This window comes from Bos mutus, chromosome 28, assembly GCF_027580195.1.
Source record: "Bos mutus isolate GX-2022 chromosome 28, NWIPB_WYAK_1.1, whole genome shotgun sequence".
Classification (NCBI taxonomy): Eukaryota; Metazoa; Chordata; class Mammalia; order Artiodactyla; family Bovidae; genus Bos; species Bos mutus.
In genome coordinates, this window is record NC_091644.1 from 43,816,637 (window position 1) to 44,073,513 (window position 256,877).

General features: G+C 47.3%; 1 protein-coding gene across 1 annotated transcript; it reads left to right on the plus strand.

The window, feature by feature from the left end:
• The first annotated feature begins 42,470 nt into the window (after positions 1 to 42,470).
• GALNT2 (polypeptide N-acetylgalactosaminyltransferase 2) lies at positions 42,471 to 233,735 on the plus strand. The gene is made up of 16 exons (XM_070364851.1): positions 42,471 to 42,732; positions 142,689 to 142,782; positions 160,660 to 160,813; positions 189,306 to 189,404; positions 189,660 to 189,727; positions 189,979 to 190,044; positions 198,257 to 198,378; positions 199,366 to 199,451; positions 202,591 to 202,680; positions 203,719 to 203,822; positions 208,236 to 208,362; positions 220,790 to 220,882; positions 221,199 to 221,282; positions 223,134 to 223,260; positions 226,923 to 227,042; positions 231,228 to 233,735. Exons 1-16 carry the CDS (start codon positions 42,607 to 42,609, stop codon positions 231,381 to 231,383), a joined length of 1,716 nt encoding a protein of 571 aa, XP_070220952.1. The 5' UTR covers positions 42,471 to 42,606; the 3' UTR covers positions 231,384 to 233,735.
• Positions 233,736 to 256,877: the final 23,142 nt, after the last annotated feature.

The following is a 256,877-nucleotide window of genomic DNA, read 5'->3' on the forward strand; positions in this document are numbered from 1 at the left end:
CCTCAAGTTTTGTTGTATGATTATGTCTTATTTTCCCTTTATTTTTGAAGAATTGCCTTGCCAGTTGTAGAATTCTTGATTAAAAACCTTTTGCTTTCAGGACTTTGTTCAATCCCACCGCCTCTTGTCTCCATAGTTTTTCATGAGATATTGTTGATCTTCATGTAGCTCCATACTGATGAGCTGTTTTTTTAATTTTTGCTGCTTTTGTGGTTCTATCTTTGACTTTCAGCAATGTGACTGTGATGTGCCTAGGTGTTGACCTCTTTAATTTATTCTACTTGAAGTTTATTGAGCTTATTGATATGTAATGTTTTGCATCACATTTAGAAAGTTTTCAGCCACTACTTCTTTAAATAGTCTTGCTGCTCTTCTTGGGCAGCTTCTCTTTTCAGAACTCCCACTGTTCACATGCTGACATATGTTTGACAGTAAACCACAGATCTCTAAGGCTCTGTTCGTTTTTCTTCACTCATTTTTCTTTCTCTTCCTCAGATAAATAATCTCAGTGGACCTATTTTCAAGTTTGCTGATTCTTTTCCTGCTCATATTTGCTGTTGAGTCCATCCAGCCCTTCATTTTAAGTGTTGTGCTCTTTGATCCTAGAATTTCTAACTTCTGTTTGTGTATATATACATATATAAATATATTAGATACACGCATACACTGTTGTATGTCTTTATTACTATTCTCTTCGCTGAACCATTGTTCTCATACTTTCCTTTAGTTCCTTGTACATGATTTCCATTAGCGCTTTGAACATATTCAAAATATCTGAGCTAGAATCTTGTCTAGTAAATCCAAAATCTGGGCTCCATCAGAGATAGTATTCTATTAACTGGTTTTTCTTTCCTGAGCATGGGCTGTGCTTTCTTTTTTCTTTTCATCTCTCAAAACTTTTTGTTTAAATAATACAGTGTGGCAATTCTGGAAGTCAGAATCTCCCTCCCTCTAAGATTTATGATTGTTAGTTTTCTGAACCAATTCTGTTGAGTCTGTATTTTTTTTTTTTTTTTTTTGAGTCTGTATTTTTTGATCATGTGTGCCTCTGAAGTTTTTGCTGGGTGAGCTTGAGGTCAACTCATCAGAAATTTCCTTAAATGTAAATGTCTGGAACCAATGTCTCCCAGTCTTTGTTATGGGGCTCTATGTGTATGTTAGGGAATACATTCAACACTTAGCCAGGCAGTCTACATTTCTGCTTTGGCCTTCATTTGCTATTTTCACACAGCCTCAAGGTCAACCAGAACGGAGCCTCCCCAAGTTTTTCCTGAGGATGCACAGAGCTCTGAACATGCATACAGCCCTACATGGACATGTGACCTTATAGATTCCCAGAAACGTGCCAGCGCTTTTCAAAGCCTCCCATAGACATCTTATTATCCAGTTTTTACTTTAGTGCTTTTGGAGAACACATTCTTTACCCTAAATGCTAAACCAGTTCTTCAGATAGTTGCAATAGTAGACAATTGTCTCAGACTGTCTCAAACAAACATTCCTGGGCAAAGGTTTTTTGCACTAGGCAAGCTCCTAGTCAGGTCAAATGAAGAATTTTGTGACTGGTCTCTTGGAGAACCACCAAATGGGTCAGATAATGACAATTCTCTGGGAATGAGGTTTCAGATGAGTTCCATCTCCAGTCTGCCCCCTCTGATCACTGCCAGGCTGCTGGTTTTCCCAGTAATGTGGGCTGTTTGTTTTCAAAGCTACTTCAGAATTGGGGAAATGGGTGTGGAAATTGGGTAATACGTTCTTACAAAGATTCAGCTATTTTTCTTGAATAGACTCCTCAGTTTGCTGCAAGTCTTTGGATGATTTCCAGGGAAAAAGATGAATCTGACAATTTTCTCAGTGGTCTCATTGCCCTTAAAGAAGAGTTTTGGAGGTTCTTTCTCTGCCATTCTTGCTTACATTGTGTCTCTGTGATCTATGCTGCTACTGCTGCTAAGTCGCTTCAGTCGTGTCCGACTCTGTGCGACCCCACAGACGGCAGCCCACAAGGCTCCACTGTCCCTGGGATTCTCCAGGCAAGAACACTGGAGTGGGTTGCCATTTCCTTCTCCAATGCATGAAAGTGAAAAGTGAAAGTGAAGTTGCTGAGTCATGTCTGACTCTTAGCGACCCCATGGACTGCAGCCTACCAGGCTCCTCTGTCCATGGGATTTTCCAGGCAAGAGTACTGGAGTGGGGTGCCATTGCCTTCTCTGCTGTGATCTATACATTTATCTAAATAGAAAGGTCACAATCTCTTGAATACTGTATCTTTACAGTAAATCTTAAAATCAGTGTGGGTATTTCAGTTTGGTTCTTACTTTTCAAAATTGTTTTGGCTATTTTAGGTCATTTACATTTACATATAAATATTAGATGTGACTTGCCAGTGTTTACCCAATGAGCCAGCTACAAATTTGATTAGGATTCTCTAAATCTATAAATAAATTTTGGCAAAAGTGACATTAAAAAATATTGAGTCTCCAATTAATGAGCATGATGTTCTCTCCATTTATTTAGATCTTTAATTTTTCTCAACACTATTTTGTAGTCTTCAGTGTACAGATCTTGCATGTATTTTCTGAAATATGTCACTAAATATTGATGTAATTGTAAATGACATTATACTTTAAATTTAATTGTTCATTGCTACTATACATAAATACAATTGTTTTTTTAATACTAATATTGCTAAGTTCACCTAAAAGGTTAGCTATCACTTTTGTAAATTTAGTAGTATTTATACATGGTCAATCATGTCACATCATCCATGAATATAATCTTTTTTTTTTTTTTTGCTTTTGATGTCTACACATTTGACTTGTGTTTTCTGGAGAAAAGAAGTGCTCATTGGTTCAGTGTGAACCAATGAGCACTTCCAGTACAAAGTAAAATAGAGAAAGCAAGAGCAGATAATCCTGTTCTGCTCTAAATCTTAGGGGTAAAATTAGGGGTGATGTATTCAGTTTTTCATCACCAAGTGTAATAGTTAGATGTATCAGGTTGAGGAAACTGTCTTCCTTTCATGCTTTCCATTCCACTTCATTTGTTGCTGTTTTTCTAAACCATGCTGTTGTTCAGTCACTAAGTCATGTCTGACTCTTTTCCAAACCATAAATGAATACTAAATTTTTGTCAATGCTTTCTCAGCATCTATTGAGATGATCGTATGATTTTTCTTTTTAAGTCTGTTAACATGGTGAATTCCATTGATTTTTACATGATAACTAAGCTTTGTATTCCTAGCATAAACCCTACTTGGTAATGATGTATTCTGGACCATGCTTTTGCTAAACTTTTGCTAAGAATTTTTCCTGTGTTCCTGAAAGATATTAATCTGCAATTGCTTTTCTTGTAATGTCTTTGTATTGTTTTGTTATCAGGACAGCATTGGCCTCATAGAATGATTTAGAAAATGTTCCTTCCTCTTCTGTTTTCTTGAAGAGATTGTAAATTGGTGTTATTCCTTTTCTAAATGGTTATTAGAATTCATCAGTGAAGGCCTCTGGGCCTGGAGGTTTCCTTGTGTGTTTTTTTAAAACACCTTTTTTACTTTAGAATAGTTTTAGATTTACAGAAACGCTATGAAGATAGTACAGAGAGTTTCCATATACTCCACATCAAATTTATCTTATTAACAGTTTGCATTAATATGGTACATTTATCATAATTATTAGCTGATACGGATACACTATTATTAACTAAAGTTCATAATCTATTCATATTTAAATTTTTTTCTTAATGTCCTTTTTTTGTTCCAAGATCACATAGGGCACCATGATACTGCTGTTTTCCTGTCACTTTAAAATCTTGTTGGATTTGCTGTATGTCTCAGGAAACTCAAACAGGAGCTCTGTATCAACCCAGAGGGGTGGGGTGGGGAGGGAGATCAGAGGGAGTCTCAAAAGGGAGGGGATATATGTATACCTATGGTTGATTCATCTTGAGGTTTAACAAAAAACAACAAAATTCTGTAAACCAATTACCCTTCTATTTGAATAAATTAAAAAAAAATCTTGTTGGCTCAGACAGTTTCTAAGATCTTCCTTCTTTTGATCATCTTGAAGATTTTGAAGAGTACTGGCCAAGGTATTTTACTGAATGTCCCAAAACTGGGGCTTGTTTTATGTTTTTTTCATGATTAGATCTGGATGATGAGTTTTGGGGAGGAAGATCACAGAGTTAAAATTATTATTTTCATCTCATTATACTAAGGGCACATGCTATTAATGTAAATTATCGCTATTGATACTAATTTTGATTACCTACCTGAGATAATGTTTTTCAGATTTCTTCAGTGTAAATTTACTCTTTTCATTCTCAGGAAAGTTAATTTCATTAATAGTTACAGGAATATCAATAAATTATTTCTTCATAAGTTACGTTTGTGTTTTTCAAGGACTTTGCCCATTTTATTTAATTTGTTGATTTATAGATGTAAATTGTTTATACTATTCCTTTATATTCTCTTTATGTTTGTAAAATCTGAAATACTGATCCTTTTTCATTCCTAATATTAGTAATTTGTATCTTTTCTCTTTTTATTTTTTTCGCTCTTTTCTTATTCTTTTTATGTCTTATAAGTCAGGCTGGGGGGTTATAAATTTTATACTTCTCACAGAATTAGCTTTTGGTCTCATCGGTTATTCTCTATTGTTATATTTTCCACTTAATTCATTTCATTTCATTACTATTTATGTTCTTTTTTATGATTACTTTGACTCTTCCTTTTATAGTCTGCTCAGAAGGAAGCCTAGGGTTCATTGATTTTGGGGAGCTATCTGTATCATATAAGCATATAATGCTATATATTTCCCTCTGAGCACTGTTTTAACTGAAACCAACAAATTTTTGATGTGTTATATTTCCTCAGATATCTTCTAATTTCCTTTGTGATTTTTTCATTGACCTATGGACTCTTTAGAAATATGTTGTTTAATATCTAAATGTTTCTGCATTCTTCATTCCTTTGTACTGCTCGAAATTTTCATCTGCAAACATTTTCTCCCTAAAGAATTAACTTCCTGTAATATCTTTTATTATAAAAACTAAGATCATAGCATCTGGCCCCATTACTTCATAGCAAATAGGTGAGGAAACAATGGAAACAGTGACAGACTTTATTTTCTTGGGCTCCAAAATCACTGCAGATGGTGACTGCAGCCATGAAATTAAAAGACACTTGCTCCTTGGAAGAAAAGCTATGACCAACCTAGACAGCATATTAAAAAGCAGAGACATTACTTTACTAACAAAGGTCCATCTAGTCAAAGCTATGGTTTTTTTCAGTAGTCATGTATGGATGTGAGAGTTGAACTATAAAGAAAGCTGAGTGCCAAAGAATTGATGCTTTTGAATTGTGGTGTTGGAGAAGACTCTTGAGAGTCCCTTGGACTGCAAGGAAATCAAATCAGTTAATCCTAAAGGAAATCAACCCCGGATATTCATTGGAAGGGCTGATGCTAAAACTGAAACTCCAATACTTTGGCCACCTAATGCAAAGAACTGACTCATTGGAAAAGACGCTGTTGCTGGGAAAGACTGAAGGCAGGAGGAGAATGAGATGGTTGGATGGCATCACTGACTCGATGGACATGAGTTTGAGCAAGCTCCAGGAGTTGGACAGGGAAGCCTGGCATGCTGCAGTCCATGGGATTGCAAAGAGTTGGACACAACTGAGCAACTGAACTGAACTGAATATCTCAGTGTGCAGGTTTGATGGTGATAAATAGTTCAGAGTTTGTTTATCTGAAAAAGTGTTTATTTCTATTTCACTTCTGAAGCTATTTTTCCTGCATATGATATTCCAGATTAACAGTTTTCTTTTTTCAGTGTTTTAAATGTCATTCCAGTGTCATCTGGCTGACGTAGTTTCTACCAAAAAGTCTTCTGACATTCTTATTTTTCATTCTCTGTGTCTTTTTCTTTTAGTTGTTTGAAAAAAATCCCCTCTATTTCTGGATTTTGGCAATTTGGTTATAACCTTTTATGTAATTTTGTTTCTCCTGTTTGAGTTTTGTTGAGATTCTTGAATCTCTGGTTTATGGATTTCATCAAGATTGGAAAAACTTTGACCATTATTTCTTTATTTTTCTCTCTCCCTCTCTTTTCCACAACTTCTGGAACCCCCAGATAGATGTTTTCTCACACATTATTGATATTCTGACTTTTTTCCCAAACCTTTTTTTCCTCTGTGTACTTGATTTTGAAGGGTTTCTGTTGCTATGTCTTTGTTAACATTCATTAACATTTCTTCCTGATATAGCTAATCTCCTGTTAATTCTACTGTGTTTCTAAATTTTGGATATTGTATTCCTCATCTTTAGATGTTCCATTCAGATATTCTTATACCTTCCATTTATTTCCTCATCACATTTGTCTTTTCCTGTATTTTAATAAACAATAAAGTATAACTATAATTCTTAATATCCTTGTCTGCTATTCATGTCATATCTATCATTTCTAGGTAGGTTTCTACTGATTATTTTTCCTTCTAATAATGGTTCACATTTTTCCCATTGTTGCATGCCTAGTAATTTTTGGTTAAATAGTGGATATTGTGATTTTTACATTTTGAGAGTGCTAGATTTTTTTGTGTTGCTTTAAAAATTGTAGAGCTTAGTTATAAAAAGCTGTTAAGTTCCCTGGGATGTCTTTGCTCCTTTCATGCCTTGATGCTAAGTTTTCTTAGGTCTCAAGCAGTCTTTAGTCTATATCTAATTCATCCCAACTACTAAGGTGTAACTTCCTAAGGATTGTACCTGATATTCCGCATATTACAAAGTCTTTCCAGTCTCAGTGTTGGAAACATAACTTATTCTTGCCCACATGTGAATTCTAAGAATGTTTTTAGCCTTCTGTTTGCAGGATTCTTTTCTCAGATTCAGGTAACTCACTTTTCATACAGAAGCAGATCAGTATTCATCTAGACACTTGAGTGGTTCCTTCTACAGATATCCTGAACTCTTTTTCTGTTGAGCTCTTATTTTTCCCCATCAGTATTCTGTCCCACAAATTCTAGTCATCTTGCCCCCTCTCCCCCAATTTTGACCTCTTTATCCTGAACTCAGGATGATCATCAGACTGTTTGGGACCCCTTCCCTGCAAAACAGCCTGGAAATTGTCTCCAGATACTACATTGGAGCAATATCTGGTTTGATTCCCTTCTCCCAGCAATATCAATCATGTATTGCTTGTTGTCTAAAGTCTAAAAAACATTAAAAAATAATTTTGTACAATTTTCTATGACATTTTGCTTAAGACTTGAGAGTAAATCCAGTCCCTGTATTCTATCATGGGATGAAGCAGAAATCTATGATATTCTTTTAAGAAATTTTGTGCTGAGAGAGAGAGAAGGAGAAATAGGAGCTTAAAATTTTGACTGAAGCAAGGGAAATTTTTTCTTTCTGTTGAATAACATATTTCCTTCTGCAGGCAAGAGAGAATGAACAAAGGATAAACACCATTAGAGCAAACATCTGCAAGGAAAAAAAAAAAAAAACATTTTTCTCTACTCCCACAGTACTTCTGACACCATGTGTGTGGGGAGAGAGGGGAACATTTCCTTATATTAGACAATTCTTACACTAACTACCTGTCTGGGTTAGCATACCCCACAGGTTAAGGGCTCAATCCCACAAAGCTGCTCCCACATTAGACACCAATGTGAGGCTTAGGTTGTGACCTGCACTTCTGGCCAAGCAGCTATAAATCAGAGCTTCCACAATTCTTTCCTTGGGTTCAATAATTTGCTAGAAAAGCTCACAGAACTCAGGGAGACATTTACTTATGTATGTATTTTACATATTATAAAGGCTACAACCTGGGAACAGTCAATGGATGAGATGCATAGGGCAAGTCTGGGAGTTGAGATGCACAGAGCTTGCACACCATCTCCAGGTGCACCGCTCTCCAGGTCAGGAACCTGGAAGCAACTCCCTGAACCCCTTCATTTAGGCTTTTATGAGGCTTCATGATGTAACACAACTGATTAAATCATTGGCTATCGGGGATCAATCAACTCAACCTCCAGCCCCTCTCCCCTCCCTTTCAGGTGGGGCTGAAAGTTCCAACCCTCTAATCATATGCTAGTTGCAAATAGTCCCCCATCCTCAGAGACCAGCCAAAAGTCACCTCATTAGCATAAACTCAGGTGTGGTTGAAAGGGGCTCCTTTCACTTTTATCACTCTCCTCCAAATATTACAACAAAAGAGGCGAGAGCATTTTTTCACTTAGGAGATTATAAGGGTTTTAGGAGCTCTGGCCAGGAGCCAGGGGCAAAGACCAAAATACGCATTTCTTATTATATCACAATATCACAGCAATACTGGGCAGAAAGTTCCAAGATGCCCATTTCTGGTGACATTTATTTTCTCTGTGATATGGGGTGTACAGTAATCCAGTAAAAACGATATAAGATGTAAGGTTGAAAGAGCAGCTGGCAGATGCAAGTGGTATGAAGTCCACAGGGAGCACCAGAGGAAGCTTCTCAGGACCGCCTCGGCCACCAGACGTCCAAGCAAGGCCAGTGCACCGTCTGTGGTAGGGCTGCATTCCCGGCCCCACTCCCAGGTCCGGCGGTAAAGCTTTCTCAAGATTCTTGGCTCCTGTTACTCAATTAAAAATAGAAAAGAATTCATACATGGTCAGCCGTTGAGGTCAGAACCATGTCTTTAACCCATGGGAAAGAGCCCCCACTGGGAGGGGGGGTGTGAAGCTTTCAGAGAGGCACCACGTGGGGAGCCTGGCTGGCTTCACCTGGATGACATGAGGCCTGGCCTCTGGGCCTTGTTCGCCTGGCAGTCCCCACCAGCTCTCTCTTTGGATTGGCCTATATTCCCAGCTTTTACACAAGATGTGCCCAAATTTCATATGAAAAGTGTCTGAATGTCCCCAGCCAGGTCCCCATTCTTCCCTTCACAAGCTAAGGTCTGCTGTCCCATCAGAGCCTTTTCCAGATTTTCCATGAGTTAGTAAAAGGCGCCCCTTTTCATAAGTGTGCACAGCCCCTCTATGAGGGCCTCTATCTTCACAAGTGGAACTTAGGCTAGGCTGCAGTCCCTGCCCGCCTCTGTGGCCGGCCACCCTGGCACAGTGTATGACCCACACACCTGTACACAGCTGCTACGTGCCTGTGATCTTACCTTGTTCTCCTGACTTCTTTCTTGCTATTAACAATTAACAGTGGCTTTGCCTTATGAGGCAGACCCTGGCCTCTTAATTTGCTGGTTGTAAATCAGTATAGCTGACCCCCTAGGTTGGCCCCAACCCCACCCAGGTGTGCAAATGATACCTGCAGTCTATCTGCTTTGTATTGCTAATCCTTGAACCAGTGATGGTCAGGACAAAGATTACCTTAGGAGAAACCTCCTCTCTACTGGGAGTATGAATCTAGTGTCTGGCAGTGTCTGCCATCCAGGTTGTTTGAGATGACCTGAGTTCCTGGGACCCCTTACAGGAACTGGGCTTCTACTTCCCCACTCACCCCACCACAGGCTGTCAATCCCTACAACCAGCCAGCCTTCCACCCTTCAGTGTGCCTACTAGTCACTTCCTTCTCCAAAAGGGCCTGAGCCATGCCCTTCACACATACACTGGTCAGCAGGCCTTGTTCTGACCCCTCTCCAGATGCTGTCAGACCTCCTCTGACCCTGAGCCTGCCCTTCAGGGTCTCTGTGGGAGGACTTCATGGCAGGTGGAGTCTGGGTATCTCCTGACCCTACTGTATACTTTGGGATCCTCCTCTGCTCCTCAGAGCCACCTGAGAACCTGCTGTAGTTCTTTGAGAAAGTGTTGGTAGGAAAAGAGTCTGAAGCTGACGGTCAAAAATGAGGCCTGGGAATGGGACAAGGCAATATTTCTCAGCAATGTCCTGTTGATGAGAAAGTTAATAAGTAGTCAATCTAAGAAAGAAATAAGACAATTTTAATTTTATTCGAGCCAACCTGAGGATTATAACCTGGGAGACAGTCTTTCAGAAGTTCGGAGGTCTATTCTGCCTGCTAGGGGTCAAAGTACAGTTGTAGTTTTTGAGACAAAGGTTTGTACATCAAATGATATATTGACAGTTTATATGATCCATATCTGCACATAAAATGAGTAGCAGGACATCGTGTGCCCCTCCAGGATTAAGAAGGAAGATCATATCCTAAGGAGGTCTGGTTAATATACACTAAAGGGGAGAGAGGAGACCCAAACAGGCAGAGAAAAATTCAGTGCTTAAATTAAAATTCTACACTCAGATTTTTCTTGTCCTATCATAATATATGAATTTTACTTTGTTAGTCCTATGAAACACAGGTTCCACAGGGCATTTTACAGATAAAAAAAAAGAATCCATCTGGTCAAATACTACCTTCTCAAACCTACTGTACCTTCTCAACCCTACTGTAACAGTGTTCTTGAAATATGCTAATATTTCCCTTTGAAACAACCAGCCTACTCATTTCAAAATGATGGGTTTTCTCTTTCAGCCCTTTTATTGAGCACTTTGATTAAAGGTGTCTTTAAAATAAGTCCTCTTCTCAGTTCTCATCCCCAACTACCAGTGAAAGAACGCGTTGGGGAGGAGCTTTTAAATACCAAGTCGTCACTCCATGCCAGACCATGTGCTCAGCTGATCCCAGTGGAGGCTGCTTTCACAGCAGAACAGGCCCCCTGCCCTGTGTCACTCCATACGTAATAAGCAGGGGAGGGCTTTGCCTCCTGGGATGAAGATGCTCCATGTGACTGACCTCTCAGAAGAGTATTTGCAGAAATTGGAGGCCCGAGTCCTCAGCACCATGCAATAGACTTAAAAAAGAAACAAACAAAAAGTTGAGATGTGTGTATTTTCATAGTGTGCTGCTGCTGCTGCTAAGTTGCTTCAGTTGTATCCAACTCTGTGTGACCCCATAGACGGCAGCCCACCAGGCTCCCCTGTCCCTGGGATTCTCCAGGCAAGAACACTGGAGTGGGTTGCCATTTCCTTCTCCAATGCATGAAAGTGAAAAGTGAAAGTGAAATCACTTAGTCGTGTCCTACTCCTAGCTACCCCATGGACTGCAGCCCACCAGGCTCCTCCATCCATGGGATTTTCCAGGCAAGAGTACTGGAGTGGGGTGCCATTGCCTTCTCCATTTTCATAGTGTAAGTCCTCACAAAACAGAGTTCCTAGTAGACCAGGCTTCAGACACCCAGGTGGGGCTGCAATCAGGAACTTGGAGGGGCTGAGTGTTTAGTAGACCCCTCTGCTGTCAGTGCTCTGTGGTCTGCAGGACAGAGCTGCAGAAACATGTAAGGTGGGGCCCTGGCCTCTTCCAACAGTTCAACCAGGGAGATGACTAGGTCCAGGCATAGGTACATAGAGCAATGTATAGGCTATATGTGAGCACGCCATACCCAGTAGGCAGAATAGATCTCAGAGGAGAAAGAGCTCCACGGAGACATAGAGGATAGATAGATTGGTAGCTGCCAAGGGGCAGGGGGGCTGGGAGAAGGCTGGAGTGGGAGTTTGGGATTAACAGATACAAGGTATTATATAGAGAAGAGATAAACAGCAAGGTCTTACTGTATAACATAAGGAACTATATGCAATATCCTGTGATTAAACCATAATGGAAAAGCATATGAAAAAAGAATGTATATACTTGTATAACTGAGTCACTTGGCTGTACAGCAGAAATGAACACAACATTGTGAAATAACTATACTTCAATTAAAAAGCAAAAAGAAAGAAAGAGAGGGCTCCCTGGGTTGGGTCTGCAGCACAGCTTATGCTGCAGGCCACGTTTGAGCTGAATTTCAGGTGTCATGAGCAGCAAAGGCAAAGGCCACATGTCAAGATACTTCTTGTCGCCTCCCCTGCCCCATTTCTTCACATTTACACTCCCTAACAGAAAACCAACTTAATTCTGACATCTGCCTCTTGCCAACACAGCCCATGTGCTTTGGGGAAAGTTTGACTCTTCTTAAGCCAATGAGCACCTTCCATTCCTCTGGCCATATCATCATCTGGTGGGGAGTATGGTCTACGTAGGTCCAATCAGGCTAAATTTCTAGATTGCTTGGGCTTCTGGGGCAGAAGCACTGCTTCTCCCTCTGGACACAAGTGAGAAAATTCTGCAGTCTTTCTGCACTTGTGAGCCATCCAGCAGCCACAGGGGAGCCCCCTAAGCTGGAGGGCTAATTGGAGAAATAGAAATAGTCTCCAAGGCCACTCCTGAGCCTCTGATGAACCTGAAGCCCCTCTCTCTGGACAGAGCTCCCTCTAGCTAGTATACAGGAAGTGATACCTTAGAGAATATTCAGAAGCCCAGAAAATGTTGGGAAATTTACAGACACAACTCCAGCACTCACTCCTCTGCCAGCACTGGGTTGAAAGGTGGCGGCTACTACCATCAACCCAGGTCACCTCTACCCAGGCCAGCAAAGTGGGTGCCCAGCCCAGCGTGCTCCTCACACAGGAAGCTATAAATAGGGACCAGATCAGTCAGGTTGCTGGGGACTTCACTGATTTCAGCACTGAAAGCCTTACATACAATCAGTGACAGGGAAAACAGAACAGCTGGTCATCTACCATCCAATAGAATCTTCAGGAGAGCACAGCTGACTGGCAGAACCCAAGTCACCCAGCAGCACAGGGGTGGGGCCTTTGGGTTGCAAAGGTGGGAATCACTGCAGGACCAACCATCAGAATGTGGGGAGGATGGGAGAACAAGATGGCGGAGGACTAGGTGGACGTGGAGTACATCTCTCTCCACAGATATATCAGGAATACACCTTCAGACACAGAAGCGCATTCAGAACACCTGCTGAGAGCGGACAGGAGTACCTGACCAGTGGAAAATAATATATAGAACCATGCAAAACTCGGTAGAACAAAGGAACTCAGGGGGGAAACAGGAGCGTTAGTAGTACTAACCCTCAGTGGGTGGGAGAACTGAAGCAGGGGTCCGATCCCCACAGCAGGGCAATTGTCTCAGTCAGAGGAGAAACATTTAAGGCTGAGAGTGAAACAGCTGATCTGTGGCAGCCTAAATGGAATGAGAATCAGACAGTTCTTGGGGCACCCATACATATGCCTGACAGGAACATGGGTCTCCTGGAAGGGGCAGCAGCTGGGAGCTGGAGTTTAGGGATTGTGGAGCAATCCCAGGGTGAGGGCTGCTGTTGACTGCAGAGAAATGGATGGAGGGGATGTGAGGGAGGAGATTGTGGTGGGAAATGCCAGTGGAGGAAAACCAGGCACAATGAAAGCAAGGCAATACTGCTGAGTCACGCGTAGTGGGTGGGGCCATCACCATAGTCTCTCTCTCCCCACACGCCAGCATCGGAAGGTGAACAATAGAGAGGCTGGCCCATCAAATGCCTGACACACTGAACTACAGAGTAAGACCCTAGCCAGCGTGCCCCTTTCAGTGACTGATGCGCTGATCTACGATGTAGGATCCCAGCCAGGGGGGACCCTCTATGTGCCTGACACGCCAAACAACAGAGAAGGACCCCAGGCAAGGGAGCCCTCTAAGTGCCTGAACAGGTGGAGTTATGGAGAAAGACTGGCCAAAGAGGCCTTCTGATCACCAGCTACAAGAGGCTTGAAAAAATATTCTGATTGATAGGGTCATAACTCCTGTGGCAGAGGCAGTCTGTGTCCCTGCACACTTGGCACCACCAGGGTCCCCACAAGCGAAGCAGCTACACCACCTTCATGCTCAACTCTCACTGGGGCAGAGCTGCCACAGGCAGAAAAAGTCATACATCTATGCACGCAGGGTTGCTTCGGTAGTGTCCAGCTCTTTGCGACCCTGTAGACTGTGGCCTGCCAGGCTTCTCTGTCAGAGAGGGGATTCTCCAGGCAAGAATACTGGAGCATCTTGGCCAATACTGGTTGCCATAGTCTTCCAGAGCACTATATTTCCTGCTGCCCTAGCTGCCAACTCCCCCGAGTACCTGGTGCTGCCAGAACCCCTGCAACTCAAGCAGCTGCACCACCTCCACACCTGGCCCTCACAGGGGCAAACCCAAGCCCTTCAGGGCAGCCTCAGGAGCTAAACCCCAGTGGACGACCCACATGTAGAGGTGGAAATAAAACCACAATTGAAACCCAGGGGCAGTGTGGCTAAGGAAGAAGACCGAAAACCTTCCCACCAGCTGCACAAGCTGCAGATTAAATCCACACGATCAACTAGGCAGACTCTGTGTCTATGGAATATATAAAAGGATATTGAGAGTTCCCACAAAAGAAAACGCACTAGCTCTGATAGCTGTGGACATTGGAGGCAAGAACACACAGGAGTAGGACCAGACTAGAATCTGAGCTGCCCCCACAGCAGGTCCAGAGACCAGTACAGTGCTGGAAGGCATCCTAGGGAGGTAAGGTGGACTGTGATTCCCAGCGAGGGGAAGGACTCTGACAGTAGTGACTCAAGAAAAACATTTATCATTCTTATTTTTTGACTTGTTCTGTAGGTTCTTTTGCATTTTTTTTCTTTTCTTTTTTTCCCCACTCTGTTGTAGTCATTGATTTTATTGGCACTAAGAAATCCAATTAAGCTTTTGAGCTTTTTTCTTTTTCTTTTTCCTCAGTCACATCTTTTATTGTTGTCATAAACCTCTTCCTCTATGTTGGGCTTTTGCAGTTCTGTGGCATTTTCCTCTTTTTCTTTTCTCTTAATTTTTTAAACCTATTATTATTTTTTCTATATTTATTCCTTTGTTTGCTTTTCCTACTGTACTTTTCCCTTTGCAGTTAATATTTAATGTATGTAAATCTTCTTCATCTACCTCTATTTAACTTTGCATAGGTATTCTTTCTTTTTTTTCTCTTCTTTCCTCTCAGCATATTTTAGTTTTATTTTCATTGCTTTATTCCCCAATTGGCACCTTGCTTTAGTTTTGTTTTCCAGTTTGTGCTTTAGTTAGTTTTGTTCTTAACTGGTAAATATAATTTTTGATTTCCTTTGTTCACCGGGTCAATCTACTGTACTTTATTTTTGTTGGACTGTTTTCACTTTGCTCATGGGTGTATATGTATATGTATATATTCCATTATTTTAGTTATTATTTGCCTGATTTTGTAACTGCCATTGATCTAGGGTTCATCTTTGGTTTCTCATTTTTGAATATTTGCTTTACTCTCCCTTAAAGCCATAACAAACCACTTGTGGAATCTTCATTCCTGACCAGAGATCAAACCCTGAGCATTTGGAGTGGGAGCACTGACTCCAAGACCCTAGATTACCAGAGAACTAACCCTAGGGAGTATCAAATGGTGAGAACTCACACAAATGAAACCACTTGAATACAAGACCCGGCATCACCCAACCACGAGTAGTACCCCATGTGGGACGCCTCATCTAACTAACAAACAAAACAAAAATACAAACCCAATTATCAGCAAACAGCAGTACCACCTCACCCAGCCTTGCTCATCAGAGGAAAAACAAACAAACAAACAAAAACTCGGCACAAATCTCACCCTATACAAAGCTCACATAAACCACTGGACCAACCTTAGGAGGGCAGAAACCAAAATGAAGAAAGAATTCAACTATTTTAAAGGAAAGAATTCAACTTTCCTTGAAGCCTGGGGAAAGGAAACCTCAAACACAGTAACTTTAAAAAAAAAAAATGAAAAGGCAGAGAAGTACTGCACAAATGAAGGAACAAATTAGAAACACAGAAGTTCAAATAAATGAAGAGGAAATGGGGAAATTACCTGAAAAAGAATTCAGAATAATGATAGTAAATATGATCAAAAACCTTGAAAACAAAATGGAGAAAATGCAAGAATCAATTAACAAAGACCTAGAAGAATTAAAGAATTAGCATACAGAGACAAACAACACAACTACTGAAATTAAAAATACTCTAGAAGGAATCAATACCAGAATATCTGAAGTAGAAGAACAAATCAGTGAGCTGGAAGATGAAATTGTGGAAATAACTTCTGAAGAGCAGAATGAAGTAAAAAGAATGAAAAGAGTTGAGAACAGTCTCAGAAACCTCTGGGACCATATCAAATGTATCAACATTCAAATTATAGGGGTCCCAGAAGAAGAAGAGAAAAAGAAAGGGTATGAGAACATTTTTGAGATAATAGTTGACATTTTCCCCAACATGGAAAAGGAAATAGTCAATCAAGTTCAAGGGGCACAAAGAGTCTCAAACAGGATAAATCCAAGGAGAAACACACCAAGACACATACTAATCAGACTAACAAAAGCTAAACACAAAGAAGAATATTAAAAGCAGCAAGGGAGAAGCAACAAGTAACATACAAGGGAAACCCCATATGCTTACCAGCTGATCTTTCAGCAGAAATTCTGAAGGCCAGAAGGGAATGGCAGGATATATTTAAAACACTGAAAGGGAAAAATCTACAACCAAGATTACTGTACCCAGCAAGGATCTCATTCAAAGTTGATGGAGAAATAAAAAGACTTACAGACAAGCAAAAGTTAAGAGAATTCAGCAGCACCAAATGAGCTTTACAACAAATGTTAAATGGATTTCTAAAGTAAAGAAATACAACGGAAGAAAAAAGATCTACAAAATCAGCCCAAACAATTAGAAAATGGCAATAGGAACATATACATCAACAATTACTTTAAATGTAAATGGATTAAATGCTCCAACCAAAAGACACAGACTGGTTGAATGGATACAAAAACAAGACCCATATATATGCTGTCTACAAGAAACCCTCTTCAAACCTCAAGACACATAGATGGAAAGTGAGAGGATGGAAAAATATATTCCATGCATATAGGAAGCAAAAGAAATCTGGGGTAGCAATCCTCATATCAGACAAAATAGACCTTAAAGTAAAGAAGATTACAAGAGATAAGGAAGGACACTATAGAATGATCAAGGGATCAATCCAAGAGGAAGACATAACAATTGTAAATATCTATGGAGAAGGCAATGGCATCCCACTCCAGTACTCTTGCCTGGAAAATCCCGTGGACGGCGGAGCCTGGTAGGCTGCAGTCCATGGGGTCGCTAAGAGTCGGACACGACTGAGTGACTTCACTTTCACTTTTCATTTTCACACATTGGAGAAGGAAATGGCAACCCACTCCAGTACTCTTGCCTGGAGAATCCCAGGGATGGGGGAGCCTGGTGGGCTTCCATCTATGGGGTCGCACAGAGTCTGACACGACTGAAGTGACTTGGCAGCAGCAGCAGCATGCACCCACCATAGGAGCACCTTAATACCTAAGACAAACACTAACAGACATAAAAGGAGAAATTGACAGCAACACAATAGTAGTAGGAGACTTTAACACCACACTCACACCAATGGACAGATCATCAAAACAGAAAATAAGGAAACACAAGTCTTAAATGATACGTTAGACGAGATGGATCTCATTGATATCTTCAGGACATTCCATCCAAATGCAAAATCATACACTATCTTTTCAAGTGCACATGGAACATTCTCCAGAATAGACCACATCTTGAGTCACAGGTCAAACCTCAGTAAATTTCAGAAAACTGAAATCATATCAAGCATCTTCTCTGACCATGCTATAAGACTAGATATCAAAAACTGTAAGAAACACAAACATGCAGATTAAACAACACGTTTCTAAATAACCAACAGGTTACTGAAGAAATCAAAAGGGAAATCAAAAAATTTCTAGAAACAAATAACAATGAGAACACAACAACTCAAAACCTATGGGATGAAGCAAAAGCAGTTCTAAGAGGGAAGTTTATAGCAATACAATCCTACCTCAAGAAACAAGAAAAACATCGAATAGACAACCTAACTTTACACCTAAAGCAACAGAAAAAGAAGAGAAAAAAAAAAACCCCATAATTAGTAGAAGGTAAGAAATCATAAAGATCCAAGCAGAAATAAATGAAAAAGAAATGAAAGAAACAGTAGTAAAGAATAATAAAACTAAAAGCTGGTTTTTGAGAATAAAAACACAATTGACAAACCCATAGCCAGACTCATCAAGAAAAAAAGAGAGAAGAATCAACAAAAGTAGAAATGATAAAGGAGAGATTACAACAGACAACACAGAAATACAAAGGATTATAGGAGACTATTATGAACAACTATATGGCAATAAAATAGATAATCTGTAAAAAATGGACAGATTCTTAGAAAAGTTCAATCTTCCAAGACTGAACCAAGAAGAAATAGAAACTATGAACAATCCAATTACAAGCACTGAAATTGAAGCTGTGATCAAAAATCTCCCCAAAACAAAAGCCCAGGACCAGATGGCTTCACAGGAGAATTCTATCAAACATTTAGAAAGGAGCTAATGCCTATCCTTCTAAAACTCTTTCAAAAAAAATTGCAGAGAAAGGAACACTTCCAAATTCATTCTATGAGGCCACCATCACCCTGATACCAAAACCAGGCAAAGACAACACACACAAAAAAAGAAAACTACAGGCCAATATCACTGATGAACATAGATGCAAAAATCCTCAACAAAATTTTAGCAAACAGAATTCAGCAACATATCAAAAAGTTCACGAACCATGATCAAGTTGGGTTTATTCTAGGGATGCAAGGATTGTTTAATATGTACAAATCAGTCAATGTGATACACCATATTAACAAACTGAAAGATAAAAACCATATGATCATCTCAATAGATGCAGAAAAAGCCTTTGACAATATTCAGCACCAATTTATGATTAAAACTCTTCAAAAAATGGGCATAGAAGGAACCTACCTCAACATAGTAAGCCCATATACGATAAGCCTACAGCAAACTTTATTCTCAATGGTGAAAAATGGAATGCATTCCCCCTAAGATCAGGAACAAGACAAGGGTGTCTTGTTTCACCATTATTCAATATAGTTCTGGAAGTCCTAGCTACAGCAATCAGAGAAGAAAAAGAAATAAAAGAAATCCAGATCAGAAAAGAAGAAGTAAAGCTCTCACTGTTTGCAGGTGACATGATACTGTACATAGAAAACCCTAAAGACAGTATCCAGAAATTACTAGAGCTAATCAGTGAATTTAGCAAAGTTCCAGGATATAAAATAAATACACAGAAATCACTTGCATTTCCATATATTAACAATGAAAAATCAGAGCAATTAAGAAATCAATCCCATTCACTATTGCAACAAAAAGAATCAAATATCTAGGAATAAACTTACCTGAGGATATGAAAGAACTGTACACAGAAAATTAGAAGAAACTAATGAAAGAAATCAAAGATGACATAAATAGATGGAGAGATATTCTATGTTCCTGGTAGGAAGAGTCAATATTGTGAAAATGACTATACTACCAAATGTAATCTACAGATTAAATGTGATCCCTATCAAATTACCAATGGCATCTTTCACAGAACTAGAACAAAATCATTTCACAATTCATATGGCAACACAAACTACCCCGAATAGCCAAAGCAGTCTTGAGAAAGAAGAATGGAGCTGGAGGAATCAAGCTTCTTGACTTCAGGTTATACTACAAAGCTACAGTCATCAAGACAGTATGGTACTGGCACAAAAACAGAACTATAGACCAATGGAACAAGATAGAAAGCCCAGAAATACACCCATGCACCTATGGGTACCTTATTTTTGACAAAGGAGGCAAGAATATACAATAGGGCAAAGACAGCCTCTTCAATAAATGGGGCTGGGAAAAATGGACAGCTACATGTAACAGAATGAAATTAGAACACTTCCTAACACCATACACAAAGATAAACTCAAGATGGATTAAAGAGCTAAATGTAAGACCAGAAACTATAAAACTCTTAGAGGAAAACATACACAGAACACTCGACGACATAAATCAAAGCAAGATCCTTCTATGACCCACCTCCTAAAGTAAGAGAAATTTAAAAAAAAGTAAACAAGTGGGACCTGATTAAGCTTTTGTACAGCAAAGGAAACTATAAGCAAGGTGAAAAGAAAACCCTCGGAATGGGAGAAAATAATAGCAAATGAAACCACTGACAAAGGATTAATTTCCACAATATACAAGCAGCTCATACAACACAATACCAGAAAAACAAACAACCCAATCAAAAGTGGGGAAAAGTCCTAAACAGACATTTCTCCAAAGAAGACATAGATGGCTAATAAACACATGAAAAGATGCTCAACATTGCTTATTAGTAGAGAAATGCAAATCAAAACTACAATGAGATATCACGTCACACCAGTCAGAATGGCCCTCATTAAAAAGTCTACAAACAATATATGCCAGAGATGGTGTGGAAAAAGGGAACACTCTCGCACTGTTTGTGGGAATGTAAATTGATACAGCCACTATGGAAGATGGTATGGAGATTCCTTAAAAAACTAAGAATAAAACCACCATATGACCCATCAATCCTATTCCTCATTATATACCCTGAGGAAACCAAAATTTAAAAAGACACATGTATCCCATTGTTCATTGAGGAACTATTTACAATAGCTAGAACATGGAAGCAATGCAGATGTCCACCAACAGATGAATGGATAAAGAAGTTGTGGTATATATAGACAATGGAATATTACTCAGCCATAAAAAGGAGTGCATTTGAGTCGATTCTAATGAGGTGGATGAACCTAGAGCTTATTATACAGAGTTAAGTGAGTCAGAAAAAGAAAGATAAATACCATATTCTAACACATATATATGGAATCTAGAAAAATGGTACTGAAGAATTTATTTACTGGGCAAAACTGGAGAAACAGACATAGAAAATAGACTTATGGACATGGGGAGAGGGGAGGAGGGGGTGAGATGTATGGAAAGAGTAACATGGAAACTTACATTACCATGTGTAAAATAGATAGCGAATGGGAATTTGCTGGATGGCTCAGGAAACTCAAACAGGGGCTCTGTATCAACCTAGAGGGGTGGGAAAGGGCAGGAGATGGGAGCGAGTTTCAAAACATAGGGGTGTATGTATATCTATCGGTGATTTGTGTTGAGGTTTGACAGAAAACAGCAAAATTCTGTAAAGCAATTATCCTCAATAAAAAATAAATTATTTTTTTTAAATGTGGGGAGGATGTTTGAGTGTGTTGGGCAGCTAAGAAGGACAAAAGTAAAATAAACCGCCATTGCAGATTTCAGCATCCTTCACCACTTCTAAACGTGCTCACAGCCAGAGTCAGGTGGTGACTCCCAAGCATCCCACCTGAGTCAGGATGCTTTCTAGCAGCTTGGGCTGATGTGGGAGCCGTCGTCCCAGTAATATTCACCAGGGGGTGGGTCACAGGGCTTTTCTCATGAGACTGCACATCTAACATCTTGTACCTTGGGGAGCTGGGACAAAAGATTGAAAAATACTTGAACTGATGGAAAGGGAGAGTGACACAATTTATTTATTACATGAGAAAATGTTTAAAGTCTTAGCCCTCAATGAGAATGAGCTGTGCCAGTTTTCTGTGAACATGATGCTCTGACTCTGGCACCAAGGTCCGAATGAAGAAGAAATAAACTAGATGACCCTAAACACAAATCTACATGAACCAATGGGTGAGTGGAGGAGGGGCACAGGAGGCGGGGTCTCACTGTGCATTGATCATGTGAAGCAGGCCTGTCGGCATCACTTACAGTTGCTGCTGAAATATACTTGACAGGACAAGTCCCCTGCCGGTCTGGGCAGGCAGCTGGCCAGCCTGACATGAAACCCCCTTTGGGGACAACAGCAGGCCTGCTCCCCACCACCTGCTACCACCTCCCAAGCCATGGTTACGGCACAAGCCACTGGGGAATGTCACCCCCCCACCCTCAGGAACAGACGGGCTGAGGCACAGATGAACTCTGTTACTTGCAAAATTCTTCCACACACTCTCCAGTGAGCCCAGGTGAGTCTCTGGTAGCCTGGTGAGGCAGCACAATCAGTAGTATGATATCCATTTTAGAGATAGATAAACTAAGGTTCCAAGGAGTGTGACTCACTCAGCATCATCCTACAGCAAGTAAGACAAGGCCCAGTGAGAAAAGATTTATCACGGTGACTCTCTGTTTTAGTCACTAAGTCATGTCCGACTCTTTGCGACCTTATGGACTGTATCCCTCCAGGCTCCTCTGTCCATGGGATTTCTCAGGCAAGAATACTGGAGTGGACTGCCATTTCCTTCTCCAGAGGATCTTCCTGACCCAGGAATTGAACCCAGGTCTCCTGCATTGCAGGCAGATTCTTTATTAACTGAACCATGAGGGACTCCCTTTCGCAGGTTAGAGGCAAAGAAAAGAGACAAAACTTATTTGTTAAAATTCAATCATCAAAAGCAAAGTTGTGTTTTGTCACTCAGTCGTGTCCGACTTTTTGTGGCCCTGTGGCCACAGGCTCCTCTGTCCATGGGGATTTTCCAGGCAAGAATAGGAGTGTGTTGCCATTACCTTCTCCAGAGGCTCTTCCCAACCCAGGGATCGAACCTGGGTCTCCTGCATTGTGGGCAGATTCTTTTACCACTGAGCCACCACGGAAGCCCAAAAGCAAAGTTAATCATTCTTAAATGTTTGATTATTTCCAAATATTCCCTTTCATTTGGCAGATTCAGTTCACATAGTGAATTGATTTCTGCTTTAGGGGCAATCTACTTGATAACCCATACTCTGTGGCATTTTTGTCTTATATTCCACATAGAATGTTCCCTGAAGTTGCCCCATGTATTCTAAGCACAGAAAAGGAACAACACCTGAGCTACTCGCTTGAATCAGTTCCTTGTAAGTGTCTGGGGCCCCTCATTCCCTGTCATTCTGCCTCATGATGTGCACTCACATTCCCTGGAATGTTACCTGGCCTAAACTGTCTTGTCACTGTCTTTTTTGCATATTTCTGGATCTCACCCTCCCCAAGCCATTCAGACCTATCTTTGCTTCCCTCACCTCTTATTGACTCCTGTCTGCTCTGCACAGGGGGTCTTCCTGGCTCCCTTCCAGCACTCAGTTCTGACTCCTCTCAGCTTGCCTCACCCACCCCTTACCCTCCCTGGCAGGCTCCTTACTGAGGGCATCCCAGGGTGGACCCTTCAGCCATACTTGTATTCTGTTTTTTTTTTTTAATATAAATTTATTTAATTGGAGGATAATTATTTTACAATATTGTAGCGGTTTTTGCCATACATTGACATGAATCAGCCATGGGTGTACATGTGTCCCCCATCCTGAACCCCTCTCCCACCTCCTTCCCCATCCCATCCCTCTGGGTCATCCCAGTGCACCAGCCACGAGCATCCTGTCTCATGCATCAAACCCGGACTGGTGATTCATTACACATATGATAATTTACATGTTTCAATGCCATTCTCCCAAATCATCCCACCTTCACCCTCTCCCACAGAGTCCAAAAGACTGTTCTATACATCTGTGTCTCTTTTGCTGTCTCATATACAGGGTTATCATTACCATCTTTCTAAATTCCATATATATGTGTTAGTATACTGTATTGGTGTTTTTCTTTCTGGCTTACTTCACTCTGTATAATAGGCTCCGCTTTCATCCACCTCATTAGAACTGATTCAAATGTATTCTTTTTAATGGCTGAGTAATATTCCATTGTGTATATGTACCACAGCTTTCTTATCCATTTGTCTGCTGATGGACATCTAGGTTGCTTCCATGTCCTGGCTATTATAAACAGTGCTGCGATGAACATTGGGGTACATGTGTCTCTTTCAATTCTGGTTTCCTCGGTGTGTATGCCCAGTAGCAGGATTTCTGGGTCATATGGCAGTTCTATTTCCAGTTTTTTAAGGAATCTCCACACTGTTCCCCATAGTGGCTGTATTAGTTTGCATTCCTGCCAACAGTGTGTTCCCTTTTCTCACTGTTTGGGAAAGGGGATGAATTTTACTCAATCCAGCCAATTGGACTTTTAGTTCTTAGGAATCTGGAATTGAGCCTCAATGTGTGTGTGTGTGTGTGTGTGTGTGTGTGTGTGTGTGTTCAGTCACTCAGTAGACCATAGCCCACCAGGCTTGTCTGTCCATGGAATTTTCCAGGCAAGAATACCAGAGAGAACTGCCATTTGCTTCTCCAGGGAATCTTCCCAACCCAGGGATCAAACTTGCATCTCTTGCATCTCCTGCATTGGCACACAGATTCTTTACCACTAGAGCCACCAGATCATCCCTCAAATCTGCTAGGCGGCAGGATGGGGCCTGGGAGGGCCACAGATGGCCCGTGAGCCCAGAGGTAGAGGAAGCAGGTACTTAGAGAAGCGTGAAGCACAGAGCAGACCTGGGAGGCTCTGACAGGTGGCCGAAAGCCAGGCTCGCGGGAGCTCCCTCCTGAGATCAGCCTGGCCACAGGTCCTGGCTTTGCCCTGGTCTGCTTACACTGGGGGATTTCTATGTCTCGTACCCTAACCCTTGCTGCTCTCCACTGCACATTTAATTTGGTGGGAGGATTTAGCAGACAGCATCTACCCCCATCTTAACCAGAGCTTTATTCTGACTCCAGTTTTGCCACCTCAGGAAGAAATCTGATCTAATTTGTTCTGTAGTGTTAAGGGTTAAATTATGTTCCCCAAATTCATATATTGAATTGGTTCCTCAGAATGTAACTATATTTGGAAACAGGACCTTTAAAGAAGTAATTGTGTTAAAATGAGGTCATAGGTTGGGCCCTAATCCAATGTGACTGGTGTCCTTTAAGAAGAAGAGATCAAGACAAGCACAGAGGAAGGATCATGGGAGGACCATAGTAAGACACAGGGGAGGCACAGGGACAAGGAGAGCCCTACACAAGGTCTGTCTGTGTGTAGGCAGACCCTACACACCAAGGAGAGAGGCCTCCAGAGAAACTGGTCCTGCAGACACTTTAATCTTGGACTTTCAACCTCCAGAACTATGAATAGTAGCTGCGTGGCTACTGGGTGTGGCTTCCACCTCCTCCTGCCTTACAGGCCCCACCAATGGCCTCAGTGGTACAGCGTTCTCCTGAGTGGGGCACAACACTGCTGCCCTTGACTGACATACCCACTGAGAGGACATCCCCCACTCCCCTTACAAACACCCCGCATCAAACAGTGTGTTTGGATCCCTAACTCGCCCATCACCCCATTTCCTTGCTCTTCTTTGCAACATAATCCCAGAGTTTATTGAATTCTCTCCCTCACTTCCCCTCCTCCTTCTCCCTATTTTTATTCGATATTAGACTTGCAGTTGTATTTTACTGTATTTAACTTTCAAGGAACTTTAGATCCCACAGCTCAGTTCGCAGCACCTGTTTCCAACCTCCCTGCACCCTTGGTGTCCTGAGTCACCCCTCCATGGCCAGGGGCCGCCACATCCATCTCAGCCCTTACCTCCCTCCCAAACTCCAAACACTCCTGTCCACAGCTTTGCCATGTCTCAGAGAGTCTGTAGGACACCTCTCACTCAAAGCCCCTCCCCCGCCCCCTGTTCCTTCCCCAGGAACCAGCCCTATCTCCTGTCTTGCTGCCTTTGCTGACAGCAGCTCTGGGCAGAGTCCCCTTAAGCTACATCAACGTTAACTTCTTTCTCTCTCCCAGACCCAACTTACCACCTGCAGGAAGTCTCGTCGGTTCTACCATCAAGAATGAAGAGACAGACCCTTCTTGCCTGCCCCGCTGTACCCCAGTCTGAGCCACCACCCCATCTCAGGGATCGCATTTCCTTTCTGAAGATCTTCCTGCTGCTGCTCTCCATGCGCGCTGCCAACACAGCAGCCGGCATCCACCACATCTCCTCTGCCCCCAAATCCCCCAAGGCGTTCGTCTCACTCAGAGCAGAAGCCAAGTCCTATGGCACCCATGGGGCCCCACGTCCCCAGCTGGCTTCGACCTTTGACCCATCTCTAATCTCCTTCCCTTCACTCTCCTTCTGATCCACCAACACTGCCCTCCCCTGTTGACCCCACAGGCCAGACAAGCTTCTGCCTCAGAACATGCCCTGGCTACTCTGGCTCTTGCCTGGAAGCCCTTCCCTAGGGACTTGTTGGCAAATCCTCTCACCCCCAGCAGTCTGAGCTCCATGGGGCCTGGCCAGGGCTCCCCTTTAATGCTGTAGCCTGATCACCCCACTGTGCCCCGCCCCTTCTGTCCAGCGCACCTTCTGCCTCCAAACGCACTCTTCACTCTCCTTGCTTGTTATGTGTAATCTCATCACTTGTCTCACCCCTGTGCTGGAATGCAAGCCCCAGAAGGACCTTTTGTTCCCGGATGCTACCCAAGTTCCCAGGGCAGAGCCCAGCACCAAGCATGTGCCCAGTAATACTGGTTGAATAAGTGAGCGGAGCTCCTCACTGAGCCCACCTGCCACTGTCCCCTGCTTCCTGGAGCCTGAGCCTCCTGCCCTGTGGAGATCCTCAGGGGAGGAGTTCCTCACCCAAGGGGACCAGGTGCTGTTTACAGTCTGCCTTGACATCCCTGCCTGGGAGTGCCTACCCAAGTTCAGATCCACCCCAGCCCCACGCTGATGGCACTAACAGGCTTGTAACTGCAGTACATCCTGAGTCATCTGCTAATTTTTTGAAAAACCCTACAACACTGCTTTTTGTTTATTTCATTCCGCCTGCCCCCATGCCTGTTGGATCAAGTTCAGATGTACAGGTCTGTGAGCCCACTTCCAGCCGGGCACCGTCTGGACCACAGCTGTCTGCACACCTCCATTGCTGCCATCTCTCTGCCTGTCACCTGTCCCACTTCCGTCCCCTCGTCCATCCCTCCTCCCAGAATGATCACACTTCAGACTAAACTATATTCATCCTTGAATGCCTAACTCAAACCCTCCCCCACAACCCTTCCAGCACTCTGGTTCACATGTACCTACCTTTTTTTTTGAACTGTCATAATTACAACTGGGGGCTTCCCTGGTGGCTCTGTCAGTAAAGAATTCGCCTGCAACGCGGGAGACTTGGGTTTGATCCCAACCCAGGAGGAGGGCATGGCAACCACTCCAGTATTCTTGCCTGGAGAATCTCCATGGACAGAGGAGCCTGGTGGGTTGCAGTCCATGAGGTTACAAAGAGTCAGACACGACTGAGTGACTGAGCACAGCTTAGCACAACTACAATTGAGAGCTGCTTCTGATTTAAAGCCAGATCAATACAGTGGGAGATTAAGGACAGTTAACCTTTTTTTGTTTGGAAACCCAAATAAATAGAATCCTGGCTTGCTCTCTACCACATATATTGCATTTTAAATTTTCTGTTGACCTCTTAATTGTCCACCCCAGCATTTTGACACTTTATTTATTGCCTTCCTGTCTATTCTTTGTTTCAAATAAGGCAATACATTTCTTGAGGGTAAAGGCTGTTTCATAGAGCAACACCTTGATTAGAAATTCCTTAGGAGCATGGTTCATTTATTCAAAGTCAACTACGTTCAAAAATAAAAACAAAACATCTTCATAAATCATTCTAAGCAGAGCTTCCTGGTTACAGCTGCATGTCAGAAATACGTCAGTGGGCTTTCTGCTTCTCTCTAACCATTCTGGAGTCAGCTCGGCTCGCTTAGTGGGTGTGGGAGTCTGGGAGGTTCCTGTAGACACCTGGAGCCTCTTGGTGCTCATCCTCAGCCTCTGCAGCACCTCTCGGGCTAACCTCTGGGACCCACCTTCAGCTCCCCACCCCACAACCAAGTCTGGAGCAGAAGACCCAAATGAATTGAAACCCATTTCCTCAGCCTTGTATACACTATACTAAAAAGTGTGATTTTTTTTTTTCTTGAAAGCAGAGGTTTTTCTCTGTGTTCTTCATCAGTGTTTCCTATAACCTATAATAGAGCTTGAAAAAAGTATATACTCAAAAAAGTCTTTGCCAAATGGGTGACTCAGCTTACTGGAGATTTATACTTTGAACCCTTTATCCCCACTTACTCAATGAATGCTCAGGAATGGTCAATTATCTTCATGGGGAGAAATGTTCTCCCTCCCATTACCTCCTTATGCAAAAATAGCTCAGAAATTACCCCTAGGCCTGTTCACCTGATCCTGCAGCTGGCCTAACTGGGCTGATTCCCAGATACTTCCTCACAGTCACCTGCCCAGCTCACTGCCCCATCCTCGAAGCAGGACAAGCTGTGACTGTGTCTCCTTCTCATCACCAACCTCATCAGGCTCATCAAGCCCTTGGTCTCAAGCCCTTTTTTCTCCAGGGCTTTCCATCCGTCATCCCTACAGAGGTCAAACCTTTCTTCTGTTCTTTCATGCTTAACATTGCCCCAGCTCTGCACTCATTTCCTTCCTAGGACCTCCAGACACAGTGCATCTTGTGTCCAGCACATTGGCCCCCTTGGTATCGGATGTAGGAATTTTTCTTAGTATAATCTCTCTTTTCTGACATCCTAGAACATCCTGGATTCTCTTTCTGGTTAAGCAGTTTCTAAAAAGACATTCTGTCTGAGGATGAAGCATCTTTGCTAACAGAGGTATGGATAATTTAGGTGCTTTTTTAGAACTTCCCAAGAGATTAGATCCAGAGCAAAAAAAAATTCTGTGGAGCTGAGCTTAATCCTTAGCAGTTTTGAGGACAGACACCCCATAGAGCACATTTCACTTTTTAGAGAAATGTGCCCTTTCACTTTTTAGAGAAGTTCTAAACCCAACAGAGACCTGTAATGAACACGTGTTGAATAACTGATTGACTGACAGCCAGATGAGAATGCCGGATGTTTCTGTCTGGCTACAAGGTCTGGGTTTTTGGTTTTGTTTTTTTTTAGGAAAAATTGTGATTATTTTCACTGCAATTATCCTGCAAATTTCCTTCATTTTTCCTTTTGTTTTTTTTTTTCTCCCAACTTTTCAGCTTGAAAATTTTTAAATATAGACAAAGTTGAAAGAATAGGATAGCAATCTCATTATGGTCTCCACCTGGATTCAATAATTAATATTTTTCCATATGTGGTTTCTCTCTATATATTTATGCCTGTGGCCTGCTCAGTCACTTCAGCTGTGTCTGACTCTTCTATGTCCATGAAATTCTCCAGGCAAGAATACTAGAGTGAGTTGCCATGCCCATCTCCAGAGGATCTTCCTAACAGAGGGATAGAACCTGTACTTTTCTGTGGCTTCTGCATGGCAGGCAGATTCTTTACCACTGAGCCACCGGGGGAAGATACATGTTTATACCTCTCTCTATAAAATAACTCTGTCTATAAATACAAATACTTCTTTGCTGGCCCATTTGAAAGTGAGTTGCAGACATCACGACATTTCACCCCTTAAGTATTTCAGGCTGCCTCTGCTAAGAATGAGAACATTTGTCTACATAAGTACAACAGCATTATCAGAACTAAAAATTAATAATCATGTCAAAATATAATTTAATATTCCTTCATTTATTCTTAAATTGGAGATGTTTGCCTTTTGATTACATAATGACTTGTTTTCATAAATTCAATTTCAATTCTTTTTCCCTACAAGTCCACTAGATTTTATAGGGATAGGAAAGACCTATAGTTCACAGAAAACCACTGAAGTCTCTGGTTCTGGGATGATAAAGTGATAGTCAGGCTCAAAAGGTGAGTTGTGTCCAGAACAGGCCACATCGGTCCTTAAGCAGGATCTGGGGAAGGGTTGCTTTGGGCCTCTGAAGGCTGCCCAGGCCCACAGGGCTGTCAGAGACTCTGAGCCCTACAGCTGTGCAGTGTAGAACCTGTTCTCGCTTCAGTCTGCTTCTAGTGTCCTTTACATACTTGTCTTACCGAATTTAAACACAGTAAACGAGCCAGCTCCCCTCTTGCCAATTCTGATTCAGTAGGTGTGGGGTGGGAATCTCAGGAAATTGTATTTTTACAAAGTTCTCCAGGATTAGAAATCTGGCAGGGGGAGGGAGGAATGGAAAATCCCCCATGACACTGTCTGCCCACACAACACTTCTCTCTATATCTTCTGTGTATGTGTTTGTGGGTTTTGTAAGATGATTCCAATTATCTTCAAATGTGAGTGTTGTATAAACCATGAATAAATGAGCGACTTCCCCAGCACACCCATGCACATGTTCCCATCTCGGGACTCTGCAGCTAAGGGAAGAAGGGGTGTCGCTGTGAGCCTAGTGTGAATGGCCTGGGTCTTCACTTGGCCCTGCTATATCCTAGTTGCATGGATGGTTTAGAAAACTTACCTGAGTTCTCTGAGCCTCAGGCAGTCCTCTGAGATGAGCAGAGTGATAACTCGTGAGTACTTAGTGAGCTGTGCCTGTGTAGGATCGCAGCAGGAGTCCCTCTGAGTTGGAAGTCTGTTCACCCAGAGTCCAGGTCTATGTAAGGGGCCGCCGGGGCAAGTGCACCAGGAGTTTATGTATCTTGGGAACTGAGGGGTCTCCCGGGAGAAGCCCATTGTAAAACAGGGCAGCCACCATGGACTGGAGGAGAGGACAGGAAGAGGCCTTCTGAGCTTAGGGAAGCAGCTACTGATCTTCAGAAGGTTCTCCTCCCCACCCAGGTTGTGCAATACAAGAGTGGACAACAACGATTATCATCTCTGAGGAGTGTGGACAAGACAAAGGTCCTCAGCAGCTCTGGGGCAGCTTGCCCCATGCTGGCAACAGCAGAGATTGCCCTGGGGGCACCCCTCCCCTGGAATGGGTTTCCTGATACTCCTGGGTGAAAGGATTCGCACAGGCAGGAGGCAAGTCACAAGCACATGCTTAGTTGACGTCAGCACGGTCATGGGGATGTCCTCCTTGTCCCAGGCACTCATGGGGAAAGAACCATCCAGAATGAAAGGAGCTATTGTGCCATCTCCCAGCTCTAGTCTGGAGCTCCTGTCCAGGAGAGGCTGGGGGTGGGCTCCAGCACAATGATGGACAATGAAGAGCAGGAAGGAGGTGTGCGAGCCCCTGGGCAGCTGGCCCTTCATCCCCCATGGCCTGCCATTCCCCTAGTGTGGGGCAAGAAGGCTGTGAAGACACTTCTGGGCTGCTCTGTTCTCTGCTGGGTGGATTGCCGGGGCCAGCAAGGAAGGCAAGACAGCGGTGCTGAGAGGGTTCTGGACAGAGGCTGATGAGCCAGGCTGAGTTTCACTGAGGCTTTAGATGCCAAAAAAGAGTCAGTGATCCCTCCTCCTTTCTGATTGTTTAACTGAAGCATAACTTGCATATGGAAAATGCATCTATCATAGCTTTCCAGTCCATCGGACTTTTTCAGAAACTCAATGCCTCCCGTAGCCAGCACCCAGATCCAAAGCCAAAAGGTCCTCAATTTCCCCAAAGACTGTTTGCTGAGCTGCCTTGGGCAGGTAACACAACAGCACTGGGCCTCATCGTAAAACTGGAATAATCATAGCATTTACTTCATCAGGCTGTTCTGAAGATTAATAATAATCATGGAAAATAATATACAAATAGCACTTGGAACAATGCCTGGTGTGTAATAAGCACATCGTTAATGTCTGTATTTACAGGGCAATCGAATTCTTTAACCTAAATCACAATGATGAATAATTTCTAAGTCTCAATTCAAGTCAAGAAATTTCTGGGAAGATTATGGGAGGTGGTCAACGTATGTATCCACTGGGTATGGGAGGGACAGTAGTCCTGGACTCACCGTGGATGGGACTGTTATACTTCCAAGTGTCCCCTCCCATTAAAGCCAGCTCATGGTAGGACATGGGCAGCAGGCTTTAATGTCTGCTTTTTACAATGTGTGTTAGTCAGTCGTGTCCAACTTTTTGTAACCCCACAGACTGTAGTCTGCCAGGCTCCTCTGTCTATGGGATTCTCCAGGCAAGAATATTGGAGTGGATTGCTATTCCCTTCTCCAGAGGATCTTCCCAACCCAGGGATCGAACCCTGGTCTCCTGCATTGCAGGCAGATTCTGTACCATTTGAGCTACAGGGAAGAATTCTTATAGGAGCCTCAACATCCCTGGATGCTGCAGTCCATAGGTTCGTACACAGTGGGACATGATTGAAGTGACTTAGCACACACTGTATAAACGCACTTCAAATTTTAGGGGTAAAGAGCTCTTGTTATTCAATTTCAGTGTATAATATTCTGGTCCCATTTAAGAAGTTAAAATTTTGTTTTTCTATTCTTTCCTAATTGGATGTTTTCCCCTGCTAAAATAGTTTAGGGAGAAGGCAATGGCAACCTACTCCAGTACTCTTGCCTGGAAAATCCCATGGACGGAAGAGCCTGGTAGGCTGCAGTCCATGGGGTCACTAAGAGTCAGACACGACTCAGCGACTTCACTTTCACTTTCCATTTTCATGCATTGGAGAAGGAAATGGCAACCCACTCCAGTGTTCTTGCCTGGAGAATCCCATGGACGGAGAAGCCTGGTAGGCTGCAGTCCATGGGGTCGCACAGAGTCGGACACGACTGAAGCAACACAGCAACAAAAACAGTTTAGGAAAAGGAAAACTGAACAATCAGATTAAAAAAAAAAAAAAAAGGTTCTGTTGCATAAAGACACATATTTCAGCGAATTGTCCAGGGTTCCTGACATCTCTGCCAACAGCAACTGGGACAGTGAACGGCTGCAGAAATACTCCGTTTCATTGATGTGTTGCTGTAAGTAGGCACTGTTCCTGCTGTACTGAACACTCAAGAAAAGCGCCCTAAGGGCTTTCGGCAGGAGAAGATGACCCGGAAGAATGACTACCGCAGAGCCGCCTAGGCTGAGCCAAGGACAAGTCAGCACTTAAGGAGAGCTTGCACTCGGCTCATTACCCTGTGGGTGCAGGTGTGGCAGGAAGGTAGACACAGATGAGAGGAAGGGAAAGGAGAGTTCTGCCTGCGCAACCTGCCTCGGGAACCAAGATACAGTGAAATTTAGAGGCCTGAGCTGGGTAGCTTTACTCAAATGGTTTCAGGGTTCTGCATCTTTCTTCATTCGCAAAACGCAGCAGATCATCAGGCTCTATCACACTGTCAGTTAAATCGTTTCTTAAAGGAAACAAATCAAGCTTATAGGAAAGTTGGCAAAATAATTCTCATGCGCTCTTTACCTAGACTTATCACCTCCAAATACTGAATTTTTTGCTACAGCTGTTTTATTATTCTGCATCTATACTTTTCCTGAACTCTCGAGGGTAGCTTGTGTTTATCAGGCCACTTTAACCTCTGATACTTCAGTTGCTACTTCCTGAGAACAAGACTTTCCTATGTAGTCATACTATAGCTCCCACAACCAGAAAATCTCACCCTCCACACATGCGGGCAGTGTTGTATGGTTGAGCTATGTTGCTACCTATCCTGCACCCCTCATGCACTTTCATTAATTGCTCTTGTCACATTCTCAGCCCCTCATAGAGGATCATGAGCTCAAGTAGTCATCCTGTCTCCTTAGGTCCACTAGTCTGGACCAGCTCCTCGCCCTGTCCTTGTCTTGCATAATAGTGACATTTCTGAAGAACACAAGTCAATTATTTTACAGACTGTTCTTCACTTTTGTTTCTTTCAATATTTATTCACTCTGAGATTCAGGTTGTGTATCCTTGGCCAGAACACTAAGATGCGTTTTGGGTCTTTCTCAGGGTGTTTGTGCAGATGCAGGATATCCACTTGACCCTCATGAGTGAGTCATCTGATCACCTGGCCAAGGTGTTGCTCAATCTCTCCATTGTACAGTTACTAGTCTTCCTCTGTAACTAACAAGTATTCTGACAGAAGACATTATAAACATCCTCCTTCTCATCCAACTTTCCTGTTCCTCCTGCCCCCACCACACACACTTGAATATCTACTAATGAGTCTTCTCCAACCAACCATTACTATGATGGTTGCAAAACAGTGACTTTTAATGTCACCTTCCCTTCACTTTTATCAGCTGACATTCTATGGAAAGAGAGAGCCCTCCCATCTCCTCCATTTGTTTATCTATTAATTACCAGCATGTACTCTTATATTTCCATTTTATTCAGTATTTATTTTGACACATATGTGTCCTAGATTTAGACAATGGACCTTTTAAGATGGCTCCTATGACCTTTTACCCCCATCTCCCCAAACTGAAACTCTGTACCTTACTTTCTATTAACAGATGTTCTAGGCTCATCTAGTACCATCTAGGCTCCAGTCTAGATGTGGAAAATTCTTCAAGAGATGGGAATACCAGACCACCTTATCTGCCTCCCAAGAAATTTGTATGCAGGTCAAGAAGCGAGAGTTAAAACTGGACATGGAACAATAGACTGGTTCCAAACTGGGAAAGGAGTATGTCAAAGCTGTATATTATCATCCTGCTCAGTACTCTTGCCTGGAAAATCCCATGGGCGGAGGAGCCTGGTAGGCTGCAGTCCATGGGGTTGCTAAGAGTCGGACTGAGCCACTTCACTTTCACTTTTCACTTTTATGCATTGGAGAAGGAAATGGCAACCCACTCCAGTGTTCTTGCCTGGAGAATCCCAGGAACAGGGGAGCCTGGTGGGCTGCTGTCTATGGGGTCGCAGAGAGTCGGACACAACTGAAGCGACTTAGCAGCAGCAACAGAGTACATTTTGCGAAGTGCCAGGCTGGATGAAGCACAAGCTGGATTCAAGACTTCTGGGAGAAATAGGAATAGCCTCAGATATGCAGATGACACTATCCTTATGGCAGTAAGTGAAGAAGAACTAAAGAGCCTCTTAATGAAAGTGAAAGAGGAAAGTGAAATAGTTGGCTTAAAACTCAACTTTCAGAAAATGAAAATCCCATCTGGTCCCATCACTTCAATGGCAAATATATGGGGAAACAGTGAAAACAGTGACAGACTTTATTTTGCGGGGTGGGGGGGGAGGGCGGGCTACCAAATCACTGCAGATGGTGTCTGCAGCCATGAAATTAAAAGATGCTTGCTCCTTGGAAGAAAAGCTATGACCAACCTAGACAGCATATTAAAAAGCAGAGACATTATTCTGCCAACAAATATCTGCCTAGTCAAAGCTATGGTTTTTCTAGTAGTCATGTATGGATGTGAGAGTTGGACTATAAAGAAAGCTGATCACTGAAGAATTGATGCTTTTGAATTGTGGTGTTGGAGAAGACTCTTGAGAGTCCCTTGGGCTGCAAGGAGATCCAACCAGTTCATCCTAAAGTAAATCAGTCCTGAATATTCATTGGAAGAACCTGATGCTGAAACTGAAGCTCCAAACTTTGGTCACTTGATGTGAAGAACTGACTCATCGGAAAAGATCCTGATGCTGGGAAAGATTAAAGGCAGGAGGAGAAGGGGGCGACAGAGGATGAGATGGTTGGATGGCATTACCGCCTCAATGGACATGAGCTTGAGTAAGCCCCAGGAGTTGGTGATGGACCAGGAAGCCTGGCGTGCTGCAGTCCATGGAGTTGCAAAGAGAAAGAGTCGGACACGACAAACTGAACTGAGGCTACAGTCATGGATCAATCGCTGCTCAAAGGAAACTTTCTTGGGATGGAAAATGGGATTTAGAAACCAAGATCTAGTTGCAAGATGTACTTATTTATGCCAAGATATTGTTGCTCTGGTCCTTTCAATGGACAGACCTAGGAAATATGTACATACGTGAATATGGTATATGTAGAAACGTTTACTTATATGTGGACATAAAGATGAGCATAGATAAGTGTATGTATGTGTATGTATGCTGCTAAGTCACTTCAGTCGTGTCTGACTCTATGCAACCCCAGAGACGGCAGCCCACCAGGCTCCCCCGTCCCTGGGATTCTCCAGGCAAGAACACTGGAGTGGGTTGCCGTTTCCTGTATAAAATAATGAGTTCACACTGTTCTAATTCCAAGTCTACTTCAAGTAATCTTTGCCTTCCCTCATTCCACACTGTATCTCCCTTCTTCCATAATGAAAACCCTAGATCCCTGAAACAATACATTTTCGGATTTGCTCAATTGCACAATATGCATAAAATACTTTGATTGCAACAACCATAACACTATGAAGAAGAAGCATAAAGAAGAGTTCAAAAAATGTCTGGAGTTCTTTTGTTTTCTAGGCTGAGGGTATATAGCCCAAGTACTTTGTTTAAAAGTTATACATATTAATCCCTTTATCCCCTTTCAATCTGATTATGTTATCTATTCACAGTATAGTTGGGTTCAGGCATTTCTGTTTGGATTCAGTTTCTAGTGTTCCCCTCATAGTTTTATTGATTTTATTTTACTTTTGAATATGCAGGACATTAACATGTTTCCAGGACTTCCCTGGTGGCTCAGACAGCAAAGAGTCTGTTTGCAATGCGCGATACCTGGGTTCAATCCCTGGGTCAGAAAGATTCCCTGGAGAAGGAAATGGCAATCCACTCCATTATTCTTGCCTGGAAAATCCCATGGATGGAGGAACCCAGCAGGCGTCACATGGCGTCACAAAGAGTCAGACACGACTGAGTGACTAACACAAAAAACATGCTTCCAGGATCAAACCTAACAGGTGTCACACTCTTCCTGTTCCTCTTTCTCTTCCTCCCACTCCTTACAGGTAACCCATTTCATTATTTTCTGGTTTATCATTGATGTGTCAGTTGCCAAAATAAACAGATATTTGTATGTTTTCTTATTTTCCCTTCTTTCTTACATAAAAGTAGCATGTAATATATAAGCTATTGTATTTTGCATTTAATATTTCATTTAATGTTTAATAACATATCCCAGAAGTCATTCTATATCTGGTCATAGAAGGCTTCCTTATTCTTTTTTATAGCCCTAAACTGTGGAAAATTCTGAAAGAGATGGGAATACCAGACCACCTGACCTGCCTCTTGAGAAATCTGTATGCAGGTCAGGAAGCAACAGTTAGAACTGGACATGGAACAACAGACTGGTTCCAAATAGGAAAAGGAGTACACCAAGGCTGTCTATTGTCACCCTGCTTATTTAACTTATATGCAGAGTATATCATGAGAAACGCTGGGCTGGAAGAAGCACAAGCTGGAATCAAGATTGTCGGGAGAAATATCAATAACCTCAGATATGCAGATGACACCACCCTTATGACAGAAAGTGAACAGGAACTCAAAAGCCTCTTGATGAAAGTGAAAGTGGAGAGTGAAAAAGTTGGCTTAAAGCTCAACATTCAGAAAACGAAGATCATGGCATCTGGTCCCATCCTTCATGGGAAATAGATGGGGAAACAGTGGAAACAGTGTCAGACTTTATTTTTCTGGGCTCCAAAATCACTGCAGATGGTGACTGCAGTCATGAAATTAAAAGATGCTTACTCCTTGGAAGGAAAGTTATGACCAACCTAGATAGCATATTCAAAAGCAGAGACATTACTTTGCCAACAAAGGTCCATCTAGTCAAGGCTATGGTTTTTCCTGTGGTCATGTATGGGTGTGAGAGTTGGACTGTGAAGAAGGCTGAGCGCCGAAGAATTGATGCTTTTGAACTGTTGTGTTGGAGAAGACTCTTGAGAGTCCCTTGGCCTGCAAGGAGATCCAACCAGTCCATTCTGAAGGACACCAGCCCTGGGATTTCTTTGGAAGGAATGATGCTGAAGCTGAAACTCCAGTACTTTGGCCACCTCATGAGAAGAGTTGACTCATTGGAAAAGACTCTAATGCTGGGAGGGATTGGGGGCAGGAAGAGAAGGGGACGACAGAGGATGAGATGGCTGGATGGCATCACTGACTCGATGGACGTGAGTCTGAGTGAACTCCAGAAGTTGGTGATGGACAGGGAGGTCTGGCGTGCTGCGATTCATGGGGTTGCAAAGAGTCGGACACGACTGAGCGACTGAACTGAACTGAACTGGACTGAACCAACAGAGTATCTTGTCATGATTTCCAATTTTTGCCAGTTTGTTGGGGGAATAAATAGTATCTCTGTAGTTTTAATTTGCAGCTCTTTTACAAGTAAAGTGGAACATCTTTTCACATGTTTACAAACTCATAAGCTCTTTGAATTGTCTATGTGTTTTGCCCTTCTTAATATTTAAGTTCTTTATATATTAAGGATATTACTTTGCCCCTTTATCTATGATAGGTGTGGAAATAATTTCTTCCCATTTGTCATGTCTTTTTATTGTGATAAAATGTACAGAACACAAAATTTACCATTTGAATCAGTTTCAAGTGTACATTTCAGGGACATTAAACATACGCACATTGTTCTGGACCGCCATCCATCCCCAGAACTTGGTCATTTCCTCAAACTGGAACTCCGAACCCGTTTCCCCATCTCCCCTCTCCCAGTCCCAAGTAACTACCCTTCTTTCTCTTCCTGTGCATTTGACTCCTCTAGGTACTCCATAGAAATGGGTTCATAGTATTTGTCTTCTTATGCCTGGTTTATTTCACTTAGTATCATGCTGTATCATTCAGAAACTTAGTATCATTCAAAAAACTAAGATCATGGGATCCAGTCCCATTATTTCATGGCAAATAGATGGGGGAAACAGTGACGAGACTTTATTTTCTTGGGCTCCAAAATCACTGCAGATGGTGAATGCAGCCATGAAATTAAAAGACACTTGCTCCTTGGAGGAAAACCTATGACCAACCTAGACAGCATATTAAAACGCAGAGACATTACTTTGCTGACAAAGGTCTTTCTAGTCAAAGGTATGGTTTTTCCAGTAGTCATGTATGGATGTGAGAGTTGGACCATAAAAAAGCTGATCACCAAAGAATTGATGCTTTTGAACTATGGTGTTGGAGACTCTCAAGACTCTTGAGAGTCCCTTGGAGATCCAACCAGTTCATGCTAAAGGAGATCAGTCCTGGGTGTTCATTGGAAGGCCTGATGTTGAAGCTGAAACTCCAATACTTTGGCCACGTGATGCAAAGAACTGACTCATTGGAAAAGACCTGATGCTGGGAAAGATTGAAGGCAGGAGGAGAAGGGGGCAACAGAGGATGAGATGGTTGGATGGCATTACTGACTCAATGGACATGAGCTTGAGTAAACTCCAGGAGTTGGTGATGGACAGGGAAGCCTGGTGTGCTGCAGTCCATGGGGTTGCAAAGAGTTGGACACAACTGAGTGAACTGAACTCATCATGTTGTAACTTATGTCAAAATTTCCTTTCTTTTAAAAGTCAAATAATATTCCACCGTATGTCACATTTCGCTCATACATTCGTTGATGGAGACTGGGTTGCTTCCGTGTTCTGGCTATTGTGAGTAATGGTGCCATGAACACAGGAGCACTGTCCAAGTCCTTGCTCTCACTTCTTTTAGGTATGTACCCAGAAGTGGAATTGCTGAATCATATGGTAATTCTAGGTTTATTCTTTTTAAGGAATAGGAGTTCCAATTTCTCCACATCCTTTTCAATGTTTGTTATGTTTTGGGACTTTTGTTGTTGTTTAAAAGAATAGCCATACTAATGGATGTGAAGTGATATCTCATTCTGGAGTTTGTTTTGTTTTTTGCATAATCGGTGTTGAAGGTAGATTCCAATTTGCCCTCGTGGATTTTAGTTGTTGTCACAGGGTCTATTTCATCTTTGCAGTTTCTTTGTCTTTAGACTTCCCCACATCACATCCAGCCTTTGTTCTGACTTCATATCTACAAACTACAGTGCCTTCAGACCCGCTGCCATGCACAGTGGAGTTGAAGCTTTAGCCATATAAAAAGAGCTGGACACGACTGAGAAACTAACACTGAATTCTCTCTTGTTTGGGGGAAGCTCATTTCCAAGAAAGGCATACTTTTTGTACTCAGTTCTCATCTCTTTGCCTGTAGCCTGGATGCTTGAAAGCTGGACACAGAAATCCTTGGCTGGTACTTTCTTTCCTTGAGTGTCTTGTAAATACTCTTCTACTGCTGCCTTGCCTAAATATTTATTTCTATAAGTAACTTGATCTTTTTGCCTTTAAAATCTAATAGTTTTAATAAAGTATGTTTTGGAGTTGATTATTCCACTCAGTTCTCCAAGGTATATTGTTGTTATTTAGTTTCATGTCTGACTTGTTTGTGATCCCACTGACTGTAGCCGCCAAGCTCCTCTGTCCATGGAATTTCCCAGGCAAGAATACTGGAGTGGGTTGCCATTTCCTTCTCCAGGGGATCTTCCCGACTCAGGGATTAAACCTGTGTTTGCTGCACTGCAGATGGATTCTTTACTGCTAAGCCACCAGGAAGCCCCTTCCACGGTATATGGAAGTTGATATAAATTTTTTCTCTTATTTCTGGATTGTTTTCTGGGATTATAGTTTTCCTCCAAGTTTTATTGAGATATGATTGACATATAGCATTGTGCACAGAATAATGGTTTGACTAACATATATTCTGAGTCCTACAATGTTTGGTTAATATCCATCATCTCATTTAGATACAAAAAAAAAAGGAAAGAAAGAAAAAGTGTTTTTTCCCTTGTGATGAGAACTCTTAGGAGGCACTCTTAACAATCTTTAAAAATACCTCATAGTAGTGGTAACGATAGTCAGCATGCTGTAGATTACATCTGAAATGATTGTGTTAATATTAATTCTGCTTCACTGTTTGGTGTTTCAACTTTAGAGGCTCCAGTGATATGTATTTTGGTTCTTCTTTCCTGACTTTCATCTCAACAACTTATCTCTGAAAGCTTTTTTACTTCTTTATCTTATTCTCAGTTTCTTGATGATTTCCTTGCCATTATTCACTACTCTTTTACATAATTGTATTTGATATATTCTCTCTTGTGTGTTTTACAATTACTTGTTTCTGGGATAGTTTTCTCTTTATTTTTAATTTCTTTCCTGAATCTGATCAACTTTTACTGTAATTCATCCTAATTTTTATATAATATATTCTTAGGTTTTGAATTTCTGATTCTAGTGGTATGTAAACGTGTGTGTGTGTGTGTGTCTCTGTGTATCCAAATATACAAAACTTTGTTCAGCTTGAGAGTTTGACATACGGTATTAACAATTTTTCTCTGCTTTGTGGTTTTATTGATGGAGGATTTTCATCATCTGAAATGTTATGATTCATCTTATAAGAAATATATTTTCTTCTTTGCAGTAGCTTTTTATGCAGTTATTTTGATGTTTTAGTGTTACTAGGCATCCTGATACAGGGTTCATGGTTCTAGAATGCCCTCTTCTCTAGACTGTTGTTTAGTCGCTAAGTCATGCCTGATTCTTTGGCAACTCCATGGACTGGCTCCTCAGTCCACGGGATTCCCCAGGCAAGAGTACTGGAGTGGGTTGCCAGTGCCTTCTCCAGGGGATCTTCCTGACCCAGGGATAGAACCTGTGTCTCTTGCATTGGCAGGAGGTTTCTTTACCACTGAGTCACTTGGGAAGCCTCTTTCCTCTGCATACTGAAGTGCAGTTTTTAATAGATAACCACTCCGAGGGAGGGATTAGTTGTCATTTATTTCTGTGGGATCCTTAATTTTCCTTTTTCAGATCCTTTTTTTCCTTCACTACCAGATCTCCAAAGGGCACTGCCATTTCTCTATTTATCTGACACTTCCCAAAACCAAGGCTTCCTCAAGCCTGCCACATCCTGTCCCATTCTCTTTCAGACCTCTTCCCTTGTCCAGTCAAGTACCCAACCTGTGTTCAGTGTTTAGTTCTTGGGGTTGGACTTGCTCTTCATAGAAGGATTTAAGCCTGGGTTACACTTAAATCCTTGGCAACAGTGGAGGGAGCTCTGTTGGAATTTTATGTCTTTTCTTTATTCTTTTCTTTATTACTTCTTTATTTAAGAAGTACTTTGAAGGTCAGTTCATGGCATTCACTGTCACAGTAGAGCTGAAGGCTTGTTTGTGTTTGTGTTTTATTGAGGATGTGAGTAGAGATTCAGATGCAGACAGCTGCCTTTATCCTCTGAACTGGGCAGCTCCTGGAATCCCTTTTCAAATATTAAGCGCTAAGTAACATTCTTTCTTTCCTAGGAACACTGGAAACTTTGGTGTTGCAAGGGCATTGTCAAGGTTACTCAGATTCTGTTACAAGACAGATATGGTCTTCTTGCATCTTTAAAGCTGTTACGTGTGCTGCCTCTTCTTTCTTCTAATACCGAAACAACCGTGAAGAAACGATTTTAAAAATACGTGTTGCCTTCCTTTTTCCTCATTTCGTGTTTACTTAAAAACGAAAAAGTAAACCCTGCTATTAAGCGCTCTGTTCATCCCCAGAAACATATTCCCTTGAAAAAACACCTCTCGGTTTCTGCCGTTAGGCCCCCACCTCTGCGTAAAGAAATAAATAAAATAGACACCTGGGGATTAGGGGTGTTTTTGCTGCAAGATTGGTAAAAAAAAAAACAAACTGCAGTGAGCAGCAACCTAGTCGGGTCCTGGAGAGGGGATCTGCACCAAAAAACTCTGGTCGGTCGGCCAATAAGAGGGAGCCTGCCAGGGGTCTGGGGTGGTCCCAAAGACTGAGGACCGAGGACGTTGTGCTTTCGGCCAGGCAGCGCGAGGAAGCGGTGACCCGCTGTCCCCGGTGTGGGAGCCTGTGTGTGTGCGCACGTGTGCGCGCCTTCTCCGGGGCCCCGGCGACCACCTGTCACTCACAGGGGTGGCCGGGCGGCGGCCGGCAGAGGCACTCCCCGTGGGGCACCCGAGCCGCCGCCGTGGAGACGCGGTAATCCCCTCCTCTACCCCCGCCGGGCCCCCGCAGCCGCCGCCGATTGGTCGCCCTTTGCTCCCTGACCCCCTGGCCGCCTCCGCGGCTGCTGCTTCCTGCTCGGGCGCCGCGCGGCGCTCCCGGCCGGGGCGGAGCTCGGGCGCTGGGCGCGCGCCGCCTTCGCCGCCAGCCGCGCCGGAGGAGGAGCCGCCGCGCCCTTCCCCTTCCTCCGCTCCTCCCCGGCCCGCGCCCGCCGCGGCCCCAGGCAGACTCGCGAGCAGCGGCCGCGGCCGGCGGCCGAGTCGGGAGGATGCGGCGGCGCTCGCGGATGCTGCTCTGTTTCGCCTTCCTGTGGGTGCTGGGCATCGCCTACTACATGTACTCGGGGGGCGGCTCCGCACTGGCCGCGGGCGCGGGCGGCGGCGCCGGCAGGAAGGTGAGTGGGGTGCCTGCCCGCGGCCCGGCCCCCGGAACCCCCGGCGCCCATGCGCCCGGGCCCCGCCGCCGAGGCCCCTCGCTCGGACGCACCGCCGGGGACCGAGGGGTTTCCTGGTCCCTCCTGCCCTTCTCTGCCCGGATCTCGGCTCTGGCCATCCGCCCCCGCCTTGGGCCTCGCGACCGAGTCCCTCGGGCTGGGGGCGCCGCCGGCCGCTCGGTGCTCTCCGGGCTCGGGAGGGGGCGACCCCGCGCAGCTCCAGGGGCTGGGGTCGCTGACGCCTCTAGTCGCCCCCTGTCCCCGCTCTCTGCTCCTCTTAATTTGAGTGTCGTCCGGCCGCCGGGAGCCCAGTCCCCTGCGGTGAGAAGTTTGGGGGTGAGAGTATTGGGAAGCACAAAAGGGGGTGGGGGGAAGGGAGAGAGGCGGCTGCCTTTCCAACGTGTCACGTACCTTGGGAGAGAGGAGTCCAAGTTTCTTTTCAGCCCTTTGAAACCAGCCACTGCAGCCCCCCTACTTCCCCCTCTTCGCCACGCCGCGGCGAGGGGGCAGTTCTGGGTCTCGGCCCTCTTCCCCTGGGGGCGGGGGCGCAGCCAGCCCCGCGCCCGACGGAACAGACCGCCCTGGCGGTGCAGGCGGAAGGCCCCCGCGCCCGGGTGAGGCCGGCCGCCCACACCCCCGACGGTCCCCTCCCTGCCCCGGTGCTCGCCTTGACCGGCTCGGTCGGCCCTTCAGCGCGGCCCCCGGCGCCCGCATTTCCCAGCCCCTCGCTCCTGTTCAGTGGGGTGGTCCTTCTGCTGAGTGTGTTCTAGATGGGTTCCAAGGGCCGAGGGGTTGGGCCGTGGGGACCGCGTGAGCCGCTCTGCACAGCCAGCCGCTCTAGGAAGGAAATGGACCGCCTAGGGCGCCTGGCCTTGCGATCCTGCTGGGAGAGCGCGGCTCTGGGCGGTGCGCATGCCGCCAGCGGGGTTTGTCGTGTTTGGCAACTACCAGGCTTTGAAAGTGACCCCACACCGTGTAACCCCTATAGTGTGACGTTTAGTGTCAGCGCAAATCCAGGAAATTCTGAGTTAATGAAGGTGGACCATGGGTTGAACTGGAACCAGAGAATGGTATCCAGGAACAAGCAAGACGGTAGTTAACTGGATGAAGAGACTGTAGCCTTAAAGTCAGACCGTAGATGTCAACGCTGAGGCCTGGCTACTTCAGAGGTTTCCTTCTGTCCGTCCTTCTTTCCTTCATTCTCAGCTGAAGGTATTAGATGGAAACAGGTGTCTTATTTGATTCATGGTAAATTTCTTAGGCTATATCTAGAGGGGCAAAAAGGAAAAGTCTTCTCATGTGCAGAATTGGCCTAGCTTGTTTCTGAGCTGACAGGTTCTCTTAGCCCTATCTTTTCCCTATTTTAATTCAAGGAACTGTTATTTAGCTACATGGAGTTTGTTCATCCTTGAATGGTAAAGAGCAGTGCACCCTTGAAAATTGTGGTCATATTAAACTGGAATTATTTCAAAAGCTTTGCTTCCCAGCAAACGGTGCTTTTGCAGGTCCATGTAGCCTGGTGTGCTGGTGAGACCTGGCAAAGCTCCCTGCCTTTCATGTGAGAGAAAACCAAATACACAAGTCTTGCTTTGTGATCCCCTTTCCTTGGTCTGCAGCTTTCATTAGCACATGCGATTGGAAACAGCAACAGGGTGGCATTAGCATCTGGAGAGGTTGACTTCTCCCTGGTGGGCTTCAGCTGGTGGATGGTTTTTGAAGGGTCTTCCAGTTGATCCTTAAAAAAAAAAAAGTAATAGTCCTAGAACTCCTTGTGGCCAGGTGGCAGTAGGAAGCTTAAGAGACCACATAGAAAAAAATGTGGGAAATGAACAATTGTACATGGATTGATGATTTTGGGATTCTATTCTTTTTGTCAATGAACCATAAAATTTAATCCTGGCCCTTAGAATGGTTTGGCAGTTCGTCAGTTGAAGAAGAGTTGTGTACATGGAATAGTTTTTGAAGTTGGAGAAGACTCGTTAACATAGCTTGGACCTGTATATTAAAGAGAACACCCTAAGACCGTTTCTGGAGGAGTCAATAGAACCTGTGTCCTGAATTTCTTAGTCTAGAATCTAAATCTGCACGGTCTTTTCTCCCTCCTGAGTTGTTTCCATGGATTCAGAGACTAGAAAGTCTCTTCAAATTTAGTTCATCCTTGCGATAAAAGGAAATGTATAGATTTTCTGGCTTGTAAAATATGGGCATAAAACTGCTAAGGTAGTATGCATGTATAGGCAGAACTTAAATACTAGCTATAGTTTTTTAGGTGTAAGTGGACTTACATTTCTTCTCTTATTTTGTGCCATTCAAGTCAAGGCTCTAATTAGTCCATTTCTCTTCACCTTGACATTTTCCACAGGGTACCAGGCTTCAGAATTAGCCTCTGGGGGGTTGTTTGTCTGATGGGAGCCTGACTAGAGTTTCTGCTGCTTTAGCACCCAGCCCAGGCTTGTCACTGTGTGCCCTGCCTGTTGAACAACCCCTCTGAGGATGGTTATTCTCCATCAGGTGAAACCCAGAGAACCCACTCACCTCACAATGCAGGTTTAATCAACTCAGTAGGAGCAGAGACTGCCCTAATCAGGACTCAATGCTGAAGTTCAGTTTGTATGGTCAATACAACCTGACCATATGCACAAACCTGACCTTTGTGTGTAATATTGCTTGAAATTATATTTTATTTACTTTTGCATAGAGCCTTCCCTCCCCCCATATTTCTCTCTTTCCCCCAAATTGATGATTTGCACTTCAAGGATGCCTTGCCTTTGAGCATATTAAATACTTTAAAATTTTAATCATGTTAAGCCTCCTCTGGGCTTTGGTATCTTGGCATGATGGAGCTGCAGAGAAAGGAAGGGATTTCTGTTGGAATGAATGTACCTCTGGGTGAAGTGTGTCTCTTTTGGTTGGCGAGGGAAGGGTTTTCTAGTATGTGAAGAATGGTCTCTCCTGAGAGACAGAGTGTGTAGCCCAGGACCCATTGTGTGTGCTCCCACACCCTTGGGAGGCAGGGAAGGCATTCTCGTAGGGCCTGACCAGGGCCTGTCCTGGTCACTTCCCCTTGCCTTTCCTCTGTGAGCGGGTGCTGCAGTCCCTGCCCTGAGGTCCAAGCTGGGCGCCTTTGGGTCAGGTATGGAGGGGGTTTCTAGGAGAGGGGTTGACCTCTTCTTAAGAGTACGGAGGGGCCTCACTTGGCTGGAGTGGGTATGTTTGTAGGGGAATATGAGAATGTACAATTGAAAGAGTTTGGGACTGAATCGTAAAGGGCCTTGAATGCCAAGCTGAGCTGACTTGTTGGTTCATTGTTTGATTGTCCATAGGGAACCACTGGTGTTTTTTGAGTTGGGCGGTAGACATTTAAGGAGAATGGCGTGGATCCATTTATTGGTACTAAGACTAGACTAGCTTTGTACCTCTTTCTGCTTAGTGACCTTTACTAATTTACCAAACCTCTCTGACCCTCAGTTTCCTCATCTTTAGAATAGGGATAGTTCTTATTGCTAAAGACTAGAGGCCCTTAGTAGCTGTTGGCAAATAGTAGGTGCTGAGTAGATGGTGTCTAGGCTTGGGTGCGGGGAGGGAAAAAGCCTAGGATCTTCTTGAAAATATATTGAACTGTCATCTTGTTCTTTAGAGGTTTTTTTTTTTAAGTCCTTCATCCATTCCTCCCAGGTTGATTTGGTTGGTTCATTTGGGCCGGTACCATGACCCTGAGTAACATCAAAGAGTGCCTTTTTGAGAAGTGGTCTGGGCAACATGCCAGCTCTCTTGTCTGCAGCTGTGGTGTCAGAGTGGGGCTCCTGTCTGTGGGAAGCCACCAGGAGAGTGGGTGCAGGACATATCTTTCTTTGGTGGTGGTTTAAACCAGTGGAGTGCCGCTGATTGTGTCCCTAAGTGGGGTTCCTGTGGTGAGGACGCCGGTCCCCCCCACAACCAGGCTCTAGGTGCCCCTTTCACCCTCCGCCTGCAGGCTTGCTCCTCCTGGCAGGAGGGAAGGTGGCTGTCATCACCCACATGTGGGAGGTGAGGCGGAACACAGTGGCTGCCGCGTGCTTTCATGGACATCAGCAGATCTGTGAGCATGTCCATGAGGGGTTGAGAAGGAGACCCAGGCCACACCCTGCCAGCTAGTCAGCTAAATTCCACTTGAAAGGAGGGTTTGGAGTTGAGATCGAGCATGCAGGAGTTGGGGAAAGCTACTGTACAGCCAGAGAATCTGACAAATGGCAAATCTGACAAAGTTTCTCTAGGGAAACTTTTTTCTAAAGAAAATATAAGTGTCACTCCTCTGGAGCGCCTTGGGGCTCACACATGACAGGAGCAGGCTGTGACCGATGGCGAGAGCTGAGGGGCTCTTTCCCCAGCCCCCTGGTGAGAGTAAGAGAGCCCACCGTCCCCAGCATGGAGCAGGCTGGCTTGCCTGGGCTCCATCCGGACCCCAGGGTGGGCTCGGGGCGCCTGGGGAGCTGTTAGTGTTGTGTGGAGGCTTCAGGCCCCTTTTGAGTCTCCCATCCCAACTTCTGATGAGAGGTGGGTCTCCTGTTTGGATCAGGGGAAGGGGTATTTGAGAAGAGGTCAGAAGGAAATGCCAGCCCACTCCAGCATTCTTGCCTGGTGAATCCCAGGGGCGGTGGAGCCTGGTGGGCTGCCATCTATGGGGCCACACAGAGTCGGACATGACTGAAGTGGCTTAGCAGCAGCAGCAGCAGCAGCAGAAAAACAATTGGGGTGGGGCAAGGGGAGACGTATATATAATTATGTATATGAAACTATATATTGTTTATAATTACGTGATTTTATATACACACACACACGTTCACACTCACAATTTATTGTTGCTGCCATTCATGTTTCTGACATCTCTAGGGATTGAGAAGTCACTTTGGGAAGATGCTGATTTCAAGACAGGCAGTGCCCTGCTGCCTAAACCTCTAGCAAATCCAGTGGCATTTGGCTTAGTGGAGGGAGGTGGTAGGCTGCCTGGGGCAGAGACCAGGCACACACAGGAGCTGACTGCCAGGTTCTGGCCAAGATCCTGAGGAGAAGGCAAGGTGTTCTGGGAGAAATCTGTGAACTCTCCTAGTGACCCAGCAGAAATCATGGGGTGAGAAAACAGCCCAAACTGGCCAAGCTCACGCCCCCTGTTTGTTCTTCCTCTTCTCTCCCCGTGACCCCTGTCCCTAAGGACAACCATGGCAAGGGCACAGAGGCTGGGTCCAGGAGGCCCTGCCTTGGGGGTGGATCAGGGAGCAGGGGTCCCGAGGGAAGAGCGGGGCAGGTAGGGGCAGAGGGGCTCCAGAGAGGGGTGCTCATTTAACATCCATACGGAGGGCTCCCACCATCATGAGCTATGTGACATGGCCATGGGTGTCCTTAGATACGCTGAGCATGGCTCCTGGAGAGACACTGCTTCAATCAGAGCAAGTGTTGGCCCAGCCTTTACTGCCCTGACCTGAAGGGTGGCCTCCCCTTGAGGAAGCCTTTGATTCCAGGTTGCTGCTGGGGATGCCTGTCCCACCACTGTGGCCTTGCATCCTCGCCACCACGCTGCCTTATGGTGTGGTTCCTTCGGGAGGACCTCCCAACACCTCCTCTGACGCCGCCTGGGTGGGACCCGGCATAGACGGGGAGCCCTCCTCCATGGGGAGAGTTATGTCGAGCGTGTTGGTGCCAGCCTCCTACAGACACTCCTGCACTCCAAGTAGAGTTGACCTTGTTTTCCTAACTGTGTGAGGATGCTCTGACCTTGGCCACGCACTTGACCTGAAGGATGAACCCCCAGTATGGAGGTTCTAGTAAAATTTGTCCAGTTTATCTGTCCAGTCAGGAAGGAGAGCCTCTCCCACAGGCATAAAGAGCCAACAAGTCGTTCCCTGAGGAGCACCGCCCTCTCCACCTCCCGAGCCCAGGCTCCTGCTTGCATCTGCCTCCTACAGGGCAGACTGAGGCACTGGGCATTTCTGCATTTAGTCATGACCAGTATTATAGGCCCAGGAAGTAAGTGTCATTTTGTACAGATTGGGTTTCTTAGCATGCCGGGACAAAGATGGCGGTGATTCATTGTGGCTGGATTTGAAAAAAACAAAACCGTCACATGGAATCTCACTCCTGGCCTTATATTCCGATAGCTTTTCTCGGCTCTGGGAGTCCTGCGCCCCTGCCCCCACTCTTACAGGGGCTACCTGGTCACTTGTGACTCAGCCTGCCCTTGGTCTGCCCACCTGGCCTCCCAGCGCCTCCCACTGACTACCTGGTCCTGCCTAGTGACTCTCTGGGAGGAGGAATGGCCTGGGCACCAGGAAGAGAGTTGCTGAATTTCCAGAGCCCAAACCAGGACCAGCATTTTGGCAGGGATGGGGACGCCTGGGGGCAGTGGTCACTCTAACGCAGGGCCCCTCAGCCTTGACACAGTCGGCATTTTGAACCAGATAACGTTTGTTGGGGGCAGGGGCCTCTCCTGTGCACTGTCGATATTTAGCAGCTTCTGCTGGATGCTCGTGGTACCACCCTTCTCAGCTGTGACCATGTCGACAGGCCTTACCAGGCATTCCAGGGGACAGGTTCGCCCTCACTTAAGAACTGTGGTCAGCATGAACTTGATTTTTTTTTCTCCCTGCGGGGTGGGGCCCTTGCTTTCCAGGCTTCCTTCCATGCGCTGCCAGTGCCCAGATCCTCTGATGGTGGGAAGTTCCTGGAAGGTGCTCTAGAGAGGATGCACCCCCAGCAATACTCCACAGGAGGCCATTCCGTTTAGCTCCTTTCTCCGTCCTTACCATTTGCTGTGTGAAATGTTTCCCGTGTTCTTGTCCTCAGGCCTCTGTCTGTCCTGAAGTCTCTGCTGCCTGTTGGCAGGAGCAGACACGAAAACAGCCTGTGGGCCCTTTCATCGATTCTTCTGATGAGTATTGCTTGAGACTTGCTGTGTGCCAGGCACTCCTCGGTGTTTGGGCTATAGCAGTGAATAGAACCGCAGAAGGCAATGGCACCCCACTCCAGTATTCTTGCCTGGAAAACCCCATGGATGGAGGAGCCTGGAAGGCTGCAGTCCATGGGGTCTCTGAGGGTCAGACACGACTGAGCAACTTCACTTTCACTTTTCATTTTCATGCATTGGAGAAGGAAATGGCAAGCCACTCCAGTGTTCTTGCCTGGAGAATCCCAGGGACAGGGGAGCCTGGTGGGCTGCCGTCTATGGGGTCCCACAGAGTCGGACACGACTGAAGTGACTTAGCAGCAGCAGTGAGTAGAACGGAGACATCATCTCAACCCCTGGGAAACTTTCACCTGGGGGGCAGTGGGACCAAACACAGTGATAGGTAGTGAAAAGACGTAGTGTGAGAAGGGGCTGAGTGCAGAGGAGAGAGGGGCGCCCCCGAGGGGTCAGGGGCCAGGGAGGGCCAGTTGCAGGAAACAGAGGGGCTGGTGCCTGCAAGCTGCAGGTTGAGCAGGTTTGAGCCAAGACCCAGAGCAGGAGCAACTCTAGCTTCAGTGTCTGACCTGCTGGGTGCGCTCTCTGTGCCTTGATTTCCTTTGCTAAATATTGAGCCTGTTTTCTTTCTGGGAGTCTGTGGCCTCTGGTCTGTCAGTGGTGGAGTTTCCTCCATCCTGTGGCAAGGTCAGGTCTTTCGCTCTTTTTTAAAAATTTTATTTAATTGAAGGATAATTGCTTTACAGTATTGCATTGGTTTCTATTGAACAGCAACATGAATCAACCTTAGGTTTGTTTACCCATGTCCCCTCCTGCTTGAACATCCCTCCACCTCTCTCCCCATCACACCCCTCTAGGTTGTTAGGGAGCTGGTTTGAGTTTCCTGAGTCATTCAGCAAATTCCCATTGGCTGTCTGTTTTACATATGGTAATGTATGTTTCCAGGTTCTCTCTCCATACCTCCCACCCTCTCCTTCTTCCCCCCAGCTGTGCCCACAAGTCTGTTCGCGATGTCTATGTCTCTGCTCTGCAAATATCAGTACCATCTTTCTAGGTTCCATGTATATGTGTTGGTATTTGATAATTGTTTGTCTCTTTCTCGGGCCTTTTGTTCTTGTTCCTCAAGGAGTCCTGGGTGAGGAGTGTTCTTCTCCTGGTGAACACAGAATGCACGCTCCAGTTCACCCTCTCCCGCCTCGGGCTGGGGGCCACGCTAGGTGCTGCAGGTTAATGTGTTGCTTGACTTTGTGGGCTGTGCTCATGCCACAGCCTTCGTGGTGTGATTTCTGAGCTCGTCTGCAGGGCTGGCTGAACTGGGTGAACATCCCCGTCCACTGTCAGGCTCACCACTCAATTAGTGGCTCCTTTGTAGAGTGGTCTCCACACACATCACCATTTAAGGAGAAGTCCCGCTGGGCCCTGTGCACCTGCTCCTGTACGGAGTTTCCACTGGGATATAGTCTCTGTGAGTTGCTGTGGGTGGGGAGGCTTGTGGTTTTCTCATCTGCAGGAAATAGGAGGTTAGGGGCCTGCCTGTCCCCGGGTTTTGGAGAGGTTGTTCTTGGCAATGGGGTTGTGTTGAAGCACTGTAATCTGTGACATTTGTAGGGAATTAAGTGGACATGTGATTTCATTGCCTGCAGCTCCTTTAGGGAGTTCTCAAGCAAGAGCATCAGCCGCTTTTCATAGTAGTTATTGGCATTCATGAGGGGTCTTGAATGGGGTCTTGAATGCCTTGTTGGGGTATGGTGTGTGCTGTGCTGCCAACATGTTTCTGGATAAAAAACCAGAACGTGGACATGGCTGCAGAGGAAAGGTCATTTTAAAGACTTCTGACTCAGGAGCCACCATTCAAGGTTTCTTCATCTCTGCATCAGGGGCTCGTCCAGAAAGGAAGCATGTCTCCTCCTGAAGGGTGCTGCTCCAGAAGGGGGACACACTTCAGACGAGTCACCCTGTGGGAACTTTAGAAGTAAAGGCCTGTGCTTTAGCGACACCCGTAAATGAATGCTGACTCCTGTGTGCGAAGATGTGTGACCATCCTGGATGCTGAGCTGGTTGGCCTGGTGTGGGAGGCCTTGGAGTCATTGTCCTGGTCCTTCCTACCTCAGGGGCTACCCCACTGACCTAGATTGTGAGCTCTTGCTCTGTGACCTTCAAGGCTTGTCCCCTTTCTCCATTCCCTACTCCCACTCTCCCACTCCCATCCCCCTGCACAGTAAGTGATGCACCTGTTTTCCTTCCTATCTCACTTCTGGTGACTACTGATGTGTCCCTGTGTCTGGAATATACCATTTTTTGTCAAATCTAAGATGCTCTTATTTGTAAAACCACTATCTTATGTACCACCTGGAAAGAAAAACAGTTTCCGTTGAACTGTGACATGGTGGTTTCTTATCAGTTAACATTTTTATTTTCTGCTTATTTAAAGAGCTCTTTTAGACTTAGATATCGATTTTTCCATTTATCACTCTTGTGCATAGATAAAAAGGAAAATATATGTGAAATACATCTTCCAGTGTCTGCTTTTTGCCTCAAAGATGTTTGTGTCTGTTTATCTGAGACAAGAGTCTTCTTCCTCTGTACCTCCAAGCTCTGGTGGACGCAGTGCTTCCTGAGGGCCCTGGGCTCTCACCGTCGCTTGGCATCACGTAGAGTTGGCCAACTTTTGACTCTTCTGGGAATTTTATCTAACTTCCCAATTCACCCTCCACTTGTGTCCCACTTGATTTTGTGTCTGGAGATTACATTGCTTTAGTATTGCTTCTGAAATTTTCTTCCAAGGCACTGGCCTGCATCCTGCAGACTCTGCTGCGGGTGGGTCTTGTGTTGGAGCAAGTGCTGGGCATGATGGTGTGTTACGGCCCAGGATAGAACTATCCCTATTCTAAAGATGAGGAAACTGAGGGTCAGGGAGGTTTGGTATGTTAGTAATGGTCATTAAGCAGAAAGAGGTAGAAAGCTACAGAGGCAGACATAAGATGTTGGTCACTGTGAGGTACACCTCAATCTCATGTCAGACCATGGAAATAAAGGGCATCTAAGAATTCATGATTAGAGCCTTTCTTTTTCTCATGTGTCAGTTACCTTCTTCTGTGAGATCCCAGCTCCAGGCCCTGGCCTTAATGAGGGGAAATGGTAGCCTCATCAAAATGTGTGCATTTACATCTGTTCACTCCCAGTCCCCAGAATCCTTGTAAACTGAAGGACTTCCTGCTTTTTATTTTTTGAGAGATGCACAGTTGATGAGCACCTTCGAAAGGTTTTTGAGCATTTCTGGCTGCGAGGTACCCTGTTGAGTGCTGGGGTCTGTGGATGTGAACATGGTGTTCTGCCACCCTTTAAGTTCACAGTTGCTCACCAAAATAACTAGAGAAAGACCTAAGAAATAATAATTAGGGGTAAGTTGAATAGGGACTGGATAGTAGATGGAATTTAAGGCATCATTATTAATTTTATTTAGTGGCAGTAATGGCCATGTGGTTATGTTTTTTGAAAATTCTTACCTTTTCTAGATATAAACTGAAGTATTTACGGACACAGTGACACTACCACTGTTGAAAAATTGTGAGGGAACAAGATTGACTGAGTGTGCCGTTGAATGACTGATGGGCACCCGGGGTTCATAATACTACTTTATTTTTGCCTACTTAGAAAATTTTATTTAAAAAGTTTAAAAATTTTATAGGTATATGTAACTTAAATTAGCAAACCAGCAGAAAACTAGTAATTTAAAAAAAGGAAATTAAGACTTTGTAATACAGTCAGTGAAGGTTTCTACTCCCAGTTTCCAGTAGCTGTGTGGGGGGGGTGTGTGTGTGGGCGGCGGGGTGAGTTTCCCCTCCACAACCAGTCAGTGCCCAGACCCCAGCTGAATGTCGTGCCATTCAGCCCAGTTCTGACACTGCCCACCTGGAAATGCATCGGGTCCTGTAGGCAAGGCCGCAGTCCCGCAGACTCCCCACGCCCCACACCCCCCTTCAGGTGCCAGTTGCAAGCCCAGATTGTCACCCGTGTTTCTGACCAACATGCTATAAATCAGAGGTTCCCATGAACCCCTTCTTGGGTTCAGTTAATTAGCTAGAGTAGAAAACCCATCTATTTACTAGATTACTGAATTGTTACAAACGATATTCAAGGATACAAGTTAAGTCAGGTGAAGAGACACGTAGCAGCAGCTGGAAGGTCCCAAACAAAGGTGCTTCTCCTCCTGGTGCTTGGGGCCCAGCCTGGTGGCACATGGACGTTTTCCAGTTCCCCAACCTGGAAGCTCTGCAGACTCTGTCCTTTTGGGTTTCTGGAGGCTTCACTCCATAGACACTATTGATCAAGTCATTGGCCATTGGTGATTGAGTCAAACTCCAGCCCCTCTCCCTCGAGGAAATCACGGGATGGGATTGAAGGTTGCACTCCTCTATTCATGGTTGATTCTCTTGCAACCAACCCCCATCTGCAGGCACTTCCAAAGACCTCCTTAGCCCAGCAGTGGTGGAAAGGAGCTTGTTGTGAGTAACAGGACAGCCATTTCACCTTGTGGATCAGAGGACAAGATACCAAGCAGAACAAAAGATGTTTCTGTGGCTCTTACTGCTCAGAAAATCCAAGGGTTTGGAGAGCTGTGAGTCAGAAATAAGGCCCAGGACAAAATATATATGAGAAATATATTTTTGTCATATGAATGATCAAAGTATATTTCTCATCAATTACAAAAACATAGTTAAAACACACATAAGCCTCTATATCTTTCTGTAATTTAGGAATATCCAGTGATGGTTCTTTTTAAAAGGATGCCTCAGAGGTCGCCTCAGACCCTGAATTGTCTACCTGTATCACCAGGAAACTATTCTTATGCTTGGTATCGTTTCTTCTCTAAGAATTCTCTGGAAATTGCTAGTTTTTTGTGAACCTTTTGATGGTAGAGTAGCAATTTAGGTAGTTTGGGAGACTGCTTACTTTTGGCCAGGTTGCTCAGTGGCCCAGAGATGCTGTCGCGCAGCAGCGTCTGGCGTGGATGTCTTACGACGCTGCCGACCCCTTCTTGTGCGACAGGCACCGGAGGGCGGAACACATGCTTATGCGTTCACTTATTGCAGGCAGCTTGCCTGCTGTCACAGGTGATCCACTTGAGCTGTGGTTGGTTTGGGAAGCCACGGTGGGAGACGTTTAATAAATATACAGTATTCCTTTTTGTTTCCCCCACAGGATATTATTGTGAAAGCCTCATGCTTTTCATTGTACTTGTATATGAGAGATTTTTGACAAATATATGATGTTGCATATTTTCTGTGGAGTATAATTCCTGGTGCTGCACATTAGTATCAGGGCTGTGGCCGAGAAGCCTGAAGCATTTTGAGCCGGGGGTCATCAGTTCTTCCTCCCTGCCTGTTTGCATGCCTCCTGCCCTCACACAGGCAGTGTTCTGTGGATGTAGCTGTGACGTAGCGTGGCTAGGGCTGGAATGTTAATATTCCCAAAGCTGCCCAAGATTTGGCTCTAGGGAAGGTCGACTGCAGTCATGCTGGTCTCAGAACCGCAGTCCCGAGTCGCCAGTAGGTTACAAATGGCAGGTTTCTGTCTCGCTGCTGCAAAGCTGCTGCTTCAGCCTGGAAGGTGCTGATTGCCTAGGCTGGTGATCACTCCTTAACCTTTACATCGCAAAGTGCTGATGTCAGGAGCCAGCCCAGGCTGTTCTTGGGTGGTCTGAGTTCCGGGCCTAAGGCTGGGCATCAGGAAGAAGGCATAGCTTGGCTGTCCAGACCTCACGGACAAGCCCGCAGAGGCAGATGAGGCCCCATGAGGCCTCCCTGTGCAGAGGCTGTTGAGGCTTGTCTTCTGTCTGTGCTTGCTGACTTAGGAGGCCCCCCATCAGTCTGCATTAAGAAGCTGTTACTTGGGTCTCTCTTGTTTTCCAAAGAAGCGGAATGTAGGTAAAGTATCCCCTCCATGGGCATGACTCCGACTTGGCATTAAGTGTTTATACTTAAGATAGAGTTTTCAGCTTAAAGAGTTTTTCTGCCTTACCCGTGGGGAATGCATGGTGGCATATTGCCCCAGAGGGATTTTCTGATCCCTGTTGGCCTGATACTCCTTCCTGCTATCCCAGGGGTGTTTGAAAGCCAAGATTTCCTAGTCCTGGGAGAGTTTAGCTGAGGCTTCTGCAGGGAGGGGGGCTGCTGTGTGTGGGAGTCTGGACTGCCTGTGGGATGAATCTGGTGCCCCAGGCCCCCACGTGTTGGGTTGGAGGGGGTGGTTCTGCCCACTTGGCTGGCCGAGTTCCTGTGCCAGTGTCCAGGTCTCTATGGGTAGCTGGGCAGCTTGACACACCTACACTGGGCAGATGGAGAGTATCCAGCTCATCCTGGCTCAGGGCACGGGTTTGGGGGGAGTCTGCAGGGAAGAGCCCAGGGCGATGCTGCCATCAAGCTCTTGGCTGGATGGGTGGCTGACCTGAGCTGTAATGCTGAGAGGACCCACAGGATGTGTTGCCCAGGGGCCACTGCCTGGGTTTGAATTCTGGCTTCTCTAGTTGGTTCTGTAAACTCAGGCAAGATACTCAGCCCCTCTGTACCTCGGTTTCTGCATGTACCATCTTTCCTTGTTCAATTAGAGCGGGCCCTGGTAGCCACATCGTAAACGTGGATGTAAAGTCTCATGGTGTCAGGGTGGGAGGGGCTCGTGCCCTTGGCTGGCTGGGCCATCCTGTCATTGACATCATCCTTCCCAGGCATCTGTGCCCACTGAGCCAGGCTGCCGACCACCTCCTCCCCCCGCCGCCCCCCCTCTGCCCCCCTCCCCCCCCCCACACTGTTTCAGCCAAGAGCCTCCTTTCCAGGAAGCACCTCCGCCTGCATGGACCTTGTCTAGGGCCTTCTCCCTGGAAGGGAGGTGCGGACAGGCAAGGGGTCTGCAGCCCTTGCCCCTCTAGTGAGGAAACAGCCCTGGAGAGGGTGGCTGAGTGCCTGGCGGGCCCCGAGTCTGCGGAGGGAGAGGCAGCAAGCTGTGGGCCAGAACTTTGCCACCCCCGCCCCCACCAGGACATTGTTTCCCAATTTATCCCTTAGTCTCATGTCTTTAAAAATCATACAAGGATGTGGTTTTTAACTACGTGACTGTGTAATTAAGTTTTAAAAACTCCTAATTGGCAACTGTTTTTTTCTATATCTTGAGCTGTTATTATCTGAATACAGCATGTTATTTGAAAACTTTCCCACAAGATTTTAATTAGTAAGCATTCCTGTAGTCTCATTAGTTCAGTTTCTGACTTGCTTTTGAAACTAGGTGAGTGACAAGTGGCGACGAGTCAATAATCGCAGCAGACACCCCTGTGAGGGCAGGACTAGTTCTGTTGATTAGAACAGTGTACATGTGGTTTCTCTGATGCCTCTAATTAAGGTACCTTAGAACTAGACTGCAGATTAATAGACATGCTGTGTGATGATTTCAAGACGAGTGATCCACCTGGAAACGTGAACTTCGGTTATGGTAATCGAAGGAGGCTGGCTCTGACGTCAGACCTGGGTTCGAATCCTGCTGGTACTGCCTATTACCCTCGCTGTGTTTGTCTGTGGGGAGGGAGCTGATAGAAATGAGTGAGTTGGTGGGGACGATGCTGGTGCAGATTAATGAGGGTTCCTTTAATTTCACTGGCATGTGTACTCACTGTTCTTTTTCACAGATGCTTCGGGGGCCACTCTGGGCTCCTCTGAGGGGCGGGGGGGCCTTGCTGGGAGCAGACATCCAGGTGGAGGGTAACTTCATGATGTGAATTGGTGACTAGGATATGAATCAGGACGGAACCCCTGGGAAGACGCTCTCTGCCTTCTGTGTTCTGTCTCCCTCTCTCGGGCCTGTGGAATCGCTGTGGACCTGGCATGCTTCATTTTTGCCCAAGTTGAAGTTTTGGTGCTGAGTGGGGCTAGATATGTCACATTTGGATTACATTTGAAGATAGATATTGTAATTGGCCAAAGTGTAGTATACGTTCCCAGGGGCACCAAGAGCAAAGCAGACCTAATGGATTAATGGGCGTGGAGGAGCTGATGGGATGGTCATTTCATGGGTGTCTGGCTTCAAGTCCTGCCTTTTCAGTCCATAGACGTTCTGGCTGCCAGCTTCTCCTGAGGCTGTGGAGCTGACCCTCCTTGTGGGGTCCCCTTGCTCCATGCCCCACCCTTCAGTGTGAGCTGGGGGATGGTCTGGCTCTAATATCTTCTGTATTTCCTGTGTTACTTAATTACTCCAGGAATGGAGTGTTGGAGCTGTAAGAAGGAAGGTGTAGTTTTAGGTCTGTACACGTAGATACAGTGGATGAAACCTAGAAACCTAGCCATTGCCTAAGCTGACAGCCGGGAAACCACATACACAAATCACATTTAAAGTACTAATTAGGGAGCCAGGATGAGGGAGCCGGGAGCCAGGCTACGAGGTGACTAAAGGTCACTGGCAACCCTCTGACGCTTGCAGCACATTAAAATGTTGTGAGATTTAAAATCCCATTTTAAGACACTGGTCTTTCCTTGAAAAAGCTGTCTTAGCTGTTAAGTGATACCCAGAGAACATAAACGAAGGCGGTCGGCATTCTGCATGTGGTTTCTTCTGACTGCTGGCTGGGGGCATGCTGCGTGTTTGCTTGGTGTCTCTGGGATGATTGGAAGCGGCTATAACTGCATGTGCTTGAAGATCCCCATGGCATCTCTCAGCCCTTCCCCTGTGCAGGGCCCCGCTGCCCCATCCTCTGATCTGTCTGTGACAGAGGGGAACAGTGCCTGAGACAAACAGGGAGAGGAGCCGGAGCCGTGGCTGGGCCTGATCTCTGCTCGACCAGCCCTTGAATATTGGGCCACGTGCGTGTGGAGTGGAGGGTCTGTATCTCCAGATCCTGCTGATCCAGCAGAGAATGGGGCTTATAGCCCCGCACCTTCCCATGTCCCTCACCAAGTGCCACTGTTGACACCAAAACTCCCCAGCCAGCTGCACACTTGCATCCAGTAGACCAGCGGTCACCAAACTTTATGACACCAAGGACCAGTTTTGTGGAAGACAGCTTTTCCACAGACCAGGGGGATGCTAGCAGTGGGGAGCAGCTGTAAACACAGGTGAAGCTTCTCTCATTTTCTCATTGCTGTGTGGCTCAGTTCCTCACAGACCAGGGACCAGTGCTGGTCTGTGTCCTGGGGTTTGAGGATGCCTGTGGTAGATTGAGCATCTTGAGGGCCAGCACCTGCTCAGCTCCTCCCCTTCCAGCCCTCCTTCCTTACAGAGATTCATCAGTAGCCAAGGTGTACCAGCCCAAGGGAGGCCACAGTGGGTGAGGCAAATGAGGGTCTGGGAACATGCATTCTGAGTGGGACTAGGGTTAGGGGCCACCAAGGCAGTGTCAGATAGCTCTACGGGGAGCTCCACAGAAGCTCATCAGAAAGGACTGAAGAGGGCATATTTGAGGGAGAACTAATGTCTAGAAGGGTATGCTGGAAGACTGTCCAGGCGTGGAGAACGTCATGTGCAAAGGTGCTGGGGCCAGGTGAACTTGATGTGCTTGTACAGTGTAAAGCAAAAGGGTCAGCAAATGAAAGTGTGGTGGACAAGGGCCCCACAAGGTCAGAGAGTGCTCAGGGCATGGTTGCATTCAGGGATTTATCTGTGCCAGTCACCGTATTCCCTGCATGTGGCCTGGCACCCAGCACACTGTAGAGGCTGTGGTTGGTATTTTGTCAGCTTTAAGATGAGACTGAAATGGGTGGAGTCCTGGTGATGACAAGGGCCTTGAGCCTGGGCTCAGTGAAGGGTCTGCTGCCCTTGTGAGGTAGCCTGGCCCTGCTTCCCTCTCCCTGGACTTGGCTTCTTCTCGGGGACTGACCCAGCCTGGCATTGGCAAGTCACTGTGCCACTTTCATGCAAGTGAAAGCTTGCTCTTTGGTAACGTCTGTTGAAACGCATGATGCGACCTGTGAAGGGTTTGAAGTTGACCTCCTAAGTTCAGGGAGGAGCTTGGGTGCCCCAGATACGTGCTGAGTGACTGCTGAGGTTTGTCCACCTTTGTGAGTTGTAGAGAACCATTGATAGGATTTATTGCAGGGCTTGGTGTTCTGAGGATGTGACAGAAGACAAAATTATGTCCTCAATTATTTAGGGAGTTTGGAGGCACTGATGGCATCTGGAGTCATTGGAACAAGAATTCAGTGAGAGTGGATGCATATCACTACCCTGTGTTCAGCTGTCGTTAGTTCAGCAGTGGTTATTCTCCTAGTGCGTTGGTGGTGGTAGTGGGGGTGGGGAGGGCGGAAGGCACAAATCAAGGGGAAGGTAGGGTGGGCAGCAGAGGAGCATAGGAGGGGGAAGACTTTCTGCGGCAGGACAACTCACACGATGGACACTGGGCTTTCTGTGTCTTACATTTTTGGGGGTTTTCTTGTTGGTCAGGGAGGAAAACGAGTTGTGAAATGAACAAGTTTCTTTGTGTGCTCAGAGATTTCTTTTCCTTTCACCCTTGCTCCTCCTCCTTCGTTTCACCCCTGCGCAGAACAGACTTTTGCAGAAATGAAGACTCAGTTGCAGCCTGGCTTACTGGGCAGGATCTCTAGGAGAGGTTCAGGGGTTGTCATTAGTAAAGGCTGTTTGGCACATAGCTGTCTTCCCAGCTAAGTGTCTGCCCCTGCAGGGCCTGGTGGAGCTGGAGCCTGGTTCCCTGAATCCTGTCTCAGCCCTCCTTCCTGCTGTGTCTCCACACAGCTGTCTTTTCAAGGCTCTGTCACCTCATCTGTGAGGTGGAGACAGAAGGCTTTTGGGGCCGTTACAAGGGTTAGATGAGGTGTTGCCTCTCAGGCACTTATCAACCCTGTGCCCATCAGTAGAAAGTGTTCTGTACATTGGGTGGGGGCTGTGGATGTACGTGTGTGTGCATGCTTGCCCCTTAACTCAGCTGCTGGAAAGTCATTTTATGTCTGCAGCTACACACACACAGACTTGTGCACACACATGCAAACACATGCATGCATCTTTCCTTCTTCCTGGCCAAAAAAGGTGTACCTGGCACACTTCATTAGAAATGTGAAGTTGTTTTGTGGAGCTCAGCACATTTCCTTCCATCTCAGGGAGCAAGGTGTTTCACCTGTGAAGGTGCTGGCGGAGGTGGAGGTGGGGTTACACCTGGGCCCTGAGCAGGCCGCTTTGAACCCAGCACACCCTGCCCTGGGGAGCAGGGACCCGCCAGTTGGAGCATGCTTAGTGTTCATATTTTAAAAACTGTCTAATCTCATGACCAATGCTAACTACTGAATCTCACAAATGAAGTATTTGCAGAGTGAAGGGGTTTGCTTGTAGATTGCTCTTGACTTGCTGCATTAAAGGGAAATCTCAAGGATTGTTGTTTACAATAAAAGTAATGATCAGCATATATGGCAATGACTTGTTTGGAGCTTAAAGGAAATGCAACCTCCTTCGGGACTGAATGAATATCAGGAGTGGCCTGAGGTTTTCAGTAGTTGAGCAGTCTTGGGTTTCATTTTGCTATCTTAGTTTAATCTAGGTGGGGTTGGTTTGTTTTCACTGTAGTTTTGAGGGAGGAGGTATGATCCTATGTGTGAGGGTCAGTGACCATGGGGATGTAATTCTCAAGGAAAACTGATCAAGTACCAGCTAATCGAAAGCATCAGGAACTTTTTCATGATTAGAGGACACAGATTGTCAGCCACTCGGGGGAAATGAACAAAGCCATGCCTTCCAGTCTGCTATGGAATTGGTGGGTGATGCTCAGTGCCCTGCGCAACACCCTGACTGTTCCCCCACAGCCCTGCACATGCCCATTTGAGTGAGGGCAGAGGCTCTCCATCAGGGACCCATGCCCAGAGCCGAGACCCTCGGGGAGCATCAGGTGGTGCAGGCTGGGACACAGGAGTTGGGGGGTTCCCATGCTTCTGAGGTTCCTGGATTTAGGCTGATTCCTCTGTTGGGGAATAATAAACTACATAGAGTTTACAGATGCTGGAAGTGGGTTCTCCAGGAGGAAGTTGATGTTTTGTGTCTGTTTTCTTTACTTCTGTACAATTATGTTTATCTAACACATTTGTGGAAACCTTTGAGGCTTATATGATTATTTTCTTCAAAAGCCCTGGTCAGTTTTTCAGTGTGTAAAGAGAGGCCAGTGAGCTATTTCAGGTAGAATTTTGACAGAGAATCACCCTGGGTCTCAGGATTTCATAGGTTTGGAAACTCAATGTTATTAGTTCACCTAGGAGGTTATCCACCAAAGTCTGGGGTTTCCATAAACCACAGCTGTAAACTGTTGGTAAATAAGGATAGCATTCATAAATTACTAATGGAGCTGAGCCTGGGTGAGAAGGCACATGTGCTGGGTGACAACTGTGTTCTCATAGGTGAGCTTCCCTCCCTCTGTGGAAGTTTGAGGAATCGGCCTTCACCCTTCTGGGGATATTTCTGTGCATGGAATCAATACCCTTTCCCTAGGGTGCTGAAGAGATTCATTTTTCAAAAAACTCAGTGTGCAGTGTATTAAACTGTTGTCTCAGCTCCAAGTCCTTGGAGACTCTGCTCTGTGCCACCAGAGCTAGGACTCTGCACTGCACGTTTGTGCCCTGGGGGAGGTGTGGTCCAGGGGCAGCAGAGTGGGAGGCAGAGATTGGTCCTCCCTGCGGCTCCCTGCAGCCCCATGAACCCGTCTCTGTTTCTGCTGCCGTGAAGGCTCTGGTGTGTCCTTTCCCAGCATGGACAGAAACAGCCTCACTGCTCCCCACCCATCCTAGATACCTGTCACCAGCTGAGCAGCCTCCTTGCTCAGGGGTGGCCTCAGGCCCCTTCCTCGTGAGTTTGTAGGGCTCGCTAATTCCGCTTCTTCCTGGGTTCCCTCCATCCCGGGGTGGTGGCTGCTTTCTGCACTTGCCACCTGACTGATGCCTTGGAGTTTTCTTTGTGCCCTGTCAGTTACCTGCTCAACAACCTGATAAAGCCTCTATTTAAAAGCTTGTCCATTTTCTGAATTCTAGAAGTTGGATCCTGACTGTTGCACCTGACTTTCTTCTCAACATTCTTCAGTAATCTGTCAACAGAACTGTTTCCCCCCAAAATGTATTTTGCTGAATTATATCATAACCTATCTTACACTCCTTGGATTTTTTGCTTCAGTTTCTCAGCGAATCTGCGACTCTGTCTTCTCATCAGCTACGTTTGTAGATCGTCGCCAGCTAGAGTGAGCGATTTCCTAGAAAGATTGCCACAGATGGCTCGTGTCATTCATTCTTTTGGTTCTTTTTAGCTTTATTTTGGGAGGGTGACATTTTACAACCTTACCTCCAAATTCTGTGTCCATTACACAAGAGCTCTGAAATTTCCTTCCACTTTTAGATGATGGCTGTTGTGTACTTAAGCTATGTATACTTTTGAAAAGATTCGAGGTACCTTATCTGAAAAAGCATATTATGTGTAAACAGATTTGTTAAAGAGTTTAAAAATTTGAGGCCATATGATGGGGGGAGGACAGGGAGAAGGAGGAGAAAAGGATGAAGAAGGAAGTGTGAAGGGTGCCAGCTCCGAGTTTCATCCCCCAGTAAGTCCTGGGGTTGTTCCCATCTGTGTGAATCCGCTCTTCAGTGTAACCCTGTGTAATCCCAGTGGGGACTGTTATCCCCATTGACAGCAGAGCCCCAGCCCCGAAGAACTGCCAAGTAGAGCTCCAGTGTGCGTGCTTCTCGGCAGGTCTGAGTCTTGGTAGCTGAAGCAAATGGAAACTGTGGTGGGTTGCATAGCTCTCATTTTCTAATAAAATGAAGCATTTCTTGTGAAAATTGACATGTTCTTAGCACACAGACTTGATAAGACTCTCATAGATTTCAAAAGACTCCAAGACTTCTAATCTCAAAGACTTTCCAATGAGAATAGACTCACTGGAAAAGACCCTGATGCTGGGAAAGATTGAAGGCAGGAGGAGAAGGTGATGACAGAGGATGAGATGGTTGGATGGCATCACCGACTTGATGGACATGAGTTTGAGCAAGCTCTGGGAGTTGGTGATGGACAGGGAGGCCTGGCGTGCTGCAGTCCATGGGATTGTAAAGAGCTGGACACGACTGAGTGACTGAACTGAACTGAGACTTCAAAGATCATTGAGCATCATAATGGATAGTGTCCGTTGTGGGAAAAATTATTGAATACTAGGTGCTGGGATGCAGATGTGGCCTTTTATTTTGATCAGTTCCTGAAGCGGAGGTGGGAACCCCAGGTTGTTGCTGTGTGAAGGCATGTCTGAGCAGAGGACGCGATGCCCCCTCCATGGCCAGACCTGCAGCTCTGACCTGATCAAGGGCGCATGGGTTGTGTCCCTCAGCCTCCAGTCACCTCACTCAGCAGGGACAGCATGATGTGTTGCTAAGAGGTCAGGCTTTTGAGAAGTGGATTTGAATCTGCCCTGCACCATTTCTGGCCATGTGAGATACTTAAACTCTCTAACCTTAGCTTCTCCACTTATTAAATGGGAGCAGTCTCAGCCTTACTGTACTTAGGATGGAATACGTGTGCTTCCCTCAGAACATCTAGAGAGTTTGGCTTAAAGGAGTTTATATGGTGAACTAAAGCTATCAGAAGAGGAGTAGTCAGAGCCAGACAGCTTAGGGAGGGGAGATGAGAGGGGGCTGTGAGGCTGACCCTGAATGTGGGTACAGGTGTCTGGCTCTTGTTTCCACGGGTCTGCACGGGGCTGCTGCTTCCCCCTTTATAGATAGGAACAGGCTGAGACACACACAGCCTGCCCTGCGTCAGGGGTGCCCACATCCATCAGCCTTCTGGAGGTGTCCTTGCCCAGTGGCCTTGGGGGTGTGACCCCAGGCTGGTGCGGCCCTGCCCTGAGAGGCCTGGCAGCTGCCCTTCATTCTCCTTGGAGCCGAGCTGCTGGGCTGTGAGATGTCTAGGTCACTCTGCTAGAAAAGGGAGGCTTGGAGCTGCCGCGGGGGGGACAGGCAGGCTGTGGTATGGGAGACTGGGCAAAAAAAGGGCCCTGTGCCTGCCAGGTGCCCACTCTGGTGCCCTGAGAGGCACTAAACCACTGCTGTGTTAGCCACTGGCTTCTTGCAGGAAGGTAGCTGGCGAGGCCACGTGTTGAAAGGTATTTGCCTTAGTCCCTCGTGTCACTGAGCTGAGCCAGCTCCTGCCCAGCTTGCTTTCCATCTTAAGACTATATGCCAGTCTGCATGTGCAGTGTCTTCTCACTGTGGAAAATAGTGCTGTTGCTAAATCGTGTCTGGTTCTTTTGTGTCCCCATGGACTGTAGCCCACCAGGCTCCTCTGTTCATGGATTTTCCCAGCAAGAATACTGAGTGGGTTGCCATTTCCTTCTCTGGGGGTCTCCCCCCGACTAGGGATCGAACCTGTGTCTCCTGCTTTGCAGACAGATTCTTTACTGCTCAGCCACCAGGGAAGCCCCTAGGATGTGCCAGGTTAGGTTGATCCATGGCAGAAATTTTTCCCTTTTAAGAGGATTTTAATTACTGAACCAAACGGGTTAAAGATGTACTGTGTGTGATAATTATGACTAAAGAACTCCTGTTCATTGCAGATCAGTCATTTGCTTAAGTGATTTCTATGTGGTGTTTGTTAATATGTGAATCTTGTCACTGGAGGATTCAGAGGAGCACGTAATGGCTGCTTATTGCTCAGGGCAGAAGGTGATGCCCAGGGCAGAAGGTGGCACCCAGGCCTCTAGTCCTCTCCCTCCCTCCCTCCTCTTGCTGGGACCTCTTTAATGTTTCTGCATTTGACCCTCAGCTTACTTGAATTTTTTTTCCATTAGGCAAATTAGTCCTTATTAATTCCCAATTAACTCCGGTTTTCTAGCCCTGGGGGTGCCTGGTTGAGAATTACTGTCCATGCTGAGTCTCCTTAATACCCCTTCATTTATTTCTTCTCAAAGATAGAATCGATTTGGTCTGAAGTATGTGCAGTCACAGAATCAGAGAGACTTGAAAGCTCGAAGACATCTTTTCTTTTGGGTTTTAATTCACGCAGAGGTCCTCCAGTTCAGTAAAGACGTTCCTTTAGCAACAGATGGTAAACAGATTCTGCAGAGTGAGTAATTCCTTCATTTCTGTCTGAATGGTTTGTTTAGAAGCAAACAAAATGATTCCCACTTCCTATTAAACTTGTGAGAACATCAGAATTATACTAAGTTACTGTCCAAAGCTGTGGCTGGGAACAGGGAAGGAAAGGAACCAAAAATGAAAGGGCTTGTCTGGCATTTCACAACTCAGACCCAGGGTCATGGGAGACTAGTGTACATTAAACTCTTAATTTAATGAACCATTAATCCAAATTGTTAAAACACTGTGTATTTTACTCGGTAGGTATAATTTTTTATCATATTGACATTATCACTTTTCAGTGAACCAAGTAAATTTCCTTACTTTTTATATTTTCTTTTAAAAATTATTTTAAAAATTTTAAATTGTGGTAAAATATACCTAACATAAAATATTCCATCTTAACTATTTTTAAGTGTCCAGTTCAGTGGCATTAAGTACATTCACATTGTCTTGCAAACATCACCATCATCCATCTCCAGAACTTCATTTTGTAAAACTGAAACTCCATCCCCTTTAAATACTAACTCCACCCCAACCTGGTCCCTGGCAACCACCACTCTACTTTCTGTATCTATGAATTTGACTATTAAAGGGACCTCATATGAGTGGAATCATAGAATATTTGTCCTTTTGTGATCGATTTACTTCATTTAGCACAACATCTTCAAGGTTTGTGATGTAGTGTGTGTTAGAATTTCCTTTTTAAGACTGAATAATATTTCATTGTATGTATCCATTCATCATCTATTGATGGATAATTGTATTAACTCTACCTTCTGGCTATCGTGAATGCTGCTATTTCTTATATTTAACATGAAGATGAAACATAATTTAATCTATCCTTGATATCAGCAAAATGTAAAACATCACATGTACCAAATATACATTGAATCATTAATACTTAACTGGTTGGTAGTTTAGGGCAACTTTTTCATTTCTGAGTCTTTAGCTTTGGCATCAATAAAATAGATAACAATACTAATTCATCTTAGGTTTCAGGGATCAAAAATGAGTTAATATGTATGAGTGTATATTATAAAAAAAGAGTATGTAATTCTTAGTAGTTAATACCAGAATAACTTCTGAATTTTCTTCTTTGCATTCTGGTAAGTAGATATTTTTAGTAAAGATTTGGCATAACTTCATTCTTCTGGACGGAGAAGGCGATGGCACCCCACTCCAGTACTCTTGCCTGGAAAATCCCATGGACGGAGGAGCCTGGTAGGCTGCAGTCCATGGGGTCGCTAAGAGTCAGACACGACTGAGTGACTTCACTTTCACTTTTCACTTTCCTGCATTGGAGAAGGACATGGCAACCCACTCCAGTGTTCTTGCCTGGAGAATCCCAGGGACGGGGGAGCCTGGTGGGCTGCAGTCCACGGGGTCGCACAGAGTCGGACACGACTGAAGCGACTTAGGAGCAGCAGCAGCAGCAGCAGCAGCATTGTTCGGGAAACTTTATACTCTTTTTAGCACAAACTTGAACTGTTTGGGGTAGTTTGTGGGATTGGGGATTTGCAGGCATATCTAGCTTCTCTGGGGTCAGTGTGCTCCCACAGAATCTATGTCCCATTGGGAATGGCCTTCTTTCTTCCCTGTCTCTTGGTCTGTCTGCTCCTCCCAGGTGTGGGGTCTCCGCTATGGGACAGCATCTCTTTAGACTGTATGCACATGAACTGTGTAGCTTGTGGATTTGCTGTGTCCATTTTCAGGATGTACTTACTGAGCACTGACTGTGTGCTGGGGTGGCTTGAGATGTGGTGGTGGGGGAGACATTCACCCCAGAGATGGGTCTTGGGGGGGTGGCTGGAATGCTAACTGAAGTGGTGTCTACACCCAGTCGTTCAGTGACTCTGCCCGCCATACCCTGGCTTAGATGCTCCCAGACTGTAGAATCGCCTCCCCGCGGAGGAGAGGAGTCTATGATTTCCTCTGACCACATGCTTGCTTTCTTTCTTGGGAGAGCTGCACTCCTGGTGCATCAGATCCACCAGTGTGCTTTGATGCTGGCTCTTCCGCAGAGCACAGGCGGGCACCGTGTGCTGGGGAGTAGGGGCTACTGTGGACTGCTGCAGTCTCGCGCCCCTGACCTGCTCACCCAGTTCTCATCCCTGTGAGCAGGCAGGTGCCCAGGCTGGCTGTGATCCCCAGAAGCCAGCCCTGGTGACCTGGAGCGGAGCCCGGGTGGGCGGGGATGTGTGTCCGGGGCCCAGCAGGTGGCGGCCACTGTCCCTGGTTTTCTCAGGCAGTCAGGAGCCTAGTACGTTCATTGCTGCGAGTTTCTCGAGATCAGTAACATTCCATTGTGTTTCTGGAGCGTCCAGCGAGTCCACACAGCTCTGTTGCTGGGGCCACCCGGCATTTTTCATCGTTAACCATCCTGTGAGGTATAGGTGTTACTGACCTGATTCTGCAAATGAGCAGGTACAAATGCTGAATAACTTCCTCAGGGTCACGTGTTCCTAAGTCAGAGAAGTGTGATTAAAAGACCAGGAGGACTTTTCTCTGCTCTCCGAGCTCTGATGCCCGGGAGGTGCCAGCTGGAAGCAGGCTGGGGCTCAGCAGAGGGTGCGAGGCTGAATATTCTGTCCTTTGTTTCTGGAAGGAAACTTTTTCCTCTCTACGTTTTGATGGCTGTCAGGTAAGCTTCCCCAGGGTCATGTCCCGGAATCCCTCTGTGGGGCCCTGCAGATGGCTCTGCACATCCTGGCCTTTCTCTCAGGCCTGGTGCCTACAGGAGGGCAGTGTCGTTCCTGATGTGCTCAGCTTCTGTCTGTTCTTGGGTTTAAGGCATCGGATTCCAAGGAGCTGCTTCACCCCTAGCATCGCTGAAGCTGGAGTGAGTACTTAGCATTGTCCTTACCCCACCAGGCCCGCAGCGCCTCAAGGGCAGAGCCTGTGATTTATCTGTTGACACATCCCAGCTGCCCACATGGTCTTTGGAGAAGAGCAGGGGTTCCACATCTTGTTTGTTCAATGAACGATTTAAAAAATGAAGGCTCAAGTCCTAGAAGTAGTTTTAAGTTGCTAAGATTCCAGGGACTCCATCACTGTATGCTAAATTCTAAGGTTTAGTTAATATACCTCAAATGGTTTCACAGAACATCCAAGAAGCTTCCTTGTTCTGCACCTACTGTGTGCCTCCTACGGACACACCTCCTCCAGCTATTCCTACAAATGCTGGCGCCACCTAGCATTTCTTTTCACCATTAACCATCCTGTGAGGTGTAGGTATTACTGACCTGATTCTGCAAATGAGCAGGTACAAATGCTGAATAACTTTCTCAGGGTCAGACATTCCTAAGTCAGAGAAGTGTGATTAAAGTGCAAGGCTGCCTCACTTCACAACCTGTGTGTATATACACATATCCACAGGCATGTGTATGTACACATTCAGAAAGTGTCTGGGGAAGTATGCATGTATACACAAACCTGCACACACCCCACCTGGTGTGTGACGCGTTTAGGAAGTGTAGGGGGAGAAGTATACGTGTACAGTGTATGCATGTGTGTACGTATGTACACATATATATGTATGTGTATGTGTGTATATACGTATGTTTCCCCGACACTTCTTAAATATGCAATACATAAAATATGTGTGTGTGTATGTGTATATATATGTGCATGTATGTATGTACATATGTGTATGTTGTGAAAGTCGCTCAGTTGTGTCCGACTCTTTGCAATCCCATAGACTATACAGTCCATGGAATTCTCCAGGCCAGAATACTGGAGTGAGTAGCCTTTCCCTTCTCCAGGGGATCTTTCCAACCCACGGGTCGAACCCAGGTCTCCTGCATTGCAGGCGGATTCGTTACCAGCTCCGCCACAAGGGAAACCCACATGTGTATATGTGTGTATATATAACCCATCTCCCACTTGCTAAATGTGTCACACACCAGGGGTGCCTCATTGCAATTCTGACTTTTGCAGTAAATGTTGAATGAGCATCCTCCCTGTCTTTTGCTTCCTTGGAGAGGCTGGGATGCTTGGTCAGTTCCATCAGAGCTCCCTGGAGGCTGGCCGCTCTCACATGCACTTCCCCACTCTTGATATATCAGATGCCAATGTGTTTGTTGAGCAGAAAATTTTAAGCCTGCAGAATATACTCTCAGTTTGTCAAGATATATGCAACATGCCTTTCTTAGACTACTTAAAGGATCCTTGACATCCTGGTGGTGTTTTAACAAGTGTTCAGGTTCTGGTTAGCAAAGCTCAGGACCAGGAATGAAAGTTTAATAAACAACATAAGGGCAATGGAAGAAAAATGTGTCGTAAGTGGAACTGTGGGTTCTATAAATCTGTGATGGGTTATCATTCCTGCTGTTTTGTGTGTGATGATTCCAGTTGCTCCTGAGAATTTTCATCTCCTCCCTCATGTAACTCTGTAATGTGGACACCTTTCCTGGTCCTTTGGAGTGGAGTGTGCTGGAACTAAGGATCGAAGCCTGTAGAAGAGATTTAGGGTCAGCTTCCTCATCTCCCATTCTGCCCCTTGGCCAGACAGAAGTACACAGTGGATGGAATGAGACACTGCTCCTAAAATGCACCTTCCTTGTTGCTCTCCGCCTGCATGCTTGCTTGGCAGGCACAGTTCCCCCTTCCTGCGAGCCGTATGCATTGTGTAAAGTGCAAAGACAAATCCTCTGAGGGGCTGATTTTAGGTGCTAGTACACTTTAAGGGTATCTCTTCACGGCTGCTTCAGCTAAGCGCAGCCGCTGCTCCTTGCCTTGGATGAGGGGTATCTCCTCGCGGCTGCCCCTCCTGACCTTGAACGTGGAATAGCTCCTCTCAGCCCTCCTGTGCCCATGCAACTGCTGCTCCTTTGACGTGGGGTTGTGCTTTGCTGGAGTAGCCGTGAAGAGATACCCCACGTCCAAGGTAAGAGAAACCCAAGTAAGATGGTAAGTGTTGTGAGAGGGCATCAGAGGGCAGACACACTGAAATCATAATCACAGAAAACCAGCCAATCTGATCACATGGACCACGGCCTTGTCTAACTCAATGAAACTAAGCCATGCCGTGTGGGGAAACCCAAGATGGATAGGTCATGGTGGAGAGGTCTGACAGAATGTGGTCCACTGGAGAAGAGAATGGGAAACCACTTCAGTATTCTTGCCGTGAGAACCCCATGAACAGTATGAAAAGGCAAAATGACAAGATACTGAAAGAGGAACTCCCCAGGTCGGTACGTGCCCAATATGCTACTGGAGATCAGTGGAGAAATAACTCCAGAAAGAATGAAGGGATGGAGCAAAACCAAAAACAATACCCAGTTGTGGATGTGACTGGTGATAGAAGCAAGGTCTGATGCTATAAAGAGCAATATTGCATAGGAACATGGAATGTTAGGTCCATGCTGCTGCTGCTGCTAAGTCGCTTCAGTCATGTCTGACTCTATGTGACCCCGTAGGTGGCAGCCCACCAGGCTCCCCTGTCCCTGGGATTCTCCAGACAAGAACGCTGGAGTGAGTTGCCATTTCCTTCTCCAGTGCATGAAAGTGAAAAGTGAAAGTGAAGTCACTCAGTCGTGTCTGACTCTTAGCGACCTCATGGACTACAGCCTACCAGGCTCCTCCGTCCATGGGATTTTCCAGGCAAGAGTACTGGAGTGGGGTGCCATTGCTTTCTCCGTGTTAGGTCCATGAATCAAGGCAAATTGGAAGTGGTCAAACAGGAGATGGCAAGAGTGAACATGGACATTCTAGGAATCAGTGAACTCAAATGGACTGGAATGGGTGAATTTAACTCAGATGACCATTATATCTACTACTATGGGCAGGAATCCCTTAGAAGAAATGGAGTAGCCATCATGGTCAACAAAAGAGCCCGAAATGCAGTACTTGGATGCAATCTCAAAAATGACAGAATGATCTCTGTTTGTTTCCAAGGCAAACCATTCAATATCATGGTAATCCAAGCTTATGCCCAGCCAGTAATACTGAAGAAGCTGAAGTTGAACAGTTCTATGAAGATCTACAAGACCTTTTAGAACTAACACCCAAAAAAGATGTCCTTTTCATTATAGGGGATTGGAATGCAAAAGTAGGAAGTCAAGAAACACCTGGAGTAACGGGCAAATTTGGCCTTGGACTATGGAATGAAGCAGGGCAAAGGCTAATAGAGTTTTGCCAAGAGAATGCACTGGTCATAACAAATACCCTCTTCCAACAACACAAGAGAAGACTCTACACATGGACATCACCAGATGGTCAACACTGAAATCAGATTGATTATATTCTTTGCAGCCACAGATGGAGAAGCTCTATACAGTCAGCAAAAACAAGACCAAGATCTGACTGTGGCTCAGATCATGAACTCCTTATTGCCAAATTCAGACTGAAATTGAAGAAAGTAGGGAAAACCACTAGACCATTCAGGTACGACCTAAATCAAATCCCTTATGATTATACAGTGGAAGTGAGAAATAGATTTAAGGACCTAGATCTAATAGATAGAGTGCCTGATGAACTATGGACTGAGGTTCGTGACATTGTACAGAAGACAGGGATCAAGATCATCCCCATGGAAAAGAAATGCAAAAAGGCAAAATGGCTGTCTGGGAAGGCCTTACAAATAGCTGTGAAAAGAAGAGAAGCGAAAAGCAAAGGAGAAAAGGAAAGATATAAGCATCTGAATGCAGAGTTCCTAAGAATAGTAAGAAGAGATAAGAAAACCTTTGTCAGCGATCAATGCAAAGAAATAGAGGAAAACAACAGAGTGGGAAAGACTAGAGATCTCCTCAAGAAAATTAAAGATACCAAGGGAACATTTCATGCAAAGATGGGCTCGATAAAGGACAGAAATGGTATGGACCTAAGAGAAGCAGAAGATATTAAGAAGAGGTGGCAAGAATACACAGAAGAACTGTACAAAAAAAGATCTCCAAGACCAAGGTAATCATGATGGTGTGATCACTGACCTAGAGCCAGACATCCTGGAATGTGAAGTCAAGTGGACCTTAGAAAGCATCACTATGAACAAAACTGGTGGAGGTGATGGAATTCCAGTTGAGCTATTTCAAATCCTGGAAGATTATGCTGTGAAAGCTCAAAATGCCAGAAAATTTGGAAAACTCAGCAGTGGCTACAAGACTGGAAAAGGTCAGTTTTCATTCCAATCCCAAAGAAAGGCAATGCCAAAGAATGCTCCAACCACCGCATAATTGCACTCATCTCACATGCTAGTAAAGTAATGCTCAAAATTCTCCAAGCCAGGCTTCAGCAATACATGAACTGTGAACTTCCAGATGTTCAAGCTGGTTTTAGAAAAGGCAGAGGAACCAGAGATCAAATTGCCAACATCCGCTGGATCATGGAAAAAGCAAGAGAGTTCCAGAAAAACATCTATTTCTGCTTTATTGACTATGCCAAAGCCTTTGACTGTGTGGATCACAATAAACTGTAGAAAATTCTGAAAGAGATGGGAATACCAGAACACCTGACCTGCCTCTTGAGAAACCTATATGCAGATCAGGAAGAACAGTTAGAACTGGACATGAAACAACAGACTGGTTCCAAATAGGAAAAGGAGTACACCAAGGCTGTATATTGTCACCCTGCTTATTTAACTTATATGCAGAGTACATCATGAGAAACGCTGGGATGGAGGAAGCAGAAGCTGGAATCAAGATTGCTGGGAGGAAATATCAATAACCTCAGATATGCAGATGACACCACCCTTATGGCAGAAAGTGAAGAACTAAAAAGCCTCTTGATGAAAGTGAAAGAGGAGAGTGAAAAAGTTGGCTTAAAGCTCAACATTCAGAAAACTAAGATCATGGCATCTGGTCCCATCACTTCATCGGAAATAGAATGGGAAACAGTGGAAACAGTGTCAGGATTTATTTTTTTGGGCTCCCAAATCACTGCAGATGGCGATTGCAGCCATGAAATTAAAAGGCGCTTACTCCTTGGAAGGAAAGTTATGACCAACCTAGATAGCATATTAAAAAGCAGAGAGATTACTTTGCCAACAAAGGTCCGTCTAGTCAAGGCTGTGGTTTTTCCGTTGGTCATGTATGAACGTGAGAATTGGACTGTGAAGAAGGCTGAGTGCCGAAGAATTGATGCTTTTGAACTGTGGTGTTGGAGAAGACTCTTGAGAGTCCCTTGGACTGCAAGGAGATCCAGCCAGTCCATCCTAAAGGAGATCAGTCCTGAGTGTTCATTGGAAGGACTAGTGCTGAAGCTGATGCGAACTGGACATGGAACAATAGACTAGTTCCAAATAGGAAAAGGAATACGTCAAGGCTGTCTATTATCACCCTGCTTATTTAACCTTGGCCACCTCATGTGAAGAGTTGACTCATTGGAAAAGACTCTGGGAGGGATTGGGGGCAGGAGGTGAAGGGGACGACTGAGGATGAGATGGCTGGATGGCATCACCGACTCGATGGACATGAGTTTGAATGAACTCCGGAAGTTGGTGATGGACAGGGAGGCCTGGCGTGCTGGGTTTCATGGGGTCACAAAGAGTCGGACACGACTGAGCCACTGAACTGAACTGAACTGAACACTTTAAGGGCTTACAGGGCTCACAGTTTTTTATTCTTTTGAAAGAATCTCTTTATCCTGAAAAAAGAAGCTCAACTCTTTGTTTTAAAGTAAGGAAAGGGGAGAAACCCCTTGGGGACAGGTGTGTTGTGTTTTGTGTTGAGTCTCTGGAGCCCAGCAGGTCCTTGGAACACTGGGCACCCCAGCCCTTGACTGGAGGTCAGATTTCCCATGCTATAAATGCAGGAGGGGAGCTCCTGCATGAGACAGTGACTGCAGCTTCACAATACATGCTGCAGTGTTGGTCTTAAAGTGAAGTTGTGTCTTTCAGAAATTATAAGCCCAAACAGCTGATTTTCTGATTTAGAAACCCCAGTTTATTTTCTGAAAGAGTTTGCAGCAGATGTGGTTCTGTGGGGAAAGTTTATACCTCACGGGTTCCCAGTTTGCGGTCTTTGAGGTATTAGTATTTGTCAAAGCCAGGTGGAGGTTGCTTATTGATCTGACATAAGGCTATATGGGCTTTGTGACAACCACCTCTGCGTCTGGTTGGAATGACATTCACTAAGTGTGATGACTCAGGGCACCTTGTGGCTTTTTTTCCCCATCGAGAGAGCAAACTAAGTCACTCCCTGCTTCTTTGCTAGGTGTTGATGGAAAGAGTCCATAGGGGAAACGACAAAGAGGGTCTTGGGTAGTGGAGAGGTTGGAAGCCTTCCGGGTACTGTGACTGTGCCGGCCTGGGGACAGGTGGCCACAGGAAGAGTGTGGACAAGGTGTCATCGAGGACTCCCTCTGGAGCTGGGAGAAGTGACGTTTTGCGTTGATGCATCTTACTGGGCCTGAGACCTGTGTATGTTGGTCTTTCTGAGACAGTGTTTAAAACACAGCACTTTATATTAAGGATTCTTATTTTTTAAAAAACATTTAAAATATAATTTTAAAAAATTAGTTAATTTTTGGCTGTGCCAGGTCTTCGTTGCTGCACAAGGGCTTTCTCTAGCTGCTTCATGTGGACTTACTGCAGTGGCCTCTCTCGTTGCAGAGCACAGGCCCGAGGGTCTTCAGTCGTTACGGTATGTGGGCTTAATTGTCCTGCAGCATGTGAAATCTTCCCTGACCAGGGATCAAATCCACGTCCCCTGCATCGGCAGGTGGATTCTCAACTACTGGACCACCAGCGAAGTCTTGACGTTAGGGCTTCTTATAATCCTAGTCATTTGCCTGGCAGCCTTTATTACAGCCTCAGCTTCCTCCTAGGTGATGCTATCCAGAAAAACAGTTGCTAGAAAGAGCTATTTACAGAGGTAGAGAGAGAGTTGTGGTCCTTTAATAGTCTTTCTTAGATTTCACAGAGGCCAAAATCCCTTTAATAGATTTTGATGACATTCGTGGAATCTCGGTTTGTGCTGCAGAGACTTTTAGTGTGGCTTTTACTCTCTTTCCTGTGGTTCACTTTGCATCCATGAACGACCACTGCTTTTGTGCAAGGTGACTATTTTTATTCAGCAAGGATTGATGCAGGGATGAGCGTGGAGATGCTTTCCCGCAGCTGCTGTCTTTTCATCAAGACAAACATCCATGGCCATGGACACGTTTCCACCCTCAGCCTCAGGGTTGGGAAGATGTGCTGGTCAGCGCTCCTGTTAGGTTTGGGGCAGGTGTCGGTGGGCTGCAGGCTGCCTGCATCAGCCGGACTGTCCGAGGATGCATTTCTGCTTCCAGGAAAGTGCGTCCGCAGGATCCTGTGTGTGGCTCTAAGGAAAGGAGTTGTCACTTTAAAAACACCAAAAATGAAAAGAAAAAAAAAAAGGCACAATTATCATGTCAGCCCTGTTCGGTTAACCTTGATTTTGGTGTCAATTCTGGAATAAGTCAGCCGATGTAGACAAACCCCTTATTAGGTAATGGCTAGTTATTTATTCCTTCCCTTCCCCTAGTCGTTTACTTGGAGAGAGCTGCTTCCACTTGATATCCCCCAGTGACGATTTCTTCCTGCAGCAGAATTCCCTGCTCAGCGTGGAGGTGCTTTTCCCCGACGTCACAGATTTGGTGGTGGTAACGAATTGCTTCACGCAGTGCTTGCTATGCAGTCCCATGCTGGACATGCGCCCTGTCCCTGCTCACTAACCAGCAGCCTGTCCCTCTCACTCCCAGGCATCCTTATAAGCTCCTTAAGTTCTTTCAAGATGTAGGATGTTGGACCTGCATGGGCCGGTGGCTCTGGGCCTGGGAGGTGCTGCCAGAGTCGGTGGGGGAGGGGGGCTCTCTCTCCCAGGGTCTCCCCCACTCCCTTCTCTAAAACTTAATACAACCACTATCTAAAAAGGCTGACATCCTGTCTTCCAGGGATTTGGGCATAGATGGCCAGGGAATCCTTTCCTATCATGGTAAAATCAGTCATCAGAAGCAGCTGGTGGGCTTCAGAGAGCGGGGGCTGTCACTGTGACCTGCTTGTCTGCATTCTGCCCCCAGCTCTCTAGCATCAGAAATGGGAAGCTTTAAAACCCCTGCCTCGTTGGATGCCTTGAGTCATAAAGTAGATGTGAAACGCTGAGTGGGGGCAGGAGGAGGGAGACAGGTGGCTGGAGCTATATCCTCATGTAGGCTGACCTTTCTTAATAGGCTTTAGAAATCCTGGAATGTGTAATTCACCAGCCACAGAGCTCCACCTGTGTCCCCACGCTGGGAAGAAGGAGCTGTGTGCCTGTTCTTCCTCTGAGTCCCAGGAGGTGCTGGCAAATGTGCAGTGAGCAGTGATCGCCTGTGATGACTGATTCTTGCTGCTTACTAAGCCAATCAAAGGGCAGAAGGAGGCCGCTGTAAAGGCCCCTGGGGCTTTGCCAGGCTGAGTCACAGCTGATTTGGGGAAATGCCGCCCAGGACGCCTCCAGCCCCCTTTCTTATTGGAAGTCTGCAGCCGCACACTCCAGATGAATCAGAGTCGGGGAGAGTGTGCGGGAGACGTACCAGGAACGAGGTGTGGGAGAATCACAAACAGTGCTGGGTCAGGCCCACACCTCTGTGCTCCTGGGCCTTTCCTCCCCTCAGGGGTGTCCTGATGCCAGAGGCCGGGGGGAAGGGGCACCTTGGGGAGGGCAGATCCTTTCTGTTGGCCTCACCAGTCTCTGTGTGTGACTGACACACACATCTTTACACTTTCTTAGCCCAGGGCATGGCAGTGGGCAGGGCGTGCAAGGGCTGACTGGTGGGTGGCAGGAATCCTCTACCATCTTCCCCTTCCAGAGTGTGTCGTGTTCCCTGCCTAGATCTACTGAATCAGAACAAGGAGCCTGGAATTCAAACAAGGTCCCAAGGGTTATTGAAGAGCAGCCCCCACTGGACACCACTGCTCTGTGGGCTCAGACTGGCCTTGGACATTGTCCAGTCAGGACCAGACCCTGAGCTCCAGGGCCCCAGGGTTCTTCTCACACTGTGTCTCCTTGATTCTAAAATGCACATTTTTCCCCTCACATTTTAACATCTCTAAAATGAGGTTGCATCTTGTAATGGATGGTGTTCCATGGTTTCATTGATAACACTTTTCCTCTTGAGTGTTTGGTGGAGTTAATGGCCTTGCAGTTGCCGGGTCTTGAATTTGATGACCTCTGTGGCTCTCGCCTGTGCTCAGGGGACGTGTTCTCTCTGACCCACCTCATCCACATGGTGGTTGGTGTGGATGAAGGGTGGCCGGTACACAGAGAGCAGCATACAAAAGCAAGGACTCCTGTGGGTGTCTTTGCAGCCTGGCTCCTCAGGACACTGACATCTGCTCTGGTTAGCGACCTGTGGGCTCATGAGGATGATCACTCCCCTTTTACACACTGGCCTGCAGGCACCAGGCTTGTTTGTGACACAGCCAGTAAGTGACCAGGCTCCGAGGTCCAGGCCCTGCCCCTGTCGGCACACCCTTTATCTTTCGAGCCTCTCCCACTCACCTTTATTCTCAGCCCTGTTGGTGTTTCAGAGGCCATCATGGTGGATGCAGTAAAGATGATTCATTTCTTTAGGCTCTGACGTCTCAGAGGCTGGTCTTGTGCAATAGTTGCATATTAACTACGTGACAAGTCTGTGTCAGATCTTTTTGCTCAAGTCTGCACAGTGAGCAGGCATTGTCCTTTGTCTCCTGGACACTTGATGATAGCACAGTTCTGTGTTCTCCACGTGAATAAACCATGGGTCTCTGGGCAGTGAGTGTATTCCTCTGTGAGCCTGGCCGTGCCTTGCAGGGAGGGGCATTTTATCGCCCAGAGAGTTGAGTGTGAGAAGGGGCGCCAGCAGGAGAAGACAGCAGGGAGGCTGCCTCTGGGAGCTGGAGCACCCCTGGGGCCTGGAGGCGGGACCCTGGACACCTGAGGCTCTCTGCCCCTGCAGTTTGCTGAAACCACGTGTCATTTGGCCTCTGCTTGTAAACCCACCCACTCCTGGAGATGCTGCAGTTGTTTTGTTTTGTGTTTGGCTTTAGCGCCTGTTCATTTCACTTGACATCAAAGATTCATGGGGGTTGAGGTGGGACAGGATGATGTGATCGGAATGAGTGAGTGGAGAGCATTTCCTGTGCATTCACTCGTACCCCTGTTGCCGGTTTCTTTGGTCCTCAGTCCTCACTGAGTAGTTGCTCTTGCCAAGCACTGTGCCAAGTCCTTGGTCAGCAGGTGGGCCGTATACACTGGTGTCCCGGGACAGCCCTAGGGGGTCACGCGCTCCCTTTCACCCTCACAGGGGTTCCATAACACCTTGAAGAGGCAGTATTTTCAGTGACAAAGCAGAGGTAGTCTTGAGGCATGTGGTGGGCACATCGTAGTCGTGCAAGTGTCATCCTGACGGGTAGGTGATCTGAGCCCCAGGCCCCATGCTCACAGCTGAACCAAAGGAGCCGGTTCCAGAAACTTGACTGTAGAACCTGGAAGGCAGGCTGCCCAGCATTCCTCTGGAAGGTGGCATCCTGTCAGCAGGATGTAAGATCTCAAATGCACAGGGAGGTCACTCATGGGTGATGGTGAGAAATGGCTGTGGCTCAGAGGCTGACTGACGGATGCAGTGAGTTGCCTTCTCCTTGTTGGGGGACCAGCTGCCCTTGACAGGTGGAGAGGGACTCATTCGAGGAAATGTGAGTCGTAGTTTCTTCTCACAGACCGTGTGTGTGTGTGTGTGTGGTTTAATCTGTTGATTAAAGAAAAGCGAGTAATGGGGCTCTTTCAACTCCAAGTAGGTTTTTGATGACTAAAAGTGGTTTATGTATCTCTGCGGGAACAGGAGTTTTGGAGGGTGGTTTACGTGAGTAAAACAAAAAAATCTTCCTAAAAGATGTTCATTAGACTTGAGACATTAAAAATCAGAATCAGAGCTTGAGGAAGAGGGAAGTAGCACCCAGTAGTTCCTGGGGCTGAGGCTGCCTCTTGGAGGTGGTTGTGTGAGAACCTGGGGTCCTGGACTCGGCTCCCTGTGTGTTTCCTCCCATTCCTCATGCAGGTGTGGACAGAGGTCGTCTGTATAAACTGTAGAGTGCTGTGAGAGGTGCTGAGGTTTGGACAAGCTCACGCATAAGTCCAGCAGACTGCATAGGACAGGGCGCTGGGTTAGCGTGGAGGCAGCAGGAAGAGGTGGGTTCACTGCACCCAAGAGCTCCCACTCAAGGCCACGAGAGATTGTCCACCCGTGAAGCAATGTGGATGATCCTGAAAGAGCAGTTCTGGTCAAACGTTTATCAGTGAGCTCAAAATAAGATGATCTAGGAAGAGGTTTTCTAATTGTTTTGAAGGTGAAATCTATCCATCCATCCACCCATCCTGCTGAATATCCTTTTTTCTTTTATGCTATCTCATGAAAAATATGCAGATTCACCCCACTGCATTGATCTCTAACCCTGCAGATGGGACTTCCCTGAGATGCCTGTTTCCCTGAGAGGTGAGGACAGAAGACCTATAAGAGGACCTGATGCTTAAGGAGGTTTTGGGTGAATTTTGGCGAGATGTTTCATCAGATGTTTGAGCAGAGCAGTGGGCAAGCTGACTATTGCTGAGTATACTCTGATGTTCTCGCTGCTGTGAACTGATAGGCAGGGGGGAAGGAGGAGCAGGTGGGTGCTGTGCTCCCTTGGGGAGTGGGACAGGGCCCTGAGCGTCCTGTAGGACCACCAGGCCCATGGACGGCAGCCCTGCCACGTGCACAGGTTTGTATGGTCGGTCGCTCTGACATCTGTCTGTGTCTGGGATCACCAACAGCTCTTGGATTCTCTGGCCCAGCCAGGACTGGCTCTGGTGTGTGTATTATGGCACGGTTACTATTTAGGTAAGACTCAGGCTGCAACATTATGAAGTCCAACATCTATCAAGGTTACATCTGCAGATAATTGGAGACCCTGGTGAAATGGGGCAGGTGGAAGCCACCCAGCTCTGACACTAAATGGTTAATGATAGAAATATAAATGGACTCTGCTTATGAAGGCTGCTCTTCCTTTTAGGTATGTGCATTTGATGAGATCATTCATCTGGAATCATCAGAAACCAATCAGTGTTTATTCAGAGTCTGTGCTGTGCTCTGTGGGAGGTGCAGAACTGTAAGCCATGCCGAGCCCATGTCCACCGTGAGGAGCAGGGAGTCACCTGGAGGCTTGTTCTGTGCACGGCTGATACCTGGGCGAGGGCAGCCCCCGCTCAGGCTCAGTCTCTTGGAGGCAGGGGGTAGCCATCAGCAGCCAAGGTTAAGAACCATTGTCCTAAACAGATCACCCCTTTGCTGCAGCCAGGCCTGCTTCCTGCATCTCTTATGATACCTAGTTATTTTCCCTGCCATAGTCACTGACCCATTTATTTTCCACCCCAGGAGTTTGTAAGTTGAGGACACACTGTCAACAAACGAGACCCCAGCCTTGAAGGATGGTGGCGAGGGGCACCTTCCACTTGGGCGTGGACAGCGGGGCGGGAGGCCCCAAGTGACCCAGGTTCCCGCCCCCGTATGGCCCCCTCCCCTGACCTGCGGGCCAGGGGGCTCGCCTTGAATTCTGCACAGGCATCAGCACGCATCTTGCACTCTGAAGTCTTGAAGCATAACCAGGCCCACCTGGGTATTTGGATGGAGAGCTGCGTGGTGAGATGAGCTGGGGCAGCCTGTCTAGATCTTCCCACTTCTCACATGGAGACCTGCCTCCTCCGAGCCGCCTCCACGCTGTGCGGCTGTGCTGCTCACAGTGGCTGTTCGTCTCTCTGAGCCTTCATTCTCTTCCTTGTGAAGGGAGGGAAATACGCACCTGTCACTTGTACTGCTCACAGAGGCATCACTCGTGTGGACACTGACCCAGTGCAGGGTGTGTCTCTTGTTTCTCTTGATGCCCCCTGAAGGCCTCCAAGACCCCCGAGTCCTAGACCCTGCAGAGCCTGAGGACAGGCAGAAGGATGCTGGCTCCCCATGTCCCTGTCCTGTCTTCCTGATGACTCATTTCCCCCGGATGACCCCACCCCCAGCAGAGGTGCAGTGACAGGCATGGGGCTCTCCTGTTCTCCACAGAGCTCCCACAGCCAGCACGGGGCGGTGGCCCAGTGAGTGCTCTCACTGCTAGAGAATCTTACTGCTTCGTGTGCGAAGGTGATGAGAGGCCTGTGAGTGCCCCCACTGGATGTGGCCAGAGTGGGGGTCGAAGGGGGGCTGCTGGAGCAGCAGGAAAGGGAAGGCGGTGTTGAGACCAGGAGCTAGCTTTGGACGGGGCAGCAGAGAGTTCTGCCAGCCACAGCTCTGGCCCAATTGTCCTGGGGTGTGGATGTTGAAAATTCTGTCCCAAATGCCTCCACAGGCTGCTCGTGCTGTTGTCCACTGATGACATTTGATGTCTTTGGGAATCCAGTGAGGGTTACACCGTGAAACTTTGCTTCTTGGCTCCCAGGCCCAGTCTGGCCCTGGTAGAGATTTGATGACCAGTTCAATCATTTCTCGGAATAGCAATCAAGAGCACCTCCCTGGGCACAAAATGGCAAGTGGTGGAGCTGTGCTGTTCACGGGCTGGTGGCCGGAAGGGGTGGAGCGCCTGGCTCCCACGGGAGGGGGCCTCGGATGCAGCAGGAGAGGCTGTGGAGGCTGCAGGGCTGATGGAGAGGTGGGAGCAGTGGGGAGGAGTCCCTGAGAGGGGTCAGTCTGTGAAACAGGAAGACAGGGCCCACAGCAGCGAGGAGTGGTGGGAGAGGGGCAGTTACGGGGGAGCAGGCCCAGCACATTCATCTCACAAGTTTGTACCCTCTGGGTCTTTGGACATGGTTGGTGTCCGTGTGCCAGGCTTGTTTCTGGCTCCTGCGGTGGGGTAGCTGGTGTGGAGCAGAACCGTGTGTCACGTGTAGTGCTGGGTGGTCGCCTTGTGGGCCAAGTGCCAGGGGACCCATGTCCTTCCACCTGCACCCTCATGCTGGCAGCCGTTACATCCCGACTGAAGATAAACCGCGGTCTCGGGGGAGGGGCCCCGCCCTGCCCCGCCCTGCTCTGCCCCGGTCCGGCTTGCAGTTCGTTGCCCCTACTGTGGGCCTTCAGTTTTGTGGCGGCCTCCTTCACCCATCTTGTGCATCTTCCTGTGTGGGAGGCACGTTTCAGGGAAGAAGGGACAGATAATGTTCTCGGCTGTCCTTGTCTTGAGTCACAGATTCTGGGGCCGGGTTCCCCAAAGTCTCACAGGCCAGGAGTTGCAGTGGCCGGAGTGTGGCTCCTTGGGGGAGCCCAGCCCGGCCATGAGGGCGTGACGCTGTCACCTCGGTTCCGGCCCCCACTCCCGACGAGGGAGCTTCCGCGGCGCATAGAGGCTGGGCGAGGGGGCAGCGGGGCGCCCAGTGACACCGTACAGATTACTTGCTGTGCCTGTACAGTATCTGCTGGTTTCTGGCTTCTTTGCCTGAGCTCTGAGGGTCCATTTCAGCTGTGCTTTCCTGGATTTTATTTTTTCTCCAACATATTTGTCTAGGTACTCTCCTGGTTGAGTTGAAACTGAGAATGCGGGTGTGTGAGCGTGAGCTCAGAGGGTTTGGGCGTTAGCCCACCTTTCTGGAGAACGGGGGTGGGGGGCTGCAGTGGATTGGGTAGCAGGGATGCAGAATAGGACCACACGCACAGGACCTGCCCCTCCAGGCGAGCTCTGCACAGAGCAGGGAGACCCTGCGACCTCAGGGGAATTCGCGCTCTCCTCTCCCAAGTGCTGGAAGCACACTAGCCGGCAGAAGCTGAAAAGGATGAGTTGAGGGTGTTGGTCATCCCTGACTTGTCAGAATATGGGGGCGGGGAGGGGATGTATGTGTGTATATGTACCTATGTGTGTGTCTAGAGTCTAGAGTTTAGGACTTGAAATCTGGGAGCAAAATGTTGATTGCCCCTGTCCTATATCACCTGAGTGGTGGTCACCAGATTCACACACCGTAGCCTCTTTTTTGTTCTTTGATTTTTAATGTATTTTCTTTTAAAAGATCTTTTTGAAGGACTTCCCTGCTGGTCCAGTGGCTAAGACTCCACTCTCCCATTGAAGGGGGCCCAGGTTTGATCCCTGGTTAGGGAACTCGATCCCACACACCTCGACTAAAGATTCTGCAGACCTGGTGCAGCCAAATAAATAATTTTTTTTTTTTTTTAAAAGCAGACGATTGAAGGCTACTTTAGGCAGAACAGGGAGTTTACCCTGGGGATGTGGTGACATCTCATGGTCCTGAGAGCAGGAAGGCTGTCTGGCCTCAGAAAGCCATGTGAGCACTAGGGCATGGGAACAGTGCAGACAGACCACGGACTAGGCTACAACCTGGACCGTGGTGACCTTGTCGGGTCCCAGCTCCACTCTTCCAACCTTGCTTCTCTCCTCTCTCCGTGCTTGAAGCAGTGTCTGCAATGTCTGAAGTCCTTTGCTTCTGTCCGTGGGTATGAGGGCAGTGCAGGGATGAGAGGTGGGGTGGGCGGGCTGGGAGGAGGCTCCATCCGACTCCCCGAGGTGCAGGCCGCGCTCGAGGATCACGCCGGGCAGCACCAGGCTGGAGTGTTGCCAGGGCAGGAGCTTCCAGCAGACAGGCGTCTCTCCCAGGTGACAGTGCCTTCACGCACTCAGGAGGGCCACAATCACCATGGTCCACCCAGGGACTTTTGCGTTGAGGCCTTCCCAATGACTTGAAGTGAGACACGGCCTCAGGAGACTGTGTGAGTGTGTGTGTGTGTTCCCAAGTGAGGGGCTTCCCTCCAGTGCTGCTGGCCTTGTGAGGAGCTCTGCACCCACATAGTTCAGGCTGGACAGATGGCCACACAGCCCTTTCCCTGCTGGGTTTGAAAGCTGAGTGTGAGGAGATCACTGACTCAATGGACATGAGTTTGAGCAGGCTCTGGGAGTCAGTGATGGACAGGGAAGCCTGGCGTGCTGCAGTCCATGGAATTGCAAAGATTCGGACATGACTGAGTGACTGAACTGAACTGAACTGAGGAGGTCACTGAGTGGGGCCTGGCCTCTGATGGGAGGCAGCCTGAGAGCTGCAGAATGGCCTGACCCAGGCCCCTCACTGGACACCGGGGCCTCTGCCTGGGGCTTCGATGGTCCAGCTGGGGGTCCTGGGAGCATGGCCCCTGCCCTCCTGTGGCCTCAGCTGTCTCTGTGCAGCTTCTTCCTCTCTCTCTGCTCCCCCCTCCCCCCTCATCCAACATCCAGTCTGCCTTCCTCTGTGTCCAGTCTATACTTGAAGGCAAAGGGTGCAGCCCTTCTGACCAGGAGCACTGGGAGCGGGTGTGGATCCCCTCCCTCCAAGACAGAAGCCTGTGCAGAGCAGCTGGAGACCATCTCCAGGCAACAGCTGGGCACTTGTGAAGATGGGCAGCATCCTTTGCTAAGTGCGGAAGGGCTGAGGAGGGCCATCACCACACGGTTTGGGAGCTGAGGTGCCCATGGGACTTTGCCCAGCACAGACAGTGGTGGGTTTCAGGTGCCCCTCCAGCTCCCTTCAGAGGCGGTAAGTGCTGTCCGAGTCTTTGTGCCTGATGAGGCAGGCATCTACCTTCTCCGAGGAGCTTCTGGGGGAGGGGCCGGTGTGCTGAGCTTGCAGATGGGCGGCTGATTTGGGAGCTGGGGCCCCTCTTCCCCATGCTGCTGGGACTCTTCACCATGGTGCAGGGCTGGTCACTGAGTTTCTTTTTTGCAGAGTAATGTTCACGTGCGCTGTGTAGCTGGCACCCAGGGGAGGCAGTCGGTGGAGGACTGGCTGTCTGTGCAGCACTCAGTGTGACGGCCCAGCGTCAGTGTCCTTCTGAGGGAAGCTGGTTTTGTCCTCTGTCTCCTTTAAGTTCAGAGCTGGCTTCAGCTGGAGTTGGAGGTCCCCACACACTGAGCTGTATCCCTGGTAATCCTAGGAGTTTGAAATGGGCCACAGTGATTCCTTCTTTACCATATTGAATATCGGGTTTTCAGTTGAGTTTCCTGATGTTTTCATATCTCATTCCAGTGAGAGATTTAGTCCTTCTTGCCCTTTCTCTGCCTTTACCTGGTAGCCTCAAACTCTTACTTGTGAAGAGATTTTCCAGGTGAATGGTTTGTTGGTGAAATTCAGGAAGGCATGTGAGGTTAGTAAATTGATGGACATTTTCCATGTTATCACCTCTGCAAAACAATTATTTTTGAGTGGTAGTGAGGTGGAGGTAAGCCACGCCCCCTCCTCTCACTTAGCCAGAGGATGGGGAGTGGGTTCATGAGGCAGCGTGACGACCTGGACACTGGTGGTGGGCTTAGGCCACCCCCATGGGCAGGGATCTCCCGAGCTGGTGGTCCTGGATCGGGCGATGAGCTGGCCTGCTGAGGTGGAGTGTGCGCCTGATCTGGGATACATGTCCTCAGCTCACTTTTCTGTCTGATCTAGAAGCCAGGATTGTGCTCTGAGTCTCTGCGTACGTGTGGTGTGGAGTTAAACAGCAGTAAGAACGGGTCACCGTCTCCAATGTGCAGGCCAGCAGTTGACGAGGGGCGTTAGTTGCACGTAAGTGACCAGGCCTCCGTCTGCTGACCTGGCACATTTGAATCATAAATATGGCCAGTCTCCCTGTTGTGGAGTCCCAGCTTGACGGCGTAAAAGGAAGGACCCTCCGTGACCATGTCTTCTCCCACCCGCCCCCAGCCTCAGTGTTGGCACCTCCTTCCTCCTGTGAGGAACGTGTCTCAGTCTGTTCAGGTTGCTGTGACACAGCACTGCAGACCAGGTGAACAGCACACACTGATTTCTGAGGGTTCTGGGGGCTGGAGGGCTGACACCAGGCCCAGGGGCAGGGGATGGTTTCTGTGAGGTCCTCTTGCAAGATTCAGACTTCTGTGTCCTCGCAGGGCAGAGGGAAATGGGGTCCCTCCTTTATAAGGTCCCATTCACGCTGGCTCCCCCATCGTGATGTGATCACCTCCCAAAGGTCCACCTCCTAACACACTCAGCATTAGGCTTTCCACCTGTGAATTTGGGAATGCCAGTGTGCAGACTGCAGCGTGCAGGCTGGCGGTTCTCCTCTTGTGTCATTGCCTCCTGCCCTGTGCTCCCACCACCTCTGTAAGGATGTCACCCCAGCCTGCAGAGCTTGGTCCAGATCTCACCTTCTCTGGGAGGGCCTAGCTCTTAGCCCAGCCTGCCTTTTTTTTTTTTTTTTTAAAAAGGTATTATGGAGGAGTTCAAATACACATTAGACAGAATGGTATTATGAACCCCACACACCCATTGCCCTACTGCAGGCACCAGCAGCCTGAGGTCCATCCTGCCCCCGCCCTGGTCCCCTCCAAGCAGAGCCCAGACATGTTTCTTTTTTCATTTGTAAATATTTTACTATATATCTCTCAAATATAAGAACTTTTAAACAAACCTAATAAGGTGTGGATCATGCCCCCAAATGAACAAATTGCTTAATAACATCAAATATTTAATTATTATTCACATTTCCAGTTAGTTCATAAATGTCATAAACTTATTTTATAGTTTTTCCTTAATTCAGAATTCAGATAGTGTCACTCTTTATGATTTAATTGTCTGTTTTTGTAAGTCACAGTTTCCTCTTTTATCTTTCTTGTGTTTTGATCTTATTTCTTGGTTTGTTTTTATAATGCGTTTGTTTAGGGGGCTGGGCTTTGCCTACAGTTTTCCACAGTCTGAATTAGGCAGGTGCATCCCCAGGGTGGAGTTTATCCAGTTCCTTGGTGCTCCTTTATGTCTGTGAATTGGAGGTTGAATATGAAGTACGGTGAGATTCAGGTTTGGGTTTTATTTTGATTTTTGGAGAGGTGGGCTAGCCGCCCTCATGGGAGGAGTTTTGTTCTTCAGGCTGGAATCTCCAGTTGAGCAGCTGTTGGGATCTGTGCCTGCATCCCCTGATACCTGGCTTACAACACCCCATTCATCAACTGCTTTTACTTCCTAGTTTGAAGACTTTTGGAAAGGACAGCTCTGCCTTGCCCGACTGTCTGCTCACCTTGGGGTTCTGTCCGTGTGGGAAAGATCACACACTTCCGGGTTCTTTCTCTTCTGTTTCTCAGTTTTCGGTCACTGGTGACCAAGCGGGAGTTGTGTTTGCTTTGGATTTAGATCGTTGTGAACTCAGGGATTTAAACGTTTGTGTTTTGGTGTATTGCTGTTACTGTTCTTATTAATGTTAAACTCGTCCCAGCTTTGGTCAGTGGGACAGTCTTTAGTGGCTCCTGGGTCCTTTGGGGTGGTCCTCCTGGCTTGCTAGCTCGCATGATAAGATTTCCAGGGTCACATTGTTTATGTCCTGCCCAGACCTAGAACTGGCTTTTTTCCCAGAGAGCCTGGTTCCTTCTATTAGCAAGTGGTGTGTCTGGGTTTTCTCACCATGCTGTCTGCCCCGGCTGAAACTTGTGGGTACTGTCGGTATAACCGTGACAACCTCTTACCCTCGTGTCCTTTCCTGAGACGTACATGTCCAGACTCAGCATCAGGTTGGTCCACCTTTGGGTTCTTGGCCATTTTGGTGCCGTCACACAGAACATCGGAGCTTCTCCAGGCCTGCCCCCTAGCCTGTGTTCTATTGGGGTCTCCCCATCTCTTCCCACAGTCCCATCCACTGTCCTGGGAGCTGCTCATGAGCAGCCTGTGAGGTTGTTGGGTCTCAGCTCTCCTTGTGGATGCCTGTACCCATATCAGGCCTGCCAGGACTCTTCCTGAGAAGGATGTGGTTCCTGCAGAGGGTGTGTTTCTGGAGCTGCCAGGCTGCAAATCCCCCTGGTGCCTGAGCGTCATCCGTGTGTCTCCCTGAGTCTTTGTTCTTTGGAATGTCAGGCCCATCTGTGTGACCCCCCACATCTTTGCTGTGTGGTGCACTAGGTTCTGTGTTAAATGGAGCCTGTACACCTCTCCTCTCTGGCATCACCAGGCCAGCTGGACACACCGATGAGGCCCTTGTGGCTCAGAGCCAGACCCAGAGCTGCTTCTTCAGCCCTTCCCTCCACAGGACTCTGTACTCAGCCTTCCTCCCTTCCTTTTTCTCTGGTACACACTCGCACACCCTCCGGTGTGTTTCTTCCCGGTGACCGTGCCCCTGATCATCACACATGATCAGACATGGTGAGGCTGTAGCGGCACATCTTTTTCACTATGGTTGAAATAAAATTTCCAGTTATTTCCTTACTTTTTGACAGGTTGAGTGCCTCATCAGCAAACTTTGATGTAGGCACCAGGCTAGATGTTGATTAACCTTGGTTTACGATGTCTCACCTTGCTCCACATCTATCAGAAGTTCCCTAGGATGGGTGCAGAGCAGGTGCCTCTCCATGACACTGCATTGTGCTGGCCACTCAGTCCCCGTCTAGAGGCGACCTTACAGCAGCTGCAACTGGTGTCCCATGAGATGGAGCTGCTTCCCTGTCTACCCCAGGATCTGAGCATCCACTCTGGCTCATCCCTTTTGTCTGCTGGGGCCGTGGTCCTCTGTGTGAGGATGTGAGGGGAACCAGATCCCCCTAGAGGAGCGCTGTCTCTGCCCCAGCCGGGGAGGCACCCAGTGCTGGAAGAAGCATAGCAGAGCTTTCACACTTGGGCAACTCTGTTTTGCTTTCTGTCCTCTCCTCTTCATTTTCCTGATTCTCCCTCCTCTTCTGCTTCTGCTGCAAGACAGACTTCACTCTCTAGATCTCTCCTTCTTTTGTGCATCAGTTTTCCTATTGGCTGCATCGCTGCCAAGGAGAGTTTTAGCGCTGTTCCTAAATCCTAAGGTAGGGGTTGAAGAAACAGGCTTAGACAGACGTGCGGTTAGGTGGTTTGTGAAGCTTGTGTGTGCGTGTTGCAGGGGAGTACTGGCGTCTGTCTTAGTTCTGGGCGGAGATCCTCTGTTGATCCTCTCAGAGATGGGTGATCTGACCTCGGAATCACTAGTGCTGTGTGTCTCCTGGGAGGAGGGCCACGCTGGAGAGACTTGCAACATGATTATAAGAAAGATTAGCTGGCTGTATCCCAGCTGTTTCTTTTCTTGGAAAAGAAAGTGGCATAACCTTCCCTTGAGAAAATCCACTGTCCGTTAGATCCAGGTTTAGCAAATCTGAGACCCAAGCCTCGAGGCTCCCAGATCAGCGACTCCTCGCCACACAGTGAAATCCACACGTTTTCATGTTGAGAAGCATGTGTTCCAGGGAGGTCCTGCATTAGTGTTTGTGTTTGTATTTTATCTCATGTTTTTTAGTTGCATCTTTTTAATGCAAATTTTTTCTTCCCATTGTTGAGAAACCAGAAAACCACAGCCAGTCAGTCATTGTGGAGGGATGTGAAAGGTGGAGTGGTGTGTGTTTCCCTTCAGAGGATTTTAAAGGTCTCAGCTATTATTAACACTGAATTTATTGTCTATGTTTAGGATAAACCCACTAAAGATGATTGGGATGAGTTGTAAGTCTGTGCAGTGTGTGTATGTTTATCTGCCCCCTGAGTGGAATGCACATTGTGCTTACACTCGCTGCTGGGGCTTGGCTGTACCCATGCGTTGCTGGCATCTCTGCAGGGCTATGCTTCCTGGTTTGCATTACAGATAAAGTGTGCAGTGTCCTCTCAGTAATAACAACTTGTTAGGGGCTGCATCGAGTTGGGGATGCGCAGGAGTGATTATCATGAATGACTGTAAACCAGAGGGCTGGATTTCACAGACTCGTCGGAATGTGTGTGTGCAGAGAAGGGGCGATCTTCCCAGATCCTGTTTGGGGCGGGGGCCCCCCTCATATCCCTGCACAGAGCACAGTTGGAGGGCTGCCCTCATCATCACCACCGCAGCTGGGTTACAAGCCATCTGAGAATATGCACTGGTTGTTCTCAGCCCACTGTGAGTTTCTGACCATGAATGAAATTACCAAGCTTAGTCACCCACCCTATTCATGACTCTTGGCTCTGAGTGGTTGTTAGCTATTTCCAAAAAACAAGTAAGCCTTAAAGGATGAAAATTATGCTGTGGGCTCTGAGGGCGCCATCCATGGGAAGTGTTCCAGAAATGTTTTGCGTCATGGCAGCATCGTGGATGGGCCCAGGGTCTTCCCCGGGGCTGTGTGGGGGGGCCCAGGGTCTGCCCCGGGGCTGTGTGGGGGGCCCAGGGTCTGCCCCGGGGCTGTGTGGGGGGCCCAGGGTCTGCCCCGGGGCTGTGTGGGGGGCCCAGGGTCTGCCCCGGGACTGTGGGGGGTGCCCAGGGTCTGCCCCGGGACTGTGTGGGGGGGCCCAGGGTTTGCCCCGGGGCTGTGTGGGGGACCAGGGTCTGCCCCGGGGCTGTGTGGGGGGCCCAGGGTCTGCCCCGGGACTGTGGGGGGTGCCCAGGGTCTGCCCCGGGACTGTGTGGGGGGGCCCAGGGTTTGCCCCGGGGCTGTGTGAGGGCACCTCATGCCACAGGCATTAGACTATCAGGATCCAAACACAGCCCAGCCGTGCAGACTCTGAGGCGTGCGTGTGCTGCCCCCCCAGGTAAAGTCAAGCCCGGCGCCTCCCTGGCCCTGCAGGCTCCCCCGTCTAGTCTTTCACTCTGTGCCCATCTGGGAGCGTCCTGTCTGAGACCATGTTGGGACAGATCTTTACCTCGTGTTTTGGAGGTCTTCTTTGCTTCCTCGCTTTCTGATGACATGGAAGGTGGAGGGATGTATACCATCTAGAAGGCAGCAAGTGTGCTTATGTTGTGAGAAATAGGATGTTCTAATTGCCTTCTTTTGTCTCCTTTAGCCCAATGATCATAACCTTTGTTTGTTTCTCAGCATCTGCAGTTTTAAAATGACCTTGGCAAATGTGATATAGAAACCAAACCCCAAAACCTCTGTGTGAGCACTCTGAACGTGTGAGAACACCACAGTGTTGGTTTCTTAGACTTCTGTTCACTTGGTGAGCTTTGGAGACCCCGAAGTGCAGCTTCTGCCATGTAATTAAAATGTGCAGACGGTGGCTTATGGGTGATCTGAGAGGCTGGTCCCTGCCTTCCGGACTTCAGCAGCACCTGAACCAACCCTGTACCCGGCTCAAATCTGAAAAGCAAGGAAGATGGTGTCATCAGATCTATCCAGGATGAACAGTATTAGCCAGCATAGGTTAGATGGGATTAGTTTAAGCCATAGTACTGACAGGTACTTTCTTGGAATTGATTTGATTATTTTCTTCTCTTTAATTTTGCTGCAAACTTGGAGGGCGGGAGAGGGAACAATGCCAGCTCTGAAGAACACAGTGTGATGCTGTGCTGGTGGTCATTGCTGAAAGGGCTGTTTCGCCACTGGAAGAGCCCTTCTGAGCCAAGCTGGCGTGTCCCCTTATCACCAGTGTTATTAAGTGTCATTAAAGAACAAAGAAAATATAGTCAGGAATTCTCCTCAAATCTGCCCACAGGATGAAAAATCTCCCTGTTTGCACTGTGTCCGGAAGTAGCTGAGGTGTCACATATGGGGGTTTAATTTCAGGTCTCTGGGTGCTTCGTGAGGGCGGGTGGCAGTTCTTGTTAAAGAGACTGGAAGGTGCTTGTAGTATTCCTGAACACACTGGATTCATTCAGGTCCTCAGAGAAATAAAACTCAGGGCCTTGGAACTTCTACTTGCCTTTGGTTGGAGCCCTTCCCATGAATCCAGCAACAAAAATGGGGGCCCGCAGAGACAGGCGAGACCAACACTCATAGCCCTGCCCAGGTCCCCTCATGGCAGGTAAGGGTCCGTTTGGTCTGGGAATATGGTCTTTCCCTCCAGAACCCACCTGTGTGGCTGTGAAGTCCAGGTTACCACACTCAGTGGTCTGATTGCTGGAAGATCGCGGCTTGTCTGTGCCACCTCTGTCTCCTTCTTTACCAGGCAGACCACCTTCTCCCTTCAGATTTGGCTTTATTTGTTGAAGAATCTGAAAAAACTTGAGTCATCACGTAATCTGATCTCTACCAAGTCCTTCCTTTCTTTTCTTGTCCAATGTGAAGGCTTCTTGAACCTGGCTTAAAGTCAATAGATGTCAAGAGAAGATAACCAAGCTTCTGAAGGAGTGATGCCCCATTTCAGAATCACAGTGTAGGCTCGCTTTTCCAAGTCAGATGAACTGAGATGGGGCTAAGGAACCTGTACAGGGTGGGGAGGGGGCGTGGAGGAAGAGAGAACAGCTGTGGGAAGGTCCCTGTGTTTTTCAGATTTGCTGGATGCCGCCAAACCCCACCCTGAGGAGTGTCACTGGAGTGTCGGTCCAGACTGGGCTGGAGTTTGAGAGCATCATGAGTTTTAAATTAAAAGCAGATTGAATAATGGGAGATGAAAGGTTGACTTGCTGTGTTTGGATTATAAGCCTTTCAGCCAAGATTATGTCTTAAATTTTTTGTCTATTGCACATATGGAAATATCAGTAGTATTGAAGCGTTGTAAGTTGTGTAGCGGAAAGTGGGGGTCACAGATTTTGGTGGCAGGAGAGCTGTGCCTGAAGGGTTGGGCACTGAGAAATTATACTGGGGTGCAGAGGATAACAGGCCAGTTTGTATTAGGTGAGCAAGTTCTGAGGGTTTTCAACACTGATACTCCCGTTTCCTTTTCAGTGAAAAACTAAGCTCATTTTAAACCTTGTCATGCTTCATATCATCTTTTCTTTAGAATTGAAGTACATGTGCCCAGCCCTTCCAGAAGGGATTTTTGTCTGAGTTCTGATTTCCCCTCCTGTCTCAATTCCACGTTTCCATGACCAGAACTTGTCGGACAGTGGGGAGGGTGGGCTTCCCCAAGTGCCCGGAGCCTGGTGGAGGCCGCACACAAACAAAGGGACCGATGGAGGGGCCCCTTGGAGAGGAGACTCCCCTGATGAGGTGCGTCACCCAGACGGCGGGTGGAGACAAGATGGTTCTGGGCCATCGGCAGCCCAGGCGAGACCCTGAGATGGAGAACCTCCCTGGGCAAGGTGCCTGGGGCAGAGAGGGCGCCGGGGTCACAGTGAGAGCCACATGGGGGAGGCAGGTACCCCGTGCTGTGCATGGTGCACAGATGGACCTGGTGAAGAGTGTGGTCCAGAGGGGTCAGCTGTCCAGTGGCTTTGGGGCCCCCTGGGGTGCTGTGGGAGCTGCGTGACTTGGATGAAAAGGGGGCTGTGGTGGAGGATGAATGGAGCTGATGCTTTGAGAAGATCGGGGTGAGGATGAAACCCCCCATCCCACCCCACGATAGGGAGAAATCTGCTGGTCCCCCTGAGCGAGCACCCTCAGGTGGGTTACCCTGTCAGCTCACGGCCACAAGTAGCTTCTTGGTGCCCTCTGCTGAGGCCAGAAAAGGAGCTAAGGGGTGACGACACCCAGCAGGGGGTGAACAGTGCCCAGGACACCCCTCCCTCGGCGTCGGGAGGGAGACCTCAGCTCCCAGCCCTTCATTCCTGTGGGCGCACAGCCTCTGCTCCTGGGGCTCCCCTATTCCTGGTGGCTGGCTGTGGGTGTGCCCAGAGTGTATCCGGCTCTCAAGACGGATGTTGATGTTTGCACAGCGCAAGACCCAGAAAACATACACCCCTCCCTGTGGGCTGGCAACACCTCATTTGGGAAAAGGGCCAGGCAGAAGCTGTCCCAGAGTCCTCTTTGTGGCTCACCCAGGCACCTGCTTTGGAGACCTATCTCAGTGCTTGATTTAAACTTCATTTTGAAAGTCGTGTATGAAGAGAATGGGTCATGGTCACCTTTGCTATGTGCGTTCCTCACCGCAGCTGCCCACACCATCTGCCCATCAGCGCCCCCAGCTGGCTGGAGGCAGGGGTCCTCGTGGCTGCCATGGGTGCTGCTCGTCAGCGCCCCCAGCTGGCTGGAGGCGGGGGTCCTCGTGGCCGCCATGGGTGCTGCTCGTCAGCGCCCCCAGCTGGCTGGAGGCGGGGGTCCTCGTGGCCGCCATGGGTGCTGCCTCCGAGGTGTGCAGCATGGCGCATCTTCACAGATGAAGACAGGATGTCCCCGGGGTCCTGCTCTGAAAACATTGCCATGACCTCAGTGCCCCTATGGGGCCCCTGACCGCTGACAGCTTCTGAGGCTGTGCTGGGAGCTGGAGAACAAATGGAACCCAGCATCCACCTCAGATATGATTTTTTCCACCTTCCCCAGAGTGTCTCATCTTTGCAGGGATGGTCAGCAAGTTCTCCAGGGCTGCGGGGGTGGGGCTGTCACCCGCACTCAGCACAGACAGGGTTCCATGTGCCCTGGTACCCATGTGGGGTCTCCACAGGGCCTTCCATCATTCCAGAGATAATGGGGCTGGGGCTCCTCCCCGGCCCCGGACACTGGAGGTCAGTGCCTCGCTGCCCAGAGGGTCCCTCCACTGAGGATATGGAGCCCAGTGCCCCTGACTACAGAAAAAAGGTGCCCAGTTGGTTCTTGTGTCCTGGGGTTGGAACCACTGGGTTCCAGTTTGTCTCCAGAAAGTCACCATTTCTTGGGTGGGAGGATGGACAGCAAAGCAAAAACTTTCTGGGAGCAGAGAAGGGTGTTTGCCAGGGATGTTTCTGGGTGTGTCTCCTTGACTGGTCAGAGTACCTGAGCTTCAGCCAGGAAGCCCCTTCCAGACTCCTCCGTGCTCAAGTCCGAGTCTCCCCTCCTCTGGACCCCCTTTTCCCTCCGCTGGAGTGCTCCCTGACGGGCCCCACCCAGGACAGCCTTCTGGAGGTGGTCCAGGGCGCCCCGTGCTCGCCCGGCTCCCTGAGCCCGTCAGGGTGGCTCAGCCCTGTCGTCTGGGGCCTCCGGGCTCAGTGATTCGGGAGGAATTCTGCAGATGACAGCACTACTTCTGCCCTCTTTCTCCTGGGCCCCAGGACACCAGCCTCTCAGTGGCCATGTGGCACTGTTAGCAGCTCATAAGTGATGGGCGTATTTTGGGCACTCTTGTAATTTGTGATGAGTTTGCTATTCGTTTGTAGTCTTTTTAATCTGGCTCCTCGGGAATTAGCTAACTTGTCTGGTGCTCAAAATAGATTATGTTACTAGGGTTTAAAGCCAAATTCTGACTGCAGATACGCTGTGAATTTTTCTATTTCTTAATTCTTCTTTTCTCTCCTATAGCCTATGTGCTATTTGAGGAGAAAACCCACAAATCTAAATCTTTCGGAGGGGACAGTGTCTCCCAAGTGTCTCAGGAGTGACCACACGCCTGGCTCCTCCCTCGGTACATGTTCAGTCAGTGTCAGAGCATTAGCTCTAGAAGCTTCCACAACTGGGCCCCAGTGCAGGTATTTCCCCCTCAGCCCCCTCGGACTCTCCTGCTGGAACATTCTGAGTGGACAGACACAGCTGGTGTCATCCAGGTTGTGTGGAAGATCTGTGTGGCCTCGGTCTCCTTGCTGGAAATGTGCAGAGTTCGCTCGACAGCCCTGGTGTCTCTGAAGCTCCTGGTTGGCTGACATCCACCACTCTGCGACTTTCTGGTCTTAATGCCTGCTGCGTGTGCAAGTCTCCTGAATATCTGAAAAGCACTCTCACACCACCTTCTGCCATGCAGGTCTTCCTGATGTATGCTCAGCCTCTAAGCCCTCCACATCTTCGGGTTTTGAGGAGTTCTTCAGCACCTGCTCCACAGCCCCCTGTGCGTGCACTCCTTGCAGCTTCTGAGCTGGCGCCGTAGCCTTTTGTATGTGAGCCGAGCGTCCACGCACAGCTCAGGCACAACTGCCTTGCTTGTGGAGTAAATTCAGTGGCCTCAGAGAAGCACTCACCACAGGCTCTGGCAGCCAGAAAGCACTCATTAAATGCTTGTTTATGGCTGCTACTGTGTATGAGCTGAGCGAAGGATGCGCTGTGCTGCATGCCCGACTGAAACAGGTCTGGACGCTTCGTGTGGACTCCGGTGACTGGGGAGGGGGGGCCTCAAGGAGTACCCGTGGGACACAGGCCAGAAAGCTTGGGGTCTGCTGGGGAGGCAGCCAGCTTCAGGGTCCGGAGCAGACGGGCCTCCCTGGCTCTGGCTCCTTCCTCCTGTGGGTGCTCCCGTCTGCCTGTCCCTGGGGGACCTCTGCAGACGGACTGTCTGGAATTTCCACGTAGCTGGGTTTGGAGGTCTGAGCTGTCTGTGTTTAGCTGAGCTTGGCTGACAGTGGCCGACCCGCTTTGACAAGTTTGTGGGTCACCAGTGGAGCAGCACCCTGGGCCAGGGTGGAAGCTGTCAGGATGGTGGCTAAAGCAGCGGAGGGGCTGGTCCCTCGCCCCCCACCCCCGAGCCCTGCCCCCTGACTGCTCTGTTTCTCAGGGCAGCAGAAAGCTAGAGGGTGAGTCCCAGAGAGATAAGGCGGGGCTTGGCTGGGCCAGGTGCAGATAGCCCCAAAGGGAACAGAAATGGGGGACGCCAGGTCTTCCAACCCAAGAACCGGGGGCTTCTGGGGAATGAACATACTGACTCTTCTCCCTCAAGGGGCCCAGTGGCCATCTCTCTGGCTGATACTGGGGTGGGCTTCCTGGTGTGCACTGAAGCTCCTGGAACCCAGGGGAAGACTCTCCAGCTCACTCCTGGTGGACTGGAATGTTGCCTGCCAGCTGGCCCTGCCCCCACCTCTGGTTTTGCTGCAAGGCTGGGTCTTGCTGATAAGTGTGAAAATAGGAGACTTAAAGAAGGGACTGGGCAAGCCTGGTGACTTGTGAGTTGTTTTGGTGCTTACTTGGGGGAAAGAAGGAATGGATGGCAGTACTTTGATGAAAAGGGGCGATTTCTGCGTTTCTTGACGCAGGTGGAGCCAGTGGTTGGAAGAATTAAAGCAGTGATTAAAAAATGTTTTGAGTAGTTTGCTGCAGAATAAAGAACTACTGTTAGATTTTCTTTTCTTTCTGAATGTCACTAAAAATATTCTAGTCTGTTTTGTGATGGCCTCCTTTTGCCTTGGATGAGAGGGTAAGGGTAGTCACCTGTTACCCTCCTGCCTTATAGAACGAATGCATATTAAATATAAAAATATAGAAGAACATCATAAGAAGCAGAAAGAACTAACATATAATCCATACTTCAAAAGCAGCACTGCTGTGGTTCCTTCTGAGCTTTATTTTCTTTATTTTTTTAATATCCTTGAGATAAAAACATGTAGTTTTTTTCCCTGCTTTGAAAGTTTAAACACTGCATCATAAGTAAATTTTCATGATCTGAAAGCTTTTAGTAACAACGTGAAGTTGTGTCCCTATCTGCTGCTGCTGCTAAGTCGCTTCAGTCGTGTCCGACTCTGTGCGACCCCAGAGACGGCAGCCCACCAGGCTCCCCCGTCCCTGGGATTCTCCAGGCAAGAACACTGGAGTGGCTTGCCATTTCCTTCTCCAATGTGTGAAAGTGAAAAGTGAAAGTGAAGTCGCTCAGTCGTGTCCGACTCTTAGCGACCCCATGGACTGCAGCCTACCAGGCTCCTCCGTCCATCGGATTTTCCAGGCAAGAGTACTGGAGTGGGGTGCCATCGCCTTCTCCGGTGTCCCTATCTACCTAGCTGTTAATAATTCTCTGTCGGTCATTTAATTTACAATGAATAACTTTGTACACAAACCTTGGCTGCCTTTTTTACCGTTTCCTTAAGAATAAATTCTTATGAGCAGAATTACAGGGTCAGAGAGTTTGAACATTTCTGAGATAGATGTTGTCACCTTCTTTTCAGGAAGGTTGTATCAGTTCATACTTGGACCAGAAGACTCTTTTGTGCCTTTGCCACAATAGACATTAATATTTGCAAATAAAATCTCTGTTCATTGTGTCAGTGGTAGTTGACATTGCCGTTTTCAGTTCCTTAATTTTGCTGAATGGAACAGCTTCCCACTTAGATTAACTGTTTTTCCCATGACTTTGTATTTGCTGTTTACTAAATATTACAAATGACAATTGTTTGTCTATTTCTGGGAGGTTAGGCAATGGCACCCCACTCCAGTACTCTTGCCTGGAAAATCCCATGGACGGAGGAGCCTGGTGGGCTGCAGTCCATGGGGTCTCGAAGAGTCGGACACGACTGAGCAACTTCACTTTCACTTTTCACTTTCATGCATTGGAGAAGGAAATGGCAACCCACTCCAGTGTTCTTGCCTGAGAATCCCAGGGACGGGGGAGCCTGGTGGGCTGCCGTCTATGGGGTCACACAGAGTCGGACACGACTGAAGCGACTTAGCAGCAGCAGCAGCAATAGTTCAGCAGAGTTTTTTTGTTTTTTCTTTTTTTCTTTTTAAGGAGACTTAAGTTTGTGTAGTTAAATTCTCATTCTCTTCATTTGTGGTGTCTTCCATCGCTTTTAAGCTCAGAAATGCCTTTCTCACCTAGAGATCAGATGTAACTAATATTTACTTACACAGTGTCCTGATGTTTGGTTTGTTTGCTTGGTTTCCACATGTAACTCTTCATCCACCTGAATTTGTTTGATACTATGGGAAAGGGAGCTCTAAGTGACCCCCCTCCAATAGCTGCCCCGTTGTCCACACACAGCAGCCAGTTGCTCTATTTCAGGGCCTCTTTCTAATCTGTCCTCCCCGATCCTCCCCTGCTGGTCTGGGGCCAGGTGGGGGGCACCCCGGGCTCTCAGTGGGGAGGACTGGTTTCCTTGACTCAGCCTCTTTTAAAGCCGGTGATGCTCTGTATTTACAGAGGTCTTCCCCCCGAGTCAGCTCATCTTGAGGCTTTGATCTTGAGACGGGCGCCAAGTCCTGGAGCCCAGTGCAGGTGGGGCCAGGCCCCCTGCATTTGCCTGCTGCTTCTACCTGAACTTTAGGCGCCTCCCCGTGGGCCCAGCTCGAGAAGTTCCGGCCCATTGTTGGTGTTGCCACTTGTTTAAAAAATCCCCGAGCAACGTGCCTCCGTTTCTCTGCTTTTATTTAAGAACAGTGGGAATTTAAAACCCTATTTGACTTGCGTCTGAGACAGGTGAAGTTCCTATGAGACAGGATATTTGAGAGTATTTTGAACCATCTAGAAATGTTATATAATTTCAAAGCATTATAAAGTATAAATTCCAGTCTGAGGTGTGAGGCGTGTAAGATGTACTGTCGTTTTGCTATCTCTAAGAGAAAGACCAGGATAGGCTGTCCCACGGTCCATCTTCAGGCTCGCCTCTCTCTCAGAGGGGTCGACATGGGGACAGTCCTGCATCCAGGAGCAGGTTCGCTGGGTGTGTGGACCTGCCTCTGCTGACAGAGCCCCGAGGAGGTGCCGTCCGGCTGCAGGCGTGGTGTGGGTGCTCATGGAGGACTGCTGAGGAGGACGGTCCCTGGTGAGCCCAGGCTTTAGTCTCCAACAGGAATCTTCATGTTTGTGCAGATTCCTGAGGCTCCTTTCTCTTGGTGATTCTACTTGGTGACGCTTGTTTGAGAGAAGAATCCATTCTCTGCTTTTCTTTACCTCACTTCCATTGTGCTGACAGAACCTGTGAATTCAGCCCAGGTGCCTTCCACCTTTCTTTCTTGGAATCGTCAGGCGTCGACAGCCACATCAGACTGCCCTACCCTGAGGGGTGGTGTCGGAAGGTGGTGTCTCTTGGTGACCTTGGTGACTTAGCCTTCATCCTGCCCCTGCAGAGAATGGGGTGGGGATGTGAGGAGCCTCTTGAGCCTGGTGAGCTTGGGTGTGAATGTGAAATTTGTCTCTGCCTTTTGTTGCTTGAGGGGTCTGAGACGAGTGCCGTGTTTCTGACCCTCAGTTTACTGTAAAATGAGGATAAAAGATTTCCTCAGGAGCCTTGTCAGCATAGTGAAGTGAGCTAAGTGTGTGAAGCCCTGAGTGTGCTGTGGACACTAAACACACATCACTTTCCTTCTCACTTGTCTCAAGCATTTGGGGCAACACTGGGGAGAGCAGGAGATGTAAGTCCCACTCTTTTAACGGGTTATCAGACCCCGGATCAGAACATGCCTGATACATTTGCTCCTTGTCTTACTGTCCACGTGTGTCTGGCCATCCGCTGTCTGCAGGTGACCCTGCCATTGAGCTCTCAGGGAGGTGGGGTCCACACCTTGTTGGGGAGCTGTCAAGTCACCCTCTTCCCATTTAGCCCAGCGTCTCAGACGTTTCGTGTCCCTATGGCCTGTGTGTGCCAGGTGCCTGCCTGGCGTGATTTCCAGTGTATGGTGTGGCCTCCTGACCGCCCCCTGGCCCAGAGCCACAGCTCCCCCTCCCTGGGGGAGTATGTCCACCCCAAAGAGGGGGCTTCGCATCACAGACTTGGGGCCCTTCTCCTCCTGGAGGCCTGGGCACGAGAGTCCCTTGCAGATGACGGGCCAGTGTTCTGCACTGATGCTCTTAGGCTCTTCCAGGCACCACTGGTGTGGATCGTCCCAGGGCTTGGAGTGGAGGAGTGGGAGGAGGTTCCTGGTCATGCCCTTTACAGAAAGCGAGAATGTCAGTGTCTGGTCCAAGGTCATCCCGCAAGAACGTATGGAAACCACCTTGAGACCAAGCGCTTCTCCCCTACTCAGTCGCCCACCCCCCGACTACCTTCCCTGGCTTCTCACCAGTCCCCAGGGTGGCAGGAGCAGCAGCTGGGGGGTTGTGGGTCCTTTCTGAGTTGAGATTCTTTCCTCCCGGTGGAAGTCTGTGCTGCCACCAGGGCTTCTGCTTCCCCACTTCTCTCCTAGGGTAGAGCTCCCTGGGATGTGGGCCGCCCCAGTGCTCCTACTGGGAGCAGTGAGGCCAAACGCTTGTACAGAGGAGCTGCTGTCTGTCTCGCTGCTCCGGGCCTGCTGGAAGGCGGTGTAGCTGGGTCCCTGCCACGCAGGGGTGGCCAGCATAGAAGAAGGATTTCCCTGGAGTCGGCCTAGTTCTGACTCGTGCTGTGGTCAGGCGGGTGTCACCGCACACTGTCACCCGGAGGTGCACTTAGGTGCTGAGGCTGGGATGCGGGCCCTGCACCCCCTCACCTGCTGCTGCCGGAGGGGTGCTTCCTGCTGACCCTCAGCTGGGCAGCCCACCACCACCGTTCCAACAATCAGGAACGAGTCATTGCCTCTCCCAAGGCTGAGGGGTATATGTGAATTACTTAATTTTTTGAAGAAAGGCCATTGCTTTCTAATTAAGTTCTCCTGACTCTGGGGCTCTCCCTGGCCGGAGTGTCAGGAGCCCACTGCTTCAGACCCTGTGTCCTGACACAGCCAAGGGGATTTGCCAACCCTCCTTGAGGTGTGCAGCTTGGATTGCAGCCGTTTAACTAGACACACTGAAAGGAGAGAAAAAAATAGGATTGACTCAGGATTGATGTTGTACAGGGTTCAAATTTTATTTTGTTTCATGAGTGAAAATGGAACACTTTCTCCTTTGATATCCGTTGATTTTATGGAGATGAAGATTCCCTCCAAGTCTTTAAACACACCTTCGTCGTTGTCCTCTGGTATTTTAATTGTGATTTGTTTTACTGGTGGTTGTAGCTTATCCTAGTCCTTCATTCATCCCTTTTACCTTTTTTTCCTTGATCTTTGTTCAGTGATGGCTTAATTGAAATCCCTTGCTTGTCACTGCTGACACCTTTCCTAAGTCCTCTGGCTACAGGCCCCCCGCCCCACCTCCATGGTTCCATCAGATGTCAGTGGTGGGGATCCTGAGGGATGTCTCCTGGCATCCTGTTTCCAGGGACTGTGGTCAAATGAGACCAGCTCGGAGCCTCCAGCTTCTAGTTTTCTCTCACCATGGACTGCTGACAATCACCTTACTTCCCTGGTCCCTTTCCTCACTGTGAGACGGGGATTCATCCCCATCTCCATATAAAGAAGGAATTTAGGTGAGAACACTGAGGTCTCTGCTGCTCCTGAAGAATTGTGAGTTAGCATTGGAACCCGAGCACTGTCTCCTGTGCATCTGACTCGTGATGCGAGGTGTGTCCGTCTGTGTCCACTGTGCCGGCCTCTGAGCTATACGGCCCTACAGAGAGACGCCTGGTCTATGGAGATCCCGCCCCATCCCAGCAGTGCTCACCTCCTGGCCTGTGAGGGGAGGATAGTGGATTCTGTACACGGAGGAGACTCATGCCCTAGCCCCACTCCCTGGGTGGCCTGGAAGCAGGTGTGACGATTCATTAGGATCAGAGAGAACTAGACAAACAAAAGGACCATGTGTACAGTGGGCTTCCCTTTTCACCAAAACAGAAGGATTTGCAGCGTGTATTTTGGGCTGTGAGGTGGTGTGGAGGGTGCGAGTGGCTGATCCTCCACCCATGAATTGCTGGTGGGTGCACTGCTGGGTTACACGGAGGGATCTCGCCCCCTCCTCTGCAGTCTCTACAGGAAAGAGAGTAAGAAGCCCTGCTCTTGGTGGATTGGCTGCAGAGGCTCCTCCCTTTCCTCAGAGGAAAGCAGTCATTGGTGCTGTGGAACAGGTGTGCTTCCCAGCTGCTCATCACTGTGGCCGTGAGACCGTGCTGCACACTGGTGACATTGCTGCTGGGAGACAAGTGTGCTGCACACCTGCTGACATCACTGATACTGTGAGACAGGTGTGTGCTACACTTGCAGACCATTTTCCCTGCCGTGGGACAGGTGTGTGAACACCTGACCTCCAGGCAGTGCTTGTGCTGCCCTGAGTGGCTAATTCTACCTGCATGCTGTCCTTTTCTTTCTGATAAGCTGGGACCTCTCTAACCTACCAGTCAGCCCAGAGCTAATAGGATCATGAGAAAACGGCCACCAACAAAAAGAGCAGTAAACAAGAGTTCTGTTTTTTTGTTTTTTAAAATACAGTTCTAGGGAAGAAAAAGCAAAGCCCTGAGCTCAGTAATTTGCCAGTGCATGTACTAGGGGGTAAAGCTGGGATTCCGTTTGCTGTTGAAGGAAATCTGGTCTTGTTACTGCCTGTGAAGATTGCCCAGCTTCCTGGAGAATCATTTTGCTTTGTGGTTATAACTGGGTGTGGAGCTCCTTAAGCTGCAGGACGCCTTTCACTGTGCGGTGGGCTGGTCATTAGGTTGTGTTCACAGACTCGGTTGCGCAGCATTGGGAGGGAGAGCAAAGGTGAATTGGTCCAGCCTTCTCAGAGAGGCTGTGCTTGCCCAGGGGTCTGTGTCCCTCCGCAGCCAGCCTAGAGCCTGTGCCAGGGTGCCCTCACGCCAGGCCTCCTTCTCCCATGGCCAGAGCTGTGGGTTTGGGCGCATGAAATGGTTTCTCCTTGCCTTGCCTGCGCCTTATATTTGGGAACAGATAAAGAGTTAACTGCACCACGGTCCCTGCCAGGGATGTTTGGCAGAGAACCTGTGTTCAGTTTCTGCCCCTGCAGCTCCCTGTCTTGGCCACCCAGGCCCAGTTCCCCTCCCCGCCACCATAGTTTGTGTCCTGCAGTGCCTGGATGGATGTACCATGGTCTCTGGGAACCCACGGAGGGCAGGGCTCGGAGGACACTGTGGCTTGTAAGGTCCCTTTGAAGCCTACTGCCTGTTGCTATGGAAATTCAGAATCCTAGCTGGGAGTGTTGCAGTGGTGCTAGGAAGCTTGTCATTTCTGCAGGCTGCATTTCCTGGGCTGGCTCGCTCCTGGTCCTGCTGCAGGAGGCTTTTTTTTGCAAATGTGTTACAGATTCATTCTTCCCCCTCCTACACCTAATCCTGTCTGAGGTGTTTAGATACCCTCTTGTTTAGGAACCTCCCCTCAGTGCCCCCCTGCCCTGTCTGTTCTTCCAGGAGAGGCTTGTGTACGCCTTGTGGTGAGTGAATTGTCTAAGTCATTTAGTGTAGTGTACAGTGAGTGAGGTGGCTCTCAGAGGTATGTGTCTTTGTACAACCCACTTACACAGTATTTAAATTTACCCAAAGGATCTCCTATCTGTTTAACAAATGGTGGTGTTAAAAGAAAGAAAAATGAAGATATCTGCTTTCCTGGGTTGTAAACGAGCTGTATCCTTATTTCTCTGGTTTTGTGTCATCATGGAAAAATCTCAGCATTCATTCCTTGCAAATGGGTATGTTTTGAAACAAACCACAAACTAAGCAGGCGTGTATAGCTATGTGGATACCAACATATGTTGGTAGAATGTCTTTCCAACATTCTAGGTAATCTGTTTTTTAAAGGGGTTGTTAGTGGTGTGAATTAGGTCTGACAAGAAGATAGTTGGAGCTGATTGATTTTGGAAACAGTGTGTCGTGGAGTCTTGATGTTACAGCTGAAAGAAAAGACCTGCCGGTCATTTAAGATAGCCTCTGCTCCAGGGCTACGTATGAGGTTCAGCAGACCCTGGTTGTGCCCTTTATTTTTCTTTAAAACATTTTTTTTTATTTTTATCAAATATTTATAACAAAATTTACCATCTTGACCTTTTCTAAGTGTACCATTAACATTAAAAACATTCACATTTTTGTCCAACCAGCACCAACATCCATCTCCAGAACATTTTCATCTTTCCAAATTATAACTTAGTCTCCATTAAGCATTCCCCCTGCCCCCCAGCCCTGACGACTGCCCTTCTGCTTTCTGTCTCTATGAATTTGGCCAATTTGGTACCTCGTATTAATGGAATCATACAGTATGGGTACCTCACGTTAAGGGAATCTTATAATATTGGTCCTTTCGTGACTGGCTTGTTTCACTGATTGTCATGTCAAGTCTATGCGTGTTATAGCAGGTGTCAGAATTTCCTCCCGTTTTAAATGCTGAATAACATTCCATTGTGTGGCTATATCACATTTTGTTTTCTCATTCCTCCATCAGAGGACACTTGTTGCTTCTGTCTTTAGGGTGTTGTGAATAATACTGCTGTGAACTTGAGTATGCAGACCTCTGCTTTCAGTTCTTTTCAGTATATTCCAAGGAGAGGGGTTACTGGGTCATATGGCAATTCTGCTTTTATTTTTGAGGAACATCCATACTGTTTTCCACAGCAGCTGCACCGTTTACATTCCCACCGACGGTGTGCAGGGATCCCGATTTCTCCACATCATCACCAGCGCTTGCTGTTTTCTGGGGGTTTTGGTAGGCTTACTTTGCTTTTTGACCTTGGGTTGTGGAGGGAATTAAATGTCAACACATGTAAAGGGCTCAAAGCCTGGTCAGCACTCCAAAGCCTTGCTGAGCAGTTTGTGTCAAGTTTCAGCTTGTGGCCAGGGATGCCAAGCAGAGACCCTGGCCACACCCGATGTACCTCCCTCAGGGCTGCCCACTGAGGGCCCATGGCAGCACTGCCGTCACTCCAGGGCCATGTCCTGATGGTGGGTGGAATACATCTTCTCTGTCTCACGTTTCCCCATGGGGTGATGGGCTCTCTCTCCCTGTTTTTGGCAAGTGATTTCACAGGGTCTGTAAAGGGTTTTCACTTCTCTGTGAGTTACTTGTTTAGAACTTGGAGAATCATTGTTCAGGGTGTTGGTATCAATTGGTCCACCCAGAAAAGCCATGCACTGCTTAGCGAGAGATGGGACTGTGTTTCAGGACCGGGAAGCCTAACAGAGACCAGAGCTGGGGAGGCAGAGGCCTGTGGGGTGAGGGGAGACTGCAGACAAGCCGGCTGTGGCCAGGAGCCTTCCCCACTCTCCGCCAGGCAGCGTGAGGCCGGTCCGTCTCTTTCCCACAGCTGTGGAAGTGCCAGGTGTTTCCAAAGGCAGCACTTAGCACCCCAGCAGTCCTGCAGGGGAGCCTCGTGGCCAGGGTTCATGGCCAGGGTCTGGAGCCAGAGGTGAGTTTGCAGTCCACTCCCGGGCAGGAGGTGTCACCTCTCTGTGCCTCTGTCTTGCTGAGTGAAAGGACTGGCGCGTCCTGCCCGTGCGGGTGTTGAGGCCCACCTGAGTGGGTTTAGCACAGGGTTTAGCACGTGAGCAGGGACCATGCTGTGGGTGAAGATGGTCTGACTTCTGGTGTGTCTAGGAGTCTGAAATTTAACTTCTTAAGCAGAGCATGGCCTACTCTATTCACTTCCTGAATAAAATACATTCACTTATTTGCTGAATGCTCTCCGGGTACTTACTGCTCAGAGATTTCTCTTCCCTCTGCCTTACCTGGGAGCCTGTGTACACTGGTCTTCTTGGGTTTTCCAGAGTACTCATTTACCACTTATACTTTCAGTGTCCGCAGTGGGGTCAGCCTGAGCGTGCACCGAGGAGGTGCTCTGCCCTGGCAGAGGCACAGCCGGAGGTACGGGCTCACAGAGGCCTGAGTGTAGTGGTTGCATGGCTCCAGTGCTCCTGGAACCGGGTCCGGAGGCAGGACCCCCAGGGCTCTCCGAGCAGTGGGCGCCGGGGGTCGGGGACTGGGAAAGGGGTGGCCAGGCCACTCTGCTGTGTCACCAGGGAGCCTTGTCACCTGGGTAAGGTCCCCACTCCAGCTCTTGGTTTCTGCGGCTGAAAACTCCAGGGGAGAGACCACCTACAGGCTCTGTAGTTACCTCCTGGTTGGTGATGAATTTGAGGGGCCCCCTGCCTGGAGGTGGCAGTGGGGTGTGGGGAGTGAGGATGAAATGCACAGAACGGAGTTCAGGATGTGTGGGTACGCGAGGAGAGTGGTTCCCACCCTTCAGGCGACCCCCAGAAGCCCTGCGTGGGGCCCATGCCAATGTTGCTTTGTCCAGGGTGTGACAGATGCAGGGGGACCCGGGAGGAAGCGTCATCCGGCAGCTGCGCTCGCTGTCTCCTCCCGCCGCCCTTTGCCTGGCTGCAGCTCTGGTCCTCAGCCTCAGGTGCGCCCTCATCCTTCAGAGGGTGTCGCGCCTGCCTCACCTGTGACACTGCATGGAGGGTGTCCAAGGGACACCCAGACTTTCCAGCTGTGACTGTTCGTGTCTGTCTGTTCAGGTGCTGCTTGCCTGGCACCGAGTTCGGCAGTACCTAGCTCATTTTCTTTTTCCCAGGTGGTGGTGGTCTTCCCGTCATTAGGAATTTGTCAGTTACTGAGAGTTTTGTTTTTAGTGGCTTTAATTGCTAACCTTTACATCTTCATCATATTAAAAGCAGCATCCTTCTGAACAGAGGTGGTGCTTTTTAAAACCTTCAGAAATCTGAGTGCTCCGAAAGCTGTCGGGATGTATTCAGTTTACAAAAGCGTAACTGGACAGTGCTTTGCGACCTGACGCCTGTGGGGAGCCCTGTGTGAGCGCAGAGCTGGGCCGGCATTTTAACCTGGATCACGATGTAGAGCAGGTCAGAGGTGAGGCGGTCACTGTACTGCTTTGGGGCCACATTTCAAAAATGACCCTGGTTGTTCCCTGACTGAGTGACCGTGATTCAATGTCCAGCCAAGTGCTTCTGAATGTGGAGGCCAAGGGCTGATAATTACCTGAGCAGGGCAGCTGGAGCCTGGGACAGTGGGGGTCACTGGCCTGTGACCAGATGACCACAGATCCAGTGGCCCCTACTCCCTGCCTAGTGTTATAATTATGATTGTAAGAAATACACAGACTCCTAGCATTTTATCTTAAAAAGTTTTTTACTATGGAAAATCCATAGGCGTAGATGCTATCATCTCCTGTATTCCTACCACCCCCACTTCAGTGGCCATCAGGATTTTTCTGTGCGTGGTTTGCCTTTTCTTGTATTTGCTTTCTCCCCTCTTTGGCTGGTATATTTTCTTTTTTTAATTATTAAATTTTTTAAAATATAAATTTATCCATTTTAATTGGAGGCTAACCACCCTACAACACTGCATTGGTTCTGCCATACAGCAACATGAATCTGCCACGGGTGTACATGTGTCCCTCAGCCTGAACCGCCCACCCAAGTCCCTCCCCATCCCATCCCTCTGGGTCATCCCAGTGCACCAGCCCAGAGCATCCTGTATCATGCATTGAACCTGGACTGGCGATTCATTTCACATATGATAGTATACATATGTCAGCGCAATTCTCCCAAATCATCCCACCCTCGCCCTCTCCCACAGAGTCCAAAAGACTGTTCTATACATCTGTGTCTCTTTTGCTCTCTTGCATACAGGGTTATCATTATCATCTTTCTAAATTCCATATATATGCATTAGTATACTGTATTGGTGTTTTTCTTTCTGGCTTACTTCACTCTGTATAATAGGCTCCAGTTTCATCCACCTCTTTAGAACTGATGCAAATGGATTCTTTTTAACGGCTGAATAACACTCCATTGTCTATATGTACCACAGCTTTCTTATCCATTTGTCTGCTGATGGACATCTAGATTGCTTCCACGTCCTGGCTGTTATAAACAGTGCTGCGATGAACATTGGGGTACACGTATCTCTTTCAATTCTGGTTTCCTCCGTGTGTATGCCCAGCAGTGGGATTGCTGGGTCGTATGGCAGTTCTATTTCCAGTTTTTTAAGGAATCTCCATACTGTTCTCCATAGTGGCTGTACTAGTTTGCATTCCCACTGACAGTGTAAGAGGGTTCCCTTTTCTCTGCACCTTCTCCAGCATTTATTGCTTGTAGACTTTTGGATAGCAGCCATTCTGACTGGCGTGAAATGGCTGGTATATTTTCAAGCAGATCCTAAGCATTGTTTTTCTTCTGTGATGCTCCTGCATCACGAACCTGTGTCTGAGTCTTGTGTGGGGCAAGAAGAGCAGAGGGATTAGTGAGAGGACAGAGCTCTGTAAGGTACCAGAAACCTGTGAGAAGAGGTGGCCGGTTTGGTGCAAAGGGTATGGTGAGCGTTTCTGAAATGGTGGCTTCCAAACTGATTGTGGAGACAATGTGACTCTGAGTTAATCTTCCACAGTTTTCAGATACTTGCTGGCAGGCCTTTGGGAAAGACCCTGTAGTTAAGTCAGGCTCCTCTTGTTTGGTAACCTATGAAATCAAGGAGAAAAGGGGCTGAGATCCAGGGATCTCCGTGGCCTTGGGCTGCAGTGACTGGAAGCAGATTTTGGTTCCCGAGGTTGGGCCGCAGCAGCGAGAACGCTGAATCTTGGCTGCTAGACCAGTGGCTAGTGACAAGGCCCTGACCCCTTAGCTGTGTAGAAGTAAATTTCCACATAGAGATAGAAGGTAGTGAAACAAGTAATATTAGGAGGAAAAGGATATATGTGGAGAGAGAACACAGGTGGGCTCATGGCAGTTGAACACTTTTACGGGGATTTCTTCTGGCTTTCCTTTGGCCGGTCACCTGCTTTGAAGGATTCTGAGTCTGTAAGGGTTTGTCTCAGGGTCCTCCCACGTGTGCATGCCCATCTGTTAGCCAACATGGACTCCAGCACAGGGGCCTGTGGGTAGGTTGACATCACTTATTGTGGCCTGACGTGCCCTCCCTTTTGACCCATGGAACTTTTCTGCACATGTATAGTTAAAAAGGTCTCCGTGATCTCAAGAATGAGGAGTATAGGTCTCTTTACGTGTTGTTGTTCAGTCGCTAAGTTCTGTCCAAGCACGCCAGGCTTCTCTGTCCTTCACTGTCTCCTGGAGTTTGCTCACATTCATGTCCGTTGAGTCAGTGATTCTATCTAACCAGCAGGGCTCAGCTCCGCCGCCTCTTCGTCTTGGAGTATCTGTCCGCAGGGAACAGACTCCAGCTGTTCAGCCTGGGGCCCGTCTATCTTCTGCCTCAACTTCTGTCTAACTTCTGCCAGCAACTCCTGGCAGCCCCCCAGCGCCAGGCGGCTGCTTGGTGATGTGCACAGACTCGCTGGTCATCCTCCTCCATCCCTGTGGGCATCGAGAGTGTCCTGGGCCCACTGTTCCACAGAGTGTGCCCCCTGTGTTGCTTGAGAACAGGCAGATCCCAATCTAGGCTCTGGGGATCAGAATCCTGGAGATGGGAGCAGAAACCTGCATTTGGAGCCCTCCCTGTGCACCCAAAGTGCACAGCTTAGAGTCCGGCTTAGGCCCAGGCCTTCCAAGGTGGTTTGTTCTGGGAATCTGGTCTTTTCTTCTGCACCTTGTGGTCCCCTGTGTGTCTGGTGTTTGAAGCTGGTCTCCAGCTCCTGCTTTGTCTTGTGTTTGGAACACTTTGGTGCTGGGTGAGAAACGCCAGCCAAGCAGAATCCACTGGGGGCCCTTGGACCCAGCTGTTCCATGGCAGGGCTGGGGCGTTGGCAAGTGGATCCTGATCCACAGCTGGTGGGGCTTTGCTGCTTGGCTCTGGTGGAGTGGGTGGTGTCTCCAGGCCCAGGCAAGATGCCCCACAAGAGCGTTAGCTGTCATCCTGGTGGCGGCGAGTCCGTCCGGACGTGGAAAGGCACCATTTGAAACAAGAGTGAGGTGTGTGAGAAACTTAATCACAGGGAAAGCCGCCCACACCACCCACCCCTCTGAGCAGGGCATGTTTCCCAGAGGCTCCTGTGGCTCGTGCGGTTCAGGGATGAGCTGAGCTGAGAGCCAGTGCCCTACCTGTTCCACTCCTGCAGGCCACATTCCCAGTGCTGTGTGCCGCAGTTTGCTGCGGCCCTGACCTATAGTGGGTCCTTTCTCCTCCTTGGCCCTCACTGAGCTGTGGAGGCCTGGCTAAAATAAGCTCTCTTTTCCTTCCTCCTTCTGGGCTCGGAATGGAAAAGCCAGTTGTGTGCTTCCGCTGTCTGGAATGGGATAGGGGAAGCCTGGAAACTGAAGGCTGACCAGCGATTCCCCTTTGGTGCACGTGGGGGGGCCCCCACCCCCTGGGCAGGACTGGGAGTCCCGAGTCCCCTCTCCACCCTGCCAGGCCAGGGCCCTGAGCCACCACCCCTCCTTTTCCAGTACTTTTTGTTAATAACTAAATCATGTTTCTGATTCTTTACTTTCTCTGAGAAAACCTTTTCTTTGAAGTGTGGTTGGGACCCCTCCTTTCCTCCCAGGTTGGAGAGAAGCGGTCAGATCCCAGAAGAGGAAGGCCTCTGTGGGAGAACCTGTGTGCACCTTGCGTGTTACGTCTCTGCTGTGCTTGCCCTGCACAGCGGTGCAGGGAGCCCATGCTCTGCCGGGGCTGATCTTTTCAGAAGGAAAGGCAAGAAAACAAGTGATTACAGAGCAGTGGGACCAGGGCTAAGCCAGAGGGGTGGTCCGTTCCCTGGGAGAGGCAGGAAGGGAGGGGTCATACATGGCTATTGGCAAGTCATTTATAAGCTGGCAGATGGTGGAAGTGTGTGTAGGGGGGGTGCTTGGAAACAGAACCAGTGGGAAGGTGGAGGTGAGAATGGTGGGGGCCCTGAGTGTGGGTGGTGCTGTGCAGTGTTCCCCCTGATGCACTGAAGCGGGGTGTCAGGGAAGCCAGCCTGGGGGCAGAAATAGGAAGCAGAGTGCATAGAGCTGGACAGGTTGTAAGGCCCGGGGTCTGGGCCTGGGGTGGGTGGGGGTGTCACGGAGGAGGGGGTGGGGTAGAGGTGATCCCACTTGATGTTCTGAGATTTGACACCATCCTCAGTTTGGAGGAATTGCTTTTGTGCTCTTTGCAGGATGTCGTCCCTGGATGATTAATACAGCAATTAAAGCGAACACCCCCAAAACCTTTCCTCTGGCATTTTGTTTCCTAGTTTAACTGACCATGAGTTTTATCTCATTTTATTAAACATTCATTATGGTGAATTTCACAGGGCACCACCCACTTCAAGGTGAAGGTGTGGTTTTGCCTGTGTGCTCACTTTGCGGGTCCTTGACTCCTGGCGGAAATGACGGGAGAGCTGGTCAAGTGGGGATGGCTGTGGTCTGAGGCTGGTGAGTGCCTCTCCCCCAAGGGAGGGAGAGATCATGGGCTGCTTCAGCAGCGTGTATCTCCTTACTTGGCCCTGCCAGACCACATCCCCTCTCTCCGCTCCCCACTTCCATTCCCTTTTAAAGTCTCAGGCGGATCTTGGGGGTTGCTGACCTGGCTTCTGTTAGGGGGTTGAGGCTGCCGTCCTCTCCCTGCTCTGATGCCTTCCTCCCGTCCTTGGTGGGGTTCTGTCTCCTGGCAGATGTCTCAACCTCTCCTGCTGGGTGTGCACCATTGGGGAGCTGACACAGAGCCATGTTCTGAGGTTCCATTGCGCCTCACTGTGGCCCCCAAACAGGTGCTCAGGAGTCTTAGTGACAAGCACCACCCCATCCCCGCCCCGCCCCGGTGCTCCCGAGTGTCTGCACTCACGGACCCCAGGATAAGGTTGACAGTAATAAATACAGGTACGACCTCTTAGACACCTGGATAATATGCCCAGCCCGGCAGACACAGGCCTCCCTCTCTCTCCGTGTTTTGACTTCAGCTCTTCTATTTGGCTGCTCTGGGTCTTCGTTGTGGCACAGGGGCTTCTCATTGCAGAGCACAGGCTCTCGAGCACAGGCTCAGTAGTTGCCCCGAGGCCTTCAGGATCTTAGCTCCCTGACTGACGATTGACAAACCTACGTACCCTGCATTGCAAGGTGTATGTGTAACCACTGGACCCCCAAGGAAGTCCATGGCTTCAAGCTTCAAAGACAGAGATGCTGCCCAACAGAGATGGGTTGTTGGATGGCATGAAGGCCACCCACCAGGAGAGAGATCACAGGGAAGCTGGGTGCCCCTCATGCTCTGGGGGAGCCAGATGCTGTTGTAGGCCTTTCTTCTGGATGCCACAGGGGCGTTCTTCAGCCCCAGACATTTCAGCACAGTCTCTGTGACTGTGGAATCCTATTTTAAGTCTGTGAGCAGGGTAGCGGGTCCTAAGGCCCCACAGGACTGGCCAGGCCCTTGTCTAGCAGACTTTGCTGCCCACCCCAACCCCACCCTCCTTGCTGCAGAGGCCTCATCCTGAAGATGCCGCCTCCCTCCAAGCCAGCGTTCAGTGCTCAGCCTCTTACTGGGGCTCCTCTGATTCTCAGCCACCTGAATGCAAAGGCTGCTGTTCTTTAACTAGACCTCATCTCTCCCGGGGGGAACAGTGCAAGACCTCCTAGGGTACAGGAGCATCAGTCGCCGTGGCCACCAAATCACCAGCTTCAAGGTGCTATTTCATTGGCTGCCTGCAGCGTGTGCAATTTGGGTCTCGGGGAGGGAGGTTCCTCCTCCTCCCCGTGGTCCTGGACTCCTTTGGTGCTTGGGAACCTGCAGAAGGTTGAGGACCCTTGTATTAAGAAGAGTGAGGAAACCACGTGTGTGTGTGTGTGTGTGTGTGTGTGTGTGTGTGTGTGTCCTGCACAGTGCATGCCTGAGTCAGCTTAGTGAGGTAGGCAGTGGGCTTTGTTATTGTTTGGTTGTTTTATGTCCCAGCCATATAAATATAAATAGACAGATACATTGAATAATTCTGTGCCCTGGGCAGGAAGTTGCAGCTACACACCCTTCACTCAGAATAGCGCAGTGGGATGGAGCCCCCGTGGAGCCCCCCGGACTCCGCCTTCAGCCATGCGCGCTCCTGAGGACTTCTTTCCGGATCAGCGGCTGCTGGCACAAAGCTCAGAAGAGCTTCTCTGGGGCCTTCGGGGCTGTTGATCCTGAGGTGCCGGGGCCTGTTCGGGCCTCCCACCCTTGATTTAATCTGTAGAGGCAATCTGTATCCCACCAGTGTCCTCCCTGACTGTGTCCCCAAGTGGAGTGACGGTGCCCGTGTGACAGCCCCAGGTGAGGGTCCCCCCAGACCCTGCAGGCTGCTCCATCCTGGGCTCTGGAGTCGGGGAGCTGGCTGTGCATTTGGTTATTTGCCACAGGATAGCTGCCCACCTCTCTGTGCCTCCATTTTGCTTTCCTCTTGATCTCACGCGGAGGCCCACGAGAGGACACCCAGAAGTGACCTTGCAGGCATATTTCATACATCTCCCAGAGGGCAGGTTTGCTTCCAGAAATTTGCCTTTGGTTAAAACAATCAGAAATCCTTTTTTTTTTTTTTTTTAATTTTGAACCTATTTCTGAAAGCTGTTTTAAGAAGATACACAAAAACAGCCTCAGTTTTCTCTGTCCTGATGCTTTGTTTTCGTCAGCAGCCTTCTCAGAAGTGAACGTCTCCACTGGAGTTTGAATTTGGGGTTGGGAGGGCATGTGCGTCTTATTTTATTTTGGAAGTAAAGTCTCCTCTCCTTTGTGGATGAATCTTCTTATAGATTCTCTTTTCCCTTTACAGTAGTTTCAGAGTTCTTCTGGAGTTTTCTCTTGTTTTGAGACTTTAAACTCCACTGACTGTCTTTCCAGGGTGCCTCTGTAGAGCTGCTGTGGTATCTGGCCATAGAAGAGAGAAGGTTCTGGGACATGCAGCCCCCTGCTTGCCCTTTCTAGGTGGCAGGAGGCACAGAGCAGCCTCTCTCCCATCCAGGCGGTCAGCCTCCTGAACTGGGGCTCTGCAGCTCGCCTCTGACTGTGCCGCTTGGGATGGAAGCCCGCTCTCCCCTGAGCACAGAGGAAACCATCTTTGCTTTTCCTTCCCCAGGGACTCTGTCCTCATGGCCTCAAAGGGACTCACAGAACCCCCAGGCGGGGCTGCTGCTTGCAGCTCTGAGTACAGGCTGACGCCGCGGCAGTGCTGTATGCCTCTGTGTGCTTGTACTCAGCTTTCCTCTGGTTAAGTTACACTGTCCGAGTTGCTTCTGGAAACAGTATATTGTTTTCTTGTGCAAATATGTTCAGGATTTTGTGTAGCCTCCTGGCCTGGACTTTGCTCTCTGTCAGCATAATGATTACAGGGCGGTTGGTGACCACCCCTGCCTTCTCTCTCTGCTCCTCCCATCGCTGGAGCTCGCGGGGCTCCAGGATGTCCCCCCACAGGAACAGGCACTGAGGGCTGTGTCAGTAGAACCTCACTCCTGCATGTCCTGTTCTGACGGCTGTTTTCATTCAAACACAGGGGTGCACGTTAAGATCCAGGCTGTGTGTGTGCGTGTGTGTGCAGTCACTCATGTCTGACTCTTTGCAACCCGCCAGGTTGCTCTGTCCATGGATTCTCCAGGCAAGAATACTGGAGTGGGTTGCCATTTCCTTCTCCAGGGGATCTTCCTGACCCAGGGATCGAACCAACGTCTCTTGTGTCTCCTGAATTGGCAGGTGAATTCTTTACCACCTGAGCCACCGGGCAGCCCAGATCCAGGTCAAAGATAATAAAGGTGATAAACGGTCTAATCGTCCATCCAGGTACCTCCATGAGGCCAGGAACGACGGCCCTGCCAGACATGTAAACTGCCTTCAGAGCACAGGATGCCATAGCGGAGGTAATTCGAGGTTCATGTTTCCTTAGTGAAAGCACTAAGACCCTGACCCCTGTTCTCCGCAACGCCCCCAGGAGGAGGACTTCCTGTTCTCTGATGAGCTCAGACTTCCTCCCCGGCACATCCTCTCTGCTCAGCCAGGGTCCTCGTGGGCAGACCCGAGGTCGGGCTGCACGGCTCCTGGAGCTCATCAAAGGTCTCAGCTCCAAGGAGCAAAAAGACGCCTCCCCACAGCTCAGACCAGTGACAGCTTCTGCCTCTTTGCCTCGGGTGTGGACTCCTGGTGTGTAAGTGGACAGGCTGGAACCTTGAACATGACTCTTCCAAAGACGAGGGCAAGTCCCCAGTTTTAAATCTCAACCACTAAGTAGATAATGAAACTAACGTAAAGGTATTTTTTTAAAAAGATAGAAAATACTAGCACATAACACATAGTGAATGTAGATAGTATTTTATGAAACTTTATGTGTGCATATATGTATTGCTGCTGCTGCTGCTGCTAAGTCGCTTCAGTTGTGTCTGACTCTGTGTGACCCCATAGACGGCAGCCCACCAGGCTCCACCGTCCCTGGGATTCTCCAGGCAAGAACACTGGAGTGGGTTGCAATTTCCTTCTCCAATGCTTGAAAGTGAAAAGTGAAAGTGAAGTCACTCAGTTGTGTCCTAGTGACCCCATGGACTGCAGCCTACTGTGCTCCTCCGTCCATGGGATTTTCCAGGCAAGAGTACTGGCGTGGGGTGCCATTGCCTTCTCCACATATATGCATTATGTATATGTATTATATGAATTGTATGCTGCCTGTCTGCATCAAATATATCTCTTACTGTGGGTTTTGGCAAAAAAGCTTGACAGCCGCTGGGCTGCTGGAACGTGAGGGAACCAGCGCATCCTGCTGTTAGTTGCATGTGGTGAGTGTCACGCTCCTTCCCAGCCTCTGTCCACACACAGATGACCCCACGACCTGCCTGTCTTCACGGGGCAGGGTCTGCCTCTTGGTCCCCGGCTCCCAGGTACACTTGGAGGAGGACACCTCCCCATCTGCCTTAAGGTCTCAGGCTCCGTTTCCTTCCTGTTACCTGTTCTGTTGCCGTCTTCTGACTTCTGGCTTCTGGAAAGTCACTCCCGTCTTCCCTTGCCTTAAGGGTTTTTGTCTATTGCTATCAGTAAAACTTAATACTTGACTAAATGTATTCAGTCCTTTTAAATATATTTAAATGAGATAAATTTAAATGAACTGATTGAACTACACATGCCTGGTGCCATGCCTCAAACTGCAGATACTCACTGATGGTCTAGACTGTTCTTCTTACAGTCTTTCTGTAAAGAGTATTTCTGTATTCAGATTTGACAAATATCCTGAGACAGTAATTTATGAGGCTCGTCCTTGAACAACTTAGAGATTTTTCTGTCTGTGTTTTTTTAAATCATGACCAGTACACTTTAATTCTCTGTTAGGGAAAAAGTACCCGTAATACTTTCTGCATAGAAACAAGCATTACAGTGACCTTGGTGTAATTTACCCAGGCCTTTCAAAAAAATAATTCGTAGAGAATATCCAGTTTTGTCTGAGGACACCTCTAAGCCTTCGGTCATCAGCCCCTCCCGCACCCTCCCAGCTCCCACCCCCGCTGTCTTTTCATAATTGTAGCCCAAAGGTCTCAGTTGTGAAAAGTGCCTTTTGTCAGACACAGTGAGCTCAGCCGTCTCCTGCGCCCTGCTCCTCACTCTGTGAGATGGATTGCCGCCTTTGTCCTGGGCCCAGCCCTCCTGTCAGGCCAGCCGCTGCTAGGGGGGCCGCAGAGCTGGGGCCTCCTATCACTCCCTCACTTCCCTTCATCAGGGGCTGGTGGAATTGATACTTTCATACAAAGTGCTGGTGCCCAGCCCTCTCACCAACTTTTATGCAGATTGATTGTGCAGGCCTGTCTGCCTCGGGGTCGTCTCATGAAGACTCAGCAATGGTTTCTTTTTTCACCCATTATTTGGAGAGAATAATAAGTCTCTGTCAGATTAGCTTCTTGGAGGCTGGAAGCTTTCTGAAAAGAGCTTGCATAATCAGAGTGTCTGCTGAGCTGCTACCCAGAACTTATCCCTCTTGTGCGATAAGAATGTATATTTTGCATGTTGTAAGTTTTTGACTGTTCCTTCCCATTAGAAATCACGCAGTTGCACATCCCATGCTTGGTACTAAGCTGCGGGCCCAAGTCACAGAGGCAGGTGATGAAGTTTTCCTCCAGGTGGGATACTTCCTTAATAGAGAGAGACCACAAGCCCATGCACACGCTGGCCACTCCCACTTCCCCGGAAGGTTCAGAGCCCTTGACACCTGTCTTTTTAAGGAACAGTCTTGAGTCAGATGGTCCTTGAACAAATGGCCCAGGTCAGTGGTGAAGCCAAGGGTTGAATGCAAGGGGAATAGCCCTTCTTTCACATGCTCTGCTCCTGTGAACTGTCTGGGAGACAATATGTGTCCCCCGACAAAAACAAAGATATGGGGTCCTAGCCCCAGGACCTCAGAATGTGACTTTTTTGTAAGGAGGTCTTTACAGAGATAATCAAGTTACAGTGAGGTCATTAGGGAGGACCCTGCTCCATTAGGACTGGTGTCCTTATAAAAGGTGGACATACAGAAACACGGAGGGAAGACCACGTGAAGACGCAGGGAGAAGAAGACGACCATTGGCATGCCAGGGAGTGAGGCCCGCAGCAGCCCTCTCCTTGGCCTTCAGAGGGAGCAGGGCACTGCCCGCACCTTGACTCTGCACTTGTGACTTCCAGAATTGAGATAACGAATGTCTGTGTAGGGAGCAGGGCACCGCCCGCACCTTGACTCTGCACTTGTGACTTCCAGAATTGAGATAACGAATGTCTGTGTTTAGGCCCCCCAGTCTGTGGTGCGTTGTTATGGCAGCCCCAGCAAACTCAATCAGGTAGGGTTTGTCAGTTTATCATAAATCAGCTTTATAGGAGGTTTTCCCATTGGGCGTGCCGGCCCAAGATCCTTGCAGTTACGGTATTTCAACACTAGTACTTAAAAGACTTGCTGTGACCTCGCAGGGTCTTTGCCAGGAAGGGCCTTGATTCGGGGCTTGGCTTCCCACACATCAGGGCCCCCCAAATAGGGCTGGGCCTCTCTCTGTTCTGAGTACCTACTTCAGCTTGGGTGTGCAGCCTCTGCTGTCCTCCATTTGGTTTTCGGCAGAAGCATTTCCCCTTCTCCCTGAGTTTCTGCCTAAGAGTGTCACCACATGTACAGAGCAGGAAGCAGAGGGCAGTGCCCCCAGGGCTCAGCCTGAGGCTCGGGGGAGCTGTGGTGAGAAGTCAGGCTCTCCTGCCGCCTCTGACCTCCAGGAGAGCGGCCACTGCCACCGTGCCTGTCACAGCTCACCTCTGGCTCCCAAACAGTGCTCCGGCCAGGCTGTCCGTGGACCAGTAATTGGATACAACTCCACCAGGAGCTTTCTTTAGGGCAGCCACTAACTCAGAAATCTAAAATAAAATTTAATTTATTCTGGGACCTTCAAAAACAGGTCAGGAGTTGGGATATGTTGGGAAAGATCATTTAGTCCTTTCCCTCCAAGCCTTAGGATAGGTGAAGGGGCTGATGACCAAATAGGGTCTCAATCCTGGGGCTGGGGGTGGGCAGCGTAGGACTCTCGACTCAGCACCCCAACACACACACACTCAGAGCCAGGCTGTGGGGGCCACAGCACACGGCATCTAAAGACTGTTCCTGAGAGAGTGTGGTTATAAACCCACTGTGAGCAGTGAGATAAAGTGAGCAGTCAGATAAAGGAACTCAAAGATGAGGAATCCCCCAGCCTGATCAGAGGAGAGAGATTAGAGATGGGGCTGGTCAGGAGGAGGCCTTGAAGGTTACAGAGAAATGATGTCTCTGTGAGGAAATTTGGCTGTAGGGTCCAAGCAGGGCTGAGAGTGTTCCTTGAAAGGGTCGGGTTCCCTGGTGGCGCGCTGGAGAGAAGAGGGAATGACTGAGACTGGTTAGGACTGCAGAGCAGTGGACTGTGGGGGTGGCCAGAGGGCCATGGGAGAGCCCGTGGTGGCCCCTGTGACACAAGAGGGGAGGGCGGAGGTAAGGGAGACAGGGCTTCCATGGGTGATGACGGAGAGAAAGGATGAGGCTTTTGTTCCAGTTGTGGGGTGGGGCATGTTTGGGGTCCCTGCTCTCAAATGCCGATGGGAACAGTGAGTAGGCTTTGCTTTGGAGATGTGGCAGCGTGGGGCTGGGCTTGGAGAAGGTGAGAGGCAGAGTCTAGAGAAGCGGATGTGGAGCGCAGCCCTGTGCCCTGCATCCTGGGGGAGGAGTGAGCTGTGGGGACAGCACGGGAGGAGTCACTGCACGCACGACGGGGCTCCCAGTGGGGCTGCTTTCCAGATCTCCAGGGACGAGGCTGAGGTCAGCTGTGTGGTCAGCACTGGTTCTGACTTTAGCCTTGCTTTCCACTGTCACCCTGGGACGTCTCCTCATCCCTGGGAGGATGGTGATTGGTTGGTTAACTCTAAGAGGCTTATGTGTCTTTTGAGTTTAACCTTAGTTGCTAAAACTCTTGATTCTTTCCATGTGTTGCCAAGAGAGTTTTACCCTGCTTCCTAGACACTGGATATTGTATTCCCATTTGTCATGGATCAGTTGCTGAGGTTTCTCATGGGTGGGGCAGGGCTTTACCTTGACCCCAAACCGACCGCCTTTTCTGCAGCTCAGCTGGCAGGGCAGATGAGCCTGTAGGTTGTGGGGCCCTGGGGCGCAGGTAGGTGGCATTCTCTAGAGCACGCCTTCGCCCCTGGTTCCCACACACCTACATATTCCGATGCATTTCTGTCCATGCCTGAAACGCACAAGGTGAAAAGGTAATGGTGGAGGGAGAGAGGCTCTGGCCCCAAGAAGAAGCATCTTGCTTGGGAGATAAGAAGCATGAGCTATTTTGAGAATACTTTGATTCTCTATCTAGAGATCAATAAAATAGTTAAGGAACTGATGAAATGCAAGAAAGGCCAGGCTGGGCTGTATTATGTTATGATTTGGAGAAACTATTACACAGGAGGTCACGTATGACCCAGGGCCTGAAGGAACATGGAGACCCCATGAAGGGGTAGGAAAAGTCTTGCTGGGAGAGATCTGATTGGAAGCCGTGGATTTTGTGGTCTTTTGACCCTGGATCAGGGTCACTTCAGTGTCCTCATTTGAAAGCACTGATGGTATAGAGCTGAGTGAGTGAAGTTCAGTCGTGTCCGACTCATTGCGACCCCATGGACTGTAGCCCACCAGGCTCCTCTGTCCATGGGATTCTCCAGGCAAGAATACTGGAGTGGGTTGCCATTTCCTTCTCCAGGGGAAGAGCTGAAGTCAGCCTTAATTGAGTGTGTGAGCCGTTGAGCGTGATGCCTAGTGTGTACTGAGCGTGCTTACAGCAGATAAGGAAACGGCATTATGGCACAAACATTTGTTAGGATGACTTAATAAAACCCAAAATGGTAACAGCACTACGGTGAGGATGGAGAGTGACCAGAGCTCACGCCTGCTGTGGGAATGCAAACCAGCACAGGGTCTGGAGGACAGCTGGCAGTTCTTAGAGTTAGACATGCTCCCAGGCCACCCAGTAACCCCTTAGATATTTATCGGAGGGAAATGGAAATCTCTGTGCTCACAGAATTCAGAACCTTTTATTTGTATTTGCCCTAAACTGGAAACTCCTTCACTGGCCCTCCTCTGGGGAGTGGATGACCTAGGCGTAGGCGCCTGTATGTGGGATGTGGCAGCTGGCAGTGGGGATGGCTCCCCTGCACGAGGGAGCAGTCCACACAGTGGATCCCAGGCAGTCATGTGAGAGGAAGAAGCCAGAGTCAAAGGTCACATACTGCCTGCTTCAGTCTATATGACCTTCTAGAAAAGGCAGCGTTGCAGACAGAACACAGATCAGGGTTCCCTGGGAGTGCGGGTGAAGGTGCATGGGGGAGTTTTCTGGATGATGAGCTGCTGTGTCTTGTGTTGATGGTTGCATGGCTGTGAACAACTGTCAGAACTCAGAGCTGTAGACTAGAGTGAATTTTATTGTTATCTATTTTATACCTTACTTTAAAAATGAAAAAAACAAATCTTGAGCCCAGCCAAGGAAGTGAGAATGATCATGGTGTGTATGGGAACCTGAGGGAGCAGACCTGGATGAGCGCTGAGGGTTCGGTAAGAGACCAGTCTGAGTGTGTGGGGTGGGGTCTAGCTGCACTGGCACTGAAGGAGTGCTGTTGCCTGCCTGATGGGCTGGGAAACGGTGAGCCCTCGGGACTGCCTGGGCAGTGGCGGGCAGGATAAGGGTAGCATTTTGTGTTGTGAGAGGATGGATAAGGCCCAGCCTGGGGTCAGCACATTTCCCCAGCACGTGGACAAGGCCTGAACCCAGTGTTTGTAGGAGGGAGCCGGAGGGAGGCTTGACACTGTCACTGATGTGAGCTCCCTTCCTTAAAGACACCAAAGAGCAGAAGTGGTCAGCTGAGGCCGCAGAGCCTTAACTCCTAATGGGCGGGCAGCCTGGCCTCCTGCAGAGGTTCCTGTCACTCCTCCCTTTGCAAACATCACGTCAGATTGCGAGTGGACAGACTTGTGGTGCCCATTCGCTTCTCTTCCTCAGGAGCTCTTGTGTTTTCTTTCATCTTGCCAGGTAAAGGTCTTGGACTATTAGCCTCCAAGTTAGTTGGGCAAATGCTGTCTGGAGGGCTTGTCCATATGTCTGCACCATGCTGTGAGCCCCTGGTGACAGAGTCTTTCTGAACAGCATCCCAGCCCCAGCTGTTCACGACTGCACAGCCAGACGGGGGTTTGTTTGCTCTGACGTCAGATGTTTGAAGTGGGTGAAGGGGCAGCCTTTGTATCTGGTGAGGCTCCGACACTGCTTTTAGCAGAGCCGAGGAGGAACAGTTGAAATAGAGCTCTGCATGAAGCACCCTTTCTGACCCGCAGTCGGTCACCTCTGGTTTGCGGGGGCCCAGCCCTGGGAGCGCACTGTCCGCCCTGCAGTTGGTCACTATGGATGTGCTCTATTATTTACCATAGGAACCTTCTTTTCTCTTCCTTCCTCCACAGGAACGTGTGTCACATAATGTTGCTCAGTTGTGTCTGACTCTTTGCAATCACATGAACTGTAGTCCATGGAATTCTCCAAGTCAGAATACTGGGGTAGGGTAGCCTTTCCTTTCTCCAGGGGATCTTTCTAACCCAGGGATCGAACCCAGGTCTCCAGCACTTCAGGCAGATTCTTTACCAGCTGAGCCACCAGGGAAGCCCATGATGTCACATAAGTTTCCTTAAATGTGCCCATGATGCTAAGTCCCTTGATTGCTTTTCTCTCAAAATGTTCAGTGTTCCCTTCAGTTTAAGAAGGGTCTCAAAACCCTCAATGTGAGGTCAGCTGGAGAATTTCACCTAATTCCCAGTCTTTATTTGGATCCCTGCTTTGCATTTCGCCCTGGTCTGAAGAAGACACTGAAAACTAGTCTTGTTGGGCAGCAGGTGTGCCTGACTTTTCTCAGTGGGGAGGGAAAGGTTCTTCACTCAAGTTTGGCCCCAGGGCTGCATGCCGCCCAGAACCCCACATGGAGTCTTCAAGGACCCTTGGGTGTATCTGGCCTCCGGGTGCCAGGTCGCCCAGACCCTCTTGGTTGTGACTGGGTGGGCGGCCCCCCTGACCTGTGGTGAGGCCTGGGTAGGGGGAAGGCTGTCTGTCGTGGACGGGCCAGCTGAGCCCTGGTCAGCGTAGAGGGACACAGCCCACCCCCCTCCTCCAGACTGCCGCCTCTAGCCACGGTGGGCCTGCTGGTTCTCAATCCCTCTCTCACTGGGGACCTGCAGGACTGAGACCCTGCTGGGGAACTGCAGTCCTGGGGCCCCACCAGCTTTCCCAGGGCCCTGGCCCTGCTTGCCAGAGTGTGCTCCCAGCCTGGAGGACTTGGTGGGTGGGCTTACCATCCTTGTCTTTTGACCTGAAATGATGCTGGGAGTTTTGAGGGGGCAGGTGGGCAAGGAGACTGTGTTCTCAATCCAGGAGCTGTCCCACCCAGTTGCTCCCTGTCTAGTTCATGGGCCAGGGTTCTAGTCTCTGTGCCCTCTTCAGACCTTCCCCTCTGTCTCCCCAGGAGGACTACAGTCCTCCCCTAACAGCCCTGTCTCACACTCCCTCTCCCCGTGTCCTCCCTCCTGCGACTTCTCCAGCCCATCTTTGAGCCACAGCACAGTGATAACACCATTAGTATTGATTGTACTTGATACTAATGGTGGTACCTACCTTAGTATCAGTGCTAGTGTTAATGATCATGTAGCATGTGTCAGACACTGTACCAGGAGCCCACAGAGATTCTGTGCAGTGACCATTAACCACTGTCCCCAGGGAGGGCACAGACGTGCCAGGGATCACACAGCATGTGTCCAACACTGTCGTTCTTTCTCTTACATGAGACCAAGTTTCGGTGAACAAGGCCCGCACTTTATTTTCCAAAGTAGTTTTTATACCTTAAGTTATGCATAGAGGATAATGGGGGAAGGGGTAGAGTCTTGCAGCAAACCAGGCTTTCTTCCTGCAAACTTATCATATGCAAAAGCTTAGGTGATTTGCATCATCTTCTGGCCCGGAGGCCTGTTAACATTTTAAGACCTTTGCTTCAGAAAACTTATTTTTCTCTAAAGGTGATTGGTCAGGAGCCACCCTCCAAAAGCATTAGATAAAGTTGCGTTCCTACAGAGCAAAGGTGTGGTGGGCTATAACAAGAAAAAGAATTAACTCCAGGGTCCCAGGTTACAAACATTAAAGCTACTCCTTACACCAATTATATTAATCAATACACTGCCAGGGACACAGCAGGTAAGGGATATGGAAACTTAGCAGCAAACATTGGCTCAACAAGTGAAAATCCCTTCACCAATACAATTTCTAATCAATCTTTTAACTACTCAAAAGAATCTGTGTTTAGACAGTTTAGAACATCTCCTACCTCTCACAGTTGGGAGGCTCTGAACAGTCACATGTGGCAGGAAAAACCTATTCAGGCAGGCTAGAGGATTTCCAAAGGAGTTTGTAGGTTAAACACTGTCACACCCAGGAATTATTAACTGGAGCTGTAAGCTAACTCTTTTTTCAGAGAGAGGTAGTGGGGGACAGCCCCCCGTAAAGTCAGAGGTGTAGGTGAAAGCACAAAGCAGAAAGTAGGCAGACTCTGGTTTTGGGGGTAGATTGCTCGAGAATTTCCAGGGAGACTCCTGAGGCTTGATCCCGCCTTTGCGTATGCCAAGCCTCCTTCCTCATGACCTTTGCCAGAGGCGGAGCTCGCTCCCCACACAACACTCTTGAGGGTGGGACCTGATGGTGTACAATTATCTCTTCATCTCTACCTCCTGGGAAAGGACCTGGCCTAAAAGTAAACATTCAAACAAATACCTGTTAAATGAATAAATCGGTTATATATATCTAAAACTCAAAAGGTCTCTCACTTTTATCTCTCTCTCTCTCTTTTTTTTTTTTTTTGTACAGGCTCCCTCAGATCCTTTTATACTTTCTGAGGGGAATATAATATTCACAATGCAGGCTATTGCTCCAGCTGTGTGGCTGACACTGGTTTTGCTTCCTTTGGAACCCTTTGCCTGAATTGTCCTTGTATATCTTACCGAGGTGTTGTGGGCAGCTGCCATACAGCAGCAGCTTCCTGATGCCATGGAGCTGTTATTGGAAATGTCTTGTGGAGGTCTGTTCTGCATCCGTGTTTCCCTTATCAGCTGCTGCCGAGCCCACCACCCCGAAACGGGTGGTTTCTCACTTCCTGCAGCCCTCGGGTCGACTGGGCTCCCTGTGGGTTGTGTGTATTCATTCAGTCAAGTGACAGCTGGGTTGCCGGCTGGCCAAGCTGGCCCCACCTGCCTGCCCCAGGCCTTGCTGGTTGCTTTCTGGGGTGCCTTGGCTTTCCAGGACCCGGGCCTGCTTCCTTATGCGTGCGGGCCATAGGGACGAGTTCGGAGGGGCGGCCAGAGAACAGGATGACGAGCCTATCTTGGACTCTGAGTTGCTGCCGCCCAGTGAGCTACAGTAAGTCCCAGGGCCAGGGTCCAGGCGGCTTGGGGCCGTTCACTCCAGCACCCTGGAGAGGAGCAGCAAACAAATGGAGACACTTTAATCTGCCACCACCCGTGACTCCAAATCCATTCCTTTCATGACAAATTTTAGGATTTGCCACCAGAAATGCAGTCTGTGTTAAGGTACTTAGGGCTTCACGAGGGATAGGAGTCTCTGATCTGAAAGGGCTCTTACGTGATCGTGTCCTGTTCACCTTGGGCAGGTTCCTCACCTTTGACAACTTCTCATCACATCATAATTCTTCTTTATGTTACTTTGTTTACTTTTGTCTTTGGAAAGCTCAAGATAAGAATTCAAATGTGCCTCCTCATTTCCTCAGTCTTGATGTTCCATTCCTTTGGTGTTCCTATTTAGATTTTTTATTTTAAGCCACCCACTCCCTTTTGAAAGATACGAGGTATAAACTTTTGGAGATGCTCACCAGCAGAATTTCTTTAAAAACAAACCCTGGCACTCCCCAGTCATGGGTGTTGCTGGTGGGATCCGGGATTATAGGGCTGTTCCCTAGGCCTCTGTGCACATGAGTCAGAGTGTGTTCGCATGTTCTGCTTGATCTGCTTCAAGTAAACTCTTCTGTGTTTCACACCCATGTAAGGCCCTGACTTCTAATGAGTTCTTTCTGGCGCTTAATTCATCTGGTCCAACGCATCCTCACTGGAGAAGGCAATGGCACCCCACTCCAGTGCTCTTGTCCCATGGACGGAGGAGCCTGGTGGGCTGCAGTCCATGGGGTCGCTAAGATTCAGACACGACTGAGCGACTTCACTTTGCCTTTTCACTTTCATGCATTGGAGAAGGAAATGGCAACTCACTCCAGTGTTCTTGCCTGGAGAATCCCAGGGATGGGGGAGCCTGGTGGACCGCTGTCTGTGGGGTCGCACAGAGTCGGACACGACTGAAGGGACTTAGCAGCAGTAGAAGCAGCAGCAGCAAAACATCCTCAAGGTGTTAGCTCTACTGTATTCAAAGTATTTCACATTTACTTTCTTTAAACCTCTCAACGTCCAGCATTCTGGATATATGCAACTGAGAATTAGAAAGATTGATAATTTGTAAAGTTCTGGAACATGGATTTAAATCTAGTTTTTCTAGTTTCAAAGCCAATGGATACGTGAATCTTTGGGGTGTAGAGAGTAAATTAAGACATAAACTGGCTCTTTGAAACTCAACATTAAATTAAAATCTTAATTAGAAATAACTATATCAGATCAGATCAGTCGCTCAGTCATGTCCAACTCTTTGTGACCCCATGAATCGCAGCACGCCAGGCCTCCCTGTCTAGCACCAACTCCCAGAGTTCACTGAGACTCACGTCCATCTAGTCAGTGATGCCATCCAGCCATCTCATCCTCTGTCGTCCCCTTCTCCTCCGGCCCTCAATCCCTCCCAGCATCAGAGTCTTTTCCAGTGAGTCAACTCTTCGCATGAGGTGGCCAAAGTACTGGAGTTTCAGCTTCAGCATCATTCCTTCCAAAGAAATCCCAGGGCTGATCTCCTTCAGAATGGACTGGTTGGATCTCCTTGCAGTCCAAGGGACTCTCAGGAGTCTTCTCCAACACCACAGTTCAAAAGCATCAATTCTTCGGCGCTCAGCCTTCTTCACAGTCCAACTGTCACATCCATACATGACCACAGGAAAAACCATAGCCTTGACTAGACAAACCTTTGTTGGCAAAGTAATGTCTCTGCTTTTGAATATGCTGTCTAGGTTGGTCATAACTTTCCTTCCAAGGAGTAAGCGTCTTTTAATTTCATGGCTGCAGTCACCATCTATAGTGATTTTGGAGCCCAGAAAAATAAAGTCTGACACTGTTTCCACTGTTTCCCCATCTATTTCCCATGAAGTGGTGGGACCGGATGCCATGATCTTCGTTTTCTGAATGTTGAGCTTTAAGCCAACTTTTTCACTCTCCTCTTTTACTTTCATCAAGAGGCTTTTTAGTTCCTCTTCACTTTCTGCCATAAGGGTGGTATCATCTGCATATCTGAGGTTATTGATATTTCTCCCGGCAATCTTGATTCCAGCTTGTGTTTCTTCCAGTCCAGCATTTCTCATGATGTACTCTGCATATAAGTTAAATAAGCAGGGTGACAATATACAGCCTTGATGTACTCCTTTTCCTATTTGGAACCAGTGTGTTGTTCCGTGTCCAGTTCTAACTGTTGCTTCCTGACCTGCATACAAATTTCTCAAGAGGCAGATCAGGTGGTCTTGTATTCCCATCTCTTTCAGAATTTTCCACAGTTTAATGTGATCCACACCGTCAAAGGCTTTGGCATAGTCAATAAAGCAGAAATAGATGTTTTTCTGGAACTCTCTTGCTTTTTCCATGATCCAGCGGATGTTGGGAATTTGATCTCTGGTTCCTCTGCCTTTTCTAAAACCAGCTTGAACATCAGGAAGTTCACGGTTCACATATTGCTGAAGCCTGGCCTGGAGAATTTTGAGCATTACTTTACTAGCTTGTGAGATGAGTGCAATTGTGTGGTAGTTTGAGCATTCTTTGGCATTGCCTTTCTTTGGGATTGGAATGAAAACTGACCTTTTCCAGTCCTGTGGCCACAGCTGAGTTTTCCAAATTTGCTGGCATATTGAGTGCAGCACTTTCACAGCATCATCTTTCAGGATTTGAAATAGCTCAACTGGAATTCCATCACCTCCACTAGCTTTGTTCGTAGTGATGCTTTCTAAGGCCCACTTGACTTCACATTCCAGGATGTCTGGCTCTAGGTCAGTGATCACACCATCATGATTATCTGGGTCATGAAGATCTTTTTTGTACAGTTCTTCTGTGTATTCTTGCCATCTCTTCTTAATATCTTCTGCTTCTGTTAGGTCCATACCATTTCTGTCCTTTATCAAGCTCATCTTTGCATGAAATGTTCCTTTGGTATCTCTGATTTTGTTGAAGAGATCCCTAGTCTTTCCCATTCTGTTGTTTTCCTCTGTTTCTTTGCACTGATCGCTGAAGAAGGCTTTCTTATCTCTTCTTGCTATTCTTTGGAAACTATATCAGAAGAGGTGGTTAAATTCTCAGACTTTAACATACATTAGTGATGAGAGGCAAGCACTGCTTAAACAAATTCCATGCAGTTGGCATATCCTGGTGGTGATTCTTGAATTCTATAGACTCTATGGGTCTGCAATGGATAGAAGTCTCATGACTTTTTTAACTGTGGGATCTTGGATAACTTCTGTGTGTGTGTGCTTCACTTTTCTCTGCTGTAAAATGAAGTGCCTTGTTGGTCTAGGCCTGTGATGTGGAATGGGGGCTCTCGTATTGAGAGCCTATAGTATGTCAGGCTTTAGCGTCTACTGCACGTGTCTCCCTTCATTCCTGCAGTGTCCCCGTGGGTAGCAGTCGTGATTCCTACTGAATGAACTCCAGAGCAGGAATCTGAATTTGCCTGTGAAGCCTGAGTTCCATGCAGCAAATCACCTTCATGCCATCTTTCTCCTTATAATTAAGCAAGATAAAACGTGTGGGCACGAAAAGCAGCCTTGGGAAAAAAAATTAGTTTAAAAAGATAATTTTTTTGAAGTTGAATAAGGGAAGACAAGGGTGGGTTGCCCCGAGTTGCTGTGGACCCCGTCTCAGGCCAGGCCAGTCAGTCAGGCCGCTGAGCCAGGCCTGCGCCCGAAGGGCAGGGGATGGTCAGACCACCCAGGGCTGGCCTGGCCTCGTGGACAGAGTGTGAACTCTCGTGCCTTCACTACCCGTTGGCTCCATGCTCTTGATTCAGTCTCTTTGGTTCTCAGGTTTCTTGCTTTTCACCGTGGACGTTAACCCTGCTCCTCAAGGGCGTGTGAAGAGTGGCTGGGACACATGCACACGGCTGCCCTAGGACCCGTGAACTGGGATCTCTCAGTGAGCGTCAGCTCTGTGGGGGCGGCGCCCCTGTCATTGTGATTCCCACCCCCGTGTCCTCTGTCAGGACAGTCACTGACGGGCCTGGAAGAACAATGGGCTGTGGTCTCTGCATGTAGTTGCCAGGGAACTCACGAGAAGGTCCAGCTACCCCTTTGTGTGACAGATGAGTGCCAGCTGTGGCTGCAAGCACACAGGATCAGTTCAGCCTTTTGTTGACCAGTTTCTTGGGAAAAAACACTCAGAGGGAAAGGGCTGGACCCCGAGGAGCTGGGCCCTCAGCAGGCCTGCAGGAGCAGAGTCTGGCAGCGCCGAGCCCTGCCCAGGCCAGCACGCCCTCTCCGTCCTCCGCAACTCCAGGGCAGGGGCGGCCTGCGTGGGCTCTGGAGTAGTGCCTCAGCCACACACCGTGAACGCAGGGCCAGGCGCACACCTGTTTCTGGAAGCAGCTCCTGTGCTATTTTGGGCAGCTTTCGTGGCCTCAGGCCAGGTGTGGGCCTGATGCGTTATTGATATGAAATATTGGGTAGGTTTCAAGTTCCAACCTAAACATGCCTGTATTAAAATTTATTATTCATGAAAGTAATTTAATAATATGACAGAAAGTTTAAGACATGGAGACAACACTCATCATTCTCCACTCTCAACACAACCATGTTTCTTTCAGTGCATTTCATTCCAGGCTTATCTATATGGATACTTTTTTTTATAGTTTGTTTCATTGTATATGTAAAATTTTGTCTCCTGCGTTTTCATTTAATGTATTATATGCATTTTGCATATAACTGGGTGGTCTTTATAATTCTTAATGGTTGCCTAATATTCTTCTGAGGGGCTGTGACATAATTTAACCAACCTGTCAGTGAATATTTTAAGTTTCTTCTTTTTTTCTTTTATGAACAATGCTGTAACATGCATGTATAAAATTTGTTCCTTATTTTGGGTTAGTTCATGAGTATAAATTCACAGAAATGAGATTTCTCAGCTTAACGGTTCTGTGTCTTTCCAGAACCTGTCTTGATGTATGGCGCCAAATTACTTTCCAGTCAAGTTCAACTAATTTACACCCAATCCTTTTCCTTTTAAATAAGATAGTGAGACATTTGTAGCCCATGTTGTAATAACACATACTGGAATCTTGCGGAAGACATCCCAGGCAGAGAATGGACGTGTAAACAAGTGTGCCAGAGATAAAGAATCCAGCTCTCTGTCCCTGGCAGGGGCTGTGCACCTTGCCCCATGCAGAACATAAGCGGGAGAGGCACACAGCAAGCACCCCTGGAAGCTGCCCAGTAGGCTGGCTTCCCTGCTTCTCTTGGGGGTGGGTCTCTCTGTGCAGAGTCCTGCCACAGCTTGTTCACATTAGGGGTGCTCCATCTGGATTCTGTAATGTGGTCTCAATCTTCTTGTAGAAAAAAACTTGGAGCTGTGGCAAAACCAACATTTTACAACGGGTTCAAATGGAATCCAGACTCCAGAGTACCACATGAACCCCCTTTCCCAGGGGTCACTTGTCTGTGAAGTGGGCTAACGGGGCATGAGTGTGCTGTTGGCACAAATTCATTCTGAAAGAGGAATTTGAAATGAATAAAGACCTTTTGAGAAAAATAGATACAGGACACAGCCCTTCTGGAGGTTTTGGGTAATCAGTTCAGTCGCTCAGTCGTGTCCAACTCTTTGGGTGATACTCACATGGCAGTTAGCCATTGAACTATAAATTGAGAGAAGGTTAATGAGAACATGTAAATTTTAAATTAATAAAAATGCTATACAGTTTCCATTTACTGTTGCTCATTTGCTAGAAACTTTAGCAAGTGTCTCCCCACATCTCACTGAGATGCTCACGAGTTTATTTCTTGGTTGCATTTGACATACATCTTTTGAGATGTGCATCCTACATGGTATTTCTGGTCCTCTAGCCACATCCACTAGTTTTATTTATTTTTTAATCCATGTGGTCACCTTCATTTTACCTGCCGACCTTGATATGAATTTTCAAATATTCTTCAAACACCTACTCCTCCCGCCTTCAGGTTGCTGGCCCTGGCCTGGCCATGGGTGTGTGTTGGGCGCCCCTCCCTCTCCTCTCCCAGGGCAGCTCTGGGAAGGCTCCCTCCCCTCCCCTGACTATCCCACACTTGCCTTTTTCCCCACATCTAGGTCTCTGACTCTCATTATCACAGAAGAGAAGTGGGTCAGCATCCACATTGTCCTTGAACTAGGACTCTCCCCCAAGTCCCCGTATCCACCTTGGCGGGCATTTGCGTGTTCCTGTGGGGTGGTCGTCCATGAATGATACCCAGAGAGTCGGTGCCCGCATGCTCACTGCCAGGAATTTCTGACTCCGCGATGATTTGTGATTATAGAAGGGGGAAAAATTAATTACAAAATTTCCATTTAAGTTTCTAACCCTGGGTTCCTTTGGAGTCCTTCACATAACATTTTCCCCTGCAGACGCTCTTCAAAACAGACCCGAGATTTTGAGTCCATGGAGGGTCTCCGTCATCGCTCCCTGGAGCCAGTTCTGACTCAGGTGGTTCCCTGGAACTGAGCGGACCGGGACCCCTGGGGTGAGGACCAGTGGTGGGGATGAAGTGCGGGCTGGTGACACCTACTGGTTACAAGGTGGTATTGCAGCCAGTTCTATGCGCCCTCATCCAGCTGGGAGCCCAAACAAGTGGGGAAGCCCCTTTGCCTCTAGAGCATTGACCCTGAGGTTGGGTGCCGCAGTGGGGGAGGTGAGCATACAGAAGGGTGGTGGCATGGTGTGGCTCCTGGAGGTGGAGGGGAGCGCGCAGTGATCTGAGGCCTGTGAGGGTGTCCCTGCTCACTGCAGTGCCGCTCGGTGCTGGCCAGGCAGTTGCTTCTGTAACTTCTCTCCTGCCACTTTTTTCCTCATCTGTTGGGAATTATTTTTAACATTAAAAAAAAAATTTGACTTACACATAAGTCATGGGGGAAAATCTTTTTAAAACTCATTTTTTTTTTTTTTTGTAAAAAGACATTTTTGAGTCAAGTTTTCTGCTTCAGCTAATGTTAAGAACAGGAAGAGAAGCAGCAGTTAAGAAGGGGCTGTGTGCAGACTCCTAACAGGAGAAGCCGTTTGTCTCTGCTTACAGAAGAAAGAGGTGGGCTCAGCCCACGTGATAGAGAATGAGGCCGTAAATGGCAGGCACTCAGCTCACCTGTAGGCTCTGCTCCATCATCCACTCCGTGGATGTTTAGGACCTGGCCCAGGAGCTGTCCTGCATCATAAACTCCTTCGAGGAATAAGGAATGTTAATAGTCCTACTTGTGCTTCCTCTGCCCTGGGCCACCTGGTGCTTTGGTCGGGGGAGGGGAGTGATTGCTTTGGAAGAGGATTGTGGTGTGAAATAGATTGCTCCTAGGTGTGTGTCTTGTTACAAAATTGGCTTTAAAATCAGGAAATGCTGACTCACACCTTAGTTCCCTGAAGGATGTGGAGAGGGCTTAACATAGCCATTTAAAATGGACAGATACCCTAGAAATACATGACTGATAAATACAGGAGTGTTTAATGTGATTATTTTCCTTTTATGTAGGTGTAAGATCTATGTGCACACTTTTAGAGCAATTTTAGATTTACAGAAAAAATGGGAACATAGTACAGAATTCCCATGCCAACTATAACCAGTTTCCCTTATTATTAAAGAACCAGTATTGATAATGTTGTTATTAACTACTTTACTCAGATTTCCTGAGTTTCTCTTTAATGTCCTCTTTCTCTTCCAACAGCCTGTCCGGGTACCAATTTCACTTAGTCATTGTATCTCCTTAGGCTCTTCTGGGCTGTAATGGTTTCCTGCCTTCCTTGTTTTGATGACTTTGATAGTTCTGAGGAGGCCTGGTCAGAGATTTTGTAGACTATCCCTCATTTGGGGTTTGTCTGATGTTTTTCTCATGATTAAGCTGAAGTTACATGTTTAAGGGGGGTTCCCTGGTGGCTCAGTGGTAAAGAATCCACCTGCCAATGCAGGAAACGAGGGTTCAATCCCTGGGTCAGGAAGATTCCCCTGGAGGAGGAAATGGCAACCCACTCCAGTGTTCTTGCCTGGGAAATCCCATGAGATAGAGGAGCCTGGTGGGCTATATAGTTCGTGGGGTCGCAAAAGAGTCAGACATGACTTAGAGACTAAACATCAACCACAGGTTTGGGAGTATAACATACGAGATAACATATGAATAACATATGAATATATTTTGACAAGTCCAAGAATGAGCTCGTTATGGGCAGAAAGGAGGAAGTTTAGTGGTTGGAGTAGGATAATTAAAAGAGGAGTAAAGACTGGGTCTTCATAGTGGGAGAAGGAGGTTAAATGTTGTCAGTGAACATGGACTCAGAGTTTAAATGATGTAACAATTTGCGGGGGCCCTGCCAGTTATGTCCTTTCAGGGGCTTGGATAGAGGTGTTTCCATGTTGCATGTTGGGTCTGAGGTAGAAGGTATAGATACATTTCCTTGTATCAGCGGCTTCCTCATCCTCTGGTGAGAAGGCCTGGCTGCTCCCTGCACCACCTGGTGGGCCACCACCTGAAGAGTTAAAGGACTCTGCAGTTATGCTGTGATCACTTTGGAGGGAGAGTTCTGGGGGTAGGGATCTAGGTCTTCAACAGAAAACTACATCCACTCTTTAAAATTTGCTTTCAAGCAAACTGCTTAGCAGTTTTCTGTTCTTAGCTTGGCAGTGTGCTCTTAAGAAATGGGCTGTGAAAGCTTTCTTGAGAAAGAAGAATGGAACTGGAGGAATCAACCTGCCTGACTTGAGGCTCTACTACAAAGCCACAGTCATCAAGACAGTATGGTACTGGCACAAAGACAGAAATAGAGATCAATGGAACAAAATAGAAAGCCCAGAGATAAACCCACACACTTATGGACACCTTATCTTTGACAAAGGAGGCAAGAATATACAATGGATTAAAGACAATCTCTTTAACAAGTGGTGCTGGGAGATCTGGTCAACCACTTGTAAAAGAATGAAACTAGAACACTTTCTAACACCATACACAAAAATAAACTCAAAATGGATTAAAGATCTCAATGTAAGACCAGAAACTATAAAACTAGAGGAGAACATAGGCAAAACACTCTCCAACATACATCACAGCAGGATCCTCTATGACCCACCTCCCAGAATATTGGAAATAAAAGCAAAAATAAACAAATGGGACCTAATTAAACTTAAAAGCTTCTGCACATCAAAGGAAACTATTAGCAAGGTGAAAAGACAGCCTTCAGAATGGGAGAAAATAATAGCAAATGAAGCAACTGACAAACAACTAATCTCAGAAATATACAAGCAACTCCTACAGCTCAATTCCAGAAAAATAAATGACCCAATCAAAAAATGGGCCAAAGAACTAAACAGACATTTCTCCAAAGAAGACATACAGATGGCTAACAAACACACGAAAAGATGCTCAACATCACTCATTATCAGAGAAATGCAAATCAAAACCACTATGAGGTACCATTTCACGCCAGTCAGAATGGCTGTGATCCAAAAGTCTACAAGCAATAAATGCTGGAGAGGGTGTGGAGAAAAGGGAACCCTCTTACACTGTTGGTGGGAATGTACTAGTACAGCCACTATGGAGAACAGTGTGGAGATTCCTTAAAAAACTGGAAATAGAACTGCCTTATGATCCAGCAACCCCACTGCTGGGCATACACACTGAGGAAACCAGAAGGGAAAGAGACACGTGTACCCCAATGTTCATCACAGCACTGTTTATAATAGCCAGGACATGGAAGCAACCTAGATGCCCATCAGCAGATGAATGGATAAGAAAGCTGTGGTACATATACACAATGGAGTATTACTCAGCCATTGAAAAGAATACATTTGAATCAGTTCTAAAGAGGTGGATGAAACTGGAGCCTATTATACAGAGTGAAGTAAGCCAGAAAGAAAAACACCAATACAGTATACTAACGCATATATATGGAATTTAGAAAGATGGTAACAATAACCCTGTATACGAGACAGCAAAAGAGACACTGATGTATAGAACAGTCTTTTGGACTCTGTGGGAGAGGGAGAGGGTGGGAGGATTTGGGAGAATGACATTGAAACATGTATAATATCATGTATGAAATGAGTCACCAGTCCAGGTTCGATGCACGATACTGGATGCTTGGGGCTGGTGCACTGGGACGACCCAGAGGGATGGTATGGGGAGGGAGGAGGGAGGAGGGTTCAGGATGGGAAACACATGTATACCTGTGGCAGATTCATTTCAATATTTGGCAAAACCAATACAATATTGTAAAGTTTAAAAATAAAATAAAATTTAAAAAAAAAAGAAAGAAAGAAATGGGCTGTGGAAATAGAACATCTTTTTAACACATCTGGTAACCTGGCTTTTTTTCCCCCCAAACTAGAATGGTGTTCCTGGTGGTGGCAATTACTGAACAGTCATTAAATAACAGTGAAAAGTAGACATTTGATGAGAAAAGGTTCAAGAAGTCCTTCAGGTGGTATTTTTGGTAACTTGATCTGCCTCTGAGCATACGGTCTAGTCAGCTGAAGGAATTTAATGGTGACAAAATGTATTTCAGTAAGGAGGGAGTGAAAACAACCTGTTTATTTTCTCTTTTTCCTCCCCAGTGATACTTTTACCTTTGTAACAAATGTTGCATTAGGCATTTAAACTTTACGAAGGCTGCCTTTGATGGTTTAGCCATATACGTTTATTCTTTGTTATCTGGTCTTGTATGTATAGGCGTGTTTGTTTTGGTGGTGGTTCATAATTCACACATGTTACCATGGGGGAATAGTCTGTGTGTTGGGTGGTGGTGAAGAGGTCAGCGTGCGGTGGAGTGACAGTTCGCGGCACAGCCTTGCACGTGCGCGTGGCCGCTGCGGTGCTGCAGTGTGCTGTCGTCCGTGGGAAGTGGCCTCATCTGTGCCTGCCTCCGCTCAGAAGGGGTCTGGGCCCCCCTCTGGAGTGTGGATTGAACTGCTGACTCACCTCTCCTGGACGACCAGGAGCTGTGACTGCATGCGGTTCCCGGGCTGGGCCGGGGTCCCCTGTCCCGCCCCTCTCCCCCCCCAGCTCGCTCCCTGGATGCAGCGCTGGGCCCCGTCTGACCTTCAGATGGCCACAGCCCCGGCTGCCATGTTGGTTCGTTAGAGACTGTGGGCCAGAAGCAGACAGATCCTTGGCCTTCTGACGGTGTGTGAGGTATTAAGTGTTTTTTTCCTAAGTTACTAAGTTTTGAGGGGATCTGTTTGGCAGTGGCTGGTAACAACAAGAAGTCACCCCACCCTTCTGGCTGTCCCCTCACCTGGGACATGAGGGCTGGCCTAGGGCCCTTAGCAAGGTGATGGCTGTCTGCTGAGCCTCAGGGGTCGCCTGACTCTGGCTGTGCCCCGACACCGACGGTTGCTTCCCACCTCTGTCCAAGCCCCCATCCCTGCTCCCCCTTGGCCCAGCCCCCCACCACCAAGACTGACACTTTGTCTCAGGCAAACACCAAGCCCACGTTTTATTTATTTCCTCTTATTTTGAAACAGAGACAGATCACATTGGAAATAAAGTGCAGAAAGTTATTTTAATAGCTAAGCCTATTTATCCTTAATTTTCATAACTATTCAACAAACCAACCTATTGGATTTACTGTTTCTGAAACTAATGTCATTTTGTTAAAAGTCATTGCTCCTTTATCTACTTAGAAATAGGATGGATTTTGGCTGCCATACTCTTTAATTATGGTAGATAAATAGACATTTTTCAGTTGTTTATTTTCATTTGATCTCACTCCTGGCCTGATTTAATTCCACTTGTGTTTCAGGCAATAGACTGCTTCTCAAGGTAATGCATACCTTGAGCTTTTGGACTGAAAACTAACCAAATTCAAGTATGTAATAGTAATAACTACCTGCCAGGTAAGTCAGTGAGGAGGGCAGGAGTTAGTGTATGCAGTATCTGGCCAAATGCCATCTGAAAAGGGAGAGAGTCTCAGTGCCCTGGTCAGTGCTTTCCGCATCTTTCTGGGGCTGCATGTGAGTGTATCCAAGGCTTCATCCAAACGATGAAGTCATGCGGGGCCAGTGGCATCCCCTCAGTCGGGTCAGCAGAGAATCCTGGTCCTTGGGTCACATTTCCTGACAGAATGTCGCTTTCATTTAGAACCAGCAAGCTCGCCTGGTGTGCATGTATCTGCAGCGTCTTCGTGTGTGGATGAGTCATTACATAGTCAGTGTCAGCATCCCTCTTCAGGCAGGAGGAGCACAGCAGAGATGGAGCTGCATCCTGGGAAATAAAAGCAGACTTACGGGTCGGATCACAGGCTTTGGATTCTCTGCAACTGTTGACCCAGCCAGCATCAAACCACATCATTACTCCACTAACCTGAGCAGTTTATGCTTGTCACTGCAAAGAGGATCTGTCTGTCCGTGCGTCATTTTCTCTTAACACAGAACACAGATCACCGGTGACACATCCTGGATACCAGCAGATCCTGGGTGAAGGAGCCGCTCTGATTATATTCAGTGCGTTTCTGTTTTTAAATAGAGCCTCCACTGATGTGTGTATGTCTTACGATATGTGTAAACGTATGAGGGGGATGGTTGTAATGAAAGGTTTCCTCTGGAAAGTGAGCAAAGCCAGTAAAATTAATCTGAGTAAATAGAGTGAGGGTTTTTTTCGATTGCATTTATTATTGAGCAGTTACCCTAAGACCACCACCGTGCTGGGTGCTGTGGGTACAATGAAATGTGCCGGAGACCACCCCGTCCTTTGCCTTGGAAGGGCCTGTGTTGCTTTTAGGTATTGGCCATTAGTGGATTATAGGCAGGACATGTGATCAAGTGCTCATACCTGGGTCTGTTCCCTGGGACTCCCAGGGGCCCTCCAGTGCCTTGGCCCCACATCCCCATCTTCGAGGAGGCAGGCTTCTTACTCAGACCCCACCAGCAGCAAAGCAAAACCGTGGCCAGAACCCGGGGCTCTGGCTCACAGGCCAGGCCTCATCTCAGCACGCCATGTGTCTTGGCCTGTCCCTGGCATGCCAGCCTCTCCTGCCACCCTGGACTGTGTCCTCACTCTGGTCGCCTTCCTCCCATCTTGTTTCCTGCTTGTGGTGTCTTGGGGTAACCCAGCATCTCCAGGACAGCCTCCTCTTCCTTCCTAGTGCCAGCCCTGCCCTGCCCTAATGACTTCCCCATGTGTCTTGTGGATGACTGTCCCCTGTGCCACTTCCCTCCCACCTGCGGCCCCCCAGCAGTGCCCCCACCCCAGCCGCCTCACCTTCTGGCCTCCGGGCCCGTCTCCCACCCCCTCCAGTTCCTCCCTCATCACAGCCAGAGTGACATTTCCACAACACAAGTCTCAAATCTCCTCCCTGTCATTCTGTTTCCTCGTTTTTCTTGTGGGGTCTGGTCTGGACTCTGCTGAGGGGCAGCGGCCCCAGGCACGGGTCATGATGGCCCAGGGTGGGTGTCCCTGCACCCTCGTGCTGTGTGTGCTAAGTCGCTTCAGTCGTGTCCAACTCTCTGCGAGCCCATAGACTGTAGGCCACCAGGCTTCTCTGTCCGTGGGATTCTCCAGGCAAGAGTACTGGAGTGGGTTGCCCTCAGCCCTTCCCAAATGTCCAGCAACAACACGGGGTGGCGACAGGCCGTGAATGGGCAGCCCTGCGGTAGACGGTCGTGTGGGCGTCATCTCAGCCAGTGGCTCTAATGGGCCAGCCCGACTGAGAGGAGTTTTCAGTGCCCTGTCATGTCCTGAGGGGAATAGGAAATGCACTGTTTTTCTCTAGTTTTGACTGTTGTGGTGGTAGAGGGGAGCTGTCTTCTCTAAGGGTGGGGCACGGGGAGGTTTGAGACTGAGCTCTGGGCTAGACTCCAGCCTTGCAGTGTGCTCTGACTCCATGATTGGTGCCTCAGCCTTCTTTCTCATCAGTAGACTGAGACTGAGGATGGACACGTGGGCAGGGTCTAGGATGGGCTTCAGCCCCTAGCAAGTGCCCTGTGAGTGTTAGCGGCCAAAGTGCTCCTCTTCCCTTCCCCTCTCCCTCCTCTTTGTCCCCTCCTCGCCCTCCTTACCCTCCTCTAGGAGCAGGTAGTCAATGTGGTGATTTGTACTTTTTGACTTTGAGTGCAGGACTAAACCAGAGAAGGCGATGGCACCCCCACTCCAGTACTCTTACCTGGAAAATCCCATGGACGGAGGAGCCTGGTGGGCTGCAGTTCATGGGGTTGCAAAGAGTTGGTCATGACTAAGCGACTTCACTTTCACTTTTCACTTTCATGCACTGGAGAAGGAAATGGCAACCCACTCCAGTGTTCTTGCCTGGAGAATCCCAGGGACGGGGGAGCCTGGTGGGCCGCCGTCTATGGGGTCGCACAGAGTCGGACACGACTGAAGTGACTTAGCAGCAGCAGCAGCAGCAGCAGGACCGAACAGTCCTTTGTGGATGACTCCCTAGAAACGTATTCTTGGATTTTTGTGATACTGTGAGAATCGGGCTCTTGTAACTTGGTTCCAACTGGGCCCTGGCCGGCCATCCCCTCCCGCTTTCTGAAGGGCCGACTTGAGCTGCTTGCCCGCTGTGTAACCTGGACAGTGTGCTTAACCTCTCTGATCTTCTGTGCCCTGTTGTTGGATAGGACTAATGAAACGGCAGACTTGTTGCCAGGATGACAAAGTATCCTCGTGCAGTGCCTGGCGAGTAGGTGCTCATCCGTGGTGCTCAGCATCCCGTCACCTGCTGGGATTTGCGGTGCCCTCGTTATATAGTCGGCCCTCATCTTTGGCCTCAGTTCTTCGGTGGGCTTGGTTCGTTGCCACCTGGCTGGGATGAAGCGGGGAAGAGTAGACACAGGTTAGGGAGTTTTACATACAGACTAGTCAATCTCGTCAGTGTGAAGAAGATGACGTTTATTTTCTGAGAAAACATGGATGATTGACTTACAGATGTTGGTTTGGTGAACATCACAGCATGGGGGCCCCACCAGCAGCAATTCACGTGTTGTTGTTGTTTACGTTTGATTTTATTCAAGTGCAAGGTTAAATGGTGTGAGTGGTTAGCCAGTGTGTGTAGTAGGCCAGATGCCTGTGGAAAAAGTTATTAGCCACAAAATGCTACCAGCAAGCTACAAAACAAAAATTAATAAAGCTTAATTAATTAAAAGTCTACACAGTATGATTCTGGTAGCTTCATTACTTGCTGGATTTGGTATTCACATGTCTCTTTATATTGTGAAGGCAGAGAGAGGTCAGATTCTCTCTCTCCCTGGCAGTTGCCAAGATTGTCTTGAAATCTTTGCCAATAGTAAATTGAAAGTTTATTTATAACCAAGTAATCTCAAAAGTCAAAATATAAATATCCTTCAAAAATTTTTTTGCAGCAAAAAGTATTTAAATGGAGTACACGCTGTGCATGCTAAATTGCTTCAGTCGTGTCCAACTCTTTGCAGCCCTATGGACTGTAGCCTGCCAGGCTCCTCTGTCACATGGAATTCCCCAGGCAAGAATACTAGAGTGGATTGCCATGCCCTCCTCCGGGGGATCTTCCTGACCTAAGGATCAGTCCTCCGTCTCTTAGTCTCTTACATCTCCTGCGTTGGCAGGCGAGTTCTTTACCACTAGCGCCACCTGGGAAGCTCAGACGGGGTCCGGATGCATTTTAATTCATACATTACAGAGTGGGCTGAAGTGAAGTGAAGTGAAAGTCACTCAGTCGTGTCCGACTCTTTGAGACCCCACGGACTATACAGTCTTTGGAACTCCCCAGGCCAGAATACTGGAGTGGTTAGCCTTTCCCTTCTCCAAGAGATCTTCCCAACCCAGGGATCGAACCGAGGTTTCCCTCATTGCGGGCAGATTCTTTACCAGCTGAGCCACAAGGGAAGCTAGGATCTTCAAAAGTCATAGCACTTGGAGGCCTGAGAAGGCCTTGTGATAAGTGGGTGGTACGTTCCTCCCCCACGATCCCTCCTTTGCTGGGATAAACCAGCTTCATTAAACCTCAAAAGCAACTGAAGGACAAGCTGGCCTCTAGAGGAGGAGGCTTAGGCTCAATTACTCTATTCTACCTTTTGAGTAAAAATGCAGCTTACTGGCAGAGCCAGTTGCATTTAGGGAAACATGTCTGATTTGGCCCAGCCCCTGAGAATTACTCTTTCTGCAGATCTCACTTTACATTGTTTAGAGCCAAAATGTGTCTAGCGGTCACACAGTCCTCGCTGGCTGGAGGAATGCTGGCTGAACAAATCCAAGCAAGACAGGCTGGGTTTCCCCTGAGGGAGACGGCATCCTCATAGCATCTGCTGGGGAAATGGCCAGTTGATGATGGCTTGGCCCACAGATGTCTGTCTGTGTGGGAGGATTACGAGCCATGGGGTATTGCTGATTTGGGGGTGTATACAGAAACCTTATGGTATTCACAGAAATCAGGTCCCAAGTGGTTGAAAAATAAATTTAGCTCTGTGGTCATGAGGTTGTTATTTAGCTTGATTAATATTGATAGATTAGAGTAAATTGTTTGCGCAGATGAGTTGAATAAATTCTGCTAGAGCTTCTATCATCTGGTTTTACATTAAGCCCTTAATTTGTAGCCCTATTAGCCAAAAGGAAAGCCCGGCCATCCTTTCCCCTCCCTCCACTATTATTCAGTAGAATTACAGAAATCATTTAATAACCTCTGAGCCTGGTTCAGTTGCCCAAGGGAGACTCTGATCCTATGGTACCCTTAAGCTGTAGAAAGCATCCTGAGAGCTACCCTGATTTTAATGGCTTTGATTTAGCCACTATTGAATTCTCTTATTTAATCTAGTTTCCCTGTCTCCCTTCTCCACCCTCCCGAAGTCTCCAGAGTATTTCTTTCAATACATAAGTGTTATACATAGCAAATGGAGAAAGAAAAGCAGGTCCCACACTTCTGTCCTTGGGTCTCCACCACTGAGCAGGTCTGGGGTGCGATCCTGTAGATGGGAGATGTCACCTTGCTGTGTCCCCACCGTCCACTTGCCTAGAAAGATTCACTGTTTATTGACCTGATGAATGGAAGTGTGCTCCAGGAACCTGTCAACTCATTTGGTATCTTTTCTCTCCCAGGAGGACTGGAATGACATTGACCCAATTAAAAAGAAAGACCTTCATCACAGCAACGGGGATGAGAAGGCACACAGCATGGAGACCCTCCCTCCAGGTACTGCAGCTGCCTCCAGGGCCAGGCCAGCCTGGGCTGCTGGTGGGGGCTGGGGGGTGGGGTGCGGACCTGTCTTGCCCCTAGTGAATGAGCTGGATGTGGTGGCATTTGGAGCAAGTCTCCTGTCGGGTAGAGAATGGATTTCGCAAGGCAGTGGAGACACTACCCTAGAGCAGCACTCTCCTGCCTTCCTTCAAGCCCTAAGTGCCTTGTGAAATGACTTTACTGGGAGGTGACCAAAATTTCTTAAAAAAAAAAAATAGAATTAAAAAAAAGAAACGATGGTATGTATCAGTTCACTGATTATTTTTAAACAAACTTTATTTTTTTTAGAGCAGTTTTAGGTTCTCAGCAAAACTGAGCAGAGTGTACAGACGTTTCCATATACTCCTCGCCCCCATACACAGGCACTCCCACTATCAGCACCGCCCCCCCGACAATGGGACATTTGTTAAAATCAGTGAACCAACACTGATACATCAGAATCACCCAAAGTCCGTAGTTTATTTTAGGACTTCCAGAACTCTTGCCTGGAAAATCCCATGGACAGAGGAGCCTGGTAGGGTGCAGTCCATGGGCTCGCTAAGAGTCAGACACGACTGAGCGACTTCACTTTGCCTTTTCACTTTCATGCATTGGAGAAGGAAATGGCAACCGACTCCAGTGTTCTTGCCTGGAGAATCCCAGGGACGGGGGAGCCTGGTGGGCTGCAGTCCATGGGGTCACTAGGACACAACTGAGTGACTTCACTTTCACTTTTCACTTTCAAGCATTGGAGAAGGAAATGGCAACCCACTCCAGTGTTCTTGCCTGGAGAATCCCAGGGACGGGGGAGCCTGGTGGGCTGCCGTCTATGGGGTCGCACAGAGTCAGACACGACTGAAGCGACTTAGCAGCAGCAGCAGCAGCATGGTGTTCTATATTCAGTGCCATGCATGCAGCACTACAGGATCATATAGACTAGTTTCACTGCCCTAACAATCCTCTCTGCTCTGCCTAGTCATCCTTCCTTCCCCCAAGCCCTGGCAACCACTGGTCCTTTTACTGTCTCCATGATTTTTGCCTTTTCCAGAATGTCATACTTGGAATCAAATAGTATGTAACCTTTTCACATTGACTTCTTTCACTTAGTAACATACGCTGAGCGTTTATCTATGTCTTTTCATGGCTTGATAACCCTTTTGTTTTTATTGTGAATAGTATTCTGTTGTCTGGATGTATCAATGTATTTATCCATTCAGCTAGGAAGGACATTCAGAAGGAGATCGTGGTTGCTTCCAAGTTTGGCAGTTATGAATAAAGCTGCTATAAACATCTGTGTTCAATTTTTTTTGTGTGGACATAAGTTTTCAATTCATTTGGGTAAATACAAGGATCATATGGCAGGAATACACTTATAAGAAACTACCAAACTGTCTTCCAAAGTGTCTGTACAATTTTGCACTCCCGCCAGCAGTGAGTGAGAGCTCCTGTCACTCCACACCCTCACCAGCAATTGGTATTGTCCCCGGTTTTTAGTCTGGCCCTTCTAATAGGTTGGAAGTGATAGCTTATTGGCAGGTGGGTTCTTTGCCACTAGAGCCACGATATGTTTATTTGTCACATGTACAATTTCATTGCGGAAATGTCTGTTCAGGTCTTCTTCCCACATTGTGACTGGGTTGTTCATTTTCTTAACGTTAACTTTTAAGAGTTCTCTGTGTATTTTGGATAATTGTCCTTTGTTGGATATATAATATGCAAACACTTTCTCTGTCTGTGGCTTGTCTTCTTAGTCTCTTGACAGTGTCTTTCTCAGAGCAGAAAGTTTTAAGTTAATGAGGTTTAGCTTTATCAGTTCCTTCACAGAGTATACCTTCAATATAACTAAAAAGTCATTGCCATATTCAAGGTTACCTAGATTTTTTTTCCTGTGTTATCTTCTAGGATTTTTATTATTTTGTGTTCCATATTTAGGCCTGTGATCCATTTTGAGTTAATTTTTGAGAAGAGTTTACGGTTGTAGGGTCTGTGCCTAGATTTTTATTCCTTTCATACGGATGTCCAGTAGTTCCAGTATTAGTTACTGAATAGGCCATCGTTGTTTTGTTGTGGCCTTTATTCCTTTGTCAAAAATCAGTTGACTGTATTTATGTGGGTCTGTTTCTGGGCTGTCTTCTCTGTTCCAAAGATCTATCTGTTTATTCTTTCCGATACTACTTTCCCTTTAGATTTAATCTTGAAGTTGGATAATGTTAGTCTTCTGATTTTGTTCTTTCCCTTTAATCTTGTGTTGGGCTTTCTGGTTTTTTGTTTTGCCTTTCATATACACTTTAGAATTTGTTGGTACTCACAAAATAACTTGCTGGGATTTTGATTTGGTTTGTGTTGAGTCTACAGATCAAGTTAGTAAGAATTGACATTTTGACAATATTGAGTCTTCCAATCCATGAACATGGAGTAGCTATCCATTTATTTAGTTCTTTTTAAATTTTTTTATTAGAGTTTTTTGGTTTTGGTCATATAAATTTTTGTGTCTATTTTGTTAAACTTGTACCAAAGTATCTCTATTTTGAGGGTGCTAATGTAAATGGTGGGAGAAGGCAATGGCACCCCACTCCAGTACTCTTGCCTGGAGAATCCCATGGACGGAGGAGCCTGGTAGCTGCAGTCCATGGGGTCACTAAGAGTCGGACACGACTGAGCGACTTCACTTTCACTTTTCACTTTCATGCATTGGAGAAGGAAATGGCAGCCCACTCCAGTGTTCTTGCCTGGAGAATCCCAGGGACGGGGGAGCCTGGTGGGATGCCATCTATGGGGTCGCACAGAATCAGACACAGCTGACGCGACTTAGCACCAATGTAAATGGTATTGTGCTTTTAATTTTAAATTCTGCTTGTTCATTTACTATAGGCAAGTGATTGACTTTTGTGTATTTATTGTATATCCTGCAATTATAGCAAGGATTGTTGCAATTACTTAACAGTTCCAGGGATTTTTTTTGTTGTTGATTCTTTTGATTTTTCTACATAGACAATCATGTCACCTGCAAACAAAGACAGTTTTATTTCTTCCTTCTCAATCTGTATTATATCTTTTGTTCTGTTTTCTTGTCTTACTGCATTAGCTGGGACTTCTAGTATGATATTAAAAGGGAGTGATGAGAGAAGACATTCCTGCCCTGTTCCTGATCTTAGAAGGAAAGCTTTTTGTTTCTCACCATTAAATATGATGTTAGATGAAGGTTTTTTTAGATGTTCTTTATCAAGTTGAGGAAGTTTCCCCTCTGTTCTTAGTTTGCTGAAAAGTTTTATCATGAACAAGTGTTGAATTTGATCACATGCTTTTTCTGCATTTGTAACTATGATCATGGGATTTTCCTTCTTTAACTTCTTAGTGTGGTAGATTACATTAACTGATTTTCATATATTGAACCAGACTTGCATACCTGGGATAAATCATATTTGGTCATTGTGTACAGTTCTTTTTTACACATTGTTGGATTCAACTTATTCATAAGAAGTATTGGTTTGATTTTTTTTTTCTTGTAATGTGTTTGTCTGGTTTTGTTATTAGGGTTAACACTGGCCTCATAAAATAAAGTATTCACTCTGCCTCTATCTTCTGGAAGAGACTGTAGAGAATTAGTATAGTTTCTTCCTTAAATGTTTGGCAGAATTCAGCAATGAATGCAGCTGGGTCTAGTGCCATTTGTTATAGGAGGTTAGTAACTATTGATTCAATTTTTAAGATAGATACAGGCCTGTTGAAATTGCCTATTTTTTCTTGTCTTAGTTTTGGAGATTATGTCTTTCAAGAAATTGGTCCATTCATCTAGGTTATCAAATTTGCAGGCATAGAGGTGTTCGTAGTATTCCTTTATTCTCCTTTTAACGTCCACAGGATGTGTATATTGATGTACCCTCTTTCATTTCTGACATTCTAATTTGTGTCTTTTCTCATTTGTTCATAGGTAGCCTGACTAGAGGATTATTGATTTTATTGCTCTTTTCAAAGAACCAGTTTTTAGAATTCTTTCCCATTTCTTAGCTTTGTAATTTTTATTATTTATTTTCTTTTGTTTACTTAGGATTTATTCTCCTTTTCTAGTTTTCTGAGGTAGAAGCTTAGATGATTAATTTCAAATCATTCTTCTTTTCCAGATTGTATTCAGTGCTGTCATTTTCTTCTCATGCACTGATTTCACTGCATTGCACAAATTTTGGTAACTTGTATTTTCATTCTTATTTGATTCGGAATATTTTTTAATTTCACTAAGATTTGTTCTTTGACCTATGTATTCTGTTCCTCCTTGCAGGTTTCTTAGTTTCTGTATCATGTGTTTTAATGCTCTTGTTAGGCACACACACATTAAGGATTATTATGTCATCTTATGTATTTCCCTTCTTTATTCCTGGTAACTTTTCTTGGGGTGAAGTTTGTTCTGTTTGAGCTAATACAGCTCCTCCTGCCATCTTTTGACTAGTATTTTTTTCCATCCCTTTACTTTTCATCTATATGTGTCTTTAAAGTAGATTTCTTGTACACAACATGTAGGTAGTTGGGGCTTGTTTTTTTTAATCATTCTGACAGTCTGTCTTTTAACTGGTGTTTTTAGATCCTGACAATGTAAAGTAATTATTATAGACATTGTACCAATGTCTGCCGTGTTTGTTATTCTTGTCTCTTCCTTGCTCTTGTTCTTTGTTCTGTGTCCTTTTCTCTTCCACTCTTTGTCTGCCTTTTGTAGTTTTAATTAAGCATTTTACATGATCCCACTTTCTCCCTTTTTTACATTTTATTACAGATAATCCAAGTTTAATTTCAGACAACAATATCCTGCTTTACAGCACAGGTATCTAACAGTAAAATGTTATGAATCTCTCCCCCCATTCTTTGTATCATTACTGTCATTCATTTCACACATGTCAGTCATATACATTAATGCATATATAAGCATACAGAATCAAATATATGATGGCTATTATTATTTTTGAGCAAATGTATCCGTTAGATCAATTAAGAAGAAGAGAAGAAAAATTAAAGTTGTAAATTTACCTTCAGTTATCCCTTCTCTGATGCCCTTCCTTTCTTTATAGTGATCTGCATTTCTGACATAAATCATTTTCCTTCTCTCTGAAGAGCTTCTTCTAACAGTTCATGCGAGGCAGGTCTACTGGCAACATATTCCCTCAGTTTTTGTAATTTGAGAAAATCTTTATTTCCCTTTCACTTTTGGAGATTTCACAGGGTCCAGAATTCTAGGTTGATGATTTTTTTTCTCTCAACCCTTTAAATAGTTCATTGTACTCTCTTCTTGCTTGCGTGGTTTCTGAGGAGAAGCTGGATATAATTCATATCTTTGTTTCTGTAAAGCTATTTTTCCCCCTGTGTCTTCTTTCAAGGTTTTTTCTTTATGATTAATTTCTACAGTTTGAGTATGCTTGGGTGGAGTTCTTTGTATTTATCCTGTGTGGTGTTCTCTGAGCTTGCTGAATCTGTGGTTTGCTGTTGTAGTTAACATGAGGACATTTTCAGTCATTATTGCTGCAAATATTTCTTATATTCCTTTCTCTCTTTTTTCTGTAAGTGGAACCACTTATACCTCTTACACTTTTTGTAGTTATTCAACAGTTCTTTTTTTCCCCTAGTCTTGTTTTTTATCTTCAGTTTTTATTTTGGAAGTTTCTGTTGTCATATCCTCAAGCCCTGAGGTCGTCTCATCAGCCATGTCCAGTTCCCTCAAAGTCATTCTTCATTTCTGTTAGTGGTTTTGATCTCTACCATTATTTTATAATTCTTCCTTAGAATTTTTATCTCTTTTGCCTATGGTATTCATTTTTTCCTTCGTTTCGTCTACTCTTTTTGTTAGCGCTCTTAGCATATTGATTATAGCTGCTTTAAATTCCTGGCCTGATAATTCCGACATCCTGCCGTATGTGAGTCTGATCTGGGTGCTTCTCTTCAAGCATTCCTTTTCCTTTTCAGTGTGTCTTGTAGTTTTTTCTTAAAAGCCAGATACGATGTCCTGGGTAAGAGGAGCTCCCATAACCCAGCCTTTGGTGCCATAGTTGGCAGGGCTCAGTCTCCTAGTGAGCCTGCACCCCTGGCATCTACTTCACAAACGCAGCTCAGCTTTCCTCCCACTCAGGTGGGACAGGATAGTCAGAGTCCCTGGAGTTGGGTATTTCCCTTCCTTCAGATTGATTACGCTCTGATAACAGCCCAGTTGGTCAGGTTCTCGAGGGCAGGCCTTACTAACAACAGATGGTGGTTTAGTTAAGTCATGTCCCGCTCTTCCAGCCCAAATGGATTGAAGCCCATCTGGCTCCTCTGTCCATGGATTTTCCTGGCAAGAATACTGGAGTGGGTTGCCATTTCCCACTCCAGGGGATCTTCCTGACTCAGGGAACGAAACCACATCTTCTGCATTGCCGGTGGATTCTTTACTGCTGAGCCACCAGAGTGCGCCTTCTCTTTCAGAACAGCTCCTTCCCCTCCTCCACTGGAGGCATGAGGGGTTCTATCTCCAGTAGTCACTCTGGGAAACCTGGTTAAGCTCCTGGAGGTAAAACTCACGGGAGTGTGGGGGCCCCTGACCTTAGCACTCGGGCTCATCCACAGCGAGCCTCCAGTCGTTCATCCTGCAGCTCAGGTTTCCTCCTCAGGCTCTGCCTCCCCCCCGGTTGCTGCTCTGGGAAGTTTGTGATTCTCTGTATTCACCAGCTGGTCTCCCCAGTTTTGGGAGCAGCAGTTTGCCCTGTAACCTCACTTCTCTGAGCAATCTGAGAGGACTTGTTGGCTTTTCAGCTTGTTTATCTGTTGGGTTAGAGTAATAACTTACAAACTCCTGAAAACAGGAAGTTAGTGCATGAAATTTTGCTTTAATAGTGACAGAGAGTTTGATTATTAGTGTTTCTTTCTGGGACACTGTCAGTCCAGGGAGTCCAGGCCTGTGTAACACCCAGCACAGGTTCCAGCTGCTCTCGACTTGGGAGCGTGTGTGTGTGTTAGACATCTGCATTAGATCTGCCCCCTCTCTCCCCACTGAGTCGGAAGCCCCAAACACAGCTCCTTCCTACGTGAGACAGGCTTTACCTGTGTAGTGGGGAGCATCTGAACGGAACAGTTAGCTAATAAGTGTTTCTTTATTATAATAATAGGATGTACTTCTGCTATGTGGATTAATGAGAGATTTTCTGTGGGTTGTCTTATATTAATAAAACCAAGTGTTCTCTTGGACTTTCAGGCATATTGCAGAGAGAGGGAGAAGCTGTCTTCAGGACATGTCCTACATGTAACTACTTGCTATAGTCTGACCCAGTAGTTAAAATCGATGTGGCACTGACCCGGGTTTCATGTTCTTAACTGTTACACAGTTGATTTCTTTATCTTTAAAGAGATAGGAATGTACTGATATTCCTCTTGTTTGAAATACTTCTAATAACTTTTGATGAATGCACCAAATCCTTTTATTTTGCCTTTAAAGGACTTTATCTTTTCTTGTTTAAAATGTTTTTTCTTACTCATCCATCATATGTGTGATTTTTTTCCTTTAGAAACTATTTTGTTATGGTTAAGAAGTATATTTTCTCCGAGGATGATGGGCATGGACAGAATTCTGTGGTCTGCAAGGAACCACTGGTCACAGCGCTTTGCACTCTGAGTAGGTTGTTTGGGAATGCCGTGGCTTCCTGTGTTCTAGGTGTTGGATGTCTGGCAGATGGGAAGAAGGTGGTGGCCCACAACCTGGTGACTCAGCCTGGCCCACTGAGAGATGCAGGAGCCAGATGTAAGATAGCAGTGATGCCCCAAGGCAACAGCCTCCAGTGTTCTTTAACCACACACCCTGTAGGCAAAAGCATTTCAAGTCCAGGATGGAGAACTTTTGCCCTTAGATTCTGTGCCCATCATTTCTACTTCATCATGTTTTCCAGCTGGAAGCACTGGATTTCTTTTTTTTCAAATACTGATTTCCAAAGTGTTTCAAACAGAGTATTTATTCACCAGTTTTTTGTTTTTTTGAAAATCTGTCTAATGGAGATAAGTTTTATCTTTTTTCCCTGGGTGCAGAAAAAGCTTTTGGGTTTGAAAAATCAGTTTCTCTTTGTAATTCTCCCTCCTGTATCTCCTTCTCTTGTCTCCTCAGCATCTCTGATCTGATTGGTGAGACTGGTTGGCAGGGTAGCAGGTGACACAGAAGGAACAGGCCAGTTGCATTTGAACGGCCGGCATCGGCTTTGAGGATAGCTGTTGGTGGAGGTTCTTGCCCAGGAGCTCCTATCCTTAGAAGACATGCCCTCTGAGAGCAGATTTTCTTCTTGATTTTACAAGACCTCAGTGTTACTCTTGTGTTCATTGGAAACCTCGTGTGAGGGGGTGAACCTTGGAGAGTGGGTATAGAGAGTGTGGAAAGGAGAGTCCTGGTTAGGTTTTGGGGACTCTAGGAGGTCCTTCCCATCCTTGGCTGGATCTTCACCCCACCCCTCTCACCCGCTGCTGGTTCATCACCGGAGACACTTGATGTCAAAAAGCAGAAATTACGTTCATGTAAAGATGAATGAAATGGGAATGGCGAAGTGTGTAGCAGGCCTTAAATCCTGGGTCTGAGTTGCCACTGATGCTCACATGTTTAGCGGTTCTGCCTCCCAGGGAAGAGCAGTGAGGTAAACCAGCTGTGTGTGTACTTGGCACATACGATAAACTCGACTTGAACTGGGATTTTTCAGATTGGTTAGATGACCTTGAATAGAATTGGCCGGAATGTCTTGTGTACATTTTCTCAAACAGCTTTTCCAATGCTATGTTGCAGGGTCAGGAGGACTGCTCCCCTGACCTCTCCTCCTCCTGAGGGATTTCATGGGTTCCAGCATTGTGCTTTTTAAAAAAAATCATGTTCAAATATATATAACATAAAATTTACCATTTTAACCATTTTGAAGTACAGAGGTCAGTGGCAATTAAGTACATTCACCTTGTCTGCCACGGCCATTTCCATCCACCTCCAGAGCTTTCTCATCTTCTCAAACGGAGACTCTGTCCCCCATTAAACACGGACTCCACATCCCCTCTCCAGCCCCTGCAGCCGCCCCTCTCTTCCAGGCCCCGCCCATGTGGGGTCACGTGGTATTCTGTCTCCTGTGACAGGCTTGTTTCGCTTGCCGTAGCATCCCCGTGGCAGACAGCGTGTGTCAGCGTCTCCCTCCTTCTCAAGGCTGCACAGTCCTCCACTGCCCCTCGGCACCCGGACGCCACGAGCCACGTCCTCTGGTAGCATGTGCAGCAGCCAAGGGACAGCTAACACCACGTGCCTCCGCGACCCAGGCCTGAGGCCCCGGGGTCTGCCCAGTGTCCTCGTCAGGAAAGGAAGCAGCTCTGAGTATCCCTAGAGAAGCATTTTAAAAGCAAATAACCTCAGTGGCTCAACGGTAAATAATCTGCCTGTAATGCAGGAGATGTGAGTTCGATCTCTGGGTCAGGAAGATTCCCTGGAGATGGAAATGCCACCCCACTCCAATATTCTTGCCTGGAAAATTCCATGGACAGAGGAGCCTGCCAGGCTGCCAGGAGCATGGGGTCACAGAGCTAGTTGGACATGACTTAGCAACTAAACAACAATGATGTTTCCTCTTAGAAATTTTAAGAAATTCAGAGAAAATTTAAGAAATTCAGACAAGCAAAAATAAGAGCATTGTATTCACATATAATTCTATGCTATGCTATGCTATGCTAAGTCACTTCAGTCGTGTCTGACTCTATGTGACCCCATAGACGGCAGCCCACCAGGCTCCCCCGTCCCTGGGATTCTCCAGGCAAGAACACTGGAGTGGGTTGCCATTTCCTTCTCCAGTGCATGAAAGTGAAAAGTGAAAGTGAAGTTGCTCAGTCGTGTCCTACTCTTAGCGACCCCGTGGACTGCAGCCTACCAGGCTCCTCCGTCCATGGGATTCTCCAGGCAAGAGTACTGGCGTGGGGTGCCATTGCCTTCTCCGACATATAATTCTACCACCTCTTAATGACTGCGGCTCTCCCACCGCGTGTTCCCCAGTCTTCCACTGGGCGGACACCTGGGCGCACTCACCCCCATGGCTGTGGTGAGCGGTCTCTGCAGCCTCTCAGGTGCTCCAAGCCCAGCATGGAGGCCTGAGCCCAGACACCTCGATCTCTTGAGTCCAACACTATCTCCTGGGCCTTTGGGCCCCTCTGTCCACACATCGCCACTGTGCCACGTTCCAAGTCATCTACTAGATGGATAACACTGCCCAAGATCTTGAGGATTAACTGGGCAGTCTACCCACACATACGCCTGTCTCCCAGCAACAGCACCTTGAGGTTCTCACCAGGTCTCTGAGAGGGGCCCCCTCCTCCACCTTCCTCCTGAAATAGCTCAGAACGGGTGACAGGCAGCCCCTACTATCTGCTTACATCCAGATTATTACAGATACGGTACTACACTGTTCTTGCCTATTTCTTACTAAGGTAATATGTCATAAATACCTTCTTGTGTCCTTAAATAACTCCTGTGTGTTAAATGACAACATGCATCACTTACTATAAGCTATATTGAGTTTTTCCTATGTTATAGGACCCACAAGGTTTCCAGCCAGTATCTTTATATGTAAGTCTTATAAATCTGTGTGTCCCTAATTATTTTCTTTTTAATTTTTTTAAATTTTATTTTATTTTTAAACTTTACATAATTGTATTAGTTTCGCCAAATATCATAATGAATCCATAATTATTTTCTTGAAATGAATTCCCTAAAGTGAAATTGCAGGATCAGTAGCAACACATGCGTTTAAGGATTTTTTTTTTTTTTTTTTAATATTAATGGCCAAGTTGTCTTCTAGAGGGTACCTATACCTTGCCCCCTAGCCAACATTAAAAACAAATCTTCTGTTGTCCCCCCTTCCAATGAGTAAGAAAGCAAAACAAAGGACTTAGTTCAGGTCAGTAGCCAGAGTAGGGGTGGAGCTCCTAAAGCAACATGACTCTGAGCTGTGTTAGTAGAAACGTAACGCCCAGAACAATTCCAACAGCATCCAGTGTCCTCTGTGCTGTCGCCCACCCCTCACATATTTCATTGTGTCTGGGCACAGGGTGTTCAGAGGTGCTTATAAATTCAAGTAGGTCCAGATGATGATGACTCAGATGGGGAGGAGGCTGGAACAACATCTGATGAAGAGCACTTAAATGGATGTTTTTACAGAGGGGTGAGAAGGGCAAAATGGGATCATGATGCCCAAATATTTGAAAAGGTGCCACAGAGAAGAGGCTGAGGCTATTTTTTTTTTGCTTTTTATTTGAGACTCCAGAGAGTGGAAGTTGCAGGGAAGCAGTATTGTTGTAGAAGGAAGTGCAGGCTGGCAGCTCTGGCTGGCTGCATGTTGGGGGTTTAATGAAGAGCTCTTCACATCCACATCCCTGGTGCCTTCTGACTTCAACACATGACATCAGCCTTTAGGAGAGGCCCCACCTCCTCCACTCAGTGTGCCAGGATGGGGCGGGGGAGGCTGGTGCCCTCTGGAAGGAAGGAATGCGGCCTGCACTGCGGGGATGCTTTTTGGTGCTTGGTTACAGTTCCACCCACTTCAAAGTGAGTTGTCAGCCACAATGGAAGGAACACAACTTTGAGAAGAGAGAGACCCAGGTTTGAGTTGTGGTTCCATTTTGTGGTTTAACTTCCGCATCTCAGTTGCCCAGTTAGCACAGTGGAAACTGTAGTGATGTCCCTGGTGGCTCAGGGGTAAAGAATATGCCTGCAGTGCAAGAGACTTGTTGGAGACAGAGTTCAGTCCCTGGACTAAGAATATCCCCTGGAGGAGAAAATGGCAACCTGCTCCAGTAATCTTGCCTGGAAATCCCCATGGACAGAGGAGCCTGGCGGTCTACAGTTCATGGGATTGCCAAGAGCTGGACACGACTGAGCGACTAAACAACACGCAGGCTGTGGTGGCGGCACATGCTCTGCAGGGTGCTGTGTGCTGGGCAGGGCCGTGCGGGGCTGCTGTCCTGGGGGCGCTGGTGGGTGGGCCCTTCTTTCTCCTCCTGTCGTTCAAGTATCAGCCCCAATTCTGAGCAGGAGGTTCGCTTTGATACTTTTACTAATATTCGGGATGAAAAACCATACGCAGTGAACTAAATTTATTGTGTTTAGACACTGTTACTCATAGAGGGAGGAGGAGGAATTTCTATTTACCGTTTGGAAAAGAAATATGTATATGAAGATTCCTTGATTTCAAGCCAGGTATAGACCTCGTAATGCAAACCATAGTGTTTCATAGTGGGTTTTAGTTATTTTGGCAGTCCAAAGAATTGTAAATAAATTTAGAGTATTTACCCTATAGCATCTGATTTTTTTTTCTTATATTGTCTTCTAACTAGCTTTTAATAGCTCTTGGAATTTTTTATTTTTTCATCCTTAAAAATGAATTGCGTAGGATCCCTTATTTCAGGAGACAGTGTCTCATAGGTGGAAAAGCCTGTCACACAAATAATAAAGACAAATAATAGTATCATTTACTTATCTTTGTCATTTAAATGGACACATTTGTTTGTCATTCTGGGCTTTCCCTGGTCTTCTCTTTCCTGGCGCAACATTATGACCTTCTAGAGGAAGAATATGAGGAATTGTTTCCTTTTAAGCATAGTAAAATTACATTCAATCTGAGATCAACTGAGAGGTTAAAATAAATTGGAGAGCTTTGTCCTTTGATTTAAAATTCATTCTATTTCCCTTCTTGGCTGCTTTCCCAGAAGAGGCTCGCTGTTTCACACAGGCAGGCTTTCAGTTTGTTTAAGCTGTCCTTCCCGGGGAGAATTGAGTGAAGATTTGCTGTGTGGCTGTGTTGCCAGAGCAGAGTCCAGACATCTCACGCCACCCCCGCCCCCTGGCGGGCAGGGCTGCGCCAGCAGGGCCTGTCACCTCCCCTCTTGAATCTGCTGATGCAGACAATGAGGCTGCCCCGGGGTGTGCGTCAGAGGGTCCTGATCTACCACAGGGCTGAAACACCTGAGAGGGCTCTCAGCTGAAGACCGTGTATGTTTTGGTGTTGCCAAATGTTTTGTGGTATTAATCCTTTGAGCGCTCATTTTCATAGATTTACATCATTGTTTTCTTTAAATGTGAGGTTTAGTAAAAATAAAAATTTTGAGAAAAAATGACAGTGTTTGGAAGTGTAGTAATATTTTAAAAGTTAATCGAACACATCATCCAAAGGCAAGCAATTTCCTGAATATAAAAGCGTCTTCTCTAAATGGTAATTTGAGGATTGGTTATTTGGAGCTTAGAATGTGCATTCCTATGACAGTGGTGTCCTGAGAGGCACTTGAGACCGTGTCTGAACCAGCCTTGCCCAGACCCCACAGGGCACAGACCTGGGACCCCCCTGATCTCCGCATCCCATGCAGGCACTGGATCATGCATGTTATGATCCCCAGCTAGCCTCTGCTCCAAAGATGCTGTGCTGTTCTCCAGTCTAGATAAGATGGATAGGAGGGTAAACCCGAAAACTCAACTAGGAAGAAAAAGATTCTGGAAAGACAATGTAACTTAAGGCCGATGGGTGGATAAGGAGAAGAGAGAAGAAACTCTGGATTCCAGGATGTATCAACTGCAAAGCCTGTGAGGGACAGCAGATGTAACAGGAAGAATGTTAGTGGCAGGTTTGCCTAGTAAGTCAGAGATGGGAAAGGAAGAAGAGAAGGAATTGCTGGGCCAGGGAGCAGTGTGTGTAACGACAGTGGATGGTGTGTCTGGCAGAGTGGCCCGGTGGTAGGAGAGGCAGGAGGTCCTCACCTTAGGACCACTTATTCCTGTCTTCACCTGGATCTTGATGACCAGACTGGAAAGAGGTACAAAGATGCTGTTAGGAGGATACTGAATGCTTTAAATGAGCGTGTCTCCGAGTCCAGACCATATGGAGACAGGGCACAGGGTTCCTGGGGACCCTGAGCCAGCAAGGTGCCAGCAGAGCAGGGCAAACAGCAGTTAGAAGTGGGCAGACTTGAGCTGTGCCTTGGCACAATTTTGAGTTAGTTATTAGATGAAGGAGTGGTAAAAACTGTGAGGCCCTCTGACAATAGGTGTGTGAGAAAACCCTTTTCAGGATGGAACTGTGAGTGAGGAAGGCCCTGGGGAGGAACTGCAGCTGAGGATTCCAGAGAGGCTTCCTGGAGGAGGTGGCCACCCTGGGAGGCAGCTAGGCAGCCGGCAGGCTGGAGTAAATGAATTAGAACAGCCCTGCCTTCTAGTATCACAGTTTCTCGTGTGTGCGCATACTCGGCTTGGGCTCTTTGTGGCCAGTGGGGGGTGGTCTGTGGTTCAGTAAGAGTTTACAGGTCACCATGGAGGGCCTCGGAACAAGGCTGACCAGAGTGGGGATATGGTAATTAATGTAGGCAGAGGCAGAGATGCTGCCCCTGAAGCCTGGCTTCTGTGACTCCTTGTTGAGCGGATGGAAAAATGGCTTGAGAGGGCGCCGTTTAGAAAATGCCTGCAAGCCAGTGGAAGGAGGTCTCAAGCCAGCGTCCAGCGTGTGTGAGAGCAGTCCTCAGGCCCGGGGTCAGCGGGAGACTGCCTGCGGGGCCAGGCCTTCTTCTGAGTGACTCAGGTCTCGCTTGGCGCTTCCCCACTGCCATCCTGGGCTGGGGTCAAGGTAGAGGGCTTGTCCATGCCCCCCAGGAGCCTGTTCCTCACCCTGGGAGAAATGGTGTAGCAGGGACCCAGGAGACGAGCTTGGCCTTGAAGAGTGGGGAGGACTTGAGTGGCTGCGTGTGTCCACAAAAGGGGGCTGGGGGGCTGCTCGAGGGCTGGGAGCGGGGGAAGCCTGGTGGAACTGTCAGGAAGCCTCACCTTGTGTGGAACCAGAGGTGTCAACGCTCGGGGTCACACCGTTTCTCCTTTAGCTTTGAAGGTCTGTCTGCTGGAAATGAATCTCCTCATCAAGATCTTTAGAAGCCCTTGTAACAAGCGAGCAGTTTCCACAGCCCTTCTTGGGGTGAGGGTCCTTTTCTCCCCTCCTGCTGTTTCAGTGCCTCTTCTGTTTTCCTGTTGTCTCAGTGTTGAAGCTGGCTTCTTCTGCTTTCTCATGAAAAGTTTCGTATCTGTGGGGTATTTTCTGTCCACTGCTTCTGCTTAGCCAGGTCCATTTCACTAAATTTTCATGTAATTTTTTTGAAACTCTTATTCTAAAGCTCTAAGATTTTAAAATGTGATAAAAATACAAGGTGATTTATAAGTGTAGTTTTTTATGTCAGTATATTCAGACACGGTGTCTGTAGTTTCGACTCTCTCCAGCCTCTGCCTTAGCTGCCCAGTCCCAGGTTACCTCCACGTCTGCTTCTTGCCTTACTGCCTGGGGTTGCTCCCGGGCGCATGCTCCCTCTGAGAACGCTGCTTTGGCTGCCTTTTCCTGCTCCAGCCCTGGCAGCTCTGTAATGCAGAAATCACTGGTCCTGTAACCCACATTCTTAGAGGGTGGAGCCATGTGTGCTGAGTTGCTTTGCGACCCCAGGGACTGTAGCCCACCAGGCTTCTCTGCTGTGGGATTCTCCAGGCAAGAATACTGGAGTGGGTTGCCATTCTCTTGTCCACGGGATCTTCCCAACTCTGGGATCAAACCCACATCTCCTGTGTCTCCTGCATTGCAGGTGGATTCTTTACCCACTGACTCATCGGGAAAAACCCCGATGCTGGGAAAGGTTGAATGCAAAAGGAGAAGAGGGTGGCAGAGGATAAGATGATTAGATAGCATCACCAACTCAATGGACATGAATCTGAGCAAATTCTGGAAGATAGTGAAGGACAGGGCAGCCTGGCATGCTGCAATCTATGGGGTTGTGAAGAGTCAGACATGACTTAGCAACTGAACAACAATAGATAGAGTGTGGAGGCAGTTTTGTGAGTCACACCCACTGAAACAATAGAATGTATGTGTTCACAGGTAGCGAGGAAGGAAACCTTCATTTCACCTCTGTGTGTTTACAGCATGATGTCCAGGCCACGATGTGAGCTGTGTGTCATAGTCAAATACGTTTGAAAGTCCCTGCAGTCTCTGATATATTGCTAAGCTTTTATAAAAGAAAGGTCATTTATCACTTGTCTCCAGTAAAATGGTGTGTGCCTTGGGAAATTAGCTGTCACCAGGCCAGGCAGGGCCCCCAGGAGTGCTGTAAAGGCCGTCGTGTCAGAGGGCAGGGGTCACTGAGGAGAGCTCCTGAGTGTGTGCCGCCGTCTTGGGTATGAAGAGCAGTAGGGTCTTGTGACAGCTTCTGTTCCACTGCTCCGTGGTCCCTCAGATCTCAGCTCAGATGCTCCTTCCCCAGGGGCCTCTCCTGGCCCCTCTTCACATCTAGACCAGGCTCCTCTGTTAGATGCCTCCCTAGAACCACAGTCCTCACTGTCTGAGTACTTAGCTCAGGTTTCAGTGCTACAGTTGCTAGCATGGTCATTATATTCTTGTTTGTACCCGCCACCCCACCACCAGTCTCCCAGAGCATGACTTTCACAGGCAGGCATCAGCTCTGTTTTTGTTGATGTACCTGCAGGAGCCAATGAAATCCCTAGCACACAGTCAACATCTGGTGAGGCCAAGACAGCGACACCCCCAGCCCCAGAGATGATCCACGTGAGTCATCCCTAAAGCCCTCTGCTGCCTTATTGCAGAAGGGGTTCGGGGGTCTCATGGCACAGGGGGATTGAAGGACCAGGAACTCAGCAGGGGCCTTGATCCCAACCCCTATACACAGGACACCCCCTTCCACCCCCCACCAACCAGGCCACTTCCTGCTGAGCCTAGTTCTCCAGGCAAGAAGCAGAACTAGAGACAGCATCTCCTGGGCGATGGTCCTTTCTCTGGCTTGGGATGGGGCACTATACTTCCAAGTTCCTTGTTGCAGTGAAGAGTTTTCAGGCCATTAAACAAGTTAGTTTAATGGGAACCAGCCTATTTGCATTCTGGGTCAGTGCTGCTGGGGTAGGTTTTGGCAGGGCTTCTGATTCCTGTAGCCGGGGAGAGGTGAGCTCATGTGGTGAGGAGGACGGGCTGGAGTGCTGGAGCCCAGGGTGAAGGCAGAAGTGGGGAGAGTGGAGGATCCATAGGTACTTCTAGGGCTGTCAGCATGGAAAACGTGTGCTGGAAACATTTTAGCTTAGGCTGAAGAGAATGCAGGCAGGGGGCTGGCTCCTGTAACCCAGTGTTTATCAGAGACTGAGAATTGCTCACGGTCTGGGGTCTCATGGGTTTTAGAATTGCTTTCCCGTTTGAGAGGCCAGACCTTTGTGACCCCCCAGCATCATTTCCATGGCAACCAGCTGAGATGAGATGGGGCTTTTGACCTTGCAGGACAATTGTAACAGGAAGCGGATGGGCTTTTTATATAGAAAATTTACTCTACAACCTGGAACAAGTCACATATAACTGCATCTCAGTTTCCTCATCTCTGCAATAGAGAAAGGAACATGGCATTCTTTTGATGGTGTTTGGAGGATACGTGTTGTCACATGGTGGGATACCTTACTTTCATTTGTTCAGAAACTTTGTCACCGTGTCTGAGGTGCTTTTTGGTGTTACCGTAATCCCTGGGAAGGTGGAACAAGCATAGTATTTCTTTTTGTATGAAGTGTAAGTGGTGCCATTCTCCTGGATATTTGGGCATAGAATTCTGTTCACTGGACAAATGCTTGAAATCTGGGTTTTAACTTTCACATTGCAAACTATAACATTTCAGTTACTGCTGCTTGTTCGGGCCATTCTCGGGTAGCCCGTTGGTTCAAATTGCCATCAGCTGCAGCCCTGGCACTGCTCCTTGAAGTCACGCTGATGCGCGGCCCATGTGCCAAGCTCTCTGGTCCCTCATGCCCACATCCCACACTCTCTGCTCTGCTCCTTGCAGGGAAAGTGCGATGGCGGGACTTTAACCAGGAGGCTTACGTTGGCGGGACAATGGTCCGCTCCGGGCAGGACCCCTATGCCCGCAACAAGTTCAACCAAGTGGAGAGCGATAAGCTGCGGATGGACAGAGCAGTTCCCGACACTAGGCATGACCAGTAAGTGTCAGTCCACGGCTGGGCGCCACCTTGACCACTTCCTGTCTGACAGTGAGTAACTTCTGTTGGGATGCTTGTTTCTTCTGTTAACTCTTCAAAACAGTGTGTGCCTGTCTTCACAGGGTCGGAAAACTAGGAAAAGTTTGAGGCATGTTGCAGTGACACTTCACCTGCAAGGAGGGAAAGCGCTGCTTGAGGTCAAGTTCCAGTCCTCCTGACCCCCCTGGTCAGAGCATGAGAGTCACCAGGAGAAATGTGTTACTCCCCTCGTGTGCACTGGTCCCTCGTTTTTAAAATCCATTCACAAAACAATTTTCTGTTGTTCACAACCTTACTGGGAAAAAGGAGTCTTGCTTACTGGGAAGTTTAAAGTTGGGAATGTTCTAGAGACCAGTAAAGAGAACGAAACAGCACCTCAGGGTTAAAGTTAAATTGAGAATAAACTTGGAACAGGGTCCTGGGGCTGTCTCCCCACTCCAAGTGCTCGGGGCACAGGCTGTGCTCTGCATCCATCCCTTGATTCTCGGGGAACGAGGGGTTCTCAGGCACAGCATGGGAGGCCTCCAGATCCCTGAACATGTGTTTGTCACACTGACCACGGAGGTGGTAACATGACCCTCATGGCTACTCTGTGCCTTTGAGCCTTGCTGGCAACCGTCTCTCATTGGAACACTGTTCACATTGGGGGCCTTAGATGGTTAATCTGGTTTTATTATAAAATAAGGAGCTGCTTTTGGAGGGTAGCTGTTTTCCCTGGATGCTGCTAGGCCTTCCTGCTCACCAGGCTTCTTTTAGAGTTGTCCATCCATTATGTAAAGGTACGTGGCTGCCACATCCACTGTGATGCAGACACCGTGCTTGGATCCTGGGGTCCCAGCAGAGAAACCTCTCCTGCTCTGCCTGGTGGAGAGGACAGGAGGTGGGCGGCAGGAGGAGGTGCGTGGCAGTGTGCCCTTGGACAGTCTGCTCCAGACCAGTGCATTTAGGACACTCAGGCAATGAACATCTAGGAGAGTCTTGAACTGTAGGCATCCAGGCAGGAGGCCAGTGACCAGCTCTGACAGGCAGCTCTCGGCCTGCAGAGTGCCAGCTGGGGTTCCGTGCCTCTGGCTGCCAGTTCTGGGTACTGAAGGGCCAGTGAGCTGGAGAGAAACAAGAGCCACCAGGCTCCACATGAACACATGTTAACGCTTTTCCTCTTCTTTCCTGATTTCAGGGGGGTTTGGGTTGTAGTCAACTCTGTATACCCAGAGCAGCTCACAAGTGTGTACAGTTACAGTTCTTTCAGGCTCAGGAAGTTGTGTGTGTGTTTGTGTGTGTGAGAGAGATAATATATGAAACATATGATCAGTATATAAACATATATATTGTACATGATACTAAGAATCTCATCATTTTTCTAAATTTAGCCTAGAAGATTGTCTTTGCTTAGTATTTGTTATAACCTATTAATTTATGTTTAAGGCAGCTTTACTAAGCCCCTGTGATGGGCTGCTGGTTGGAGTCAGTATGGGTAACTGGTAAGCACCCTGGCTAGAATAGAAGTTCCTGAGCTAGGCTTCAAGGACCCGTGGCCTCTGGGTGCGAGGCCCCGAAGCTGGTACACAGCCGTATGTGGTGCTGCGTGCATGTCTGGGGAGGGTCGCAGGGGCCTGCGCCCCCACCACTCTCACTGCTCAGCTCACTGAGCCCTCTGGACCCGTCCTGTGCCAGTCACTCCCGTAGCTCATGGCTCGGGACATGAAGCTTGTCCTCACTGTATAGAGAGCAATGTTTATAACGTGCCCTGTGCTGGGAGCAGTGGCTGAGGCCAGAAGGAGTTAGCATCGCTTCTACTTAGGAGACAGTCTGGGATTTGGCCTAAGCTCAGGAGACAGGTTCAAGTTCTAGCAGAATCTAGCTCAAAAATTGTTCCTGGTGACTGGAATCCACCACTTAGAATGACATATCCATGAGATGGTGTGAGTTTTCTTTTACTTTTTGGTTTAAGAGCTGTTTTCCTGCGTGACCTTTCCTCACAGCTGAGAGAAAATGATGTTCTTTCTGATGCTCAGCAGTGCGCAGACTGGAGTTCTGTCTCCACCTCAAGTCTCTTAAATATTCCCAAAACTATATATATTTTTTCAGTTTTTGAGATATGAGTTTGTCCAAACAGATGTTTGAATATTCATCCTGCAGTGGGCTGTGTTTTAGGTGGCTTTAATTTTAGTTCCAGCTACTGTGTCATGTTCATCTGCATGTGCGAAAGGAGCAGCTGGGATGCCTGCCACATTTGTTGGATTTGGGCTAAATTAAAATCTCCCCAAAGTCAATTTGATGCCTGGAATTGAGCCAACGTCCTGTCTGCAAAGACTCAGCTTTAGAACAGCCAGTATTATTGAATGTCAGGCTAAGGAGATTAAGTTACTGATTTGAATCCCACCCCTAACCCATATCTAATAGAGGGCTGTTAAAGCATTTGACATTCCTGTATAAATACCACATTTTTGACTCTGCAGCATCTCCCTTTGTGTAGACTGATGGAAATGGTTGCCTGTGGAATTCAGTCTTTACTTATGATAAATCTGTAAGCAGTGCAGGTAGAGGTTAAGAACAAAGGTTTGGGAGTCATAAAGACCTTGTTTGAAATCCCGTTTCTCCAATTCCTAATCCTGTGGCCTTTGTCATTTATGAAATACTGTGACATTATGACGTTACAATCTGGTTACTGTGAGGGTTAAAGGAAATACTCCCAAAGGCTGGCTCCTCCTCCCCTAAGATTCTGTTCCAGACCCGCCTCCTTTGACCTCCTGCCCTGGGAGTGAGGTCCCAGCCTCTCCCTGCAGCATCCCCACCCACTTCTCTGGTTGATTTTTCTCCACGATCTTCATCACCACCTACACACCATGTGTCTCACCTATTTATATGTTGATCTGAATGTACTCATTAAGGTCGTGGGCTATTCAGTTTAATTCAGTTCAGTCACTCAGTCATGTCTGACTCTTTGTGACCCCATAAACTGCAGCACGCCAGGCTTCCCTATCCATCACCAACTCCCGGAATTTGCTCAAACTCATGTCCATTGAATCAGTGATGCCATCCAACCGTCTCATCCTCTGTTGTCCCCTTCTCCTCCTGCCTTCAATCTTTCCCAGCATCAGGGTCTTTTCCAATGAGTCAGTTCTTCAAATCAAGTGGCCAAAGTATTGGAGTTTCAGCATCAGTCCTTCTAGTGAATATTCAGGACTGATTTCCTTTAGGATTGACTGGTTGGATCTCCTTGCAGTCCAAGGGGCTCTCAAGAGTCTTCTCCAACACCACAGTTCAAAAGCATCAGTTCTTCAGCACTCAACTTTATTTATAGTCCAACTCTCACATCCATACGTGACTACTGGAAAAAACATAGCTTTGACTAGATGGACCTTTGTTGGCAAAGTAATGTCTCTGCTTTTTAATATGCTGTCTAGGTTTGTCATAGCTTTTCTTCCAAGGAGTAAGTGTCTTTTAATTTCATGGCTGCAGTCACCATCTGCAGTGATTTGGGAGCCCAGAAAATAAAGTTTCCGTTGTTTCCCCATCTATTTGCCATGAAGTGATGGGACCGGATGCCATGATCTTTGTTTTCTGAATGTTGAGCTTTAAGCCAAGTTTTTCACTCTCCTCTTTCACTTTCATCAAGAGGCTCTTTAGTTCTTCTTCGCTTTCTGCCATAAGGGTGGTGCCATCAGTGTATCTGAGGTTATTGATATTTCTCCCAGCAATCTTGATTCCAGCTTGTGCTCCATCCAGCCTGGCATTTGACATGATATACTTTTCATATAAGTTAAATAAGCAGGGTGACAATACACAACTTTGACATACTCCTTTCCCTATTTGGAACCAGTCCATTGTTTCATGTCCTGTTCTAACTGTTGCTTCTTCCTGCACACAGATTTCTCAGGAGGCAGATCAGGTGATGTGGTATTCCCATCTCTTTAAGAAGAAGTAGCTGTTTTTCTGGAACTTTCTTGCTTTTTATATGATCCAACAGATGTTGGCAATTTGATCTCTGGTTCCTCTGTCTTTTCTAAAACCAGCTTGAACATCTGGAAGTTCATAGTTCATGTACTCTTAAAGCCTGGCTTGTAGAATTTTGAGCATTCTTTTGCTAGCGTATCAGATCATCAGATCAGTCGCTCAGTCATGTCTGACTCTCTGTGACCCCATGAATCGCAGCATGCCAGGCCTCCCTGTCTAGCATCAACTCCCGGAGTTCACTCAGACTCACGTACATCGAGTCAGTGATGCCATCCAGCCATCTCATCCTCTGTCGTCCCCTTCTCCTCCTGCCCCCAATCCCTCCCAGCATCAGAGTCTTTTCCAATAAGTCAACTCTTCGCATGAGGTGGCCAAAGTACTGGAGTTTCAGCTTCAGCATCATTCCTTCCAAAGAAATCTCAGGGCTGATCTCCTTCAGAATGGACTGCTTGGATCTCCTTGCAGTCCAAGGGACTCTCAAGAGTCTTCTCCAACACCACAGTTCAAAATCATCAATTCTTCGGTGCTCAGCCTTCTTCACAGTCCAACTGTCCCATCCATACATGACCACAGGAAAAACCACAGCCTTGACTAGATGGACCTTTGTTGGCAAAGTAATGTCTCTGCTTTTGAATATGGTATCTGGGTTGGTCATAACTTTCCTTCCAAGGAGTAAGCGTCTTTTAATTTCATGGCTGCAGTCACCATCTGCAGTGATTTTGGAGCCCAGAAAAATAAAGCGTATGAGATGAGGCAATTGTGCAACAGTTTGAATATTCTTTGGCATTGATGTTCTTTGGGATTGGAATGAAAACTGACCTTTTCCATTCCTGTGGCCACTGCTGAGTTTTCCAAATTTGCTGGCATACTGAGTGCAGCACTTTAACAGCATTATCTTTTAGGGTTTGAAATAGCTGAACTGGAATTCCATCACCTCCACTAGATTTGTTCATAGTGATGCTTCCTAAGGCCCACTTGACTGTGTCTGGGGTTATTATTCAGACATCTCATGGCACTCGTTAAACTTAGTATTTGTTGAGTGAGTGAATTGCCTGGCTCAGTGGCAGGCATATGGTGAGTAACCAGTAAATTTAATATGAAGAGTTATAAAAGAACAAAGGTAGATGAAAGGGAGATTTTTAAATAGTAAGTAAGAGCTGCTGAACTGCTGATGATGCTTGTGTGGTAGGTTCTCACAGGACTGGAAAGTGATGCACTTATAACCTACCCCTTACTCACTGTGTTCTGGGGCAGAGCCAAGAAGTCAAGTTCAGAACCTTCCAAACAAACAAAAATCTATACTTTGGGGTTAGGTTTTATTTACCTTTTTAAGTGTGTAACAAATACTGTGCCAAGAAAAAATATTTATATGAAGGAAGAAGTGTAGAAAAGCCTGCTCTAAGTGAAGTACTGGATATGACATACTGGAACTCTTAGAGTCACTTAGAAATTAGAAAAGTGGTAGCCCATCCCAGTCTTGAACAGTTTCTCAGTTGAAAATAAAGATTTTCTACCTCAATTAATGTTATTTGAAATTTCAAATAAATTATGAAGACTTAGCAAATTAAACCAATGGGGATTTTTTAGATGCCTTTTCAGATGACTTGTTTCTCCTCTCCTTTACCTTTGGAAGCTGTTTTTCCTCTCTTGACGAAAGATCATGGGAAGCAGCATTGAAGGTGGTGAGAGGCGGTCAGATTCGGGCATATTCTGAAGGCAGGGTCAACAGGATGGGCTGATGGATGGCCAGGCAAGGTGGCTCAGGCTGAAGCCCCTCATGAGATGCAAGAACTGTGAGTGGTAGGTCTAGGGGACACGTCAGCAGGTACAATTCAGACAGGTTAAGTCCAAGATGCATTGGGCATCCAAGGCAGACAGACTTGTTCTGTTAGTGTTTGGAAATGTGTGGGAGAAAGGTCTTAGCGGGAATGTCGGTTTGGGAATGTTGAGTGCACAGATGATATTTTAAACCATGAGCTGGGGCATCATCCCCCAGACAGTGAACATGCACAAGGAGGAGAGAGGCCCAGGGCCCTCTCTGGATGATCTAACACTGAGAGTAAATTTAAAACCCAGGCTGACCGGAGTCCAGTCCAAGCACTGTAGGGGCTCAAACCTCACGCAGTGCCAGGACCCCAGCAGAGATGCTCTGCTACCTTCTTTAGAACAGAGCTATTGTGAGGAGAGGGTTGTCCCTGCGAAAGCCTTTCCAGAATCTGGCTCAGAAAGGCTTTGTGTTGTGTTCTCTTTTCTGGTGTTTGTCCAGAGCTGCATATGATGGGGAAGTGAGGTATACAAGTGGACTGGAGCCTGGGACGTGTATGGAACATCATTCTGTCTGCTGGGGAGAGCTCTAGATGGTTTACTTTAAAATTGTTTGTATAAGTGAAATCAAATAAACCCTTTGGGGAGAAACATTATCTTGTTTTCTTCTCTCCCACATCAGCCAGTACTGTGCCTTTTATTTATTTATGTAGGACATGACTGAAGCGACTTAGCAGCAGCAGCAGCAGCAGTAAGTCTCTTTTTTTTTTTTTTAATTTTATTTTTAAACTTTACATAATTGTATTAGTTTTGCCAAATATCAAAATGAATCCGCCACAGGTATACATGTGTTCCCCATCCTAAACCCTCCTCCTCCTCCTCCCCCCCATACCATCCCTCTGGGTCGTCCCCCAGTGCACTAGCCCCAAGCATCCAGTATCGCATCGAACCTGGACTGGCGACTCGTTTCATACATGATATTTTACATGTTTCAATGTCATTCTCCCAAATCTTCCCACCCTCTCCCTCTCCCACAGAGTCCATAAGACTGTCTATACATCAGTGTCTCTTTTGCTGTCTCGCATAATCGGGTTATTGTTACCATCTTTCTAAATTCCATATATATGCGTTAGTATACTGTATTTATGTTTTTCCTTCTGGCTTACTTCACTCTGTATAATAGGCTCCAGTTTCATCCATCTCATTAGAACTGATTCAAATGTATTCTTTTTAATGGCTGAGTAATACTCCATTGTGTATATATACCACAGCTTTCTTATCCATTCATCTGCTGATGGGCATCTAGGTTGCTTCCATGTCCTGGCTATTATAGACAGTGCTGCGATGAACATTGGGGTACATGTGTCTCTTTCCCTTCTGGTTTCCTCAGTGTGTATGCCCAGCAGTGGGATTGCTGGATCATAAGGCAGTTCTATTTCCAGTTTTTTAAGGAATCTCCACACTGTTCTCCATAGTGGCTGTACTAGTTTGCATTCCCACCAACAGTGTAAGAGGGTTCCCTTTTCTCCACACCCTCTCCAGCATTTATTATTTGTAGACTTTTGGATCGCAGGCATTCTGACTGGTGTGAAATGGTACCTCATAGTGGTTTTGATTTGCATTTCTCTGATAATGAGTGATGTTGAGCATCTTTTCATGTGTTTGTTAGCCATCTGTATGTCTTCTTTGGAGAAATGTCTATTTAGTTATTTGGCCCATTTTTTGATTGGGTCATTTATTTTTCTGGAGTTGAGCTGTAGGAGTTGCTTGTATATTTTTGAGATTAGTTGTTTGTCGGTTGCTTCATTTGCTATTATTTTCTCCCATTCTGAAGGCTGTCTTTTCACCTTGCTAATAGTTTCCTTTGATGTGCAGAAGCTTTTAAGGTTAATTAGGTCCCATTTGTTTATTTTTGCTTTTATTTCCAATATTCTGGGAGGTGGGTCATAGAGGATCCTGCTGTGATGTATGTCAGAGAGTGTTTTGCCTATGTTCTCCTCTAGGAGTTTTATAGTTTCTGGTCTTACGTTTAGATCTTTAATCCATTTTGAGTTTATTTTTGTGTATGGTGTTAGAAAGTGGTCTAGGGAGAACCACTTAGTTGAGGAGCAGATTCCTTCAGGTTTCAAAAGTTTAAATCATGAGAGACTTCCTTCTGTGTTGACACCTTTCCCTTTTATCATTAAATTAAAAATGAAGGGTTTTAAGGCATTTTTTAAAATCTAAAACTGAAGTATTGCTCCTGAGACTAGAGCAGCCCAACCATGACCCTATGAGGGTCCTTCTATGGGAGAGAATTTCATCCATGTCACACACCTGATGGGTTTTCTGGCAGCCTTTCCATCAAGGACAAAGTGTGTTGATTCAGTTTATAAATTACAGTTGTAAGCTTTTGCTTTGTTTAAGAATCACTAAAGGACTTGGTTTTTCTGTTTTTAAAGAACTTTGTTTTGACCACTCTTAAAATGTCTGGCTTTAATGCAGCCCAAACAGAGATCAGAGCTCCTGAGAGGCTATTTTTTTTTTTTTTTTTAAGAAAGTTTCAACCAGCAGGCTAGCACTACAGTAATGGGCTGTGTTCATTGCTCTGGTGGCATGTCAGGGTTGCATTCGGTTGTCTTAGGAGAGTGGCTAATCAGGATTAAGGGCTGTGGGAGGGATACCCTCCAGACTTCTCATTGTTACCTGGAAAGAGTAAACATTGCTGAAGCCAAGAAAGGGTTCTCAGGGTAAACTCAGCAGCTTGGCATGAATCTCTGAAGGCAGTTATTGTGAGATTCAGTCTTATTTTTAGGAAGCAAGAGATCTGGAGAAACAAGAGGAAGCCCAGCTCCGAAGGGCATTTCTGCTCATCAGTGGGTATGGGAGGGTCTCTCATTTCCGGGGCCCAAGGCTTTCTTTCATATCACATTTTTCTTACAAAAGTGGCATTTTATAAGCATACACAACCAAGCCTCTGGCATGGCTGCTGCCCCAGCTGCTGTCCATTCAAAGGGTCAGCCAGGGGCCCAGCGGACCCCTCTGACCCTGTGGGTCCCTGTGGGCAGGGTCTTGGTGGATAGGGCTGGCTTCTCAGAGCTGGGCCCATTGCATGCTCTGGGTTTCAGAGGCCTCATTGGCATTTATGACTGGCAGGGCTGGGTGTAGTGTGACAGTGGGACTTAAAAGCCTGTCCGACAGTAACCACAACACATTGTTGGGCATTGTGAGGGCGTCCTGGCCTGTGCCCAGCCTTTTACATGCTACATCTTACTTCGTCTGAGTCAGCAAATGTCACCTTCTCCAGGTGACATCATATGCAAGTCCCTGAGACCTCTGTCCAGGCACCCCCCTGTCTAGAGCCCTTCCCCCACAAGTCCTAGATGTTAACAATTATTGTGTTGTGTGGTTTATTCCAGTCCATGCAGCAGGTGGGAGAGCTGGCCACTGCTGTGGGGCAGGATCACCTGCCTGGCATCACACATGGTGGGCAAGGGGCAGGCAGTGAGGGGAAGGGACAGAGCTCTGGGTGCCCAGGTTCCTGCACACAGTCCCATGTTCTAGACTCGGTGCCTCACCATCTGCCCTGCACAGCTGTCTTTTCTGCTGCCAGTTTTCAGGCATGAGGGCTGAATGCAGGAAGAGCTGGGTGTTGGTAGCTTGAGACATCGTTTTCCTAGCTGGACGCATACTGACAGAATCCTGAGAAATTGAGGAAAACCAAGGTTTTTGTCCCCTTTATCCAGCTTCGGGTTCTCAGGGCAGTGTAATTGCAGAACACACTGTTTCCGTTTCCCTGAAATGTTCTTGCACACTGGGGGCGGTGAGGCTGCTGCCTGTGTGCCGTCAGTGTGACCCCCCTGCCCCAGCATGGGAGGCAGGCAGGTGCGGATGCCGAGCAGCCGGGCAGCCGGAGGAGGCCAGCTGCAAGGTGCTTTGCTTCAACCCCCACCCCCAACTCCTCGTGTGGCCTGACTTGCACCTTGAGCACCATATTCAAACCAAAGCCATGCCATTGCCCCTCACCTGTCCCTTTGCTTTCTGTTCGTTTGCTTTTATTTTTAGTGTTTTCATGAAACTAACTCCAAGTTTTTAGCACCAGGACCACTGTCTTTTGCCCTTTATATGTTCTTCCTTTAGGATCATTTCAGGCCTTATGTGTATCTCAATTAAAGAATACTCTGGGCCTGAGGAAACATTTCTCAACATAATAAAAGCCATTTATGACAAACATGCCACAACCAATATAATATTCACCTGTGAAAAGCTGAGAAAGCCTTCTTGCTGAAATCTGGAACAAGACTAGGATGCCCACTCTCATCACTTCTAATCAACATAGTATTGGAAGTCCTAGCCACAGCAATCAGACAAGAAAAAGAAATAAAAGCTATCCACATTGGAAGGGAAGAGGTAAAATTGTCATTTACATTCAGATGACATGGTACTATATATAGGAAATCCTAAAGACTCCACATTAAACTACTGGAACTGAGAAACACAACAGAGTAGCAGGATACAAGGTTAACATTTGGAAGTGAGTTGCATTTCTTTACACTAACAGTGTTCTATCAGAAAGGAAATGTAAAAAAAAGAAAGAAAGAAAGAAACCCCCTTTAAAATCACATCCAAAAAAATAAAATACCTAGCAATAAACCGGACCTCAAAGACATATGTTGAGAACTGCAAAACATTATTAAAGGAAATGGAAGCTGATTCAAAGAAATGGGAAGGTATCCCATGCTCCTTGATTGAAAGAATATTGTTACTAATAAAATGACTTTCCTACACAAAGCAATCTACAGATTTAATGTTCTCCAAACCAAATTACCTATGACATTTTTCATAAAACAAGAACAAATAATTCTAAAATGTGTATGGAACCATAAAAGACCCAGAATTGCCAGAGCAATCCTAGAAAAAACAAAGCAGGAGGCATAACCCTCCCAGACTTCAGGCATAACTATAAAGCCACAGGAATTAAAACAATGTGGTATTGGCACAAAAACAAACGTGGATCAGTGGGACAGAATAGAGACCCCAGAAATAAACCCACACAGCTGCAGTCAGTCAATCTTTGGCAAGAGGAGGTAAGAATATACAGTGGGAAAATACAGTCTCTTCAGCAAGTGGTGTTAGGAAAGCTGGACAGCCACATGTAAATCAATGAAGTTTTAACACACCCTCATACCATACACAAGAAGAAACTCAAAATGTCTTAAGCCATGACACCGTAACACTCCTGGATGAAGACGCAGCGAAAACATCCTCTGACATAAATCGTACCAGTGTTTTCTTAGGTCAGTTTCCCAAGGCAATGGAAACAAAAGCAAAAATAAACAAATGGGACCTAATCAAACTTAGAAGCTTCTGTACAGTAAAAGAAACCATAAACAAAAAGACAACCAAAGAGTAGGAGAAAAATATTTGCAAATAAGGTGACCGACAAAGGCTTAGTTTCCAAAATATGCAAACAGCTCATACAACTCAACAACAAAAAACAAAGGAGCCAATCAAAAAATGGGCAGAAAACCTGAATAGACCATTTCTTCAGAAAAGACATACAGATGGCCAACAGATACATGAAAATAAACTCAATGTCACTAATTATTAGAGAAATGCAAATCAAAACTACAGTGAAGTACCACCTCACACTGGTCAAATTTGCCATCATATAAAGTCTACAGATAACAAACGCTGGAGAGGGTGTGCAGAAAAGGGAACCCTCCTACACTATTGGTGGGAATGTAGGTTTGTGTGGCCCCTATGGAAAGTAGTACAGAATTTTCTCAAAAAACTAAAATACAGTTGCCATATGATCCACCAATCCCACTCATGGGCATATATCTGGACAAAACTATAACTTAAAAAAAAAAAACCACTATGGTTTCACCGTCTGGTTCTGTTCTTCTGGTGGGTTCTATTCTTTCCACCCATTCCGTGTTTCTTGTCCTCTCCTTTCATGCTTCCTTTGGACTAAGTATTTCCCGCACCATTAACTTGGCAATTAGAATCTAACATAAATGAATACTCTCATTTCCTCCTGGACAAGGCACAGACCACTTCCCCTCCACTCCCTTTGATGCATTATTGTCATTTGGTTTAATTCCTTATTTACGTGCAAACCCTACTGGATATCGTAACTTGGTTTTTTACAGCAAATATCCTTTGGATTTATCTGCATATTGATATTTCCATTTTCCCTCATTTTTTATCTTTTCATTTTCCCGCCTGGTACGGTTTCCTCAGTTCTCATAGCTTCTGTGAGTATTTCTTTCTGTGCCAATTTGCTGGCAATGAAATCTGTCCTTTCATTGTATCTGAAAAAAATCTTTATTTCATTTTCATTTTTGAAGAGTGTTTTCACTGAACAGAGATGCCCAGGTTGACAGTTACTTTCTGAACTTTTCCTTCACCATTTACTTGTCTTCTGGCCTCCATTCTTCCTGGTGGAATATCAGCTGTTAGTCTTATCGTTGCTTTTTGAAGGCATCTTGACTGTGTTCTCTAGCTGCCTTGAGGATGTTTGTCCTTGGCTTCAGCGGCCTCATTAGACTGCGCCCCTCCCTGTCACCGTGTTGAGCGTGGCCAGAGCTTCTGCTCATCCCGGAATCTTCCGACTTTGTACTGTGTCTGCTTTTCCTGTGCCCCACCTTCTCTCCCCACTCCCTCTGGGCTCTAACTACATCTTTGTTAGATATTTCTGCATGTCCTGTGTCCCTCTTATGCTACTTTCTATATGTTTTAGTTCTTTTTCATTCCTTGAGCTTCAGCCTGGACATAATTCTCTTGGCCTGCCTCCCAGCCCCCTAATTCTTTTCCCTGCTTTGGAAATCTATTCTGCTTTCAAACCCACCCATTTAACTTTAATTTCAGTTATTACATTTTGCTGTGTATGAACAGATATGGAGATATTTACAGTCTGTAGCTGATGTTTTCTTCCTCTGAAGAGGATCTAGTTTTGCTCTCTGGCAGGCACTTAGAATGGGGCAGATTGCCTTGAGTCTGGAATTGAGCTGAAACAGAGCTGGAGTTCGGTCTTTTGTGAGAGAGCTGGCGAGCATCCAGATCTCTGTGCTCCTGCGCAGCAGCCCACTGGGATTCTCCCTGGGAGTCCGGGCTGTGTGTCCGAGGCCCTCTTCCTTATGGACTTGACTCCAGTCTGGCCCTCCAGCCCCATGCCACCTGCAGCTCCATCTCTCCTCCTGGCTCGTTCAGCCTCTTGGCTCCGCACTGCCTGGGGGAGGAGGATCAGAGAGTGCTGGACTTACTCCCAGGACTCCTCTTCCTTCTGAGAACCTGGCCCTACAGCACCTGGCTAGATCGAGAACCCAGATGCCTTTTCGATCTCCAGTTCCTTCAAATCAATGTTTTTGATGTGTTTCATCCAGAATTTCTAGTTGCTTTCAGTGGGTAGGTTGATCTACAACAAGCAACTTTTTACTATCACCAAGAGCAAGAAAAAGCTGAGTGTTCTATTTGGAACTAAATTCAGTGGGAAGTTCACAGTTCATAAATTTTGTTTTAAGCAGCAATGTCTGTCCCAAAAGAGAGTACATAAAAATAGAGTGGACTTGAAGTTGGGAGGTGTAGCTTCTGTTACTGTCAGACTAAGGTTGACATAATCTCTTTAAACCCTGGATTTCTTAGCTACAATTTTTCTTAGGCTCAGATGTCTATGAAAGAATTTCATAAACTGCAAACAGCAGTACAAATACAGGATATGATGTTGTTGTTGTCTGCGCCTAGTGGCGTGTGAGTGTGTGAAGCTGGCTTTGAGTGCTCCCGATGTGAGTGTGGCATGGAGGGCAGTTGTTCAGCTTCCCACATGTGACACTGAGGGGCACCTGGGTCTTCTCACTGCAGCACAACATTGGAGTGTTTCATTATTGACCAAAAGCAGTTGGAGAAACCACTTTGAAACAGCAATCCCACCTGTTTCAGAAGAAATCAGGGCAATTAAAATGGAGTCAGCAGAGTGTTGCTTTGTAAATGAGATGAATCAGTGGGTCTGAACAAAAACCATCCTGTTTCAGCCACACTTTTAAATGAGTTGCTTCACCATCACTATGGAACCATGAAACAATTGGGGAAAAAAAATCCTTTTCAATGGAAGTCTTGAATATTTTAGGAAATAACCCCAATATTATAAAATGTGTTATAACTTTGTTAGTCATTTAGGCTGCAGATTCCAGGGATTCTTTTAACTTTTCTGATGAGCTTGAAAGCAGCAGTGTTGTCCGCGGGTGTACCCACACGCTTACCCCCAAACATCTGCCTGCTTGCCCTTGGAACTGGCCCATCCACACATACTCTGGCTGTTAAGTGCTAGTGATGGAATCTGTGAGAACCCAGATTCCCTTTCAATCTATAAAATCAAAAGTACAGACTTAGAATAATATTCATCTTAAGTACATTGGATCAACCATGATTTCCTCATCTGACAATGATGAAAGAAAGAGAAAAATTCATGTCTGTGAAAATTCAAGCCTATTAAAAGAAGAAAATATTCCAGTAGGAATATTGTACTTAGATTCAAATTTTTATACTATTCATTGTTGATTTATTTTGACTCTTGCATTTCTGCATTCATTCAGTAAGGATTTGAGTGCTTGCCTTGTGACAGGTCGCCAGGGAAAGAGCAATGAACAAAACTGATACAAAATTTTTTTTGCCTTCTTAGAGCTTATGTCAAGGGAGTGAAAATAGAAGAGAGTGAAACAAATGATCAGATTATATGGAATAAGACAGTGTTAAATGCAATAGTGAGAAAACAAATATGGGGATCAGATGTGTAGGGATCAAGGTCAAGGGTTCAGTAATAAATGGTGGTTAATACAGCAAAAGGAACAACTGGTAAAGTGCAAGGCCAGCCTGCAGAATGGGAGGGAGGACACGTTAGCACATCATATTTAAAGAACTCATATAAACAGCAAAAGTAATAATCAAAGGTTATCAAAAGGTAAGCAAAGGACCACAACAGGAAGAGACATTTTTCCAAAGAAGGTAAATATACCTGTTTCATGTTTCTGTTGGTAAGATGGCCAACGGGTGCATGAAAATGTGCTCAGCATCAGTAATCGTCAGGGAAATGCCAGTCAAACCACAGTGAGATAATCACTTCACACCTGTTAGATTGACTATCATGAAAAAGATAACAGATAACAAGTGTTGGTGAGGATGTGGAGAAGAGGGAGCCCTTGTGCACTGTTGGTGGGAAAGTAAATTGGTGTAGCCACTGTGGAAAATGTGTGGAGGTTCCTCAAAAAATAAAAAATGAAACTGTTGATACCATGCCACCCAGCAATTTCACTCCTGGGTATATCTCCAAAGGAAATGAAATCACTGTCTCAGAGATAATCTGCACTTCCGTGTTCACTGCAGCATTATTTATATTAGCCAAGACATGGAAAGCCCCCTGGTGGCTCAGACAGTAAATAATCTGCCTGCAATGCAGGACTCTCGGGTTTGATCCCTGGATTGGGGGGATCCCCTGGAGAAGGAAATGGCAGCCACTCCAGTATTTTTCACTTCACTTCACTTTCAGTATTCTTACCTAGAGGATTCCACGAACAGAGGAGCCTGGCGGACTACAGTCCATGGCGTCTCAAAGAATTGGACACAACTGAGTGACTAACACTTTCTAAGACATGTAAGCAACCTCAGTGCCCACTGAGGGATGAATGGATGTTACCTACTTGCACACACATGCATGTACAATGGAAAGTTATCTAGCCATAAAAAAGAAGGGAATTCTGCCATTTGTGACTACATGGATGGATCTTGAAGGCATTTTGCTAAGTGAGATAATTCAGATGAAGAGAAATAAATACTATATGATCTCACTTACATGTGAACTAAAAACCTCATCAGATTTGGCTCCCAGAGGCAGAGGTAGAAGGTGGAGGAATTGGATAAAGGTAATCACAAGTTACAAACTTCTAGTTGTAGGATAGATAAGTTCTGGGGATGTGCTGTGCAGCCTGGTGACCATAGTTACCACTGCCAGGTGGGATATTTGAAAGCTGCTAAGGGATCCTTCCTGACGTGTCTCCTGTGTCTTCCAGTAGCTAGATGCATACCGTTTGGTATAAACTGCACAACACTGCAGTTGCTGTTGGGCAGTCTACTTTTTTCACTCAGTGATACACAGAAAACATTTTAAATCTAGTGTTCATATTAAATGGCTTTGTATATTTGCTCTTCTGTTTATCTAGTTCTCTGCTGATGGGAGTGGAGTTTGTTTCTTTACTTCTTTAATGCTAACGGTATTGGGGTGAGTATTTTTTTTGTAACCTCTTTGCCCATTCATTTGAAAGGAAGTATATTTTTAAAAGTCAGTACATTATTTAGTTCTGAGAATCTACCAGAATTTTATCAGTAAATTGCTGAATTTGGTTGGTATTTTATTTGGAGTCTTGAATTAAGATTCCTGATTGAAATTATCCATGGTCTCCTCCGTTCCCTTCCCTCTTCCTCCCTTCATCTGGCTTTGGCTTTACACTTATGCTAACTTTATAAAATGAATTTAGAACATATGTGTAAAAAAAAAAAGATGCTTAAGAAAAACTTATTTATAAAGGAAAAGGAGTTTCTTGAAATTCACGTGTAAAAAGTCGTCTAAACCTAGACCTGTTTTTGTTTGAATCAGTGTAATCCTTGGATAACTTAAAATTCCTTTATGGATATTGACACATGGTAAATTTTCCTGTGCTTCACTTGAATTAATTTTGATAACTTATAGCTTATTATAAATGCCACTTGGTTTTCAAGTATATTGGTATAATATCATATTCATATGCACTTAAATCCTTTTTCTTGTTTAGAAACACCAGTGATTTGTCTCTCTGCCTTTTTGTTTTGTTTTGTTTTTCTGCCTCATCTTTTTTGCCTTGTATAGTTTCAGGAAAGCTGCCATAGCTCCATGCATCATAATTACTTTCAAGGCAGGAAGCAAAGGGGTCCAAAATAGTCTTTTCTTTAGGGACTGTCTGCTTTTATCAGCAAAGTACATCTTTTCTGGAATCCCCCCAGCAGACTTTCTGTTACTATTCGTTAACCAGAACTAAGTCATGGTTATTGGTGATCATGGTGGAGGCTAGGGAAAGGGGTGTGTCTTTGGCCAAGCAGAACTCATCTCTAGGGCTTGGCAGTTTGCCCAAAACAAGCTCTATAAGAAGGGAGCAAGAGGGGTGTGACTTTTGTGTTACCAAGATGGTTGTGCCCTTTTTCAGGCATGCACAAGAGAGACTCCACGACATTGCAGTCAGAAGTTCTGAGCATAGATGCAGTAACTGGCAGTGTCAGGAAGCAGGAATCAGATAACTTCATCATCCTTTACCGTAACATACCATCATTCTGCCATTAATTAGAAATTAATTTTTTCCCCCAAGATTCCAAAAGGATGCTGTTACACTTGACATGAGCAAGGTCTAAGGAAACAAGATACCACCCTAGCTTTGGTTGGAGAGGGTGGGAACAGGTCATCTCAAGCCAAGTGCTGGGTATTCGTTTGGTTATTTGTGTGAAACCCTGATGGGCTGGGGCAAGGAAGGTTCTGCTTCCAGTTACAAAACTCTTCTGTTTGCCTTTCATCCTTGTGAGGAAGTGGGTGAAAATTTTATCTTTGTACAACAAGCAAAAACATAGAGTTAACTGTCTTTGAAAAGTACCCAAAAGCATCTTCTGTGACAACGTCAGTGTCCTTAAAAGTCAGAACCACAACAAGGTCTGTGCACTTGAATCTGCCATCCCTCCAGTCCCAGTGATTATTTGACCCGAATTTGGGGGGAGGATTGAAAGAGAAGGATGCAGGACAGAGAAGAAAGCCGGTTGTCTGACTAAAGCCCGGAGGAGCTCACATGATCAACCCCAAGACAGCAGGGAGCAGGTCTTTTCACAGAGCAGTGCAAAGAGAAACTTGGAAACTTGAGTCCGGGAGGAAGGTGGAGGTGACCTGTGTCTGTGGAACAGGTGGGGACCCACAGCTCTCACTCTCTGATAAACGGTGTGCACCCTCATCCCGAGAGGGTGGCTCCCTGCATCGGAAGGGGTAAGAAGTTCAAGCTTGCTTTCTCTCTGCTCTGACTTCCCCAGCCATGAACAGGAGGTCCTGCCTGAAGTGCACTTGGAAGGATAAGAACCTCAAAGGGCTTCATCCAGGGCTGTTATTTTCTCAACGTTCAGTAGCTCTTCACCCTTGAAAAAGTTCTCAGTTAAAATTTAGTATCTGTAAAACTGGAGGCAGTAAAGGGCAGGTGATACTCTTTGAATGAGAAAATAGTTTGCTTTCTCCTAAAGGCCCTGGCTGAAAGCAGCAAGTAGAAGCCTGACATGCACTCCCTCGGGGCCGGGAGAGGACCCTGTGTGTTCTGGGCAGCGTGTGTTCTCCGTGGCTCTGCTGCAGCGTCTTCAGTGAGGAGTCTGTACTCGTGGACCGTCTGCTACCCTTTCACCTCTGGAATGCTTGGCTTTTCCAGGGGATCAGAGGACTTCAAAGGGAGAGTGGTAAACACAACAGACTCGCTTCTGATGTCTCGAGAAGGGTTTCAGACACCTTCTCGTTCTTGGTATAAGAACACACTCCTGTGGTCAGACGCAGCGCGAGGTATGAGAACACTCAGGTGAAGCACTGGGGTGCTTTGGACTGAAAACTTCAGAGTGAGACAGACCTGCCATGATCCAGGGCTAATTCAGATCCCCTGCCAACTGGATTTTTAAGAAGCTTAATTCCAGCTGGGTCCTGCAGAGGTTTTAAAATACCTTTGGATTTGATTCTTTTCCATTTTAAAAGACCTGTATAGAACAAGCCCTCTAGCTATTAGGACTGATCAGAAATTAGTTGATTAGGTGGAATATCATGTCATTATCACTGCTTGAAGGATTATTAAGAGTGTATTTTAATGAAATGAACATTATGCAACAGCTGTTAGCCCTCTTTTTTACCTTCCTGCTTTTGTAAATCCCATTTCCAACTCCCATTTTACCCTCTGGCCTCCCTAGCCCCTTGGAGCAATGCGCTGCGGAGATGGCAGTGTGAAGCTGACCCCTTGTTCAGGATGTGTTGAAGTCAAAATTCCTGGGATTGAGGCTCTAAGGTCTCTCCCTGCCCTGGGGCTGGAGGGAGGGCAGGTCTGAGTTCAGGGTGCCTTGCTGTGAATCCAGGTTCCAGCTGTGGCTCCCACCGTCTTCCGCAGGGCCCAGGGCTCTCTTGGTGCACTGCTTCACGGCCAGGGAGGGAGCTTCTAAAACTCAGATTCCTAGGCATCACCCAGACCTACTTATGTGGGCAGAGCCAAGGCGTCTGCATGTTGACGACCTGCTTTTGGGAGAGTCTGGCACTCACTTTCTGTGAGTGATGCCCGTGAGACCATGCCAGGACAGCTACCTGGCCCCAGAGCACAGTGGGTCCTGATGAGGAGCATGCCCAGCCCATGGTTGGCTCCAGATGGGATGGGCGAGTGGCTTCAGCTGCACAGCTTGTACTGAAAGTTCCAGCTCCCGTGGGGACAGCTGTGCCCACTGCCAGGACGCAGTCAACTCAAACAGCAGACCTGCCTCTTCCTTCCTTTGAATAGAAAATGTGTTCCCTGTGGGCGAGGGCAGAGGACAAAAGATACTTTCGGGGCCTCAGCTGGGTCACCTGCTATTCACAGTCTGCATCCCAGGCTCTGTGTGGTAGGACCCTACACACGCACACCTCCACATACAAGCAGAGGCAGAGGGCCTGGGAACTGACAATATATTTTGATCGGTTCTTTTGTTTTTTGAAACCCCTGGCCCTGCCACCTGGGCTTGACCCCGACACAGTCTGTCTTGGCTTGTCTCACCTGGACCAAGAGTGCACGTGGAGACTGGCACCTTCCCAGGAGCTCTGCCTGCTGGAGAGACGACGCTCAGAGCAGCCCAGTGCTATCTTTGCTGTCCATCTCCCCAGGCACCACCTGCGTGTATACCTTGGCACAGGACCAAGGCAGGCACCACATGACTCTTGCAGCGTTAGAGCTAGTCATTACACCTCCAGGCACCTCTTCCTCTTTCACCCCACCCTCCTCTCGGTTGTGTACAGAACTGCCTTTGCTTCTCCAGTGATAGTCTGGTTGGACTTTTAAACTGTAAGACAGATCTGTGACTCAAAAAGGCAAACACACACACACAAATGATGGGGTAAACCTCAAAATAGAAGAAAGGAAATAATGAAGGAGAAAGAAAAATTGAATAAACTCTAAAAATAAGAAACAGGATTATATAAAGCTTGATTTTCAAAAATTAGAAATCTCGAAGAATACTGATAAATGTAAAAACCATGATTAAATAATGTTAGGAATAGAAGAGCAGAGCAGACATAACTATAGACAGAGTAGAGTTTATGAAGATTATAAGAAAACTGTGGGTACACTTTTATGCAAATTTGAAAATTTAATGGAATGCTTAGTTTTCTAGGAATGTGGAAATTACCAGAGTTATTCAAGAAATAGAAAAATACGAATACAAGCCATGAAAGATCTTTTCAACAGTAAGAAGTTTATCTTCCCTGAATTCTTCCCACTCTAGTGGGTTTGCATAGAGCACAAACTATTTTAGAGAATTTCTAGAAAAAGAGGGAAAGCTGCCTTGTTTGCTTCTTGAGGGCACGAATACCTTCTTGTGAAACTGGAAAAAGAAAGTAGAAGAACAGAACATTGTAGACCAGCTACTATTATGATTATAGAGTCAAACAATTGGAAACCAAGTACCAGTGTATCTAATATTGCTCTGTTAAAAAAATCATAGCCAAGTGGGGTTTCATTTATGAAGACAAAAATGGTAGAACAACACGAGCTGCATTAACATAATATCCTTCTCAAAGGGTTAAAGGGGCAGAGCTGTATGATCTTAATAGATGCGAGGGAAAAAGTCATGTACTTTATTTGCCACTTGGACTTCCCTTAATCTGATTAAATGCAGTTCAGTCGCTCAGTCATGTCCGACTCTTTGCAACCCCATGGACTGCAGCACGCCAGACCTCCCTGTCCATCACCAACTCCCAGAGTTTACCCAAACTCATGTCCATTGAGTCGGTGATGCCATCCAACCATCTCATCCTCTGTCGTCCCCTTCTTCTCCTATCTTCAGTCTTTCCCAGCATCAGGGCCTTTTCCAATGAGTCAGTTCTTCGCATCAGGTGCCCAAAGTATTGGAGTTTCAGCTTCAGCATCAGTCCTTCCAATGAACACTCAGGACTGATCTCCTTTAGGGTGGATCTCCTTGTAGTCCAAGGGACTCTTAGGAGTCTTTTCCAACACCACAGTTCAAAAGCTTTAATTCTTCAGTGCTCAGCTTTCTTCACAGTCCAACTCTCACATCCATACATGACTACTGGAAAAACCATAGCCTTTGACTAGACGGACCTTTGTTGGCAAAGTAATGTCTCTGCTTTTGAATATGCTATCTAGGTTGATCATAACTTTTCTTCTAAGAAGTAAGCATCTTTTAATTTTGTGGCTGTAGTCAATGTCTGCAGTGATTTTGCAGCCCCCAAAATAAAGTCAGCCACTGTTTCCACTGTTTCCCCATCTATTTGCCATGAAGTGATGGGACCAGATGCCATGATCTTAGTTTTCTGAATGTTGAGCTTTAAGCCAACTTTTTCACTCTTCTCTTTTACTTTCATCAAGAGGCTCTTCAGTTCTTCTTCACTTTCTGCCATAAGGGTGGTGTCATCTGCATATCTGAAGTTATTGATATTTCTCCCAGCAATCTTGATTCCAGCTTGTGCTTCTTCCAACCCAGCATTTCTCATGATGTACTCTGCATATAAGTTAAATAAGCAGGGTGACAATATACAGCCTTGATGTACTCCTTTTCCTATTTGGAAACAGTCTGTTCTAACTGTTGCTTCCTGACCTGCATACAGATTTCTCAAGAGGCAGGTCAGGTGGTCTGGTATTCCTGTCTCTTTCAGAATTTTCTGCAGTTTATTCTGATCCACACAGTCAAAGGCTTTGGCATAGTCAATAAAGCATAAATAGATGTTTTTCTGGAACTGTCTTGTTTTTTTGATGATCCAGCAGATGTTGGCAATTTGATATCTGGTTCCTCTGCCTTTTCTAAATCCAGCTTGAACATCTGGAAGTTCACAGTTCATGTATTGCTGAAGCCTGGCTTGGAGAATTTTGAGCGTTACTTTACTAGATTAAAGGTATCTGTAAAATGTCTATGGCAAACATGATGCCTTATGAGAATTGAATTGCATTCACTTTGAAGATGAGATGTTCTCTACTACCTTTTTTTATTGCATATTGCATTGCAGGCCATAAACAGTGCCTTATTGAGACAAGAACTGTAAATGTAGAAGTGGTGTAAAGAAAAGGACAAAATGTGGATGAATCAATGGGTGGAAAATCCAAGAGAATATACAGATTCTCAGGACTAAGAGAGCTCAGTTAGGTTTCTGAGTGCACAGTCCATGGACTCCAGCCATGGCCAGCAGTGGCCTGTGAACTGATTAGATTGTTTCTTCTGTTAAATGGTTGCTCATATTCTTTGTCCATTACTTGTTAGGTTTTTACCTCATTATTATTCGATGAGAGGAATTTATATATTCCAGATATATCCTCTGTCAGCCATAAGTACCACAAAAATCTTCTCCAAGTCTGTGGCAGATCCTGTTATTGTGTTTAAGATGTATTCCATCAAACATACTTTTTAATTTTGATTTTTTAAACTGTGGCCCTGGGATAATATTTTAGAAGGGGGTTTTTAATAATCAGCTCATAAACATATGAAAAGATATATGCCCTGTCTAGTAAACAGGGAAAAGAAAATTAGAATACTAAGAAGCTATTTCATATCTATCTGGTGGGCAAAATTTGATGCTATCGGGATGGTGAGAATTTGGAGCACTGTGAATGCTGCCCTTGTGGGTAGGGTAAAGCTGGGAACAGCCTTCGAAGATCAGCTTGCTGAATAGCATAAATCTGTGACTAGGAGTCGTCTGCAGGCAAATGATGCAGAGAAACTTTCTCACACATGCAAAAGGACAGTATCCACGACTGCGTTATTCCTAACAGAGAGATTGACTGTCAGCAGAAAGGGATTGGATGTGGTGTGTTCCTGCAAGAGACAGCTGTGCGGCAGTGGGTGTGAATGAAACAGAGCCACGTGTGTCAAAGCAGGTACATTCCCAAAAGTGGAGAAAGCAAGCCACAGTGCAGTGTCAGCCATGCACAACACAATACTCCATTCTATTTATGAAGTGGCTCAGACTGCAAAGAATCTGCCTGCAATGTGGGAGACCTGGGTTTGATCCCTGGGTCGGAAAGATCCCCTGGAGAAGGAAATGGCAACCCACTCCAGTATTCCTGCCTGGAGAATCCCATGCACAGAGGAACCTGGTGGGCTACAGTCCATGGAGTCACAAAGAGTCAGACACAACTGAGCAACACACACACACACACACACACACACACACACGTGGTTTGTTGAAGATATACTGAGGAATACTGATGAACCAAACTTAGGGTAGTGTTACCATTGGTGATGATGGGATTTGAGGTAGGAAAGATGTACCAGGACTTTAACTATTACATGTCGAGTTTTATTTCATTTAAAAAATCTTAATCAGGTACCAGTGTTGCAGAGTATTAAGATTTGAAAAAATGGAGTGGAGGGTGCTTAGGTGCTTGTATAACATCTTCTAGATTTTATGTTTACGATATCTCACAGACATAACCATGATGGTGGTGGTGGTGACGACCTGGGAAAAAGCAGGCCTGATGCCTCTCTCCCCAGTAGGCCACAGGATACTCATTACCACGCCTGAGTTGATCATGGTCCAAGACTTGATCCTTAGCTTTGCTAATTTGTTTTTCACAACAAACTGTGGAAAATTCTTAAAAAAAAAATTCTTAAAGAGATGGGAATACCAGACCACCTGATGTGCCTCCTGAGAAATCTGTATGCAGGTCAAGAAGCAACAGTTAGAACTGGACATGGAACAACAGACTGGTTCCAAATAGGAAAAGGAGTATGTCAAGGCTGTATATTGTCTCCCTGCTTATTTAACTTATATGCAGAGTACATCATGTGAAATGCTGGGTTGGATGAAGCACAGCTGGAATCAAGATTGCTGGGAGAAATCTCAATAACCTCAGATATGCAGATGACACCACCTTTATGGCAGAAAGTGAAGAAGAACTAAAGAGCCTCTTGATGAAAGTCAAAGAGGAGGGTGAAAAAGTTGACTTAAAGTTCAACATTCAGAAAACGAAGATTATGGCATCCGGTTCCATCACTTCATAGCAAATAGATGGGGAAACAGTGGCCGACTTTTATTTTTGGGGGCTCTAAATCACTGCAGATGGTGACTGCAGCCATGGAATTAAAAAATGCTTGCTCCTTGGAAGAAAAGCTATGACCTACCTAGACAGCATATTAAAAAACAGAGACATTACTTTGCCAACAAAGGTCCATCTAGTCAAGGCTATGGTTTTTCCAGTAGTCATGTATGGATGTGAGAATTGGAATATGAAGAAAGCTGAGCGCTGAAGAATTGATGCTTCTGAACTGTGGTGTTGGAGAAGACTCTTGAGAGTCCCTTGGACTGCAAAGAGATCCAACCAGTCCATCCTGAAGGAAATCAGTCCTGAATAGTCTTTGGAAGGACTGATGCTGAAGCTGAAACTCCAATATTTTGGCCACCTGATGTAAAGAACTGATTCATTGGAAAAGACCCTGATGCTGGGAAAGACTGAAGATAGGAGGAGAAGGGGCCGACAGAGGATGAGATGGTTGGATGGCATCACCGACTCAATGAATGTGAGTTTGAATAAGCTCCGGGAGTTGGTGATGGACAGGGAGGCCTGGCATGCTGCAGTCCATGGGGTTGCAAAGAGTTGGACATGACTGAGTGACTGAACTGAACTGAATTTGTTTTTGCTTGTTTATTTTTCTCCCCATGCTTTGCTTTGTTTTGTTGTCAGCAAATCAAAGCTAGATTTGTCTCTCAGGGCAGACTCCAGTTAAAATCAGAGAATAAATCCAAAATTTATTTCTAAAATTTATTTAGGTCAATAATTTCTAAAGAGAAATACACATGACAGCAACCAGAACCTTGAAATACTGTGAATGATCCTGGTATTTCCCCTCCAGGTGTTTCATGGGAAGCTGAGACCCAGCTAGAAGGCCCACTTTGGACACACAGCAAGACTCCGCTGCCATGGAGACTGACATCCAGGGTCCCCATTTGCCGGAAATTTACCCCTACGTGGGACCCCAGGGCGTGATTAGACCATGGGCTGGTGTTGAATGCTTAGGGTAGTGGGGTCTTCACAGCCCTCTCCGGGGACCCTGCTGGTGTCAGAGAGGGATTGAGCCCCAGGTGCTTGGTAGAAGATGCCTGGGTAGATGCCTGTTGATACACAGCAGCCAAGTGCATATGATAACCCTTATTAGGATGACAGCAACCTTTCCAGTATTCAGAGTCCTTCTTTGTTTCTTGATTATCCCATTAACCATGCAAAATTGTAAGGGCCAGTTTCACAGATGAAGAAGGATGCAGTGCCTCAGATCACTCAGTTACCAAGGTTACCACAGGCCAGACCATCAGTGGGGCTGGGAGGTAGGTTGAAGGCATGGGGTAAACAGCATATTTCTGTACCCCTTTCCACAACATGGGGCAGCCTTCAATGTTATTAAACGGAGCCCCTAACTTCCCAGTCTGAGGACATGTGGTGGTTGAATATTTCATCAGTGTCTCGACCAAACCTACGTATAACATTTGCATCAGAGACAAGCCTCCCCAGAGACAGGTTCCTTCTGCACCCTGAGGGCTCAGGTGCTCAGGGCACTAGACATCAGCTGATTGAGAGATCAGATACGATGGCCGTCTGGTCTCACAGAAATTTAAAGCTCAGTAAGATATTTTTAAAAATCATTGTGTGTCCAGTTTTTTAAAGTCCCCACTTGACAGGAAATTACCAGAATGACCCATGGAAACTTAAGTGAACTTGACCCAAAGCTATCCTCCACATCACACTGCCTCAGCTGCATCGTCTGGGAGGGAGAACAGAATTGACTGCAGACTCTCCATGCTGCTGATGCCAAATAAGCCCCGGCTTCTGCTCAGTTCTCAGAGAAGCTCCAGGATGAAGGTGCCCCTGACAGCTAGCCGCCCTAGTGGGTTTCTATATCAGGCAGGCGTTCTTTCACCAGCTCTGAAGCAGAGAAGACTGCTTGGCAGCGACAGAGCTCTTTACGTGCAAGATTTATTCTGTTTCTTTTTAAAGAAATTCTTCAAACAACCCCTCCTTTTTCTTGGCTCAGTGTGAAGACTTGGGATCTGAATTCATATGCATACATATAACACTCTTAAACTCACAAGGTATGAGTTATTTCCCAGTTTTTACTTGTCATCCCTCTTTATCTTAGAAATAGGATATACCTCTTAAATTTCCTAATTGCCAATTCCTAGCAAAACTTGGTGCCTTATGACTGGAGAGGAATTTTAATAAAATGGTATGAATGCTGTGTTCTGAAAAATGTGTTCAAAGCCCCTTGAGAATGCCAAATGCTCGTGGAAGACGAGGCTTCCTGCAGAGAGACAGAAAACGAGGAAATAGGACGTGATTGCATCGGCTGAGTTTACTATGATTTGAGCCTGAAAAATGCTCCCTTCTCTCCTTTTGATTTTTCACGTGGCTGCACCAGACAGAGTTCAGTAAATCTGCTCAGCTCAGCAAAGCACCCCCCTCAACTGTGTGGAGTGGGGTCTGATTGCAGAGAGTATTGGCTCCTATCCTGGGGTTCTTATTTCATTAACGTTGCCGATTAGGTTCTTGGGAATGACATTTGTTGGTCATTTGTTTACAGTTGAACCTTGCAGATTCTTACTTCCTTAATCTAACAATCAACAAATTCTTAAAACTGAAAAAAAAAAAAAAAAACCCTAGCCTATCAATCTACTTGTCATTAAAGACTTGACATTAATTCCAGAATGCATTCTTTTTCCCAACAGTGACTGGTATGTCATTTTCTCATAGTTAATTAAAATCCAGCTATCCATATAACTAAAATAAACAGAAGCCCATTTTGTGATCTGACCTAATTGCTTTTTAATTGTACTGCTTTTCTTGCTCATTTTCAAAATTTGCTCTCTGAAATAGTTTTCCCAATCCTGAGGGAAAATAACGTGTCAACCATTTTCCTTTAAGGCACTGCTGAGCTCCAAATATATTAATCTTTCTCCTTTTCCTACTCATTTCTCATCTTTAAGATGAATAGTTTTAATTCTGGGAGCAGATCATTTGCAGCTGTGGTCAGTTACATTAAGAGCTAAAGAGTAAGACAAGTTCTTCAAAAAATACTTGTTTGACTGCGCTGGGGTCTTTGTTGTGGCATGAGAACTCTTAGTTGTGGCATGTGGGATCTAGTGCCCTGACCCGGGGTTGAGTCCAGACTCCCTGCATTGAGAGCACTTAGCCACTGCACCACCAGGGAAGTCCCGAGAGTAAAACAAACTCTTGAAAATATATTGGCCCAACGGAAAGTGTTCCACCTTCTTTGATACCAGTGCAGGGATCCCAGATGGTGAGCACAGTGTGGAGGGGACCGCGTCCCTGGTGGCTGACTGATGGTCCCCACCCTACTGCAGGCAAGATCATCGCTGTCTCCACCTCGGGCCAAGAGCTGCTTCCAGAGGCCAAAAAGGCTTTAGCTGTCTGTCCTCACCCCTTTTCCCAGCTAGAATCAGTAGTACCACCAGCCTGATGACTCCTGAATGCCCTCATGCCATAATTTGTTCGCAGCAGTCCTCAAGAGCTATAAGCCTGCGCGGGGTCTTGTTCTCTCAGGATTCTCTGGAGCATCACCTCTCTGCTGGCGTGTTTTTCGAGGTCACGGAGCTTTCGAGGGACTTGCAGTGCCCCTGATGTTGTTTCTGCTGAGCCCGACCTCCCTTTGCTGGTCCTTGCTGTTGCCTAGTGGGTGATGGCTCAGCATCTTCAGCCCAGGGCTCTAGAGTCCTGTGTTCTGAAACAGCTTTTCTGGGCCCTCACAGCCTTGTGTCTGTCTGCAGGGAAATGCAGACAGAGAAGTGCAGACTCGAGAAGTGCCTGTTGCAGTCTGCCCACAATTTGCAGGGACTTTATTCAGCCTGGTCCCAGGTTCTTTCAGTGCTGCTGGAAGTAGAAGGGGAGCTGATGGGCTCAAAGGCCCAACCATCCTCCCCTCTCCCACAGCAGCCTGCAGGACTGGCACCTAGGACGGCACAGTCTGGCAAGGGGAGGGGTGTGTGTCCTGCGATCCAGGACCAGGGTAGAGCCGGATACCAAATACAGCTCAGCTAAGAATCCCAGCAACCCACATGCTTGCTGCAGGCAAAGTAGGAAAGAAGAAAAGAGCAGCATCACACAGTTGATTCCACGCCTCAGAAGTAACCGCTGTGAATTGTGAAAAGCACATCTATATAGGTGTATCAGCATGTGCGACTGAATGGGAATTCACTGTTTCGAAACACTTTTTTTTTTTTAACACATTAGAAAGATGTTCTCAGTATGTTACTTTTTGCTGAAATCTTTCATCTCTTAAACTGTTGCTTTGGTTGTGTTTTTCTGTTTCCTGATGTACCCTTGTCACTGCATCTCATAATAGGCCAGTGCCTCCTACAAACGGCAGGTTCACCCCGAGTGCTGTCCTGCAGGGCCAGCTGCCTGTGCTGTCGGGGCTCACTGGGGTTTGTCCCAGCTCATGGTTCAGGTCCCTCTTTCTTTTCCTGCAGGTGTCAGCGGAAGCAGTGGCGGGTAGATCTGCCAGCCACCAGCGTGGTCATCACATTTCACAATGAAGCCAGGTCAGCTTTGCTGAGGACAGTGGTCAGGTGAGGCCCACACCTGCCACCCATTCCCACCCACTGAGGCTTAGAGGGGCATCCCCGGCAGGGATGCAGAACAAGAGCCAAGTGCCCAGCACAGCCAGGCAAGGGCTGTCCAGGGGAGCAGACAGGTCCCCTGATTGTGCAGCACAGGAGGGGCTGGCAGCTCCTCCATCCAGAACTGGGGCCAGGGGATGAGAGTTTCCCACCCCCATCACACCCCTGAAAGGCCTGCAACTTTATCTTTCTGCCTTTCCTCAGTGTCCTTAAGAAAAGCCCGCCCCACCTGATAAAAGAAATCATCTTGGTGGATGACTACAGCAATGACCGTAAGTAGAGACCGATCCCCCACCCCTACCCCCTCCTTCTGGCCCTTCTCCTGGGCCCCAGCCTTTCTGGGCTGTGGATGCTAAGGACAAGTTTTAAGAAAAGGCCTCAAGAAGTGGGAGCAGCAGAAAGAGGGCCTCTCTGAAACCCCAAGGGGCTCATCAGCCCATAGGTGATGGAGAATCACCATCCCTGCCCCCCAAGCCCTTTGTAAACTTGAGGTTCAAAAGCTTTGCTTCTTTTTTTTTCCCAGCTGAAGACGGAGCTCTTTTGGGGAAAATTGAGAAAGTACGTGTACTTCGAAATGATCGGCGAGAAGGTAAGACTTCTCTTAATTCAATACTAAAACAGTTGAATTCTGACTTTTCCTGAACCCAGTAATAATGTGAAGAAACATTTCAGCTACAGGAACAATTAACTGTCTGGTCTTTTGTCTGCCTCCCTCCAGCACAGCCTCTTGGGAGCCTCTCCCAGCAAACATAGGAAGGACATTAAAAGCTTACCTAATTGAAATTGTGCACGAGGGCTAGAGTTCAAATTACATTGTTATTTATGTATTTAGAAAACTGGCTTCTCTCTTTCACAACCTAGGAAATCTTATCAAGTCCCTTGAGTACTAGAATTAAGAAGAAAAACTGAGATTTAGTAATGAGAACTTTAATGACTCCATGCTTCAGGCATCTGATAAAATAACTGGGATTCAAGTTTGACAGCTTGCCCAAGGTGAACCATCCAAAAAGGGGAAAGAGCACTGTAATTACATGCTTACTGGATTTGCAAATGCCAGCCTTGAAACCTGCTGTCAGTCTTGTCTTTGCTGGAGCTGGGCTCATCCAGTCCACTTTATTGGCAGTTGTAAGAGAGACTCCAGAGGGGAAAGCATTACTTTGAAGTGTCTGGAAAGGAAACTGAAATCACAGTGTAATTAACACCCAGTGCATCCATGCTGGTAGAGAGCTAATGGCTGGATTCTTGGCTCTTCCAGGGTCCTGAGAACCTTTCTGTAGGGAAAACGGCAGAGCTTTAAACTATGTGCTGTTTTTGCTATTTGAGGATGACTGTTGATCCTGGAGTGGTGGCTGTGGCCTGTGATCAGTGAACACTGTCTTTCATCTGGTCCCCTGTGTGCTCCAGCTGGAGTCAGTCTTTCTTAGCAAGAATCTCATCAGCCAATAAAGTGGGTGAGCCTGTTAGGGGCGATGTCATCAACATCATATTTCAACCAACAAAGATCACCAATCCAGATGTTCGTGATGCATAAACAATGGGGTCAGCCTTGCCGCTAAGCAAACTGTTTGCTGGACTCAAGCTTTGATTAAACCAAAATCTTGCACTGTACTTGCCCCCAAAGAAGTTACATAATAACTTGTTGAAATAAAAACTAAAGTGTCGTCTGGCACGGGGAAAAAAGGTGAAGAGGAAAAAAAAAAAAAGAAAAATTATCTTTCATGTTGGCTGTTGTAACGGGCAAACTGCATGCTAGCCGTATCAGAGTGCCTTTAACCTGCTTAGAAATCAAAAGCAGTGTTTCTAAAAGAAACTTGCCATTTGCTTCAAGTTAGGCTGTTCATGTGGAGGAGAACCCACCTTGTTTTGGGAAAGAATGAAGAGGAGCAGCTGTGGGAAGCCAGATTGTGATAGACCTATGTGGAACACATGAGGAATGAGATAGTTGAGTCAAAAAATACACACACAAACGTGTGTGTGCCTGTGTGTGTGTATCCCATATAGTTAAACACATACAGAAGTGCTCACAGCAATGCTGCTACATGACAGAGCAAGCCAACTGCTTGAAATCTTACAGTGAGGAGCAATCCTGGGGTCGTTTAGTGCTGGGAGTTAATTGTGCCAGCGTTCCTTACCTGGCTTTTGATTATAGTCACCTAGGGAACCTAAAAGAAGACCATTCCTGGATGCTACCCACAACTGAATTAGAATTTTTAGATGTCTAGGGGTGGGGCCTGGGCTTCTGCATTTTGATAATACCGATGTACTTTGAAAGTTTGAAAACCTAGTTGTTGTACAGATGGAAACATTAAGGTTGAAAGAAGTTAAGTTGCGTTTTCAAGATCATCCAGCTATTTAATGACAGTAGTGGGGCCAAAACCATGTTCATAAGCCGAGTTCTCAATTTGTCCCATGTGCTTTTTGTTCCTTTGTTCCTACTGTCCTGCCTGATTAATTGATTTTTTCCAGGTTATTGATATATATAATTGACATAAAATATTGTATTCATTTGCGGTATACAATATAGTGATTTGATGTATGTATATATTGTGAAGTGATCACCACAGTAAGCTTAGTTAACACCCATCACCTCACACAGCTCCAAGTTCTTTTTCTTGTGATGAGAACTTTCAGGATCTACTCTCAAAGCAACTTTCAAATATACAAAACAGTATTATTAACTACGGTCACCACGCTGCACATCACATCCCAGAACTTTTATCTCATTAACTGGAAATTTGTACTTTTTGACCACATTCACCCATCCCCCTCCCTCTGCTGCTGCTGCTGCTAAGTCACTTCAGTCGTGGCCAACTCTGTGCGACCCCATAGACGGCAGCCCATCAGGCTCCGCCGTCCCTGGGATTCTCCAGGCAAGAACACTAGAGTGGGTTGCCATTTCCTTCTCCAGTGCATGAAAGTGAAAAGTGAAATTGAAGTTGCTCAGTCGTGTCCGACTCTTAGCGACCCCATGGACTGAAGCCTACCAGGCTCCTCTGTCCATGGGATTTTCCAGGCAAGAGTACTCTAGTACTCTTGAGGGCTCCCTCCCTCTAGCAACCATCAATCTGTTCTCTTTATCGTTGAGATAATTTTTTTAGATTCCCATATTAGTGAGCTCACTGAGTATTTGTCTTTTTCTCTGTTTGACTTTTTTCGTGTAGCATTATGCCCTCAAGATCCATCCATATTATTGCTGCAAATGGCAGTGTGTGTGTGTGAGTGTGTGTGTGTGTGAGTGTGTGTGTGTGTGTGACATTTTCTTTATCCATTTGTCTATCAGTGGACATCTAGTTTGCTTCAGTGTCTTGGCTGTTGTAAATAATGCTGGTGATTTTTATTTCCTTGGAATTGCTAGATCGTAAGGTAGTTCTACTTTTAATTTTTGAAGACTGTCCATACTGTTTTCCATAGTGAATACACATATTTACATTCCTACAAACAGTGTACAAGGGTTCCCTTTTCTCCACGTCCTTACCAGCACTTGATATCTCTTGTCTTTTTGATGACAGACATTCTGTGAAGTGTGAGGTGTTTTGGTTTGAATCCCCTGATGATTATGATTATAATTATGATTATATATAGTAAAATTATGATTATATGATACGGATATCATAAAATACATACCATATAATTATATGATATGAGTTATATGGTTATATAATTATATGATAAAATGTGATTATAATTATATAATTATAATACCCTTTATGTTGAGCACCTTTTCATGTACGTGTTGTCTATTTATATGTCTTCATTGGAAAAACGTCTTTTCAATTCCTCTGCCTATTTTTAATCAGATTATTTTGTTTTTGTTTTTGCTATTGAGTTGTATGAGTTCTTTATATATTTTGGACACTAATCTCTTATCAGTTGCGTGATTTGCAAATACTTTTTCTCGTTCTATAGGTTGCCTTCTCATTTTATGAATAGTTTCTCTGTGTGCGTGTGTGTGTGTGTGCGTGCTCTGCAGAAGCTTTTTATTTTGATGTACTCCCATTGTTTTTGCTTTTGCTGCCTTTGCTTTGGTGTCAAATTTTAAAAAAGATTATTGCCACCACTTGGTGGGCATGAGTCTGAGTGAACTCCGGGAGTTGTGATGGACAGGGAGGCCTGCATGCTGCCATTCATGGGGTCGCAAAGAGTCGGACACGACTGAGCAACTGAACTGAACTGAATGTTAAGAAGCTTACCTATATTTTCTTCTAGAAGTTTTATGGTTTCAAGCCTTAATTTTCAGACCCTTAATCCATTTTGAGTTGGTTTTTGTGTATAACGTAAGATAGGGGTCCAGTTTCTTTCTTTTGCTTGTGGCTGTCCAGTTTCCCAACACCATTTATTAAAGAGATTATCCTTTCTCCATGTGTATTCTTAGTTCCTTTGTTGTAAATTAATAGCCATATGTGTGGGTGTGTTCATTTCTGGGCTCTCCATTCTGTCTCATTGACCTATATACCTATTTTTATGCCAAGGACATACTGTTTTGATTGCTATAGCTTGGTAATGTAGTTTGAAGTAATTTTTGTTTATTTTAGTGTTCCATTTTCATATTTTTTGTAGCTTTTTAGCTATGCAGTTCTTATACTGGTTGCTCTGAGTGTTACAACATACATTTTTAACTTGTAACAGTCTATTTAGAGTCAATTACAACTTTATGTAAAACATTGCAACAATTAATTCCATTTCTATCTCTTGTCCTGTATATTATTGTTGTCATATATTTCCTTCATTTGTTGTTATGATATGGTTTAAACCCCAAAATACAGTGTTAAAACACTTGATTTAAATAATGTTATCTTATAAAGAAATTAGAATATATAAATGGACTGTAAAATTTATCTTTGTATTTTTTGTTTCTAGTATCTTCGTTTTTTTCCGTAGATTCAGCTTTCTGTCTAATGTCATTTCCCTCCAGCCCAGAGAACCTTTAAAACTTCATTTTTCTTGTAGGAAATAAAATCTCTCACTTTCTCTTTGTCTGAAAAGCCTTTCTTTTTCCTTTGTTAGTGAAGAGTGTGTTTTCTGAGTAGAATTCTGAGCTGACCATTCATCTGTCTTCCAGCACTGTGAACACGCCGCCCCACTGCCTCTGGACTCTGTTTCTCTGCTTCATGTGTAGGCGTCTGAGCTGAGCATTCGTCTGTCTTCCAGCACTGTGAACACACCGCCCCACTGCCTCTGGCCTCTGTCTCTCTGCTCACGTGTAGGCATCTGAACTGACCATTCATCTGTCTTCCAGCACTGAACATGCCGCCCCACTGTCTCTGGCCTCTGTCTCTCTGTCCACGTGCAGGCGTCTGAGCTGACCGTTCATCTGTCTTCCAGCACTGAACATGCCACCCCACTGTCTCTGGCCTCTGTCTCTCTGTCCACGTGCAGGCGTCTGAGCTGACCATTCATCTGTCTTCCAGCACTGAACATGCCACCCCACTGTCTCTGGCCTCTGTCTCTCTGTCCACGTGCAGGCGTCTGAGCTGACCGTTCATCTGTCTTCCAGCACTGAACACGCCACCCCACTGTCTCTGGCCTCTGTCTCTCTGTCCACGTGCAGGCGTCTGAGCTGACCACTCGTCTGTCTTCCAGCACTGTGAACACACCACCCCACTGTCTCCGATCTCTGTCTCTCTGTCTCACGTGTAGGCGTCTGAACTGACTGTTAGTCTGTCTTCCAGCACTGTGAACACGCCACCCCACTGTCTCTTGCCTCTGTTTCTCTGTTCACGTGTAGGCGTCTGAACTGACTCTTCGTCTGTCTTCCAGCACTGTGAACATGCTGCCCCACTGTCTCTCGCCTATGTCTCTCTGTTCACGTGTAGGTGTCTGAGCTGACCGTTCGTCTGTCTTCCAGCACTGTGAACACACCGCCCCACTGCCTCTGATCTCTGTCTTTCTGCTCATGTGTAGGCGTCCGTGTTGCTGGCTCCTTGTCTGCTGCAGGGTATTTCTTCTTGCTGATTTGCAGACTGTCTCTTTATCTTTGGTTTTAGCATTTTGACTGTGACCTGGTTATATTTGATTTGCCTTGCCTTTATCCTGCTCCAGATTTGCTGACCCCTTTGAATTTGTAAGTTGAAGTTTTCACTGAATTTGGGAAATCTTTGGGCTTCTATTTCTTTACATATTGTTTCATGCCTCATTCTTGGCCTCTAGGTGTACATATGTGTTATACCACTTGATATTATACATAGGTTGCTTCAGCTTTTTTATCTTTCAGTATTATTCTCTATTCACCAGATAGATCAGTCTTTATTGATCCATTTTCAAATTCACTGATATGGTTAATCTACTATTCAGCCCAGTCAGTCAATTTTTTGTTTCAGACAATTGCAGTTTTCGGTTCAGGAATATCCATTTAATTCTTGTAGTTTCCATTTCTATGCTGAGATTCCCCATGTTTGCTCATTCCAATCATCATTTCCTTGGAGTTCTTGGATAAAGTTATTATAATAGCATCTTTAAAACCCTCATCTGTTGATTTCAACATCTGAATCATCTCAGGATGTTTCTATTGACTTTTTTTCTCTTGAATATAAAATACATTTTTCTCTTCTCATGTCTGCTAATTTTTTTTATTTTATGTTGGAAATGGTGAATGATATGTTGTAGAGACACTGCTGCTGCTGCTGCTAAGTCACTTCAGTCGTGTCCGACTCTGTGTGACCCCATAGACAGCAGCTCACCAGGCTCCCCTGTCCCTGGGATTCTCCAGGAAAGAACACTGGAGTAGGTTGCCATTTCCTTCTCCAATGCATGAAAGTGAAAAGTGAAAGTGAAGTCGCTCAGTCATGTCTGAGCCTTAGCAACCACATGGACTGCAGCCTACCAGGCTCCTCCGTCCATGGGGTTTTCCAGGCAAGAGTACTGGAGTGGGGTGCCATTGCCTTCATCGTGTAGAGACACTAGATTCTGTTATCTTTGTCTAGAGAAAGATCTTTGTTATATATGGTTAATTAAATAACCAGCTTATGACCTTGAACTTGTGTAGGTTTGTCGTTACACTTCACTAGGATGAGTGTGTCTTGGGTGAAACCCTTATTCCTGAGACGTAGTCTGTATTCCTAATGTGTCCCTGCTGGAGTTTCTGTAGAACTACGGTGTTTACCAAACCCTTCTAGCTTGGCAGAACTCGAGTGCCAGAACTTGATTCCAGCAGAAATCTCCGTCCTTTCTGTCTTCTAACTGTTTATCTTCATGGACTCTTTAGGGTCTCCTCTGTGCCTGCAGGTCAGGAGTCAGCCAAGGATTTCAGGGATCACCAGATCCCTCCCAGGATCTCCTCCTTCTGTTTCAGCCACTCTAGAAACCCCAGACTCTACCCTCTGATACTTCAGCCCCAAACAGCTGCATTGCTGATTGGAGAGTAACACTAGGGGGAAATCCCATGTAAAGAGAACTTTCAGTCCATGTGATTTTATTGTTATTATTGTTTGGCTGCACTGGTCTTCACTCTGGTCCTCGGCCTGTCTCTGGGTATGGCTCGCAGGGGCTTCTCTCTAGTCTCAGCACACGCGCTTCTCCTGCTGGGCACATGGACCTGGTTGTCCCCACTACGTGGGATCTTACTTCCCCAGCCAGGGATCAAACCCAGATCCCCTGCCCTGGAAGGTGGATTCTTAACCATTAGACCACCAGGGAAATCCCTAATTCTCTTCATTTAGGGGTTGAATGCCCTCTAGTTGGAGAAGGCAATGGCACCCCACTCCAGTATTCTTGCCTGGCAAATCCCATGGACGGAGGAGCCTGGTAGGGTGCAGTCCATGGGGTCGCTAAGAGTCGGACACGACTAAGCGACTTCACTTTCACTTTTCACTTTCATGCATTGGAGGAGGAAATGGCAACCCACTCCAGTGTTCTTGCCTGGAGAATCCCAGGGACGGGAGAGCCTGGTGGGCTGCCGTCTATGGGGTCGCACAGAGTCGGACACGACTGAAGTGAGTTAGCAGCAGCAGCAGCCCTCTAGTTTCTGTTTGCCCTTGGCTACTCGAGCCCTTTCCAAAATTGGATTTTCCATTTTGCTCAGAGTTTATACTTGTTCTCTGGAACATGGTTTGCTACTTCATAATACCAAACCCAGAAATTGTTTGCCCGATCTTCCTGCTCTAGCATTCAGGTCTTTAAGAATCACTGAAAACCCTTTTTGACTACTGTACTGTGTAAAGAACATACAACACTGTAGTGTCCTCACTGGTTGGGAATATTCTCATCGTCTCCATGTATTTATTCCCAGCATCTAGTGATGAATATACTATGTATGAGAAGACTTTGTGTGATAATAAAAGGTGTATATAATCAGCGGATCACAAGTATATAAATTTTTTAATGTGACCAAATAGTATAACTAATTTTGTGTAAAAGTCAAACAACTGGGCTTTATCTTTTATGTTAATTTGGCTTGTGATAAGTCTTTGAAGACAAAGACATTCACAACACTATTATCATTAAATTATTGCCATTAAAATTGGCTCCATTAGCACTTGAAGTGTCTGGGTAACACATTTCGTACCCTAGTTAATTAGAAAACTCTGTTGCCATGAAAGTAGTTTCGGAAGTTACACATTTCAGTTGCTTGGTAGAGACTTCAATTATGTAAAGGCCTTCCTCAGAAGGCGGTTTTTCAAGTTGTTTTCTCAGTCATCCAGTGAGCTTTAAAAAAAAAAGTCTTTATCTGGGTGACCTCAAGGCGGTGTTGATCCCTCCGCAAATGTGGGTGGTAAAGTCTGTGCCAGAGAGAGGGCTGCGTGAGGGGTGTGGGTGCTGGGTTCCCTCGGTTTCTCCCCTGACGTGCTTGTGCTGTCACTCCACAGGCCTGATGAGGTCGCGGGTGCGGGGGGCCGACGCTGCGCAGGCCAAGGTGCTGACCTTCCTGGACAGCCACTGCGAGTGCAACGAGCGCTGGCTGGAGCCCCTCCTGGAGAGGGTGGCTGAGGTGAGGGTGCGGCCGGGACGGGCCTCTGGGCGATTTCGTCCACTGTGGGAATCTGTCAGTAGGGGAAACCGCTTGGCACGTACAGGGGAGGGTGAGCAGAGGCTGCTGAGAGTCTGGATCGTCTAAGACAGCCCGCCCCCTCGGAGGGTCTTCCTTTCCTGCCCGGAGCTTTGCGCCCATTCTGAGCTCAAAGCAGGTAGAGTGCTGAGGACAGAGGCCGCAGGGCCCCCAGCCTGGCCTTGTCGCCCTGAGACCCGGGCTGTGGCTGGTGGGCAGGGGCAGCCCCAGCCACACAGGGACGCATGAGGCCAGCAGGTGAGCGGGGACTGCTCACCTTTGCCTCCTAGAAATGCTATCTCTAGTGTTATGTCCGGCCTCTTATGACATCTCTGTTGCCATCTGCTTGTTTTATTGACTTTCTTTTCTTCCTACTAAGAAAGAGCTTCTTTGGGACAATAAAGCAAATGTAATGAAAGTGCTGGAGAAATATTAAAGGAACAAGTCATTCTTTTTGTACCATAGTCAGGAATGCAGATAAGCAGCAAATCATGAAACATGAAATAACAAATGAAATAACTCAAATGACGTGTTGTAATCCTCACTACATAGTCTCATGCTAATGCTTGCTGAGATGCTATCAGCCACTCTTAATTTCTTCTTTGGGGTTAATAAAAATTGACATTTGTTCTTGGCTGTTAGGGAAATAAAACAAAGCCAGGAACAGTCCCAGGAGGTAGTTGTTCTCCACCAGTGAACATGTACGGGGCTACCCCACACCCCCTGGCACCTCCTCTGGGGCCGCGTGCTCTGTGCTCCTGACCCCCAGCACAGTGCAGGGCTGTGGGTGCCAAGCCAGGGGGCAAACCCCAGGGTGTGGGGCGGCGGGTGTTGGGGGCAGGGATCTCCCTCTGGGCACTGACGCTCAGGCCTCCCCCGTGCAGGTCCTGGTTGGTCCTGACACCTGCTCTTGCCTCCCCTGCATTTCAGGACAGGACCCGTGTCGTGTCCCCGATCATTGATGTCATCAACATGGACAACTTTCAGTACGTGGGCGCGTCTGCGGACTTAAAAGGCGGGTAGGTGCTGCTTGGGGCCCAGCCTGTGTGCGGCTCAGTGCTGCTCCATCTCAGGTCAGGGGCAGCGATAACACCTGCATGCGGCCCTGCAGGTCCCCACCAAGAACGCGCCTGTGCTCAAGCCACAGGGCTCGTAAGGGGACAGAAGCAGCCTGGCCTCCCTGAGACTGCCTCCACGGTTCCCATCCTTATCTGCTGCACTTACATGGCTGCAGGGACGTGTGGCTTGGTGTACACAGCCATCCCCATGGGAGCTGGTGGAGAGATGCCAGGCTGACGGATGTGTCCTCTACACCCCACCATCCCCTTATAGCCTCCATCTCCTGCTGGAAACCCATCCACCTGGCTCTGCCCTGATTTCTGGGCCCCCAGGCCTGCACGGCCCACCCCTCCTGTGGCCTGACTGTCAGCCCCTCCCCACTAGCCACCACGTCCCGCCTCCTTCACAGCCCACCCCTCCTGTGGCCTGACTGTCACCCCTCCCCACTAGCCACCACGTCCCGCCTCCTTCTGGGGACCCTTTTGTCTGAATGATGCCACTAGTTTCGCAAGGGCCCTTATGTCTTGAGTGTGACGGTAAAAGCCACCCTCCACAAAGCGCCATAGTGAGGTGTCTGATCTTGTCTTTATTGTGCTCAGTCATGTCTGACTCTTCAAGACCCCGTGGACTGCAGCCTTCTAGGTTCCTTTGTCAGTGGGATTACCCTCGCAAGAATGCTGGAGTGGGTTGCCATTTCCTCCTCCGAAGGATATTCCCGACCCAAGGCTCGAACCCATGTCCCCTGTGGCTCCTGCATTGGCAGTCCTTACCATCTTGAAAATTATCGAAGGCCCCAAAGAACTTCATTCACGTGGGCTGTGCTGATGAGCATTTGCTGTGTTAGAAAGTAAGGCTGATGGTGAGAACAGGGAGTGATGCAGGCACACCTGCGCTGCCCGTGTGCACTGACGCCTCCTGTCCTGAAGCTTCCAGAAAACTCCTTCCTGCACCTTGGGAAAATGAGATCGAAAGGGGCCTGTAAAGCCTTAATATAAATATGAAAGGAGTTTCAGTATCACAGACCTCCAGAAAGGACCTGAGGACCCCAGGGGCTCCTGGACTCCACCTGGAGAGCTGCTGTTTTCATGAGGAGCTTCACAAAGCTGATGGGTACACAGGACTCATGCTAGCTGGCCCTGAGGAGCCAGCCCTATTGTCCCTGTGACCCAGGACTGTGTGTCTGTGGGGTGACCTGGGTCTCACAGGCTCTCCTGAGACCCAGGACTGTCTGTGGGGGTGACCTCTGGCCCACAGGCTCTCCTGTGACCCAGGACTGTCTGTGGGGGTGACCTGGAGCCTGCAGGCTCTCCTGTGACCCCAGGACTGTCTGTGGGGGTGACCTGGTACCCACAGGCTCTCCTGAGACCCAGGACTGTCTGTGGGGGTGACCTGGGGCCCGCAGGCTCTCCTGTGACCCAGGACTGTCTGTGGGGGTGACCTGGGGCCCGCAGGCTCTCCTGTGACCCCAGGACTGTCTGTGGGGCGTGACCTGGGGCCCGCAGGCTCTCCTGTGACCCCAGGACTGTCTGTGGGGTGACCTGGGGCCCGCAGGCTCTCCTGTGACCCCAGGACTGTCTGTGGGGGTGACCTGGGGCCCGCAGGCTCTCCTGTGACCCCAAGACTGTCTGTGGGGGTGACCTGGGGCCCGCAGGCTCTCCTGTGACCCCAGGACTGTCTGTGGGGGTGACCTGGGGCCCGCAGGCTCTCCTGTGACCCAGGACTGTCTGTGGGGTGACCTGGGGCATGCAGGCTTCTGCACGGCCCAGTGGTAAATGCTTCAAGTTCTGAAACTCAGCTGGTTGGCAGCCTGTCCTCTCAGAACTCAGCTAAGAGCCAAGAACTCAGCAAAGCCTACTGTAAAGAGAGAAACAAGAGAGACATCAGAACCTTTGCCTTCCATGTGTGCGAGTTATTCACTCTTGATTCTTCACACCTCAGATGAGTGAACTCTTCTTCCAACGGCCCGGCACCCCAGTTTCTTTATGTAAGCTGAGGGGCTTCTTTTCCATCTCTAACATTTTGAACTGATTAGAAGATGGACTGTTCCAGACAGACACACAACTGAGGGTCAAGCAACAGTTAAAAAAGAAGACAGTAAAACTGAGACATCAGATGGAACCTTAGAAAGCAGAACACTGGGCCCCGCCAGGGAGCCCGGGGCTCTGGTGCCTCTTCCAGGCCGTGTTGTCGTGGGCAGGCCATGTCCCCTCTGCCCCTCAGCACCCCTGCCTGAGAAAAGGGGTGACCATCGTGCAGCCACTTGGGGTGGCTGGAGGAGGCCAGGGCTGTGATTGGGAGGCTCCCACCCAAAGCCTCACCTGGGGGCAGTCATGCTGGGAGGAGGCACTTGGGTTGGGAGACAAGATTGCGGAGGTTCTTAGTAAATGGTAAGCGTGCTTGGGGCTTTCCAGTTCAGGCCCTCGGCTGTCACTGTCATCCTTGGTGTGACTGTCCAGTTTGTCTTACCCCTCAAGAATTTGCAGGAGCTGAGCTGTGCTGGGCTCTCCTCCCACAGCAGCTGTTTGTGGTGGAGCAGATGTGGATGGTGAGGTGACCTGCATGGGTGCAGCCCCATGCTGCCCCAGGGCTGGGCCAGGTGCATTCCGAGAGGATTTGGTGAAATCCCACGCCATGTGGCTCAGCTGCAACCAGGAGAGACTGAAGGGACCCAATTTGCGGCCCAGGAACCCGTACTCTTATCCTCTCTGCTCTCTCTCTCTCCTCCCCTGGGACCTTGTTAGGGGGTGCCTGGCAGATTTTTTAATCCATCCCTCTTCTTTCTCACCTCCTTACAGCCCTTGGGTATTACCTCACAGACTCCAGTTTCCTTATTTCACACTTACACTTTCTGGTTTTAGGAAAAACTGCCCCACAGTTTGTGTGTTGGATAAGCCTCCTGGGGAAGGATTTCAACGTGTGCCCAGCCCTCTGGTCTCCGCGTCCCAGTCTACTGCACAGTCTCTCTCTTCCCCCTGCATCGTCTCTGTTTTTCCTTTGGTTTTCAGTGAATCCATCCAAATACCCGGGACGGAAGTACCAGCAGCAGGCAGCCCGTGCTTACAGCATCCTGTGTTTCTTTTCTCTTCTGTGACCTGCAGGTTTTGACTGGAACTTGGTGTTCAAATGGGATTACATGACCCCTGAGCAGAGACGGTCCCGGCAAGGGAACCCCGTCGCTCCCATAAAGTAAGTGCCAGGCGTCCTTCAGGTTCCCTTCTCTGAGGTCACAGGTGAGACGTCAGGCTCCAGCCTCATGTTCCCTCGGGACCTAGTCGCGCTCTTGTCTCCAGCCACACCCTCACTTGCCCTCATCTTCACTCAAGGGAGAGTCTCTGCCAACAGCTTGTAGAATAAAGTACTTTGAGATTTATTTTCTTGTACTTAAATACATCAGATCTGCCAGTTCCACATCCTTTGTGCTGATAATGTAGAGCGTTTTCCACACAGGATGGGATCTCAGGCTGCCCTCAGGGTCTGGGCAGAGAGGTGGGCAGCCAGGGTGAGCCCCACCGCTGCCCCCGGTCAGCGCCCTTATTCACCGGATTCTGCCCTCTGTGCGGAGGAGGCACCTGTATCACTGCCAGCTGGGTGGGGTCCCCAGGTGTGGTGGGGATGCCTGTCCAGGAACACCTAGTTCAGGGGGTCCCTGCGGACACCGTCACTGTCTACATTGTGGTGTTTGTCCCCCGTCAGCAGGGAGCTCCAGCAGCATGGGGCCTGGACTTCTCACAGTGACTCCATGGAGACAGGGCTGGGGCTCCGCTGTTGACCTGTACCTAGGCTGAGAGGAAACGAGAAGATGATGGTTCCTCCAGCAGAGGAAGAAGCTGTCCAGTGATGAGGATAAGAATAAGGGTAGCTAGTGTCATCAAGCGTTTCCTGTGTGCGCTGGGTGCTTTAAGCCTGTTACTGTTCGTAATCCTCCAAGGAACCTGGCACAGAAAAGCCGAGTACTAGCCTGGGGCACACTAGCAAGCGTCCCAGCCCAGCAGCTGCTCTCACGTAGGGAGGCTCCGTGCAGCCCCTCGCACTTGGGAGCATCTGAGCAGAGCACTGAAGCCAGCAGGGGTCAAGCTGAGAGGGGCCCCTAGAGCTCTGAGCTAAGGACCAGGCTGTGCTGTTGTTTTTAAGTCTTGTTTTCAGGCTTGACCTTGGCATTAGAATGCTGGTGATCTAACCATGACCTTCGACCTCTCTTTTCTCCTACCCTCTCTGCCTCTGTAGAACCCCTATGATTGCTGGAGGGTTGTTCGTGATGGATAAGTTCTATTTTGAAGAGCTGGGGAAGTATGACATGATGATGGATGTGTGGGGAGGAGAAAACCTGGGTACGTATGAGCCTTGTGTCTTTGGACACCAAACTGTTTCCATTCTGCTGAAACCATGGTCTTTTCTTGCCAACCAAGGGGTAGAAATGAAAAGTGGAAGTTTTGGAGAAATTATTAAGTGAGAGTTTGTAGTATGGAGGTGCCAGTTGGAAAAGGTTTATAGAAACATTGAAGTGACCATGTAACAGACATAATTAGTCCCCTTATAAAGTATAAATAGCACCCTTTTTAATCTTAAAAGTGTCTTGGGTTGGGCATTAGAATGTCTTTCCTTAAGAATGTAGGATGCTAGATACAGAGTCTTTGAAGGAAATTGCATACTTGTTAATGTCATCCGAATTCAGGAGTTTGGAAAACAGACTGACAAAAATTGGGGGAACACTTGAGGCTCTAAGACTCATTTTTAGACACATAGGAGTCCCAGCAAAGCCTGTTAGACTAGCTGAATTATAATCATGGGGCAGGGACGGTTCTGTTTTGTTTTTGTTTGTAGTGCATGCAAATCATTTTTACCAGTGATTAGGGACGATTAAATTGTATAGAGTTTGGTCTTTATTGGCAGTTGCATCGAATTTACTGCATAAATATAGAAGGACTCTTGTTTCATGTTATTTTTTTGTTTAGGGGGTTTTGTTTGTTTCACTGGGAGTTTTTGAGCTGAGTTTCCTCGCCTTTGAATGCTGCTGAGTTACTTTCTCCCCTGGGGAGGAGGAGAGAAGAAGGATGCTGCTATCACTTGCAGTCATTTTTACTTATAACAGAGACTTTGATTTTTTTGTTTGTTTAAAAAAAAAGACTAGGTTAGACAAGCCTGTTATTTTTCTCTCATTTTATGATATTAATGTGAGTGATAGCGTCTCCTTTGTGGAGAGAGGTTATCGCCTTGGTAGATTTTGAAAGCTTCTTAGATTCAGTGACTACACCCGGAGAAAGGACCTGAGTCAGATGCCTTTTGGATTTTTTTAATGATACACTGACAGCGAGGCAGGGCTTGATTGAAATCTTCTGAGCACAGAAGGCTTCAGAAGGATTGTTAATCTCCCGAAGGGAATTCCGAGTCACCTTTGCCCTGCTGGCACCCCTGGGGCAGCCCAGCCAGCCAGGATCACCACCTGGTAGCAAAGTAGAGCGGGGTTTGCTGTGTGCCATTAGGTTATGGTAGACGGAGGCAGCCAGCCTTTTAAAGCATCAGAATGTAGAAAGAGTATTTTTTTTTTAATTTGAATTTATTTAATTGGAGGCTAATTACTTTACAATATTGTGTTGGTTTTGCCATACATCAACATGAATCTGCTACGGGTATACACGTGTTCCCCATCCTGAACCCCCTCCTACCTCCCTCCCCATACCATCCATCTGGGTCATCCCAGTGCACCAGCCCCAGGCATCCTGTATCCTGCATCAAACCTGGACTGGCGATTCATTTCTTATAAGATATTATACATGTTTCAATGCCATTCTCCCAAATCAAATGTCAAAGGAGACTTTGCACTCGGAGACCAGTGGTGGGAGGGGAGATATTCTTTCTCGTTACCTGGTTTATTGTTGGTTTGGTTTGTATGTTTAAGTACCTGTGCCGTGTGCGAGGTTCCCTAGAAGGGCTTGAGGGGTTCAGGTGGGGTGACACATGGTGGATGGGGAAGAAGGTCAGGGGTAATGTGGTCTGGGTGCTGCTGGCACTGTGGCACCTCCTCCCGTGACGGGCTCTGACATGGCCACTCTGGAGGGTCTTCTCCCATCAGGATTAAACAGGCACAGGGTTTCAGCAGGAGGAGCTTGCAATGAGTCTTTCTCCCATCTTGGCACTGCTCACACTTGATTTTCTGGGTGCTGCGTGCACACCCACTGTGGTTGTCCAGCCTGAGGGCTGACGTGGGTACCTATTAGGAGAGTCAGGGAGTGGGGATGCCCGAGTCAAATCCAAACACCCCCTCTTGGGATGCCCCACCAAATCTACTAGTGCTCCCAGATTTCCTCACCTACAGTGTATATCTAATTAAAGCACTTAAAAAAAAACAGAGGGAATTCCCCGGTGGTTAGGACTCGGCGCTTTTGTGTTGCTGTGGCACCAGGTTCAATCCCTGATTGGGGAGCTAAGATCGCACAGCCTTGCATTGTGGCCAAAAAGGGGAAAAAAAAAATTTTTTTTTTTAATAAATAAAAAGGACAAAGAATGCTACCTCTGGCCCCTGTGAGATGTGGGGGTTAGACTCCTTAGGAATGTTATTTGTCCTTTTTCAGCCCATCCGCACAGCCTTAGGAAGGATGCTGACCACCCCCAGTGCATCATCTCGTTTCATGCTTTCTGGAAGGGACTGAGGTCTTGCTTGAGGTCTCGAGCTTATTGTTAGTAGAGCCAAGATACAGACACAAACTGCCTAATTAAAAAGCCACCATGTTTTCCTGAGTAATCAGTCATCCCTCGTCGGAGCCCAGTGAAATCAGTTGAACATAACTGTAGTTGTTCGTGGCCTTAAAACTCTCCCACCAGGTCTCTGAATGGCTCCCTTACTGGTTTAACAGGCTCCCCATACAGGAGCCAGGGAGTCTTCGTGGCCCTGAGTTTTGAATTTTCCAGATAGGCAACTATATCTTTGAATTTTATTTCCTTAGATACAGAGAGCCTCCTAATCAAGTTTTGTTCAACACTCTGTGTAGGCTTGGTGGTTATGACCACACATTTCTAATATGATGAGGGAAGTGGTCATTAAAATCCCCAAACTGCTACACAGGGAGGTGTTTGGGGCTTCCACTCACTGGTCCCAGTAGAGATTCCTGCTGCCCTGCTCTCGCATGGGTGTCACATGCCTTTGGCCACAGCCTGGGCACCTGCTGCCACACAAGGCCTTGTGTTCCGCGGGAACCCACCTGGCTCTGAGCCGTCTGCGCTGGCAGCAGTGACTGCGTGTGCCGCTCTGTCTCACTCCCCTGCATGTTGTCAGGGGTGCAGAGTGATGCTGAGGAAAGACCCTTTTATACCAACCTCAGGAAGTCTTTCAGAAAAACGAAGTCTAACCCTCCATCATTTCATATCTTGATTTTCCTGTGTAACCTATTTCTCGAGTTCAGTCACATCCCTGCTCAGAGTGGGTGGCGATCAGGACGGGAGCCCGGCCGGCTCCCCGCGTCCAGGCTGCTCCCAAGCGTGGTGCTCTGGGCTGCATGTGTGTGCACGTGTCATGACCCGCGCCTGCTTGCCCAGGTGCTGAGTCCTCGGGTAGACTCCGTGTTGACTCGGGTGAAGAGCAGCTGAGTCCTCGGGTAGGCTCCGTGTTGACTCGGGTGAAGCCCAGGTGCTGAGTCCTCGGGTAGGCTCCGTGTTGACTTGGGTGAAGCCCAGGTGCTGAGTCCTCGGGTAGGCTCCGTGTTGACTCAGGTGAAGAGCAGCCTTGCTGGCCTGGTGGCTGCCCGGTCTGGTTGTTGTTCGGGCATCATTGGTCACTGGACTTGGCCGGCTGGCTGGACACCTGCTGGTACACAGGGATGAGATAAGTTTTGCGATTTAAGGGGAGACATTGTTTTTGTCCCGGATGGAGGAAGTTCAGGTGCATGCGGACGCTCTGGGCACTTAAGTCTTAGAGGAAGGTGGTGAACACAGTTGCCTCTTACATCTACACTGGGGCTGATGTGGGCATTTCATGCCTTTGATCATGGACACTCGGGCACGGTTGGTTGCCTTTTCTAACTTGGATCCTTAGGAAGCATAGTAATACTCCACTGTAGAGAACCAGTCAGAGAGGAGTTCTGGGCCGAGTCTCACCCACAGTGTTGCTGATGTTACAGGGGTGCCTGCTCTGCTGCCAGGAGTCTTGTGTTCACAGTGGGTCAGGGAATCAGTCTTGTCCTAGGGTTTCTAGTCTGAATCTGAAAAATATTTCAAGTGTGCTCTTACTTTCTTTAAAATTTGGAATAGACTTCTTTCATGAAAACAAGGAATTTGGTGACACAGATAGAGCTGGCATCTGTAATTCTGCTCAGTGGTAAAATCTAAGATACTAAACGTCCCAGTATGGGTAGTTTGTTGGGCATAAATTATTCACTTTATCTACACTACTTTATATTGTCTGTATAATACCACTGCTGTGCAGACACCCTCATTGAATCTTCAGGATATTTCATTCAATCTTTTTTTCTCTATCTTTATTGAGGTTTCACTGACAATTTAAAATTGTATATATTTAAGGTATACAGCAGGATGATGTGATATGCACCTGCATCCCCCCACACACATACGTCCTTGACTGTGTCCTGGACTCTTGAGACTAGTGTCAGATGTCCCCCCAGGGGACATTCAAGGACCCACTGGGAAAAGGGTCCTCCCTGTTGGCATTGCCTCAGGCCCTGGAGGTGGGGTGGGCATCTGCACCCGTGGGCAGCCCAGGCCCTCGGTCACCCATGTCTTCCCCACCTCAGAGATCTCGTTCCGCGTGTGGCAGTGCGGCGGCAGCCTGGAGATCATCCCCTGCAGCCGCGTGGGACACGTGTTCAGGAAGCAGCACCCCTACACCTTCCCGGGAGGCAGCGGCACTGTCTTCGCCCGGTAAGTGGCCAAGAGGCCCAGCAAGGCCCTGAGCACTGCTGACCGGCCCCGCACAGGCCTGACTGTGGGCTGTGTGGGAACATGTCCTGCAAGGGGCCGCCCCTCGGGGATGACAGGGGCAGCTGTAGGGACTGAGGACAGCGCATCGCACTGTCTGATTCGGGAGCAGGGAGCTCCTGTGGGTTTTAAGCAGCTACTAGACTCCTTTGTTTTGCACTTTAGAAGGGTTCTTCTGCTCCCTGGCCAGAGGATGGCAAGGATGACACCAAGAGGAAATGATGGTGCGGGTGGCAGAGGGCGGGGGCCAGGCAGGCATGTTTACTGATGAACAGGAGAGAGTGAGCGGGGACTCCTTGGTGACACCCACGCTGGCGATCACACACTTGGCTGACGCGGTGCCCCTACAGACACAGGAAGCCTCAGAGTAGGGTGGGCATGCTTAAGGTGGGGGATGACTAGTTTATGTTTCACGTGGCATTTTAAAACCTATATTAAGTACAGATTGCACAGTGTTCTGTATCGTACAGAAACTAGATTTCTTAGCATAGAGAATATACGTTCAGGGAAACTTTAACAGAAGCCAAATATCATATAATGCTTCTGACCAAATTGCCTTCTCCCAAAAAGTATATCATTTCCCGGATGTTGTCTAAACTTCATTTCTCTTTGTTAGAAACAAAAATATGTTCTTACATGACAACCTCTACAAAATCAAACAGTATTATGTACATTTTCCTCTAGGGCACTGTAAGACTCTTCTCAGAAACCTCTTGTAGAGACAGATCAAACACTTCAAATCAAAGCCTGATAGCTACCAGCAAAGCCTGGGGTTTCAGAAAACAGTCTTTTAAAATACACAAGACATTGCTTTGTATGCTTTTTTAAAGGGAAAAACCCCACTGTTTTTTAGAAGGGAAGCTTTGCCAGTGTATTTTACAGCCCGGGAGTCCTTTCGCTGGAGATATGGGGAGGAAACAACCGTGGTTCAGAACTGGGGGCCGCATGGATCATCAGGCCTTCAGCAAGGCCCTTGCTGCCCACTCTTGGCGGACTCACCTAAAAGATAGGGAGGTGGAATGTGTTAGTTTTGAAGTCCAGTTCTCTTTAATTTCTTCAATTATGTCACATTCAGGGTATAAGTATTTCACCATCTAAAAGTTGGAACTTGACAACAATAGCTAATATTTATAAAGTGTTTCATATGTGCTAGTCTGTTGGATGCCTTATAAATATTCACATCCTCTCCATGTGTATGAGTATAAGGAGTACATACTCCTCATCAGTTCAGTTGCTCAGTCGTGTCCGACTCTTTGCAACCCCGTGAACCGCAGCATGCCAGACCTCCCTGTCCATCACCAGCTTCCGGAGTCCACCCAAACCCATGTCCCTTGAGTCAATGATGCCATCCAACCATCTCATCGTCTGTCGTCCCCTTCTCCTCCTGCCCTCAATCTTTCCCAGCATCAGGGTCTTTTCCAGTGAGTCAGCTCTTTGCATCAGGTGGCCAAAGTATTAGACTTTCAGCTTCAGCATTAGTCCTTCCAGTGAACACCCAGGACTGATCTCCTTTAGGATAGACTGGTTAGATCTCCTTGCAGTCCAAGGGACTCTCCAGAGTCTTCTCCAGCACCACAGTTCAAAAGCATCAATTCTTCGGCGCTCAGCTTTCTTTATAGTCCAACTCTCACATCCATGCATGACTACTGGAAAAACCATAGCCTTGACTAGACGGACCTTTGTTGGCAAAGTAATGTCTCTGCTTATGAATATGCTGTCTAGGTTGGTCATAACTTTACTTCCAAGGAGTAAGCGTCTTTTAATTTCATGGCTGCAGTCACCATCTGCAGTGATTTTGAAGCCCAGAAAAATAAAGTCTGACACTGTAACCGCCGTTTCCCCATCTATCTGCCATGAAGTGATGGGACCAGATGCCATGATCTTCGTTTTCTGAATGTTGAGCTTTAAGCCAACTTTTTTACTCTCCTCTTTCACTTTCATCAAGAGGCTTTTTAGTTCTCTTCACTTTCTGCCCTAAGGGTGGTGTCATCTATATATCTGAGATTATTGATATTTCTCCTGGCAATCTTGATTCCAGCTTATGTTTCATCCAGCCCAGCATTTCTCATGATGTACTCTAAATATAAGTTAAATAAGCAGGGTGACAATAGACAGCTTGATGTACTCATTTTCCTATTTGGGGTCAGTTTGTTGTACCATGTCCAGTTCTAACTGTTGCTTTCTGACCTGCATACAGGTTTCTCAAGAGGCAAGTCAGGTGGTCTGGTATGCCCATCTCTTTCAGAATTTTCCACAGTTTATTGTGATCCATACAGTCAAAGGCTTTGGCATAGTCAATAAAGCAGAAATTGTTTTTCCAGTGGTCATGTATGGATGTGAGAGTTGGACTGTGAAGAAAGCTGAGCACCAAAGAATGGATGCTTTTGAACTGTGGTGTTGGAGAAGACTCTTGAGAGTCCCTTGGACTGCAAGGAGATCCAACCAGTCCATTCTAAAGGAGATCAGTCCTGGGTGTTCTTTGGAAGGACTGATGCTAAAGGTGAAACTCCAGTACTTTGGCCACCTCATGTGAAGAGCTGACTCATTGGAAAAGACTCTGATGCTGGGAGGGATTGTGGGCAGGAGGAGAAGGGCACGGCAGAGGATGAGATGGCTGGATGGCATCACTGACTCGATGGACGTGAGTTTGAATGAACTCTGAGAGTTGGTAATGGACAGGGAGGCCTGGCATGCTGCAATTCATGGGGTCTCAAAGAGTTGAACACGACTGAGCAACTGAACTGAACTGAACTGGAACTCTCTTGCTTTTTTGATAATCCAGCGGATGTTGGCAATTTGATCTCTGATTCCTCTGCCTTTTCTAAAACCAGCTTGAACATCTGGAAGTTCACGGTTCATGTATTGTTGAAGCCTGGCTTGGAGAATTTTAAGCATTACTTTACTATTCCAATCCCATACTCCTCATAAAGCCTTATAAATTAAGTATTATTATTTCTGGGCTTCCCTGGTGCTTCAGTGGTAAAGAATCTGCCTATCATGTTGGAGACTGCCTGCCATGCAGGAGACACAGATTCGATCCCTGGGTCGGGAAGATCCCCTGAAGAAAGAAATGGCAACCCACTCCAATATTCTTGCTGTGGATTCTTGCCATTCTTGCCATGGAAAAATCCTATGGACAGGGGAGCCCGGTGGGCTACAGTCTATGGGGTCATAAGAGTCAGACACAACTTGGCAACCTAAACCATCACCACCATTTCAACTTTAGGGGTAAGAGAAACTGAGGCACAGAAAGGTTCAATTCCTTTGTCTAAGTTCATGCATCTGGAAAGTGGGATTCAATCTTGGCCACTTGGCTCTGGAGTCCATGTTATTTTTTATCCAAATCTCTAAGTACAGTTAGTGGTTGAGGCTGCTAGATTTCAGCATTGAGATACAGACTCTAAAGTAGCGTCTAGGGTGGCAGGGAGAGAACCATCTCATTTGTGCAGGTCACTGTGTGAGGAAGGGAAGGAAGCAGACAGGCAGGGACAATGGGAGGAATGAATGGAGAAGTGGCTCCTGGGTTCCTGCCTTATTCTGCCACATGTGTGCCCTGTTGCTTTAGAGAGAGCATGGTGATGCCACACCTGCAAGCTCTTACATCATATCACGTCCATGGATGCCCGTTGAGTGAGAACCCTTTGGCAGTTCCTTCTCTTTTTCTTACAGCTTTGTTTCCAGTTAGCCTCTTACAAGCCTTTTAGACTGGAGAGTGTTGCTAATGTGCTTGCATGTGGATGTGGATTAGAGTTTTACCAAAAGGCCAAGGGAGCTCCCAGCCAGAATAGCCGTGGGACAGTGGGGCAGGTGCCTTAGAAGATATTTGGGTTTACTGTTAGTAGTTAATGGTGAGACTTATTCATGGTAAGGGTAACTACTATTAAATTAAATGCAAAAAGCAGCAGTTTAAACTTACTCTCTTACCAAACATTTTCCTGTTTAGTGTGTGTGACTGGCCAGTCCCAGCCTCTGTCTCCTGCCTGCTTCCTGGCAGCCCTACTTGACCTGCACCAAGGCTGGGTGGGGAGGGGAGCAAATGCAAGGTGCCCTGTACCTACAGCTCCTAGAAGACTGCTTGCCATAGAGGCGCCTGAGAAATATTTGCATCAGTGAATTCAAACGAGTGTTGAGCAGCACATGAAGCTCATTCTTTGCGGCTACTTATGTATCTTTTTTTTATTAAGTAGGCAGAAAAGGGGACTTCGCATTTAAGAGTTGAGAAATGACTTAATCACTTAGTGACTTTTAGGTGATTTAAAACTGCTGTGTGACTGCACTTCCTAAAACCTTTTAATTTGGTGAAAACATCCGTCAATCTCCCTCTCCCCCATTCCCCTTCTCGCCACTCCTTTCTCCCGCCACACACGTATCTACCATGTGCTGTTCTGCTACTACTGTATTTCCATCCATGAAGACAGGGACACCTTCCCATGGCAACATGTGAAGCGTACACCTGTGTCTTTCATGGCCTCAGGAGCCCATGTGTTTGCCCACTTACTGCTGATGGTTGTATAGGTTCTTTCTTCTGCCATTGTGAGCAGTGCTAAATGGAGCATGTTTTCATTCCTGGTTGGTTATTTTCTTGAGGTAAATTTCTAGATGTGGGAACTGCTAGATCAGAGGACAGCTACATTCAAATTATCTTGTCTGCCTCTTACAGGGTCTTCTAAAGAACAATCCATCTAGACACATATATCACTTGATATAAAGGATCAGTTCAGTTCAGTCACTTAGTCGTGTCCAACTTTTGTGACCCCATGAACTGCAGCACGCCAGGCCTCTCTGTTCATCACCAACTCACGGAGCCCGCCCAAGCTCATGTCCATTGAGTCAGTATGTCATCCCACCATCTCATCCTCTGTTGTCCCCTTCTCCTCCTGCCCTCAATCTTTCCCAGCATCAGGGTCTTTTCAAATGAGTCAGCTCTTCACATCAGGTGGCCAAAGTATTGGACTTTTAGCTTCAGCATCAGTCCTTCCAGTGACTATTCAGGACTGATTTCCTTTAGGATGGACTGGTTGGATCTCCTTGCAGTCCAAGGGACTCTCAGGAGTCTTTTCCAACACCACATTTCAAAAGCATCAATTCTCTGGTGCTCAGCTTTCTTCACAGTCCAACTCTCACATCTATACATGACCACTGGAAAAACCATAGCCTTCACTAGACGGACTTTTGTTGGCAAAGTAATGTCTCTGCTTTCGAATATGCTGTCTAGGTTGGTTATAACTTTCCTTCCAAGGAGTAAGCGTCTTTTAATTTCATGGCTGCAGTCACCATCTGCAGTGACTTTGGAGCCCCAAAAAATAAAGTCAGACACTGTTTCCACTGTTTCCCCATATGTGCCATGAAATGATGGGACCAAATGCTATGATCTTAGCTTTCTGAATATTGAGCTTTAAGCCAACTTTTTCACTCTCCTCTTTCACTTTCATCAAGAGGCTCTTTAGTTCTTCTTCACTTTCTGCCATAAGGGTGGTGTCATCTGCATGCATATTTGAGATTATTGATAGTTCTCCCCGCAATCTTGATTCCAGCTTATGCTTCATCCAGCCAGCGTTTCTCATGATGTACTTTGCATACAAGTTAAATAAGCAGGGTGACAGTAGAGAGCCTTGACGTACTCCTTTTCCTATTTGAAAACAGTCTGTTGTTCCATGTCCAGTTCTAACTGTTGCTTTCTGATTTGCATATGGGTTTCTCAAGGGGCAGGTTACGTGGTCTGGTATTCCCATCTCTTTCAGAATTTTCCACTGTTTATTGTGATCCACACAGTCAAAGGCTTTGGCATAGTCAATAAAGCAGAAATAGACGCTTTTTGGAACTCTGTTGCTTTTTTGATGATCCAGCGGATATTGGCAATTTGATCTCTGGTTCCAGATGTTCAAACCAGCTTGAACATCTGGAAGTTCGTGGTTCACCTATTGCTGAAGCCTGGCTTGGAGAATTTTGAGCATTACTTTACTAGCGTGTGAGATGAGTGCAATTGTGCGCTAGTCTGAGCATTCTTTGGCATTGCCTTTCTTTGGGACTGGAATGAAAACGGACCTTTTCCAGTCCTGTGGCCCCTGCTGAGTTTTCCAAATTTGCTGACATATTGAGTGCAGCACTTTCACAGCATCATCTTTTAGGAATTGAAATAGGTCAACTGGGATTTCACCTCCACTAACTTTGTTCATAGTGATGCTTCCTAAGGCACCTTGACTTCACATTCCAGGATCTCTGGCTCTAGGTGAGTGATCACACCGTCATGATTCACTGGGTCATGAAGATCTTTTTTGTACAGTTCTTCTGTGTATTCTTGCCAAACAGGAGATGGCAAGAGTGAACGTCAACATCCTAGGAATGGACTGGAATGGGTGAATTTAACTCAGATGACCATTATATCTACTACTGTGGGCAGGAATCCCTTAGAAGAAATCGAGTAGCCATGATAGTCAACAAAAGAGTCTGAAATGCAGTACTTGGATGCAATATCAAAAACGACAGAATGATCTCTGTTCGTTTCCAGGGCAAACCATTCAATATCATGATAATTCAAGTCTGTGCCCTGACCAGTAACGCTGAAGGAGCTGAACTTGAACAGTTCTGTGAGGACCTATAAGACCTTCTAGAACTAACACCCCAAAAAGGTGTCCTTTCCATTATAGGGGACTGGAATGCAAAAGTAGGAAGTCAGGAAACACCTGGAATAACAGGCAAATTTGGCCGTGGAGTACGGAATGAAGCAGGGCAAAGGCTAATAGAGTTTTCCCAAGAGAACGCACTGGTCATAACACCCTCTTCCAACAACACAAGACTCTACACATGAACATTAACAGACGATCAACACTGAAATCAGATTGATTATATTCTTTGCAGCCAAAGATGGAGAAGCTCTATACAGTCAGCAAAAACAAGACCAGCAGCTAACTGTGGCTCAGATCATGAACTCCTTATTACCAAATTCAGACTTAAATTGAAGAAAGTAGGGAAAACCACTAGACCATTCAGGTATGACCTAAATCAAATCCCTTATGATTATACACTGGAAGTGACAAATAGATTTAAGGGACTGGATCTGATAGATAGAGTGCCTGATGAACTATGGACAGAGGTTCATGACATTGTACAGGAGACAGGGATCAAGACCATCCCCAAGAAAAAGAAATGCAAAAAAGCAAAATGGCTGCCTGAGGAGGTCTTACAAATAGCTGTGGAAAGAAAAGAAGTGAAAAGCAAAGGAGAAAAGGAAAGATATACCCATCTGAATGCAGAGTTCCAAAGAATAGCAAGGAGAGAGAAGAAAGCCTTCCTCCATAATCAATGCAAAGAAATAGAGGAAAACAACAGAATGTGAAAGGCTAGAGATCTCTTCAAGAAAATTAGAGATACCAAGGGAACATTTCATGCAAAGATGGGATCAATGAAGGACAGAAATGGTGTGGACCTGACAGAAGCAGAAGATATGAAGAAGAGGTGCCAAGAAGGATATAGGCCCCAAACAAATTATTTTAGTAATTGTAACTCAGATGATTTGAAAGGCTCCCCACTTATAGCTCAGTTGGTAAACAGTCCACCTGCAGTGCAGGAGACCCCAGTTGGATTCCTTGGTCTGTAAGATCCCCTGGAGAAGGGATAGGCTACCCACTCCAGTATTCATAGCCTTCCCTTGTGGCTCAGCTGGTAAAGAATCTGTCTGTAATGCAGGAGACCTCAGTTCGATCCCTGGGTTGGGAAGATCCCCGCACAAGGGAAAGGCTATCCACTCCCAGTATTCTTGCCTGGAGAATTCCATGGACTGTATAGTCCATGGGGTCCCTAAGAGTCAGACAGGACTGAGCAACTTTCACTTTCTTTCACTTTCCATGTTAAAGACCTTTCTAATACGGGAACAATACCTATTCTTGTAGAACGTGAATATTGTCTCCCTGATGTATTTATCATTGGTGGTTAGAACTTGGGCTTATATAGTATCTTCAAAGTAAATTTTTGGAGAAGTTACAAGACAAAGGAAAAGGACTTCGAGCTTCTAAGGGAGCAGTTGGAGGGAAGGTGGCATGTTTGGGGGCAGCCAAGAGGAGCTACTCCACGTTCAAGGTCAGGAGGGGTGGTGGTGAGGAGATAGCCCTCATCCAAGGTAAGGAGCAGCAGCTGTGCTTTGCTGGAACAGCCGTGAAGAGATACCCCATGTCCAAGGTAAGAGAAACCCAAGTAAGTCAGTAGGTATTGTGAGAGGGCATCAGAGGGCAGACACACTGAAACCATAATCACAGAAAACTAGTCAATCTAATCACACTAAGACCACAGCCTTGTCTAACTCAATGAAACTAAGCCATGCCCGTGGGGCAACCCAAGATGGGCGGGTCATGGTGGAGAGGTCTGACAGAATGTGGTCCACTGGAGAAGGAATGGCAAACCACTTCAGTATTCTTGCCTTGAGAACCCCATGAACAGTATGAAAAGGCAAAATGATAGGATACTGAAAGGGAAACTCCCCAGGTCAGTAGGTGCCCAATATGCTACTGGAGATCAGTGGAGAAATAACTTCAGAAAGAATGAAGGGATGGAGCCAAAGCAAAAAGAATACCCAGCTGTGGATGTGACTTGTGATAGAAGCAAGGTCCGATGCTGTAAAGAGCAATATTGCATAGGAACCTGGAATGTCCAGTCCATGAATCAAGGCAAATTGGAAGTGGTCAAACAGGAGATGGCAAGAGTGAATGTTGACATTCTAGGAATCAGCGAACTAAAATGGACTGGAATGAGTGAATTTAACTCCGATGACCATTATATCTACTACTGCGGGCAGGAATCCCTCAGAAGAAATGGAGTAGCCATCATGGTCAACAAAAGAGTCCAAAATGCAGTACTTGGATGCAATCTCAAAAACGATAGAATGATCTCTTGTTTGTTTCCAAGGCAAACCATTCAATATCACAAGTAATCCAAGTCTATGCCCCACCCAGTAATGCTGAAGATGCTGAAGTTGAATGGTTCTATGAAGACCTACAAGACCTTTTAGAACTAACACCCAAAAAAGATGTCCTTCCCATTATAGGGGACTGGAATGCAAAAGTAGGAAGTCAAGAAACACCTGGAGTAACAGGCAAATTTGGCCTTGGAATATGGAATGAAGCAGGGCAAAGGCTAATAGACTTTTGCCAAGAGAACACACTGGTCATAGCAAACAGCCTCTTCCAACAACACAAGAGAAGACTCTACACATGGACATCACCAGATGATCAACCCCGAAGTCAGATTGATTATATTCTTTGCAGCCAAAGATGGAGAAGCTCTATATAGTCAGCAAAAACAAGACCGGGAGCTGACTGCGGCTCAGATCATGAACTCCTTATTGCGAAATTCAGACTTAAATTGAAGAAAGTAGGGAAGACCACTAGACCATTCAGGTATGACCTAAATCAAATCCCTTATGATTATACACTGGAAGTGAGAAATAGATTTAAGGGCCTAGATCTGATAGATAGAGTGCCTGATGAACTATGGAATGAGGTTTGTGATATTGTACAGGAGACAGGGATCAAGACCATCACCATGGAAAAGAAATACAAAAAAGCAAAATGGCTGTCTGGGGAGGCCTTACAAATAGCTGTGAAAAGAAGAGAAGCAAAAAGCAAAGGAGAAAAGGGAAGATATAAGCATCTGAATGCAGAGTTCCAAAGAATAGCAAGGAGAGAGAAGAAAACCTTCCTCCATAATCAATGCAAAGAAATAGAGGAAAACAACAGAATGTGAAAGGCTAGAGATCTCTTCAAGAAAATTAGAGATACCAAGGGAACATTTCATGCAAAGATGGGCTCGATAAAGGACAGAAATGGTATGGACCTAACAGAAGCAGAAGATATTAAGAAAAGGTGGCAAGAATACACAGAAGAACTGTACAAAAAAGATCTTCATGACCCAGTGAATCATAATGGTGTGATCACTCACCTAGAGCCAGACATCCTGGAATGTGAAGTCCAGTGGGCCTTAGAAAGCATCACTATGAACAAAGCTAGTGGAGGTAATGGAAATCCAGTTGAGCTATTTCAAATCCTGAAAGATGATGCTGTGAAAGTGCTGCACTCAATATGCCAGCAAATTTGGAAAACTCAGCAGGGGCCACAGGACTGGAAAAGGTCAGTTTTCATTCCAATCCCAAAGAAAGACAATCTCAAAGAATGCTCAAACTACTGCACAATTGCACTCATCTCACACGCTAGTAAATTAATGCTCAAAATTCTCCAAGCCAGGCTTCAGCAATACGTGAACTGTGAACTTCCAGATGTTCAAGCTGATTTTAGAAAAGACAGAGGAACTAGAGATCATATTGCCAACATCCGCTGGATCATGGAAAAAGGAAGAGTTCCAGAAAAACATCTATTTCTGCTTTATTGACTATGCCAAAGCCTTTGACTGTGTGGATCACAATAAACTGTGGAAAATTCTTCAAGAGATGGGAATACCAGACCATGTGACCTGCCTCTTGAGAAACCTGTATGCAGGTCAGGAAGCAACAGTTAGAACTGGACACGGAACAGACTGTTTCCAAATAGGAAAAGAAGTACATCAAGGCTGCATATTGTCACCCTTCTTATTTAACGTATATGCAGAGTACATCATGAGAAACGCTGGAAGAAGCACAAGCTGGAATAAAGATTGCCGAGAGAAACATCAATAACCTCAGATATGCAGATAATACCACCCTTATGGCAGAAAGTGAAGAGGAACTATAAAGCCTCTTGATGAATGTGAAAGAGGAGAGTGAAAAAGTTGGCTTAAAGCTCAACATTCAGAAAACTAATATCATGGCATCTGGTCCCATCACTTCATAGCAAATAGATGGGGAAACAGTGGAAACAGTGTCAGACTTTATTTTGGGGGGCTTCAAAATCACTGCAGATTGTGATTGCAGCCATGAAATTAAAAGACGCTTACTCCTTGGAAGAAAAGTTATGACCAACCTAGATAGCATATTCAAAAGCAGAGACGTTAACTTTGCCAACAAAGGTCCGTCTAGTCAAGGTTATATAGCTTTCCAGTGGTCATGTGAGAGTTGGACTGTGAAGAAAGCTGAGTGCTGAAGAATTGATGCTTTTGAACTGTGGTATTGAAGAAGACTCTTGAGTGTCCCTTGGACTACAAGGAGATAAAACCAGTCCATTCTAAAGGAGATCAGTCCTGGGTGTTCTTTGGAAGGAATGATGCTGAAGCTGAAACTCCAGTACTTTGGCCACCTCATGCAAAGAGTTGACTCATTGGAAAAGACTCTGATGCTGGGAGGGATTGTGGGCAGGAGGAAAATGGGATGACAGAGAAATAGATGGCTGGATGGCATCACTGACTAGATGGATGTGAATTTGAGTGAACTCGGGAAGTTGGTAATGGACAAGGAGGCCGGGCATGCTGCGATTCATGGGGTCGCAAAGAGTCGGACATGAGTGAGCAACTGAACTGACTGACTGAATGTATTTATCTTCGAATCATGGAATGCCTTTATATGGGTTCTTAAAGAGAACTGGCTCTCAGCCCAAGATGTGAGTCTCCTTTGTCCAGGGATACTGGAGGAGAGACGTTCACTGCCTTAGCGCTGCTCCACACATGCTCTAAGGAGAATGCTGGCAGGAGAAGATGCTGGTGCCGTGCGTGTGGCAGCCTTTAGTACATTTCATACATTCCAAGGTAGCTTGTCGCACTGGCCTTACTGATCGTAGGTCATTTCTCCCCATGATTGTGAGATGTAAATGTGGGGTCTTCTGGCCTTCTAGAGAAGCCTGTTCTGCCTGGACCCGTCCAGCACAGGGTGGTAGGAACCCCAAATGTGGGGCGTGTACTACTATCCCTCACTATTCCTGGTCCAAAGAGGATGCTCTCAGCTCAGCTCTGCCCAAATTAATAGTAACTGTGATTTGCTGTCAACTTTCCCAGAGCTGTTTAGTCATAGCTCTGCATCACAGGCATGATGAGAAAGGCCAGAGAGAAGAGGTCAAGGATTCTTGGTTTTGCTCCCTGACACCAGCCTTCTGGGCTACACAGTAAGAGTTACTGAGAGTGATTCTCTTTGGTCCTCGGTGGTACAGCCACAGTCCCTGTTTTAAAATACCTCCCTGTGCTGTGATTCTAACTTTGACTTTTGCTCTTTGACAATCTGTGTTCAAAGAAAGATGAGGAGGTTGTTTTTGTTGTTCAGTGATAGCTGCTGAATGCCAGCCACCTGCAGACACCTAGGGGTGGGGGACAGACTGCTCTCTGCTCCATGTGGGCACCTATCAGGCCGCCAGGCCCCAGAAGCCTGACCCTGAAGCCTCCACAGCACTTGCTCAGTGCAGACAGAGCACCAGCAATGGAAAGAAGGCAGCTCACAGCTCAAGGAGACTTGTTTTGCTTCTAGTAACACCCGCCGGGCAGCAGAGGTCTGGATGGACGAGTACAAGAACTTCTACTATGCAGCAGTGCCTTCTGCCAGAAATGTCCCTTATGGAAAGTAAGTGTGACCCACGGCCTCTTGCTGTTTTGCTTCTTGGGATCCTGTGTGTGTGTGTGCGCGCGCGTGTGTGCGTGCGCAACAAGGGCAGGGGCAGCCCACACCATAAGCAGATCAGGTGTCAAAGAGGGGACTCTGCTCAAGGGTAACGAGGGCCCTCTCGGGAGGCGCGAGGGGACAGGAATCCAAACAGCAGTATGGACGATCCAGTCCCCGCTGCCTGCCCCAACTCTTTTCTCATTGGCAGATTTCCAAGTTTGAGGTAGAGCCCATCTGTTTTTAAATTTATCTTAAAGAATCTTGTCTCCTTCTCCAGTATTCAGAGCCGACTGGAGCTCAGGAAGAAACTTAACTGCAAGCCTTTCAAATGGTACCTGGAAAATGTCTACCCAGAGCTAAGGTGAGGTCCCTGGGCCGGGTTCTGCTTCAGAAGGACTCAGAGGCAGCCAGCGCCCACCGGGTGCAGGCCTGGAGGTGGAAGGAAGGTCGTGTTAGGGCGAGAGGCCGGGAGCTGTGCACCGCTGCTGTCCTCAGGCTCCAAAAGGGGGCGCTCTTGCCCCCAGCCTGCAGGCTCCCCCTGCCTGGGACTCCCCCTTGAGGCTCCTTTGCCCCTGAGACCCAAGGCTTGGCCAACAGGGGAGAGCACCCAGCAGAGGCTCAAATAACCACACTGGCCTGTTGTTTTAATGCCTGCCCACTCGCATCCTGAGGCACAGCAGGAGACCTGTGGGTCTGTGGGCTTCAGGCTGCTTTTAGACTTTATCTTCTTAGAGGAGTCAGCAGACAGGTCTTGCCTCAGTGGAGCACGTTCCTTTTTCTGACTTTTCCCAGTGCATTTCACAGCAGGTAATGTGTCTCTGCCGGAGAAGGCAATGGCACCCCACTCCAGTACTCTTGCCTGGAAAATCCCATGGATGGAGGAGCCTGGTAGGCTGCAGTCCATGGGTTCACTAAGAGTTGGACACGACTGAGCGACTTCACTTTCACTTTTCACTTTCACACTTTTGAGAAGGAAATGGCAACCCACTCCAGTGTTCTTGCCTGGAGAATCCTAGGGACGGGGGAGCCTGGTGGACCGCCGTCTATGGGGTCACACAGAGTCGGACACGACTGAAGTGACTTAGCATAGCATAGCATAGCAATGTGTCTCTGCACAGAGGCTGTGACTGAGGAGCCACCACCATCCCCTTCTGTGCTGAGGGGCTCTCAGAGTCCTGGCCACAGAGCTTCATCTGAAGCCACACGGCCTCTCTGCTGCTGTTCACTTACCTCACTCTTGAGGTCCCTCTGCCGTGTCTCCCACACCCCATGGAAAGGGGAAGAACAGAAGTCCTCTCCCTGCCTGCTCTGGGAAGGCCGTCGGCAGTGTAATGTCCCGGTCATTGCCTCTCCCTCAGCAGACCAGGGGCTCCCAGCAGTGGACCACAGCCTCTCCTGGTGCTTTTGTGTCACTGTGGCCTGTGCCTGGTGACCAGATGCAGTGACATTACAGTAGTTTTGACCTGAGATCCCCGGTGATTTGGGGCAACAATGGGCCCTGCACCACCTGGGATCATATGTGTGAAGCATTCACACCATAGCCATGGATAGATCTGCTGCCCGACTGTGCACAGCAAGGGGGACCAGCCTGATATCTGTGCTACATCAGCGACACTCTCTGCCTTCCCTGCATGAGCCTGTGGGCCCAGCCATGCTGAGGGCTGCTCTGTGGCCCCTGAAGCAACCCCACTGAGGAGGAGGCTGCAAGGCTGGTGCGCAGCCAAGGCAGGCCTGGGGCCAGCTCTGACCCTGCAGCCGGCCACCCTGCCACTGTGCTCTCTTGCTGTGTTTGCACCAGGACACGTGGCTGACCCACCTGTGTTCTCCCCTCTCTTAGGTAAAAAGGTTAGTCCTCAGTCTACTGGAAAGTTCCAAGCAGCAGGATCTGACCACATTAATTGCTTTTCTAAGTGACTTTCAACAAGTAACACTAAAGAGAAAAGGAGCATTTTCTTTCCAGAAAAATTTCTCTGGTACAAAACAAAAAGACTACTTCAACCTAAAATTCTCCCTGGAGGGTCAGGGATGGAGAATCTCGAAGCCATGCCGTCTCAGGGTGCAGCTGGGCCTGTGTTGGGGCGCCTGACCTGAGGGTGCCCTCGCTGTCGCACTGCCTGGCTCCCTTCTGAGGGCTCTGAGCACAGGTTGGGGGCGGCGCAGACAGGGAGCCAGCAGCCCCGAGCACAGTGAGTGACTGTCTCCTTGGTTCCAGGGTTCCTGACCATCAGGATATAGCTTTTGGGGCCTTGCAGCAGGGGACCAACTGCCTGGACACGTTGGGCCACTTCGCCGATGGTGTTGTCGGCGTTTACGAGTGTCACAATGCTGGGGGCAACCAGGTACGTGCGTGGGGGCGCCGGGGAAGTGAGGGGCCTGAGGCCGCACCTCCTTTCACCGCCCTCCTCCTGAGATGGCCACCACTCACAGCTGGCCTCGGGGTCAGAGGGGACGTTCTCCTGGAGCTGTTGTCAGCCTTGGGCAGGCTCTGGTGCACAGGGCGGGCGACCTGGGTCTCCCCTCCCCCCGTCCTCCTCTCTGCACTGATGCCCCGGGCCGTGTGCTCATCCCCGGGCACCTGTCTGCATCTACGCCTGCCCAGGTCTCTGCGTGCAGGTGCTTACCCATGGCTGCTAGGGCTGCCCGTTAGATGATAAGCTTAGATGTGAACACTCACAGCTCTGACCTCGTGGGAAACGAGGGAGGTGAGTGAGGACTTGACAGGCCCAGCTGTGGCCTGTCTCCCAGAGGACAGTGTTCTGGAAAGTGGTTTTCCTGTGAGTTGATAACAGGTATGTGGTAAAATGAGGGCTTTGGACACAAAAATGGCTGGGCAGTGCTGGGTGCTGTCGTCTACTCTTAGGGGGCCTGCCATTGGAAAAAAAAGTCACTTGAGCTCAGTGTATCCCAGAGTCTTCTTTAAATGGAACCATTTTCAAAAGAGGGTGCCTGCCTTTGTGTGAAGTTGGCTGTGCCCCAGCCTCTTGAAAATGTCTAGACAGATGGCAGCCTCTGGTTCCTGGCCTCCTGTCTGCTCCGGGTGGTGTCATCTCTGTGGTTGTCCAGACCTGTGACAGGCGGGACGTGGGGAGCAGACAGCCTCCAGCCGGCTCCAGCTCATATCCCAAGGCGGGCTACCTCCCTAGCTCTCAGTAGAAGAGCCCAGAAACTTTGGGGAAGCATGGATTCTGGGTCCCACGCACAGAAAGCCTGATTTCATGAATCTGGGATTAGAGCATCAGGGTATTTGGAAGTCCTCCAGGCTGGGTGACCCTCCGTGAGTGCTGGGCAGGGAGGGTTTCCCAGCAGGAAGGATGCAAAAGGGCAGGTAAGAGCAAAGCGGCACGACACTTCCACCCCCAGTCAGGGAGCACCGTCCTCCGTGGGCCAACCTGGACCCAGTGAGCCCCTTTCCAGATCAGACCACCCTGTAGTCCTCTGTGTGCTGAAGAGAAGATTCTAGATCTGCACCACACAGCACAGCAGCCACTGGCCACATGTGGATGCCCAGCACTGGAAATGTGGTGAGGGTAACAGGGTGTAAAGTTCTCACTTTATTTCACTGTAACTCACCTAGCCATGCGTGAATTAAATAGCACGTCCTTATGGAAAATTGGACCCGGCTCTGAAAGGGTAAGATGTGTCATCTGGTTTCTGACTGGGCTTCAGCAGACACACAGGAAATGGGAAAATTTAAGAGTGGCAGCTTGAAAAAGTACTTCTTAAATATTCATGAACTTTATTTGCAAATTCAGATCACTAACATGCAACAGAAAAAGGAAATGGCAGCTATCTCTGCTGTTTGCGTAGCTGAATTAGTTTTTCTGGGATTCAGTGTAAAGTCTGTTTTAAAATGATGAAGTATACAGTGGCAGGAAGACTGTAGAAACATTCAGATGTGAGCTTTCCATGGAGATCAGCAAAGCCCCCAGCAGCTTCCAAGAACAATTGAAAACCCTTCCGCATACAGAGGGCTCCCGCATCAGTCCTCTCACTAAACGGAGAGGCAGAGCTCCGTGTCCCTGTTGCACACGGACACACCTAGAAGAATGGACGGTGCAGGCTCTGCCCCTCCTGGCGCCTCCGTGGCGCTGGGCGCTGCTTTGAGGCGCCCTACTCCTCCCGCCTTCCTGGGAAGGACAGCCTCCTGTAAGACTGGAGCCACCCTCACAGCCCAGCATGCAGCCCTTCTGAGAATGTGCTGCATGCTTGGAACCAAGGGCCCCGGGGCTGGGTGGGCACGGGGCTCTGGGCTTCCATGGAAGACAGGCCACGCAGGTTCTTCTCCTCTGGGACTTTTCAGAGCCTCTCATAGGCTACTGGTAAATTTGCAAGAGTGACAAATGGTCCAAATTCAGTGTTTCCTAAATTTACTTGACCTGGAAGCAACTTTTCGTAGAATTCCTACTGGAGTTCGCTTTGAGAAACACTAATCAGGGGTGAGAAAGTTGAAGCTGAGGGATTCGAGGGGGCTGCCTAGTCTGAACCCCTGTCAGGGGACAAGGAAGCTCCCCCATGGCCCAGGGGCTCTCCCTCCCTTTCCTGGATGTGCCCCAAGCCTCTGCCCCACACCCACCCCCTGAGCTGGACTCATATCTCACTGCTGAGTGGGTTGGGGGTGCATGTGTGGCCCCCAGATGTTAACACTGTCCTGATAACAGACCATCTGCTCCGAGGTGATTTAGATGAGGAACAATGAGGCTTCTTTAAAAGATTCTGCATCCTCCCCTTAGCTCTATCCCCTGAGAGCAGAGAAGAGGAAAACAATCTCTGCATAGTGCCTAATTGTGCCTCATGTTACACAACACAAGCACCAGGGTGATACCTACTCTCCCCGCGAGGGACAGAGCCTCTGGGGAGCAAGACCTGGCCTGTGCGTTCCCTGCCATGCGTCCAGACCTCAGAGAATGCCCTAAATGTGCGGCACTCAGCGGACAGTCACTAGGTGGATGAGTAGACAGATGAATAGACAGATTGACTTACAGCAGCTTTCCTAGGGGTACAGAAGCAGCAGAAAGGGCCCCTCCTGAGGGATTCTGACTTAGAAGGGGCTCCAGATCCTGGGGGCTCATGTGGGTTTTATCCTTTTGCAAGCATCAAGTCCTAGAGTGAAGGTCAGAAGCCTGCCTTCCTGCCTCTACTGTGGCCCCGCCCAGAGCTTCCTACCTCCTCTCCTGCCTGGTCATATTCACCCATCGCGTCCCCTTCTCAGCTCCTACCCTTTCTCATGCTCTTGTTTAGTGTTCAGAATAAAGAGTTCTGCTCTCTGCTCTTAAAGGGGTGTGTGTGTGTGTGTGTGTGTGTATGTGTGTGTGTGTGTGCGTGCTCACATGTATGTCTATTCTTTAAGATCATAGGCCAGTTATTTCAGCACTTCCTGGCTCAGTTTTCTCATCTGTAAAATGGAGTTAATAATAGCCTCTCGTGGGACTATTGTATAAAGGGCTTAGAACAGTGCCAGGCACATTCTAGGCACCCAGGGCTGGCTGTGCCATGTGAGGGCAAAGACCTAGATCCATTCATAGGGAGCTCACAGAGCTTCATAAGCATCAGTAGCCTGGCTTAGTGGTTGGTGGTGAGGCTAAATGTGCTGTATGTGGTTTATAATTTCACACAGGACAGCCACAGTCACAAATGCTGTTTCCAAACTGTACCTGTGTCAGGTCAGAGTCATTCCAAGGAAACGTTGGCCCTCACTGTCCACCCGTGGGTGACAAGCTGGGGCTGCAGTGTTCACAGCTCAGTCGGTGATGGAAGATGGGGTGTGGAGCGCTAGCCTGTGTTTGGGCTGAAGTGACTACTGGCGTCGGCCTCGTGCTCAGAGGCGAAGCTCCTGGCACTCCTGCTGGACACTGCTCTTGGGCACAAAGTCCCTTGCTGGCCCTGAGCTGGTTGGGGCTCCTGAAGCCTGTTCCCTGCATACCTCCCTTCTTGGGCCCTTCCTCGCTGCATCCTCACCCCGTAGCCCCATGAGCCGAGCCCTGACCTCGGGTTTGTATTGCAGGAATGGGCCCTTACCAAGGAAAAGTCGGTGAAGCATATGGACTTGTGCCTGACCGTGGTGGACCGGGCACCTGGCTCCCTCATAAAGCTGCAGGGCTGCAGGGAGAACGACAGCAGGCAGGTAGGTGCCAGTAGGGACGAGCCCGAGCCAGCACCCCCCGCCCCAGTGCTGGGGTCCCAGGGGCTGGGTGTTCACTGGGGGCACCTGTGACTTGTGCCATCTTGTGTCCCCACGTGGAGCCCCTGACACGCTGTGAACACCCAGCAAATCCTGCACTGGGATCACTGTGAGGAGCATGGGATGGGTGTCACACAGGCTAGTCCATCTGCTATGGGGCCGCTTCTGCCAGAGTTCACCATCCTAGGTATTTCTCCTGTCACCTCTGGATTCGTCTCTTTATGTTGAGCGTCCCCTTTAATAGGCTGCAGAGGCAGGGCTGTGCTTTGCAGCTACGTGTTCAACTCCTGTGCGGTTCAACGAGGGCTGGGCACTGGGGTGGGAGTCCCAGCACCAGAGGTGGTTCCCCCTCCCCCTGGGGGCCAGATGAGCCAGGCTGGGCCCTCCCTGAGACAGGCCTCCTGCGCCAGGGAAGACTGTGTCTGGCGGTGCCTGGGAGCACCTGACGCATGGGGGTGCTGGTGGCCGGGGTGCGTGGATTGCAGCTCCCTGCCGCTGACCCTGCCTGGAGGCATGGACCCCAGGCCCCAGAGCCGGGAGTGACCTGGCAGAGTCCTGGGCGCTGGCTTCTCTGCAGCACCGGAGCGGCCCAGGGCACCTGCCAGGAACCAGGCTGGCCAAACCAATGGAGTTCAGTTTTGCTTTAAAGATGAGAGTTCGTGACTTTACTCGTGAGAAGTTAGTGAGACAGTGACTTACGAACCAGCCTAGAAAAGATAGTGAAGTTCATGATAACGTCACCTCAGAGGAGGTGTTTCACTTCCTTGCTGATGAACCCCCAACCCTGAAAGGAAAGACCTGCATTTCATAAAACAGTATCTATAAAGAGCCCTTTATTTCTGAGGCCAGAGGCCTAATGTGGCTTATTCTCCTCCCCACAACCCTGGACGTTGTGTTTCTGGCTGCACCAGTTATCACTGTGTTTGGAACTAGGGCTGATTGTCATCCTTGTGACAGGTGGCAGCTCTTCTAAGCCAGTATAACTATTCCCTCTTCAGTTTTTTTAGCTTTTGAACTCAAGTACTTTTGAAGACTCCCATTTTAAGAATTGTGAAAATTTTGATACCAAAAGTCTTCACTATGGTATGTTCTTAAATTACTGGTAATTTCTGAGTTTGGCGGGGTTTTTTTTTCCCTTTCCTTTCTTTTTTCCTTTCTTCTTGTCATTTACTGTAAATGCTGTACATCCATATTATGTATCAGGACATTGGTTATTTTTATGCCTTCTTGGTTATAGCTGTTACCAGAGTGCCAAGACTGTCACCTACTGTTTGCTCACCTGCAAATCAACTACTTCTAATTTCCAGTTAAGGCAGTTGTTTTTAGTTTTGGCTATTTTCTTTCTACCCATTACAGTCTTTGGAATAAAAATTGAATTTAAACACACACAGCTCCTTTGGAGACATTATCATAAACCTTGCTGTCTTTTCTAGGCTGGTTTGTAGGTCAGTATTTCACTAACTACTCGTGAGTAAAGTCATAAACTCATTCTTAAAGCAAAGCTGAACTTCCTCTGGTTCAGTCGGCCTCATTGCAGGTGGGGTGCACTGGCTTGGCTGCAGGCGGGATCTTACTTCCCCGACTGGGGATGGACTCGTGCCCCCCGCAGCGGAAGCACAGTGCTAACCACTGGACCACCGGGGAAGGCCCCCACCACTGGACATTTTGAAGAGAAATTCCACGTTTTTGTTTATTCATTAAATATTTTTCCTTTTTAAATTTATAAATTGTAAACGATTAAGGTGCAAATAGATATGTTACACATACACACTCAAGTTACCTTTTTCAAACCGTTCAGAATGTACATATGTTTTTTAGCTGGTGTTCTCTGATCTGCGCCCTGGTGCTGCCTTGGGGGCAAAGCCTTTTTTGAGCCCAGGGGAAATGGCTGGTGCTGCCCCTAAATGACTTTCCCATGTGCCCACAGGGAGCCTGGGCTTATTCTCTTCTGTCCCTCGTCACGAGACAGGCAGGTCTAGGGAAACTGAGGCCTGGGGCCTGCTGGAGCCAGGACCCCATGCGGGTTTCCTACCCACCACTCACTTTATAGAAGCGTTCCCGGGACACCGCAGCCCAGACCAGGCCCCTTGCTTGGATCCCAGGTGTCCGGAAACACTCTCAAAGTCTCTCCTCTGTCCCTCCCGCCTGGTTCTGGGTGCCCCCGCCCTGCTCTGCGGAACCCCTTCAGGTCCTTAAAGCCTGTCTTTTTGATGTCTGTGGCACCCAAGTGAGAAGGAGGGACTGTTAAACAAGGAGGTCCCTGTTCCTGCCCCGACCTCCTGGGACCTGCCGGTCGGCATTAGGAAAACACGAGTCAGGCCAGGCGTGCTGCCTGGGTGTCAGGGCAGGGGCGTCTGTGCATAGAGGAGGGATAAAGTGATGACCTTATCCGAACTCCAAGCCTTTGTTACATACAGATGCTCCATCTCTGGAGGAGTCTTCTACAGTGAGAGCTTGCCTGTTAGAGAAGGTGTGGCCCTTCAGTGGACCCTCAGCATCTGAGAAGTCTGCCCGCCCCACCACAGCCCTCTGGGTCCAGGGCTTGAGGCCGCCTTCTGCTGATGGAGCTGGGGTTTCAGCATTTTTTAAGCCCTCCATCTGGCTGATGCTGTGACGCAGGCAGAGCTCACCAAGGGAATAGTCACGGTCCATCCATCCCTCATTCTTTGTCAAACGGGTCCTGGCCACTCAGAGTGACACACGGATGTTGGCAGTACAAACACACTTCACGTGACAGTAGGAAAATAGCAGGAGGAGTGACAGCGAAGGGGAGAGGAGTGAAGGGGGAGGTGACGGGCAGGTAGCGGTCGCTTCCCCCTGCTCATCAGATTGCACTGCATTTCATTGTTGGCAAAACTTCTGGCCAGCAGGCTGGATCAGCAGGCATCTCAGGTCCCCACAAGCGCATCCATGCAGGGCCCTGTGTAGCCAGTCCCAGTGGAGAGCTCCTCCTCACTGTGCTTTGCCTCCTTCCCACCATAGTCACTTGCCCTTTGAGAGGAGGCTCCTCAGAGAGTTTTGTCTCGAAGCTGCACCGTCTTGCCAGTTGAAACATTTGGCTTCCAGGCACATCTGTGTGTTTGTGTTATGAAGGAGAAAGGAAAGCAAGAGTAAGAAAATTGAATTCCATGGTGTCCAAAGGATTTGCAAAACTACCTACAGAAAGGAGCCTCAGTGCACACCGTGTAAAGAATTAATTAGAATCACAGCCTGCATTAATGAAGGGAGAGCTTTTGAAAGAAAAAGCATGTTACTTTTTTTTTAAGAACAAACATTAGAGATTTTTACATGGGGATGAACAACAGGGTGAGAGGCCCTCGGGTTTCCTACAGCTGGGCTGTGAGCTATTTTCTGGTTTACCTGGTGGGCTGGTCTGGGCTTAGTAGGGCACAGGTGGGTACACACAGGAGCATGGTGTTACACCCTGGACAGTACATGCAGAACTCGGCAGGCTGTACCTGGGGACTCAAGGTGGCTGAGATGGGCTTCTCACACCCACCAAGGTGGAAAGGGTGAGACCACAGATGGTGGAGAAGTGGGCTCCCCAGCACAGCGTTCCGTCCATACCGGCATCCACTTCCCTTGCATTTGGCTGCTCCCCATCCCTCTGGTACAGCACAAGGCCCTGCGTGTAAGTGGGCACTCGGAGGTGACTGACCCTGGGCTGGGCAGAGCTGCCTTCAACAGCCGGGGCAGCCTGGGCCCTCCTGGAGCCAGCCCGGTTCCTGTGGCTCCTTCTGTGGGGGAAATACCCTCAGATGAGGCCCTTCTTGTGAATGGGCACAAAGTCCCTCCTGGAAATCCTCCTGAGTGTCAGGTCCTTGTTAAGACTGAGGAGGAACAAGGACCCCGAGCCCAGGGCTTGGATGAGGAGACGCCCAAAGAGGGGGAAGGATGGGGCAGGAAAGTGGTCTCCAGAGAAGAGGTTTTGAGCTGCAAACCCAGTAGAGAGCGCTGGTCTCTTCTTGGCCCTCAGAGACATCTGTTTTGTCCCAGTGCTGCTGTAACCTCCTGTCCCTTGTAGTCAGGGACCTTGTCTTGAGCGGAGCCAGAAGACCCGGAGAGCAGACCCGCTGCGTCCTCCCCTGTCGGCACCCCTGTTGTAAGGCGTCCTCCTGTCTTTTGCAGAAATGGGAGCAGATCGAGGGCAATTCCAAGCTGCGGCATGTGGGCAGCAACCTGTGCCTGGACAGCCGCGCAGCCAAGACGGGCGGCCTGAGCGTGGAGGTGTGCGGCCCGGCGCTGTCGCAGCAGTGGAAGTTCTCGCTCAACCTGCAGCCGTAGGGGAGCCTCCCGCGTCTGCCCGCGCCCGGCCACCCAGCGACGAGCACGTCATCAAGTCTGTTTCTTAAACTTTCCGAGAAACTATATACCTCAGTATTCCATCATGGTCTGCAGGTCGGGAGACCTCAGCGCGGTGAGGGCGGCACCAGAGCCGCGAGGAGATGGAGCTGCTGCGCCCTCCTCGGCCCTGCGCCTGGGCCGCCCAGCACCCCTGCGGAGCACCGCGCCCCGGAGGGCGGACCGGGAGAGAAAGGGCGCCCTGCGCACAGCGAGGGGGCCTCTCCAGCCTCCACGCGGATCCAGACATCCTGTGCAGGGTCCACCCCGGTCACGGCCACAGCGTTTCCCCGCCCTGCCTCCCAACTGTCTTACCAGCGCAGACCCCTTCCGCGTGGTGTACCTGCTCTCTTTGGATATGGACTTTTCTACGGTGGGACACTAAACCCAGATATATATGAGGAGAGAATGTACGGTCAGTTCCTATGGTTTCTGTAAATCGTCCTCATCTTGTAAATTCTCCACAAAGCTCATCATAGCCGTGAGGAGGAGGGGCCGGCGGGAGGAAGGGGCTCCCATGGCCCCCGGAGCCTTATAGGTGAGGGGGTGCCGCTGTACCCGCTGTGCCGTCCCCCCTCCACTCCCCCGGAGGCTAGCGCTGCTCGGAGGCCCCAACCCCAGCATCTCGGTTTGGCTTCAGCTGGGAGTCATGCTGTGTGTTGAAATCCACTTTTTGTGCCCTTGGTGTCTGTAAACCCTGGATGGGTTACTTCTTTAGACAGATATTGCTTTGGGTCTTTGTAAATTAAATTTCTTTTCTCTAAGGATAAAGTGAGTAAAAAATCTACCAGCTCCCAGTGATGGTGGGAAGCTGTCACAGGCAGCATGGGGCGCCGTGTGAGGGCCTGGGCGCGCTGGGCCCTGACCCTCCTGCCTCAGGGGCTTTGGGTCAAGAATTAGGGAAAGTGAACACCTGCTCACTGACACTGAGCATTCAAGGTACAAACAGGAGCTTTGCGGCTTAGGAAGGAGGCTTGTGTCAGCATAAAACACGAGCCAATTGTAAACTAAAATCAAGCAGGAAGAGGCCTGAGCACCTCCCTGACCCCTGGCCTGGCCCTGCAGAGCCCTCCTGGCCTCTGAGGGGCTCACATGCAGTGGTGGCCCAGCTTGCAGCACCCACAGGAGGGTGCCCCAGTCACTCCCAGGATTACTGCCCTCCTGTCTTCTGCGCCCCCTGGCCCAACGCTTTAGCGCACAGGTGCCCAGACCTGATGAGGTGTCACATGGGCACATGTCCTGGCCCTTCTGGAGGGACTGGGTGGTCACAGAGAAGTGGCCCCAAAGCGTTCTGCCAGGTAGACAGTCTGCCAAGAGCAGCTCTTTCCTGCCTGTTTCTTCCAGGAAAGGGGACGTTGGTCTTTCTTCCTCCACTGCAAAAGCCCCACGTGGGTTTGCTTCATGACAGTGTGCTCAGGCCTGGAGGCCTGGCTGGGTGACTTTGTCCTGTGCGTTTTTGCCCCCTGCCAACCAGCCAGGTGTATTTTCAGCAGACAGGGAGGCCATGGTTGGATTAACTCTGCACACCTCTCTATCTTCAGAGGCTGATCTTGACCACCAGTAAGCTCTTGGGTTGAGTCCTGGATACCTGTACAAGGCTGCTGAATGCAGGTGGGCCAGGAAGCAGTCACCCAGCCCTTGGGATCCATGGTCATGCTACTACTACTGTTAGGGAAAAAAAAAAAAAAAATCCCATGGGTGGAAATTAAATTTGGCTTTCAAGTGAAGCAAATTGTCATCAGATTCTTGACAAATCTTTCGCCCACACACCTCCGCCCCACCCAGAAGTCTTACCAACCTTGGTTAAATCAAGATGGGTCCCCCTGGACCCTGGGGGGCAACTCCCCATCCCTGAGCTGGTGGGGGTGGTAGCCTTGGGTGGTGTGGGCGTTGTGAGCAGAGGTGGGCTGGAGGGCTCTCTGGGTGAGCTATGTTTACATGACACAGTGTGCCAAAGTGACTTACTGCGGCTGCGTTGCTTTTTTGTCATTGGAACTGCCCCACCCTCTCACTCCTGTTTTTACAAGTCAAGTTTCTTTCCTAGGAGCCCTTTGAGCAAAGCGTGGCAAAATTAGTTGTCTTCTCTGTGCTGGTCTTTGTTATGTCTTCATAAAAGCTAAAATGATGGTATCTGTGAGTATGTTTTGCAGATTCAAAATATAGTTTGGTAATTTTTTTTCCAGTTGATTTTTAAAAAGAACTGCTGTACAGAGCTTGTACTTTGTCCATTTTATAGATGGAAACCATCCTTGAAAATTGTTTAACTTAAATAAAGAGAAGATACTTTATAGATACGCCCTGCTGGCGGCTGCAGTCACTCTCTTTATCGGATGGATGTGACTGATGTTTGGGGACTGTGATTATGGGGGGCTGCTCAATTACCGTTTCTTATCACACTTAAAATGCATTCACCTTTTCCTGCTGCACCTTTGACATTTATTCTGATTTGTAATAATAACCATTACCATTTGTGAGCCAGGCCCCATGCGGAGCACTTAAATACATCCTCATTGTCTCTTCAGTCACCTGGGGGACAGCATTATGGGCTGCATTTTACAGTTGGTTTGGGAAGCTGATTCTTGAAGCTGTTAGCCTGCTCAAGGTCACAGGCTAATGGGCTCAAGGTCACACCACTAAGTACTCACCGGTCAGCCTCGGGCACTGAGACCCAGAGCCTGCCCTCTAGGGCAGGGGAGGGGTAAGGGGCTGATGTCATCACAGCTTTTAGAGATTTTAAATCCTTCTACTATTCACCAGTTATCTGGGCTCTCCACTTCCATCCCAGGCTGGCTGAGTTCTTCCCCCTCATCCTCAGCCTTTGAACAGCCCCACAGATGTGTCAGGGAAACACAACACTGCCAGTTCTTTAGCAATTTGCAGTGATTGGGGAGGCTGAAAAGATTCACCAGTGAGTGTTTTGAACTTTCTGAAGGCCCTGCATCATCTTTCTCCATTAATTGAGGCAACCAAAATTTGCTCCCCTGCCATCTGAGAAACAAAAAGAGCTCTTAGCATAATTATGCAGTATACATTAGGGGCCTTTAGGAATCGTGTGTGTGGGGGTGTGTGTGTGTGTGTGTGTGTGTGTGTGTGCGTGTGTGTGTGTGTGTGTACATGTGTTTCCTGCTTTGGCTGCAGGGAAAAGTTCATTCATCCAGTAAATATTTTCTGAGAAACTATGTTGCACTAATACCCTGAAGACCTAGGAGGGGAGGAAACATTAAATGCCAGAAAAAGAGAATGAGCAGAGTGTCCAGCAGGCTCCAGGTAGGGTATTTAGAGACAAGATTGGGTAGGTCTGGTCCGTGGTGGAGGCCATTTCTGTGGAGAGGGGAGCTATATGAGCCATGGACTGGAGCAGGGAGGATCAGATTTGCAAAAATAGAGTAAAATACTTATGCCAACTCAGCAATTAGATTCTGTAATATATTTCACATTCTGAAAAACATTCAGCCAGAAAAATAAAATGTTCACATGCCCTCTTCTGTCCATGGACTCTCCTAAAAGAAGAAAATTCTCTTCATAGATGTTCTTATATACTCCTGAGCAACTTACTGATGATACAATATATATGTATTTGATTTATGTATTATGTGTACTTGGAAAAGATAAACATCCTATTTACAAATGTCATTGCATCTGTGGGGTCCCAAAGAAGTAGTCAGAAATACTCGCCCGGCAACTCCTGCCTGAGCGCTTGTGGGCCCAGCCTGGATGCTGGGCGGAGGCTGCGGAAAAGACTGGTCCCTGCCCCAGGTTACATCCAGGGCAGTCAGATTTTGAACACACTGAACACAGTTAGGGAAACAGATTGAGTCTTAGGAGGCCCTGGCCTCCTGAAGGTAATGAAGAGAATCTTTGGGGTGGTTTAGGGGGAGGGTCCTCCGTCAAGGGCCAAGACATGGAGACTCAGAGTGGTGCAGGGTTGCTGAAGAACGTCCAGAAATTAACTGTCCGTGATGCTCTTGAACTGTACAGAATTCTGTATTGAAGCACTTTCCATTAAGAATGTCAGAAATCCTAACTAAATGCAATGTAAATTAAGGAAACATTTATTATCTCGTAAAACAAGACGGCCAAGGGTGACAGAGTCCCAACTTGATCCTGGGACTTGACTTCATTGTGAACAAACTGCTTTCTGCCTGACCACCCCTGCCTGCTCCCATCTAGATGCAGAAAGACACTCAGTGAAAAGGAAGTGTTTCCTGCTGCCCCCGTGCATCTTTCTCCTTTCCGCCTCCTCCTAGGGCAGAAACACCTTTCCCAGTGACCGCCCCAATCCCTGCGTAGACCTCTCAGGCCCCGTTGCCCAGAACTGGGTGCTCAGGTGCCTGGGCCATGGGCAGCGGTCACCTCCCAGCACGACCATCCTCACTCCTGGGCAGATCTGCTGGCCAGGACAGGGAGGGGCAGTCACCAGGCAAGCACAGCGCCCACCACACTTGTCATTCCTAAAAGAATTCTGGAAGCAGCTGGATGGGCAGGGTGGCCACATGGTCACAGGTTCCTGCATCCTTCATGAGAGGAGGCTTCACCCTGGTCCTCTGGTGTCTGCTGGCAATGTGGGGCCCCTTTGTTTCCAAGTGAGTGAGGCTCATATCTTGAGATCACCAAGACAGCTGTTGATACTAAGGCGATTATCAAAATATTTTTATAGTACGTATTTCTTAAATAGTGCATGCTCATGTCTGATAATTGCTGTAAATTCAAAGTAGTGATGAGCATAAACAGTAGTGTGAAAAATCTACAATGAATGTGATGTGAAGACATCTGATTTGTGTGTGTATGTGTGACGAAGTGCCCAGTTAATTGGCTTCATTCAGTTAGGGGTAAATAATAGTTGTCATTTTTTTCCCATCGAAGTTTCTGGGCCTCCTAAATGCTAAACATCTCAGAATAGATGCCACCTGTGACCCACAGCTGTGCTCTGGAAGCAGCTCTGTGCCTCAGCGGCCATGTCTTCTCACTGTAGGACAGTTGGAGACAGGGCAGCAGGAAGCAGAGAACCTCAAGGCTGTCAGGAGCCCCACAGGACCCCCAGCAACCTTGACCCTGACCTTGGCTCCAGCCTTGATTCTGAGGGTCCAGTGGGACAGACCTCTTGCCCAGTTTACCCACACTCAGACTGTCCTCCTTCTCGTCCAGCAGGAGGGCAAGGAGCCCCGGACAGAGTGAGGTAGGGAGAGGCAGGCAGGCTGGGAATCACTCCCAGAAAACTGGAGGGAGGCCTGGGGCGCATAGCAAGTTCAGATAGGCCCTCGCCACAGGCTCCTGCCTCCCAGCCCTGTCTCACCTTAGGAAAGTCGGGTCTGAGAGACGGGGCAATCTGCTCGCCTCCCAAGGTCATGGTCATGATGAGAGGTGAGATGTGACAACATCCCTGGCCGGGTGTCCTCACGCAGGCAGTGGCATTTGTGAGCATGCAGGGAGGGACCTGGAACAGGGCCTGGGGAAAGGCTTGTTACAGGTGCTGAGTTTTCAGTGAGCAGGTTCACAACACGTGATGCTAAAGCTTGATGCTGAGAAAAAAACCCTGCTTTTTACTTTTTTTTCTGATTGAAATTCAGAGGGTGGAAGGGGGGCTTCAATCCCAGAGTCTCCCAGGAGCTCAGCCACCAGTCAGTGGCCCCCCAGCACCTCCCTCTCCCCAGGCTTTCCCCCCACCCCAGAGGAAGGAGGGGAGGAGGCCAGCAGGGCTTCCCGACCCAGGTTCAATCCCTGGGTTGGGGAAATGGCAACCCACTCCAGTATTCTTGCCTGGAAAAGTCCATGGACAGAGGAGCCTGGCGGGCTATAGTCCATAGGGTCACAAAGAATTGGACATGACTGAAGCTACTAATACTTCCACTTTTCACTTTTCTTCCGAGGAGCAAGTGTCTTTTAATGTCATGGCTGCAGTTGCCATCCACAGTGATTTTGGAACCCAAGAAAATAAAATCTTTCACTGTTTCCATTTTTTCCCCATCTATTTGCCATGATGGGGACTGGATGTCATGATCTTAATTCAAGTTTTTTGAATGTTGAGTTTTAAGCCAGCTTTTTCACTCTCCTCTTTCATTCTCATCAAGAAGCTGTTTAGTTCCTCTTCACTTTCTGCCATTAAAGTGATATCATCTGCATATCTGAGGTTGTTGATATTTCTCCTGGAAATCTTGATTCCAGCTTGTGATTCACCCAGCCCAGCATTTCACATGATGTACTCCACATATAAGTTAAATAAGCAACTTTGACGAACTCCCCTCTCAATTTTGAATCAGTTCGTTGATTTATGTCCAGTTCTAACTGTTGCTTCTTGACCTGCATACAGGTTTCTCAGAGACAGATAAAGTAGTCTGGTACTCCTACCTCTTTAAGAATTTTCCACAGGTCTTTGTAATCCACACAGTCAAAGGCTTTAGCATAGTCAATGAAGCAGAAGTAAAAGTTCGTTCTTTTTTATGGCTGAGTAGTATTCTGTATAGAACACCACATTTTCTTTGTCCATTCTTATGTTGATGGACACTTAGGTTGATTCCATATCTTGGTGTGTGTGTGCTCATTTGCTAAGTCATGTCCAATTTTTGTGACCGCATGGACTGTAGTCCACCAGGCTCCTCTGTCCACGGGATTTTCTAGGCAAGAATACTCTAGTTGGTTGCCACTTCCAAGTTCATATGTTGGTAATTATAAATAATTCTGCTATGAACACTGGGTACTTGTATCTTTTTGAATTAGCGTTTTTGTTTTTTTTAGACATATACCCAGGAGCTAGATCGCTAGATTATACGGTAGTTCTATTTTTGTTTTTTGAGGAAACTCCATTCTATTTTGCCATAGTGATTGCATCAATTTACACTCCCACCAACAGTGTACTAAAGTTCCCTTTTCTCATTTGCTTAATCAAGTTAGTTTTGTTTTGTTTTTGATACTGAGTTATATGAGCTATTTTTATATTTTGGATATTAATTTCTTGTCGATCATATCATTTGCAAATATTTTCTCCCATTCGGTAGGTTGTCTTTTCATTTTGTCAATGGTTTCCTTTTCTGGGCAAAAATTTTTAAGTTTAATTAGGTCACATTTGTTTATTTTTGCTTTTGTTTCCTTTGCCTAAGGAGACAGATTTTTAAAAACATTGTCACAATTTCTGTCAAAGAGTGTTCTACATATGTTTTCTTCTAGGAGTTTTATAGTTTCCAGTCTTACATATAGGTCTTTAGCACATTTTCAGTTTATTTTTGTATATGGTGTGAGAATATTGTTCTAATTTTATTCTTTTAGATGTAGCTGTCCAGTTTTTTCAACACCATGTATTGAAGAGACTGTTATTTTCTTGATTGTATATTCTTGCCTTCTTTGTCATAGGTTAGCTGGCCGTAAGTGCATGGGTTTGTTTCTGGCTCTCTGTTCTATTCCACTGATCGTGTCTGTGTTTGTGCTGGCAGCATACTGTTTTGATTGCTGTAGCTTTGTAGTATAGTCTGAAGTCAGGGCGTGTGATAAGTCCAGCTTTGTTTTTTTCCTCAAGTTTGCTTTGGTTATTCAGGGTTTTTAAATTTCCATATAAATTGTAGAATTATTCATTCTATTTATGTAAAAAATGTAATGGGTACTTTGATATTGATTGCATTACATCTGTGGATTGCTTTGGGTACAATGGACATTTCAACAATATTAATTCTTCCAACCAAGAATATGGGATACTTTTGCCATTTCTTTATATCAGTCAATTTCATTCATCAATATTTTATACTTTTCAGAGTGTAGGTCTTTCACTTCCTTGGTTAAGTTTATCCCTTTGTATTCTATTCTTTTTGCTGCAATTATAAGTGGGATTGTTTTCTTGAATCCCTTTTCTGATAGTTCATTATGAATGTATAGGAAAGCAACAGATTTCTATATGTTAATCCTTGTATACTGCAACTTTACTAAGTTGATTTATTAGCTCAAAAAATTTTTTGGTGAAGGCTTTAGTGTTTTCTATATATAGTATCACTGCAGATGGTGACTGCAGCCATGAAATTAAAAGACGCTTACTCCTTGGAAGGAAAGTTATGACCAACCTAGATAGCATATTCAAAAGCAGAGACATTACTTTGCCAACAAAGGTTCGTCTAGTCAAGGCTATGGTTTTTCCTGTGGTCACGTATGGATGTGAGAGTTGGACTGTGAAGAAGGCTGAGCACAGAAGAATTGATGATTTTGAACTGTGGTGTTGGAGAAGACTCTTGAGAGTCCCTTGGACTGCAAGGAGATCCAACCAGTCCATTCTGAAGGACATCAGCGCTGGGATTTCTTTGGAAGGAATGATGCTAAAGCTGAAACTCCAGCACTTTGGCCACCTCATGTGAAGAGTTGACTCATTGGAAAAGACTCTAATGCTGGGATGGATTGGGGGCAAAAGGAGAAGGGGATGGCAGAGGATGAGATGGCTGGATGGCATCACTGACTCGATGGATGTGAGTCTGAGTGAACTCCGGGAGTTGGTAATGGATAGGGACGCCTAGTGTGCTGCGATTCATGGGTTCGCAAAGAGTCGGACACGACTGAGCGACTGATCTGATCTGATCTGATATATAATACCATATCGGAGCAACCCCACACCTGAGGCCAGGGGGGTGGCGAGAGGAGATCCCCAGCGTCCGAGGTCAGGGGCGGCGACGAGAGGAGTTACCCCGTGTCTGAGGTCAGGGGTGGCAGCCGGGAGGAGATACCCCACGCCCTTAAGCCCGAGGCCAGGGGCGGCGGCCGGGAGGACCAACCCAACACCGTGGCTGCGTGGACACAGGAGGGCCTAGAGGAGCTATCCCACGTTGAAGGTCAGGAAGGGCGGTGGTGAGGAGATACCCCTCGTCCAAGGTAAGGAGCATTGGCTGCACTTTGCTGGAGCAGCCATGAAGAGATACCCACGCCCAAGGTAAGAGAAACCCAAGTAAGACGGTATGTGTTGCAAGAGGGCATCAGAGGGCAGACACACTGAAACCATACTCACAGAAAACTAGTCAATCTAATCACACTAGGACCACAGCCTTGTCTAATTCAATGAAACTAAGCCATGCCCGTGGGACAAGCCAAGACGGGCGGGTCATGGTGGAGAGGTCTGACAGAATGCAGTCCACTGGAGAAGGGAATGGCAAACCACTTCAGTATTCTTGCCGTGAGAACCCCATGAACAGTATGAAAAGGCAAAATGATAGGATACTGAAAGAGAAACTCCCCAGGTCAGTAGGTGCCCAATATGCTACTGGAGATCAGTGGAGAAATAACTCCAGAAAGAATGAAGGGATGGAGCCAAAGCAAAAACAATACCCAGCTGTGGATGTGACTTGTGATAGAAGCAAGGTCCGATGCTGTAAAGAGCAATATTGCATAGGAACCTGGAATGTCCGGTCCATGAATCAAGGCAAATTGGAGGTGGTCAAACAAGAGATGGCAAGAGTGAATGTCAACATTCTAGGAATCAGCGAACTGAAATGGACTGGAATGGGTGAATTTAACTCCGATGACCATTATATCTACTACTGTGGGCAGGAATCCCTCAGAAGAAATGGAGTAGCCATCATGGTCAACAAAAGAATCTGAAATGCAGTGCTTGGATGCAATCTCAAAAATGACAGAATGATCTCTGTTCGTTTCCAAGGCAAACCATTCAATATCACAGTAATCCAAGTCTATGCCCCAACCAGTAATGCTGAAGAAGCTGAAGTTGAACGGTTCTATGAAGACCTATAAGACCTTTTAGAACTAACACCCAAACAAGATGTCCTTTTCATTATAGGGGACTGGAATGCAAAAGTAGGAAGTCAAGAAACACCTGGAGTAACAGGCAAATTTGGCCTTGGAATACAGAATGAAGCAGGGCAAAGACTAATAAGAGTTTTGCCAAGAAAATGCACTGGTCATAGTAAACACCTTGTTCCAACACCACAAGAGAAGATTCTATACATGGACATCACCAGATGATCAACACTAAAATCAGATTGATTATATTCTTTGCAGCCAAAGATGGAGAAGCTCTATACAGTCAGCAAAAACAAGACCAGGAGCTGACTGCGGCTCAGACCATGAACTTCTTATTGCCAAATTCAGACTTAAATTGAAGAAAGTAGGGAAAACCACTAGACCATTCAGGTATGACCTAAATCAAATCCCTTATGATTATACAGTGGAAGTGACAAATAGATTTAGGGGTCTAGATCTGATAGATAGAGTGCCTGATGAACTATGGAATGAGGTTTGTGACATTGTATGGGAGACAGGGATCAAGACCATCCCCATGGAAAAGAAATGCAAAAAAGCAAAATGGCTGTCTGGGGAGGCCTTACAAATAGCTGTGAAAAGAAGAGAAGAGAAAAACAAAGGAGAAAATGAAAGATATAAGCATCTGAATGCAGAGTTCCAAAGAATAGCAAGGAGAGATAAGAAAGCCTTCTTCAGCGATCAATGCAAAGAAATAGAGGAAAACAACAGAATGGGAAAGACTAGAGATCTCTTCAAGAAAATCAGAGATACCAAAGGAACATTTCATGCAAAGATGGGCTCGATAAAGGACAGAAATGGTATGGACCTAACAGAAGCAGAAGATATTAAGAAGAGATGGCAAGAATACACAGAAGAACTGTACAAAAAAGATCTTCACGACCCAGATAATCACGAAGATGTGATCACTCACACTCACCTAGAGCCGGACGTCCTGGAATGTGAAGTCCAGTGGGCCTTAGAAAGCATCACTACGAACAAAGCTAGTGGAGATGATAGAATTCCAGTTGAGCTATTTCAAATCCTGAAAGATGATGCTGTGAAAGTGCTGCACTCAGTATGCCAGCAAATTTGGAAAACTCAGCAGTGGCCACAAGACTGGAAAATGTCAGTTTTCATTCCAATCCCAAAGAAAGGCAATACCAAAGAATGCTCAAACTACCACACAATTGCACTCATCTCACACACTAGTAAAGTAATGCTTAAAATTCTCCAAGCCAGGCTTCAGCAATATGTGAACCGTGAACTTCCTGATGTTCAAGCTGGTTTTAGAAAAGACAGAGGAACCAGAGATCAAATTGCCAACATCCACTGGATCATGGAAAAAGCAAGAGAGTTCCAGAAAAGCATCTATTTCTGCTTTATTGACTATGCCAAAGCCTTTGACTGTGTGGATCACAATAAACTGTGGAAAATTCTGAAAGAGATGGGAGTACCAGACCACCTGATCTGCCTCTTGAGAAATTTGTATGCAGGTCAGGAAGCAACAGTTAGAACTTGACATGGAACAACAGACTGGTTCCAAATAGGAAAAGGAGTACGTCAAGGCTGTATATTCTCACCCTGTTTTTTTAACTTATATTCAGAGTACATCATGAAGTCCAACGCTGGACTGCAAGAAACACAAACTGGAATCAAGGTTGCCGGGAGAAATCTCAATAACCTCAGATATGCAGATGACACCACCCTTATGGCAGAAAGTGAAGAGGAACTAAAAAGCCTCTTGATGAAGGTGAAAGTCGAGAGTGAAAAAGTTGGCTTAAAGCTCAACATTCAGAAAGTGAAGATCATGGCATCTGGTCCCATCACTTCATGGAAAATAGATGGGGAAACAGTGGAAACAGTGTCAGGCTTTATTTTTGGGGGCTCCCAAATCACTGCAAATGGCGATTGCAGCCATGAAATTAAAAGATGCTTACTCCTTGGAAGGAAAGTTATGACCAACCTAGATAGCATATTCAAAAGCAGAGATATTACTTTGCCAACAAAGGTCCATCTAGTCAAGGCTGTGGTTTTTCCGTTGGTCATGTATGAATGTGAGAATTGGACTGTGAAGAAGGCTGAGCGCCAAAGAATTGATGCTTTTGAACTGTGGTGTTGGAGAAGACTCTTGAGAGTCCCTTGGACTGCAAGGAGATCCAACCAGTCCATTCTGAAGGAGATCAGCCCTGGGATTTCTTTGGAAGGAATGATGCTAAAGCTGAAACTCCAGCACTTTGGCCACCTCATGCGAAGAGTTGACTCATTGGAAAAGACTCTGATACCTGGAGGGATTGGGGGCAAGAGGAGAAGGGGATGACAGAGGATGAGATGGCTGGATGGCATCACTGACTCGATGGACGTGAGTCTGAGTGAACTCCGGGAGTTGGTGATGGACAGGGAGGCCTGGCGTGCTGTGGTTCATGGGTTCGCAAAGAGTCGGACACGACTGAGCGACTGATCTGATATGATCATCTGCAAATAGTGACAGATTTACTTCTTCCTTTCCAATTTGGATACCTTTTTTTTTTCTTTCTTTTCTCATTACTGTGCCTAGGACTTTTGATGCTATGCATCAAAGAAGTGACAAGAGTGGGCATCCTATCTTATTTCTAATTTTAGAGGAAAGGCTTTCAGCTTTTCACTGTTGAGTATAATGTTAACTGTGGGTTTGTCGTAGGTGACTTTTATGATGTTGAGATGTATTCCTTCTGGGGCCCTCCTGGTGGCTCAGTGCTAAAGAATCCTCCCACCAATGCAGAAAATCCAGGTTCAATCCCTGGATCAGAAAGATCCCCCAGAGAAGGGAATGGGAACCCACTCTCCAGTATTCTTTCCTGGGAAATCCATGGACAGAGGAGTCCATGAGGTTGCAAAAGAGTCAAACACAACTCAGTGACTAAACAACAAGATATTCCCTCTACACCAACTATGATGAGAGTTTTTATCTTGAATGGATATTGAATTTTGTCAAATGTTTTTTCTGTCTATTGAGATAATCGTGTGATTTTTATCCTTGCTTTTATTAATGTGGTATATGTATCACAGTGATTAATCTGAGGATATATTGAAGCATCCTTGCATCTCTAGGATAAATTCCACTTGATCATTGTGTATGATCTCTTTTATATATTGTTGAACTTGTTAATATTTTGTTGAGGATTTTTGCATCTATATTTATCAAAGATATTGGCCTGTAATTTTCTTTCTTTGTAGTATCAAAGAGGATTGTTCTTAACCCTTATAATCTAATGGAATTTGCCCTTCTAATGGAAGGTTTCAGACTTCCTTTGGACTGTTACCCTTTCTTCTTTCCAGTTTCTCCCTTTTGGAAAGGGAATGTCTATCCTGTGCCTTCCCCACGACTCTTCTTTGTTATAGCAGCGCTGGAAGACTAATACAGGCTTTTGCCCTCATGAATTCCCAAACCCATGTGCACAGCTCAGATTGGCCTCCTGCCAGTACCAAACCAGATGTCCTAGAGTAAACACGTCTGCAGGGTCAACCCTCAGCACTGGACAACTTCTTTAAAGTCATAACCCATGATGAACCCCCAGCATCCCAGCTCTCCTTCCAACATTCTCAGTGTGCTCACGCACCCGTTGGGGAACATGGGGAGGCTGCTTGATTGACAGATGGGGCCTGTGGGTAGCCGGAAACCGTGCTCACTGCCTTATGAGTGATCCCCTTCAATCCTCACTTCTACCCACCCCACAGTAGATGAGCAAAGTGGAACACTGAATGTTTAAGAGTTAAGTCATGTAGTGATCAGCTGAGCAATCATTTGAGCCCAGTTCTCAGACTTCAAAATCCTGCCCTTTGTATAACATGTATAATTCTCAAATCCTGCTGCATATTTCAATTCCTTTGGGAGCTGAAAAACAAACAAACAAAAAATGCATGTCACACCAGTCCAAGACCAGTGGGGCAAGCATTGCTGTGTCTGCAGAGTTTCCTAAGGAAGGATCATTGTGGCTGGCTTGTGAACTAGACCAGCTTTTCAAACCTCAGGGCATTGGAATCTCCTGGGCCCCCATGCCCCAAACTGCTAATTCAGTGAGAATCTGCATTTCCAACAAACTCCCCAGTGGTTCCCAGGACCACACTGTGAGGAGCACACCCTTGGTTCAGACCATGACTAGCTTGCAGCCCTTGTCAGATGGCAGAATGTCCCACACTTCTTCATGTAAATGCTGGCGCTGCATCCTCTGGTGGCCTTGTGGAGCAGTTGAGGGTGGTGGTCAGATTGTGCATTCTGGAGCCAGACTGCTGTATGGCCAGCTTCATGGGCTCCAGCTTGAGCACTGATTATATGACCTTGGTGTTTCAGTCTCTCTGCTCTGTTTTCTCATCAGGAAAATGGGGAGAGGATAGGACAGTGTGATTCTACTGCTGTGCCTTTACTCCAGCCTGCTTCATAGGAAACCAGTTTCCTCATCTGGGACTCATATCATAGGTCTGTGTTTTGTGATTTCAATTTGGAATCCTTAGGGTCAGAGGCTTTGAGTGACAGAACTTACACTAAAGATCAAAGTAGGTGATAAATTGAATAAGACTTGCAAAAAGTATTCAAACATGTAGTATTCAAACGGCTAGCTTCTTTGGGGCAAAAAACGGCTTGATCCAAGCAGGGACTGAAGAATAGAGTCCCAAGTGGCTCCTGGGCTCTGGCTTGAGGCTAACACTGGTTCCTGGACTGTGGGAGAAGGTCTGTATGTGACTCTAACCCTCTAACCAGCCTTGCTCTTTCTCTCCTGGATCAGGGAGTTCGGTGATAAATAAACTAACTTCCACCACCTTCCTGGAAGGAGGATGGGCTAGAGCTGAGAGGTGTGTTTAAAGAAAGCACTTGAGTGCAGATTCTTCCTTTGGTCTCTGCTGATCGCTGAATTGGGTTTGGTATCAGCACCTTAAGGAACTGTGTGGGTTTCGGGCCAGTTCTTTAGGCGAAGCAGAGGATACAACTGGAATGCTTGCTGCTCTGACAAGCCCTGCAGCTGGAACTCCCCACATGTCCCTCTTTCCCTGTATACAGGCCGTCTTTACCCCTGTGCTCCAGGCTGCAAGGAGTGTGTGGGGAAGCGGAGGAGGAGGGTTCCTGAGGCCCTGGGCTTGTTAGTCAGCCTGACCCCCGCTCCGGGAAACACCCACCTTGCCCCCCTCTTCCTGGGACAGCAGGGCTCCTGAGAGGGTGATGGCTCCCATCCAGGGAGGGCAAGGGGCAGAGCTGCCAGTGAGAAATGCTCTTGTCTGTTAAGTCACTTTTCATAATGATAGTTACAGGGAAAGAGCTGCTCAGACCTGCAGCTTGAGTCTCACATACCTGACCTGAAATTTATTAGCTGCATCTCTCTCAATAAAACTCAGACTTTTCTTCCCTAACATGGTCTTTCACCACTGCTTCCTTTTATTTTAAGTAAGTTAGCCCCAGAGACAGAGGATCCAGATGGTGAGGGCCTTCTCTACATTTAGAAGCCAGTGGTGGCAGGGAGGGTCTCCAATATGCCTGTGATCACACCGTAGATGAAGGACCAGGTGGCAAGGTCTGTCTGCATTCCGGTGGCCAGGGTCCAAAGTCGGCTCTTACATGAGAGGTTGCCTGGTGATGGGACTGAGAGATTTCAAAAGATCCCTTCACCTCAGACTATCACTGCCCAGCAGTCTGTCACACCACCTGCAGTATTAGCATGAAAATCCGTCTCTTGATGGATATAAGAATCTTACAGAAGGGAAGACCACAGTGTTTTTTAACTTGAGCATCAACTACTCACTCACCAAGCTCCCTTGAAAACCAGATGACAGCCTCATAGGCAGCCAGAGTGGGCGGACTCCTGCAGAGGAGCCAGACCTCTATTCAATCACAAGATGGGGCCGTGGGAGTCCCTAGAGACTCTGCCTATGCCCCAACGCCTGGCCCAGGGCTCTTTCTGTGAGTCACCCGTCACTGTGGAAATGAAGAGCCCTTACCTCCAGGAGGCTAGTGAAGGCTTCTTCCTAAGACAATTGTTATTGAGGCATCTTCCCGTTAGGAAAACACATGATTTTCATTGCACATGGGCTAAGCCAGACACCATGCTTGAATCCAGATTAGGCCCTGGGCTCTGAGGACACAGACAGATGGGTTCTGAGGAGTCACCCAGAAGAGGCTAAGGGGTCACTGGGTTGCACAAAGATACCTGGAGAGAAATCTAGAGAGGAGGGAAGGTGAGCAGAAGGGACGGGGAACACTAACGTGGGGCAGAGCTCCAGTCACACCTGTGGACTCTGGACATCTGGTGTCCCAGTAGCTGAACAGAAGGAGATGCATCTGTGACTGGGAGGAGGGCCGACTGTTCCCAGGAATGCTCACACCACGAGGCCTCTTTCCTGCTCTGCAGGGACTTGGGTGGCTTCTTCAGAACACGGAACGTCTCTGTCTTCCCAAGGCACCATGGGGGTGAGGGGGACGTTGTGGACAGGACTTCCCAAGAGCAATCTGTGGGACTCCTCCTGGGATAGCCCCCTCTCTGGGGGCCGAGGTGATGAAAGAGCTCAGACTTGGTGGCTTGGCATGGCTGGACACCCAGCTCAGCGGTCACTTCCCTGTGCAAACCAATTTGCCTTACAGGTTGCTATGAACCAACAGGTGGCTGCTTGAGAAGACAGTACCTCCTCCCCACCCTGCTCCTCAGAATCCAAGGGGACCTGAGGAGGGCTGGGGTGGTTGCATTTGCTGAGGCCTTTGCACAGGATGGAAAAAAAAAAAAAAATACCCAGCATGAATGACTGTCCCCAAGCTGACCTCCAGGCCAGAAAGGAAAAAGGAAGAAGTTTAGTTCAATGAGGCCCAGGCAGCCTGCATGATGATCTGACTAGTAGACTAGGATTGTCTACTAGTAAGATACAATTGTGCTAAAGTATGTTCTAACACACTCTTATAAAAAATACACTTTGAACAACTGACACCAGCATGGTACTAGCAGCAGAGTCAATAATAACCACTACAGCCAAACCACCCAGAACGCGCCCAAACTCAGCTGATCGCAGAAGCTAAGCAGGGTCCAAGCCTGGTCAGTACTTGGATGGGAGACTGCCTGGGGATACTGGGTGTTGTAGGCTTTTAGACTTCCCTGGTGGCTCAGACAGTAAAGAATCTGCCTACAATGCAGGAGACTTTGGTTCAATCTCTGAGTCAGGAAGATCCCCTAGAGAAGGGAATGGCAACCCATTCCAGTATTCTTCGCCTGGAGAATCCCACAGACAGAGCAGCCTGGCAGGCTAGAGTCAATGGGGTCGCAAAGAGTGGGGCATGAATGAGCGACTAACACTTTCACTTTCTTTCAAAGATAATAGATCCTAATCCCTGGTGTCTGAGCCATGAACCAGAGGATGGAACCTCAAGCCCCAGAGGACTACTCCCAGACCTTGACCCTAATGGAAGCTGCTCTGCTGAGTTTCCAAAGGACTTTGGATCAGTGGCCCCCTTTTCCACCTTTTGGAATGAGAATTTCTATAACTATTATTCTGTGCCAGAATCAATAATTTATTTTCTAGTTTCACAGGTCCAGAGGAGGAGAGGTATATTCCCCCAGGATGGTTCACATCCATAGTCTTACCAATATCTGATTTAGATGTTTTAATTGAAGACTTTTGAGCTGATGAGATTTAATTGAGATTTTCAACTTGAATTGATACTGAATGGGTTGAGACTTTGGAGGATGTTGGAACAAGGTGACTATATTTTTCAGTTGGGATGGACATGAATCTTTAGGGACCAGAGGATAGACTGTCATAGGCTTGCTGAATAGTGGCCACCCAAAGATATTAGGTCCCAATTCCTAATTTCTGGAGCCTGTAAATGTTACCTCATTAAGAAAAGTGGTCTCTGCAGTTGTGATTAACTTAAGGATCATGATAGGGAGAGATGGCCCTAGATTGTCCAAGAGGGCCCTAAATCCAATAACAAATGTCCTTATAAAAGAGAAGCAGGAGATTGATTCCCTTGTGACCTAGTAGTAAAGAATCCACCTGCCAATGCAGGGTACACAGGTTCGATCCCTGGTCTGGGTAGATCGCACATGCTGCAGAGCAACAAAGCCGATGTACCACAACTGCTGCCCATGTACTCTGGAGCCACTCCCTGCAACCGGAGAGTGACCCCTGCTCGCTGCAAGCCTGCACACAGCAATGAAGACCCAGTGCAGTCAAAAATAAATAAATAGTAGTAGTTTAGTCACTAAGTCGTGTCCAACTCTTGCGACCCCATGGACTGTAGCCTGCCAGGCTCCTTTGTCCATGGGATTCTCCAGGCAAGAGTACTGGAGTGGATTGCCATTTCCTTCTCCAGGGGATCTTCCCAACCCAAGAACTGAACCCCGGTCTCCTGCACTGCAGGCAGATTCTTTACCAACTGAGCTATGAGGAAAGCCCATATACATATATATAAAAGACTTTGTCAACAATTGTTTTTAAATATGAGAGAGGCGGGGGTGTTGCCACACATAGAAGAAAAGGTAAAATGAAGGCAGAGGCAGAAACTGAGTGTTGTGACCGCCGGCCAAGGGCTGCCAGCCACCAACCGCAGTTAGAAGAGGGCAAAGAACAGACTCTCCTCAGAGTCCCTGGAGGGAGTGTGGCTCTGCCAACATCTTGACTTCAGACCTGTGGCCTCCAGAATTGTGAGTGAATACATTTCTGTCATCTTAAGCCACCCATATTTTAGTAATTCGCTACAGCAGCCCCAGAAGAACACAGTACTTTCCAGAGCATTTCCCTAGACCCTTTCCTGTTTGATAATGCAGATCAAGAGCCTGGCAGGTGCTAGCATCTGGGAAACAGTTACCCGTTGGGTGTTGTGACAAGACCCTTACAGTCACACTGTGAGGTAGCTCTTCATCATTCCATAAAAGGCGATGAACTGAGGGGTCAAGGAGAATCCATAATTTATTTGCAAACTCAGTGAACAACAGAGCTTGGCTTCAGTTCAAAGGTCCTGGTTCCAAGGCCCAGTTTTTTCTTATCCCATGAGAACCACTTCGTCTTGCAGGCATGTGGCCAGTCAACACAATGCCAGGCCCTGCCTCCACCTCCCTAAATGCAGGGTCAGCCTAGGGAAAATGGTGCGGGGTTGGAAAGACTGGAGGGGCCCTGGGCCAGGTGGTTCAAAACCTGGAGAGAGATCCGTCTTCCAGGCTCTTCCAAACTGCCATCCGTGCCTCCAGCCTGGCATGCGCCTCTGTCCCAGCAGGCTCCATTTTAAGGTCAGGGCTCTTCCTGTACCAGATCACAGGTCACCTGTCCTGTACCACCATCCTTTGTTTAGGTGACAGATAAACTCAGATGGGCTAAGTCCAAAGGCTTCACCTGAGACAATATCCATGTCATGTAGCTTTACCACCTGCACAGTTCTGTTTAACCGTCACTTTGCTCACTCTCCTCCCAACCACAAGGAGAAGTTGGAGCTCGCGTTGCTGAGCTGGAAGCACAGAAGGCAGTACCCATGCTGACCTCTGTGTATTTGGAGGCCACAAAGCCAGATGCCCTTGTGTGACCCATCCCCCGATTCCAGCTTCTTCCATTAAAACCTGCTCATTCTGTTCTTCTGGGAGGCCACAGAAATAATGTGCTGAACACCTGTCAAAGCCATATTTATTGCATGCATGCATGCTAAGTCACTTCAGTCATGGTTGACTCTTTGTGATCCTATGGACTGTAGCCCAACAGGCTCCTCTGTCCATGTGATTCTCCAGGCAAGAATAATAGAGTGGGTTGCTGTGCCCTCCTCCAGGGGATCTTCCCAACACAGGAACCAGACCCAGGTCTCTTAGGTCTCCTGCATTGACAGGAGGCTCTTTACCACTAGTACTACCTGGGAAGCCCCCCATATTTATTGAGAAAACCCCAAATGTCCCAACTGCCCTCATAAGCACTCTCGGGCCTCAAGTCCTCACTCTGGTAGTTTCCTGTTGTTGCTGTAACAAATTCCCTCCAGCTAGGTGGCCTAGACAATACAGACATGCTGTCTTCCTGTCCTGGTGCAGAAGTCTGGTGCAGGTCTCACTGAGCTAAAACCAAGGTGTCTGTGGGGGGTGTTTCCTTTCTGGAGGCTCTGGGGGAAGATTCCATTTTCATGCCTTCCCCAGCTTCTTCCTGGAGCTTGTCTATATTCCATGGCTTTTGGTCACTTCCATCTTCAAAGCCGACAGTGGTTCCTATCACAGTCTTTCATAGTCACATACTCCTCTGTGAATGTACTTGGGAAAGACTCCTGTGATTACACCACCCCACCCAGATGACCCAGGACAGTCTTGCCATCTCAAGGTCAGCTGACTAGCAGCCTTAACTCTACCTGCCACTGCACTTTCTATCTGCCGTGAAAGGTGACATACACAGAAGTTCCAGGAAACCCTTGAGGGGGGTGGTCCTGAGTCTCCCTGCTGCCCCTTCCACGAGGACCCAGTCTAATAGGCTGTTACTAAGTGAGGGTGTTCCCTGGGAGGGTGACCCAACAACACCCGCTAGTCCATTGGTCCCCAGAGGGGTGCTGGCCACAGTTCGATTGTTGTCTTGAAAGGATCCATGTGGTCTTGAAAGGATCCAGCAGGAAAGGGGGCTCCTTGCTGCTAGTGAGTGAATGCAACTTTAGAAAGAGAAATGAACAGCCTCTGGGCTTGGAGAGGTTTGCAGTCCATGTAAGGGAAGTTGGGGTCAGGGAGGATCCAAGGGTCCCCTGTTCAAGAGATGCCTGAAAAGGGTGCAGGTGAGGATGTTCTCAAATTAGTTGTTCTACGCAATAAAGCATCAGTTCCAGCCAACTGAGTCTGTATTAACAGACCCCACTCCCTGGGTCGGGAAGTCCCGCCAACCTCCTCCCCTCCTTCCTATGAGGTGGGGAGAAAGCCTGGGGAGAGGGAGGTGCTGGGGGACCACTGCCTGGTGGCTGAGCTCCTGGGAGACTCAGGGATTGAAGCCCCTCTTCTACCCTCTGAACTTCAATCAGAAAAAAAAAGTAAAATGCAGGGTTTTTTCTCAGCATCAGGCTAGAGCATCACATGTTGTGAAGAAACCTCGTGTACAGGTCCCAGGGCATCAGGAAGGAGGGTACTAGGGGCCCTGCCATGTTGGCCCTGAACCCTTCCACCCTGCCCCAGGGTGGGGAACTGCTCTCCTATAAGTGGAGTCTGCCTTTCTATGTGTGACTTATGTCACTAAGCATTTTTGTTATTGTTCAGTCACTAAGTCATGTCCAACTCTTTGTGACCCCATGGACTGCAGCATGCCAGGCTTCCCTGTTCCTCACCATCTCCCAGAGTTTGTTCAAACTCATGTCCATTATGTTGGTGATGCCATTCAGCCATCTCATCCTCCGTCATCCCCTTCTCCTACTGCTCCTCAATCTTTCCTAGCATCGGGGTCTTTTCTAACGAGTTGGCTCTTTCCATCAGGTGGCTAAAGTACTGGAGCTTCAACTTCAGCATCAGTCCCTTCCAGTGAATATTCAGGGTTGATTTCCTTTAGGATTGACTGGTTTGAACTCTCAAGAGTCTTCTCCAGCACCATGATTCAAAAGCATCAATTCTGTGGGGCCCAGCCTTCTTTATAGTCCAGCTGTCACATCTGTATATGACTACTGGAAAAGCCATAGCTTTGACCAGATGGACCTTTGTTGGCAAAGTAATGTCTCTGCTTTTTAATACACTGTCTAGGTTGCTCATAGCTTTTCTTCCAAGGAGCAAGCATCTTTTAATTTCATGGCTACAGTCACCATCTGCAGTGATTTTGGAGCCCAAGAAAAGAAAATCTGTCACTGCTTCCACTTTTCCCCTTCTATTTGCCATGAAGTGATGGGACCAGACGCCATGATCTTAGTTTTCTGAATGTTGAGCTTTAAGCCAACTTTTTCACTTTCCTCTTTCACTTTCATTAAGAGGCTCTTTAGTTCTTCTTCACTTTCTGCCATAAGGGTGGTGTCATCTGCATATCTGAGGTTATTGATATTTCTCCTGGCAATCGTGATTCCAGCTTGTGCTTCATCCAGCCCAGCGTTTCTCATGATGTACTCTGCATAGAAGTTAAATAAGCAGGGTGAGAATACACAGCCTTGTCATACTACTTTCCCAACTTTGAACCAGTCCATCGTTCCATGTTCAGTTCTAACTGTTGCTTCTTGACCTGAATACAGATTTCTCTGGAGGCAGGTAAGGTGGTCTGATATTCCCATCTCTTTAAGAATTTTCCATAGTTTGTTGTGACCCACACATTCAAAGGGCTTTAGCGTAGTCAGTGAAGTAGAAGTAGATGTTTTTCTGGAATTCCCTTGCTTTTTCTATGATCTAGTGGTTGTTGGCAATTTGATCTCTGGTTCCTCTGCCTTTTCTAAACCCAGCTTGTACATCTGGAAGTTCTCAGTTCATGTACTGTTGAAGCCTAGCTTGAAGGATTTTGAGCATTACCTTGCTAGCATATGAGATGAGCCCAGTTGTACGGTAGTTTGAACATTCTTTGGCATTGCCCTTCTTTGGGACTGGAATAAAAACTGACCTTTTCCACTAAGCATAAGGTCCTCAAAGTTCAGCCACAATTGCACTGTTGCGGAATATCCTTCTTTTCAAACACTAACATTGCATCTTATGTTGATGAAACAAAAATTATTTTGAAAGAAGAACAAGAAAAAATTTAAACATAAAATTCTCATTCTTCCAGACTGGGCCCTCACCCTCTTTAGCGTGCATGGTGTATCTGCATTATTCATTAACCACATCCTTTAGAAGCCTGCTTGCCAAGAAAAAGCAGTTTCCTCCTGGCACCATCAGGGTCAGTCTTCAGGAGATAACATCAATCCTGTAAGGAGTCACGATGACCTGCGCTCACCTGGTTGGACTATGTCAACTGTCCATATGTTACCATGACATGTGATCCTTTGTCTCAACAATGTGTGCAACTGTGTTTCCCTCTAACAGGGGGAACACTCCTCAGAGCTCTCTGAAAGACTGTCTCCTGGGTTATAATCCTCATGTTGGTTTGACTAAAAATCTCCATTTCTTTCTTAGATTAACCATCGATTCATTTTTCATCAACAATGTATAGTCCACATTGTCTTTATCCAATCATCTGTCAGTGGACATTAGTTGTTTCCACATCTTGGCTGTTGTAAACAATGCTACAGTCATCATGGGAGTGTTAATGTCATTTCAAGATCTTAATTTCAACTCTTTTGGATAAATACCCAGAAGTAAAATTGCTGGATCATGTGGTAGTTCTATTTTTAATTTCTCCAAAGAAGACATACAAATAGCCAACAGGTACGAGGCAACTGTAGCTCAGATGGTAAAGAATCTGCTTGCAATGCAGGATACTCAGGTTTGATCCCTGGACGGGGAAGATCCTCTGGAGAAGGGAATAGCAACCCACTCCAGTATTCTTGCCTGGAGAATTCCATGGACAGACCATGGGGTTGCAGAGTCAGACCGACTGAGCATCTTTCTTTCATTCATTCATGGGGGTAAGGGGAGGAAGCTAACATTGCAATCATCAGCAAAATGCAAATTAAAACCACGAGACCTCATACCTGTTAGAATAATTACTATCAAAAAGACAAAGACAGCACGTGTTGTCAAAGATGTGGAGACACCAGAGCCCTCGGGCATCTTCTGTGAGATGCACAACGGTGCAGCTGCCGGGACGCACCCTGGAGCCTCCTGTTTTCTACTGTGGCTTCTGGTGGTAGCTGGTGAGCAGAACTGTGCTAATACTGAGTGAAAGCCTTTTGGAAGCAGTCCCTCTTCTGAAAGCACCCGCACATCCACAGTCGGCTTTAAGCCGCCTGGGCATCCTCTATCCATCTCCATGTTTTGAGCACCTTCTCTTGTGCCCTGAGATGTGCACACAAGTGAATCTTTTAGCAGCAAGTGTTCCCTGTTACTAAAAGGAAGGGGGTACTCCACAAGCAGGGGTGTCTGGTGAAATACACAGATTTAGAAGAAAGGAACTCCTGCAGAGCTGGGCTGGGGCACTCCGGACTGGTTTCCTACACCTGTTCTGCTCCTAAGATAGGGATCCCCTGGATGTCATCCCCCTCCCCACATCCCTTGGACCTGAAATCCCTTGGTTCCCTTCACCCCACTTGGAGCTGGACTCTGTCTCCACTGGGTCCTGCTGCTGCTTGGAGGTGGGGTGCATGACTTGCAAGAAGAGGGAACATGGAATCCCCCATGGCTGGGATCTCATCTTTTAGGGGTCTCACTTTTCACACTAGAAAGATTGGCCTCTTCCTGGAACACGCCCTGCATGTTCCATCCTTTACCTGGCCTTCTGCTTCCAGGGAGGTTGGCGCATACCAGGCCACAGGCCTGAGAGCAGGAGGCCTGGGACGGCTGACCTCCACTGTTACTGGAATCGTCCCTCCGCCTACCGAGCCCAGGGTCATTAACAGGGGCAGCAGTGCCCGCGTGTCACACCCTGATGTCTTCGTGGTGATCTCTGTAAAGTCAGGCAGGTCCTTTATTCCCAGAAACCAAGGCCCACAGAGGGATCAGGCACATTCAGGGTGGAGCCTGTGCCCAGCCTGCAGCCCCACAGCCTCAGAGCACATCCCCCTGCAGAGGCTGTCACAATGGATCACTCTGCACAGGACCCCCAGGACCCCCCAGCAGGATCCAGGGTTCACAGGAAACACCTTCCTTCTCACTTCCTCAGGGCCACCCTGTGGTCGGGTCTCTGGCCTGGACAGCCAGGCCCTGCAGCATCCTGTCTTTTGTTCCTGCTCTACCATGGTCACTGCGGTGGGGAGAAGCTTCCTGAGATGCTGCAGGCTGCCCAGCCGAGGCTGCAGGGACACAGAGGGGACACGCTGAGAACTCTGGGCAACCCTCTGGAAACTTCCACAGGGTGTTGGGGTCCCATGCTGAGCCCAACAACTCCGCAGGGTCAGGATGCTTCGCTGTCCTTGGCCTCTTGGGGCTGTGGCCAAGATGAAAGCAGAAGGAGTCTCATTTTCACATCCTCAGAAGTCCCAGTCAGAAGTCAAGCCTTGCCTTGGTCCCTGGGGGAATCCCAGAGGAGGGGAGGGTTCTGGAAGCTGAGACCACCTACGGGACCACGGCAGCTTGTTTGCGAGGGCCCCACAGTTCGGCTTCCCTCTCCCGCCCCACCTTCCATCTTAGCCCCTCCCTTCCCCACAGCCGGGAACCACTTGCCGCCCTCCGGGGCCTGGTAGCACTCCGACAACAACTCTGCTGGTTCTGCTCCAACACCCTCAGCTTTCCCAGAGGGCACCTTCCCTGTCCTGCTGAGCTGGCCTCCTCTCTGGGCCCCCGTCCCCTCCGCCACAGCCTGTTCCGCCCAAGACCCCTACTCTTCCCAAAAGGCCCAGGCGCAGCTGCCCCCCGTGACCTCAGCACAGTCTGGCAGAGGGTGGGGCTGGCTGGGCCCCTGGAGCTGCTGCGCCGACCCTTCCCTGGAACCTACTCCAAACAGAACCCCCTCAGCCTAGCCTCAGCACCCATCAAACCCGAACTGTCCTGTTGTCTGTAGAACTAAGTATCTGTACAAACACTGTACAAGCACTTTTTGGTTTACTGGGTCCAACCCTCTCCCCCGACTTCAGGACGGCAGGAGTCTTTATCTTGTCACCTGCCCCCACAAGGGCCTGGGCCTGCTAAGCACCTGGCACACGTTTGCAGGGGCAACAAGTGTGGAATTCTGTCCCGAGTTCCTTTTCCATTCCTGCCCCCAGGAAGTCAT

What these genes read in the sequence shown, in the direction of transcription:
- GALNT2 (XM_070364851.1), top strand. Translation starts at nt 42,607, where the DNA reads ATGCGGCGGCGCTCGCGGATGCTGCTCTGTTTCGCCTTCCTGTGGGTG. An exon ending in TCCTGGAGAGGGTGGCTGAG is followed by an intron (nt 198,379 to 199,365) that starts GTGAGGGTGCGG and finishes CCTGCATTTCAG; the next exon opens with GACAGGACCCGTGTCGTGTC. An exon ending in AGAAATGTCCCTTATGGAAA is followed by an intron (nt 220,883 to 221,198) that starts GTAAGTGTGACC and finishes CTCCTTCTCCAG; the next exon opens with TATTCAGAGCCGACTGGAGC.